The 288,358-nt window shown below is 46.7% G+C and overlaps 4 protein-coding genes across 4 annotated transcripts; 2 read left to right on the plus strand and 2 right to left on the minus strand.

Moving 5' to 3' along the window:
• Positions 1–1,185: 1,185 nt before the first annotated feature.
• LOC130877485 (ADP-ribosylation factor 2) lies at positions 1,186–18,040 on the minus strand. The gene is made up of 5 exons (XM_057774836.1): positions 17,951–18,040; positions 15,559–15,725; positions 12,453–12,563; positions 4,718–4,842; positions 1,186–2,941 (listed from the first exon to the last, which is right to left on the minus strand). The coding sequence occupies exons 2-5, from the start codon at positions 15,704–15,706 to the stop codon at positions 2,780–2,782; spliced, it is 546 nt and encodes a 181-aa protein (XP_057630819.1). The 5' UTR covers positions 15,707–15,725; positions 17,951–18,040; the 3' UTR covers positions 1,186–2,779.
• A 13,446-nt stretch (positions 18,041–31,486) lies between these two features.
• On the plus strand, positions 31,487–173,172 carry Nsf (N-ethylmaleimide sensitive factor, vesicle fusing ATPase). Its single transcript, XM_057774437.1, has 21 exons — positions 31,487–31,601; positions 54,122–54,207; positions 56,181–56,280; positions 58,853–58,892; positions 73,830–73,996; positions 77,893–78,000; positions 78,803–78,878; positions 81,410–81,565; positions 112,030–112,229; positions 119,321–119,486; positions 120,116–120,190; positions 120,573–120,760; positions 130,743–130,838; positions 132,740–132,896; positions 136,495–136,628; positions 146,708–146,774; positions 148,460–148,539; positions 166,961–167,095; positions 168,182–168,295; positions 171,170–171,225; positions 171,651–173,172. The coding sequence occupies exons 1-21, from the start codon at positions 31,590–31,592 to the stop codon at positions 171,670–171,672; spliced, it is 2,235 nt and encodes a 744-aa protein (XP_057630420.1). The 5' UTR covers positions 31,487–31,589; the 3' UTR covers positions 171,673–173,172.
• A 5,635-nt stretch (positions 173,173–178,807) lies between these two features.
• Positions 178,808–220,353, minus strand: Wnt3 (Wnt family member 3). Its single transcript, XM_057776405.1, has 5 exons — positions 220,112–220,353; positions 186,731–186,972; positions 183,609–183,874; positions 182,474–182,961; positions 178,808–179,005 (listed from the first exon to the last, which is right to left on the minus strand). The coding sequence occupies exons 1-4, from the start codon at positions 220,189–220,191 to the stop codon at positions 182,482–182,484; spliced, it is 1,068 nt and encodes a 355-aa protein (XP_057632388.1). The 5' UTR covers positions 220,192–220,353; the 3' UTR covers positions 178,808–179,005; positions 182,474–182,481.
• Positions 220,354–243,864: 23,511 nt separating this feature from the next.
• On the plus strand, positions 243,865–263,823 carry Wnt9b (Wnt family member 9B). The gene is made up of 4 exons (XM_057773988.1): positions 243,865–244,165; positions 259,878–260,177; positions 261,571–261,836; positions 262,510–263,823. Exons 1-4 carry the CDS (start codon positions 243,865–243,867, stop codon positions 262,981–262,983), a joined length of 1,341 nt encoding a protein of 446 aa, XP_057629971.1. The 3' UTR covers positions 262,984–263,823.
• Positions 263,824–288,358: the final 24,535 nt, after the last annotated feature.

Here is a 288,358-nt window from a genome sequence, read left to right on the forward strand (position 1 = left end):
CACACATGTAGTACACAGACATAACACCCAAACTCATAAAATAAAATTTAAAAAAGAAAAAGCTCTTCAAATCGCAGTATGGGTGCCACATCCATGCGTATACGGATCACCACTGAACTGGACACTTCAAAGCCTCTCCAGAGCCTGTCACCTGGGCTTCCATGCACTGCAGGACGGTGTCTACCTGATGCCCGCCAAGGATGGTACGTCACTTTGGTCACACGAGAAACCTACCTTGAAACAAACCACACACTCTTCCTGTCCTAACACTGGAAATATCCTCAAACACTGAGACATGATGTTTAACAATTAAAATTGCATGCTCTGCAATATACTGGTGCCTCAGGCCCAACCACCCATAAGGTCCCATATTCTGACACTCACAAAGACCTGTGCCCCCAGAAGCTCTAGGGCTGTTTCTAGGACAGGACCATCCTTCCTAGGGTGGTCAAGTCCATGGTCACTTGCAGCCTCAGTGCTTCTAAAACACCAGCAGCTTCCCAGACAACGTGGGAAAGAAGAGGGGACACGTGCCAAGGGACTTCTTTTGGTGCTGATGAAAATCATCTAAAATTGGCAGTGGCCTACTCTGTGAACATACTGACTCCCTGCATTGCACAATAAAAATGAAAAACTAAAGGGAGCAGATTGGGCCCCCACGGTCTGCGTTCTCTCAGCATTTGGACTGGTCTTGCCGCACTGACCATGCTTAAAAAAGACAGGGCTCTCAGTGGCGTGGAGAAAGGCACCTAAAGCAGCTCTCCCATGCTGTTAGTAATGCTGGCCAGTTGGGGGTAGTGCTGCTGTCCTTAGTTGGACACCAAGCTACCTGGGGAAGGAGCAGAGCAAGGCATTCAGAAGCATTGTATCCTTTAGTCCTCGCCCCTCTGAGCCAGAACTGGTATCCGAGTTCACAGATGGGCACCAAGGCTAACAGCGAGTGGCTGGAGAGTGAGGCAAGATGGACGCTAAAGTGGCTTTCAAAGCCCAGGCCTCTATCCAGAGCCACCAGAGTGAAGCACCCCTACTCGTGATGCCTCAGTTCCAAAGCCATGTGAGACATGATATGGCGGTACCAGAGAAGGGGTAGCCAGGGGTCAGAGAGTGGGGCCGCACCTCCTGGTGTGTCCCGTGTGTAGGAGAAAGTCAGAAATAAGAGGAGAGAGACAGGACTCAGTTCACACATCAGGAGTACATCGCCGTGTCTCCTCCTTCCCAAGTAAGTTCTTTATTGTCTAACCAATCACCACGGTTACTGTGGCCTAGCACCAGGCCAGGCACACTAAGCATAATTACAAAGGGCAAGAGACTCCCTGCCAACGGGAGACGTACAATTTCAACATTTTGCAGGAATTCCTCTGTGTCAAAAATCACATCTGGACTCAGTCGCCAGTATTGCAATGAACATTCTTTAAGAGGATTGTTAAAGAATCATCACAGCCCACATTCACAATGGCATGGAATTAATTTTTCCTAGTATAACTTTGTTACCAATGAACAGGTTTATCATGTTCCTTGAAATTAAACTTGTGTTCCCCTTCCTAAAATAGGAATCAAGATTTTTTTGAAAGGGGTTTTAAAAGGTTAAGCAGAAGGGCTTAGGTAAAATGTGGCCAAGAGTTGTATGGTCAGAGGGCTTGGAGCTGAACCCAGCCCCTCTCCGGACCTTCCTATCTATCACTATCTGCAGGACAACACAGCACGCATTCCCAAACAGCTCTTGGACCACTACTGCCATGGAGGAGGGAGTCTGTTCCACCAGAGCAATCCAGGTAAAAGATGCTTCTCAGAGCAAAGTTTAGCACCAACCCAGGGAGTACGAGGGGTCACTGGGAGCGTTATCCCCTACATTAACCTCATGACTGTCTCACAAACTCAGAACTCATAGGTGTGAGTTCACCAAACAGATACTAACCAAAAGTCTACAGCAGACAACTGGACACAGGGACGACTCCACCCAGGAGTAACTGCTTCTTGCGAAAAACATTCAGCACAGAGCAGGAAGTGGGAGCAGCAGCCTCGAGGGCCGAGTCAGTGATGCCAGAACACAAGAGCCACCTCCCTTCACTTCCTCCAGCCAACCTGTGCTCCACTGTGGACCATGTGGCTTGGGGGAAGAGTCCTGGCCTCCTGTTGGGCCACCAGCCCACAGGGTCTCCATTTGGCAAGCAAGGGACAGGCTGGAAACTTCTCTAGTGTTACAGTCTTGATACTCTAATGAAAAAGGTCACCAATTCCTTGAACTAAAACAAGCTAACCAAGTCAGGCTGAACTAACAGAACTCGGGAAGCGGTCCCCCCTGGAGCCTCTTCACACCTGTGGTAATCACAGATTTCCTCTTGTGATCGCTTTAAAGCATATAAGTGAGCTGCTAGCTTTGGCACGATGGGGAAAAATGACAGTTCCTTCCTTTCTTTTCATAAAAGGACACTGAAATCCAACAGGATTCCGGGTGTATGGAGCCAGGATTGCAACAATGGGACCTGTCTGGCTCCAGCTCTCTTCTTTTCCAGCCTGGAGATGTTCCAGCTATCACACCCAGGGGAGGCCTCAGCAAAAATGACCATCAAAGCTAGTGAAATGGAAGGTAGCATTCAAAATGTAACACTGGTTTTCTTGAAATGGAATACTGGTTTTCCTATAGCGTGTATAAGGCACGGTGTGAGAAAGCCGCCCCCACTCCCAGCTGCACAGCCCCATGGGCTCCTCACACGCTCACATGCACACAGGAAAGGCCAGCTGGCTTTGCCACAATGCATGGGAAATGGGCTGCTTCTCATCACTTCTGGTTTTTGAGCTGGTTGGAGAGCCAGTCCAGGCCTTCGTAGAGCCCATCTCCACTGGTGGCACACGTAGCCTGAATGTACCAGTTTCTCTGGCGAAGGGAATGTAAGCCGAGCTTGTCTGTGATCTCCGCTGCATTCATGGCATTAGGAAGATCCTTAAAGAAAACAAGCAGGCAGTTTACCAACTGTTATACGACACAATAGGACTTTACTCTAAAACGTACCCCGACCCTCCATCCCTATTTCAGGCCCCAAACCTTCACTTTTTCTTTCTCAATCCACATAACAGGAAATCCAAACAATCCTACCATCAGAACTGGTTCAGAATCCGACCACCTCTCCCGGCCTTTCTGCCACCACCTTGATCTGATGCCACCATAGTTCCTCACCCAGATAATAGAAACAAGCTCTTCATGGCTCATCCTGCTTCCGTGCTTGCCCCTAATGCCTAGCCAGATCACACCCTCCTATCAAAGCCACACCAGAGTGTCCCCTCTCCCAGAGAAGAGCCAAAGCTGCCACCATGGCCTGCCAGGCTCTGGGGCCTCTAACTGGCTTACTTCATCTTTTTATCATAGCATCCCTATGCGTGACCATTTGATAAAAGTTATTTACTCAATGTATTAATTATACACCATGCTTCTTTTAACTAGAAAGTAAGGCAGAAAGCTTTCTCTTTTCTCTGACCCATAACCTGGGTTACCCACACAGTAAGCTAAAACTAGCTGGACTAGATTAGCATCAAAGGAAGATCTAGATGTGCTGATATGAAAGAATGTCAAATGTATGCTAAGCGAAAATACAGATTACAAAACAGTGATACCATAACCTCTGGTTATGGAATTTAAATAGAAATATAATCACATAATTGCTTATATAGACATAGAAAGTTTTATCTCCAGAAAGACATAAAAAAAATTGACTGTTTTATCCGACAATCAAAGTGAGAGGAATGGAAGGTAGCATCCAGAAGGTAATGCTGGCTTTCTTTTAATGGAATACTGCTTTTTTTAGGAGCTAAGTCTCAGTGTGAGAGCACTGCCCCCACTCCCAGCTATACAGTACCAGGGACTCTTCACACGTCCACATGCACACAGGGAAGGTGTTCTACTTGACATTCTAAACTGCTTTTCAAAGTTCTACCTTGGACGGGTTCAGTTTTTAATCATTAAAAACAAAGCCACTATTTTCTTGCTTAAAGCCTGCTATGTCCAGAGTGAAGCTGCCTGGCACCCTATGAGCATGACAGGGTACAGGCGAGTGAACCATGAGGCGTCCCCCGCAGGAGGTCATGTCTAGAGTGGGGTTGACAAGAGAAACTGCAGCTGGCCAGTCTCAAGTGACAGCACTGTCCTTCCAGCACGACCTCAGATGCATAGGGGAAAGCAGAGGGGATGCACACCTGGCATTGGGTTCTGCTCAAACCCAGAGGTGGAGCAGCTCTGCACCTGCCTTCTTCCCCCATTTCATGGCCTTCCCTTTCTAGATGAGCCTCTTCCTCCCCAAGCTGCCCTCGTCCCCCCCACCCCCACATTTTGCTTCTAGAACCTGTGGCTCCCTTCCGTCCTGGCTCAGATCTAAGAGTCACTCCCAGCACTTCCCACAGCCCTTCTGCACCCCCTCACAACGCTGACTTCCAGACATATTGAGTCTTTATTCACTGCCTCTCCTCCCACTACAGCGCAAACACAAATGCAGGGCCTTGTGTCGTGTTCATTACTAAGTACCTACGGCAAAGCTGGGAACTTAGCGGGTGCCCCATTAGTATTTTCAGAGTGACTATGAGACATTATAAAAAGGAGCTGGAGGAGAGGCGGTGGTTGGGACTGGTGAGGAGGAGGGAGACATCTAATTTAGATATCTATAGATTTAAACGAGCCATCTGGCAGTAAATTTCAGTCTCAGTGTTCGGAAAGCTAACAACTACATACCTGTTTGTTTACAAACACCAATAAAACTGCATCTCGGAGCTCATCTTCTGCTAACATTCTGGTTAGTTCTTCCCGGGCCTCGTTGACCCGCTCTCTGTCATTACTGTCAACCACAAAAATCAGACCTGAAAAGAAATCCCAAGCATGTTAGTAACATGAACCCGGAGAGAGCCGCTGTTCCTCTATCCACACAGCTGCTCCCTGCTCCCGGCAAGGCTCTGCTGGAGGCAGCAGCAGCAGGAGCACAGAGCAGGCCTAGGATCCCAGCACTGGGGGAGGTGCTGAGGCAGAAATATCGCACACAAGGTCAAGGTCAGGCTGAGCTGACCCTGTCTCCCCCCATTACTCCTTTTGGAAAGTCTATATAATCTCCACAGTTGGGAAGCTTCCACATTCGTCTCTCCTGTCTCGTTCAGAAGGATCCTTACCAGACTAACCAGAGGGAACAAAGAAAAGTTAGGCTTAGTTACTAGTCACCTGCTTTCCACCTCAGAGTGGAAAGGGTTTTGGAAGAGCACGGTTTATATACGAACAGCCCTAAAACAGAGCCTGAACCGAAGGCCTGGGAGCAGGTGTGCTGTCTTGGACTGGGTTCTTCAGGAAGCAGGTGTGAGGCCTTGGGGGCGCAAAGGACTAAAGGAAGGGACAGTTAGCATAAAAACAAGCAGTCAGGCTGGCAACTCCCAGGTGAACAGTGTGGATGCTGTTGGACACTCCAAGCCGTTTGAAACCTTTTGTTCCCCCATGGAAAAAGGGGGCAATTGTTTGTCCTTCTATACATACCCAAGAAGAACCTAAAAGCTGTGAAACCCTCAACATTTGTAGGTCACCTTTCTGAGAATGTCGAGATTCTTATGGACACCTACGGTAAAGCACTGGTTGCTCTTTCGTGGCCAGCACTTCCAGTGGGAGCAGAGTCCGCCTCTGCTAGTTTATGCTACTGAAACTGCCCCTGGGGAAGGGAGGGCAGCTGGGGTTTGACTCACACGGCCAAGTGATTCGCTCCATGTGCCTATAACAAAGTCCAATAAAAACAATGTGCACAAGAGCTCAGGGAACCTTCCCTGGTGGCACTGCTGCTCACCGTCTCTAGCAGAATCAGGTGCCGCTCCTGGAACTTGGGGGCAGCGGTCAACAGGAGCTGCGGCTGGCAGGCACCCTCCGGGTCTTCCCGCTGACTGTGCACTAATGTTCTTTTGCTGCACTCACACTGATTGCAAGGACACCTCTGTGCCGAGTTCTGGGATTCATCCTCACAAGCTCTCAGACCTGCCTGTGGGGTGAAAACTGCCAGACTGTAACCATCCAGCAGGAAGTCAGGGAGGCTGGGGGACCCCAATCCTACCACAGCTGATGACAGAAGTGAGGGAATCTTATACTGTGAAGTGCAGCCCAGCTCTGGGTAATGGTTGTCAGAGCCTTGACACGCCCTAGATCAGTAGAGAAGTCCCAGGAGGTGAGAAACCCAGGCAGGCTGAAGGAGGCACCAGGAGCTACCACACCTAGAGAATGGCTGACCCCTGTACAGATTTGCCACATTGCTGGAGGAAGCAGTAAGGCAGGAAGAATGTGCAGGGGTGAGCACAGACTGGGGAAGAGTCCCTGTCAGTATTCCACGGGACAACAACAGTAGCAAGTTGGCAGTTGGCTGAAAGCAAGGCCTTTGAGACAGAAATGAGAAGCAGCTGCCAAAAGAACTTGCGTGATCCTCGGTTGAACTACCAGTAGTGACAGCTACTCCATCTCTGGGGTGTGGGTGCTGACAAGCTGATTTTCTGGGCATCAATCAGATCGTCCCTGGAATATTACTCTTAAGAGTCGGATCCAAACACTCTTAAGTCACAGGCACACTGGAGGTCTCAAAGAGCTAGTGGAACAAGGTTATCAGACACTGGTCTAGTGATATAAGCAGGGAAACTCCTGGAAGAAAACACTTGGCGAGAGACTGACAGCTATCTTTGACATCAGAAGGGCCATGACATTGAGTCAGGGTGCTCTGGAGGCCTCAACGAGGAGACAGAAGACAAGCAGGAAGAAATCATGGGAAGTCCCCAGGACAGAGGCAGAGGACTGCAGAAAAAGGGAGTCTCTGAGAGAACTCTGCTAGAGGTGCCCAGCTTAAGGCCCAGCTGGTGGGGGCTCTGCAGGAGGAGACTCTGGTAGGGAAACAGAAGTAGGGTCAGATGACACTGAGGTTTCACAACAGTTCAAGGGAGAGAACCAGGCCTGGCCCTCCGCCCAGGCCTCCATGTGTCCCAGCCCTCCAGGCAGCCTACCCAGAAGACAAGCGCTCTCAGGATTTCTGACATACTTAAGAGTCTTCATGTGAGTCAAAGCTGTATCTGCTATATCACCAGATTAGAAAGGAAAACACTCAGGCCCCCACCCACATAGGTCTGGGATGCTACTCGCAGTTCTGAACTCCAATTCTAAGTACTCTAGCCGATGTAGAAATTCAAGCAGATCCTTAGCTGCCAATGCAAAACCCACAAAGCAGAAACGACTGCTAGCACTCTGCTAGTCCTAACTCAAGGATAACTTTATGTCCTTGTTGGGGAATGTTATTTTCAGGTGTGGGACTTTTGTTTTGCTGCATTTGTTTAACTCTGTGTTACTGTGCTGTCTAAAACACCCGATGGTCCTAATTAAAAGATGAACGGCCAATAGCGAGGCAGAAGCAAGGATAGGCGGGGCTGGCAGGCAGAGGATAAATAGAAGGAGAACCAAGAACAAGGAGAATACCAGGGGCCAGCCACTCAGCAAGTCAAGGAAAAAGAAGTAAAGAAAGCTATAAAGAAATAGAAAAAGAGGCAAAGGCAGTCAGGATAATTTAGGCTAGGAAAAGCTGGCTACAAAAAGCCAAGCTAAGGCCAAGCATTTATAAGTAAGAACAAACCTCCGTGTGTGTGATTTATTTGGCAGGTGGGTGGTGGGCCCCTCAAAGAGCCAAACGTCATAAAACATGTCCTTTACTAAATACTCCCAACAACATGATGTTGCCCGTGTGCATGAGACCCAAGCAGCCACAGATGGAGTCCTCTAAAATCAAGAGCCAAAATACATACTTCTTCCCTTAAAAATAAAGTAGAATTACATCAGACTGTATAGTATGTCCTACTCTGTCCTGTTTTGATCTAGGTCCTGATCTAAGACGCTACCATCAGTGTGACTACACTTACAAAGAGAAAAGGTAAGCCGATACAAGAGCTTGTTAAGGAGCCCTATGTAGCACTTGCCTGGCATATGCAAGGGTCTAGGTTTGATCTCAGCCTTGCCCCTCACCCCACTAGGAAAGGAGGAAGGTAGGGGGAATATATGTATTACATTTATTATATTATCTACACCTGTAGAAAAGGTAGGTGTAGACACAAAGAAATAAAGGTGGTTGTGTGTAGGAGGTAAACTGAGAAATGAAACTTTTTTCTTTGTATCCTTTCCTCTTTCCTCTTATTTATTTATTTATTTATTTTTGATACAGATATACTACCATTCAATAACTGATGAACCAATCTGAGTGTAGTGGCTCACAATCTTAGGCCCAGCACTTGGGAGGCAGAGGCAGAGGCAGAGGCAGGTGTATCTCTGAGCTCAAGGCCAGCCTGGTCTACAGAGTAGGCTCCAGGACAGCCAGGGCTACACAGAGAAACCTGTCTCAACTTGCCCACCTCCAGCAAAAAAAAAAAAAACAAACAAAAAAAACCCCACAAAACAAGAAGAACAATCCACATTAGAAGTAATGATCTATTTTATACACACTACAGTTATCAGGAAATCAGACAGTTTAAATTCTAGTCTATATAGGTAAACCCTCATGGGGCTGAGAAAGCGTTCTAGCCCTGAGCTTTATCCTCAGGGTTTTTATTTTGAAACATCTCACAAAACTGACAAGGCTAGTCTTGAATTTATTCTGCAGCCCAGGCAGACCCTGAATTTGTGATCCTCCCTTGACATTCTGAGTAGCTGAGATTTCAGGCTCAGTTTTTGATGTACCTCCAGGCTCAGTTTTTGATGTCTTAATAGAGAATTATAAGCATTCATTAAGGTCTGTTATGACCTTAACAGACTGATGAAGAAAAATTTTTTTTAAGATTTATTTATTATGTATACAGTCATCTGCCTGCATGTATGCCTACAGGCCTACCTTATTATAGGTGTTTGTGAGTTACCATGTGGTTGCTAGGATTGAACTCAGGACCTCTGGAAGAGCAACCAGTGCTCTTAACCTCTGAGCCATCTCTCCAGCCCTGATGAAGAAAATTTAAATTAAAAGGCAGCCTGACCTTTGGGAAGTTGGCAGACAAAATAGGGGCAGCATTCAAGACTGCTCACAGATGAGACATGGCCCAGCCAGAGACGGCAAGTCCATTCTTCACAAAGCTCCTTCTTGCTATTTCAGAAGCCCAAACTACCACCCTTCACTCCAGAACACAGCTACTTCCTCCACCAAAGCAACAGTTACTGAAATTCTATAAAATTAGGCTTGTTACAAACAGAAAACTGAAGACAAAATACACCTCAGCTTGACACTTAAATGTGAAAACTAAATAGGGAGGGAAGAAGTGTGGCCAGGGAACACTGTCATCTGCCTTCTGAGGGCTGCGGCCTCTCAGCCAGAGAACACTGTCGTCTGCCTTCTGAGGGCTGTGGACTCTCAGCCACACAACTGAGCACTTTACAAAATTATTCTCATTTTAGCCCCAGGATTTAGGCAAAAGGCATTATCCTCTTTTTAACACGAGGGAATGGAGATTGAAGAACTTACCCGACTTTCCTAAGATTTCTTAGCAGCTGTGGTTCAAATCCAGCTGGACTAGTTTATTACAGAAGAGAAGGTGCAAAGTGGTCAAGCTGCCAAGCGCCAGTCCAAGATAAATACCCACTTTAGTGAGCATCAAAACTGCATCCTATTTGCAAGGCCTAAATCATAATGTGAAAGTCTAGACTTCGCCATGGGAATGATGTGGTTTCTCTGGAAATAAAGACTCAAGCATTTTTCCTGACTTCCTTATATAGAATGTACTTCAGAAAATTCCTTATTTAAAAGGATTTCAGCAGACAAATAGAGAAGGAGTAACAAGGGGTCTGGGGGAGTGGCTTGATGTCCTTGCAAAAGGCCCTGGTCAACCCCCAACAACACAAAGACAACAATAAAGAGTTCAAGGCCAATCTGCAGTAGGCAGTAGGCAGGCCCTCTCAGAAGGAATAACACAATTTAAAGAACCCACCATTTTGCAACTCCTAACAAAACAGGGTATTCAACATCATTCAACGTACACTAGGATTATGTGGTAAAGGTTGATAGGCGTTTCATTTGGGGAAGTTAGGCTGACCTCATGTGAGCACACTTGGCATCAAAGTATGAAGCTGCAGGGGGCTCAAGGTGGGAGAGGCCAGTGTTTCATGGGTGCTGGATTTCAGTTGTACAAGATGTTTTGAAGACAGGCAACGATTATGATGGTGCAACATTATGAATTTATTTAATACCAACGACCTATAAGCTTAAAAGTAGTTTATATCCCCAAAAGAGTGTGTATGTGTGTGTGTGTGTATATAAACTTTGTATATATGTATATATACATACACACAAACAATATGACAACAATAACAATACAAGTACAAAACAAGAACAGAGAAACCTTTCACCCAATCATTCTGCTCATAGGTGAATCAAGATAATTAAAATAAGGACTCTTCTGGACCCAGTGGCGCACACCATAATTCCAACACTCAGGAGGCAGAGGCTGGAGGAACTCCAATACCGGCAGAAGAATGTTCACAGCAGCACTGTTCACGAGAGTAAAAAAGTGAAAGCAACCTAAATGTTCATTAATTAATGAACAAGCCAGGGTCGGGCAGTGGTGGCCATGCCTTTAGTCTCAACACTCAGGAAGCAGAGGCAGGTGAATCTATGAGTTCAAGGCCAGCCTGGTCTACAAAGCGAGTTTCTAGACAGCCAGGGCCACACAGAGCCTGTCTCAAAAAACCAAAACAAGGAAAAAAAAGTATATTTTGTTGTTGTTGTTGTCTGTGTGTATGTATACATGCATGCATATATATGTATGTATATATAAAGTTTATACACACACGTACTCGTGGGAGGGAGGATAAAGACACACACTTGTTGTATGTGTCCAGGCTCATTTAAAACTTGGGATCTTCCCACTGCAGCCTCCCAGCTGAATCAGCCAATTTTGTCCTATAGTGAAGGCTAATTACATTTTAACTTCAAAGCCATCCTGGGTTACATAATCTTGTCTCAAAAGAAGAACAACTTTTTTAAAACCCACCCTATTTTGAGGAAACATATTCTAAAATGGACAAGCTGGGAAAATGACTGTGAGTATGGTTAGGTGCCGAGTATGACAGCAAAAGAAGAGGCTAAGCTATAAGGACAACTAACCGGGGTGTGGCCCTAAAGGCTGCAAATGTTAAGGTCTTTACTATTAAACACATGCAACAAACTCCATCAGCTTCAGAATCTTCAAAAGCACATACATCCTAAGTAGACTCCAAAGTGATTAATGTGGAGATGGCATACGGTGACGAGCCGACATGGGAACCAGGGTGTGAAAACCATGCGAACAGTCTATTTCAACTGACAAGACCCAGGAAGGCACCATTTACTGAAAACACAGTCCTGGGGACACAACTGAATTAGAACTACTTCCCAGAGATCACCGGTAAGGGAGCAGGGTGCAGATCTGAGACAGGTGTCCATGCCTGCTCATAAACACCTGGAGCAAGGGGGCCATCAGGGAAGGACTGTGGCCACACAGATGACAGGATCCATCATGGGGCTCCAGCCATCCCTATTCATCCCTTTCCCTATGGACGTGATTTCCAGATATTCTCAGGAGATTTAAAGGAGTTGACTGAATTCAACTTCTTCAAAAACTGGCACTTGATCTAAGGACATATCCCTCAGTTAACTGAAAGATGAGACCCATTAGGCTAACCATTTTCCAACCTTTCTGCACTAAGAAGAGTTAAAACCCAGGTCCTTTTCTGGGCGATGTCTAGGAACAATGTCACAAGTCACTTCCCCAGTCAGAATGCTGGCTACCCATATAAGGCAGCGCCAGCAGGCACCAAGGGCCCCATCTTCAGCACATTCAGCAGGCATCAAGGGCTCCCATCTTCGGCACATTCAGCAGGCATCAAGGCCCATCTCCAGCACATTCAGCAGGCATCAAGGCCCCCATCTCCAGCACATTCAGTAGGCATCAAGGCCCATTTCCAGCACATTCAGCAGGCATCAAGGCCCATCTCCAGCACATTCAGTAGGCACCAAGGCCCCCATCTCCAGCACATTCAGTAGGCATCAAGGCCCATTTCCAGCACATTCAGCAGGCATCAAGGCCCATCTCCAGCACATTCAGTAGGCACCAAGGCCCCCATCTCCAGCACATTCAGCAGGCATCAAGGCTCCCATCTCCAGCACATTCAGTAGGCACCAAGGCCCCCATCTCCAGCACATTCAGTAGGCACCAAGGCCCCATCTCCAGCACATTCAGCAGGCATCAAGGCCCCCATCTCCAGCACATTCAGCAGGCACCAAGGGCCCCATCTCCAGCACATTCAGCAGGCACCAAGGTCCCGATCTTCGGCACATTCAGCAGGCACCAAGGGCCCCATCTTCAGCACATTCAGCAGGCACCAAGGCCCATCTCCAGCACATTCAGCCTCCAGCACATTCAGCCTCCAGCACATTCAGTAGGCACACTTCGAGCTTTACCTTGAGTGTTCTGGAAGTAGTGTCGCCACAAAGGTCTGATTTTGTCTTGGCCACCAACATCCCAGACTGTGAAGCTGATGTTTTTATATTCTACAGTTTCCACATTGAAACCTAAGTAGGAAAGTTAGAAAAACTTTTCATTATGATTTTCACTGGTTCAACAATTCAAGATAACTCCAATTAACACTTGGATAGCACTGCTAATTTATAAAGTAGCTTGTAAACCAAAGAGTTACAGGTCACAAGGAGAAAGTTCGCACTCTGTCGTTCATTGTGCCTGGTGTCTCAAAACCTCTCTACTCTGACCACCCACTGCCCACCACCCAGCTAATCAAAAGAAAAAGCAGAGCAAAGGAAGACATTTCGATTGATTCGCCTACAATCAAACAATCCTAGTAGCAGTCAGTGTCTTCTTCCTATCAGAGGGCAGGTTTCCACTGTCACTGCTGGGGCACAGCCTTTGGAGACGAGCCTGGGAGCCGGGGTGTGCACATTAAATATTCACCCCTCATGTGAAGCTGTCTTCCAGAGCTTACCGCAAGGAAATGAAGTACATGTTTGCAAATATGTAAGGCAGGGTCTGGAGAGATGGTTCAGTGGTTAGAGCACTGGCTGCTCTTCCAGAGGGCCTGGGTTTAATTCCCAGCACCCACATGGTGGCTCACAACTGTCTGTAACTCCAGTTCCAAGGGATTGGATGCCCTCTTCTGGCCTCTAAAAGCACCAGGTCCACAAGTAGTGTACAGATATAAACGCAGGCAAAATACCCACATATATAAAATAGAAAATAAAAATAAATATTTTTTAAAAGTGAAAGATACTCACAAAAAAACAAACAAGTGAGCCTGCCATGGCAGTACAGGCCTGAAATTTTAGCACTTGAGAGGATGAAGCAAGAAAATGGCTGCCAGTTTAAGGTCACCTACATAGCAAGACTGTGTCTTAAAAAGATTAAACAACAACAAACAAGTCCAGCACACTAAGGGCTGGGAAAATAGCTCAGGAAATAAAGTGTGAGGACCTAGATTCAATCCCCAGAAGGAGGGCGGGGATGGGGTGAGGTGGGAAGGGGGTGAGGGTAGGAGTGGGATGAGGTGAGGTGGGGGTGGGGTAAAATGGGGTAGGGATTGGATGGGGTGGGCTAGAGGATTTGTAATCCCAGAACTAGAGAGACAGAGACAGGAGGGTCCCTGGGGCTTGCTGACGAACCAGCATGGAACTCACCTGCCAGTGAGAGATTCTGTCTCAAAATTAGGAGTGAGGAGTGGAGAGGTAGGGGTAGATAAGACTGAAGAATGATACCCAAGGCTAAACCCTGGCGCGCGTGCGTGCGTGTGTGTGTGTGTGTGTGTGTGTGTGTGCGCGCGCGCGTGCAGTGTTCTCTAGGTAAAAGGGAAGGGGCAAAGAAAGAAGGAGGAGAGCATTCCAGAGGGAAATCTCAACGCTGCTGAGTGCAAACTGAGAAAGCAGCACTCATTTTACAAACATACCCATCAAAATCCTTCAACAGAATATTAAAAGACTATTCAAAACTTATATATATTTTTGCATGTAAAAATTTACAGAAGCATGTATTTTTATCTTATTTGTGTGTGTGTGTGTGTGTGTGTGTGTACGGCCATGTGGAGGTCAGAGGGCAACTTTGTGGAGTTCCAGGAATTGAACTCAGGTGCAGGAACCAAATCAGGTGGTCAGGCAGGCAGTAAGAGCCTTTGCCTGCTGAGCTACATGCCAGGCTATTTATTGTTTTTTTAACTGGGGAGAGCTGTTTTCATCTTGAACTAAAACATTTTCAAACTGCATGTGTGAACATTTCTATCAGTTTATAACATTCTTCAAATGCTTCAACCTCTGAAGCAAGCGCCTCAGGTCAAAGTTGAGCCATCTCAGCCACAGCAGAAAGACAGTGCGCAAAGGCACATGACAGCCTGGGGACCTGGTTTTGTAGGCAAGTCACAAGACGAAGATTAAGTTGTCACAACTGTTTCTGCAAATCTCCCAAAGAGTTCACAAAACACAGCACTGGTTCACAGTGAAGGCAGGCTGCTGAATCCCTTCAGCTGGATACCACCTCACGTATCTGTCTTGAGGAAGGGCAAGAGGAACACAAAGTCTACCTTTAAACACTACGAGCACACCTGGTTCAAAGAGACGCTCCCAAGGGAAGTCAGGTAGAGCAGAGGCTGAGAAAGGCAGGGCTAGTTCCCACCTGAGGCTTGACCTAGGTCCCACTCCATAGCAAGAGTAGAGAGCAGTGCTTCCTTCCTTTACCATCTCAGTGGTTACTCTCCTTTCCTCATTGCCAAGCAAACAGGGTTAAATCTGCTTAGCCTAAACTTGTTCACAACTCTCCTGTAAGCCAAGGAAGGTGCCAGGGATGCTAAGAAGCACTTAGAAATACCTATGGTGGGACACAGTGGTACAATGAGGAGGATGAATCAGAAGAAGTGTCACAAGTTCAAAGTCAGCCTGTACAGTGTAAGACCTTGTCTCAAAATACAAAATAACACAACATCATCTGGGACTTCAAATGTACATTCTTAAAGTAGTCAAAGATTTTTTAAAAAAAAATATTCAATATAAAAAGCACATCAGGGGCTGGAGTAAAATGCTTGTTGATCAAGAATAAGGACCTGAGGTTAGATCCCCAGCTCACAAGTAAAAGTTTGGTGGACAGTGGTGGGACATGTCTTTAATCCCAGCATTTGGGAGGCAGAGATAGGAAGATCTGCCTGGTCCACATAGTAAGCTCAAGGACAGTCAGAGCTACACAGAGAAACCCTGTCTCAAAAAACAACAACAAAAAAGAGATAGGCCTGATGGCATGTCTATAACCATGTTGTTGGAGGGTGGGGGAGGTGTAGGTCATACAGGAAGATCCTCAAGCTTAATAGCCAGTCAGCCTTGTCAAAATGGCAAGCTCTGGCTTCAGTGAAGAGGCTCTGTCTCAAAAAAATAAGGTGGAAAGTGATAGAGAAGACACCTGATGTGAACATGCATACACACACATGACACATACATATGCAAATGAAACTTTTGAAAAAACAACACATCAAAGTACAACATGCTAAACTATGAACTGGAAAGGCCACAGGCATGGACGTACCTATGGTAGGGATGGTTGTCACAATCTCTCCCAGCTTCAACTTGTACAAAATGGTGGTTTTGCCAGCTGCATCCAAGCCCACCATAAGAATCCGCATTTCCTTCTTTCCAAATAGGCTTTTAAACAGTTTTTCAAAAACATTCCCCATTGTAGATGAATTCTGTAACCTGAATGAAAAGCAAGTTGAACAATTATTTTCTGAGATATATATATCTCATATATATATACACATATTCATTGATAAGTGTATAAAAGCAGCATACATAAAATACACGGCACAATTAGTAGTGGTTCTTAGTAAAAGTTAAGTACAGCTTGGCCAATAAGGAAAAGTGTGTCTTGTTTTCAAAAGGAGACAACACTAAGCCCTCCTCTGATGCTTTGCCAGAAAACTGTATTTTCCACTGCAGCATCCAAGTGGGAAGTGAGATGCACAGTCAATGTCATGCTATGTGCAGCTTTCAGTCATCTTAAGCATGGAAGAAATGTTACAACATATAACTATACTTTCTTCTAAGCCCACCTGAAATGAAAATTTAGGGAGCAGACACCCCGTTCTCCACAATATAAAGCAAAGCTCTTAAGGCGGGTAAAACAGCGATATCTCTAGAAAACTATAACTGCCCTTGGCTGGCAGACCAGACCAATACTGAGAGAAGAATTAGGAAGTTTCAGAGTTGAAGATACCAATATTGGGGACACACATCAAGTAGATAGATAGGTTGAGGGCATACTTTAGCATCCAGCATTCAATAGTGCTGACCATCTGGTTTTGTTTTTTGTTTGGTTTGGTTTTTTGAGACAGGGTCTCTCTGTAGCTTTGGAGTCTGTCCTGGAACTTGCTATGTAGACTAGGCTGACCTCAAACTCACAGAGATCCTCCTGCCTCTGCCTCCCGAACGCTGGGATTAAAGTCACGGGCCATCACCACCTGGCAGAGTTGACCATCTTAGAATTTATGAACAGATACAAATATGAATGACCGACTCTAAAGGTCCATGAATGTTCATGAACCAAAGACAGCTACTGTAACCATGTCAAGGAAAAGGCAATTAATTAGCAGACCATCTCCTCCCTGTGCCCCCTCCAATCATTCCTCCCTAGAAGGTAATTATTCTATTGACTGGAACAGCTTAAACATCAGCAGTTAGTAGACTACCCGGCAGGTCATCTGACAAAGCAATGCCGTCAGATGTGTTTTTGCAGAATGTTCGTCTTCCTCTTAACGGATCTGCCTATTTGAACGGTGTGATATTTCAGACTGAAAAGCAGAACTACTTGTACACCCAGTATACTCTATTCAACAATGACTGTTCAAAAACACGTTCTTGAGTCCCAAAGCCCAAACAAAACAAATCCCCATAATCTCCTTTGTTCCACAAACCATGGTTTGCCTTTACAAATTGTTCACCAAGGAAAGCTTTACTGGGGTCTCTCTCTCTCTCTCTCTCTCTCTCTCTCTGTGTGTGTGTGTGTGTGTGTGTGTGTTCATCCAGATTCTAGTGACTCAGAGGGGAGAATGACCAATTCCAGAAGTCCCGCTTTTGAAAGTCAACAGTTCCGACAACAGCTTAATGCTGTGGACTATGGCCAAGTACACATCACTCCATTCTACCACGAGAGAGGGTGAGCACTCTTCTGTACACATATGAGAGCCAAATGATCAAAGAAAGAATGACTACTTTCCTCATTCACGGGTCTGTCATGCTCTAAAAACCGTCCAGTACCTTGACGCATTCAAAATTCCTAGATTCCTTTCATGTTTCCGGGGGGTGTGGGGGGTGAGAAGTGTCATAGACCAGGAAACTCAAAGGATCATTCATTCGGAGGAAAGGGAGGAACCTCCTGTTTCCAGGCCCCTGGAGGCCCAGTGCCAGATTCTCCTTGCCACCACACAGCGTATTCATGGTTGTCCCGCTCGTTTCCCTTGGTTCATCACCCCGCTCCGGTGCCCGAGGTCCTAGGACGCACGGTGGGCGGGGGGGGGGGGGGTGGAATAAGATCCATCAACTCTAGAGCCCTTTTCCAAACGTCCGCAGAGAAAGATCACAAGTGACAATGATAGTGAGACCTCAAGGGCACGAGCTACAGCAGTAGCCAAGGTGAGCGTGCGCACGGACGGGCACGCGCACCGTGAATCTGGGGCCGGTGAGGGTTCTGTCTGCCCGGGCAACCAGGCTGGCTCCCTCGGGAGAGCGAACCGCTACGCCGCAGAGCCCGCCTGGCGTCAATCCGCTCCGCGCCGTCCGGCCCGACGGAGGCGGGGAACCCAGTGGACCCAGCCCCTTTCCGAAGGCCGCCGCTGCCGCTCTCCGGTGTCCTGCCCGCTGACACTCAGGACACCAGCCGGGCCTCGAGCCCCGCCGTACCTCCCCTGCAGCCCGCCACTCACCTATCTCTGCTGTGAGCACCTCCACAAAGCCAGTTCCGAAGCCGCTACTCCGCCGCGGTCGCCGGGAAGAAGTCGGCGCTCAATAAAATGGCGACTGGCTGGGGGCGGGAACAGCAACCAACCAATCATCCGTCGCCTTCTGGAAACCCTTGAACCAATGACCTCGAAGTTACTTGAGTGACAAGAAATATAACCAATGGAAAGGATAATAAAGGGTGGGCGCGAGGAGGCCCGACCCCCGCGACCTAGGCGACGGCACCAAGCTCTAGAAATGCCGGCTTCATCTTCCAATGGGAGCTCACTGCCACCCGGGCGAGCCGCGCCCACGTGCCCCACCCCAAAGCTACAGGCAACCAATCAGAAAAGCAGAGAGAGTACCGATTTGCCCCGCCAATCAACTCCGGGAATTCTCAGGGCTCGAACTAAACCCCCGGGAGCATTCTGACCAACCCAGTACCGCCTATGTAGGCGGGGCAAGGTTGACAGATATTTAAGGAAATTTGCTGCTGTTGAGCTAAAAGTAGAAACTAGTTTGGAGCCCAGTTCCTGGTCGGAAATACCCAGATATCAACATCGAAAGTAGGCATAATGAAGATTTCGTATTTAGTATGAAGTTTGAGTGCCGCCGTTCTTGTATACAGACTTTCAACAGTAGGGAGGAAAAGAGTCACCGGTACCTTTTCGGTGTCCCAGAGTTGCTGCGTGCATTCCTTGAGAAATGCTTTAAATTACTCACTCCTCCAAATAATACCAACCTATTTAGTAAAGATGCTTACGAAGGCCTGTTGATGCTGCGTAACTGACGTAATCAAGGATTAAAGGTGTATAGCTCAGTGGTTGAGCACAACTGAACAATCACATGTGATGACGGGTTCAGTCCCCTAGCGCAGCATATAGAACCTAGTACATCAGTTACCAGCTTTATTCAATGCTAAAACAAACAAACTATCGAAAGCTTGAAGAGACCTGAATTGTACATTACTAAGTGAAAGAAGCCAGTCAGAAAAGACTTGATATACGGTCGGCAGTAAAATCATTAAGGATCTCAAGAATTTAGTAGGGAAGGAAAGATGGATAGGTGGAGTACAGGGCACTTTAGAAAAGCAAATGTGTTCTGTAAGGTAATCATGATAGGCGGTGCCAGTATACAAGCGTCCGAGCCCAGGAGTGCGCTTCCCATCGTTTGGTTACGCTGTACCTCTAATGGGGAATATCGGTCTCTGGAGAGGATGTCAGAAGGGGAGCAGAACATGGGAGGTCATTACACCTCCCTCTCAGTTTTACAGTGAATCTATAACACTCTAAAAATGACCCTTAAAAATGGGGGGGGGGGGAGCTGGAGAGATAGCTCTAAAGTTTAGAGCACTTCCTACTCTCGCAGAGGACTCGGGTTTGTTCCTAGAACCTATGTCAGGTGGCTCACAACCTCCTGTAACTCCAGCTCCAGGTGAGCTGATGCCTTTCTCTCGATTCCTCAGGCACCCACACATATGTGGCGCACACACACACACAAATAAAAATAAGTATTTTTTTAAACTGTCCCTGTTCACTTGAAAGTTCACTTGAAAGCTAAACCACTGGAATCGTGAAAGCATGTCCCAGTAAGCATGGACTTGTTCCCACATTGGGTACCAGATGAAGGGGAGCACATCAGATGGGGGGGAGGCAAATAAAGAAATCCCACACTGGCTCCAAATAGGGTATAATAAGGGGTCATTTATTAAAGGAACTCACAGATCACACGGGAAACAGAAACAAAATCCAACATCTAGGTGTGGCAAGTGGAGATGGGCCTGCACCTTTTTGGTACCCAAGGCCACGCCCAACCTGGTCCAGCCCCTCAAAGGCCATTAGCTGGAGGAGGTTCCCATCAGTTTTGTATATATTATATATGCTTTCTCTCTTGCTTGCCTTTTTATGACGGTGGAGATCAAGCCCAGAGCCTTGCTCAGGCCGGGCAAGTGCTCTACCACCAGCTATGTCTCTACACATATATGCAATATATATATATATATATATTAGTCTGCTTTCCATTGCTGTAACAGAGTATCTGAGATAACTGACTTAAAAAGAGAGAAGGCTTATTTTGGCCCACAGTTTTGGTTCTGTCCATGGTTGACTAACCGCATTGTTTTGGACTGTGATGGCATCATGGAGGGATGACATGGTGGAAAAAGCCTGTTTATCATGAGTGGAAGACCTTTCTCTCTCTCTCTCTCTCTCTCTCTCTCTCTCTCTCTCTCTCTCTCTCTCTCACACACACACACACACACACCACACACAAACACACATACACACACACACACACACACACACGGTTAATTTGACACAGCCTAAATTCACCTGTGATAGGGTCTCAATGGCAGGATTCTCCCAGATCAGATTACCATGTGGGTGTGTCTGTGTCTGTGGGATTTTGTTTTGATTGTTAATTGATGTGGGAGGATCCAAGACACTGTGCTTGAGCTTGCAAGCAAGGCACAGTGCTCCTCCATCATCTCTGCTCTGCTTCCACAGCTGTGAGCAAGTTCCCTGGTTAGAGAGGATGCTGTGTGGCATAGCACACAGGCCCGTTTGAGGTTCTAGCCTTGACATTGCTCCATGATAACTGTGACCTGGAGGTGTAAACTAGATAAATCTTTTCCTTCCCTAAGTTGCTTTGGTCAGAGTGTTTCAATCACAGTTAGAGAGAGGAAACTAGAACACCGAGTTCTCATAATCTCCACCTAGAGCACCCCTTAAGACTTCCCCTTTGGTCCCAAAGCTCAAAGGTTCTGCCCAACAGCACCACAGGTCAGGGATAAAGTCTTTAACATCTGGGCCTTGGGGGGAACATTCTAGATCTGAATTGAAGCAACACTATAGTTATTTAATGATAGTCTTGGCAGATGTGGAGTGGGGAAGTCTAGAAGAAAATAGTCCTAGGGGCTGGAGAGATGACTCAGTGGTTAAGAGCACTGGTTGTTCTTCCACAGGTCCTGAGTTCAATTCCCAGCACCCACAAGGCAGCTCACAACTGCCTATAACTCCAGTTCCAGGGGACCTAACTCCCTCATACAAACACATATGCAAGCAAAACACTAATGCACATAAAATAAAAATAAATAAATTTAAAAAAGAATAAAATAGGCCTAATTTAGCAGTGATGGGATTGAAGAGGCAGGGTTATGATTTTTTAAAAGTAGTTGAGAGAAAATTGTTTATTGGTTTTATAATAGGAAACTCAGCTTTTTTTTCTTTAAGTGAAGAGAAGTAAGCATATAGCTCAGGGGTAGAGTGTTTTTCTGTTATGCGCAAAGTCTGGATTCCATACGTAGTACAGAAAGAAAAGGAAGAAAGGTAGAAAAAAGGTAGGTCACAATAAGCATGGATTGTTTGTGGTGACATTGATGTGGTGGCAGTAGCATTTCTCCTAATAAAATATTTCCTGTCAATCAGCTGCTTACAAAGCAAGGAAAACACAATGTGCTCTTGGGAAAAGAGGAAGAAGGTTTCACACTTAGTCTCATTGGGGGAGGCCCTCCATTCCGGATCAGACTTTAAACTCTGTAATTGGGCTGAGGGTGCATACAGCTCAGAGGTGGAGCCCCTGCCAAGTAAGTGTAAGGCTCTGGGTTTCATCTTCAATACCAAAAAAGAAAAAGAAAAAAAAAAAAAAAAAAAAAAAGAAAAAAAAAAAAAAAAAAAAAAAAAACTTCATTGTCAATGTGACTTTGTCTGGCATCACCTAGGAAACACATCTCTGGGCTTTATCTATGAGGATGTTCCCACCGAGGACTGACTGAGAAGGGAAGGCACACCCTGAATGTGAGTGGCACCATCCTCTGAGCTGGGATCCTGGAATGGTACACATGCTGGCTAGTTTTATGTCAACTTGACACGGCTAGAGTCATCACAGAGGAGGGAGCCATGACTGAGAAAATGTCTCCTGAAGACTGGGCTCTAAGCAAGCCTGTAGGGCATGTTCTTAATTAGTAATTGATGGGGGAAGGGCTCAGCCCATTGTGGGTGGGGTTACCCCTGGGCCTGTGGTCCTGGGGTCTCTAAGGAAGCAGGTTGTGAAGCTGTGGGGAACAAACTAAGCAGCACCCTTCCATGGCCTCTGCAGCAGCTCCTACCTCCAGGTTCCTGCCCCACTTGAGTTCCTGCCCTCACTGCTTTTGATGAACTGTTAGATGAACTGTGAGTGAAATAAACCCTTTTCTCCCCAAGTTGCTTCTGGTCACAGTGTCTCATCACAGCAATCGTAACCCTAGCTAAGACAGAGACTGGAAAGGAAGGAAGGAGGCAAGCATCTAAACACCAGCATTTATCTCTCTGCTTCCTGACTGCAACTCCCAAGTGGGCAGTAAGCAGCCTGACACTCCGGCTGCCTTGCTGTCCCCACCATGGCGGACTGTCTCCCTCAAACTGTGAGCCAGGCCCTTTCTTTTCACACTTCCTTTCTTAGCTTGCTTTCATCCGGGGGTTTGTCACTGCAATGAGAAGAAAGAATGAATACAGTGTATTAGTTGAGGTAACTCAGGAAGGGTATAGACGCTAGCTCAACTGTGTGTCTGCTGTATCAGCTACTGAGTGAAAGGCTCTCTGGGTAATTCTCTACTACTTTTTTAAAGGCTTCTTCCTTCCTTTCTTTCTTCCTTTCTTTCTTTCTTCCTTCCTTCCTTCCTTCCTTCCTTCCTTCCTTCCTTCCTTCCTTTCTTTCTTTCTTTCTTTCTTTCTTTCTTTCTTTCTTTCTTTCTTTCTTTCTTTTGTATAGTGTTCTTTCTGCATATATGCCAGCACACCAGAAGAGGGCACCAGATCTCATTTCATTATAGATGGTTGTGAGCCACCATGTGGTTGCTGGGAATTGAACTCAGGATCTCTGGAGGAGCAGCCTTTAGTTTGAAGTTTTATTCTTTTGGCTTTGGGGGGACCCACCACCCTGTTCCCAAGTAAATCACACACAGAGGTTATTCTTTTTTTTTTTAAATATTTATTTATTTATTATGTATACAATATTCTGTCTGTGTGTATGTATGCAGGCCAGAAGAGGGCACCAGACCTCATTATAGATGGTTGTGAGCCACCATGTGGTTGCTGGGAATTGAACTCAGGACCTTTGGAAGAGCGGGCAATGCTCTTAACCACTGAGCCATCTCTCCAGCCCCCACAGAGATTATTCTTAGTTATAAATGCCAGCCTTAGCTTGGCTTGTTTTCTGCCAGCTTTTCTAAACTTAAATTATCCTGACTACCTTTTACCTCTGGACTTTTATCTTTCTCTAATTTTGTATAGCTTTCTTTACTTCTTTCTCCATGGTTTGCTGTGTAGCTGGGTAGTTGAGCCCTGATGTCTTTCTCTCCTTGTTCTCTTGCTCCTTCTTCCTCCTCTTTCTCACTCTATTTACATACACTTTCTGTCTGCCAGCCCTGCCTATCCTTGCTCCTGCCTCACTATTGGCCGCTTAGCTCTTTATTAGACCATCAGGTGTTTTAGACAGGCAAAGAGTCACAACTTCACAGGATTAAACAAATGCAGCATAAACAAAAGCAACACACCTTAAAATACTATTTCCTAACAGCAGCCAGTGCTCTTAACCTCTGAGCTATCTCTCCAGCCCCAATTCTCAACTTCTTACATACAGCATTAGAGCTTAGAGGGTTTGATATCCAAGTAGATGTAAGTCAGAGTGCTTACCTAGCATGTTTGAAGTCCTGGGTTTACTCTTCCACACCAAAAATAAAACCATAGCCAAGCAGGTAGTATACCCAAACTACCTTCCCTAAGCACTATTCTCCCTTCTGCCTCTGGAGAAGCTCCCTCTGTACACTGTACACTGTACACTGCCTTTGTTCTAGAAACAGCTTTCCAGGACATGCATCCTTTAGGTACAACCTTAAGACACACATCCACTTGCCCCTCGGAGGCTTACTGAGAACCATTACAGTCAGTGATGCTACCCAAGTTCACTGCAGGAGGTGAGCTCCTAGGGTTCTAAGTGACTCAGCCCCTCCCCAGAGACTCTGACCCAAAGCCCAGGGGACCAATATCTGAACACTCCCTTGAAAGAAATGCAGGCAGTTTTCCGGCCCCACAGTGTGGATGTCCAGAGTAGGCAGGCTGACAAGTGTACCGGGGCTCGGATCACAGAAAAGGATCATCTGGTTTCCATAGCAACAGTCCTTCCCTTCTGCAGGGAATCCTATCATGCACCCTGCCTACTCAGACTTTCCAGAATGAATTGATTTTTGTTGATTCCAGGTGTTTGCATCTGTCAAAGAGCAAATGGCCATTCCTTTGAAAGCTGCTCTCCCTGTCCCCAGCCCACCCCTGCACAGCTGGAATGTTGCCTCGCATCAACCGTTCTTCTTTTTCTTTACAAAGTCGACAGCCTTTCTCCATTTCGTTCCCTTTGCTAGCCCTGTGCCTCGCTTCAGGAAGTAGGTTTCACTGACAGAAAACAGACGGATGGCAACTGCATCATCCCAAGACTGGCTGTGTTGGAGCTGTGAAGCTGTTCCCGGGGTGGGCTGACCCGCGGGTTAGGATTAGAATGGCAAGCATAAGGCTGTCTGCCTACGCGGTGTCAGTCTCTGCCATTTTGCTATTACAGCTTTGTTTCTTCCACAAAGCCACTGCTTTCTTGGCAGCATTCTCTTACATGGCACCTACGAGTACATTAGGTTACCAGTGTGGAATAATCTGGGGAAAGATGGGAGGCACAGAGGCAAGCGTGTAAAAGGAACGCTGCAGATTGCCTTCGTTGCACAATGACAGCGCCAAGACATTTTCTGATCCTGGGCTCTCACATTCCCTGCAGATGCCTCTGAAAATTAAAACACAGTGGAGAACTTGCCAAACAGAATGGTTCCTGAACCATCTGCATCCAAGCCAACTGGAAGACCTTTGAAACTCACATCCTCCTAGGACCTTAAATTCTGTCCCCAAAACCATTTCTCTAACCCTACAGTTTCCACAAAGCAAAGGTACCTCCCCCTCCGTTAGGGTAGAAAGTATCAAACTGTAGCATAGCAAAACAAAATCAAAAACAAACAAACAAAACCCAAAATGAACCATGATAAGTCAAGTGTATCACAATGAATCAGTTCAGGCCCTGTTGCTGCTATTACCCCACCTCAGGACACAGGACAAAGTTCTTTCCCCACTGTGAAATGAAGCCACCACTATGACCATCAAAACGTCTATGTCACCAAAACCTTACTCAACCTTAACTGAACTGCTTACTAGGCAATATGTGGAGTCGTAATAAGTGTTTATCCATGAGCTGTGGTTGGCATTAGATTGGTGACCTCTCAAGAAGCAAGAGGAAATACGCAGTGTCCTGGGTAATTGCTGGTATTACTTCCATCCATCATTCACTGACAAGAGACTGGCTGTCCTCTGGAGAGTTCTTCAGAGAACCGGGCCTGAAAGGATGTATGTACAGCTAGGAAGGGGCTATGGTTGACTTGTGTAGTTATGGAGGCTTGGCAAGTCCAAAGTCAAGTTTGACAGGACAGGCTGGAGTTGTCTTGGGGTATCTAGTCAAGCAGCATCTGAATTATCTCTTGGTCTAAAGAGATGGGATTGTTTGTTTTGTTGTTTGTTTATTTTTATTTTTGAGATGGTGTCTCACTGCAGAGCCCTGCTTTGCTTAGAACTCTGTTATGTAGACCAGGCTGACCTCAAACTCAGAGATCTGGCTGCCTCTGCTTGCTTACTAGGTGCTAGATTAAAGGTGTCGACTGCCACACCTAACAAACCTAACAATTAAGGTCTTCCCCCCACCCCCACCCCGAGACAGGATTTCTCTGTGTAACAGCCCTGGCTGTCCTGGAACTTGCTTTGTAGACCAGGTTGACCTTGAACTCACAAGGATCTGCCTGCCTCTGTCTCCCAAATGCTGGAATTAAAAGCATGTGCCACCATGCCCAGCTGAACAAAGTAGTAAATAAAGTCATGGCATCGTTAAATTAAGGTAGGCACTCAGGTAGACACTTTAGGGTTGACCTTTTATTCTGTCCAGACCCATCCACTGATTGGACGAGGCTCACCAACACTGTGGAGGGCAATCTTTTTATTCAAACTCCACAGATGTAACTCTCATCCCAAAAGTACTCTTCATAGAAAGCCTAGAGTAGTGTTTGAGCAAGTATTTGGGTACCATGGCCTAAACATATAAAACAAACCCTCACACTGGTCACAAATAGTTAAGATCGCAAGAGCTGACTCTGGTCAAACCCTGTCCCTACATCGTGTGCCTCACTCTCCTTTAGCCTGGATTTGTCTACTTGTCTTTTCTTTCCTTTCTTTCTTCCCTTCCTTCCTTCCTTTCTTTTTTTTTGGGGGGGGGTTGTTGTTGTTGCTGTTTTGAGACGAGGTCTCACTATGTACTCTGGCTGTCCTGGAACTCTCTCTGTAGACCAGTATGGCTTTGAGCTCACAGAGATCCACCTGCCTCTGCCTCCTGAGTGCTGGGATTAAAGGCATGCATCACTATGCCCAACTGTTTTTATATCTTTTGTTAACATTTTCTTTACTGTGCCCACTAGTTTTTATGAACTTGACATAAACTAGAGTCACTTGGGAAGAGAGAACTCAACTGAGAGGCTGACTATGAGATTAGCCTTGTAAGCATGTCTGTGGGGGATTTTCTTGATCACTGATTGATGAGAGAAGGTCCAGCCCACTCTGGGCAAAGGTGGCCATGGAGAACAAGCCTGTAATCAGCCCTCCATCGAGATTTCTGTTTCAGCGCCTGCCTTGAGTTCCTACCTTGACATCCTGGGATGACAGGAATAAACCCTTTCCTTCCCAAATTGCTTCTGGGTAAGTGTTTTATCACAGTGATAGAAAAGCAAACTAGGACATTCCCCACTTTTCAGGTAACTTTTGTCTCTGATCCTATCCTTAACCCTCTCTCCTGGCTCCCTAGAAAGACCTCCAGCCTTGTAGAAAGTGAGGTTAGTCATTTCCATTGTAGTGTACATTTAAAGCAGTTGGATACTTTTCTTACCTGTCTTTACACTGCAAAAGGAAAACATATTGGGCTGAAGAGATGGCTCAGAGGTTAAAGCACTGGCTGCTCTTCCAGAGGTTCTGAGTTCAATTCCCAGCAACCACATGGTGGCTCACAGCCATCTATAATGAGATCTGGTGGTGTGCAGGCATACATGGAGGCAGAATGTTGTATACGTAATAAATAAATCATTAAAAAATAATTGACAAAACACATATAAAAAGGAAAACATATTAAGAGAATTTCAGAGGTCAATGGAGAGCTGAGGGAAGTAGGGTTTTAATTTTGTGAGTGAATGAGTGAGTTTGTGTGTGTGTGTGTGTGTGTGTGTGTGAGAGACTTATATAAATTAAGGCAAAGGGGACAATCACATTTCAGAAGACAGAACAGAAGCAACCTCCAGGGAGCAGGAGAACTAGAAGATGGCCTTGCCAGAGTGTCATCCCAATAGTAAGAAGCCCTGACTCTTTTCTCCTAAGGACAGTCACTACAGTTGTTTTGGAGAGCATCTAATTGAAAGTAGGTTCTTTGCTCACACCAGGGACAACTTGGATCTGATCATCCTTCCAAGGCCACATGAAGTGAGCAAGCTGCTACAAGACAGAGTGAACCAGAGGTGGCAAAGGTATTTGTTACCACCATAAGGTGATGCAACATTAGCTCTTCTCTCTTTCTAGAATGACCTTGAGCACAAGCCAGAACAAGGCACAGATGGGCTACAGAGACGTGGGGACAAACTGGAGCAAGGTCTCTGAGTCCTTCCCTCCTGGTTTAAAGAACAAGCTGTGTCTGCCTGGCGGATCCTGCAGGGCTCGGTACAGGATCTGTTTTTAGTTTTTAACCACTTGCAGGCAGGCTGGGCCTTCCAAGATGATAAGCATTTGTCCTTGTTGGAGACCTGGAAGAAATTTCTTCTTGCAATTCTTTTACTGAGCAAAGCAAGACAAACAGGCCATATTAGAGATAGGAACACCAGCCTGGAAAGTGATGCTAGATCTTTGGGCTGAGAACCAGTGTCATCTGGATCTGGTAATTGGGCAGAATCGTTGTGATTTATAGGTTTAAGTTCGAAGTAACAGCAATAAAAAGAAAAGGAAGGACACAGCAAATGAGTGACAGAGAAGGGCAAGAAAACCTTCTGGTTCTTCGTTTCTTCTTGGATAGTGTTCTTTTCTCTTTTGTTTCTAAACAGTCTTTTGCCAAGGTAACATCAGAGTTCAACTGTTTTTCTCCCCTTCCTCCTAATCCCTGAGGTCACTAGTGACTTAGCTATCACATCTGAGTGGTCCAGCACAGCGCCAGGGGGTCAGATTCAGTGAGGATTCATGAAATCCACATAAATTCTTTCTTTTTTTATATATGTTATTTATTTATTTATTTATTTATTTATTTATTTATTATGTCTATAATATTCTGTCTGTGTTTATGTCTGCAGGCCAGAAGAGGGCACCAGACCTCATTACAGATGGTTGTGAGCCACCATGTGGTTGCTGGGAATTGAACTCAGGACCTTTGGAAAAGCAGGCAATGCTCTTAACCACTGAGCCATCTCTTCAGCCCCCCACATAAATTCTTTCTTCTGTTCTTGGTCAGTTTTTTTTTTTTTTTTTCCTTTCTGAGACAGGGTCTCGCTAAGTAGCTCTGGCTGTCCTGGAACTCACTATTCTGTAGATCAGATTGGCCTCAAACTCACAGAGATCCACCTGCCTCTGCCTCCCAGGGCTGGGATTAAAGGTGGTCACCACTACAACTGGCTTGATTTTATCAGTTCTTAATTTTATATTGCTAAACATGCTTCATCAGTTGGAACCTCCAGCTCATTCCTACACAGTCTGGGAAACCCTATTCCTGTCTCTCTAAGCCCTGTTTACTCAGAGAATCTCCAAATAAAGGGAAGGCATCAAAAAGCCCAGTTCTGAATTTTTGTCTGCTACAGCAGCTTCCTCCCCAAAGTTGCCAGCCACCCAAGTCCCTACCTGAAGTGCTCAGCTTTTGACCATACTTGGGCACAAATCCAGCTTGGGGTGAACAGGTCATCATGCCTTGCCTACATCCTATAACGTCTCCCTGCTTTTGTTTGTGGGCGAGGCTGCTCCAACCTCCATCTCTGGGACTGGAGAATCTGTCCAAGAGTTGCTCTGTGCCAATAAACCTGTTCTTGTATTTTTCAGTTCAACTTGACCTGACTTACTGTGTCAGTGGAGAAACCTGTTTTGGGTCGGGGAGGGCAGAAAACCTATTAATGCTGAGCTTTAATTCCTTTTTGTTTTCTTTCATATTGGTTAAAAATCCCCCCCCCAATTAATTACATGTCAGGTCACAAAGAAACCCTCACTACCTGGGTGTTTCATGGAGGGTTGCTTGTTCTTCCGGACTGCCCAGCCACAAAATAACCACTCAGAAAACCATATTATTTGCAATACTATTTGGCCAATAGCTTAAGCGTATTTCTGGCTAAACTCATATCTTAAACTAACCCATCTCTATTAATCAGTGTATCGCCACGTGGCAGTGGCTTACCAGCAAAGTTTCGGCATATCTGACTCTGGCGGCTCCATGAGTCTCCCTGACTCTGCTTTCTTCCTCCCAGAATTCCATTTAGTTCCCCCCCACACCCGCCTAGCTCTGTTCCCCTATATCTCTATAGGCAGTCCCTTTATTCATTAACCAATAAAAGCAGCATATAGACAGAAGGACCTCCCACACCACCTGGGCCTCCTCCCTGCATATCTAACTCCACTCCCTGCCTTAACCCTCTCCAGCCAAGGGGCTGAGGTTTGCTTCCCTTCCCCAGCTTCATATTCAAATTCCCATATAACTCAGCCATTTTGGTTACACTCTCTCTGTTGGTTCTCTCTTCTGGTCTGCTCTCCTCTTTCTTCCCTTCCTTTTTTGCTCTCCTCTCATAACCCACCCTATTTTGTTGGCCTGTTCACTCTGGACTCTTCCAGATGCCTTTGGCTGTGTTCTCCCTCATATCTACAATAAAACCCTCCTCAAAGATACATACATTGAAGCAGTCATATCTTCATACATTGAAGCAGTCATTTTCTCCTTCTCTTCAATGAAGAATTAAAGCCAAGCCCTAATATTCCTTATCATCTCAGGCAAATGTGAAAGGAAACATTAACAGGGGGACTTACTGTAGAACTTTAAGACAATTCTGAAGCCACTTCTGACAACTCTCAGTCTCAGCAGTAATGTTTCCCACTTCCTCCCTGGGAACCAAGGACCTAACAATTGCCCACACACGTACAGAAATGTTGGGAACTTTCCATCATCTCCCTGAGTCCTTGTGAATGTTCTCCAAATAGAACTCAGTTATTGAATAGGGGCAAGATAACCCTTAGGTATTGACTCAGTGACTGATGTTTTAACTTAGGCCCTGGGAAAGGGGCAAAGTGACCCTCAGATGTTTTCCCTTACCTCATCTGATCTGGCAACCACTCTCCAGCCAATTATTGGTAATAGCCCTTTTGAATAAGCCAATCATAATAGTTAAAGAAAACCCCCCAGACACCCTTTCCTTCTGTGGTTTTTCCCTTTAAAAATAGCCTGTACCAGACATTCAAGGTCTTCTAGCCTCCCGACTGCTGGAAGACCCTGTCATGACAGAATTAATAAAATCCTCATGCTTTTACATCAGCTGTGATGTAAGAGATGGTGTCTTGGGGCAACTCCTCCTCCTCGGTCATTGGACACTAGGGTCCAACATTACAAGCATCTGCTGTAGAATTTTTCTTCCTGCAGCCTGAAGTTAGAGCTTCAAAGATTCCAGTGAAGAAATGGCGTGAATGAAGGCAACATGGAGGTTAAAGACTGAACTCGGGTTTGGGGAGAAGGTGGAGTGCTAAGATCTCTCTTAGCAGGTGAGGAGCTCAGTTAGGACGCCTGACATCCACCAGCCTGGCAGTGCAGACAAGGTGAAGGCAGGAGGATTCACTGGGTCACCCAAGCCTACCCAAGCCTACGTGCTGGGAGAGGGGTCTTTTCTTGAGAAATAAGGTGAACAAGTGATTGAAGAAGACATCTTGGAATCTTCTGGCCTAAACATATACATACATGCATACACAAACCTCCTCATACACAGATGGGACCTATGGCGTTTATTTGCAGAGTACTCTAAAATGAAACAGTCCTGGGAAAAAGATCACTAAGGGTATAAATTGTGCTTATAATTGAAATTACCGAACCATAAAGCAACAAATATATATGATTCACTTTCAAAACAAGTGCTCCTGCAAAAGAAAAGCCTGGGTTCGAACAGAATCCGAATTCAGAACCAGCTTCTGGCTGTTGCCCTTCCTTGGGGGGAGGGCAGTAACCACGCGGGGTTTTCTCAGCGCAGAAAGCTAAAAGGCCATTAAAGGCCACGTGGCCAACTGTCATGGCTTCTGTGGAATCAGGGAACAGTGAGGACGGAAGCCAGTTTGTCTTCAGCCAAAATGGCGCTGCTCGACCTGCGCGCGCGCGCACGGACTGGGGAAGGGCTCTGGGGACGCGGCCGGGCGCGGGCACGGTTTCCCCCGGCGCCTGCGCGCCTGCGCGAGGGCGGGCTGCAGGCGGGCACGCGCGGCGGGGGCGGGCTCAGCCGAGTGCGGAGCTGCAGCCTCGGAACCGGACGTGTCCGCGAAGATGGCGGGCCGGGTGAGTGGCGGCCGGGCAACCCCAGCTCGCAGTGGGATCGCGGGGTTCGCGACGGCTGCGAGGTCCACGCGGGCGCCGGGGAGGGGACGCGAGGCTGAGCACCGGGGAGCACTAAAAGAAGGGAGGTCAGAGCAGGGCTGGAGGCGAGATAGGGCAGCTGCGGCAGGGGATTAGCTCTGCTCGGAAACTCGGTCCTCCCCGAGGGTTGTCTCCTCGTCCCCCTCGGGTCTCCCGCGCCTCCCTTGCTATCTCCTGGGACTCGTTTCCCTCATCCTCCGGACACCCTGAGGGTGGTGGCCACTCGAGCCCCCTCTGACGAGCGCTGAGTGTCCTCCGCGTTCCTCCGAGGTTTCTGAGGTGGCACTGCCGGGTAACCGTGGGGGTGTAGTCTGCTGCAGTCGGGGCAAGGGTGTAGGGACCCATTTCTCGTTCTTCCTAAATGAATGAGGGCCCAAATGAATGATGCTATGAGAAGAGGAGGGGGGCTGCAAATGACTTTTAGGGCTAACCTGAGACCATCCCCTGGGGAGAAACCTGTCAACTGTCGAGTGAAGCTGCAATGTCTTCAGCCCGGAGTGCAGATGGATTTGGGGTGTCACGTTCTGTTTTGCTAAATGACAGTCGCTTCGAATGCGGCAGGCAGTGCTGTAGTTTCAGGGATTTACATTTTACTTCTTCCTTAAGCTGGTAGGATGGCGGGGTAGGATGGGGTTGGCGAGGAGAAATGGGGCCAGGTCACTGCTGTTATTGCAGTATGCATCAGAGCTAAAAGCTCTGATGGATGGAGCCGGCCCAGAGATTACACTGGTGGAAAACCTGGGGATATTAACTGCGTCATTACAGACTAATGATGTGCTTGGCCCATTCACTTACACCTGAATATTTGAATGAGTTTGCATACATGCATGCACGTATGCAAATGTCCTGTCTATAGGGAGTTGTAGGTCATGAGATTCTAGAGTCCCAAAGAGACCTTAGAGGTCATCAGACTAGTTCCATCTCTTTCTATTCCTTTTCTCATAACCCCCCTTTTATCTTGGGCTGGCCCTTCTGGGTCTGTTTCTGCCTCCCTCAGGAGCCCCTCTCCTGAATCAGAACATACCGGAGCTTCTCTTATCTTAAACCCTCCCTCTGCCCCCCCCCCATGTCACCTTTACTCTTCTTATTTTACAGCAGTAAACTCTGATTATTTTCTGTGTTTATTGAAACATTTACCACCTGCACCCACAGTCTGACTGAAACCTGTCCCTATAATACACATTTTTCAATCCTTGTCATACTTGATGCCTCAGCAGCATCTGACATTGTTGATCATAGCCTTTTTTTTTTTTTTTTGTCCTAAGACAGGGTTTCTCTGTGTAACAGCCCTGGCTGTCCTGGAATTTGCTTTGTAGACCAGGCTGGCCTTGAACTCACAGAGATCCACCTGCCTCTGCTTCCCTAGTGCTGGGAATAAAGGCAAGTGCTACCACCGCCTGGCCTGACCTTTGTCTCCTTAATGGGAGATACTCTTCCGTGGTTTCTGTGATGTCTTGCTACTCTCCTGACTCATCTCACTGCAGACTTGCCTTTCTCCACCCTGTCATTCAATTCCCATACTCTTCTATCTCCTCCAGTAATCCCTTCTGAGCCAAAGCTACAACTACTGTGTATATGCCTGAGGTTCTCAGGATTTCACCCATCCCCCACAGAACTGCCCTCTAAATTCTAAATTGATCGTGAAACTGCCTACTTAAATTCAAGAGCAAGGCTGGGCGCCTACCTTTGATCCCCACAGAGACAGAGACAGGTGGATCTCTGACAGTTTGAGGTCAGCCTGGTCCACATAGTGAGTTCCAGGACAGTCAGGGCTACACAGACACCGTCTCAAAATACCAAGATAGATAGATAGATGGATGGATGGATAGATAGATAGATAGATAGATAGATAGATAGATAGATAGATAGATAGATAAAATCGAGACCACTTTAATTCTTCTTCAAATCTAAAGCTAGGATCCACCTACCTGGTACTTTTCTGTTTTTCTTTCATTGAATGACACCATCACACATCCAGTGGAAACCTGGTGGGTATGGTGCCTGTGTGTGTGTGTGTGAGAGAGAGAGAGAGACAGAGAGAGACAGAGACAGAGAAAGAGAGACAGAGAGGGCACAGGCATGGTCATATGTGGCCATCAAAGGACAACATCATCCCTCCACCCTGTTTGAGACAGGGTTTCTTTAGTTCACCTCTGCTTATGCCCGGCTAGCTGGCTTTCCAGCTCCTGGAGGAACTTTTTATTCAAGATTGTAGACTTGAGCCATCTTATCTGGCTTTACAGTGGTTCAGGGGATTTGAACTCAGGTCTTCACACTTGCAGGGCAAGTGCCTTATCCAGCCAACTGTCTCCCTGTCCCTGCTCTCTATATTTCTTGGCACATCCCCTGCTCTACCCTGTGTACAATTTTTCACTGCCTTCCTACCCACACACTAAGGATAATAATAATTTTTAAGGGTCTTTAATTAGGGCCCCAAAAAGGTAGATTTGGGAGTATTGTTGCTTTAAGCTATCCTCAATACTAAAATCATCACTGCTGTCGTTGCTCTAAGCCATCCTCTATACTAAAATCATCACTGCTGTAGTGGCATCTTTTTCCCTGATCAGTTCACCATTCTGCACCTTCATTTCCACCCTCTTTTCTCTCTCTGGTCTGGATAACTGCAGGAAGTTTCTAAGTAGTCTCCTTTTGGCATTCTACCCCACTTCCATTCCCCACAGTGGTTGTTCTTCCAGTGCCCCTCGCTGTTTAAACCGCTCCTCAGCAACTTCCCATTAGTTTTGGGGAGAAGATCAAATGCTTAACCTTGAGGCTCTTTGCAGTTTTGCTCCTGTTTCCCTCCCCTCCCTTTTACTGTCTGTGCTCAGGTTATATAAGCCTTTCAATTCCTTGATCTGCCCCCAACCATTTACCTCCTACTCAGAGTACACTTAGGAAGCCTGTTCTGATCTCTCCCTTTAAATCAGGATACTTTGTTACACACTCTTGAAAACCTGTGTTCCTATTTTAGAGATTTATCTGTTCTCATTGTAACTGTGCTAGAGTGCTGTACCCGGTGTGTTGGCGCAAGTATGTAATCCCAGGATTTAGGAGACAGAGGCAGGAGGATAATTGTATGTATGAGGCCTGGTGTACGTACAGAGTTCTAGGCCAGCCTGAGCTACAGAATGTTGTGGAATATTACTTTTAACTATGTAAAGATGTGTTATATCTATTTATGTTGCATTTGTTTGATGATGTAAGGATGTGTTGCTCTGCCAGCGTAAGGCACCTGATTGGGCTAATAAAAAGCTCAGTGACCAATAACTTGGCAGTAGAGGGATAGGCAGGGCTGGAGGACAGAGAGACTAAGTAGGAGGAGGAATCTAGGCTTGAGAAGTGGAGAGAACTGGGAGAAAGAAAGGGAGATGTCCTGGGCTAGGCAGCTGCCAGCCAGTCAGACTCTGAGTAGGACACACAAAATGAAAGAAAGGTAAAAAGCCCTGAGGCAAAATGTAGATGAAGAGAAACAGGTTAGATTAAATTATAAGAGCTAGCAAGAAACAAGCCTAAATTAAGGCCAAGCATTGATGATAATAAGTTTCCATGTCATGATTTTAGGGCTGGTAGTCCAAGAAAGTCCGCTACACTGGAATAAGACCCTGACCCAAAAATGAAGTATTCGTATTATTATTATTTGCCTCCACTTCAAGAGAGCAGAGGCCATATTAGAATTTTACCCATCATTATCTCTGGTTATATCCTTGCTTTTATGCATCAGTTTAGTAGAGATTTAAAAAGAATCATCAAGTGCAATAAATTTTAGAAAATAAAGTTTAATTCCTTAAAGCACTATTTGATATATGGATTCATTCTTTTTTCAAATATCTAAGGTGTAAAGTATATTATTGTTTTTACATCTGTCTGTGTATGAGTGTGCGCATTTGTGCTATGGCCCATGCTTAGAGCTCAGAGGACAACTTGTGGGAGTCAGTTCTCCTTCTACCATGTGGTCCCAGACTTGAATTCAGGTAGCAAATGCTGGACCATCTCACCTCTCTAAAGGTGTGTTATTTTACTATGCAAAAATCTTCGACAGAGGAGTAACCCCTTGGAAATGCCTGCATTTGGAGTACACCAAACTCTTGCTGTAATGCTGGCTGTTTTTTTTTTTTTTCTTTCTTTCTTTCTCTCTCTCTCTCTCTCTCTCTCTCTCTCTCTCTCTCTCTCTCTCTCTCTCTCTTTCTTTCTTTCTTATTTATTTATTATGTATACAACATTCCTTCCATGTATGCTTGCATGCCAGAAGAGGGCACCAGATCTCATTATAGATGGCTCTGAGCCACCATGTGGTTGCTGGGAATTGAACTCAGGACCTCTGGAAGAGTAGTCAGTGCTCTTAACCTCTGAGCCATCTCTCCAGCTCCCTTTTTTTTTTTTTTTTTTTTTTTGAGATAGGGTCTCCCTGTATAGCCCAGGCTGGCCTGGAATTCGCTTTGTAGAATGGTCTAAGCTACTCACAGAGATTTGCCTGCCTCTGCCTCTGAATGTTAGGACTAAAAGTTTGTACCACAACGCCCAGCCCTATAATTCAGTCTTTAAACACCCACACTCTAGGTTGCTGACATTAAACTCAATCTAAGAAATACAACACGATCTCATCATTGTAGTTTCCGTTTTATGCTAACCACCAGTGAGGTTAAGCAGTTTTCCTTTTGGTCTCTGAAGAGTTCCTCCATGCATTATCATTGTACAGCTTTTGTCCAGTTTTTAGTTGGGATATACGTATTGTCTTATTTATATAGATTTCCCTTTAGAGGAGGGCAAGATTTGCTTTATATTTGAGTTGTTAGTTGCAGATAGCTTTTAGATGCAAACAGCTTCTAGATGATCATTTTTTCGTGTTTACAAAGTCTTAGATTTAAGTATTATTGTCATATTTGCCATTTTTTGGCCTATATGGTTTGTACTTTTGTGTGATCTTCAAGAAAGCTTAACCTACTTTGAAGTCATAAAGATCTTATTTTAAAGCTTTATTTGCCTTGCCTATTTTGGTGATTGATTCATCTGGAACTTATTTTTGTGTTTGGTGTGAATTAGGAAGTTAATTTTAGCCTTCCATAGGCGGGAGCAGTTGTCCCGATGTTTATTGAGTCCATCCTTTATCCCCACTGATTTGTGATACTCTCTCTGTGTCACAAACCCATCATCTTTGTGGGGGGAGGTCAGAGTCGGCCCTCCTCCTTGCTGTCTCATGGAGTGCACCTCTTCCTCATTCTAAAAAATTTAAAACCCCAATGATTTACTTTTTATTTTTGTGTATATGAGTCACATGTATTGGATATGTTGTTTTCTTTCACAGTGTGGATCTTGGGGATCGAGCTCTGCCTTTTCCCCATGGAGCTATCTTTCCTGGCCAGCCCACCCTTGTTTTTCTATGTAGCACGAATAATAAAAACCCAGAGACAGATATTGGGGTTCAACCTGAAGGTCAGAAAAGTAAAGCAGCTAAGCCACTAAAGAGCTCTTATCTCAGTGAAATCTTCAGACTGAAAGACAGAGATCCTGTCTCCACAAATCCTCCACACCACACTCCTGTGTTCCCATCTCTTCCCCGTTATATTCCTCTCTCCACCCAGCCACATCGCTCCTGTCTCCACTTCCCTGGTGCTGGGATTAAAAGCACTTGGAATCACCTTTGTGTGAGCTCCATTTATTTTTTTAGACAGATTCAATCGTGTTTCACAGGGTGGCCTTGAACTCACAGAGATCCATCTGCCTCTGTCTTCTCTGTCTCCCAAATCCCAGGATTAAAGGTGTATGCCACCGCTCGCTGGCCTACATGGCTGACTGGCATGGCTACTTTGCCCTCTGATCTTCATTTATTTATTAAAGCACAAATAATATACCACTATATTTGCACATTTTAGATTTCAGCCCTTTCCGTGTGAATTTTAGGAGTAATTCATCCCCCTGCTTCTTCAGAAGAAAGTGTACACTCTGTATTGGTTTAGACCTGTATTTTTCTCCTGTGTTTTACAAAGATAGATACAAAGACTTTAATAAAATTCAGCTAAATAACTTTTTTTTTTTTTTTTTTTTTTGGATTTTTGAGACAGGGTTTCTCCGTAGCTTTTTGGTTCCTGTCCTGGAACTAGCTCTCCTAGACCAGGCTGGCCTCGAACTCTCACAGAGATCCACCTGCCTCTGCCTCCCGAGTGCTGGGATTAAAGGCGTGCGCCACCACCACCCGGCAATAACTTTTAATACTGATTTTCCCTTCCTCTTTTTGCTTGTTTGGTTTTTGGTTTTAAGGCAAAAGGTGTAATAGTTTATCACAGCTTGAAGCTGTCCATTTGAACCACATGAATCATGCAAGGTATTTCGGTCTTCTTCTGTGTTCAGAATGAGGTGCTAAGGGTCAGTGGATTGCACTAGTGAAGTAGAGGAGGAAGTAGGGAAATCATTCAGGTGAGAAGTAATAATGAGTTTCGAAATCACTAGAGCAATAGGATGTTTTACAGATTCAGTGGTGGGATTAGTATTAGGAGCTCATGACCACATAAGTTCTTATGTGACTGACAAGCTAGGACAATATTAGCAGCAAGTTTTGGGTCTTCTAAAGAACCCTTTCTTGGGGATTTCTTTTTCTTTTCTTTTTTTTTAATTAGTCTCAGTTACTAGGACATATTCTCCTAAGGAATGATACTGATAACATTTGTGAGATAGGACAGATTTAATTACCCTTGTTGAGAATGAGCCTGGAATGGATGTATAACACTCAGTCACAGTGACTGCTGAGCAAAGCAGCACCGTTAAAGTATAGTTCAGTCTTGCCGGGCGGTGGTGGCGCACGCCTTTAATCCCAGCACTCGGGAGGCAGAGGCAGGCGGATCTCTGTGAATTCGAGAGCAGCCTGGTCTACAAGAGCTAGTTCCAGGAAGGACAGACTCTAAAACCACAGAGAAACGCTGTCTCGAAAAAAAAAAAAAAAAAAAAAAAGAAGAAGTATAGTTCAGTCTTGATGCTATCTTCTCTCCTGAGCTGTTGGAGAATCCTAGGTAATGCTGTTGTTTCTTGAGTTATCCAAACCATTAATAACACAGAACTAAATGTAAACAATTGCTCGACTCTAATATAGTTCTTTTTTTCTCTACCTGTAGATAAATCGAGTCGCTTTTATATTTAGCCTTTTAATCAATTTACAGTGTATCAATGACAGTATAAGCTTAATTTGTATTTGCTAAATTAAATGATGTATACTGAGTATTAATGAGGTCTCTGTTATACACACTGAAGCCTCTGTATTGCTTGTGTTCTTCTGTAGAAAGAATAAAAGGAACTGGTCTATGTTACAGATATATACACATATATTTGAGTACATATTCAGATGTATATTTGATTAAAATATATATTTGAATATGTATTTGATAATGTTTTTCCATTCAATATATTCCAATCATGGTTTCCTCTCCTTCAACTCCTCTCAGATCCTCCCCACCTACCCAACTCCATACCCTTTTTTTCTCTTTCTTTAGAAAACAAACAGGCAAACACAAGATATAATCCAGAACTTTTTTAAGGAAGAAAAAGAACAGTAAAGTAAACATGTACACGCACACACAGAACCACTCAAAACTCATAAAAACACAAAATCAGAAACCATAATATAGAAGCTTTTAGGCCAATAAGACAAAGGATGCCCAAAGTCATTTGAGTCAAAAAGTCTACAAAAATATCATTGAGTTCATTTTGTGTTGGCTATCTACTGTGGCGTAGGTCTAGCCATAAGTATGGTTAATATACCCCTTGAGGTGCCATTGAAAAAACTAATTTTTCCTTTGCACGTGGATGTCAATTGGAGATAGTGTTTTGGTTTGGGATGGGAGCCCTCTCTCAGTGCTGGGGACCCTGTCTGGCTTGAACCTGTGCAGGCCCTTTGCAGGCTGCCATAGTCCCGTTAGTTTGTATGTGTGTCAGTCTTTTTTAAAATTCATACATTATTTTATGGTATATATGTTTTGTCTGCATGTTTTTCTGCACTATATGTTGGCTTGAGGCCAGAAGAGGGGATCAGATCCCCTGGAGCTGGAGTTATAGACAGTTGTTTACTGCCAGATTTACTAGGAGTTGAGCTCAGGTCCTCTGGAAGAGAGGTCAGTGCTCTTAACCACTGAGCCATCTCTCTAGCCCCTTAGCATTGCTTTTATAACATTTACATATCCCTGGTACAAGGATTGTCACAGTGTTTCTGCAAACCAGCTTCACCTGACAACTTGTCATGAAAGAACTTCTGAGGCTTGCCCCAGGCTGATAATTAAAGTGCTGAGTCTGGAACTCTGCAGCCTCCTTCAGCAGACCTTCCAGTTGGTTGTGCTGCATGGTGGGCTTGGGAACTGGTGACTTTGTATCCTGCTTCTCCAGTGTGGCTTGTTGAAGGGTTTTTTTTTCTTTTCTTTTTTTCTTTTTTGGTTTTTTTGAGACAGGGTTTCTCTGTAGCTTTGGAGCCTTCCTGGAACTTGCTCTATAGACCAGACTAGCCTCGAACTCATGGAGATTCGCCTGTCTCTGCCGCTCAAGTGCTGGAATTAAAGGCATGTGCCAGACATATTTTTTTTTGATGTATATGTAACTTTGATGTTTATATTGGGAGGCCCGCTTGTTTGTTTCCTGGATGCTCAGTCTCCCGAAATAATCACACAGAAACTATTTTTTTTCTCTTTTTTTTTTATTGAAAGAAACTATTTTTTTAAATCACTATATATATATATATATATATTTAAATCACTACTTGCCCATTAGCTCTAGCTTTTTTTTTTGTTGTTGTTTGTTTTGTTTTGTTTTTCGAGACAGGGTTTCTCTGTGGTTTTGGAGCCTGTCCTGGAACTAGCTCTTGTAGACCAGGCTGGTCTCGAACTCACAGAGATCCGCCTGCCTCTGCCTCCCGAGCGCTGGGATTAAAGGCGTGCGCCACCACCGCCCGGCTAGCTCTAGCTTCTTATTGGCTAACTTTTACATCTTAATTTAACCCATTTCTATTAATCTGTATATTGCCATGTGGCTGTGGCTTACCTGCAGGGTTCTGTCCGGTGTGTGTCTCTGGTGGGGCTACATGGCTTCTCCTCTCTCCATCTTCTTTCTCCCAGCATTCAGTTTAGTTTTCTCTGCCTACTCTATTCTGCCCTGCACAGGCCTAAGACAATTTCTTTATTAACCAATGGTATTCACAACATATAGAGGGGAATCCCACATCACCTCCCCTTTTCTGTTTAAATAAAAAAGAAGGTTTTAACATTAACACAGTAAAATTACATATAGCAAAACAGCTATCAGGTAAGAATTTAGTTACAATATTTATATCTACTTTATCTTTTATCATAGCTAAGGATAACTATAACTACATATTCCTCAACTCCATCAAAGACTCCAGAAGGATATAATATTACCTAAATAAACAGGAAGTGCATTATAAGCAACTTCCAAAACTCTAGAATTGACAGAGACATCTCACTGCCTGGACAGTCACCCAAAGTTCTTCTGTACCATTGGGGCATCCATATCCAGCCTACAGGCCCATAGTATCCAGCAGACTTTTCCATGAAGCAGGAAATTTCAAAGACAGTTCCGCCTATATGACAGTTTGTCAGTCACATTTTTCTGTGTCCTGCAGAATGTCTGGCAGTCTCTTTGATGAAGCAGGAACCCTGAAAGATCATCTCACCTTTAGGCAAGTTCAGCAGTCATTTCTCTGTGGGTCCTGTATGTCCAGTTCACATAGCATACCATCAAGCAGTCCAGGCAAGAGCAGTTTCTTGCCCAAATGGTTAGCAAACTCCATAAGGAGCCTCTTCAATGCCCATCTTCCTCTTGAATTAATTGGTGCTGCCAGGAGCAGATGTGTCTGTCATGAAAAGTCCTTTTTTGAAACTGTGGGGTTTTTTTTTTCTGCTACCACTGAGTCAGGAAAACCTCTCTTAAAGAAGCTGTGGTATGCCACCAACAAATAGCAAGAAGCTGTGTTAAGCTCTTTTTTTTTTTTTTTTTTTTTGTGGGTGTGTGTGTCTAGAATTCCTTTTCAAGCTCTCTCAGGTTTTATGTGGGTTTAGCGAGCACAAGTTAGAGTGCCAGTTTGTAGTAGGAGGCCCACTTGTTTGTTTCCTGGCCGTCCAGACTCCCAAAATAATCACACAGAAACTATATTATTTAAATCACTACTTGGCCCATTAGCTCTAGCTTCTTATTGGCTAATTTTTATATTTTAATTTAACCCATTTCTCTCAGTCTATATATCGCCACATGGCTGTGGCTTACCAGCAAGGTTCTGTCCAGTGTCTGTCTCTGGTGGGGCTATATGGCTTCTCTTCTCTCTGCCTTCTTTATTCCAGCAGTTAGTTTAGTTTTCTCTGCCTACCCTATTCTGCCCTGTGCGGGCCTAAGACAGTTTGTTTATTAACCAATGGTATTCATAGCATACAGAGGGGACTTCCACATCAGATGTTCATAAGCTTCAGGTTGTCTTTTCTCCTTTTTAAGACCCTGCCTGCACCCAATTTTTCAAATATCTGAGAAGTTGTAGTTATTTCTTACAGTTGATGAATTAGATCCTCTCATCAATCTTCCCACATAAAAATTTTAAAATGCTAGATAAAATATGTTTAAAAAACTAACAAAATTGAGTTCAAACCAGGTAGTGGTGGCACACACCTTTAATCCCAGCATTCAGGAGGCAGAGGCAGCCGAATCTCTGTGAGTTCGAGGCCAGCCTGGTCTACAGTGCTAGCTCCAGGACAGCTAGGGCTGCTACACAGAGAAGCCCTGTCTTGAAAAACCTAAACAAACAAACAAACAACAACAACCTGAGTTCAGAGCTGAAGAAATGTCTTAGAGGTTAAGAGCACTTTTGCTGCTCTTTCTGAGGGCCCGAGTTCGGCTGCCAAACAGCCATATTGGGTGTCTCACAAGCACCCGTTTCTCATTTTCAGGGACTCTGGTGTCCTCTTCTGGCCTCTGCAGGCTCCTGTACATATATGACGCACACATATACATAAATAACAATAAAAATAGAAATAAATCTTAAAAATAATTGAATTTAGGGTGGTAACCAGCCAGAGTTTAAAGAATAATCAGGCCAAAACCTGTGTGCAAGTGGGAAATATCAGCCAATGCTTTTGCCTTGAGGGGATCATTCTCACCTTTGCCTCAGAGAACAGGCCATAAGCACTGGCAGTTTTGTCTCTCCAGGGGATACACCTCATAATAAATGTCAGCTAATAGTAAACTTCTTTCACCCAGAGATCTGAAAGGAAAATTTTCTGTTTCACTTTGCTGGGTAGGGTCACAAAAACAGCAAAAATAAAAACCAAACTCCTCTTTAATATGTTTATCCACTGAGTCACCTTGAAGTCTGGAATTCTAATTTCACACTCCCTGGTTGGTATGAAACTTTAAGCCAATAATTAGGTGTAAAGTAGTACAATAGTGGCAGTGCCCCCCACATACCTGCACACACTCCCACATGCCTCCACATGTCCCCACATGCCTTGGATTCCCCAGTAGCATCGAGCATAAAGCTTCTTGGAAGAAGTCATCTTCTGAGAACCCCAGGAGTCAGAAAAGTCCTAAAAATGAAAAAATATTTTTTGAAAAATCTATTTTGTAAGCATAATAAGCACAGAGTCACAAATGGCACAAACAAGCGTCAGCAAATGCAAGTCAGGTCAGCAGAAACAGAAAGAATAGGCTAGAGAGCTGGTTAGATGGCTCGGTAGGTTAAGGTGATGGCCGCCAAGTCCGATGACCTGAGTTCAGTCGCTGGGACCCACATGGTGCAAGAAGAGAACCGAACCAAGTAAGTTCCAAACCAGCCATGGTTCCACAGTGAGAGCCTGTTTCAAAATAACAAAAACAAAACCCAAAACAAACCAAAAAGGAGCTGGACTTTCCAAAGGCTTCAGGTACCGAAATTAGCAGACACAGTAAGTATATGTATTTAAAATGCTTCTAGAAACAGGAGTTTAAGAGCGAAGAGCGAGAGTGTGAAATGATAGCTTTGAAGAGATTTAGGAAAATAAATTTGGTTTTTGGTTTTTAGAGACAGGGTTTCTCTGTGTAGCCCTGGCTGCCCTGGAACTCCCTCTGTAGACCAGGCTGGCCCTGAACACAGAGATTCACCTGCCTCTGCCTCCCAAGAGCTGGGACTAAAGGTCCCCCAGCTTGAAAAAAAAATTCTTTATATAATATATTTTGATTATATTTTCTCCCTCAAATTCCTCCCAGATCCTCTCCACCTCCCTGCCCACCCAACTCCACACTCTCTAAAACACACAAGTCCAAGAAACATACCAAACCAAACCAAACCAAACCCAACAGAAACCAAGATATACAAGCAAAAGACCAATAGGAAAAAAAAAAAGCCCAAACAAAGCAAAATTAGACAAAAAGTCTTTGAGTTTATTTTGTATTAGCTAACTACTTCTGGTCAGAAAATAAAAATTTGAAAAAAAATTATTTGGAATTCAAAGAAAGTAGAAAGCAACGAAAAGGGTTTAGGAGAACACAAAAGGCAGGAAAGGAGGTCTCATGTAGTCAGACTGCCGCTGGAGGAGTGAAGCCAAGGCTGTATCTGGAGAGAGAATGCAGGAGATGAAGTAGCCAGGCATGGGGGCTCTTTCCCTCCATGCAGGGCAGAAGGGCTCCCGGGAGGTGAGGCCAGGCTGGGCTACATAGCAAGACCCGGTTTCAAAACAAGAACAAGGGCAATGACAGGAGTCAAAATAAATCAGTGATGTCTTGCGGGAATTTTAACCACTAGAACTAAAGAGATAATGGCAGTTGTACCTAAATGGGGTAGGTTTATGATTTTTGCTCTATTCAGTACGGAGTTAGAGCTACTTGGATGGCTTTAGGCTTGATATGTATATTTCCAAGGTAACTACTGAAATAATAAAAATATGAATAACAATGGGAAAATGAATTATAAAAATTTAAGAAAGTAAAAAAATAAAAAAGAAAATTGCAGTTAAGAGGAATCAAAATGATAGAAATAAAATAAACAAGCAGTGACAGGTGTGGTGGTTCAGTCCTGTAATCCCAGCTGTTGGTGGCTAAGGCAGGAGGATTGAGAGTTTGAGATGAGAAGGCTCCTTTCATGTCCGGTTCCTAAGTGCCTCTACCACTCTCACCCATGCTGAAGTGAGTGCTAATACCTTTTCTGTAAACTCCTGCCCCGCTCCATACTGTCTTCTCTTGAAGTGGTTTTCTACTGCAAAGGAAGATTCCCACCTTCATCTGAATAGCAGTCTGTCAGGAACTCCAGCCTAGCTGCTCTGGGTGGCAGGGTGAGCTGCTAACTACAGAAATGGTGACAGTGGGGGGGTTTTAGGCCACCCTTAGAAAGTGATGAAGAGGGGCTGAAGAGATGGCTCAGTGGTTAAGAGCATTGCCTGCTCTTCCAAAGGTCCTGAGTTCAATTCCCAGCAACCATATGGTGGCTCACAACCATCTGTAATGATGTCTGGCGCCCTCTTCTGGCCTGCAGACATACACACAGACAGAATAATGTATACATAATAAATAAATAAATAAATTAAAAAAAAGTGATGAAGAAACAAAACAGTCATAGATGTAAACTGATAAAAGCAAATTAAAAATCCAGTGTCTCTCCAGGCCCGATGGTGTAGGCCTATAATCCTAGCTACGGTGTCTCTCCAGGCCTGATGGTGTAGGCCTGTAATCCTAGCTACCTGGAAGACTGAGGCAGGGAGGTTGCAATTGTACCTCTAGCCCACCTAGACTACAGAGTGAGTTAAGACTATCTGAACATTTAAAACAAGACCAGGTACTGTTGCTCAGTGGTGGAGTGTTTGCCTTCCATGAATTAGGTCATGGGTTTTCAGCCCCATTATGGGGGAGAGAGGAGATTTATTAAAAATATCCAGATTCTCAGTTGAATTGGCCACATTTCAAGCTCTGTGCATGACTAATGGCTGCTAGATGTGACAGCACAGGAAGTCCTTGTGCGTGGCTGTTTGGAAGCTCAAATCAACAGTCTTCTGAGGGGGAGGTACTGTACACTCAAGGTACAGAGCTCTGTATTGAACTAGAAGTGAGACCCAAAAATGACTGAAAAGCTAGGGACCAGCAGATCCTTTTTCTTCTTCTTCTCTCTCTCTCTTTCTGTATAGTCCTGACTGTCCTGGAACCCACTCTGTAGACCAGGCTGGCCTCGAACTCACAGAGATCCGCCTGTCTCTCTCTGCCTCCTGAGTGCTAGGATTAAAGGTGTGCACCATCACTGCCTGGGATTGGTTCCACTTTTCGAAAATGAACACACCCAAGGTAATCAATGCCCAGCTTAAGAATACCAGCATTCCACAGGGCCCCTGTCTTCCAACCCTATCCTCCCGGCAAAACAGCTGCCCGTTCATCACATCTGCCAGGCTGCCTGCTCCTCACTGTGTGCCAGCCCCTCTTCCTGGCATTTTGAATGCAGTTCTGCCCTAAGTGAATATGGCCTAAGAATCCAGAGAAGGTGCTAGAGTGGAGAGACAGAAGACTAGAGAAAAGGGGGCTTTTCTATGTGGATGCTGGGTGCAGAACTCTTCCCCTTGCCTTCTTTTTTGGTATGCTAGGTAAGCACTCTAGCACTGAACTGTGTTTCCAGCTTGCCTAAAAGATCCTTTCTAAGGATGAGAAGGAGGTGCATAACCCCTGTTTACAGACCAAAATCAGAAAACCTGATGAAAATCAGCCATTGGACATAAGTATTTTAAAGTAATTTCTAAATTATAGAATATGTAAACAGTACCATTGTGTTATGCTTATGAAGCTGTGTTAAGTGAGAAACCTCTCAGTCTTACAAACATATTGTGAGTGTGTGTGTGTGTGTGTGTAATTACAGGGCTTCAGATTAACACAGCAATTAAGGTAACTGTCATGAGACCTGTCAGTATATTTTGCTGCTTTGAAGACATGGTATTCATTAGACCTCAGATTTTGTGATGTCTTTAGATGCATTGCTGTATTTTCATTTATTTTTGAAGAATTGGGGTCAATTTGTTTTGATTTCTTTAGCAACTTTGGGAGTAAACTCTTTACAGAATAAGAACGCTGTGTTGTGGACTACAATCTGAAAGTAAACCAGCATTTTGCAGTTTTGAAAACACCTTCACAGATCTTTTTTTGTTAGATTCTCAGAGCAACCTTATGGGTTGACACTGTCAAAATTTGGTTCACAAAACAAAACTGAACCAACTGGAAACCCCACAGCCATCATGGCGTTTCATGGCGAAGGTTAAAAGCCCTAGAGATCAGGACTGAGAGTAGGATGTCCCCTTTGGCCGCTTCTGATCAACGACGTCGCGAGTTTTAGGTAGGGCCAGTCAATGTGCAAGGAAACGAAGGAAAGGAAAGGAATGAATGGCACTTGCAACCACCACAATGCCGATGGTGCGGTGTTGTGGTTTTCCTTTGTTGGTGTTTTGGGTTGTGCTGGGGATTGAACCTAGAGACTCAGTGCATGCTGGGTAAGTGCTCTACCATTGGGCTCCATCTCCAGCCCCAGATGGCACTCCTAAAGAATCTATCTATCTGAAAAAAAAAAAAAAATGACTTAGAGCTAGTAACTAGGTTCAGCAAAGCTGTACCATAGATGAGCAATATCCAGAAAGCAGCCACGTTTCTATACGATGGCAATGGATAATCTAACAATGGAAATAAGGAAATGGTTCCTGAACTAGCATCAGAAAGAGCAATTCTTCCAAGGAAGGGTAGATTTTTTAAAATGCATGCTTTTGGATTAAGCAATGGATTTTTTAAAAGATGTAATACAAAAGCATAAGCAATCAGGAAAAATAGAATTTTATCAAAATTTTCATGTGTCTAAGGAGATGACTAAGAAAGTGAAGACAACCTCCAGAATCGGAGAAGGCATTTTTAAATGAGATATCAGATGAGGATGTATCAGAGCATTGAAGACATATGTTCATATGTATACTTGGATGTAGAGCAAGGCATGGAGGTACACACTGTAATCTTGCCACTCTGAAATCGAAGCAGGAGAATCACAAGTTAGAGACCACAGTTGGCTGTGTAGCGAGGCCCCATCTCAACAAACAAACAAACAAAACCCCCAAATTCCACATAACTCCTCTGCCTGAATGGTCATAGCAGTTTTATTCTTAAAGCCCCTAGATGGAAGCAATCTGAATGCTCATGGAAGATGCAACAATGAACAAAATGAGGTCTGTCCATGCAAGGGGATATAGCCTGTGGCAGAATAATGAAGTATAGGTGATACGTGCTACCTGGCTGGACCTTGGAAACATACACTAAAGTTTCCTGTGGTGTTTCTCTGAGATAGTTAGTCTCGCCTTAAAATGATCTGGTCAGAAACTTGTGGTCATCTTCTTCCTGCCTCAGCTTCCCCAGTGCTTGGATTACAGATATGAGCACCACCCCCACCACCCCAGCAAACACGCATACACATAGTGAAAGTGCAATTTCAGACTGTTAGTTTTCAGAGATGATCCTCTAGGAGTGGGGCTTGTCATGTAGCCCGGCCCTGGGACAAATGCGCCTCTTTCCTGTGGAATATGCTCATCTCTGGAGAAATGTAACCAAGGCCTGAGGTGCCAGAAGAAGAGATGATGTATTTTTAAGGGTTATAATCAGGGTGGGGGACTGTTTGGTGATGAGCCCTTTCTAGTCAGCTAGTCTGCTAGCACACTCCGTTTTTCCTTTCCTTTCCTTCTTTCAGGATAGGGTCTCATTGAGCCCAGGCTGGACTCTAAGTCCCTGTGTGGCTGAGGATTATCTTAACTCCTGATCTTCCTGCCTCCACCTCTCCAGTGCTAGGATTACAGCAGTGTTACCACTCCTGCCTCACAATGAATTTTTTTTTTTGCACTGTTATTTGATTTAAAAGTTTACTTAAGTAATCCATTTTCTTCAGGAAACCTTGACACAGGAGTGTGTTATTTAGAAATCTTACTTAAGTCCTCCCCCCATACTTTTTTTTTTAAGAGAAGCAAATTGTAGTTTAAGGCTTTTGGCGTAATTACTTCCACCACAGTTCCCTTTGATTTGTTGACATTGCCACATTGGCATTCTTTCAAATAGCCAGCGGGTAACAACAGTCTGTAATGTGTAGACATTTTTATATTCTTAAACAGTCAGGGGTTCCAGTAGCCCAAACAACTCGACTTAATAAAACTGCCCACCACTGACTGTGATTTCATGTTTAAAAGGCTGTAGTGGTTGGCTTTTATTACTGTCCCTAGAGGTAAAGCCAGCGTTAGAAAAATTGTGGAATCTTCCTTTGGCATTTCTGTGATAAGTAGATAACTCCACTATTTATAGAGATTTACACTCTGTTAAAAATGAGATCCCCTGCTTGGCTTTCCATAAACACAGATGCTTCTGGGTTCTAATGGGGAGGCCTTCAGTCATAGCATCTGTTTCAGTTGGCCAGCCAGATGATCTCCACAGAAACCCACCCCCTTCTCATTAGAGGACACTGACAGTTAAACATGCTTACAAATGAAAAGGTTAGCTTAACGTTTGTAAAGTTTTTATTGTGTTGGCTTATCAGTTGTGTAATTTTTGCTGTATTTACTGTTTTCTGATTTTCCCTGTGTGTGGTATGCATTCGTGTGTGCATGCTTTTGCTCTATTTACTGTTTTCTGATTTTCCCTGTGTGTGGTGTGCATTCGTGTGTGCATGCTTTTGCATATGTGTAGGTGAACATGTGTGTGCGCGTGCACATGTTCTGTGTGTACATGGAAAGCAGACGGATTATGTCAAGAATCACCCTCAATTGCTCTTTATCCATTGAGGTAGCAGCTCTCAGCCAAACTCAGAGCGCCCAGATATGGCTAGACCCCTTAACCAGTTTTCTCCATGGAGCTCCTGTGCCCACCTTCAGAGCTGTCTTCCTAGCCCCAAGTTGTATAACTTTGAACTGTTATTTGAGTCCCATGTCATGTCCTAATGACCTTGTAGTGCTGCGCACACTTGTCCTTTGGGTGGTTTCTAATGCAGTTGAAACAGGTTTGTATTAATCTATAGTGTTTAAAAAAAGCACTCACTCTGTGCCAGGCCCAGGAAGAACAGACATAAGCAAAATTAAGTCTCTGCTCTTAAGATTTGTTCTATGTATGATTCAGGTGTGCAGGAAGACAATAAGGGTATATCCAGGACTTCCGTTTACCTTCTGTCAGTCTAGCTGGGAGGGGCAGCTGTCCAGGCTGCCTGCTAGAATAAGTGTTATCTACACTGGGAACTGTAGAGTGTGGAGGAACTGGCCACGTAAGGGATGCAAGTTTAGGGGAATGGTCATAAAAGGAAGAAATCTAAAGGGGAAGAGACTCTTGGAAGATAGAAACTTTAAGTTGCTTGATGTGTTTCTGACTGATGGCTGGTCAAGATGTAACCTTAAGCAAAGGGCTGTTTCGTTTGGAAGGTGAACTTGTGACCCTGACTCTGTTCATGTCATGGGAAATCAGTGATTTCCAAACATATGATCATGAACCCCACATGCAAAAAGTGTTTCTATAACCCCAGTATGTCCGTTTATATAATCACTGATGATGTACTAAGATTTTATACACATAGTGAAGCATACAGAAAAGAATAAGCAAGCTAATGATTAAAGGTATAATCTTATATTTTTACTTTACTAGTAATCCATAAAATAAAGTGATGAGTCATTGTTTTTTGATATCTTTGTTTGTTTGTTTGTTTTGAGGCAGAGTTTCTCAGTGTAAAAGCACTGGCTGTCCTGGAACTAGATTTGTTTTTTTTTTTTCTTTTTCGAGACAGGGTTTCTCTGTGGTTTTGGAGCCTGTCCTGGACCTAGCACTTGTAGACCAGGCTGGTCTCGAACTCACAGAGATCCGCCTGCCTCTGCCTCCCGAGTGCTGGGATTAAAGGCGTGCGCCACCACTGCCCGGCTCTGGAACTCGATTTGTAGACCAGGCTAGACTTGAACTCGGAGAGATCTGCCTGCCTCTGCCTCCCGAGTGCTGGGATTGAAGAGGTGCACCACTGTCATCTGGCTGTTCTTCAATATCTTACTTAAATGTTTTTTAAATGCATCTTTTTAGAGGCCTGTTCCTAAATTTAGCTTATTTTGACACTCCATTTTAGTGGCAATCAAAGCCTAGTTCACAGTAAGGGAATTTGGCTGCACTTTTGAAATTATGATATTTTGTTTCTTTTTTTAAAAATCGAACTAATCACCATTTATGGAAATGTTTTACTGAAATGTGGCTAGTGCATTTCCATCTGTCTACTTGTTTTTCTGCAAATTAATCAAAATGCATTACACTTTTCATAGTGCTAATAAATGTGTTCAGAAAAACTCTTGGAAGCCCTTATGTGGATGAACTGTTCTATTCTGTTCCTGGCTTTAAAACACACACACGTTTGGGGTTTGTTTTTAGGTTGAGTGTGTTCACAGGTGTGGAGGTTGGGGAATATTTCAGGAGTCAGTTCTTCATTCCCGTGTGGGTCCCAGGGATCAAACTCAGGGTGCCAGGCTTTGGCCGCCAGTGCCTTTATCTGTTGAGCTACCGGCTTCTTCAGCAGTACAGTCACTTGGCAATGGCACTGTTTGCAGATATCCATTTTTGAAATGTATTATTCATTAGAGCAATGGTTTTTTTTTTCCATTTTGAAAAGCATCTTTCTTTTATGGGGTGGTACAGGACAAGTTTTTGTTTATTTAGTATCTTTTTGGTAATATGTTACTATGCTCTCTTTAGAAACAATTAATCGGGCTGGAGAGATGGCTCAGTGGTTAAGAGCACTGACTGCTCTTCCAGAGGTCCTGAGTTCAATTCCCAGCAACCACATGGTGGCTCACAGCCATCTATAATGAGACCTGACGCCCCCTTCTGGCTTGCGGGCACACATGGAAGGAATGCTGTACACATAACAAATAAATAAATAAATAAATAAAAAAAAAAAAAAAAAAAGAAACAATTAATCATGTTTGAAACAGTCACTTTTTATAAAAGAATTTATAACTCATTCCTGTTTTCAAATCCTTTTCATTTTGTTTTGTTTTAGTGACAGGTTTCGCTGTGCTTTAGACTGCCTGGGACTCACTGTGATGTCCAGACTGCCCTGGAAGCTGTAGTCTTCCTCAGCCTTAAGCTACAGTTATAGATGTGCGCTAATGCCTCAAACTCTTTTAAGTCTCTTGTAATTCCCAGTAATCCTCTATGATCTTTAAAAAAGAAAGAAATGAGAGGCTGCAGCAATAGCCCAGTGCTTGTGAGCCCTTGCCAAACATGAGAGGGTCAGTCTGGTTCCCAGCGCCACACACAGTAGTCTGTGACTCCAGCTACAGGGCATCCAACACCCTGTTCTGGTCTCTTAGGTACCCATGACACATGGCATCAATCCCACAAACTCATACATGTACCTAAAAATAAAATATTTTTTTAAAAGAAAATATTTTGATAGCTATTTCCTATTTCTATGTGGAGTATAGGAAAGATTCAATATTGTAAAGACCTTGTTTAGATAAAATTGACCTCATTGACATCTGCACACCTCTTTGGTTCTGACCGACCCGTAGCAGTGATTTACCTGTGAATAAGGCAGTAGCTGCTGGTTTGTTTGTTCGTTTGTTTGTTCTTTGTTTTTTCCCCTTGCACTTGTACTTCAGGACCCTGTGTCTCTTCTCCTAGGAAAAGAGCTGTTTGGGCCCCTAACTGGCCTGTGTATTTCGACAGATAGAGAAGTTCATCTTGTGTTGTGAAAACTTCACAGTCCTGACACAGTTTGAGGGCTTTCTTGGTGTCGTTAGGCCTGGAAAGCTTATCTTCAATAAAAACTGTAAAATAAACACGGACGAAAGTACTGAAGTCATCTTGTGTCCCTCAGGATTGTCTTACAAACTCTGAGAACACATACCCCGCTTTAGAGACTAGCAACTGAGATAATGATACTGAAAGTGGCCCTTTAAGACTCAAGTTTGGATCCGGGTAGTGCTGGTGCACGCCTTTAATCCCAGCAGAGGCAGGCAGATCTCCAAATCTGAGGCCAGGTTGGTCTACAGAGCAAGTTCTAGGACAGCCAATGCTACACTGAGAAACCCTGTCTCTAAAAACAAACAAACAACACAACACAAAACACACACACACACACAATCCCTAAAAACCTGCTGTGGGCATTCACACTTACAATCCCAACACTCCAAGGCCAAGGGAAGGATCCATCAGTTCAAGGCCAGCTTGAGCAGCACAGTAAGACTATGTCTCAATCAAAACATGAAAATAAAATAAACGCCAAAAATTAGGTCAAAGTGTATTATATAAATTTAAGGGTTTGGCTTGAAGTTTGAAGAGTAAACAGCAGTGGCTATGGATGTTCACTAGAACATCCTAGGCAGGTCTGACAAAAGGGTTGCTAGATACAACACTCATGAGCCCAGGGATGTGGTTCAGCTGGTGGAGTGCTCTCCTAGCATACATGGAGCCCCGGGTTCAACCCCCAGCACCATATAAACCAGGTACTGGGCCACTCGCATATTGCCAGCACTTGGGAAGGGGAAGCAAGAGGATTAGAAGTTCAAGGGTCAGCCTAAGGTAGCCATTGTGTTCCAGGCTAGCCTCATCTACATAAGGCTGTGCTTCAGAAACAAACAAACAAAAATCATTATTTAGAAGAATGTTTGGCTAGTAGGTATTGCCCCAAAAGGCCGTTGGTTGCTGTTTTTCTTTTTGGATACACCTTATAATTATTTTTGTTGAGAAATGTTTGGAAGTTTTTTTTGTGTGTGGTTTTGGTTTTGTTTTGATTTCCCTTTCAAGACAGAGTCTTGCTGTGTAGTCCAGGCTAGCCTCTAACTTACAGTAATCTTCCTGCTTCAGGATGGAAGATGATTTTCTTTCATCTATAGGAAAAACAACTCATAGCCTCTTGGGATCTCTTATAAAAAGATGCTCTTTGTAACACCTTTTATCAAGTTTATTACTTGACTTTATTTCATTTTATCAGTCATGATTCTTTTCTGTGAAAGAGATAGAAAATCAATTCAAATAAACCTGAGCAAAATAAATTTATTGGCTTTAAGCAATAGTCCCGACTGGCCTCAAGGACTTACTTGGTTGTCAGGTCTGTTTCCAAGTGTGTATTTGTTGTCTGTGGGCTGTGCTTTCTCCGGGACACTGTTGTTCTCATTTAAAGTGCAAAGTCCTCATGTAGTAGTGTGCCAGGTGAGTGCTTTCTTCCAGTGCCGTGAGGAGGGTAGGAGTGTGTGGCTGCACAGGTCCTGTTTCCTGCAGTCACACAAGCCACAGGAAAGAGAGGTGGGCAGCTTCCCAAAGGAAGGGCTTGCTGCGCCCCAGGAGGAAGAAAGGCCGGAGTTAAAATGGAGGAATGCTTGCTACAGCATCTGTGGTGATTGGCAGTAAAGAGCAGGAGGCACGCCATGTTCTTTCAGGTTAGAAAGCATGGTTTAATCTTGTGTTTCCAACCATTATTCTTACAGAGTATGCAAGCTGCGAGATGCCCTACTGATGAACTGTCTTTAAGCAACTGTGCAGTTGTGAACGAGAAGGATTACCAGTCTGGCCAGTGAGTAGCTCTCTGACTTGGTGCTTTGAACTTGCTAAGATTTATTTTAGAGACTTCCAAAGAATCACTGTAGGGAAAACGCCTTTCGTATTACCCTTGCCGAGTTAGAAAATGGAGATGAGAGTTATATATTGTAGTCATGACTACGTCAAACCTTGCTACAGTACACGTACTACATGGAGCCCTTTCAGAAGCTGATTTTCCTAGCGTAGGCATGGTTGGTAGTCATCTTGTTCTGGAGTCACCTTGGCCAAGTTTGGATTCCAGCTCTGACAGTCACAAACTGATGACCACGGATAAGGCCTTGGCCATCTTTGTGTTCCTGCGTCCTGGTCTGTAAAATGGGGTGTGGTGAGGAATAGCTCACTCCACTGAAACATATTTTCATCAGTGCCCAGCATGTTAGCAAGCCCGCCATAATTTTCACTGGTGTGAACTTTGTTACTATGATAATGTAAGAGGTGCCGAAAGTTGAAGATTTACAAAACCCCCAAATTGTTAAAGCAGTTTTCATTATAATTTATCCTAACTGATTCACATCCCCTCCTGACCTTCTGAAGACTGTTGGCAAGCTCAGTGCCATCTACATCAAAAGGCTGCCTGGGCTCTTAAGGAATTAACCTCAGCATGAGCTGGAGACAGTATCGAGTATTCTCTGATGCTAAATTGAAGATAAGATTTTCTTTCTTTCTTCCTTTTTTTTTTTTTTTTTTTTGATTTTCGAGACAGGGTTTCTCTGTAGCTTTTTGGTTCCTGGTTCCTGTCCTGGAACTAGCTCTTCTAGACCAGGCTGACCTCGAACTCACAGAAATCCGCCTGCCTCTGCCTCCCCCGAGTGTGAAGATAAGATTTTCAACAAATAGACCGAGTGTCAGTGATCAATGGAAGAGTTTTATGGAATTCTTTCACATGATGTAGAAGATATAAGGGGCTTGTGTCTTAGCAGCAAAGTAGTATACACACACACACATACACACACATATAAATTAACTATAGCATTAAAAAAATACAGCATTGTAAAAACGCCATTTGTTGAAAGATAAGGTGGGTCAGGAGGTGACACAATGACAGAGTGTGTGCCTGGTGTGTGTAGGCTCGACAGGTTTGTTCTGCAGCTATCCCCCATCCCCACTGTCATTTATATACAAAAGGTAGTGCTGGCCCATATCAAGATCTGAAGAGTCTATCTCAAAGGACTCATTAATTTCCTGGGGTAGAAGATTATCATGAGATGCTTTATATAATATATATGTCATTGATAAATTATGAATTGTCCAGAGGTAGAAGATTATCATGAGATGGCTTTATATAAAATATATGTTGTGGATAGCATCTGATAATTTATGAGTTGTCCAGAGGTAGAAGATTATCATGAAAAAAAATTATCATGAGATAGATGGCTTTGTATAATATTTATGTTGTGGATAATGTCTGATAACTTATGAATTGGTTCAGAGTTCTTTGAAATTTGACATCTGTATGAAAGTTGATGTATTTGGGGAACGTTTTCATTTTAATAGCTATTTTATACATTGCTATCATAAATGTTCAAGCTTTGAGAGAGTCTGATGAAAGACTTAATAGATCTTAGAAACTAACCACTGTCTCATGGCCTAGCTCTTCTGCCTTTGGTTCCCTTCTGTTTGTTTTATTGGGATGTGGGAAATCACCCTCAGAAACAGAATTCATCTTTCTTTTACTTAATAGCAGGGACTCTGAATCGCTAATTCAGTCCCTGTAACCTGGAAACGTCACCAAGTCAGCATTTGAAATGGATGTGCTTGGCTGGATTTTGTCCGGGCCAAGGAGTCTTTATGTCGAGAAGATATGTTGAGTTACAGTTCTTGGGAACTAAGTTGTGGTTTCCCGTCAGGATTCTCATGTGATACCATGTTTCTGTCTGTGTGTGGGAAGAACACATGAGAAGACATGTTCTTGTGGAGTTGGAGTCCTGACTGTGCTCTGTGTTCCAGGCATGTGATCGTGAGGACGTCCCCCAATCACAAATACATATTTACGCTGCGGACCCACCCATCCGTGGTTCCAGGGAGCATTGCATTCAGCTTACCCCAGGTAACAATCGACAGCGTGTTTCCTTGCAGCCTAGATGATTCAGCAGAGTCGATTCTTGTCGAGCAAGCATTGACCTAGAACTGCGCTGACTCATTGGAGACAAGTTATGTAAAGAAATTAAAGATACATTCTCTTTTGAAAAAATGTTTAATTTTATTTATTTTGTTTTGGGGGAGGCACACAAGCCTTAGTGGACATCAGAGAGCAACTGGCAGGAGCCACTCTCTCATGTGGGTCTTGGGTCTCAAGTTCGTGCCATTAGGTTGACGGCAGACACTAGACCCTTCTGAATCATCCCACTGGCCTTGAAGATACAGTCTTAATTGTCAATTATTTTCAACAGTACCTTTGTATTGTATTAATTTTTTTCTAATTAAAAAATGTCTGAGCTAATCAGTTAGCTCTTGGAAAAGAGCTAAATCCCAGGGTAACAGTAAATTTATGAAACAACACCTCGTTTATCTTATTTATAAATTGACATCTAATAATAGAGGTTTTTTTTAATAACTTGCTTAACTTTATTTTATATGCATTGGTATGAAGGTGTCAGATCCCCTGGAACTGGGGTTACAGACAGTTGTGAGCTGCCATAGGGATGCTGGGATTTGAATCTGGGTCCTTTGGAAGAGCAGTCAGTGCTCTTAACTGCTGAGCTGTCTCTCCAGACCCCAACAGAGGTTTTATAATGCTGTAGTGTCAGACCTAACCTGCAAAGAGTAGTTGCTTAGATTACTGTCTGGCTTCCTGGGCTTCTCTAGGGCTAGGAAGGTGGGGCATGTAGTAGGTGGCTTGTGCAGAATCCCCAGTGGCATTGCCCACTGCTCACTCAGTACCACAAGTGCCGCCTGACACTGGTGAGCCCATCGCCTAGCAATGTCGGTCTACATTTGTCTCTACAGATTGAAAGTTTGAACTATATGAGACTCTAGCTAGCTCTGTCTGAAAAAATAAATGAACTGATAAATTAATTTAGTTTAATAAAAGTTTGGACTGTCACTGGACTTGCCAGCTTTGAACAGAGTTCCAGGCTAGCCAGGGCTACATATTGAGATCCTGTCTCAAAAAACAAAACAAATTCCTCCCAAGATACACTCCAAAGTCAGGCATTGTTTTAATACGCTCAAATGTGGTAAGTGATTCAGTTCTCAGGACAAACGCTGGATACTGTCACTGTCGTCCAAAGACAGTCTTTGCAGGAGAATCTCAGAACCTCAGTGTAGCCACACTGTATCCCAAAGTCGAGGTTTAATTAGCATCATGAAATGTCATGTTGGCCAGATAGAAGATGGGATTTTATGGAGGATCTTTTGGGAGATGTGGGGCGGAGGAAGGAGTGTGACCCAGGGACGGAAGTTGAAAGGGAAACACTCATGGTGCATGTTCGTGGTGTAGCAACCCCCCCCCCCCCGAACCCCAGAAGCCACTCTGGTCACACAAGTAGGCAAACCATGGGTTTTCAGCCAGAAGTTGTTTTTCTCAGCATTCTCTGGGGCGTTATCAGTATTAACTGACTTTCAATCTGTGTCATGGTGGCCCTTGAATTCTTTCCTAGATGCAGTGTGTCCCGCCTCCTGCCAGTGTGCTCAGGACTAGGGACTGGCTTTACGTGCTACAGAGGGTAGTCCTGACCAGTTTCTGTTTTGGGTCCCAGCTTAAGTTTCAGTGTGGACAATCTGACTAGTTTTAGTTTAATTTCATGAATTGAATTTGTATTTGATGTATTCTAACAAGTCATACAAAACTAACAGCAGCCATACACTTGAAACAGAAGCAGCTGCTGGCGTGAGGACGGTGAGGTGTCTTACCTTGTCCAGAGCTTTTCATGCCGTGGCCAGCTTTGTTCCAGAGGGACACTCCAGGCACAGTGGTGCACGGTGGTGCACAGTGGCACGCGGTGGCATGCACTAAGAAAGATCTCAAGTTCCAGGTCAGCCTGGACTATGTAATGGAATCCTGTCTCAAACAACAGCAACAACAATAAAAATCAAATCCCCAAAATTAAAAAAAAAAGCTTTGTACATTTTCTGTAAGGTCTAATATACATTCATTTCTGGATTATCTATAAAAAAGGGAACCACGATTTGGTTAGCTTAAAATAATAGAAAATTTAAATGATATAAAAAATAATAAAAAGAAAACAAAAATGGATAGAAATGAAAAACTATTATTCTCTAACAGTCCTAGAAGGTAGGAGCTTGAAAAGGTACCCTGGAAGCAAGCTGCCTCTGTGGGCTCTAGGAAGGCTGGCTGTGCCCAGCTGGTGGTAGTGTTGGCAGTCCTTGGCTGGCATCTCTTCAGTTTCCACCTCTGGTATTACATGGCATGCTCCGTGCCTAGGGTTTATCCCAATGCAGTCTGCAAAGGCCCTAATTCTAAATACAGTTAGATCCACAGGTCCTGGGGGCTAAAGACTGGCATCTGGGGTGTGGGGTCACAGTTCAGCATATAACAGCACTCTGACTCTGGGCTTTATAGTGTCTGTCTGAAATTCACAAATCTTCATCTTTTTTTTAATGTCTCTAATTTTGATTGTCTTGATTTTAACCATTTTTTTCTCTCACTTATTTTTTAGCGAAAATGGGCTGGACTTTCTATTGGGCAGGAAATAGACGGTAGGTATTTTTTTTTTTTTTTTTAGCTACCTAAAGCTGATTGTGTTTTTTCATTCATTAATCTTTATATAATTACTGATTATTAGGCTTTAACCCTTCATTCCCTCAGAGTACCAGTGACAGCTATGTAAATAGCAAAGGTGTGCTGCCCGTAGCCCTTCCTCCTCTCTCAGTAAAGTGTGTCCTAGAGTGTTACAGTTCATCAGCTTTCTACCTGGTGGCTGGAACTGGTCCTCACGCTTAAGGGGCAAGCCTTTCGCTAGCTGAGCGAAATTTTTGTCTTTTAAAAAATCTTTTCCTTTCTTCATTCACAGAATCTTAATAAATTCATTTTAACATATTTTCTCTTCAGTAGTTTGCTAAGTTCATTGCCTTTTTCATATTTATTTCTGTCCTCAGGGTTAGTCCTCTGACTTAGTTTTGAGGAGGCTGGAGTGGCTCAGAGAGTGCTTGCCTCCTGTGTTGATCTGACCTCTGTTGCTGTGATAAAGATCATGACCGAAAGCAACTTGGTGAGGAAAGGATTTATTTGGCTCACAATGTTGCTATCACAGCCCAGCGCTGATGGGAGCCAAGGCAGAAAGTCAAGCAGGGCAGGACCCTGGAGGCAGGAACCAGAGCAGAGGTCTGAGGAATACTGCTTATGGGCTTGTTCTCCTTGGCTCTCTAAGCTTGGTTTCTTATCCGATCACCTGCCTGGGGGTGACACTGTCCAGAGTGGGCTGGGCCCTCCAACATCAATCATTAGTCAAGAAAATGCCCTACAGATTTGCCTACAGGCCAGTCTAATGGAGGCACTTCCTCATTGAGGTTCCCTCCTCCCAGATCACTGTAGCTTATGGTGACAAACGAACCGGCACACCTAGCATATATGTGCAGATGACTCCCATATTGGATCCCCAGATCATAAAAAACAAATAAGAAAAAACAAAATCACAGGTTGGAAAGATGGGTTCGTGCTCATGAACACAGGAGGACCAGTTCAGATCCCCAGCACCCACACCAATGCTGGGTGGGTGTGATAGCCTCCTTATGATACTAGCATTTGGGAGGGAGAGACAGTAGAGCAAACAGATAGACCAGCAGAATCAGTAAGCTCCAGGTATTACAAGACTGCCTCAATTATATAAGGTGGAAATCAGTGAAGGAAGATCTTCACATGTATGTGCATGTACATGTCCCCCCCCACACACACGGTGCCCTGACATGTATATACACACCACACATAATACACATGCAAAAACAAATAACAATGAAAAGCCCAAGATTTGTCTAAGCATAGGTAGTTTAAATTGTGATGTGTTTTTGTGTGTATGTGTATGGTGTTTTTGTTTCATTTTGTTTTCTATTTCATGGATGTTTGGGGGAAGACATCACAATTGAAATGGTGTGATATTTTGTTATATGTTGCTTTCTTTTTATAGTGACCTTGCAAGCAAGTATCATTCCCATGGTCTCTGAGTAATATTATTGGCCTAGGAACATTCCTTTCTGTTATTATAGAGAAGTACAATCCCTTTGTGGAACATTTTTGAGGTGGAAGGGAAAGGTTGGTTGACATGGCCTGCTTCTCTTCCAAGGACCCAGGCTTAATTCATAGTACGTAAATAGAGGCTTACAGCCCTTTGTCATCACAGTCCCAGGGTATCTGATGCCCTCTTCTGGCCCCCAAGGGCTCTGTATACATTGATGCATGGGCATACATAAAGCCCAAATACCTATGTGCACATTAAAATAAAAAGGAAACAATTGGACTGGAATAACGGTTCAGCTGGGCTCACAACCAGTGTTTTTTAAAAGAGGAAAATGATTGATGTGGCTATCTCAAGTCTTATTTATTTTCAGATAGTATCTCTGTATCTGGATCTGTAGACTGCCACTTTGTCTGTCTGTCTGTCTGTCTTGAGACAGTCTCTCTTTGCAGCCCTAGCTGGCTGGAATTCACTATGTAGACCAAGCTGGCCTCAAACGAAGAGATGCTCCTGTTTTTGCCTTCTGAATGCTGTGATTAAAGTCATGTACCACCATACCTGGCTGAATTCTAGATCTTCGCTTTCCTGTCACTTGATGCTGTATTTATCTTGTGGGGGGATGATTTTGCCTGGGCTTTGTCTGCGGTCATCCCTCCCACCCTCCTTTTCTGCTCCCCACTTCCCACAGTGGGAGCACGATGTGTTCATATCTCTTTTCAAATAATTCAGTTTTCCTGGTGCCCTATGACTGTGGACTGTGTGTGCTATTATTGTCCTCCTTGTTGCCATGATAGGACCACTGTTATCTCTCAGCCCAGAGCTTCTGAAGATATTCTCAGATATAGTAGCTTTAACCTGGATCAAAGGAGATAGTATCTGGGCCAGGTGGTGGTGGTGCACACCTTTAATCCCAGCACTTGGGAGGCAGAGGTAGGCAGATCTGTGAGTTCAAGGCCAGCCTGGCTTACAAGAGCTAGTTCCAGGACAGGTTCCAAAGCTACAGAGAAATGTTGAAGATAATATCTGAGAGAAGCTGGTAAAGTGGTAGCCCATTGCTCATCTCTCTCAGAAAAGTGACGGGAGAATACCAATGGGAGCATTTGCCTAGAACATGAAAGCTGACTTTTTTTTTTTTCTGAGTTGGAGGAAAGGGAAGCCTTGAGGTTACCTTTGGTTGGCTCTTCATTTATTGTGGAATCAATAAGAGGGATGAAAAAAATTGGATAAAAATGAAGGGCTTCAGTCTAGGTAGGGGCATTGGATGGCAGGGAGTGCATAGTCAGTGCTTCCCAGACTAGCCTGACAGGATTGCATGGAAGGTTGATTTTTAAAAACAGTTTCACAGGCTCTTGGGGGAATCTGATTCATGTGTCCGTGTTTTTAACAGTCACCTCTAAGTGGTTCTTCTCAGCCACATTTTGGGAAACACTGACATAAGTGATTCCCTTAGCTATCACCTCTTCACCTGAGACATTGTGCGAAGCTGGGACAGCAGAGGAGTTGGCACCCGAGCAAAGTAGGCCAGTGCGTGAAGCCAGGGTTCCCTGTTCATCGGAGATGAAACCAAAGCTTGGTGAAATACTTAATGAGGTCTGAATGTGGGAATGGTTTCTAGTTTCCTTAAATTTATTTGTTTAAATGGAAGGGCAAGAATGTTATAAACTTAACTTCAAAAAGGTTTATTTTTTGTGTATGTTTGTGTGCCTACATGACTTTATGAATGTATGTTCACCTACATGCACACTGGGACCTTCAGAGACCAAGGGCATTGATGCCCCTGGGACTGGAGTTCTGAGCAATTGTGAGCTGCCCAGTGTGGATACTAGGAACTAAACCCAGGTATTTGTCTTAACCTCTGAGGTATCTCTCCAGCCCTTAAAGTTAACTTTCAGTACAATTGTTTTCTATTTGAAAAAGTATATGTAGTGATTTGGATGTCAGTGACCCCCACAGGCTCAAATATTTTAATGCTTGGTCCTCGGTTGGTGGAACTGTTTGGGAAGGATTAAGAGGTGTGGCCTTGTTGGGGAAGATGTGTCACAGGGGGCTAGCTTTGAGGTTTGAAAAGCCCATGCCCTTCCCAGTTACTTTCTCCCTAGCTTATGTTTGTGGAATAGAATGTAAGTACTGTTACTTACTGCCATGCTCCCTGCCATGATGGCCATGGACTCCAACCCTTTGGAATGGCGAACCCCCAAATAAAATGCTTTCTTACATAAGTTGTCTTGGCCATGGTGCCTTATCAAGCAATAAGACAGTAACTAAAGACATTATGTTGTAAAGTTTGTTGGGTTAAAATACAGATTTTATGGCTGACAGTATGTTACAAAAACAGTTTTCTTCTACCAGAAATGGATTATTGTCTAGAATCAGATTTTTTTTTTCTTTTCTGAGAAAGGGTTTCTCTGTGTAGCATTTGCTATCTGGAACTCACTGTGTAGACCAGGCTGGTCTTGAACTCACAGAGATCTGCCTGCCTCTGCCTCAAGTGCTGCCATTAAAGGCATGCACTACCACCACCCACCTGAGTGTCAGATCTTTAGAGAGGTGAATCAAGGAGACTTCATGGGTCAAACTATAGTCAAGTGATTGATCCACACTGAAGCAGGTGGGGAAGATGCATGAAGCGCGAATTGGGGCCTGGCTGATGTGGATGGTGTGGTCTTAAGGGAGGAACTGCCCATCAGTGCCAGTGGTGATGTACATGTGCTTTGGAGAAAGGCGATTCAGGGATGCTGGCATGGGAGCCCTTACCGTGAGGCTCTGGAGATACATCAGTTGTTTTAGTGTAAGAGTGTTTTCTGGAAGGGTCACCTCATGTGCCATCTTTCTGTCTGACAGTGTCATATTGTATCAGACTTAATTCAACTTCCCTGAACCAGGGTTAAGAACAGCTTTTAGATGACTATGCAGGTCCTCCGTAAGATCAGCCAGTGCCCTTCACTGCCGAATCGTCTCTCAAGCAGTTGGAAGAATTACTTTAATTAGTACTATATTTTTAAAATGTTCATGCTTTGTTCCTGTGTGGAACTTTCAGACTGCTAACTCTTTGGGACTGGCCATGGTGCTGACCTCCTGGGCACTGTCCATGGTGCTGACCAAGCCTTGGATCATGCAGCAGCTTGGTCTTCGCTATTTAGGAACATGACTTTAAATTAAAATGAGCTTAATATATACAGTTTATTGATGATATTTTAATATACACATTAATATTTCTCAAGTTGAAGATACTACACATGCATGTGAATTATATTATACTGCTTTGGAGTCTTTAATGCCCAGCATGGTATCACAGTATACAAATCCTTATGCAATATATTTTTCATTCAGTATTTTAGAGGCTATATATCTTTATTAAAATATATCAAGTTTTTATTCTAATAAGATTGCTATATAGTGTTCCACTTAGGAGTTTACTGCATTTTGTTCCTTGTTCTCTTACTGATCAGTGTTTCTCAGTGTTTGGCCATTTGCAGATGATCTGTAGTGAGTCTCCCTGTAGATCTCACTTTAGACAGACGTTCAAGGTGTCTGGATAGAAACCTGTGATGGAATTACTGACTCCTTTGTTTTCATAATCTTTCTAATTATAAGTATTTTACTACATGGAAAGAAACGAATCTCTCTTTCTTATAAAAGTTTTTCAACATATAACTATAACCTATAATTGCTACAAAACTTGACAAGGGACCAAAAAATCAGAATTGGAAGCAGGAGAGTATTCTAAAACTTTTGGCCAAAACTTGAATTTATTCTTAATCTTTAAGTTCATTTTCCAGCCCTTACTTGGGCTCTGTTAGTTTGTTTATGAAACATTTAAAACATATCTTTCCTCATTTAAAATGCCAAGTCAAAGAATAAAAAACGTGATTACACAAGAGATTTCATTAAAAGAATTACAGGAAATCTTTGTGCATAACTTGAGTGGCTGTTAATACGTAAAGTAAGTTTAGAATAGAATTTGAAGGACTTACCTAATCCAATCTTTTTGGTGACACTTGTGGCAGTTGAAGGCTCAGAGAGATTAAATGATTTATTTAGATTCCAGCAGGATCTGTTGATATGCAGACTCAAAATTTCTTTGGAGAGAACATCTTCGTGAACCACTGAAATCTTGTGTCAGATATTTTATTTGAAAACCATCCAGTGGCTCTTTCATTTCACGTCTTACTGTTTGACCAGTGTAACTCATAAATAAACCATACTCCGTCTAAAATGAATGTTAAAAATCTATTTTTATATGTTTTAAAGACTTATTTTTTGAGGCAGGAGAGATGGCTCAGCAGTTAAGAGAATTTGTTGCTCTTGCAGAGGACCTGAGTTTGGTTTTCAGGACCCACTTTAGCCTGTAACTCCAGCTCCAGGACCTGACACCTCTGGCCTCTGAGGGCACTGGCATGCACATGCACGTACACATGCACAGACACACTATACATGCCCAGACACACATGCCCAGACACACTATACATGCCCAGACACACATGCCCAGACACACTATACATGCCCAAACACACATGCCCAGACACACTATACATGCACAGACACATTGTACATGTACAGACACATTATACATGCACAGACACAATATACACATAATACAATAAATCTTAGAGTTAATTTTTCTTTTTTGACAGTTTCATAGATACATAATAAATTTTAGTCATTCTTGCCCTCTTATCTCCCTTCCCTTTCTTCTCTGAAATAGTTCTCCCCAGCAGCTCTTAAGATACACATAATAGAATTTTTTTTTTTTCGAGACAGGGTTTCTCCGTAGCTTTTTTGATTCCTGTCCTGGAACTAGCTCTTGTAGACCAGGCTGGCCTCGAACTCACAGAGATCCGCCTGCCTCTGCCTCCCCCGAGTGCTGGGATTAAAGGTGTGTGCCACCACCACCTGGCAATAGAATATTTTTTAAAGATATATTTATTTATTTTGAATAGTGTTCTGTGTGAATGCCAGAAGAGGACACCTGATATCATTATAAATGATTGTGAGCCACCACATGGCTCCTGGGAATTGAACTCAGGACCTTTCGAAGAGCAGCCGGTGCTCTTAACCTCTGAGCCACGTCTTCAGCTCCATAATAAAATCTTAAAGAGTTTATTTTTCTTCTTTGGCTATTTTCGAAGGTATATGATGAAGTTTAGCCATTCTTGCCCCCCTGTTATTCTCTCATTTCTTCTTCCCTCTCTTCACAGAAGCCATTCTCCCCAGCAGCTGTTTTACTTTCGTTCTGGTGTGTGTGTGTGTGTGTGTGTGAGAGAGAGAGAGAGAGAGAGAGAGAGAGAGAGAGAGAGAGAGAGAGAGAGAGAGACCACCTAAGTTTGTTTAGGGGTGTTTGCATTAGCATGGGTGGGGGTTAGTTACTGGAGCAGGGACAACTTATCCATGACATCAGCTGATGAAAATGACACCCTTCCCCCAGCTCTCATCAGCTGTCTGCAGTCCCTCCAGGACTACAGGTTGGGACCCTGTGAACCCTTCCCTCTTCCATGATGAAAGGTTCAAGGGCCTTTAATAAACAAACATTTATTTATTTAATATTTGTGTAGGTGTGTGTCATGGTGTGCATCTGGAAATCAGAGGAGAACCAGTGAGATTCAGTTTTTTTCTCCCACCATGTGGGTTTGAGGGATTGAACTCAAGTTGCCAGGCCTATAAGTGGGTACTTTTGCCCCTGGACGAGGGCCCAGATGTTCCTTTGCAGTGTACCTCCATATCCTCTGGCCCTTTCATTCTTTCTACCCTGTATTCTTGGAAAAAGATCCAAAAAAATTACTTAAAGATTTTTTTTTATGTTTAATTATCTGTATGTGTGTCTGTCAGTGTGTGGTATGTACATGTATGAGAAGGTGCCAGTGGCCAGATCATTGGATCCGCTAGAGCTAGAGTTAAGAGTATGGGTCACCTGATATGGCTGTTGGGAATTGAATTCAAAGCTGATTGCTTAGCCACCTAGCCCCCACTGCAGCCCCTTCATCACCTATCTTATGAGTACTGTAGAGACAAGTATTTGGTGTGATTGGGACTGGAAGCTAGTCAATTGGAAGGCTGGTTAAAGGCCTTTTCTTGAAGCTTTGGTCTGTGGACTAGAGTACTGTATGTCTTTTGTGTGTAAATGTCAGTCATTATTTCTATATGGGTTTCTTTGAAATGGAAAGAGAACTTGGAACTTTTGAAACATGTGGGAGAACACATTTAAATACTTTTAGATTTTAAAATGTTATTATTATTATTTGTTTATTTTATGTATATGGATGTTTTATTTGCATGCATGTTTGTATGCCATGTGTGGGACTGGTACTTGTAAAGGCCAGAAGAGGGCACAGACCCCTGGAAATTGGAGTTACAGATGGTTGTGAGCCGCCGCATGGATGCTAGGAACTGAACCTGGGTCCTCTGGAAGATCAATAAGTGCTCTTAGCTTCTGAGCTATTACTCCAGTTCCTCTGTTGGATTTTGTATGGATTTCATCCATAATCTTTTCTAATTTTCTTGTTCTTGCCTAGGTGATATTTTTCTTTGTAAAGAGCAAACTAAAAGTGTTTCCCACTATTTTATAACTTCAATTATAGTGTTAATTCCATCAATCAAGAATAAGACCACTACCACAGTTTAAAGCTAAATTTCAAGCAAACTTAATTGAATACTGGCCAGGTAGATGAATTCTGGCCATGTTTATACCCAGGTTTCTAGGAAATGGCCCAGAATCAAGTATGGCAGGGGCTTCAGAAGGAAAACCCATAATTTATTGCATTTTCCATCAGGCCCAATCATGGACAAACATATATCCTGACATTATATCCTGCCTATGTACCTCCCGCAAACATGGGCTCAAGCATATCCTGTGTAGATGGACTAAGCAAACTTGTTTGGGGGTGTATGTGAAAACATGGCTTGTTATCGCCCATAAACAATAACCTCTAGCATTTCAGGAACTATCTGTCCTTGGGCAAAGGACTTTCAGATCAGAGGCATTTTTGTCTCATAGATCTCTATGGCATAGTAATTAAAACTTAAACTCTAACTTTGGCTCCAACATTCTTCCCTTGAGTTGTATCCTGAGACAAGTCCTTGACTCTGTGATGAGTACCTGTTTACATTGGGATCTAATAAACATCATCTTAATGGTACCCAGACAGGAATTATCATTTAGTTAAGGCATCAGTGATGCAAGAGCCAATGCAATTGGCAGAAGGAAAAGAGCCAAGGGTTCTGTGATGGCTGTCATCAGAGTTACTTCTATCTAGAAGGAACCTGAATTGAGAATGGGGCGTTATTTACTTCATCTCAGGTCCCCCCCCCCTTTTTTTTTTTGGTTTTGGTTTTTTGAGACAGGGTTTCTCTGTGGCTTTGGAGCCGTCCTGGAACTACTCTGTAGACCAGGCTGGTCTCGAACTCACAGAGATCTTCCTACCTCTGCCTCCCCAGTGCTGGGATTAAAGGCATGCACCACCACCGCCCTGCCCGGCCAACAATTTTATCTTATAGCTATATAATAACCTCTCTGTTTTACATAGATCAGGTTGAGTGCCCTATCGTACTGTGGGACTATTTCAGCTAATGAATCTACCTGTTGATAGATCTGGATCTATTTGGTTTTAACAGGTACCTTTCTTGGTATGCCAGTAGCACTATATGTAGCTATTTTGTCCCGTATGCCAGGGAGTTTCCTTTTGATCTAACATTCCAGCCTGCTGGGGATAAGGGTGATGTTCTCTCTGCTGGAGCTAGGATGTTGTTGTCAGGGTCCAGGAAGGCTAGAATGCCAGTCAAAAGCAAAGAGGGAGTTCAGGCATAAGCATCTGACTCGCTGGCCCAGCTGAAAAGACAGGGAGCATTCACATTGGCTGAATTGGTCCACATCAGCTTTCAGCAAGTCCAGGGCTTGCAGTCGTTTGGGGCATGTTGTAGTCAGAAGCTGATGCTTGGATATGTCTGTCAGTCAAGTGTAAATCTGCTGAAACAGATATAGACTAGGGACAAAAGTTAAAATTTAGGAACTTAAAGGAAAATCTTACATTTGGAACTTTCAGGCCCATGGTCCTAGTAATTGGGGAATAGGAGAAGTTCTAGGATCAGGAGAGAAAATAGACAGGTGGGAAAAATTAGGCTATACTAATCTGGAGTCCTATTTATTATTTGACCTGGGAGAAGTAGATCCAAGTCTTATGACTCCCTCGATTCTCTGGAGCTTACATGAATACTTTTAGTTTACAAAAAGACACGAAAGTTTTAGATATATTAGCATTACAATCTGTACTGACATGCATATTGTAGGAAAAGCAGGTAATAGGTATCTGTAAAACAGCTGGAGTAAACTCATAACTTTGAGTCCTAGTTATAATAGCTGTAGATTTAGGCTAAAAAGCATGAACATTTTCCCCTTTGTCCAGAGAGCTGTATATAGATTAGACAGAGATATCTTTGGTTGGATGAGAAGCACCTCTAAGTCTATACTTAGAAGACAACCAAAGGAAATTTTAAATCTTGAGCTTGTGACCGAACAGTGCTCTACCAGCTTATCAGAACTCCATTGATCAATGGTAAAACTCTGGACTTTTGAAATCTTAGTGTAAACACAGCATAGAAGTGGAAAGAAATATGAAATATTTCCCATTTTCACATACCTTAAATCATTTACTTTTACCTGTACAACTTGCCCTTCTACACTTTAAATCACTTTCTGAGACCCTCAAAACTTATTTAAGCTTATACATTCTCAGACCTTCGTATACCTTGGACCTCAATACTTTCATGGGCTTTAGCATTTTCTCTTTCCATTAATCATCTACCAGAGACATAAGCAGTTATTACTGAGAACAGTCATTGTAAATCATGTTCCTTTGGTGGAAAGTTACATCAGAAACTTGTATATCTTTTAATATGAAGTCTGTTGGCAAGGCAAACCTGTCTACCTTTTCTCTACAAGACTTTTTAGATTTTCTAGTATTTCTAGAAAAAGCAAGGCTTTATTTTTATATATGATATAAGCTAACAAGGTGGCTGTAGCCTTGGGGAAGAACCTGGTTGCCTGCTGCTGCTGAGCTGACAAAGCTATAGTTAGCCTTGCCATCAATGCAATCAGAGACATGAGAAGGATAAATTATAGCATTAAGTATAATCCAAATGTTCTATGTATCATTAAAATGAGAGAGACTAGTTCTTTACAGAGACAGCCATCCCAGGCTCCTGTGGTCTCCATGGCACTGGGAGCAGAGGCACCAAGACAGCATCAGTCTTGAGTTGCCAGGCCCAGAAAGTGAGAGACTTTCCTGGGGAACTGACCTTACTTTGTGTAGGCAAAGTGGGGCAGTCGGCTCTTCAGTGTTCTGCTTGTCCACAGTTTGGGCCAGGTCCTGGTGGCAGGGACTGCACTGGGGAAGTCTTTCCCATGTTTAGTGTTACCACAATCCCGGTGGAGACATCGTGACAGCCCTACCCCTTCATCTTCTCTGGAGACTTCAAGGTCACTCCTAGGATCTGGGAGTCTCTGTCATAGTAACCTTTTTCTATTTTAAATGCATGTTCATCAGATCTCGGACAAGTTTGAGTACCATTGTCTATTAAGTATATCTGAGCTAAACAAACCTAGGTGTGAAAACATATCTAACATGGCTACAAGTTCTGTTATTATAGATGACTAACTTCTCACCTGTATTTCTTAATTATACCTTACATTTCTAAATGAGCTGCATAGATACAATATCTTAAACAAGAGTAGAAACATATGCAGCATAAGAAAAATAATTATAAATTTGTATCAGTTTACAAAAGTCTATACCAATGTGAAATATTTGAGACTAGTAGTGTTTTTTTAGTTTAAAAGTAAATTCAGTAAGCCGGGCAGTGGTGGCGCACGCCTTTAATCCCAGCACTCGGGAGGCAGAGGCAGGCGGATCTCTGGGAGTTCGAGGCCAGCCTGGTCTACAAGAGCTAGTTCCGGGACGGGCACCAAAGCTACAGAGAAACCCTGTCTTGAAAAACCAAAAAAAAAAAAAAAAAAAAAGTAAATTCAGTAATCTACCCTTTTATTCCATCATTTTTATTTTTAAAGTAGATTCAATAATTTACCCCTTCCTAATATCTTCCCCCTTTTGGAAAAAGATCCCTGAATCTAACCTCCTTTGCTTAGTTACTCCCTGACCATGACCAATAATAACTTGCAACCAGTCTCCCTAAACAATGTCAAACATCCACCGAATGACCAGAAACCATCTATTCCACCTCTTGGGAGTGTGGGCATTCTGTTCTCTAGACTGCTTCCTATTGTCTGAGGGTCATGACATCCCTAGGGTGCCCTTAGAAAATTGGGGTAATGGTCAAGTCCTAGGAGAGCTAGCTATATTTTTTTCTTGTTGTTTTGTCTCTGTGTGGTGGGAAAGTAGTGCCTATCTGAAGTGCTGGCTAGAATAGTCTGTGAGGCTGGACCATCTCAGCTAGCAGCTTTGAAGTTGTTCTGGATATAGGTTTTTAAGGAAACTGTAACTGAGGCATTCTGAGGCTGAATTACCTGGGCTACTTTCCTTATCTTTATTCCTGTCCAGTCCTTTTGTTCTGAAAACACACAAACTTTTAAAGGTAACATACATATTTGTATTAACAGAAGTATGGAGTGTATGGTGTGCACAAGTCAACTAAAGATGATTTGTTTTATGTTTGAGCAAGTAAAATACATTTGTCAACTTTGTAAGTCTGTTTGGACTGCATAACCAAACTGTTAGGAGGACTCTTGAGACCATGAAAATTTATCATGTCTCATCTAGTCTCAGAGCTGTTACCATGCAGATCAGCATACATGTCACCTGTCTTGTAGTCTGCTTGCAACAGAAAACCTACGGACACACCAGAAAACACAGACAAAACTTTTTAACAAAACAGGGAGACAGCTCTCATGAAAAACAGACAGAACTTTCCAACAGGACAACCAATGCAATGAAACTTACGGATACATCAGAAAACGCAGAGACAAAACTTTACAACTGCCGGGCGGTGGTGGCACACGCCTTTAATCCCAGCACTCGGGAGGCAGAGACAGGTGGATCTCTGTGAGTTCGAGGCCAGCCTGGTCTACAAGAGCTAGTTTCAGGGCTGGAGAGATGGCTCAGAGGCTAAGAGCACTGACTGTTCTTCCAGAGGTCCTGAGTTCAATTCCCAGCAACCACATGGTGGCTCACAACCATCTGTAATGAGATCTGGTGCCCTCTTCTGGCCTACAGGCGTACATGCAGACAGAACACTGTATACATAATAAATAAATCTTAAAAAAAAAAACAAAAAAGCTTTCCAACCAAACAAGCATATACAACTTTCTTGAGAAATAGACAGACAATGCTTTTCAACAAGACAAACGAAACTTTCGTTGGGAAACAAAACTTTCCAGCCGTAACTCATCATATGACTCACCAGGAGGCTTCTATCGATGCTTGCTTTGCTTCTCAGCATGGAAGTGGACTCCAATAGTCCACTAATTGAAGGCAACCTTGGAGCATTGGACTTTCCCTCCTGAAGCAGCCTCTCAACCCTGGAGTATAGAGTGAAGATCCAGCTTTAGAATTTGAGTGGATGATCAGAATCTCACTGGGGCCTCCAGAAAATGTTAATCCCACCAGTCAAGAATAAGACACAGTTTATAGCCTAATTTGAAGCAATCTTTAACTAAATATTGTCCAGGTAGATGGGCTTTGACTAGGTCCATACCGAAGTTCCTGGGAAATGGCCCAGAACCAAGTATGGCAGGGACTTTGGAAGGAAAACATACAATTCATTGCACTTCCCATCAGGTCTAATCATGGACAAGCAAATACCCTGACATTATACCTGCTTACGTAACTCCTGTCCACATGTGACCAAGCACATCCTGTGCAGATGGGTCAAACAAACTTGTTTAGGGGAGTGAAAACATGTGGCTTGTTGTTTCCCATAAAAAATAGCCTATAGCATTTCAGGAACTCTCTCTTCTTGAGCAAGGGGCTTGCAGAGCAGAGGCATTTTTGTTTCAGGGATCTCTATGACATGGTCATTAAAACTTAAAATGTAACTTTGGCTCTCACAGTAGAATGTCAAAATTTTATATTCTGTTTAATTATATTGTGTAGTTATTCTATCAAGCATAACTCCCACAAACAGATTAAAGAGTGAGCATGGCTAACCCATGCTACACATGTACACAGCTCCAGGGCCTAGAGACCTGCAGACTCAGGGCATTAGGCAAGGCATGGGCAGGTATATTGTAGAGGGGTGGAGCCAAGTCAACTCAGAGGCAACTGATTGAATGCAATTCCTATGTGTTCTTGGGGACTTTCAGGGAACACGAGAAAGAAGTACACATGCCTTAGCCTCACTGAAGAGCAGGGCTGGGCTCTTACTGGGCATGAACAAGTTGACCTGTTGGGGAAAGTTAAATGCAAAAGTTTCTCTGGTCTTTCCTGGGTAGCAACCAATATCAGATGCTATAGTGTAAGAACTTTTGCTTTAAAAGTTTGCTTAGAAACTGGCACATATAGATATGCACAAGCTGATTTAAAAATCAGCCTTTTTTTTTTTCTCTGAAAATGCTTCTTTACAATTATGTATCATTGAGATACATAATTTTAAGTCCCGGTTCTACTTACATGTACAATATGATATATAAATTTTGTGTTCTACAGCTAAGCATTTGGGGCTGAATAGTTACTATATAATATAAAATTATATGTAGTGCTTTAATATTTAAGTTCATGACATTATAGCCTAAAAGCCATCTTAAAACTCCCGAGGCATAAGCAGGACTTTTCTTACTCAGAGTTTTCTGTGTGCTTGTCTTGTGGATTGTAGGCATATGGCTACAGCTCCTGGAGCTTTCTCTGTGCTTGTCTTGTGGATTGTAGGCGTATGGCTACAGCTCCTGGATCCGGTGGGTGTTCCGTAAACACACTTGCAGTGTTACAAAGGAGTGTAACTTACCCCTTACCTCACAGGAAATAACCCCTGGGAAGCATCGTTTCTTAACTCCCACCCCCATTTTTTTCTCCTGCTGCCTCTTACTTTCTTAGGGCAAGGAATCTTCCCACCTCTCTCATGGTAGCATGTTCTTAGATCAAACAAAAATCATCTTTGGTAACCACATGCTGCGCCAACTCCACGGGGGCCACCCATCTTGTCTCTTTGTCCTCTGTTAAATGAGGAGGAGGGGGGTGCAGGAACTGTGAAGAGAGATGTGATTTTTTTTTCTTTGTCATGGAGGGATGAGGGGTCAAAGGTGAGGGAGAGTATCGTTTAATATTTTCTTCTTAGCTCAGGTGAGTAAGGCAATCTCTGACTATTGATTTTTAGGTCTGTGCAAGCGTGTTCCTCCAGTGAAGCCGACGTAAAGCTCCCTTTTGGTCAAGTACCTCTCTATTCCCTCATGCTGAACTCTTTGTAACTAGAAACCCAAGTTTCTGGTGTTCCCGTGGTTCTTAAAGAATGCTCCTTTTTCCCCTAGTCGCCTTGTACTCATTTGACAAAGCCAAGCAGTGCATTGGCACGATGACCATCGAGATTGACTTTCTGCAGAAGAAGAACATCGACTCCAACCCCTATGACACTGACAAGATGGCCGCAGAATTCATCCAGCAGTTCAACAACCAGGCTTTCTCAGTGGGACAGCAGGTAGACACTTTACAGGCATCTGAACGCTCGCCGATGGCCAGAATTGTGCTTTGGAAGAACTAAGAGGAGCTTAGTTTTCATAGGAAAAGTCCCATGCAAATTGAGGAGTGAGTTTACTGAACCAATAGGAGTCTGTTTATAGGAAAGACTTCATGCCAGGTGGTGGTGGCACACGCTTTCAACCCCAGCACTTGGGAGGCAGAAGCAGGTGGATCTCAGTAGGTTCTAGGCCAGCCTGGTCTACAGAGTGAGTTCTAGGACAGCTAGGACTGTTACATAAGAAACCCTGTCTTGAAAAACCAAAACAAAAACAGAAAGAGAGAGAAACCTTCACTCAGCTTTAGGGAGCCAGAGAAATGGCCCAGCAGTTCAGAGCACTGGCTGCTCTTCTACAGGAATCCAAGTTTAGTTCCCAGCACCCATTTCAGACAATCCAGATCCCCTGCTGTCTTCTGGTGTCCAAGGGTACCTGTGTATGGCACACATGCATATACACGTAAATTGAAAAAACTTCAAGATTTTAGATTGTGTTAAGATGTCATATATAGGCACAATAGTTTTTCTTCCTGAAAATTTGGGAACACAGTAGAGACATTTTTCTCTTCTTGCTGTGGAACCTGAGATTTGTTTCTGGGTATCTTCCTGTGTCACCAGCATGTTTCTGTAGAAGAGCAGGGGCTGGGGAGATCGCTCAGTCAGTACAGGGCCTGCTAAGCAAGGCTGAAGGCCTGAGTTTGACCCTTAGCATCCAGGCAAGAAGTTGGGAGTGGTGGGATGACCATACTTGTTCCTAACCCCACCCCCAGAGAGGCAGAGACAGAGCATCCCTGGAGGCCCCCGCCAGCTGCCTAGTCAGATCAGTGAGCTCCAGGTTCAGTGAGAGACCCCAGCTCGAAAATAAGGTGGAAAAAGCAAGATGGAGAGCCATGCTTGGAGTTGATCTCTGGCCTCCACACATACGTGCATGCACGCCTGCACACACATGGACCTGCACACACATAGTAGATCAGAACTTCTGGTGGAGGCTGGACTCCCCAAGATTTTTAAGAAAGCTTTGTACGTATATTAACAAATTCATCATAGAGACCGCGCAGCTTAGTCCCTCATTGAGAACACCAGTGTTGCTTTTTTATGCTTCAGTTAACAGCAGATGATTAATCTAGAAAAATATTCCATTAAGCATAAGTGTGCTCGGTTGGAGAATGCTTCCCGTGCATGAAGCCCTGGGTTCTATCACTAGCCCTAGCACTACCGAAAGCCAGGCATGATGGGTTAGGTCTGTAATCCCAGCACTTGGACAGTAGAGGCAGGAGGATCAGGAGATCAAGGTCATTGTCAGTTACGTAGCAAATTTGAGACCAGCCAGGGTTCCACAAGACCCTGTCTCAAAAAAATAAAAAGAACATGAATTCATACATTGTTTATGCAGGTAAATAATTGTAGCCCTTTTGCCCTTACTCTTAGTCTTATTTGTGATTTTGTGTTTTGAAAACAGGTTTCTTCCTATGTAGCCCAAGCTGACCCTAAACCCAACCCAACAGCTTCACCCACACAGATGCTGAGCTAACAGGCATGAAGCACCACTCCTGCCTTCGTGTTTGTCTCAGTTATTCTGCAGCTCTTTCTCACACCGCAGCTTCGCAGCAACGGTCCTCACATGTTGCTGGGAGACCCGTGCAGATGAGTCCTTTTCAGAGGACCTACAAAGTCGAAATGACTTCTGTAACACACTGTGGTTGTTTGCCATCTTTCTGTTCCTCTGCTGCATGGGTTTGGTGCAGTTCTGCAGCCATCAGTGTGTGTTAGGACAGTGTCCTGACTGCCGGAGCAGACGGAAGCATCCGGCTGTCTCCAGTAAGCCAGACAGGAAAGGGATTTGCAAAAGTGGGACAGCACCACTTTTTGCCCTTGCAGTTTTTTGTTTTAGAAAGTGATTTTATTTTAAATGGATACATTAGTTTTTTTCTTCTAATCTCTAGTATGGTAAATCTTGGCAGACACATTCCATATAAACATAAGTCCTCAAAAGTAAATAGCGGGATCCTGGGAGCAAAACGCCTGGGATTGCTGCTTGTCAGTACCGCCATGGCTACTGATGTACCTAGACTGCCTTGAGGTCTCTGTCTCAGGAGACAGCTGGGGGGGTGGGGGGGCAAAAGGCAAGAGCTAGTGGGGTGAATGCAGTGTTACTTTTATTTCATTTTTTTCCCTGATAAATATGGCTAGATAACAGTTTAAAATATTCATATATTATGGTATCAAACTGATGTACAGGAATAATACAATGTATTTTTAATGAAAACATTATAATTAACTGGGCATAGTGTTACACACAGGAACAAAATACAATGTATTTTTAATGAAAACATTATAATTACTGGGCATAGTGTCACACACCTTTAATTCCAGCACTCAGGAGACAGAAGCAAGAGGAGCTCTGAGTTCGAAACCAGCCTGGTCTACAGAGAGTTACAAAACAGCCAGAGCTACATAGTGAGACCCTGTCTCAAAAAAGAAAAAAGGGAAGAAAAGAAAAGAAAAGGAAAGAAAGAAAGAAAGAAAGAAAGAAAGAAAATGCAAATAAACAAACCAAAAACCCCCAAAGAAGAAAACATTAGAATTAGAATGAACCGTAGATTTTCTTGTCTGACTTCCTCCCAAAGGAGAAATTTTAGGTTCAGAGAAGATGAATTCTGTGCCCATAGATACACAGCCAGGGACATAGGAAAGGTGAAATAAATAATTAATAGCACACAGTATGTCCCAGTCACTATTTTTGGCATGGCAGATCAGCAGGGAATGGAGTAGACATAGCTCCTGCTGCTGTAGAACTTTCTAGTTGAAACAGGCGAAAACAATGCCCACAAACGGAAGAAACCCGCTGCCGCGCTCAAGCTGCTGCAGTTGTAGGTAGTCTAGAAGGCCCCTGGATGCTACCTAGCTGTCTGGTTGTTGACTACTGCCCATTGCTGTGGGCTTTTTGTTTGTTTTGTTTTGTTTTTGGATGTGCTGTGTTTCTTCTGGATTCCTAGATATTTTGGGTATAATTGTATTCTGATTGTGAGTTTTAGTCTTTGATTTTAGCTTTCTTATCTTAAGATACCATCCTAAGAAATTATATGATGTTTATAATAATTTAAAACCCAAACACATGTAGACGTCAATACACCATGAAAGAAAATACTTGGGAAAGCAGAGAAAAAAACCTGATCTGATCCCCCCCTCAAGTCACTGTTCTTGCAGTAGTTGTGATGGCAGAGTCACCTCAGCATGCAGGAGAGGCCTGTCCTCTAGCAGGTACCTACAGGTACTTGGTAAATGAGTGAGTGAGCTTTCAAAGCTGTCCACACTTGTGTGGCAAGCGTTTTGTATTAGTTATAGGAAAGGCTAATTTTAGAATTATAGATCCACACTTGATTTGGCACAATCATTTCCTGGGCCTCAGCCCTGGTGCTTAACCTGTTTCTAGATCGATGCTGGCTTGGTCGTTGTTGTTATTGTTGTGTTGTTTTGAGAAAGTGTTTCTCTGTGTAGCCCTGGCTGTCCTGGACCTCATCTGCAGACCAGGCTGACCTCGAACTCACAGAGATCCACCTGCCTCTCCCTTCCACGTGCTGGGATTTGAGGTGTGTGCCTCCGTTGCCTGGCTGGATCTCAGCTTTCTTACTGGTAGTTTCTCGAGTGTTTGAGTGCTGACTGTGTCACCTCCTATCAAACTAACGCATGTGAGTTTTCTTTTCCTGTCACTTGGGTCGTGAGTGCTGTGACTGAGCAGCAGAAACTGAGGGGGATTCAAAAGAAAACTGTTTTTTTGTCCTTGGAAAACCTTGGTGTTGTGGCAAGAAGCCCATCTTGGCATGAGATAATTTTCCTCCCATTACTTTTTCTCTTCACAGCTTGTCTTTAGCTTCAATGATAAGCTTTTTGGGTTACTAGTGAAGGACATTGAAGCCATGGACCCTAGCATCCTGAAGGGAGAGCCTGCGTCAGGCAAAAGGCAGAAGGTAAGCTTTATTCCTAGTCTTTTCTAGGCACTCTTTCTGATGGGACTTGAGCAGCCTGGTGGGATCCGGGCATTCTCCTGTGCACAAGCTTGTCATAGTGTGCGTTCTTCCCTCCAAGCTACTGGCCCAGTGGCTCTCAACCTTCCTAGTGCTGCCCCTTGAATACAGTTCCTTATGTTGCGGTAACCCCAACTATAGCATTATTTTGTTACTACTTCATAACTGTCATTTTGCTGCTGTTATGAATCATAATATAAATATCTGGTGTGCGACCCCCAGATTGAGAACCACTGTGCTAAGGCCTCACTGTTGAGTATAGCTATCATTGCTACTGAAATAGAAAGTAAAGCATACGTAACTGCAGATCCACTTGTAATTTGCACTTTTTAAAAAATATTTATTTATTTATATGAATGCTCTGTCTGTATGTACACCTGAATGCCTGTAGAGGCATCAGATCCCATTATAGATGGTTGTGAACCATCGTGTGGGTGCTGGGAACTGGACTTGGACCTCTGGAAGATCAGCCAGTGTTCTTAACCACTGAGCCATCTCTCTAGCTCCCATCATTTGTACTTCTAATCTTAGTTGAATGCAGATATTTATTATAATCAAGGAGAACATAACTGTAAGGGTGCAGACATTGCCATGTAGGAGTTGTGGAAAGTAGCCTTGAGAAAGCAAATGTAACTCAGATGACTGGCTGAACGATTTGCTTTGCACGGAAAGACGTCCTTTCCCCCGTGTGTCTAACTTTGCTTTGAGATGTCTATAGCCCACTAATTATCATCTTTCTGTGCAGATTGAAGTAGGGCTGGTTGTTGGAAACAGTCAAGTTGCATTTGAAAAAGCAGAAAATTCATCGCTCAATCTTATTGGTAAGTCACAGTTTTAGGGAACTGCAAATGAAACCGAGATGTCTCTGCTATTGCATGTGACTCATGGGAAAGAGGAGGGACTCCTCCCTGAAGGCTTATCCCAGAGTCGGGGCATCTGCTGTTAGATATGCTGATGCAAGGTCCAAAGCCTTCGCCTGGAGCGCTCGGGCCACCAAATAGAATGTGAAACACACAGGCATATTTAATTTCCTTTTCTCATAGCCATATCAAAAGTGATTTTAAAAAATGAAACCTTTTAGTTTTGAAATTCTGAGATAATTTTAGGCTCACAAAGATTTGTAAAAGTAGCTCAGAGAATCTCTGTAGTCTTTCCCCGGTTTCTCCTGGTATCAGCATCTTAGAATACAGTTACCAAAGCTGACAAGTTCACATGGATTCGTTGCTGACCCCCCAGCCCCCCCCACCCCCCCCCAGCGCTGTCTTTCTGGGATTTCACCAGGTTTTCCCTTTTGGGGCCTCTCTCTGTTACAGGGTCTCATTTGGGGTCTTCCCGCACTCCATAGAGTTGTTCTGTGAGAGTCTTCCCACTGCTGACACCTTCTCAGAGTTAGCTTTTGTGACCTTCAGCACTGCCAGCCCCTCGGCTAATTGCTGTGTTCCATGAAAGACCATCCCTGTTCTGAGTGACTGAGATGAGTGTGTGCTTAAACTCCTCCCAGTGGATTCGGCTCTTGTTTACTGGCCTTACTTTGATATGCTAAAATGATGCAGTTTAATCTCCGAGAATAGCAACTCATTTAAATAATGATGTGCTAACTCGAATTTATGGTTGACATAATTATGTTTGTGTCTGTCCCAGGAGAACAGTGAAGTTTCTCATTGGCTGCACAGTTGTGTCCAAAGTTACTTCGTTTAAATGTGGGTTGTTGTTGCTGGTTTTTTTTCAATCAGTAATTTACAGTCTCTATTGCTGTGTGTGTGTGTGTGTGTGTGTGTGTGTGTGTGATCTATAGGGGCCAGAGGATGGCATCAGATTCCCTGGAACTGGAGTCGCAGGTGGTTATGAGCTGTTCAGCATGAGTGCTGGGAACCGAGCTCAGGTCCCTGCTAGAGCAGTGTATGATCTTAACTGCTGAGCCATCACGCCGGCCGAGACATGCACTGGACTTGTAAACCTCCTGTTCTGAGTGCTCGGCATGCCAGGACTGAAGGCATATGCCACCATGCCTCTATGGGTAAACACTCACTGAAATGCAACTCGCATTCTAAATTTGACTTTATTCTTATATTATTTTATAATTTACCTTATGTGGTTATGTGTGGGTATATGTGTTTGAGCACATGTGTTATGGTACATGTATTTAGGCCAGAGGATGCTTTCAAGAACTAGTTCTTTCCTTCCACCGTGTGAGTCGTGGGGCTCAAGCACAGGTTGTCCGGCCACAAGATCCTTAATTCCCCAAGCCGCATCAGTAACCCTTAATTTGATTTTTTCACTTACCGTGTTTCAAGGCTCTCAAATATAAATGATCTTAATACCCACATATATACCATTTTTATGAAGGCGTTACTGTAATTTCCGATTACTGGATATTTATGATGTGATTTACTTGTATTTTCTGTTTGTATGATTTTTGTTAAAATGTCTTATCTCAAGGCAATTCTGTAACTTTTGGACTGTGTAGGTGTTTTCAAGTAACTTATGAAATGTGATTTTTGTTGGAAAATGAAATTGCAGTAATTTGGCATGCAGTAGGTTTGACCACAAGAGGGCAGTAGAGTATAAGTAAAATATCTTTGATCCCCTTCTAAAGGCTAAAGGAAATCTTAAATCTGCAAAACTCAAACCAGAAAATCATTATCTACAGATTTTTTTAGTGTGATATTTTCTCCCTCAACTTTATAAAATCTACACTACCCCCTTTGTTTGCAGTGTGCTAGGGTACCTTGTTCTTTATGTCTGGAATAGGTGTGGTTCTCTTGAGCTACTTTAGGTGGCGCTCTCACATTTAAATGAAACAATTTTTATCTTTATGAGAGAATTTGTAAGTGTAGCTTTCGCAGTCATTAAAGCCTTCAAAATGTTTTTAGATTTTTGTGTTACATGTGACAAGACGTCAAGCTCGTTCCACACTTGTTAGGCTGTTTGACTGTTCTAGGTAAATACATTCGTCTTCTGTACACTTAGCAGCAACTGTGAGGAGCGCTCGCCCTCAGCGGCTTTCCTGGAGCTAGTGGAATTTACATCAGATGTGTGTGCCGTTCCCTTTCATCAGCTAAATTCATTTGGTTGGATTAAAGGTTACTGAGATGGAATTCCGTGACTGGTTCACAGACAGACCAGACTAGCGTGAGTTTAGTTGGTTTTGCAGGTTTGTTACTGACCGTGACTGGAGGGCAGACAAAATAGGTAAGTCAGCCTTACCCTTCTCTCTAGAGAGATCGCCATGCGTGGGCCGTCCACTTTATGTAAGAGCCGTGTGTCAGTTCACTGAGGAGGTCCGGGGGGGCATCTACCCTTTTTATACTGAACCCTGTGTGTTTCACAAATCTGTGTTTGTTTGACACAGGCAAAGCTAAAACCAAGGAAAATCGCCAGTCGATCATCAATCCTGACTGGAACTTTGAGAAAATGGGGATCGGCGGTCTGGATAAGGAGTTTTCTGATATTTTCCGGCGAGCATTTGCTTCTCGGGTATTCCCTCCAGAGATCGTGGAGCAAATGGGTGAGTTTCTGACCCAAGGCTGGTGTTACTCAGGAAGCACACAGGTAACAAGGCGTGCTTCTCAGTAGTTCTGAGCTGAGTTCTCAAACCCACACAAGTGTTTCTAATTTTAACTTCTTAAAAAAAAAACCAAAAAAAACCTTAAGTTTCATGAAAAACTCTCAAAAATATTTACTCTCCTGGGGGAAATAATAGAAATAATGCTTACAGTTTCTCCATTTTACTTGGTTAGCTTACAATGTTTTATGTGGGTAGTTTTAGAAATGGTGCCTCATTCTGAAGCCTCACTGTGGGTCAAGCTTACCCGTCAAACTGTCACTATCCATCCTTGTGGACCTGGGTGGATGCTGGCTGCTACTTCGTGCTGCAGTGCCTTACGGGCCCCATCAGCACTTCCTCGCGTCTAGTAAATGGATACTTGGCAAGGTTTTTAATTAGATAAGTCTGCTCCCCAGAGACAAATGCAGGAGACACATGGGAGTTTCTGTGCCGCATGTGAAGAAATCCGCACTGTCCTCATTTGTCACTTTTCTCCTGAAGGTTTATTTAATTTATCTGTGTGAAGTGATTCGCATTGCCTAGTGGAAATACTGTCAGGACTGTTTTCATATCTGTATCATTGGCTGGATTGGAATGCGAGCAGCAGAGTATCTGAGAAAGGAATTCATAATAGCTTCTTGCAGAGCGAGTGTGAAAACAGAATCCAAAGAGCTGGAGGAATCCAAGCGCCCTGCCCCTCTCCCCCACTCTTTCTCTGTAAATTGCTACCGGGAGATAATAGTATATTCATCACGGTGGACGAGAGCTGCTCCCAGGCCCTGAGCTCTGGGCTGTGCTAGCTGGCCCAGCCGGCCGGCCGGCCGCGTTTCTGCCTGGTTGCTTACTCTGGTAAATTACAGGCATAGCACACACCTGTTCGCCGGGTAAAGGTCGAGTTTAAAGTTGGATTAAGTCAAAATGACAGAGACCCTCATCACCTGAGTTTTATACATCTTGAAACGACTGTGACATACTTCTTATCTGGAAAATACAAAGGCCAAACCCATTTAAAAAAAAAAAGAAACGCAATAATTCGGAAAGTTAGAAGAAATGTGGCCATTCACTGTCCCTTAAAGTATATTTTGAGGACTAATAAATCCTTAAAGTGTTTTGATCAAGACATAGAAATTTATTTAAATATATTTTAGGTAAAAACGGAGTTCATGGGATGGCTCTAAATGATGCATGTTGTTCTTGTGGACTATTTTTACTGGTTTTGTGTCTGAGGGCTGGGAGAGGGTAAGGATTCCCTGTCTTTGCTGTTTGTGAGGTCCAGCCAACAAGTCGGGAAACAGCTCCTCATGGAGGGAGCTGTACCCTGCGTGTGTTAGTGTAAATGGCTCCCCAGTACTGAGGAGCCAGTTCAGGCGCTGGCGTCCTGTGTGTACCCTGCTCACAGGTGGGCGCTGCAGCTGAGCTGCAGTTAGTGCATCGAGGAACAAACCTGGCAGCTGGTTTGTGATTCTGCCACCTCTCAGTTGAAGTTCAATCGAGCAGGTTGTTACCCTTGAATCAGATCTGTGTCTGATGTGTTTCAGATGATGTTTGTGAGCACTTGTGCTTACTGACCGAGGACCGCTGATTTGAATCTTAGTGCTACTCTCCAGAGCCTTGTTTATGGCTTTGTTTTTCCACTAAAACCATTTTAAGACATAACAATAATAATAAGTTTTATCATTTTGAAAGCACCCCACCATGACTTTCTTTTATCAAGAAGCACATATTACCAGTTTAGTTTAAATAGCAGCCTACTGTAAAGCAGCCTTGGCTTTGAACTGATTTAAAAACAAAACAACAAACAAATGAAAAAAAAGCAAAAAAAATTTCTGTTTTCTTTATTTTAAAGGAAAAGCCTGTGCATCTGTTTTAAGAAGGAAGTTCTACTGTTCAGGGTTGATGTCAGAGAAACAGTTATCTTCTAGGCAGACACGGTTCATTGAGGGTTTCTTTTCCTTTAAATGTTAGGGGAATTTAATAAAGAATTTCATTGCCCTCCAAGAAGAATTTGGTGACACAGCTACCACTTGGCTTGGTAAAAAGTGAAAATTGCTACATAGGAATCATATATGCCCTTGATCTTTCACAAAAGGCTGAAACAATCAAACCAAATATAAATAAAATTGCACGTGTTCCTTATGGATATTCTGTTTCCCTCACTCTCCTAGGTAGAAATAAAATGGGTTGATTTTTTTTCACACTCTAGTTCACTAAATGGATTCAATATTTCATGGTTTTAATAGGCAGTATATGATCAGTTAAATAATTAAAATGAGAAAAATATTTAGGAAATAATAATTTATGTAGATTATTAGGTGTTTGTAAGCAGAAAACTTTATTTTGGACTTAGCAAATTGTCTTTTCCTGTAAAGTCTGGAGTTACACTTACTTTGAAATATGAATGTCAATTGAATTTTTTGCATATGTGCATATATATGTATTAAGATTTCTAATTTAAAAATTGAGATGTCAGTAGTTTTCTTTTCTTTGGCCATTGTGTTTATGAGACTGATGGTCATGTCTTTAGGTTGTTTATGTCTTTCATGTGGTTGTAAAATCTCATGTTTCCTTTTAAAAACTGAAAATGGGAATTAGAAATATACAGAAAATTGTGAAGGGATCTGAGATGATGAAGGCTTTCACCAGAGACACAGGTGAGGTAAAGCCAGAGAGCGAGTGAGCAGCGCACATGAGAACAGCCCAGCGTCCTTGACTCCAGCCTAATGTCTCTGTCTTCAGGGACCTCCAAATACTGGGCATCTGCCTTCCTGCTTTTTAAAATGTTTGTTATAGAATTAAAACTAAGGAAATCCTTAAAGAGAAAACAAGCCACATAAAGCTCTAGAGACTGAGGGATGGGGGTTGTGTGGGAATAGAAAGGAACTCTCTTATGGCCAGCGTCAGCTGAGACTCTGTTATTGTGTCTAATCAGTCTACTTATTCCTTTTCCTTTTTTTGTTCCTTTTTTGTCTTGTCTGTGACAATTAGGCTAACTCAAACCCAAGCGGCGTAAGTCATTCTTAGAAATGATGAAAACTAGCCTGTATTTGACACCCTTTGAACATCAGAAAGTTAGCTTGTCTCCCAGCCCCATGATGACAGATGCTTAGTCAGCAGCTCCCTTCAGTCCAGGCTCCACAGGGCAGCAGGGCCACCATCAGTGTGCACTGCAGTGCGAGCAGCAGAAGCTAGCCTTGGAAGGTAAGGTGCGTGAGCTCAGTGGTTAATGGCTGCCCTTGAGCGTTCGCGGGTGTCCTGTTCAGACACTTACCGCACTTGCTCCTTGCGTGCAGTTTTGTGGAGAACACTCAGGATAACAGGGTGACAAGTCACCTCACTTCTTCTTGTTGCACAGGGAGTTTCTACAAAGAAACTTCATTTTTCAGCGTCCCTGGCAATAGCCTCGAAGCTGTAAATGTTAGTGCCAAAGAACAAATCCTTTTTAAGAGCACGGGAATGACAGCTGCCAGGCGGCTCAGTGGCTCACAGCATCTTGGGAGAAGGTTCTCATCTTCCGTGGGCAGGTGCTGTGTCTGGAGAGCTGGGGGAGGCTGTAGCGACCCAGAGTCGCAGATTGACTGCCTTTCAGGTACAGGTAGCGCTGGGCGTCCAGGCCACCACGCCGGGGTGAAAACCCCTTCCTAAGGACTTCTCACCCACTCTTTGAAACTGACAAGGGGGTTCTTTCTGTCTCCCTTTCCCTGACCCTTCCTGGCTAAGCCTGTTTCCAACCTCCATGTTTAAGATTTCTTTTAAAATTAAAGAGGAAAGCAACTCTTCCCTGGTCTAAGCGAGCAGTTCCTCCCAATGAGAGAGAGAAGATAAGAGCCTTTCGATCACACCCGGACATCGTGCACATGCTAAGAACAGCGCAAATGTAACGGGAGAGAGGGCAAGGGGCTCTGTGCATGCCGTATTTGGGAGAAAGGGAGTTCTTGCTAAGATTAACATAAACACTGACACTCTGAAAATGCATTTTCACACCCTACTCATGAGGAGAGATCGCAATTTAAATGGGGGTTAAGACATCTCTGCGAACTCAGGGCTCTGTAAAGAGAGTCCTGAGGCTAAAGAGCTTATCTGAAATCTGAAGGGGGGGGGGGGAGAAGGTTTCTGACATTCGTCTTTTTTCCTTGTATTAGTCATAACTTGCTTTTCAGCTATATTTTAGGTTTCGAATGCCAGCCTGACATCTGTTCAAGTCTGCCTGTAATTTATTAGCAGAATGAAAGCAAGCAGTTGCTCGCCATTGGGAGATGCAAGCTTCTCTTCCTGCCTTCGCGCCTGGTCTGAGGAATGCCATGATTTACTAATTCTCACTTCAGCTCAGAGGCCTTAGAAAAGTTTATTTTGTTTTGCTTTTTTCTTTCTAATGAAAAAAATAGTTATGGTCATGTAACTCTCAGAGTCTCTAAAGGGGATTTAAGAGGCAGAGGGTATGCGCTTGAAAAAAACAAAATAAAACCCCTAGGGTAAGGTAGCCTTTTGCACATAGAAATCCTTTCTACTTTGGGTTGATTTTCCCATGCTTGCTTCCTCTACCCCCTCCTTCCCACTTTTCCTTCTTCCTTCCCTTTCTTTTACAGCCCAGGCTTTCCTGGAAATTACTATGTAGCCCTGGCTGGCCTCACACTTTTGACCCGCCTGCCTCAGCCCCTGAGTGCTGGAATGAGAGACCACAACACCTAAGGCCCCCCAATTTTTGACTTTTAAGTTACATTTATATTTGAATAGGAATAATGTAGTTGCATCTGTATCTCAAAGTCAGACTATACTTAGATTCACCTGGCATTTTAAAGTCTATAAACAGGCTTTTGAAAATGAAGCTTTCACAAAGCAGTGCAGTTGACGGAGTACACAGTAGGTCAGAATTCCTGTTACGGCCGGGTGATGTAGAGGCCGATAACTGGATTATTACAGAGTTGGACTCTGATCTCTGGGGATGTAGCTCAGTGGTAGGAGGCCGGCATGTATCAGGTCCTACGTTCAATCCCCAATAGCAGCAAACAGCCAAACAAATCAGCAACCAAACAACAACAACAAAACCCAAAAAACAAAAAACGGAAGTTAAAGTCTAAAATGTTAACGTGAGTGTTCACCAGTAAGGAAAATACCACATGAGCTGTGGTGCACAGCACTGTAAACTGCAAGTGAACCCACGTGAACCAGTTTGCTCCAGATGACAGACATGCTTGTGTTAATAAAAATATGTAAACCAAACAAATGTAGTACGAAGATCTCAAAGGACACACTGAATAGAAAGAAAATGTTCACCTCTAAGAGAAGAGGGAGAGGACCAAACGGAGACCATGTTTTTTTCCCCTATTTCCCTTGTGTATTTTATTGGGAGTTTGTATATCTAATGTACAGTTTGAAAAATAAGCAAACAGCCGGGCGATGGTGGCGCACACCTTTAATCCCAGCACTCGGGAGGCAGAGGCAGGCGGATCTCTGGGAGTTCGAGGCCAGCCTGGTCTACAGAGCTAGTTCCAGGACAGGCTCCAAAGCCACAGAGAAACCCTGTCTCGAAAAACCAAAAAAAAAAAAAGAAAAAAAAAGAAAAAAAAAGAAAAATAAGCAAACAAATACAGCTAGCACAGGCTATCTCGGCATAGCCCTCAATGCAGAGCTTTGGTCAGTCCTCACCTTTCACAAAGCACCATAGGGTTCCGGTCTGGATTCCCAGTTCCTGGTGGCAGCATGACAGAGGGCAGACAGAAGCACCTGTCCTGCTCTACTGAAGGAGACAGGGTTTCTTGCTGGGTATTAACTTCCTGCCAACTTCTCCTCCCAGTAATTCCCTCCTAATGATGAATGTGAAGTCCTTTGTCCTCCCTCTAAACGGGTGAGCATTCGTGTCAAGGCCTTTCGGTGGGCAGCTGAAGGAGCGTGAGGAAAGAGTGGGAGAAGGGCGGCCTGGGAGAACAGAATTTCTCAAGAGCTGTGCCCCAATTTTCCTCAGTGTTCAAAGTCTCTGAATATTGAAGCGACTCCCAGTTCAACGCCTCTTCTGTCTTATGCACGTCTGGATTGTTGATGACAGCTAGTGCTTGTGACGTGGGACACACCGTTCTAAATACTTTGCTTGTATTTTTTATATTAACTTATTTAATTCTCACAACAACCTTACGGGGCATGTACTGCATTGTTCCCATTTTATGGAGAGAGAAATTGAGGCTCAGAGAAGTAAAGTTGTTCATCCAAGACCCACAGTAAACGGTAAGGGCAGATTTGAACCCAGCATGGCCTCAGCGTTCATGCCGTTGACCCCATGTTCCTCTTCTTTCATGAAAACCCTCCACGTGAGATCATATTGTGGGCTTCTTGAGCCCAGTTTGGAGGAACCTTGGCCCCATCTATTTCGGCAGTGGCATCATTAATCTGTTGGCCCAGACAGTCATGTAGTACAGAAGCTAGCTGCCCTGTGCACTGTACGCTGCTCTTTCTAGTAATCTGATATGTTCAGATTGTCATGAACTGGACATACAAAGAGCCAGCAGGAGCACTGCAATGCTTAATTTAAAATGTGTGTTTAGCACTAGGTGTAGCATAATGCAGGGAGTGATTACTATGCTGTGAGGAGACATCTTAAGTAAGCTGTCAACCTAGACACAAAACATAATCAATGTCAAATGACCACTTAAAGTTAAGCAGCAGAACCTAATAGATGGTGTCAAAGCCACCATGTGATACCAACTAAATAGTGGAGACAGTGGGTTGTCCAGGAACTAAGGAAATTCACTAAAGGCTTCACAGAGGAGCAAGAAGTCGAGTGAGGAGCCAGGTGGTGGTGGCACATGCCTTTAATCCCAGCACTCGGGAGGCAGATCTCTGTGAGTTCGAGGCTATCCTGGTCACGTCATTCTTACTGTCCTGTAATTGTTTGCATTATATTCCTAAGACAAGGTTTCCTGACCTTTGCCCTGTGTGTACTTCTTGCTGGGTAACTCTCTGCTGTGAGGAGCCTGCCCTGTATATCACACATCATAGGATGTTTAGCAGCTTCTGTCCTCGCTGGGAGTCTTTCCTGCTGTCCACCTGCGTCAGTTAAATGATGCCTCACCCGGCTCGCAAAATCCTGTACATGCCGAAAGGCTTAGAAGGAAATAGCCACCCTGTCATCTGCCCTTGCACTGGTGGTGCAGCCCAGCAGCCATTGTTTGACCAGGAACCACTGTTGCCAGTCTGCGATAAGATGATATTGAGAGGCTGCGAGTAAGCAGTTAGAAATGCTTATGGCGATTTGGCATTACCTGGGTGTCTTAAATTGTATTTCATAAAAATACTATAATAGATTGAAAGTTTAAAGAGAAACAAACAAGTAGACCAAAGGTGTTTAGATAGTTTGAAAAACATGGACATAGATACGTAAGCAGCTATTAGATAGCTGAGATAATTGACAAATGATTGTAATGAGGATCATCAGAGACTTCAGCAGTGGAGCAGTGCTAGGAAAGTTAGAACCCTAGGGCGACCGTTGTGGTTGTCTGTGTGAGGGACTGCTGGGAGGAGGCGGAGGACGGGAGGGCCCGGAGACAGCGGGTGCTGGTTGTCTAGTTGTGCTAACCAAACCTTGGCTAGCACGGCACTAAGGGATGAGAACGATGGTGAAAGTCAGGCTGACAGAACTTGGTGATTAGGCATTACGGACGACAGGCTTGGAAATGACAGTTGGGCCGGGTGAGAAGATATGGGAAATAAGGAAATCCCAAAGTTTTGCTTGTCAGGCAGTGGGAAGATGCTACGGCACATCTTCTCAACACTGAAAGGAGCAGGAAGCAGAACTGGAGAAAGGCAGAATTCTGACAGTTAAATCTGGCGAGCATCTGCCAGTCAGTCTGCATGTACTTAGGAAACACCCACTGGCACTGTGTGTTTACTTGGCCTTTACTTGGCTTCCTTCCAAGGTTTTCTTATCTTTCTGCCTTCCCTTTCCCATCCCTTTTGTGTCCCTTAAGATGTGTATGTATTGGGGTGTCCTCAGGAGTCTGCCTTAGATCTCTTTGCTTTATTTGTATTTTTCCTCAGATGGCTCGTGTCCACTTCCATAGTGTTAACCAATACCTTCGTGCTATAACTCCTAAGCATGTGGTTTTTCTCTGTCTCAGTCTAGAGCTCAGGGTTTTCACAGACATAACCCACTGCTTGTTTCCCCATCGTGCAGTCAGTTCTAAATTAAACCCATCCGCCTGCAGCCTTCCTCCCCAGGCGTACCTCCACTTTTCAGTTGTCTGTTCCCAGAGGTGTGATAGCCCAAAGCTGGGACCTACTCTTTACCCTGCTTCTCTGCCCGGAAATGGGGTGCCACTTCCTGCCAGTCACAGACAGACCATCAGTGCTGCAGTCTCCCGCTGTCGCAGGTCGCCCACTTCTCTCCGTCCTCAGGACACCATTATCCCCTGCCTGAACTGCTCCTTGAGCACCAGCCTTGCCCTTCTCTACTTCTGTAATCCATTCTCCACACGTAACTGGAGCGATTTTTTTTTTTTTTTTTTTATAAAAAGGCAAGTCTGATCCTGTCATCCCACTGCTTCAAACTCCTTAGCAGCTCCCGTAACTCCTCTCACAGTTTACAAGCCCTGAGTGTTCTGGCAGCTGCCAAACTTTCCTGCCTCATCTGGGCCTGCGCCCTCCCCCCATGCACTGGGCTCCAGCCAGTGTGCTATTTTCAGTGCCTCTAATTTGCTGTGCCTACTGTCTCTTCCCTTTGTATCTTGGGGCATGTTTTGACCATCATTTTGCTCAGTTCTGTTCATCCTTCAGACCTCAGCTTTGATCTGACTTTTTCCAGAATGCTCTGGCTTTAGTGTGCTTCCTGTGTATCCCATATGCTCCTTTATGTATTGCTGCATTGTGGTATGGTTGCTTATTACGTAGCCATGCATTTTCCAGAAGTGAATAAATGCCAGTAGCTTGATTAATCGGGTCTAAGTGGAACGCTTACACTCCTGCTCTGCCCTCAAGATGCTTACAGTCTCTCAGGGAACAACACTGCAGTTGTGTATCCCAGAGCAGTACATAATACACAGGGCACCCGTGAGCCAGGATGATGAAGGGGTAAAGCACACATCCATAGGAAGAGCTAAACCCCGTCTTTCACAAGTCAGAGCAGGGAGAGCAGTTCTGGGTCTTTACTAAGTCTGAGTAGATACTCTTCAATTCGTTTGTGCTCTAGGAAAGACTTCTTGGAATGGTTCCAGATGAATCTAAATTCCAGAAATAGGAAGGGGGCAAGTCTTCTTAGGCATTGCCCAGCTGCTATTGGTTTCTTTGACAATAGCTGTTTGTATCTTTGGGTGTTAGAACAACAGAGTTCAAGGGTCAAAGCATCAGCTCAGGGGTGGGGAAGGGCACAGCACTCGTTGCTGTATGTTGTACACATTTGCATTTTCTGCTTTACAGGTTATAAAAGTAACATATCCTCATAAAGCCATGCTGATATGCAGAGTAAAATATAAAGTCTCCAGTGTCCTCGCCCCAGTTTCTGTCGGAAGTAGTCACTGTACTATCAGCGCATGTTTTTAGACCCTTGCATGAATGTTTACACACATGCGCATTTGGTTCTAGCTACTCATGTATAGGGTTTCCTTTCCCCTAAAATAAGATCACAGCAGATACTATTCTGTGACTTCTACTAGTGTGTCTTGGTCTTTCTTCCCATGATAAAACATGGATAGCATTTTATTTTCTTAGATAAGCAGCGCTAAAAAGATTATCTGTCTGCATGCCCTTTAGCGATAAGTTGGCCCATGATTCTCCACAGTCAGAGGGTCCTTGTACAGCAGAAGGTTGGCTAGAGTCTTTCTTTACTGCTTATCACTGTGGGACCCTGGACCTGGCAGTGCTTCAGGACTCCAGCCCCTAGATGCTCTGCGCCTTGCATCCTAACCCACAGGAGCGTTTCTTGGCAGACTCATTGTCAGGGTAGCATTAGCGTGAGCATTTTCTGGTGCCTTACTTATACTCCATAGGCAGCACTTGGTATAGCAACGTTGCCAAACGTAGCTCTACAGAGGGCAAAAATGTATAGCCCAATCCCTTTAATCAGGTGTTGAGATGTTTCCTTTTCATCTTAACCTTTCCTTGCTGTTGAGAAAAGCTAACACCTGGGATTATCTTCTTAGGCTGTTTTGTAATTACCCATTCTGAATAGTGTTTGTTGATAGGTAGTCAAGGGGACACTTGGCGATCCTCTTCTGTTTGTGAACTCAAACCTGAGCTGATGTGCATTCTCTGTCACACGCCATCAGAGAGGACTGATAAGTGCTCCGCCATAAATCTTGTGAATTCCTTATATGTGAAATACTGACTCGGTAGACACAGAAGAGAGTACGGTGCTAGAGAGAGAAGTAGAAGAAAGAGTTAGCCGTGTTAGCAGTGTTGCCTGGGAGTTAGCTGCTCATTCGAAGAGTACTGCCTCGATTCGATAAGACTCTCCCAGAGTTGCAAACAGTTTATTATTAGAGCAGTCTACCTTTGATATGCTTAGTGTGCTCATACTTTAAAAATGCCTACAGGGAACTTGGTTTCCTTTGTTTTCTAAAGAACTAACATGGCCCTGTGAGATGCATAAAGGGCTTGTCACCAGCCCGGTAACCTGAGTTGGATCCATGCAACCCAGCTAGTGGAAGGAGAGAACCAACTCCTGCAAGTTTTTTTCTGACCACCACGTGTGCACAGACACACAGACACACACACACTAAATAAGTGTTAAGAACCAGCATGGGCTGAATGTGATGCTAAGGGGTGTGGGGAAGAGGATTTAGAGACATCAGACAGGGGTAAATCCCTTCTACTTATCATTTTACAAATATTGTGTAATTTTACTTTGAAAGAAATGATTAAGTAATGTATCAAACACTCAGATTTACTTGTGACCTTGAGTGCTGCACCAGCATCTTTGCTTTATAAGAAAGTCAGTTTGAGTTCTGCTTCTACTTCAATGGCTAAATAGAGGCCTGTGCATCTATGCCTTAAACTTCTGTGCTGTTTACATGTCTGTCTATTCTAATTTCCCATAATTTGTTTGACTTTTTTAAAGTGCTTTGTTTTAAAAACCTGTCTAGAACTCTGCCATGAGAGAAATCTTAGACGTAAGAGCTATTGCCTGTCTGTGCGTGGCCGTGGCAGGACAGGCCCGCCATTGGTATGTTGCCGCCCCACATGATGTGTGACTTCTTCTCTTTCTGCTACCACATTTCATCACTTCCTGTGTGGTTCTTACTTAGGGACCAGTTTTGACTGTGACGAGCTCAGAGAAAGAAATAGTCAGGACTGCCTGCGTTCATCGCATGTTCTCTGTAGCTACTCATCTTTGTCTGGCTGTAGCAGGCTGACCATGCGTGATAGAAGGTGGCTGTGGACCTCAGTTGTTGAAGATTTGTGTGCGTCATAATTGGGAAAAGCTTTAGAGGGATACTGTCCATCTTTGGGGGAAAGACTGTAGTTTATAGTTGCAGTTCAAAGACTAGCCTCTTCTCTATATTTTCTAAAAGGAAAATCATTGTTTAAAAAATGTTTTTAACAGAGAAAAAAAATGTTTTTAAAAATTGAAATGGTTTGAATTGGTATTGGAATAATTCTGTTTCTAGAAAAGTTATGAAAGAATTTGAAGAAAAGTCTGATTTGGAAGAACAGATAGAAATTTAGTGAAAGACGCCGTTTAGATTCAGTGTTTCTATTGTCTTGACTAATGGTTTTAGCCTCTTGCTGGTAAACCCCTGCTTTCTGTTTTCCATTGCTGCTGGCACACTGTGGGTGTTTTCCCCCCTCAGGTAGGTTGTCACCCCTCCTGCATTATTTAATACTCCTCTCCCTTTCCATGAAGAAACCAAAAGTGGATGTGTATCTGTACATACAGGTTTCAGTGCATCGGGGAGCTGTATCGTTGACTCAGATCTAGACTGTGTTGGAATGGGGACCTCAGAGATCTCTAGTCTGGCATTTCCTTAATTGGCAAATGTATTGGCATAGAGATGATACCCCTTTGTGTTCCACGGAAGTCCAGGCTGAGAAGTGCTTCTTTTCACTTTAATTTCACACCGGAGAGCACCAGGCTCCCAGGAGACCCAATACCTTATTTAGGCTAAAGTCACAGATAGAGCCTAGGCTACCTGGCCCCCAGTCTGCTGCCCTGTGGGCTTCGTGACTCAGGCACATAAATGATGTAAATGATCTGATTTATTGTTGGCTCTTCTTTAAATTTCAGATTTCACAACTTGATTGAGAAATTCTTGAGAGCGAGCTTCAGTCTCCCGGAGTCTAGGCTGATTCATAGAACCCATTCTTGCCTCTGTCAGTCACTGCAGGTTCCCTGTTGGGCACAGAAGGTTTGGGGGAGAAATTTTTTTAACCTAGTCATTTTTAACCTAGTCATAAAAAGTCCCTTGATTTTGCATAGATCACTTAGATCTCTGTTTCTGAAAACATTTGTAGTGTGTTCGTTATAGGTTTCAAAAGCACAGGTGACCAGAAAGAAAGAGACTATTTTTAAAAAGTGAAAACAGTTAGTATTCTTCAATGTGTCATTCGTTAGTTTTGTTACACTTCTACATATGTTTATATGCACACGGTATTTTTCATTTTGTAACTGATTTTTCTCCTTGTATACCAAGCTAACTGTTTTTTTTAAATAGGTAACATCCTTTATTATAAAATCTAATGCCATCATTTATTTAACCATTCCCCTCTAATTTTTTGAGTTTTTCACTATTATATACCATTTATAACAAGAATCATCATGTGGGTGTGCTCTCAAGTAGAGAGAGTCTTTGGCTTTGGCTTTTCGCAGCATTTTAAAAGCTTGTTTCCTATCATTGTAGCTTTGGTTTTTACTACAGAGCAGCTTCTAACAAAGGCCATCTTGTGTTCTGAAGGAACTAGGCTTAGCACAGTTCTTGATTATGTGCTAGAGCAGTGGTTCCCAACTTCCTAATGCTGCAGCCTTTAATACCGTTCCTCAGTTGTGCTGACCTCCAGCCAGAAAATGATTTCATTGCTACTTCACAGCTGTAATTTCATTGCTGCTGTGAATCCGAATGTCTCTGACATGCAGGATTTCAGATATGTGACCCGCAAAGGGATCATGACCCACAAGTTGAAAACCACTGTACTAGAGACAGCAAATATCTGTGCAAGTTGAATGTGACCCCACTTCTCGGCATGTGAAAGCAGATGCCCTACCTATTTTTCTCTTCTGAAGACCCCACTTTTTACTCCATTTCCTTTTGTTATAATGGGATACCTGAGACTGGTCCACCTACAAAGGAAAAGGTATAAGAACTGAAAGTCCAAGATCAGACAGTTGCAACTGGCCAGGGCTTCGTGCTGTGTCCTAACACAGGGAAAAGCAGAGGGACTAGCAGACACATGCAGGAGGGGGCACATACAATGCCGGCTCCTGAAGCAGCTCTTAGAGTAACAAATCAGTCCTACAAAAGCGACCTCGCTCACTGCGGCTAGTTATTAGCCTACTTCCTTGAGGGAGGCATAGCGTCTTCTTAACTATTTAGTGGCTTCTTTAAATAATTTTTAAAAAATTAGTTTTATTTTACATGTTTGGGTGTTCTGCCTACATGTATGTTTGTATACCACACGCATGCCTGGTGTCTACATTGGATTCCTTAGAACTGAAGTCACAGATGGTTGTGACCCACCATGTGGGTGCTAGGATTCAAACTGGAATCTTCTAGAAGAGCCATATCTCCATCCCCAGAATGTGTATTTGGTAACACTAGTTTATTTTTTTATTGTTTGTTTTTTGAGACAGGGTCTCTCTACATAGCCCTAGCTGTCCTGGAACTCCCTATGTAGACCGGCTATTCTTGAACTCACAGAGATCAGCCTGTCTACCCAGTGCTGGGATTGATATGTGTGCCACCATACCTGGCAGCTCAGTGACCTTAAACATCCCTTCACCTCTCAACATTTTTATTTGGGGAGCTACACTTCAACATGATTTTAGAGGGCACATGCCATCTTCAAAGCTCGGCACCCACCATATTTCCTCATTTTGAGAAGTTAGCCAAGTGTCTCCCTTCTCTTCTGGTGCTTCGCCTATTCAGTAACACGGTATCCCTTTCTCTGGTGCACATAAGAATTTCTGAGGCTTTAAAAGGATACATGTTGTAGAAGGAGTGGTGGGCTATGTCCCACTGCCCCGCTAGCTTAACCCCTGAAATAACCACACAGAAAATATATTAAATTACTGCCTGGCCCATTAGCTCTAGCCTCTTATTGGCTAACTCTCACATCTTGATTAACCCATTTCTTTTAAATCTGTGTATTACCACGTGACTGACTTACCAGCAAGATTCTAACCTACGTCCGTCTCAGGCTGGAGATTCATGGCGTCTGCCTGACTCTGCTCTTCTTCCCAGCATTCTGTAATGAAAGCAACACACAAACAGAAGAACCTCCTACACCAGGTACAGATCTTCAGGCTGTGCCTCAAGCACACTGAGTCTGAGGCCCAGCTCCAGTAGTAGCAGAGCCTCCCTGGGGGTTCAGCTCCGACAGACAGGTAGATTGGTGTCCAAGCTCCAAATCTGCCTCTTTCTAGATGTCTCCATGAGGAAATCATTTAGGCTCCATGCGTTTTCCTACAGAGAGGAGGAGCAGGGCTCTGTCCTGGAACTCTGTGACTGCATGAGAACATACACTGGTAGTTCAGCCTGATTCAAACACTACACAACTGATACACACTCCAAACACTGCACAGAATCCCTTAATAGGTACAACTTTGATGTGTCTGCATATCACTTATCTTTTTAAGTAAAATAAAGTAAAGGAAGACTATATTAAAACATTTCACATAGTCCTTCCTGTTTTGTAGTAACTTTAATCTCTAGCTTCTTGGATCCTATATGCATTTACTATTTATTTACTTATTTAAAAATAATGTTTGTATTTTTCAACTTTGAGGGTCAGTATGTTCATAGAATACTGAAAAATCATAAGAAGCAAAGCACTAGAAAACTGCATAACTACTAGCAACTTTGATATTCCTTTTATTTATATATATGTATATATATATATATCACAATATACTACATTTTTACATGACTGAGCTCATGTAATATGTATCTCATTTTCCATTTATCATGAATATTTACCAATATACAAGTCCTAAAGCCTTGAGCATTTTATAACCAAGCATATAATACCAATGAAATTGAAGGTATATTTTATTACCTTTCATGAAAACAAAACAAAACAAAATCTTAAAATCAAAATACCATTAGGCCTCTGGAGATACACACTGGCAGATCAAGAGCTACATACCCTGTTTATGTAATGCCTAACTTAAAACAAGGAGCAGGGCATTGGAGTGGAAATTTTTTAGACGCTTAGGTATCAGATTTGCATAATATTTTATGTCATAATATTTTCATAAGCAGTGTTTTCATTTAGTTGTTTAATATTGTATTCTTATTCTAAGCCAACAGAAGGGCACCATGTGTCAGTGGTTCTAATCACAGTGTAGCTATGAACGCATCTCTACTTTCTAACGTCCTAGTGGGCATTGATAACACTGCTCAGAGGTGGTTTTGCAGGTGCCACATCCCGGATGTTTCTTTTCTCTTAATTTTCACAAAAAGATTTGCTAATTGTTTAATTCACTAGTTCCACTTTTATCACACATTGTTATCTGTAAACACCTTAAAGCTTGGGGTTGTGAAATAAAGACTGATAAACACAGGCACGTTACCAAAACAAATTATGTCTATAGAAGTAGGTTATTACTTGAAAGTGTCCGTAGGTGTGAAGACACTAGCAAAGAGTTTCCCTGCCTTCCCTCTCCCTTCTCCCTCTACTCAGGGAGAACTGGGATAGCTTAGTAATGGTCACTATCAGAAGATAAGCCTTCTTGACTTAACAAAAGGACAGCCGTGAGCCAATCATGCAACTACCATGTCTCAGCGTTGAGGACCTGTTTGTGCTTTACCAAGACACCACCACTTAGTGCCCTCACTGATGGTCTGAATTTATCTAATGAAAAACACATGGAACCTTTCCTTTTCCATTCTCTCCACCTCCTGTACCACCCAGTGACCAAACAGTATGCAAAGAGGTAAAACCCAACAGTTCTATTTGAACTGACTTAGAAAATGCTTAAAGTGGGGGCCAGGGAGATGGTTTAGTTGGGCAAGTGTCGGCCATACAAGCATGAGAACTTCTGTTCAGATCCCCAGCACTTGTGCAAAAGCTAGTTTGGCCTCTGTAACTCCATGCTGGGTTAGGGGGCAGAGGCAAGCAGATCCCTAGGGCATACCATCCAGTCAGTATAACCATGGAATCAGTGAGTTCCAGGTTCATCAAGAGACCGTGTCTCAAAAATAAGGTAGTGAGCTAGAGGGGTGATGGCCCAGCTTACTGGTCTTGCAGAATACCTAGCTTCAGTTCCTAGCACCAATATGGTAGTTTATAGCCATCTGTAGCTCCAGCTCCAGGGGAGTCTGACACCCTCTTCTGGCCTCTTCAGGCACCAGGCACACAAGTGGTGCACATACACACATGTAGACAACACTCATAAAATAAATAAATCTTAAAAAAAAAAAAGTTAAATGGTCAGGCAGTGGTGGTACACGCCTTTAATCCCATCACTCAGGAGGCAGAAGCATGTGGGTCTCTGTGAGTTCGAGGCCAGCCTGGTCTACAGAGCTAGTTCTAGGACAGCTAGGGCTGTTACACAGATAAATCTTGTCTTCAAAAACCAAAAAGCAAAGCAAAACAAACAAACAAAAAACAAGGCAGAGAGTAGCTGATCCAGATACCCACTGTGAGCCCAGAAAGCTCTTCCTCCATTGGTTGCTTGTGTCAGGTGTTTGGTCCTAAGGAACTGAGACACTGTCCTGGAGTACTTTCTTCAGATCCCTGCGGGACCAGCCGGCCCCACTAGAAATCATGGGCTCTGTGTGCTCGCCACATTGTACCAGTTAAGTAAGGTGTCTCTGTGACCAGCACACAGAAGGAGAACAAGCCTACTTCTTCCTCATGAAAGTTCTTCAAGTCAGTAAAGAAAGCAATTGTGCCAACCTCAGCTCTCCTCAGACCCGTAGCTTCTCCAAGGCGCCTTTTCCAGTCAGGTTGGTTCCTACAATCTTCTGTTGGAGGCCCTCTACCATCCTATCCCCTCCTCTGAACTTCAATGTCTGTTTATAGTTACAGTGAAGTACTGTGAGTGTGGATCTCTTAGACCAGACCCTGCCCTCTGGTAGAGACATCAGTCCTTCAGTGCAGACTGTGAGTGTGGATCTCTTAGACCAGACCCTGCCCTCTGGTAGAGACATCAGTCCTTCAGTGCAGACTGTGAGTGTGGATCCCTTAGACCAGACCCTGCCCTCTGGTAGAGGCATCAGTCCTTCAGTGCAGGCTGGAACTGCATTCGCATTTCAGACATCCTCATCTTGTCTTCGCTCCCATTGAATTTACCAGTGAGTTAAACCACGAGTCATCTCTCACAAATCCTTATCGCTCCCGCAGCAGCACAGTGCAGAGGAGACTTCTGTCTGCTCCTGACGATTTCACCTCTCTCGACTTGCTGTCTTCTGCAGCTGCAGTTGTCAAAGGATAAGAAATGTATTCTTATCAGATTGTGATTCAATGGAGCCAAGAACATACACACAGAATGAAGTAAAAGCTCCAGGATGCTCAGGTAGCTGAGTACATTATCAGTTGTAATGACATTTGGCATGTCCTTGGCTTGCTTTTAGAGACGTGTAGGGGCACATGTTGCATGTTCACCTACCTCAGGTTCCCTTCAGACTTCATGAATTTCCATTTCTTAGAGCGATGCCTAGAAATATGCATTTAAATAAACACTGCAGGACCGTGGTACACATTAAGTTTTGACAATTGCTATAGTAAGTATTGAAGAACGGAGTCCAAAGATGTGACCAAAGTCACATAGTGTGAATTAAGAAGTGATTTCTTTGGTAGCCCAGGCTGGCCTTAAACTTACTTGTTTAGCCCAGGTTAGCCTTAAAAATCACAACAATCTTTAGTCTCCCGAGTGCTGGGGTTACAGACATGTAACACATGTCTGGCTTAAGGCTGTGATTTCTGATTTCTGAGAGTGAGTTAGAGGTTCCAGGGGAAGGAAAAGAAGCCGTGAGTTGTCTGCTCGAGCAGACGGTGTGTTTTGGCTGGAGCGGATGTCCTGCAGAGCAGCAAGAATGCGAAGGCCGAGGAACAGAGGAAAGAGAAGGGCCAACTACAGACTGCTGAAACCCGAAAGCATACAGTGCCAGATGGCAGCAAGGCAGGACCTGCTGCAAAAGAGCATGATCTTTGTCATCAAGAATTCGTGAAATACCAGGCAACACCCTAGGAGGGAGTGTAGAGGGTGGGGGTGTCAGCAAAGATTAGTTGGGAAGGGTTGCTCCACACATCCCATCTCTCATTCTAGGCTATCTGATGAGAAGATCTATACTGAATTTCAGTTGACTAATTTGGATATAGACCAGTCAGATGGTAGACAGCTAGCACAGCTGCTTGGTGCCCAGGGCATGCATGGGTCTTTCTCATCTGCTCATAGGAGCTCAGTGCACGCTTGCAGCAGCACACCCTCCTAGACAACTGCTGTGGAGAGAACGGGGTCGGTGCTTGAGTGGTCTTTGTCTTAAATGTCTCCTGAAGGATTTGGAGAGTCCACAGATGAAGGGGTGCAGAGGGTGGCCTACTTTCTGTGCTGATCAGCACTCTTAGAAACAGAAGTTGACGAAAGTCGTGCTCCAAGTCCTTCCTGCGCGGCTAGAAAAACAAAAGCTGGCACCGGAGAGATGGTCAGTGCTTACAGCATGTACCCAAGTGTGGTTTCTAGCACTTGTTCTGTAGCGCACAGTGGCCTGTAACTCCAGCTTCCAGGAGCTAATGCCCCCTTCTCGCTCCCCAGTCCTGCACTCATGTGTGCATAACAACACACACAAAAGTCAGTCTTGCTGGGCAGTGGTGACACATGCCTTTACTCCCAGCACTTGGGACACAGAGACAGGTGGATCTCTGAGTTCCAGGCCAGCATAGTCTACATAATGATTTCCAGGTCTACATAGATAGATCCTGTATCAAAATAAATAAATAATATAAATAATAAACCTTCTATTAACATAATCACCCTGTACTCTGGAAAGAGGAAGTCAAACAGAACTATATTTGTTAGTTCCAATTCATACTTTTTAAAGACACAGAAGCTGAAATTATAAAAACATAGATCAAATATTAATAATAGCTGGCACTGTACTTTGTACAAGTCCATGCACTTTTTAGTGTTAAACATTCAGACCTGGTTTGCACACCTGCTTAGAGAAGCTTGCAAGACTTGTGACGATGCCCTGACTTGCACCAGTCTCGACAGACTCCTTGGCAAGCACCGTTGTCTGTGTTTGAGCTGGAAGCCACTTGGGATTCCCCTTTAAATATCACTAATCATTCATATCCTGCCCCCACCCCTGAAATGAATTAGACACTCCTATCCCAATGCTAATTTGATAGAGATCATTTCTAATTTATTGACATCCTGACAGTGAGTTTCCCCCTTTAAATACCTGTGATTTTTCTGACAGTTTTTCCTTGATGCAGTTGGCCTCTGGTGACATCTAGGAAAAAAAATGGTTATTTAACTCACATTGACAGGTCTCATTTTGGACGTATTTTTGAAGATTATAAACAGCAAACCCTACTGGTTTTTCCTTGAGTTACAGAACTAAGGCTATGTCATTTTTATTACGCTATTTTAGGAAATGATAATGAACTTATTAGGTGTCCTATATATTTTGGGGCATTATCTTCATCAGTGGGACTAGAAATGCCTGTCATTGTGGTGAAGCCCTGTTCTGTGTAGACTTTTGGGCCAGAAATCCTTTCATGCTGTCTGTAATGTACACCTTAGCATCTCTTGAAGTTTGCTCCATCAGAATTTTTACAGGCATGCTAACATCTGGGTCTAAGTGTGCACCCTGATTTTGTCTGTTGTTGAAGGATTGTTGACTTAGCTAAGAGACTAGTATTTAGAAGGGGAAAACAATGTGTTACTGGTTTCCCTCACACTAATGGGAAAGATGCACTGTGCTAGTCTAGACTGCAGTGATACACTTTTGGGCAAACACTGAGAAATGGTTCACGTCGTTCCCGGTAGAATCAGGTCCTGTCAGGTGAGCTCAGGCAGAGCAAAGAATATGTCCCTTAATGAGGAGCAGAAGGAGGGAGAACATGAGCAAGGAAATCAGGACCACGAGGGATGCACCCGCCCACTGTGACAGTGGAACTGATTTATTGTGAGCCCACCAAGGCCAGCTGGTCTGGGACTGAATAAGCATGGGTTGAAACTGGACTCTCTGAGCATGGCGGACAATGAAGGCTGATGAGAAGCCAAGGACAATGGCATTAGGTTTCGATCCTAATACATGAACTGGCTTTGTGGGTGCTTAGCCTGTTTAGACGCTCACCTTTCTGGACATAGATAGAAGACCTTCGTCTTCCCGCAGGGCAGAGAATTTGGACTGCTCTCCAGTATCGAGAGGGAGGGGGAATGGTGTGGGGGAAGGAGAAGAGGAGTGGGGATAGGGGGAGGGGACTGGGGGGAGGGGGCAATATTTGGGAGGAGGGGAGGGAAATGGGAAACGGGGAACAGGTGGAAATTTTAATTAAAAAAGAATAAAAAAAATGGAAAAAAAAAAAAAAAGAATATGTCCCTTAAAAGCCAACATTACCTTTCTAATACTGGTAAAGACTTTAAGAGGGGTTGCAGTTGGGGAGATGAAGAGAACTTTGGGAAAAAAGCCTATCGAAGATACTGGGAGAAAAGACAGAGGGATATACACCAGTGGAACTGATCATCGCAGTGGTGTGGCCTTTATGGAGGGGCTATATGCTGATGCTATGTGAGCTTAGGAATTTGAGAAATTGGTGGGCTGGGCCTGCTTGAGGTCTAGAGAAGCAGGGGAATTGATTCCGATAGTCCAGCTAGAAGAACAACTAACACTGTGGGAAATCCTGATTCACTGAACTGCTAGGACCATCTTTGTAGAAATGTTACGGTGTAGTGTATGTCTGCTGTGTTCATTTGGAGCTTGAGTTTCATCAATGCAACAAACACTATAACTCTCAGCACTCCATGACAGTAGTTGTGCTAGGGAAAGTTTTTTTTTTTTTTTAATTTTGGTTTTTCGAGACAGGGTTTCACTGTGTAACAGCCCTAACTATCCTGGCACTAGCTCTTGTAGATCAGGCTGGCTTCGAACTCACAGAGATCCGCCTGCCTCTGCTTCCCGAGTGCTGGGATTAAAGGTACGTGCCACCACCGCCCGGCTGAAAGTTTTAAGGTGCAAGATGGCCACCTTGTCATGCTCAGAAGTCATGAGCCGTAAGCAAAACAGTCAATTATTTTAAGCTTTATGGTTGCATCTAATGTGATCTGATTCTTTTTTAATTTATTTGTTATGGATTCAGTGTTCTGTCTGCATGTTTTTTTAAAAAAAAATTGTTGATTTTATTGAGCTATGCATTTTTCTCTGCTCCTGTCAGCACACTAGAGGAGGCCACCAGATCTCATTACAGATGGTTGTGAGTCACCATGTGGTTGCTGGGAATTGAACTCAGGACCTCTGGAAGAACAGCTGATACTCATAACCTCTGAGCCATCTTTCCAGCCTGTGATCTAATTCTGAAGTAGCAGTTGAAGGTCTGGTTCTATTTCATTTTTCATCCATAGCCAGATGATTAAAAATGAGCTAATATTATTTAGCAGCAAATATCTAGACATGTCACTATGTATCAGCAGTTGCTTTCCATGTGGTAGGCTTGATTATCACAGTGACTTTCAGGTACTTATTTAATCTAGACAGCAGATTCCAGCGTATTTTCTGTATGTGTGTGCATTTGTGTGTGTGTCTGTTTACGTGGTGCACATGTCCAAGTGTGTGTGGAGGCCAGAGGTTAGCATTAGGTGTCTTTCTCGGCTACAGAACCTCTTTTTTCCACCTAGTTTTTCTTTTACTTTTGAAATTATAATTACATAATTTCTCCCTTTTCTAGAACTGAGTCTAACACAGAAGACTGCCTTTGTTCTGAGATTACATCTGTCATTCCTTTTGATACTAAATATGTTTTCTTATATGAAACAATGGTCATATCTCTTATTTGTTTGTTTGCTTGTTTTTAAGGCCGTGTCCCACTGTGTCATCTCAGCTGTCCTGGAACTCATGTTATAGATCAAGCTAGTCTTGAAACCGTAAAGATCCACCTCCTCTGCTTCCTGAGTCCTGGGATTAAAGGCGTACATTTTTTTTTTAAGAAAAAAAAGATCTTCACCTAACAAAATGAAAAACAAACAAACAAAAAACCCTAACTAACACAATTACAACATTTCTCCCCAGTTTGGAAGGGGTTGCTTTTCTTGTTTATGGGAAGTCGTTTTGTGGGTATGTTTTTAAAATTGTTTTTACATTTATTTATTGTGTGTGTTTATGTGTGCACACATGTGCACATACCATAGTTCATATATGTAGGTCAGAGAACAACTTTCAAAGGAGTTGGTTCTCTCCCTCTACCATTTGGGCTCCAGGGGTCTAACCCAAGTCGTCAGCTTGCTGACGAGCATCTTCACTCCCTGAGCCATCTCAGCAACCTGTTCCGGAACTCTCCATCCTTCTGCCTCCACCTTCTGAGCACTGAGATGACAAGTATGCACCACCACAACTGGTCCTTACCTGTTTTAAAGCATATTTGGCTTCGTTTTCTAGTCTGGGAAGTTCAAACTAGAACTGGTTAGAAAACTCAGTGCATAGTAATTTTTAATGTTCATCTCCACTTGATATGGTTCTTATTTAGTCCAGACAACCTTCAACCTTTCTTGCACCTTAACACAATTCATACCCTCAGTCTTCTTGACAGATATCTACTGAGACGCATACTTAAGATGTAGCTTTGTGCTTCAGATTGTAGGAAATGTCTGGAAATGCTTTATTTTAAAGGATCTCCACTGAGATGCCAGTCAGTTTCCAACCATCTTCCTCCTAGACAATCTCCCAGTGTCTCATCACCTAAACCATTATTAATGCAACCTATGATCATTTGCTGTGTGGTGTTTGAATGAAAATGGCCCCAAAGACTCACAAGGAGTAGCGTATTGGGAGGTGTGGCCTTGTTGAAGGAAGTATGTCACTGGGTGTGGGCTTTGAAGTTTCAAATGCTCAAGGTAGGCCTGGTATCTCTTCCTGCTGCCTATGGATCCAGATGTAGAACTCTAGGCTCCTCCAGCACCATGTCTGTCTGCATGCTTCCCACCATGATGATAATGTACTAAACCTCTGAACTGTAAGCCAGTTCCAATGAAACATTTTCCTTTGTAAGAGTTACCATGAAAAAACAAAAAAGGGAAACAGCCAGGCAGTGGTGGCACATGCCTTTAATCCTAGCACTAGGGAGGCAGAGGCAGGCGGATCTCTGTGAGTTTGAGGCCAGCCTGGTCTACAGAGCGAGTTCCAGGACAGCTAGTGCTACACAAGAGAAACCCTGTCTTGACAAAACAAGTAAACAAAACAACAACAAAAATGAGTTGCTATGGTCACGGTGTCTTTTCAGCAATAGAAACCTAAGACACTCCGTTTGCTTGGTATCTTGTGTTATTTGTATCTTTGTAATTGCTAGCGCATGTTGAATCAGTTAGAGTCAGGACGGTTGTCACTAGTGTTCAAATAACAAAGTGAGCATGAAGGTAGCCACCCTAGAGCTGAGCAAGCAGGGGAGCCCGGCAAAGCTGTCTGTATCACTCGTTCCTAAGTGTAGTCTCACTGTGTGTTTGAGTTATCTGTATTGTTGACAACTTTACCATCCTTGTTATTGTTTTGTCCATTAACCTTTGCTCTTGCTCCGTCTCACTCACTTTGATTATACCAAAGACTGCATCACCAGTAACGACTTCAGATTTGAACCTCCTGCCATCTTCCTTTTTAATTTTGTTTTCTCCCCCTTACTTCTAGTATACACTCATGCATGCACACACGCATGCATGCATGCACACACCAGCCCAACACCGGTAAATTAGATTCCACTGGAGCCTCAGTTATTGTCCAGTCTTAAAGATCCACATCTCAAGTGGTCCCTGAGTGTTTCTTTCCTGTGTCTCACCCAGACAACTTACTGTCCTGTTCGCTGAGATGACTGGGTCTTTTCTACCTTCCTCCCACCTTCTATCTTCATGGGTAACCTAGAATCTTTAGAATTTTTATTTCGTGGAAAACACAGAAGCTCCCAGGAGAGAATTTCCTCGTCTGCTGTGGTATGTGTCATCTGCTAAGTGACAGAACTGACATCCATGCTTTATTTACTCCTGTAGTCAGCTAGAATCTGAGCCTAGAGTGGTAGCTGAGCGGTAGAGTGCAGGCCCTGGATTGCTCTTCACCACGGAAATTAGACACATGTAAGATAAATGTAAATAATGTTATAAACATAAGCTCTTCTATCAGAGAATAAGAGAAACGATGGAAATGACTTGGAGACAAAGGCTAAAACCTCAAACTTGATGGAGATTAAAAAAAATGTTGAAACTAAGCACAAGAGTTTTATCTTAAAATTTTTTTTCCTGTTCTTTTGAGACAGGGCCTCTCCATATAGCCCTAGCTGTCCTGGAACACACTATGTAGACCAGAATGGCCTCGAACTCATAGAGATCCTCCATTTGCCCCTGCTTCTAGAAAAGATAGCCCCATGTTGCCAATCTGTGAGACTTGGATCGTGTCAGGAAGGAAAGGAGGGGTGGCTAGAACAAGAAGCCTGAGATTCTTATGTCAGCTTAGGTGAAGTTCGTAGTATGGAACCAAGAATCGACAGCTTGTCTGACACTCTTTTTAAGTTGCCTGTGCAGTTATGTACGGCATAGAGGCTAGTCCTCCGTGACCCGGATCTCATGCTGGGCCCGCCTCTGTAAGGCTACCCATCTGCTTGGGCTCCTTTCATCCCCACTTCTTCCAGTTTCCTTTGTTTTGCTTTTCACCAAAACCTTTCTATGTTGCCCAGAACCCTTAGCTCTGATGACTTGGCACACTCCGGATTCCTGCAGTTAGCAGACTCCATGAGGCATGGCCTCGGCTTCCTTCCTCTTTCCAATTCCTTGTTGTCTCCCTCAATCCTATCTCTGTGTTGACAGAGTTCTTGAAAGTGAACTTGGTGCCTGCCTAAACTGCTTAGAAAAGGAAGGTGCTTTGACCCCAAGTGTTCTGACCCTGATAGAGGACTGTGGCCCAGGTCAGCATGAGCTTCCTGAGTGTGTGTGTGTGTGTGTTGTGTGTACTTGTGTCACAGCTCTCAAGTCAGAGGACAACTTGTGGAATATAGTTCTTTTCTTCCACCATGTGGGTCCTAGAAATTGAACTCAGAAATCATGCCTCGAGGCTTGGTTGCAGGTGCCTTTACCCATGGAACCATCTCACCAGCCCCTATCATTCCTTTCCACTCCTTATCCAGATTGTTCAGTGGCATGTTCAGAGGGTTTTCTTTACTTTACTTTCCCCTCCCTCCCTCCCTCCCTCCCTCCCTCCCTCCTTCCCACCCTCCCTTCTTCCTTCCTCATCTGTTATGTGGCATGGATGTGGGGTATGCATGTGTCATGGCAAAGCACACATGTTGGAAATCTGAGGACAACTTTCTGGAGTTGGTTCTCTCCTTCCATTGTGTGGATTCTGGGGCTTGAATTTATGTCATCAGGCTTGGCAGCAAGTGCTTTTACCCTCTGAGCCACCTTGTTGACTCCTCTATATTATTTGTCCTTCCTTCCTTCCTTCCTTCCTTCCTTCCTTCCTTCCTTCCTTCCTTCCTTCCTTCCTTCCTTCCTGTCTTTTTTTACTTTTTCTTTTTTGTTTTTGTTTGTTTTTCAAGACAGACCTCTGTATTGACCAGGCTGGCCTGGAACTCACAGAGCTCCATCTGCCTCTGCCTCTCAAGTGCTGAGATGAAAGGCGTGCACCACTGCCACCTTGCTTTTGTTTGTGTTTCTAATGCCACGGGTCAAATTCAGATTCTGGCACATGCTAGGCAAATGCTCTGCGTTCCTCAGAGCCTTTCGTTTAGTCTCCATGGCTGACATTGGAGAGTTCAGGAATCGCCTCAGTTGTGTGGAGATGCATGCAAGCATTTTCCTAGGGGGTCCATTAGACTGTTCATGGGAAAGAAAAGAGGAATAGGCTGACATGAAGTTGTATGCCTATAATTCTCCAACATGGGAGATCTGGGCAAGAGGATTGGGAGTTCAAGCCCCCCTTTGAGCTGTATGAGAACCTGTCCCAAAGAAAGAAACAAGAGCAACACACACACACACACACACACACACACACACACACACAGTGGATGGGAGAGGAATGGAATGAGAACGAATGAGAGAATATTTCATTTCCACCATTTTTTTTCCTTTCTTTCTTACCTTTTATATTTAATTTACTGGTCCAGGGTACTGTTCATGAGGGACCTATACAACACAGATGGTTCTACAGCCTGGGATCCGAGGGCCTCCAAAATTAGAACCAGAAAAAGCTCAGGAGAAAGCTGGGCATCAGCAGTGGAGTGGGCTTCCTCCTGAGGCCTTTGGGTCCCCAGTCCCAGAGACCTTGGAGTGATATGACAGTTCAGCTAGCAAAAATCCAGCCAATTAGTGACTCGGTCTCTGCAGAGAAAGGCTGGGTTAGCCTTCAGCAACCTTTCCATCCTCTGCGAGTTCAAAACTCGACTCAGTCTCTGCAGAAAAAGGCTGAGTTACCCTTCAGCAACCCTTCCATTCTCTGCAAATTCAAAACTCATGCATTGAGTTGGCGAGAAGGCTCAGTGGCTAAGGGTGATTGCTGTCAAGCACAGTAACTTGAGTTCAATCTCCAGATCCACACGATAAGAGGAAAGAATCAACTCCCTCTAGTTGTCCTCTGGTCTCCATATTCCAACCATGGCATGCTTGTACCCTTCCCAAACAAATAAATACATAAAATTTAACTCTTTGGCATGGTGTGGAGGTCGGCCTCAGAGCCTGCCAGTCTCCAGGCACTTCCAAGGCTCTGACCATAGCAGATCACTGCTGGCATCTGTATCCACACCTCTGTGCCTGTGGCTCCCTTTAGTTTCTATCATTTCCACACCCAAACATGACCCCTGCTCATCCTTCCAGGCCAGGTTCAGTATTCCTTTGTCCCTGTGTCCAGTCCTAATTTTCTCCTATCACCTGGGTGGAATCAGTCTTTCTTGGGTAGATGCCAAACATATTTAGTTCATACATTTCACTGATACATTATGGTTTATTGGCTGTGGGCTTTCCTATTAAGCCAGGAATTCCATGCAGGTAGGGACTGCTTTTTGCATGTCTCTATCCCTCACACTTCCCTCCGTGCCTCTCACCAGGAGCTTAATAGACTTTTGTTGTATGGAATCAGTTTGTATGACTCACTGGGAATTAGAGACCAGTGCTTGTTTAATAAGTCAGGACAGACTTTAATAATAGTAATAACAAGGCCTCATTTCCACTGCTTATTCAAATAACCGATTCCTTTGTGGAGCTGGATTTTGAAAATCTTCTTGTCAGTGTGTATTTCTTTGATATGCTAGAAAGGGTCCCAGGACCGGCACTGCCTGAAGCCGCTAAGATGTACTGTTGACGTCGCGCTGACTGTGTTGTCAAAGATAGCATAGAATGCGCCTCATAGGCATGCATTTCAGCCTCTCCTCTTGGCTTTCATGGCAGTATTTTGTGAACTATTTATAAGATCCAACTTAGTTTAGTTCAAACCACACTAAACTAAGCATTTTCCAAATACAAAACGGAATTGCAAAGTTTCAATTCTAGTATTTATGTACAGGATGTTTTGCCAATCTGCAAAGGCTTGGTCACCTCAAATGGTTTCATTTATTTATTTGTTTATTCATTCATTCATTCATTTTACTTTTACAGATTTAAATTAGTTCAATAGTGAGATCCATAAGTTAAGGGCTTCAAATAATTTTGAAAAATGGTACTTTTCTCCCTCAGACTCTAAAAAAAGGAATCAAGAATTTACTCTTTTGGCCCTTTTTTGAGTGTGTGCTACAGGCGATGCATTTTGCTGGGTCAGTTGTGATTCAAGATCAATATAACAGTGTTTTCCCTTAGACAGCGCACCATCCCAGAGAGAAGGTATGTAAATAAATGACTATAATTTGACCTCAGAGAAGAGAAAGGAAGACTCCTTTGAGAGCCACAGTTGAGGTTAAGAATGGCCGTGTCTGCTGGCCCGGGTCTGCAGGCGAAGCAGAGAGCTGAAGGGGGGTCGCGATTGATAATCTCTTTTTTTAAATAAGCAAAGTGGGAATCTAGGTCATCTCTGAGAATTAGTGGCGTGGGGTAGCTCTCGAGAAGAACTGAATATTTCAATAATTCATAAGGAGAATTAGGAGAGAGATAAGAGACAAGTAAAGGATGGTGAGTGGTGCGCGGAAGCCGCGCTGAAATCCGATAGTGTGGGGGAGGGGCTGCATCAGTCAGCATGGTGCTCTAATTTGCTCTCGCTGTGCTCTGTGGCCATATTGTACTCAGGGCTCACAGGTTGGGGACAGCATAAGAAGCCACGGAGAGCATTTCCCAGGAAGCGTGGCCTGTTCTAGAAGGGGTCTCCTCAAGAGGAGGTTGACCAACTTGGAGGAAGTCAAGACGAGATGAGAATAGGCCTGCACTCTGCAGGTCTCTGTAGGCCCTCAGCAAACTTTGGTCTTCCTCCTCTTCATGTTTGTCTATTTTTATGTGTATGTGTGTGAGGGTTTTGCCTGCATGTATATAGGAGCACCATGTGCATGCCTGAAGATGGCATACTCCCCTGGAACTGGAGTTACAGACGGTTGTGAGCTACTCTGAGGGCACAGGGAACTGAACCCAGATCCTCTGGAGGAGCAGCCAGTGCTCTTAACCACTGAGCCCTCGCTGGGCTTCTTTCACTTCTGCCACCTGCCTATGGCCTGTGCACATGACAGTCAGATGTTCAGTTGGCTTAACAGGACGATCAGGAGTCACTTTCCAAAGCCTAGTTGTCCTTGAGGCTTGAATGTGGGCTGTAATTGGTGGCGCCAGCTTCTAGGAGAAGAGCCAGGTTTACCCCGTAATGCAGTATGAACCTCTTGCTTGAGGGCTGGGCCAGAGGACAAAGACATTTTGCTTGCCGTGGTTCTTGGGGTGGAGCTTTACTCTGATGAGAAAGGTTGTGGCACTAAGCCTTCATGAATCTCTGGTAAGTTCCCTTGCTGCCTGCGAGCTTAACCATGAGTAACAATTTCATGGTTTTCAAGAATCTTTAATGGTGTCTTTTCTTGACATGAAGATGTTACATATGGATGTCACTGTCAACCCCAAGGCTCTCCCTCCTCAGAGCCTAAAACTTCTAGTGGTTAGTTGTATCATGCGATTTATTTTACTTCCTGTCAATGGTAGGTACCATTGTACGTTTCCCCTGAAGGATAGAATTTTTAAGGCTCTCGTTTCAGAAAAGGATAAGCCATTTTCACAGGAACACACCTGTGTTTTCACCTGTAGTTATGAGAACAGCACTGAAGTCCAATCATGAATTACCTCCCTGAGTGTATTTCAGTGTAGCAGAAAGAAAAACTGTTCATCAGAAACCATGGACCAGAACAGTGAAACGGTGAAGGTTAGTGTTCCCAGGAGAGTAAAGAGAATCGCAGGTCATCTTCACCTTAACAAACTGAGCAGACAGCCCTGAGAGTCGGCCGGAGAGACTTAGGAGTCTAGATCATCAGTCTTGTGAGTTTGGCTTATTAGTGACAAGTACTTGAATACTGTTTGTGAAGCTTCATTTTTATCTGGGTGTCCCTAAAAAGTCATCTACGTTTGTTCAATGAAGCCGTCTAGCCTTAGTCACAAATGGTGCCATCCATCTAGACCTCAGGACTCTGCCCATCCGACCCACCCAACACTCTTGCTTCTCCAAGTTTGTTCTGGCTGGTTGACCCATTATCTTGTGATGAGGACGTAGTTCCCATAGCCCACTGTTTTGTGATAGATAAATTTTCCATTAGAATTTCTGCAAGGCAGACTTGCCTCCGGCTCACAAAGGATAATGGAAAAGCAATAATTCCTAGTTAGATAGTAAGTCAAAGAGACAGTTCCAGAGTAAAAGTGTTCATTCTAAGTGAAGTTAAAGAGTTTTCCAAAAATCAGTAACTGGCAGCTTCACTTCATCCTTCAAATCTTGCAGTGGTTAGGGCTGCTTTTTGGATTTTCTGTTCAAAGAAAATATAAGAGGCTTGACCAATTACTCATGTCTGTCCTCAGCATGCGGCTATTAATGTATGGAAGTGACATGGGCGTCTCATCCTGAGGTGCAGGTGCCTGTGCGTGAAGAAGGCAGACCCTCCGTTAGACATCCTTGATTTCAACGACATGGCTAAGTCTGTCTCTTTTTCCTGTCTAGGTTGTAAACACGTTAAAGGCATCCTGTTGTACGGACCCCCTGGTTGCGGTAAGACTCTCTTGGCTCGACAGATTGGCAAGATGCTGAATGCAAGAGAACCCAAGGTGGTCAATGGGCCAGAAATCCTTAACAAATATGTGGGAGAATCGGAGGCCAATATTCGTAAACTTTTTGCTGACGCTGAAGAGGAGCAAAGGAGGGTATGTGAGCATAAGACTAACATACTAGACACTTAGTATGGCTTACGTGATGAGTGACACCCAGAGACACGGAGATGGCCTGCCATCTGTATTTTGAAACAACTTGCAGGAAAATTTTAGTTGGTACCAATAGTTCCATACAGCATTGCCCTAGAGCAGTGGTTCTCAACTTGTGGGTTGCGACCCCTTTGGGGGCCAAATGACCTTTTCACAGGGGTCACATATCAGATATCCTGCATATCAGATATTTATATTACAGTTCACAGCTGTAACAAAATTACAGTTATGATGAAGCAATGAAAGTAATTTTGTGGTTGAGCACCACTAGCCTCGAGGTTATGTGGGGCTGACATGACGAGAAATGCCGTTACTCCCGTGTTCAGAAACAGATATGTTTTTAAGTGATGCTTTTGGACCACACCACTTCCAGACACTTGAGCTCCTTTGTCTTTTGGGAAAGGAGGGAAGTTAAGTCCATGAATAGACTTTAGGGTTTCTCCGTGTGTAAAGTCCCACACGAAGTAAATCCCTCCGTCACACTGGGTCAGCTCAGCTGTGGAGTAGCATCTGTCAGATTGTGGCATCACCAGCTCTTCCCACCTGTAATGAGATGGAAGCATGCGGAGGCATTCGGAGCCAAAGGGCTGCATTGAAATTGACTCAAGTTTAAAACCTCAAAAGCTGCATTTGGGCCTTAGGAAAAAAGTTATTTAAAAACCAGACCTGAGTTTCGTAACTGTGACGGTTGTTTGATATGTTGCTTTGACTGCATCACAAGTTGCCCAGAGGTTTGGTTGTACATTCTGGGTGTGTTTCTGGGTAAAAGTAACTTTGAATTGGTAGGCCAAGTAAAGCAGATTGTCCTCTCAATCTAAATAGAAACAACGGACCTAGAAGCCACTGAATGACATTTTAAGAGCCTGAGAGAAAAAATATTTTATTTTAATAGGAGTTACTGAGCTGGGGATATATTCAGTGGCAGAGCACTTGTGTAAGGCCTAGCTTCAGTTATACTGCAAAAATAAATGAACGAGTCTCTTGTTCACTTTAGCACGTGGATGATGTTGTGCTTCCTGTTTTGAGGAGGCCAGGATGTTCACTCTCTGTTGAGTTTTCTTTGCTGTGTGTGGCCAACCACGGGGTTACAATGTCAGTGGATCTCTTGCCTCGTTCGTCCACTTTAGTACCGTTAGAACCTTCGTGAACTAAGGGGGAATGATTGCTAATGCTATCTCAGCTGGTGAAGTCGACAGTGTATCTTAGAGTTAAGAAAAGGTCCAGTGGACTTTGTGGTTACTGAAAGATAAAGTGAAGTTTAATGTATTTTTAAGAATACATGTTTGTTGTTTGTTTGTTTGTTCTTTGGAAATTTAGAAAAAAGAAAAAGCCTGAGGCAGCCATCCCTATAAACAGTGTCGACTGCTAAAAAAATACCTAAAAAGGTAAAACTGAGCCAAATGGGCCCTGATAGTTATACACTAAACAGAGACGAGTTGAAATGAAGTCTAGAGGAGCAGCTCATAAAATCTCACTGGGAGTTTCCATGTAGCGACATAGATGATTTGGATACTGTTTTTAAATGCACAGCTTAAATATGGCACTGCTAACGATAAAACTGTGCTGGCCAAGAATTTCTAGGTACATACTGATCACACCCAGCCTCTTCTGGTATTCCCAGCTAATGACCCCATGGAAGGGAAATGTCTGCTGCAAACGCCTCCCTCTGTGACTCTGGACAGTCCAGGCTGACAGAGATGAGTCTCTGTCAACTCGATATAGGTCAACTCGATAAATTTAGAACAGCCACTTTAGAAGTCTGTTGCCACAGGCTCAATAGGCCCTGTTTCTATGGGAAAGACTGCAACTGGTAAAAGTAGAGTCAGAAGCCGGTAAGTTGAAGAGGGCTGCATTATGGAAAGTTCAGTCCCTTGTACACTGTTAATTGATGATTCAGCTATGTGGATCTGTGAACCTGAGTTCAACTTACTATAATAAGAGCTTGCCTTAAACTAATACTCTGTAAAACTTGATGCTATTGAACTGACTAGGTGGGGGAGGGGAACGGGTGGTAGGTCACAGGGTTAGTAAGGCACTGGAAAGGTCAGGATTGTACTGACTTATGTTTAGGACAGATCGCCCCTGTGATCGGTTTGTCAGACAGCATCTTGTAGTCTTCAGCATCCTTCTTGACTAGGCGACATCAGGGTTAGATGGTGACAGAAGTTGTGATGCCACACAGCTCAGGGCATGTAGACCGGGACCTGCAGACAGTGTAACTCCTTTCTGTTCCTTGACATTAGGCAGACAACCCTGGACATAAATATCCTTTTATATTTCAGACAGGGTCTCACTGTATAACCCTGGCTGGCCTGGAACTCACCATGTAGACCAGGCTGGCCTCAAACTTAGAGATTCACCAGCCTCTGTCTCCCATGACCATCCAGGCTATGAAGGTCTTTTAAAAATGTAAAGTCCTACAGTTTTCAGTCACAAACAACCGTGTCCTGGTTTTACACTGAGTTAATTATACTTCTGTGAAGAAGTGTGCTCTGGCAAAGCCAAGCTTGAAGATCCAGTTTTTCTGTGGGTGGAACAATGTCAAGTTTTTGGCATGTTTTTTTTTTTTTTTTAAAGAAGCAAAGTATCATTTGTCTAGACATCTATTCAATATATATCCAACTGAGAAATGAAATGTTTTAAGCTTAATTTAGTTTTAAAAATGTTTGTGGAAGGAGAATAATTTTGGTTTTAGTTTTGGCTTCTGAGACAGGGTTTCTCTGTTTAATAGCCCTAGCTGTCCTGGAACTCACTCTGTAGACCACGCTGACCTCAAACTCACAGAGATCCACCTGCCTCTGTCTCCCGAGTGCAGGGATTAAAGGCGTGCGCTACCGCTACCATACCTGGTTAATTTCTAGAACAGTTTCTTCACTGAGCCTACAGCTGCCTTTGGCTAGGCTTGCTGGCTGACAGGCCCCTAGGGTCTTCCTGTCTGCCCATCTTGTCTGGGGTTTCAGATGCACACCACTGGCCAACTTCTACACAGGGGCTGGAGTCTGAACTGAGGTCCTCGTTCTCGTGCAGTGAGCACTCTGCCCACCAAGTCATCTTCCCAGCCCCGCTCTTCATTTCAGTTCGCCTTTTGCTTTTTTGTTATAATTGCTGGAGGTTTTTCCTTCCATTGGGATGATTCTAATGTTTGTTTAGAAGTAAGCATAGTTCAAAATAGTTTTTAAAAAGATTTATTTATTTTATTTGATGTATATTTGTAAGTCTGTGCCTGTATGCGTGTGTACCATATATATGTCTGGTGCTCTCAGAACCAGAACAAGGCACTGGATCCCATAGAACTGGAGTTAACAGTTGTTTGTGAGATGCCACGTGTGTACTAAGAATCAAACCTAAGTCCTCTGCAAGAGCATACACATACGTATACACACACACGCGCACACATACACACATACCACACAGAAACCCCATTAGACAAAAATTACTATGTATTGTAAAAATTTAAAGAGAAGAAAATGTAGGTTACCATCAGTTTATGTAATGGGATGAATTTTTAAAAAGTAACAGAAAACAATAAAAATAAAAACTAATATTGACTGTTTGTGGTAGTTTGAATGTATTTGGCTCCCATAATCTCATAGTGAGTGACACTATTAGGAGGTGTGGCTTTGTTGTAGTAAGTATGGTCTTGTTGGAGGTGTGTCACTGTGGAGGTGGGCTTTGAGGTTTCCTATGCTCAGGATACTGCCCAGTGTGTCAGTCGACTTCCTGTTGCCTGCAAGATGTAGGACTCTCAGCTATTCATCTCCAGCACCACCTCTGCCTGCATGCCACCATGCTCCCTGCTATCTGATAATGGACTGAAACTCTGAAACTGTAAGCAAACCACCCAATTAAATGTTGTTGTTGTTGTTGTTTTAATAAGAATTTGCCTGTGGTCATGGTGTCTCCTTACAGCAACAAGAACCTAACTAAGACACTGTTTAGATATTAAAAATAACAAGAACATTCACCTTCTACTTAGCAAAAAGTATGCTATGAATAGCATTATGACAACAAAGGGCAAAGTGAAATAAAATATTTACAAAATATGTTAATAGACTTAATTATTTTTATAAATTAGGAATAAAAGACAAACCAAATAATAGAAAATTAGCAGTGGTAAAAATATATATAATTTTTATTTTTGGTTATGAGCCTAGCCTTTAACTGCTGAGCTATCTTTCTAGCTCAAAAATATTTTTTAAATGTGCCAGCACCTTCAGTAATTAGAAATATGTGACTTAGAAACAGAAAAGTCAGTTCCTAGTCCCATTGAAACCAATCAAACACACAGAAAAAGATGCTACTACTGATTGGTCATGTTGGTAATTAGTTTTTAATGTTTTTGGTATTTCTTACCTGTGAGAACATATCGAAATAGGCAGTCTTGCCTTGTGAAATGCTAAACTGATTTAAGGAGAAGGGGAGGAGCCTGAGGATGTAACCCTAAATTTATCCTCAGAACCACAAAACAGCAACACAAATTATTTTAGAAAAGAATTTGACACTCTATTTTAAGGTCTTTAAAAAAGTCAGTATACCTTTTAACCTAACAGTTGAATATAGGAAGTAATTATGTATTTTGTCAAGAATTTATGTATGAAAATGTTAATTGCAGCAACATATATAATTAGAAATAATTAAATATCTAACAGAAAGGAATTAATGTAGAGTGTGGAGTTGAACTACGAAAGCAGTCATGATGAAATTTTAGAGAGCTACTACTAATCACAATGTAGTTCTGGAAAAGCAAGCCAACTGAGAGGATTGCATGGTATTACATTTTGGCTAGTTGACTGTGGTGCTTATGAGCTCTTCATGTTTTCCTATCTTTTCCCCAGATTTTCTCTTATTGTGTAGTTTGCAATTAGAGAGAGTGAGAGATTTTGGCGTACTCGGCCCTAAATGGAATGTCTATCAAACCCCTCTCCTCCAGGGTCAAGGGTCTACAGGGAAGAACAGCAGAAAGATTGTAGGAGCCAGGGGTGGTGGGTGACTCCACGGGAGCCATCTTCCAGGCATACTAGGGTTGATGCACACATGACAAAGAGACCATGACCGCATGCACGGACCTGCTCAAGTTCACCGAGCTAAAAAGGTCTTCGCAGTTGGTGCCTGCTGGGAAAGAGCAAATCAGTTCTCCAACAGAACGCCACTGGGTGCATCAACACTCCAGGGCAGGCCTGCACAGGAGAATTATCAATACAAAATGGACCCCATGCTGTGTGTGTGTGTTTGTGTACTATAAACTCTATAAAAGCATTTTCTCCAGTTTCTTCCTTACGATAAAATAATATAAGAGATATGGCTGGCATTCATAAAACTGAAACCAACGTATGAAATTTCATTTTCAATTTAAAATGAGTAATTATCACAATAAATCTATGTCTGACCAGTAACAATTATGTTAATAGGTTTTTAGGCACAGGCAAGTGAATGCATACATGTTCCTATGTCTGGATGTTATTTATTTATCATGCCCTCATCGTACTCTAAGAATAAAACACTGAAACTAGGGGAGAAAAATATTTTGATCACGTTCTTTGCCCTCCCCCAACTCCACCCGGATCCTACCCACCCAACTTCAAGTTCTTTCTCTTTCTCAAAACAAAAACAATACAAAAACAAGTCAAAATAAACCAACAACAACAAAAACTAAGGCAAAAAATGTCAAGAGAAAAAGCATACACACACACACACACACACACACCCCAACCCATAAATAACTGTAAGTCTAAAAAAAAATTAGAAATCTGTTACAACATTAATAGTATTTATCTTTAGGTGATAAGAGTAGTTTTTAACTTTATTTTTAATTGTCTTACAACTTTTGCTAAGTTAACACATTTTCTAAGGTAAACATGAATCTCTTAATTTATCATGATTATTTTGTGTGTGTTTGTGTACATGTACATGAGAGGAAGGTTCTTCCATTTGGGAGCCAGCATTCCGTCATAGAGGTTTCAGGCTGTAATTGGGCCCTTGGGCTTGCGCCATCATTCACCCCTAAGCCTCTCTTTTAAAATTGTGTGTGTAGGGGTATGGGTGTGTACATGTGTGTATGTATATATGTATGTATGTTTGTGTGTATAAGTATGTATATAAATATGGATATGTATGTACCATGGCATGTGTGTGAAAATGAAAGGAAAACTCGTGGGAATCAGTTCTTAGACTGTGAGGGTCCCAGGAATTGAATTTGGGTCAGCCTTTACCTGCTGAGCCATTTCAGTGGCCCCTTAAGCCTCTTGAAAGACTGCATTTTTACAGGCTGGGTGTACAGAGGCAAAGGCAGGTGAATCAATGCTCCAGGCTAGCCAGCGTTTCATAGACCTGTCTCAAACAAAACACACATCTCATGCCCCAAAACAGGGGCTGTATTTTTTTAAATCAGAAATTAATTAATTCTAACCATATCTAATCCTTTGGTTCACCATCATGCTTATCACTTAATTTATATTATTTATATATATTTTCACATTTAGATTATGTCCATTCTCTTCTGTTTTGTTATTCTTGGTTGTTCTTTTTAGTGTTAAACATAGAAAGTAAAAGAATCATGATTGATGTCAATTAATTCTATCTTTCAAAATAGTAGAGAGGATTTTGATTGCCTCTCAAATGAAGAAGCGTTGCGTGTTTGAACTGGTGGCTATGTCAGTTATCTTGACCCAATCGTTACACATTGTATGCTACATTGAAATGTCATCACACCCCATAATAACCATGCAGTTACAATATGTCAGTTAAAGTAGCAAGATGTTTTCTAGCATGTTTTCTCTGGTCCCTCACAGGAGGCTTAATTACTAAGTATAAATTCTAGAAAGCCCATGTTAATTTAAGCTAATGAATTATTAGCTGTTTTGCAATTCCAACACCTTTGAGGGGGCAACAACCATGATTTAATTTATACTCATCTATATTTATTAGCCAAAATGCAGAAAAATCAACCTGTAGAGTGCTTTGGTTTGTGTTTCTTGATTAGTTTGTTTAATAATACATTAGATTGTGACCTTTAATATAATATCCTTCCTTCGTAGCTTGGTGCTAACAGTGGCTTGCATATCATCATCTTTGATGAAATCGATGCCATCTGCAAGCAAAGAGGGAGCATGGCTGGTAGCACAGGCGTTCATGACACTGTGGTCAACCAGCTACTGTCCAAGATTGATGGCGTTGAGCAGCTGAACAACATCCTCGTCATTGGTATGTCTGGAGTAAAGGATGATGCCTGCCCATTACCTTCTGGCTCGCCCAGCTGGACTTTGGGCCTGCACTGCTCTCCTAGAGAGCTTGAACTGTTGTTCGTTCAGAACTGCTGCTTAAGATGCTTTTTAGGAGGGAAAAACATTACTGCTTTACGGACATTGAAACCACCGCTTATTGGAGGGGAGACCTGCGAGCTGGAGAGGCCGTAACCCTCTCTCCTTTTAGCCACTTAACTTGCTCTCGCTGAATCTTATAAAAGACTTCTCTTTTTAAATGCACATTTCATTACAAAGTCTTGCAGTGTTTCCTACTAGATAAAAAAATAAATGTTTTTAGTTTAGTGTTATTTGGTTTGTGTTTGACTTTTAGAAAATGTTCTTAGGGTAGTTACTTTTCGGGGGGTGTTCGAGTTTCTCTGTGTAGCCCTGGCTTGTCCCAGAACTCACTGTAGACCAGGCTGGCCTCAAACTCATAGATCCACCTGTCTCCACCTCCTGAGTGCTGGGATTAAAGGTGTGCGCCACCACTGTCCAGCTGGGAAGTGACTATTTTTACCTATACTGAAGTACATTTTATTTTACTTTAATTATGATTAATTGCTCACTGTTCTTAATATCTGCATTCAGGAATGACCAATAGACCAGATTTGATAGATGAGGCTCTCCTTCGACCTGGAAGACTGGAAGTTAAAATGGAGATAGGTAAGTAATGTAGATCACTGGTGTGGATGCATGTGTGTGTGTGTGTGCGTGTGTGTGTGTGTACATGTATGTGTGTGTGCTTGCATGTGGTGTGTGTGCATGTGTTTTTGTGCAGTGTGTGTACATGCGTGTCTGTGTGTGTATGGTATGTGTATGGTGTGGTGTGTGAGCATGTATACATGTGTGTATGTGAGTGCATGTGTGTGTGGTGTGTGTGAGGGGGCATGTAGCATGCACCTGTGGTTTCAGAGTTCATTAATGAGAGCAACAGCATATTAAATAATGCTCACTGTAAGATTACCCGGGAGCAAAGCATTAGAATTGCAACCGTATCTTCTGATGAACCTGAAGACCAGGAAAGTGTCTGCTTTTGTTTCCTCAGGCTTGCCAGATGAGAAGGGCCGACTGCAGATCCTTCACATCCACACAGCCAGGATGAGAGGGCACCAGCTGCTGTCTGCGGACGTGGACATCAAGGAACTGGCCGTGGAGACGAAGAATTTCAGTGGTGCCGAGCTGGAAGGCCTAGTGCGAGCAGCGCAGTCCACGGCCATGAACAGACACATAAAGGTCAGGAAACTGAGTGAGCGGTGGAGCCTATGGTTTCTCTCTCTACCATACAGGCCAAGGTCAGGAAACTCAGTGAGCCGGTGGGGCCTATGGTCTGCAAGTGCCCGCCATTCTTCCTCTCTTTACCACACAGGCCAAGGAGAGTAATGCCCACTTTTGGGGTCAAGAAAGGTGGAACAAGGGTTAGTTGTCCACTGGAGGACAAATGGCAGTGCCTGCCCAGTGGTGACCACCAGTTTATTTGGTTGCTACCGAATGACAGATGGAAGATCCCGAAGGTTGTTGTTTTGAACCTTTGTCCACTCTTAAGTTATAATATGTTAAAGAATCTGAGTCTTCCGCATCCAGGAGCTGTCTCATGCAGTGAACACTGAATAATTGCTATTTTTCAAGTTTTGAGCTGGATACCCAAGATGTGAATCTTGAACTTTTCCCCCGAGGGGTTCAGAGTCAGAAAAACGGACTAGTAGAGTGTGTGAGTTCCTGATGTGTGTGTGTGTGCTGCTAAGGGTTGAACTCGGGGCCTTAATGCATGTTTTGCAAGCGCTCTACCGCTGAGCTGCAGCCCTTTTTATTATGATCTTGTTAATTTGCCCAGGCAGGCCTTGAGTTTGCTACATACCAGAGGCAAGCTTTGAGCTTGTGATGCCCCCGCTTCAGATTCCTGTGTAGCTGGGATTACAGGCAACTTCCACTATGCTTGGCGTAGTACAGGCACATCGTAGATACTGTGCTAAAAATACGTATCAGGGTTCTGTTATTTTGCTAGGTAAGTTTTGATAAGTGTGCTTGGGTCTTCCTCATGCTGCAGTTACTCCGTAGCCCCAGTCTTCTGTCTTGTCTCCCTACGGTGCCTTTCTCCTAACCTAATTCGTCTGTAGGAATACCACCTGGGTGTTTTCTCTGATCTCAGATAGAAGATTCTCGAACCACTTTCCCTTCTGCTCCTGTTTCTTTTTATCCAGCTCCCCAGGTTAAGATTGCAGAGTCACCTCTGCTGCACACCTGTGTCCTATGTCAGGTCACCTGCTCATCAAGGGGTCTGTCCAGAGCCATGTTTTTCCACTGCTGTTGCCACCACCCACTTCCTCTTCACTAACTGTACTGGTTCAGATCCTTTTACCTTCATGGCAGCCATGTCTGCAAAGCAAGGGCATAGTCCCTCACCTAGGACTAACTGGCCCCTCCAGATGTTCCCCCAGTTTATTTCTACGTATTTCAGCCGAACTGAAATACTTACTGGCTACCAAACTTTATTTTGTTTTTAGCCTTTCCGTTCTTGCTGTTTTGTTTTTGTTTAGTTATTCTTCTGTGAACCTCTACACTCTTTGTTTACCTGGTATGTGCGGTCTTTTATGTTTGTTTTTGTTTTTTTTTGAGACAGGGTTTCTCTGTGTAACATCCCTAGCTGTTCTGGAACTAGTTCTATAGACTAGGCTGGCCTTGAACTCACAGTGATCCACCTGCCTCTGCCTCCTGAGTGCTGGGATTAAAGGCATGCACTGCCACTGCCCAGCACTTAAACCTTTTCTGATTTTCCCTTTCAAGAGTGCCGTACTGTCTTCCTTCCTGAAGTAGTCACATATCATGTGTGATTCCTCCAGCTGACTTTGACTCCAGATAGTTTATCAGGCAGATGTGGGTCTCAGAGAGAAAGGCATGAAGTATGCAAGCCTTATGACCTGTATTGATCACCAGACCCATGTAAAGGCAGAGGAGAACCAAGTCTACAAAGTTCACATGGATTGTCACCCTCCACACACATACACGCTAATATTTTAAAAATGTAAATAAAACTAGGTTTATTACTTACTGTACTTGGTGGCTATGAGCTTATAGCCTAGTAGTTGGAAGCTAAAGCAAAAGATTTGCCAAGTTTAAGGCCTGCTTGAAGTACAAACCAAGTACCAAGCCAGCCAGGATTACATAGCAAGATTCTGTTTAAACCCCCCCCAAAAGAAAAAGTTTATTTAGTACCAGCTATATGCCATATGCTGTACAAGGAGTTAAAGCTATAACTGCAAAGAATTTAATTGCCTACTGTTGATCAACATACATCCATATAAAAGAATAGAAAATATGCCAGGCAATAGTGGCACACACCTTTAATCTCAGCATTTGGGAAGCAAAGGCAGGTGGATCTCCGTGAGTTCAAGGCCAGCCTGATCAACAGAGCAAGTTCCAGGACTGTAGGCAGAGATTGCTCTTTTGTTTCCCCGCCTCCCAGACCCAATATAGTCACACAGAAACTGTATTAATTAAAACACTGCTTGGTCAGTTAGCTCATGCATATTTCTAGCTAACTCTTACATCTTGAATTAACCCATTTCTATTAATCTATGTATCACCACAGGGCTTACAGTAAGGTGCATCTGTCTCCTTCGTCAGTTACATGGCGTCTTTGTGACTCTACTTTCTTTCCTCCTCTCTCTGCTTGGAATTCCCACTTTTCTCTATTCTGCCCTGCTGTAAGCCAAAGCAGCTTTATTCATTAACCAATGGTAACAGAACACATTCACAGCATATAAAGGGGAATCCCACATCACCTCTCCTTTTCTGTCTAATTAAAAAGAAAGGTTTTAACGTTAAATTAGCAAGATTACATACAACAAAACAGTTATCAAACAAGAATTATAGTTACAATATTTGGTCCATTCACATTTGGCAAATTAAGGAAAATACTCTATCATCTATTCTATCTTTGTGAGCCTAAAGTTTTATGATTATAGCTATCTTTCTTTAACTCCATTAAAGACTTCAGACAGATAAAATATTACCTAAGGAAGCAGGAAGTGCATTGTAAGTAACTTCCAAAACTCTGGAATTGATAAAGACATCTTGCTGAGTGGACAGTCACCCAAAGTTCTTCTGTAACATTGGGGCATCCATCTTTAGCCTTCAGGCCCATAGTATTCAGCAGACTTTTCCATGAAGCAGGAAATTTCAAAGACATTTTCACCTATATTGGCAGTTTGTCAGTTACTTTCTTCTGTGTCCTGCAGAATGTCTGGCAAACTCTTATGAAGCAGGAACCTTGAAGAACGGTCTCACCTTTAGGCAAGTTCAGCAGTCATTTCTCTGTGGGTCCTGCATGTCTAGTTCATACAGCGTAACTTCGAGCAGTCCAGGCAAGAGCAGTTTCTTGCCCAAATGGTTAGCAGACTCCATAAGGAATTTCCGCCTTTCTCTGTTCTACCTTGCTGTTGGCCAAAGCAGCTTTATTTATATTTTTTTGGGTTTTTTTTTTTTTTTTTTTTGGTTTTTTCAAGACAGGGTTTCTCTGTGGTTTTGGAGCCTGTCCTGGAACTAGCTCTTGTAGACCAGGCTGGTCTCGAACTCACAGAGATTCGCCTGCCTCTGCCTCCCAAGTGCTGGGATTAAAGGCATGCGCCACCACCGCCCGGCTAAAGCAACTTTATTTATTAACCAATGGTAAAAAAACAAATTCATAGCATACAGAGGGAAATTCTACATCACAGGACAGCCAGGGCTATACAGAGAAAGCCTGTCTCAAAAACAAACAAACAAACAAAAGAAAATGCAAGAATAATGCATGGTAAAGGAAATGATGAGGCTTCTGATGTGATCAACTCACGGGATGAGAGAAGCCTTCCCGGAGGAATTTTCCAGAAGGATGTGTGTAAAGGGGACGTTTCCTGAGGCACAGGGACACAAATAGCAGAATAGGTTAGAGTGACTTCATATCACTTGGCCATGGAAGTTAGTGGAGAGGAGCTAGAAGGCAGCACTGGGAAAGTCAGGAGACGAGAAAGGAGGATGCGCACAGAGAGCCTTCCATTCTCTCAGAGAAGTGCAGACTCTGCTGTGAGCAGTGTGAGTTCTAAGAATAGTAGTGACATAGTATTAAAACACAAGATATCTCTGGCAGCCTTGTCAAGGGGAAGTGAAGTTGGTGACATAGGACGAGACGTGGGGACTTTGATCAGGCAGGAAGTAACAGACCGAAGAGTGAGGTTGAGGATGCTGTCACTATTTAGGGGCATCCTGTCATTGGTGCTAGACCACACTTGACCAGGCCCAGCCAACCACTAGTTCTTCTGAATAAAACTTCAAAAATACAGTTATGTCCATTAACTGTGTTTATTTGTGGCTGTATCTATGCTATCATGGCAGAACTTATTTTGTAGTCAAATTCTATGTGAACTGGGATTTTACAGAAAAAGGCTCCTCGTCAGTATTCTAACCTTTAGGTCTACATCTTGTTCATCTTGGAAATCCCACAGTTCCTTTAAACACTGAACACATAGTACATGTAGTTTTTAAATTTTATCAAATGTATCTGTTTATTTGTGTGTGTGGTAGGAGGTTGGACAGGAAATACCTTTTACTTGCTGAGTCTTCTCACCACCCATGTATGTTTTGTAAGGAAGTAAACCTACGTATATATCCTTTTTAAAAGTGTCATTTATTATTTGTGTTTATGAGAAAGAAAAAAAAAGAGGAGGAGAGGTGTGGGATACCCACATGCCGGGGCACTTGTGTGGAGGTCATGGACAGCCTTGCAGAAATTGTTTCTCTCTTGCAGCTTTGTGTGTGGTGTGGGTCCAGAAAGTGTTAAGGTCCTCAGGCCTGCACATCAGGCACCTTCACTGGCTGGGTTGTCATGCCAGCCCAATATATGTATTCTTAACCAAACTCTGTCCATATTCATAATTTCCCTACCAGCAGCAGGAACTCTTTAGCCCGTTTTCCCAACGGTTTAGACAGTATGAGGATATAGTATTGGGCCTGGATAATATAGATCCATCCAGCTATGGCGATCCTGTTTTGTTTTCATTCTTCCTCCTTGATATAAACAGTGTAAATTAAGGGGCCAGTGAGGTGACTGAGTTGGTGAAGGTGCTTGCTGCCAAGCCTGACAGTGTGAGTTCTAGCCCCAGAATCTACCTGGTAGAAGGAGAGAAGTAATTCCTGTAAGTTGTCCTCTGACCTCCACAAGCACATAGTGTCATGCGCGCCCCACCCACACATACACACCATACACACACACACACACACTAATTGTGTGTGTGTGTGTGTGTACACTTTTTTCTCATTAAAGACAGGGCTTCTCTGTATAGCCCTGGATGTTCTAGAACTCACTCTGTAGACCATGCTGGCTTCAAACCCAGAGATCCACCAGCTTCTGCCTTTGAAGTGCTGGGATTAAAAGTGCAAGCCACCACACCACTGGCTCACTAATAATAAATTTAAGAAATGAAATTTAAAAGTTGGTTAGAATTTTAAAACACCTATAGCATTCAGTAGTTTATTATGATATTCAAGTCTTCAGGGCACAAAAATCAAATTTTATTTCTACGTCGTTTTCAAAACATTTGGGCCAAAGCAAAGATTGAGCGTGGCCGACAAGACAAACCTTCCAGGTGGGCAGTAGTTTTAGGTTCCCTGAAACAAGCAGGACGTCCATGAACTGCCTGTGTTTGTGTCATTGTACTTGAACGCATGTTCTTGCTCAACTCACCCTCACAAGAGTCTGGCTGTTGAGAGGGATTTCTGCTTCAGCTGGAGAAGACCCTAACCCGGATTTCTTGTCTGATCTGCTGAAAGGACTGACAGGCGAGGTCCAGCTGGAGCAACTCCCCGGGCTGCGCTTGTGCGCTTTGGTGTTCTCCTTTCCATAGACCTTTTGGCTGACTAAAGCCATTCTTCCCTTAATTTCGGAGGAACGATAAGAGCCTGGAAAGGTCAGGTTTAGAAGGTTACGAAGCGTAAGGGTGACCACTTGATATTTGCTGGTGTTGAAATACGAGCTTATGAGTTTGTGTCTAAGCTGGAAGGTGTTGCTACTTCTGTATTGATTAGCCGACATGAATAAAATGCAGAAAATAGCTTATTATTGCAACCAAAAGGGGAAAAAAGGTTTTTTGAATGAATTAGAAGTTCAGAATTGTAGAGTTTTAAGAATAAAATTGTGTTGATATTGATAAAATAGTAGGCATTAGCTAGGAAACACTGCATTTATTTTAATGAACAAGCAGAAATAATTTGGCACTAGAATATTATTTACAGTTAAATAACTTTAAAAATTCCTGCAGTGCCTAAAGACAATTTTATTTCCTCCCCTTACTCCTTGCCATTTTAATTCTATTTTATCTTCTGTTGTCATTGACAGTGTCCCATCCTGTCTGTCTTCACTGTGTAGTCCAGGCCGACCCAACCTAGAGCTCTCTCCTCCTGCCTCAGCCTCCCAAGTGCTGGCACTGCACATATAAGCTACAATGTCTGACTTAAATTATATATGTGACATATGACAAAATCATGTTTATAGGCTGATTTTGGTACATGTATGCAGTGTACAATGAGAGGATTGGGGTCGCTGGCGTTCTCATGCACTTCTTGGTTTGGGGAACATTCAGAATCTCTGTACCAGCAGTTTTGAAGTAAGCACTAGTATGCCATCTCTGAGAACCACCCTCTCCAGCCCCTCACACCCAAGCCCTCTGGGAACCATTTGTGTTTGTATTTTTAGGCAATGTCTCAGTAGATCAGGCTGGCCTCAAACTCTAGTAGAGCCTCCTGCCTCGGTCTCTTTAGTTGCTAGGTCCCTGTGGGTACTGCCTTTAGGGAAAGTTGAGCTATCACCCCAGGGGCCTGTTAGAAAAGCAAGCCCTCCAGCTTCTTGCTTGGAGATGGGAATTCTTTCTCCTACACATGCCCTTCCTCCAGGGCCCTTGTCATGTTGCTTAGGATTTCAGCATCCCAAACTGAAAGCTCCAACCCCCGCCCCCCCGCCGTTCTCTTCTGCTGTCTGGAGTTAGCCAGCATTCGGAATCCACCTTTGCTGCACACTGTCTCCACATTCGCATTCATAGACACACTTACTATATAGAAGGGCATATGTATAATTGTACTGAGAGTGTTATTTTTCATTTTCCAGTGTTTGGAAAACAGTGCATGTCAGTACTTCTGATGTCCCTACATTATTTTGGACTGATGGATAGTAGTCTAGAACACTACCACATAAAAGATGGCTAGACTGGGCATGGTAGTGAACTCCTGTGAAAAATGGTAATAGGAAGTCCATTCAGGTCCAGGAGTTTGAGGCTAGCCTGCACAAACCGCAGGGCCAGAGCACGTGCACATTTGATTTCATGCTTTAGTTTTAGTTTATTGGACACTTGATAAATATAATGAGTGAATGAGCTCATTATATTTAACATTAAATTCTTTCTGGCTGTGACTGTTTCAGAATGCTGTCAGAACAGTGCCGGTCTGTCTCCTTATCCAGTAAGAGATCCGTTTTCTAGAAGGTCCATCTGGTTGTGTTTGTGGATACTGGTTTTATTGTCTCCTGCTATTGCCGGCTTGTTTTTGTTTCTCAGAAAGGCTCTGGAACTTGGTCTTCTTTGATGTTCAGTGGGTTTGCCCAGTGTGTCTAGACAGGCTGCATCTCTTTCTATTGATCCCGATCAGCACTCATTGAACTGCAAAGACACACCTTTCTCCAGCTGTGGGAAATTTCCCCTCCCCTTCTAGTCTGTTCGTCCTCTGCTTCTGAGACTGTTTAGGGGGTGGCAGATTTTCCTTGCGTTTTCATCTTTCTTGCGACTGTCACTTGTTGGGATTTGGAGCAGAAAAGGAAATAAATACATGTGTTCCGTTTGCCTTCTTGATCCAGTTTCCTAACATAATTCTTTTTATCCCTCAAGGCTGAGTTTTTCTTTTTAAATGTCTATTTTGTGTGTGTGTGAGAGAGAGAGAGAGAGAGAGCGAGAGAGCGAGAGAGAGCAGTCTGTTCCTAAAGGAACATGACTCATATTTTATAATATCGATGGGAGGCTGATATGTGCCTAACATAGTTTTCTTTTATAGTCACTGTTTTATTAAGATGCCATTTAAAAAAAGCCATGATATTGATTTAAAAATGAAATTCTCTTGCTTTGTGCTATTGGGAGTGCGCCCAGTCACAGTAGAAAAATGTGCTGCTGTCTTAATCACTCATCAGGTCCAGGCAGCTCCAAGTGCTGAGAGAGGCCTTGATGCATCTCCAGATGTGCAAGTGTCAGCTCCAGGTGCAGGGAACAGAGTACTTGGGGTTGGCACGTAGGTTCTTCAGTACAAATCAGTCTCCTGGTAACTCATGGTTCTTAAAGTCAGCTCAGACCAGAGTTATCTGTGGCACCTTCTGAAGCACGATTAATAAAAATTAAGAGATAGAAGTTGGGGTTCAATCTGAAGATCTGAAAAGCAAAACAGCCAGCCACTGGCTCTTACTTTGACCTCAGTCTGAAATGGTGATCCTGCCTCCTAGAATCGCAGAATGAGACTGTGTCTGAGAGCTGTCTCCCCTGTCTTATATTTCTCTCTAGGACTGGGATTAAAGACATGCACCACCTGATTTCTATGGCAACTAGTGTGGCTACCGGGATTAAAAGTGTGTGTCATTGTGGTTACTGGGATTAAAGGTGTGTGTCATTGTGGCTACTGGGATTAAAGGTGTGTGTCACCATAACCTGGTCTGTAAGACTGACCACTGGGACTGTTTTACTCTCAGATCTTCAGGCAGGCTTTATTAAAATACAATTGAAATGCCACTAAAACCTTCTAAAACTAGAGACGCCTGGGCCCTCCACTGACCTGTTCAGTGTCCTGCAGGGTGGGGCTGCTGGTATCTGCATGTCTGCAAAGACTCTCAGGAGCATCCTGATGTGCAGCCAAGGCTGGGCATCATTGTCCCTCAGTATTTCCTTGTTGTGTTAAAATAGATGTGACCTTAGCTGTTTAATCGCACATTTTAGTGATATTAAATACATTCTTAATGTACAGCCATCACTATCACCTATATTCACAACTCTTTTCATCTTGTAAGTCTGAAGCTTTGTATCTATTTTTTTTTTTTAAAGTAACTCTCTATTCTCATCTCCCAGCACAGGGTAACCACGGTTCCACTTTCAGTAGGACCTTGGGTACTCTAACTATGTAATTCAAGTGGAATGACACAGTGTTTGTCTGTTTGTGACTGGGTTGTCTCCATCAACACAGTGTCTTCAAGGTCATTTGAGTTGTATGGTGCTCATTTCCTTCTTTCTAAGGCTGAATCGTACTCCACTGGGTGTCCTTACCATGTCTGCTTATCTGTACATGTTTTGGTGAACATCTGGGCTGTTTCCTCATCTCCACTGCCCTGCTCCATACTCTTGTGAACATGGCTGTAAAATGCCAAATACTCAGTTTCTGCTCTCCGGGTATACATCAAAGGAGACATGTTTGGATCATGAGGCAGTCTCAGTTTTCTTTCTTTTTTTCACCTGAGACAGTGTTTCTCTGTGTAGCCCTGGCTGTGCTGGAACTGGCTCTGTAGAACAGACTGGCCTTGAACTCACAGAGATCCACCTGCCTCTGCCTCAGTCCTGGTTTTATTTGTGTGAGGAGCTTTTGTGTTTTACATTCCTATCAACAGCCCAAGGGCTCTAGTTTCTCCAAACCTTTGCCATCACTTATTTTCTGACTTGTTTTGTTTGGTTGGGGCTTTTGTAGTCATAGCTGCCCTATGCCATAAGGTGAAATTTAATTGTGTTTTTGTTATGTGGGGGTTTGAAAACAGGGTATTAGTATATATCCCATACCAGCTTTGAACTTGCCACTGTCTTGCCTTAGCCTCCTGACTGCTGGCATGCACCACACTTCACCTTGTGTAGTTCTCTAAGAATGAGCGGTGCCAACCATCTTTTTGTGTGCTCCTCCTGGGCATTCACAACATCTAGGAAGGCTCTAGAGGACAGGCCGATGTTTGTCCATGCTCAGATGCCTTGTCGCCTTCCTTAGAGGAAATGTCTGTTCAGGTACCTAGTTTTTGTTACCGGGTTTTAGGAGCTGTATTTATTCTAGCTCTCCACCCCTTTAACATACATGATTTGCAGATATTTGAGAATTTAATATTTGACATATTCTTTAACTCTTCTGTTCTTAGGCTGGGGATACTGCTAAGTTTTCTAAATTCTTTTGTTTTATTTCTTCTCAGGCCAGTACGAAAGTGGAAGTAGACATGGAGAAAGCAGAGAGTCTGCAGGTGACAAGAGGAGACTTCCTGGCTTCTTTGGAGAATGACATCAAACCGGTGAGTGTGCATGAGTGTGCATGTAAAGTGAAGACTGCTACTATGGAAGAGGGAACGTGCCCTTCTGCCTTGTGCTTCAGGACCCCTTGGTCCCCATGGCTTTCTTTACCCTGAGAGATCTTACCGTAGTCCCCAGTGGAACACTGATGGCTTGGCCTTCGACCAGTCCTTCCTGTAAGAGATCCTACTGTCTTACAAGGCCGCCCATTCAGCTTTGAGATTTTCTATTTCTTGATTCTTCATAGAACTTAGTAGTCTTTCAGGTTTTTACATAACCTCAGCTACAGCAACTTAATTTCAGTCCTTCCTTTCCATGTCAGCTACCATGACATTGAGAACAAACCCTCGGGAATCGAGACTATGGCTTGACAGTGAAGTGTGCGCTGCTCTTACAGAGAACCCAAGTCAGTTCCCAGCGCCTGTCAGGCAGCTCACAACTGTAATCCAGGGCCAGGGGATCCGATGCCCTCTCTGGCTCCAGGGGCACTGCATACACATGGCATTCGCACACACTCTCACACATGTGTACACACAGACACATGCACACTTACACATGAGTAAATAATAAAATGAAATTTGACAAAGAAAAGAAGAGAAAATACACACTCATATCTTGCCCTTTCTCACTCCCTGCCTCCCCACGTCTCCAGAAAATCCCAATTTGTGCTCAACACCCCCTCTGATTGCTGTAGTTTCTAAGATTTTTAACCATCTTAAATACCTTTGGGAACAAATGCTAGATTGTTTTAAAATGCACTAAAATCAGTCATGATTAGAACTGGAAAATGTATTGTTACATTTAACTCATTATTCTAGAAAATAATCAGCCACTAACATTTGAGTCACCATTATTTGGAACCCAATAAAAACTGCTGAAAAGCCTAGAGCATTTTGTGTGTGTGTGTGTGTATACACAAGTATTGTGTAGCTAGATTTTTTGCCCCATTGAAATTTTTGTTTTTTCAAAATAGAGTTTTACTGTATAGCCTTGGCTGTCCTGGAACTCACTCTGTAGACTAGACTGGCCTCGAACTCAGAGATCCGCCTGCCTCTGCCTCCTGGGTGCTGGGATTAAAAGTGTGCCCCACCACAACCTGGCAAGTTTTTTTTTTCTTTATCATAGAAAATAATGGGTTGGGCTGGAGAGATGGCTCAGGGGAGATCTCTGCCTGCTTTCCCAGAGATCCTAAGTTTGATTCCCAGCAACTACATGGTGGCTCACAACCATCTATAATGAGATCTGATGCCCTCTTCTGACCTGCAGGCATACACCCAGGCAGAACACTGTATACATAATAAATAAATGAATAAATAAATAAATAAATAAATTGTTTAAAAAAAAGAAAAGAACATGATGGGTTACATTGTGATCTCTTCATACATGTATATTATTTGGAGCTTTTTATCGTCATTCTTAAATGAATCTCAGGTACACAGAACTGTACTAATCTTTCTGATTTTTTATTTTATTTTATTCTTGGCCTTTCAAGACAGAGTTTCTCTTTGTAGTCCTGGCTTTCTTGGAACTCACTCTTGTAGACCAGACTGGCCTCGAACTCAGAGATCCTCCTGCCTCTGCCTCCACAGTGCAGAGGGATTTTCATGGGCTACCTGAACTCCTGCCATTGTGCTCAATCTCAGCCCTCAGCTTGGTTCTTCTCCAAAGTCTCCGTGGGGTTAGACCTGATTTTATTACCAGTTTTTATCCAGTGCCTTGGGGGATGAGATAGCTTTTTGTTTCTTCGTCAGAAATCATTTAATCACCAAAATGTCTTTCAAGAGGATATGGCAAGGAATGGGTTGTGTGACCCAAACAACACAGTGACAGAGACAAAAAGATCAGATAGTTTGGTTTCAATACCAGTGACTAAAATGCTTTAAACTGTCCTTTATCTCAATAGGCATTTGGCACAAACCAAGAGGATTATGCAAGTTACATTATGAATGGAATCATCAAGTGGGGTGACCCCGTGACCCGTGTCCTGGATGATGGAGAGCTGCTGGTCCAGCAAACTAAAAACAGTGACCGTACACCACTGGTCAGCGTCCTTCTGGAAGGTAAGAGGAATGACTTGACAGTCTTAAAGTTTAAAAAATACAAAAAAGGCAGCATTTATTTTCAAAAGCTATTTGGTACTTTTCGGAAAGGTAAGTAGATTTTAGTTCTAAACTTTGTTCATGATCAGCAAATTCTATCCCAGCCTGTGTGCCAATATTGGGACAGGTTGAAATAGGAGAGAATAATTTCACTGACAAATGACAGCAACTAGTTTTCTTACAGGGATGTATTTCTGTAGTACTTAATAGATTGATACTGTGTAGCTCAGTGGAGGAACTTGTGATGTGGATACAAATACATTCAAGCACCAGTCTTGTCATAGGAAAGACTTATAAAGGAATCCTGCAGGGCAGTGGTGGCTCACACCTTTAATCCCAACACTCGTGAGGCAGAGGCAGGCGGATCTCTGTGAGTTTGAGGCCAGACTAGTTACAGAGTGAGTTTCAAGACAGCCAGGGCTTCATAGGTCTTGAACCATCCCCCAAAAGAAAGAGAGATAGAAAGAGAAAGAGAGGGAAGAGGGAGGGAGGGAGGGAGGGAGGGAGGGAGGGAGGGAGGGAGGGAGGGAGGGAGGGAGGGAAGGAGGGAGAAAAATCCCTAGTTTTGGCACACACATGTAAAGGTGTGTGTGGTGCAAGCTGCTTTGCCCAGGAGTGGTCAGAGAACTAGAGGTGATGCTTAATTTAGGCCTTGAGAGGTCAGTTCGTATTTTATCAAGTAGACAAAGGGAAGGACATTCCACTCACAACCACTTAGCTTAGTATTAGTATGACAGCAGAAAATTCTAGGGAGACCAGATGACAGGGGAACCTAGCTCCCTCTGAGGCCTAGAGGTGAAGGCTCCTGAGAGAAGCATGTTAAGCCAGGAGCTGTGTGTAGAAGCTGGTCAGGCAAAAGAATTGAAAAGATAGTCTACAAAAAGAGACTTGCATGTGGACAGTCCCTTGGCAGGAAAGGTTGAGGAGGAGAAAGATTAACTAAACTAGAGTTGAAGATATGGATGGGAGAGGCCGGTGAGATGGCTTGGAGGGTAAAGGTATTGCTGTCATCAGAACCCACAATAAGAAGATAACTGCTCACAGTTGTCCTCTGGCCTCCACAGGCTTGCCATGGCATGACAATACACACGTTCTGATAATGATGATGATAATAATAATGATAACAACAACAACAAAATTGAACTGGATAGCTTACCAGGGCTAGGTTGTAGCTCAGTGAGTGTGTGCTTGCTTGGCAAGTGTGAAACCTTGAGTCTGATCTCCATCAGCACGGGCGGGGGGGGGGTGGGGGGAGAAGAGATTAGATTATGCTTTAGGGGCATTGAGCAGCCACTTGGAAACTTTTTAGCAGTGAAGTCACATAAGCAGGTTTGTATTTTGAAAATGTAACTATGACTGCTTAAGATGGAAAATGGAGAAAAAGGTGCAGAAAGCTACTGACTGGGTAGAAGCAGGTAAATTGGCCTAACACTGGTGGCACAGGGAACTGTGTTTATTGAGAAATATGAAGGAGGTAGGATAAGAGCTTGATGAAAATTATTATTGCTATTACATTTTTTTTTTTAGTCCTTTGTAATCGCCAGTTGCTCTGTTAGCACCTCTCCTGCACTGTCTCCCTAGCCCTCACCTCAGGCTGAGAGTGCAGGTGCTGTTTATTTTGTTACTATTATTATTAGTTTTCCAAGACAGGGTTTCTCTGTGTAGCCCTGGCTCTCCAGAACTCTATCTGTAGACTAGGCTGGCCTCAATCTGCCTGCCTCTGCCTCTTGAGTGCTGGATTAAAGTTGTGCTCCACCCACCCAGCTATAGATACTGGATTTTTTCCCTGTATCATCCACAGGCAAACAGAAGCTTAGAAATCCTCCTTAGATTAAGTATCAGCAGGGTGCTGGAGAGGTGACTTGGTAGTTACGGATACTTTCTCGTTTTGCACACAAGCTGAGTTCAGTACCCGACACAGGCAGCTCATAACAGTCTGTAACTCTAGCTCCAGGGGATCTGACACCCTCTTCTGGCCTCTTCAGACACACTGCACATGTATACACACACACACACACACATACACACACAAAGATACGTGTAACACACACATAACTTTCTAAAAGAAAGTAAGTCTTTTAAAAATAAAAAGGTTGCCGGGCTGTAGTGGTGCACTCCTTTAATCCCAGCAATCAGGAGGCAGAGGCAAGTGGATCTCTGTGAGTTCAAGACCAGTCTGGTCTACAGAGTGAGTTCCAGGACAGCCAGCACTACACAGAGAAACCCTGTCTTGAAAAAACAAAAAATAAAATAACATAAAAATAAAAAGATAAATAAGTATGGGCAAAGTGTCAAACATACCCCCCCAGCCTGCCGAGCAGGGCTGTTCATCGGAGACACTGGCAGAGAGACAGGTTTTAGGAAGAAAGATTGCTAACTCACTTTTGAGCCGCTAGAGTGCATGTTCCTGTAGGGTGATGTGATTGGCAATGTTGACTAGCTCATTTGACATGCAGGTCTGAGCTCACGGGTTCAGTGTAGCCGTCCTAGCTCGGGATCTGCTCCTGTAGTCACAGGAGTGGAGACAGTCCTTTAAAGAAAGGGTGTGGATGAGATGCAGACAGGGCCGGGAACTTTTATCTGAGACTTGTTAACTGTTCAGGACTAAATAGAGCAGAAAAAAATGACAAGGGAGGCTAGGCAAGAATAATGGAGAGGAGGGGGAAGGGAGAGGGCGTGCTGTCAGGAAGCCAAAAAAGACATTTCAGGACAGATGCTCCTAACAGGCCAGAAACATACCTGCGTGGAGTTCAGCGACTCTGAGCAGTGTGGGTGGAGGCCTTACAGCTGGGGGAGGGTGGGAGCGAGACAAAAGGTCAAGCAGGTGGGGAGATTGTAGGGAAGTTCCCCTTTAAAGATGAATGAAGGGGTAATGTTGAGTATGAAGTCCGGAAAGAGGGTTTGGGTTTATTTATTGCGCTTTCAGATCTGCAAAAACATATTTAAATGCCATTGGAAATGTGGCAGGGGAAAGAGGGGCTGTCACTAATGTCCCATTCCAGAGAGGATGGCAAGGAAGGATTGATTGACTATGACAGGAAAGAGGGACATGTCTTCCGGTGCCTGGGCAGGCGGTCTAAGTGCAGGTGATGTTGTGGATTTGGTTGCCTCTGTGAGCACGAATGAGTTCAGCCTTCTAGCCATCTAATAAAACAGCGTTCCCCTGCTCCCATGTCACCTCCCAAGAAAACTGCATTTTTGTTTCCAAGAGAAAAAAAGATTTGATACAACTAATAAGTCACGTCCTGATATGCATCTGGATACATTTTCTTCTTTTCAGAAGCAAAATCCTTGTGTTCTTGCTTAGTCAGAAGGTTGGAAGATTAAGGGACTGTGAGGAAGCAGGAAGGCATGCATTTCACCATACTTTGGAGAAATGCTAATCAGTTCATTAAGTGTAGTTGCTAATAAATAAAAGGAAACATGTCTGCTGTGAAACTGTCAGGAAATGTTAATGAGCAACTAGTTGAGACCTCAGAGCCTTGTGGATAAAAGTTTCAACTTGTTTGATGCCCTGTGCTTAGGTTGGCTTTTTTCCCCCACCTGTCTCTTTATGCAGGCCCTCCTCACAGCGGGAAGACTGCCCTCGCTGCAAAGATCGCAGAGGAATCCAACTTCCCCTTCATCAAGATCTGCTCCCCGGATAAGATGATCGGCTTCTCTGAGACTGCCAAGTGTCAGGCCATGAAGAAGGTATCAAGATTTCGATTTTCATTTTAATTTCTAGTCTCAGGTGAGTGTGTGCGTATGTGCACACACACATACATGTACTTATACACACATGGGTACAAAGCTGGAGCAGCTCTGATCTCAAACAGGCCTGTCAGCAGAATTTGAGAATGGACGGTGACCGCTTCAGATCCTAAAACTTTATTGTGCCTTTTAGCCTTCCAGATTTTACTGTCTTAGTACATATCAACATTAATTTTCACCCCTTGTCTATCTAAATTCGATAAAGAAAAATCACTTCAGATGGTCGGGCAGAGAGGAACAAATTCTTTTATGTTTTGTTGTTTTAGTTCTTTATCAGCATACAAAGCCAAACTGTTGATAGCTGACTGTAGTTTTGAAAAGAACAGAGATTAAAATGTCTGTCGAAGTTTTTCCCAAGAAGCCCTGCATAGGACAGTTGTGTATGACATGGGAAAGAAGACCACGCTTCTCAGCAGAATCCCCTCCTCACCCTCCTCACCCTCCTCACCCTCCTCACCCTTCTCACCCTTCTCACCCTTCTCCAAGCCACTTTCTGAATCTGCACTCTGAGCCGTTAGTGGACTTAGAGAGACACGGTAGAATTAGGATCATCTGGTCTAGCTCACCTGCATCCAGGCAAGAACCGTGTAGACCTCTGGAATGGCAGCTGCGGTGGTGGTACACACCTTTAATCCCAGCACTTGGAGGCAGAGGCAGGTGGATCACTGTGAGTTCGAGGCCAGCATAGTCTGCAGAGTGAGTTCCAGGACAGCCAGGGCTATACAGAAAAATCTTGTCTCTTTTCACTTGGTAGCCTGTGTTGATGCTGGTACTCTAAAAATTTTGCATACTTTTGGTTGTTGTTCTGTTTTGTTTGGATGAGCACATGACGGCCAAGTGCTTACACTTGAACTCTTTCTCCAGACTGCCCCCCAAGCTAGTGTTTTCCCTCTAAAGGTGACCCTTAAGCTACTTGTGTTGAGACTTGAAGTGACCCTTGGAATGTGTAGTCATTGAACTTGGCGCCCAGGGTAAAACTGGTTGTATCTGCATTGCCTTAAACCACTTCTGTGCTTGTTCAAAGTCAGTAGCCTGTGCAGATGGCAGCTGACTCCATTGCTTTCCAGATGCTGCCCAAGATGTGGGTGGATGGCCCTTGTTGTTCTATAAAGTTTAAAAGTACTTCAGGCTTCTGCAGATCAAAGCTGCCTTGTGAGTGTGAGATAGTATCATTTTTATTATTTTAATCTCTTGCAAATTGACTTGAGGGGGGAAGGTACTATGTGCTGATTTTAGAGGCTTAAATGGTTAAATTAATGACTTAATAACTTATGATTTAATCTTTAAATTGCTGAAGCCTTTCAAGGTAGAGTTTTAGATGAGCAGAAAGCTAAGGAATATAAAGCTAAGAGCCTGTATGAGCTTCTTCAAGATTGTTCTGATTCATGATTCCGTGTCTGGATCATCTGCGTGCTCTTCAAATTACAAAAAAGCAAAACAAAACAAAACCCAAAAAACTGCATCTACAGAATAATAAATAAATCTACATTAGACTTTTTGTTTTCCTTGGAGGAGGGAAATATTATTTCCTGTAACAAAACTTCAGAACAGGGAAAACAAAGGAGCATAGGTGTCCTAGAAACATGTCAGGAATATTGTGAGACTTTGCCAGCACTTTCCTTCTTGTTACCTAATGGCTGCCTGACTAATGCCTAAGGCCTCAAACCGGTTTTAGTACTCCAGGTCTCCCAGGTTGATTCTGAAGATGACGTGTAAACACGCCATTCTTCAGTCCTTCTAGCTGCCCCCCCATTCCTGTCCCCACAATTTCAGTGTGAGGATAGGAAAGGGATCTTTTAGCATTCTTTTCAGACCACAGATAATTTGTATTGTTTTATTCTGAAAAAAAGTATTTATTTCCTTTTAAGTATCCTCTCTCCATATAGCTTTTCTTAGTAACAAAAATAATGGGGAAGGAGTGGGAGGAGGGAAGGGAATGGGAACTGGGATTGATGTGTAAAATGAGAAAAAATAGTTTCTTAAAAATAAGTAAATAGAAAATACAAAAATAACAGATTAAAAAAGTAAAATATACCTTTAATCCCAATACTTGGGAGGCAAAAGCAGGCAAATCTCTGTGAGTTTGAGGCCAGCCTGGTCTACAAAGCAAGTTCCGGGACAGCCAGATCTGTTACACAGAGAAATCCTGTCTCGAAAAACCATTAAAAAAAAAAAAAGTAAAATAATCTGTATTTGAACTTATCCTTTAGTTTTCTGTTAAGAATGCAGTGCACATACATACACATGTTTGTGTGTGTGCACCTGTGTGTACGGTTAAAATGTACTGAAGAGCACATTGGGCATACCACTTCAAACTCAAGATATTGTTGTGGCGCACACCTTTAATCCCAACACTTAGGAGGCAGAGGCAAGTGAATCTCTGAAATGGGGGCCAGCCTGGTCTACATGGTGAGACCTTGTCTCAAAAAAAAAAGGAAACCATAAATAAATGAAGCATAACTGCAGCTAATCTGAGTGTTATTAACTAATTAATACCCATTTACACAGTTCCCTCTGGGAGGTGAAGACAGCATACTGCACAGGACCTGAGTTCAGTTCCCAGCACCCACATCAGGCAGCTCACAACCACTGTAACCCTGGCCTTAGTTTTAAGGGGACTGGATACTTCTGGACACTACAAGCACCTGCACTCACGTACCCAGGCACATACACAGAATTTAAAAGGAATGAAAATATTTTTTAAAATAATTTTTGTTTAGGTTGTTTCCAAGTTTTTTTTTCACGGTAAGAAATAATATTCTAGCTGGGTGGTGGTAGCCCATGCCTTTAATCTCAGCACTCTGGAGGCAGAGGTTGATGGATCTCTGTGACTTCTAGGCCAGTCTTGTCTATAGAGCAAGTTCCAGGACTGCTAGGACATAGAGAAACCTTGTCTTGAAAAACAAAACAAAACTCTGTGTGTGTGTGTGTGTGTGTGTGTGTGTGTACATACATACATACATATATACGTATATATATTATTCTATAGAATTATCAAACTTGGGTTTTGATTCAAATAGACCCGAATTTGAATCCTATCTCTGCCACACTTACTAAGGTCTTTGTCACCTTTAGTGTATTATTTTCTCTAAAAGCCTTTCAGCCTTTGTCTTTTCATGTATGAAGGTGATGATTTTTTTTTTTTTTTTTTTTGGTTTTTCGAGACAGGGTTTCTCTGTGGTTTTGGAGCCTGTCCTGGAACTCGTTCTGTAGACCAGGCTGGCCTCGAACTCACAGAGATCCGCCTGCCTCTGCCTCCCGAGTGCTGGGATTAAAGGCGTGTGCCAAGGTGATGATTCTTTAGAGCATGCTAGTACATACCTCAGTCCCAGCACTCAGTAGGCTGAGGCAGTAGGATTGCCACCTACAGGCAGCGTGAGAATTAAATGAGATAGTAAATCACGTAAAGTAACATGGTATTCTTCGCACAGAATATGTACCTAGTAAGTATGGTGGTAAATTTTACTTGTTATTGTACAGGTTTCTGCTTATTACTTTAGGATGAATCTTCAGGATTTGGATTGCTAATATTCATTGATATTTTTAATATAAACTTTTAGTTTTTCAGATTATAATAAAATCACACAATTTCCTCCTTCTCTTTCTTCCCTCCAACTTCTCCCAGGCACCCTTTGCTCATTCTCAAATTCATGGCTTCTTTTTATGTAATTGTTATTACACATGTGTGTATACATACATGTCCCTAAATATATAAGTACAACTTGCTCGTTCATATAATATCACTTGTCTGTATGTGTTCAGGGCTGACCATTTGTTATCGGGTAACCAGTTGGTGTGCTTTCCAGGGAAGACTATTAATAATCTCAGCACACCTTAGTGCCTGGAGTCCCTGTGAGCTTTTCTCCTTCCATGTTGTTAGCTATATATCTGTTAGTGTCCCCCTTGGTCAGGTCATGTTTAGGCAGCCATGTTGGTGAGACTTGATGGGTTTGGTTTCTTGCATTTCTAGGAGACATATTGTCATAGCAAAAGAAAAAAAATCTTATTATTTGTGAAGATTTTTACATGTATTGCTATCAAACCTTTTATATAAAGATAATACTGATTTTATGTGGCCCATTCCTCCAGAAAGTTGTGCTAATTTATACATGAATAAAATATGAAAAGAATAAGGTTTTTTGGATTTTTGCCCTAATTTAATGTTATTAAATTTTTCTTTTCCAGTTAGTTAGGTTTTTAATTTAAGTGAAATGATAGGTGTCTAGTTCTTTCTTTAGCTACATTTGGATGGTTCTGGTAGAGTACCTGTTTAGCATATATGCAAGGCCTGGCGCTCCCTCTCTGTGTGCATGTGCGTGTGTGTGCATGTGCGTGTGTGTGTTTTCAAATGTTCTGTAATTATAATAGTGTATAAGGGCAGAGATAACACAGTGTGTTAATTTTGTTAAGCAGGAATGATCTAAATTAGTTCTTTCAACATTTTTGTTATCATTTTATTTCTTAGACCAGTGGCAGGTAGTTTATATAAAGACGGCCATAATTAATTATTGTTTTTCCCCAAAAATAATGGTGCAAGAATACATGAACATAGTTTATTCTCAATTCATTTAAATTTTATCTTTTACTTCTGTTTCTTTCTTCACTAAATCCTTTCTGCGTGGTTAAACCCAACACTGTCAAGGTCTTTCTGAAGCATTGTCCTCTCCTTCTGGGTAGGGAGGGGGTGCAGTATGCTCATTCAGATATTTGAAATATTTGCAGATATTTCTCCTTTCCCCTATTTTATGTTTGCTTCCAAAACTTTATTTTGTTCTAAAATTTTAATTCTTTTACCCATTTTTGTATCTATACTGTAAAAATTTATTTTGCTGGCTGTTAATGGCATTAAATGACGGGGACAGAGCAATAGAATTTGATTTCAATTAATTACCTAATCATGGTGCTTCTGAGTACAAAATAGACAAAATAGACAAGCCGGATATTACTAAAATTGTTAAACAAAATTCAATAAAAAACATTGGCAATTTATAGAACTTCTATTAATAGCATGATTATTCTTATTTTCAAAGGTTTGGAAATTAGTGGAAGAAATCTTCCTTCCCACTAGCTTTTCGAAATAATCTTCTGTGAATATCCTACTGTGAGCCCTCTGCAAACTGCAGTCTGCATAGACAGTCATGGTGCCTAATCCTCCTCTTTTCAGGCTTTAGTCCGTACAAAGCAAAGCTGGAAACTGGATCTTCTGACAGCAGTTACTAAGCAACAGAATTTGGATGTTTTGGGTTGACATCCTAATATATCATGGAGCCGATTCAGTGAAGTTTGAGCGTGCAGGAGTTGAGTGGTGTGGGTGCTCCAGCCCTGGTGGACATCCCTTGGCTTTTGGGTGAACACACCGTCTTTTGCCGCGCCTGTAAAGGAGGAGCAGAGCTCTGAGACCACGTGGCTTTTAGACGGTGAAGCACACCCTCTCTGTGGATCATGATAGTAAAAATGTAAGACTTTTTCTTGAAAAGCAGGGAAAACAAATAAGGGATTTTAAGGTCAATCCAAGAAGCTTTAGTGCTTTGCCAGAACTTGAGGTCCACTTCCTGCACAGCCTATTTGTTTGCTTGGTCTGCTCCCAAATTATTTTTAGAGACCAGAGATTATTACTGATAGTGGCAGTTTAAATTTGCTCATTTACGTTTTTATATGCTACCAACTATGATTAGCATATGTTTTCCACTAATTGCTGACAGATTTACTGCATTAGGGATTTTCAAGCCACGGGATTCCTCCTGTCACTGGATTTGTGCTAACTAGGCTCAGCTACTTCACGCCAGCTTCTCCAGAATTGGAGTGAACCCTCCCAGGCTCCAAAAGAGAGAGCTTAGCCTCACTTCCTTAAGAGCACTAAAGAGGTTAGAGAAAGTGAAGGCTAGAGCTCCTTAGAGCACTCTTTGCTGTGGCTTGTGACTCTGAAAGGCCGGGATTAACATGGAGCTAATAATGCTGGCATCCTCCCTGGAGCGTTCATGTCAGACCAGAGAAGCAGCTGCTGCCCCGCCCCTCCTCACAGGTGGCTCTAGCTGGTCTTCAAGACTTGCCGTGCCCTGCCCCCTCCCCAGCCTGCCCCGGTCCCTGCTCCTCAGTGCTTACACAGTGTGCTGAGAGGAGCCCCGGTTGTCTCTTCTGACCCTTAGGTCTGTGGACTCTCCGCCTTTACAAGGAAGGGAGGTGGTTCAGCGTGTTTAACAGTGCCGGGCTCCTTGGTGTCCACAGCTGGGAGCAGATTCTGGGAATCTGTTTCCTAGAGATTATCTTCATCCTTCAGGGCAGATCTCACCATTTCCACACAAACCCAGAGTGTTCTTCCTTCCACTCCTTCTTCAGTCCTTCCTTTTCCCTCCCTCCAGGCCTTCTTCAGGCTTCCTGCCTGATTCACTTGGACCCCATCTGTCTGCCTGCCTGCCTGCCTGTCTGTCTGTCTGTCTATCTAATTATCTTTCTACATAGTTGCTGACAGTTCTCCTGCGCTACGGGACACTCCTCGATGACTCGAGAATGATCGCACATCCCTTAGATTAATCTTTTTGGAGTCTGTGAGGTGCGACTCCCCACTGTAGCTTCAGCCCACCTGGCTGCTGCAGGGTTGTGACATATTTGATCTAGAGCAGGCACCATGCACCTGCTGTGTGCTGCTACTGATGGCATGCTGTGACGGCATTCTAACTGGGGCAGTTTGCATGATCTTGTTGTTTTTTTTTTTTCCTGTATCTTTTCTTCCAATATCTCACCTCCTTATGAATTGATTTACATAAAATTATGGTAGAACTTTCCAGCTCAGTATGTAAATATCTCATTAGATTTAGGCTGGCAGCTAATCTCCTGTGTTTGCCCGTCAAGGTTGAGTCTTGTCTTAGTGAGCACTGTGCTGGGGCCCAGGCCAGGAAGCAGTTTCTGAGAAGACTACACATAAGTCAGGGATTCAGGGGAAGAGGGAAGACCTCATGTTAGACAGGTGACCAGATAAAGAGAGGCCTGTGTGTGTAGGGAGTGAAAGGGGTGTGTGTGCACATTGAAATCAGAGCAGAGGAGTCTGGGTTGGCTAGTCAAGTCAACCGGTCTTGGCGTGGCCTTGTCATGGTGAGAACATTGTGTGCAGGGCTGACTGTGAGCACTCCTCTCTCTGTAGCATTGACCACACTGAGAGCTGTTTGTCTTTTAAAATAAAAGTACAAAACACTTTATATTCAATGAATACCATTGGTCTTTTTCTTCTAAAATTCCAGGTAGCCTGTGTAATGAACTATGAAGTTCCTTAGTTGTTTCCACTACATGACACAAAACAATCTGTTTACATACATACATGCATGCACGCATACATACATACATACATACATACATACATACATACATACATACATTTCTTTCTCTTCTTTTAGAGGGCCCCGTGTAACCACAGCTAGCCTCAGACTTTCTTCTGCAGCTGAGACTGGCCCAGATCTGAGCTTGCTGCCTCCACCTCCCAGGTGCTAGAATTGCAAGCGGGCACCATCACACATCCAAATATGTCCCACGTTTGCGATTAAAAGTTTGAGATGTAAATTACACATTGCACTGAAAAAGGAGAAAACCCGATTCAGGGGGCGTGTAGTCTTAAAACAGCCGGCCAGGCCCGGATGTCCCAGGCTTCCATCACTCTAACCTATGACTTCCTAGCTTGAGAGCCAGATGATATGCCTGCCCCGAAACCTTTAGTGGAGCTCTGAAAAGCATTTCACAAAGCATTATTTTTACTGATTCCCTGCTTTTACACAGTATGACAGTGGTTTTAATGCCAGTTTAATGCAAACTTCAGAAATAGGAAAGAACCACTGCTCTAGGCTTTCCCATGGTCTTGAACTCTCTAACTAAAAGCAGAAAGTAGCCAGCAGGAAACTGAACAGCTCTTTGTCCCATCTCCTGTCCCTCTTTTTGAGCTAGGGTGGGGCGGACCTGCTGAGTAGTCCTCTCCTTCCTGTTCAGATGTATTCAACATCCATTCCCAAACTGATGCTTTGCCTCCTGCTCCTCCTTCATCGCCACCCTCACTCTTCCCTAGGTTGTCCTCTCCGCCCCCGACAGCTGCAGAATCTACTCACTTCATGCATCGACTTCCAGCCATCACTTCTCTCGTGACACTCCACCGTCTCAGACTCTAACTCTCTTCTTGCTTTTCTGTACAGCAGCCTGGAAAACGGTTCTAAAATGTAGAACGGACATCTCAGTTTATCGTTTAAGTCTAGAGTGGCTTTTTAAAGACATGCCTTTGCAATAAATTTTTAGTTTACTGAATATTTTGGGATCTTCTCGGTCAGGCTGGGTGATGGCAGCACATGTCTATAATCCCAGCACTTGGGAGGCAGATGCAGGTGGATCTCCTGAGTTCAAATCCAGCCTGGTCTACAGAGTGAGTTCCAGGACAGCCAGGCTACATAGTGAGACCCTGGATTTTTTATTTTGTTTGGTTTTGTTATGGGTGCTGTGTGTCCAGTTTTCTTGTCAGCTCCTCTTCTGCTTTCCCCCTCCCCCACCTCTCTGACCACATTGATGTCCTCACATCTTCCTCTTATTAGCTAGACTCCAGTTGATTGCACAGCCTTCCCGAATGTCTTCTCTCTGGACCCTGACATGCAGTGTACTCATGTGCGCTCCTCGTTATTTAGATTTTGGCTTCAATGTCTTTTTTTTTTTTTATTTGGGAAAACACCCTTGATCCTTGTCCCCTACATTCCTATGTGGCTTGGGATACCTTCAGTTCTGCAACAGCCAGGAGCACCCCCAACTCTACAGGTTGGAGAGTACCCCTTCCAGGCAGTCCAGTTAGACTGGACCTCTTCCGGGCGGATGGGCTGGTCTTTGTTTCCTGGAGGCTCAGCTTTTCTGAGAGCCCTCATTGCAGCTTGGCTTGCCTGAGAGCGACCCACAGCCCACTTTCTGTTTGTACAGTTTTGGGGAAGGAGGGTCCTAGCAAATCTGGCCAGCTTCAGGGACTTTCTGAGGCGGATTGAGTTGTCACTTCCTTTCTTAAGAGCCTTCCCTACAGAATTGTTTCCTTCTGGAAGAAAACTGCGACACAAGAGTTACAGAGGGTAAAGGGCGTGGACCAAAAGAACGAATCTCTACTAGAGGGGCTGATCTGACTGAATATATGGAGATGGAAACTGTGTTTGTGTTTATACCACAGAAGAGGTCACAAGGAACTGAGTTAAGATGGTAACTGTGGAAAACTCCATTGTAGCCTTTCTTAACTATTAAGGACCATCTATGTGTAGGTTATTTTAGTATGAAAACATATTAGTATTATTAGTTTGATTACTTTATTTCTATACTTAATTCCAAAACTTTTATGGCTTAAGGACACCAACCAGGTAATATTGTTCCAGTTAAAGCTTTATGTGATGGGGCTGAGCAGTTTTTGCCACTGTGGTTCACCAAGGTTGTGCATCAACCAGAGAGATTAGGCTGGACGCAGAGATTACTTTTGTATTTGTGACACTGCTGGGTGGCACTGAGCACCATTTACAGTGTCTAGAAGAGACCTGTCATCATTCACAAGAGGCCATGGGCACTGACCTTCAGCTTATACATCAACAGATTCTTCTGTCTGCTTAGAAACTGCTACTCCATGTTTGCCAGGACATGCCGGCTCACTTTAATTTACTGACTGTGTTTGACCGCCATCTGACTGTGTTGTCCTGATCCAGTTGTTTAACTGCTTTCCGTTTCCCCACAAGTACTCTTTACGTTCTGAGGTCATGTACTCTATCAGTGCATTGTAGTATGGGCAATTAGTGTTACACTGCTTTGTTGAGGTGTTGTTCAAGAATCAATCAAGTTTACCTGGGCATCGTCATTGTGCACATTTTTAATCCCAGCATTCAAGAGGCAGAGGCAGGTGAATCTCTGAGTTCAAGGTCAGCCTCATGCAGATAGTAAGACCCTGTGTCAAAAAAATGAAAAAAAAAATGAATCAAGTCTAATCTCCTTATTGTGGAGGACAATGATGTCATAGATGGTTTTCTTTCTTCCAGATCTTTGATGACGCATACAAATCTCAGCTCAGTTGTGTGGTCGTGGATGACATTGAAAGACTGCTTGGTGAGTTGTAACTTTGGCTGAATGCTCTGACACATGACAACTGAAATCTTGAAATTACAGGAGAAAAGTATTTGCGTGGGAACTTGTATACGATGAGACAATAGAAATACCTTGTTCTCCAGGGGCTATCGTAGCATCTCTTATGATGAGAGACCTCATTTTCTACAGTAAATGAGCAATGTAGGGCAGTAAATGTGGGGATTCTGGGGGGCTGGAGAGATGGCTCAGTGGTTAAGAGCACTGACTGCTCTTCCAGAGGACCCGGGTTCCACTCCTAGCACCCAGGTGGCAGCTCACAACTGTCTCTAACTCCAGTTCAAGGGGTTCCCTCACACAGACATGCAGGCAAAACACCAGTGCACATAAAATAATAAAAATAAAGTTTAAAATGTTGCAATTCTGAAAATTAAAGGTGCTCTACAGTAATTTTTCAAAGGACTAAGCACCTCTTAGGTTGAAGTGCGATGGATACAATGATCCTTGCATTCAACTCAGAAGTCACCTGGTATATGTCAGCCAAGTTTTGTCAGTTTTACATTTCGTTCATTGGAAATTAAGTCAGTCTGGTGTGTGTCATTACAACAGTAGATCAGAACAGGACAAACATCTGGTGACCTAATGAACCCTGGGGAGAGCCCCCAGCCCTGACTGCTAGTAATGATGTCAAGTTAACTGCTCTTCCCGTCCCTGTGGTGTTCAGCCTTATGCCGTGTCCTCTGCTGTTTGTCTTTTACGTTTTGGTAGTATTTATTGTAAAAACAAAGCAGGTATATCTGAGACCCCCTTAAGTATTTACCTAGTGGCCAGGATTTGGGGTGTGCCATGTTTGGGACATCTTAGTTAAGGACTTTCAGCCATGTTCACAGCTCTGTGCAAACCCCTTTATCTGAACACACTTAAGGCGTGTGGTATAAATAGTTACTTTTGTTCAAGTACTACTGCTGTACTAGAATTGCCACTGCTCTAGAGGGATCTCAGAGGAAAACAATACTACCTAACCTGTATGATAAAAAGTATTGTAAACTAGGGGATGCCTATATCCTGGGTGTTCAGAGAACACTGGGTTGCACAGGACGAAGCCTCCAGGGCTTCAAGCACAGGACTAGAGTCGCATGCAGAGGAAGCTGGGGACGTGACATTGGTGCTGAAGTTCCCCAGATAGAAAGTTCCCTAATCACCTGCTCTGCGTTTTCTGAAGGCCAGTCTGGATGTCTCTGCATGCCTGCAGTCATGCTGCCATTTCTTTCTGTGTTGTTTTCAGTTTCACCCTTTTCTGCTCCTGGGCTCTGTACCGCTGAGCTGCGTCCCAGCCTGTTTATGCCTATTGTTTCTGTCAGACTTTGTCGTCAGTGTGATACGTGTAAGCTACTGTGATGGTTTCCAGTCGTTTCTTAGAAGTGTTGGTAAATACACCTGGATACTCTCTCCTTTGGGAAAAAAATAGTCCCTGAAGACCAGGAAATATGTTTATGTGAATCAAAGGATATTTAGAAGCTTTTTTAAAATGTGCAGATAAGTTCTTATGTGCTGTTTGAAGAATGTTGATTATTAAGGGTGTCTTTTTCACGGCATAGCTGCCTGCCTCTTACCACAGCTGATGTTTGGTCTTGATGCAGACAGATCTGCGTGTTTGGACATGTGCCCCAAGATCTCAATCCTGAGCCACAGCCGTGTTTCTCTTTCAGATTACGTCCCCATTGGCCCCCGGTTCTCCAACCTGGTGCTGCAGGCTCTTCTTGTGTTACTGAAGAAAGCGCCTCCTCAGGTAAATCAGTAATAATAAGGAACATTCTTACAGACTCTCCCGTGAAGTTTATACAGTGGTCCACTCGAATATGTAGGTTATCACATACATAAAATTCTGTTGTTGAAGGGTTCCAGAAGGGTCATCTGATCTAGCCTTCTGTCTAAAGGTAAATTGTTTTCCTAACAGATTTTTTTCCTTTTCTGCAAACACCAAGATCTGCAGTTACAGTTAGTATTAGATCTTGTTTTTTGAATTCCCCAGCATATTCCACATCCTTAACCCCGTCACCATCAGAGGGAGATTATGATACAAATATAGAAGGAATTAAATATGTGTTCCCATCTGTTTCATTTAGCATTTCACGGTTTTCCTGAGGATTTGTATTTGAGAGTTACACACGAGTTCACTAAGCCGGCAGGTTTGCTATTGAGGTTTCTGCTGGTGAGATGACGTGAAGAGGTTTCTCATGTACCCCTCGCTGCTCTTAAGGAGCAGAGCTGGGATCACCATTTGTTTGGTCACATCTTCACGGATATTGCTGCTGGAGTCATTGACTTTGAACCCTTGTTAAGGCAGAAGCATCCTGTGAGCATTGGTTAAATGTGTTCCTTATGTCAAGGGTCCCAGGGTAAGCTTGCCTGTGTCACAAGACATTCTTAGGTTGAGTCTTTGTGGTAGATCATTGAAGAAATCCCAATCAAAGGGAGACACAAGAGGGTCAGCAACTATTTGAAAACAACTTAATGTTTTCATGTATGAGAGTCTCATGAGCTATGAGGAGAAAGAGACGATAAGCTCAGTTTGCCACTCTAATATGTAACCTAAGAGTGAAACTGTACCTACATATTTCACACGCACAGGCTGATCTTGATTTTCTCGGTTTTTAGTGTTTCCTAAACATTTTATGAAATCATGAACGATGCATAACGTCCTTGAAATTTTGCAATAGATGCAACATGCAAGGATTTTCTTTTTCCTGTGCTAGGTCAAACCCAGGGCTTCATGTATGTTAGGCAGGTTCCCTACCACTATCAATAGTTTTTGCTTTGATTTTGAAATGGGGTTCTCACTGTGCTGCCTAGACTCCTCAAATTCCTGGATTTGAGTCAGTCTCCTGCCACATCCTATGAAGTCTTTCCTATGTTAAGGCTGATATTAAGAGAAGTGAGTATATTTTTGGCTTCTCATGATCCCTTCTGTTTTTAAATTAAGTAAATAAATGTGTCTAAAACAAAATAAACAATTTCTACATACTCATACACAATTTATTTTTATGAAGCTAGCATATTTAAAATTTTTAGAATGGGAGATATTTTTCAGGCATTTAAATATATTATAATATTCAGCTTTTTGTTTGAAAAGAATTTATGCAAAAGTTCACTTAGGAGAAGAATGAATAGCTTTCCAATGTTATTTTCAAATTTCCCCTTTACCTGGTCATGTGCTCTTCACATGAGTCTAAATAAAGGTGCATTTCCCCCCTGAAAGCTCTTTATATCCAAAATAGATATACATAGAAAATACTAACAAATGACATGTTTTAAAGTGTCTTTTCATTGTATTTATAATTGGGGTTCCATGCCATAGGCCCTGTGCAGGTCAAAGGACAGCCTTGAGGGGCCGGGTCTCTCCATTCACCTTTATGTGGGTTCCAAGGATTGAACCTGGGTTTTTAGGTTTCCTCGAAAGCACCCCCAAGACATTGTGCTGCATTTTGATTAGAGACTAAATAATAACTGGTTCTATTTCTTAAAATATTTTTTTTTAAAAAAAGATTTATTATGTTTACAGTGTTCTGTCTGCAGGCCAGAAGAGGGCACCAGATCTCGTTACAGATGGTTGTGAGCCACCATGTGGCTGCTGGGAATTGAACTCAGGACCTCTGGAAGAGCAGCTAGTGCTCTTAACCTCTGAGCCATCTCTCCAGCTCCTCTTAAAATAATTTTAAGAGCCGGGCGGTGGTGGCGCACGCCTTTAATCCCAGCACTCGGGAGGCAGAGGCAGGTGGATCTCTGTGAGTTCGAGACCAGCCTGGTCTACAGAGCTAGTTCCAGGACAGGCTCCAAAGCCACAGAGAAACCCTGTCTCGAAAAACCAAAAAAAAAAAATAATAATAATTTTAAGACTCTTAAGGGAAGGAAAAGTTTCTTATGCTTCTAAGCCCACACACATCCCTCATAGTTTATCCTGCAAACACATTGAATACATATTTATCACTCTGTGTGCATCGTCTCATGCTGATGGTCTTAGGTAAAAACAAGATATGTGTAGTGTAAAAACATTTTAAAGGTTCAGGGGCCAGCAAAAGGGCTCAGCAGATAGAGGCGCTTGCCATGCAAGCCTGAAGAACCTGAGTTCAATTCCCCAAACCCACGAAAAAGTAAAAGGAGAAAACTGACTCAACAGAGGTGTCCTCTGACCTCCCATCTGTACCATGGCACATGCTCTCCCCATCATTCACACACACTAATTGTTTTTAAGTTTTTTATATGAAGTTCAAATGACCAGTTAATACTGAGTAGAGTGTTCATTTTCTTGTTCATCAGGGACTGTAAATCAAGACCAACATAGTGAAGTACTTTATATTTTGAATTATAGGTGTCTATGATCCAAAAGTTGGATAGAAATAAGTGTTGGTGAAGAGTTAGAAAAATTAGAAGCCATATAAACTGTTAATAAAAATGTTAAAATCGTGTTGCCTTTGGGAAAGTTTAGCAGTGCCTCTAAAAGCTCAGCTGAGGGCAGGAGGTGCCTGGCCTTCTAGACTCCACCCACAGCAAGGGAAACGCATGCTTGCGCCAAAGCTTGTTCACCAACGTTCATAACAGGGTTATTTATAGAAACCAAAGGGAAAACAATGTGAATCTATGTGGAATAAAATATAGTATAGCCATGAAGTGGAATCTTATTCAGCAATGAAAATGCACTCAGAACATGCTTCGACATAAACGGACCTTGAAAATGTGCCAAGTGGGAAAAGACAATCACAAAAGACCACATACTATGATTCCATCTGTTTTTAATCTTTAGATCTATCCATTTTATTTTATATGGTATGAGTGTTTTGGCTACATGTATATCTGTGCACTCTATATGTGACTAGTGCCCTCAGAGAACAGAAGAGGGCATCAGATATCCTGGAACTGGAGTTACAGATGGTTGTGAGCCATCATGTGGGTGCTGAGACTCAAACCCAGGTCCTCAGCAAGGATAGCAGTGCTCTAAACTGAGCCACCTCTCCAGCCCCACTAGGATTCCATTTCTCTGAAGTGTCTACAATTGGCAGTTCTGTAGAGACAGAGGTCCATTTTCAGCGGTTGCCAGGTCAGGGAGGGCTGGCTTGTGAGAATAAGAGGCAGACAGCTGCTAATGAGTATGGGATTTCTTTTTGGAAAGATGAAAATATTCTGAGATGAAGCGTGGTGAGAGCTGCCCGTATCTGTGAACACACTGAAAACTGTTGAGCTACACACTTTAAGCTAATGGACTGTGTGCTTTGCAAATTATATCTCAATAAAAGTGTCACATTTTTTAAAATGCAGTTTCTCAAGCCATGTAAATGATGAAAGAAGAATTATATAGAAGGTTAAAAGTAAAGGGTGAGTCACCAGGGTACGTGGAGAAATCCCAGCTTGGGAGCAGTCTTATACCCAGCAATTGGATCATTAAAAAGGGCTCTGGAATGAATTTCTCTAAGAAGTGAAGATGTATGTAAGAAGTAAGAAACCTGGTTACCTTAGTTACAGGGAATGGCAGGGATTCTCTTTTAAGGGAACACTGGCCTGTCATTAGTCAGAACTTGGTGACTCTGACCCTGCCTGCCAGGTGACCTACTGTGTAAGTGAATTTGTGGCAGAAGAAATTAGTATTGGAAATATTTCTAGTTGGCAGAAGTTAAACAGAATAAAAAATATGCCCTGGCTACACCACTTCACTTTTTAATTGTATTGTACATTGTGTCAAGAAAATGAAAATGATTAAGCTGGTCCAGCGTGGAGAATGTTGGTGACTCTATAGTGAGAACATTTGCTTGAGCAAACCATTGCTGCATGGATTTTTCTATTTAATATTAAAGCCAGAGGCACCGAGTCAGGTAGAGAGTGTGGGTCACAGAAAACTGTTCTTTCTGGCGAGAAAACAAAAGCTGTGGGCGTCTTTCTTTAGAAAGCCCTGCGCGTCCTGCAGGACAGCAGTCTCCCCAGCACAGGAGCCTTCAGTTGGCATGTGTTGTAAGGCCAGCTTTCTCTCAGAAATATTGTGTGTGCGTGTGTGCACATGCTCCAATGACAGAATCCCTCCGGGCCGGTGTTGTTGTATTTCCAGAGACTCCCTTTCCACTTCCCTTCCCCCACCCTCCCCTCTTGTAAATTGGCTTATTAAAACTGGGTCTCAAGCCCTCCTTTTTTCCTTTGTGATAGCCTTGTTCTTGGGTTTTCGGTGTAGAGCTAAAAATTCAAGGCAGATTTCAGTTACTAGGATAATTTTCTTTGAATTTTAAATTTTTCTAAGCAAATGCATAGATTTTTAATGAACCTGGTATTCAGTGGATTTGCTTTAAATTTATCTGGAGAGTTACTTTCATGATTGATTTATTAGCCCTTTGAAAGTATAAAAAGTGGTATCGGTAGCTCATGAAGACTGAGAAACATCATCACATTTTGTTTAGCATCTTTTTAAAACCAATTAAAAGCTTTTCTAAAATGGATTGAACAGGAGAAAATAAAACATGTTCCCTAGGTCTTTATTTCAATCAAGTTTCCCTGTGTTCTGCGGGAGAAGAGATCGAGGGGGGTTAGAAAGACTGAAAAGGGCTGTCCCAGCAGGGAGCCGAGCCGGAGAAAAGGCCTCTCTGAGAACTCCGCAGCCACAGCTCAGAAAGCTCCCAGCCTGCTTCATCTACATGCAGAGTCACACAAGGCATGGGGGCGCTCACCGGCACACAGGGGCTTCACATGTGCTTCCCCGCTGATTCCTGTGAAAAGCTAACAATTGGCTCGGAGGGTGAAAGACCACTGCAGTCACCCTCCCTGAGCTGGACGTACAATTTGTCCAGTGTTAGGAAATGTCCGGCTTAGCAGTGAGAGGCTTGAAGACACCCCTCCTTGCAATGAGATCCTAATGCCGGCGCTTTTACTCCATAACACTGGGACTCTTTTCAAGGCTTGCAGATTTATGGAAGTTGTGGCAGGGGGCAGGGGTGCTTTTCCAAATCTGGAGGATGAAAGCCGAGGTCTCCATGTCATGGAAGAGCCCCAATAAGGCGGGAAGGACAGGTGAACCGCTTGTACCAGCGACACCAGTGGCTTTAATGTTTCCTCTGGGGTCTCTAATGTCATGCTTAAAACAATGGCTTTATCATTTGGAAGACAAGTGCCTAAAAAGAGGCTCTTCAGGCCGTAAAACAGCACAATTTCCCCGTTTCCTCAACAAGTCTAGGGGTGTTCAAGCCATTAACTGGCTTCTTAATTCTGGGTGTTCCTAACATTGTTTGGGATCACACTGGAAGCCCCACTAGAATGGAATAGAATGGAATGGGATGGGATGGGATGGGATGGGATGGGATGGGATGGGATGGGATGGGATGGGATGGGATGGGATGGGATGGGATGGGATGGGATGGGATAGGATAGGATAGGATAGGATAGGATAGGATAGGATAGGATAGGATCGCATAGAATAGAATAGCCTTGCAGTCAGTGAAAAACCAATCCCCCTTCTCAGTGCCTCCCAACCTTTTATCATGGCATATAGAAATGGCACCTGGTCACATATGTGAGTAAGGTCAGGGACCCATGGCACAGGTACCCTTGGCCTTCTCCTCAGCTATGGGAATCAACATGTTTCTTCACGTGTAACTTGTTTGTGCCATAGCAATAGTTTGCTCTTTGGAACTATAAACTTTGAAAAGACTATCTCCAAATATTCCTAGTGATATTACTGCAGGAAAGCTCAGACCTGCTAGTTAAGAGCTTAAACTGGAGTTGACTGCAAGACTCGACTGCTCTAGTGCCTAGGAATAGGTTTTGTTCTTTAGAGGAAAGGAAACGGGATGTGCTGGGCATGCTTGTAATCCTGACTCTCTAGGGAGCAGGAGCAAGTGGACTGAGTTCAAGGCCAGCCTGGGCTACATTGTGATACCCTGTCCCAGAGAGAAAGAAAGAGAGACAGAGAGAGAGGGAGAGGGAGACAGGTGTGGTGGGGCTCACACATATAATCCTAGCCTTTAGGAGGTCGAAGCAAGAGGATCAGAAGTTCAAGGTCATCCTTAGCTAGACTGGTAAGGCCAACCTGGGCTATATGAGTTTCTGTCTCAAAAAAGATTTGTGAGGGAAGGTATTTGGGGAAAAACTATAGCTAGGCAGGCAGTAATCTAGTTACTATTCTTTGGGAGAGTATCCAATGAAATATTCTTTAAAAAAGAAAAAGAGAAACTACAGATCTCTGGACAGGTCTGTGTTTTCCATGGGTTTTGTTTTAATGGCACGTGTCTATAAACAGCACTGTTTTTATGTAATTCTTATCGGACATTTCAGCACAGTCTCAGAGTAGCTGCGTTGTTAGGAAGGTCTTGGTAATATTGGGCACCTCCTCAGGCATTGGGTGGCTTTAGTGAATAAACAGATAATGGAAGACTGCAAGCCCCACAGGCCTAAGCATGAGAATCTCTCCATCTATCTGTTTAGAATTAACTCTGGCTAATGACGGCAGCGTGACTCAGTGAGACGTGGAACCGCTTCTGCAGGGGTGCCATCATCTTGACTGCAGCGTGACTCAGTGAGACGTGGAACCGCTTCAGCAGGGCTACAGTCATTTTGCCAGATGCATTGTAACCACTTGACAGGGTGACTTCTGCAGTGGGCTTCTTTTTCTTTACCATTACTAATTTAAAAAATAATGATTGGCCTAATTTTTCCATTTAGTAAGTCAAGGATATTATATAGCTACTATGCTTCATAAGACTATTTTATATGCACTTTTCTTAGAATAGGCTTTCTTGGAAAGTTACATGTAAATTGAATAAAATATGTAAGTATAGAATAGTTTCAGATGAATCAAAAAATAGTAAAAGACATTTGATGAACCTTTTTATAAAACATTGTTACAAATATCTGAGTAAAATCAGCAGATATCTCAAAGGGTTTGAATATTTTAAACTGGTTTTGGAAGAACACATCTACAGTAGGCATTATTACCAAAATGAGTTCTGGGGTATGTGCGTGCACATGTGAGTGCGTGTTCACTTGCACATGTGTGTGGTGTATATACCATTTTCCAGTAGCACAGAATATCTAAATTTTAATCAGCAGAGACATGTTAATGAGAATTTTACCTCACAGCTAGAACTTGGCCTTGATCTCTTTCATCCTCAGTCAGTTACCCCACTATGACACCAGCTCTGGAGGTGATGGGCCATTCACCTCCTAGGGGTCCCGTCTCTGCAGAATGCACTCTTTGCTTTGGACTTAGGTCATAAATCCTAAGTTCAAGTCTTGGTTCAGATACCTTCTGGCATTATTGCCTTAGACTGGGATCTTAGTTTCTATGTGTATTTCTTTATCTATAAAAGTGAAAAAACTTCTTCTTTTCCTATCCAGTTGAAGGTCAACTAAGATATCATATAGTGAAGGTCTTTATAGATGTGTCGCACACCTTTAATCCCAGCACTCAGGAGGCAGAGGCAGGTGACTGTCCGAGTTCGAGGCCAGCCTGGTCTACAGAGCAAGTTCCAGGACATCCAGGGCTACACAGAGAAACCCTGGGCGGGGCTGTAGTATGAACTGTAACCACATAAGGTGTTAAAGCAAAGACATGCCATGAGGCATCCCTGAGACCTTTTCAGCAGTGAGATAGACAGCTGAGGAACGGACCTGCTGTGCAGAGGGATGCCCAGAGTTCCGCCCCTGACCCCTCCCGTGCAATACTTGGAAGGGAGATGGGTGTCTCACCTCTGTCCACGTTCAGTGAGATTTGCAGGTTAAGTCCTAAGACAAATGCATTTATGAGGGTATTAGAGATTATTATTCTAAAAGAATGAAATAAAGGCAAGAATTTCAGAGCTCAATAAGGCAGGGTATAGAAGTGGGAGAGGGGCTTCCAGCCACCGAGGTCCCTGAAGACCTAATGCTGGGTGCACTTGTGCCCAACCCACCCGTTGCCTTTCCCTGAAGCCCCTGGAGACTGTGGCCCGTGTTCTTCCCAGCTCCTGGTACAACTGAATGGCAGCTCATCTTCCTTCATATGCTCCTGTGCCTAAATTCAGGACACCAATCTCTGAGCATCCCTGGGACTTTATGCCATGCAGTCTGTGCTTAACAGCCTTTGGGTAAAAGCCAATCTTATGAAAGGGCTCTGACAATCAGGAGTCCTGGTGTTTACTGGAAAATAAGTAGCACTGGAACTTGATGACTTTAAGTCAGTTTGTCTGTAACCCCCACACTGTGACAGCCCTCCTGTCATGCAGAGTCCTTTGCACTGGGTGCCAAATACCTGGTGTGTACACACGCATGTACGCACGCGCGCGCACACACACACACACACTTGTGTTTGTTTTGTTCTAGATAGGAGCTCTACATAGCTTAGGCTGGCCAGGAATCTGCAGTCCTCTTGTCTCAGCCTCCCAGATGCTTGGGGCCTGTAGGTGTGTACAGCTCTCTCAGTTGTGTAGATACCGTTTTAGTGGTGGTTATTTTGCAAATCATGGTCTTAACTACACATAGAACTGTTATTAGCAATATAAATAAGAGAACGGGAAAATTCCAAAGACAAATCTGAATCCAGCCATTTAGCTTCTGAGTCTCAGTTTTTTTCATTTGTAAAATGAGAATGACCTTCAAAGGTGTCTGAGTTGTGGGAAATAAGAACCATACTTATGGTCTCTCTGTGTGCATTGTACAGATACACATGCACATATATGTGTGCACACATGTCTAAGCACACATGGAAGCCAGAAGACAACTCCAGGTTGTTTTCTCAGTTGCTGAAACAGGTTCTCTCTCTAGCCTGGAGCTGGCCAAGTAGGCCAGGCTGGCCAGCCAGTGAACTCCAAGAACCAGCCTGCGCCCTCCTTCTCAGTGTTGCAGTGGGAAAGTGGGCTGCACACACAGCTCCCCATGGCCTCTAGGGGTCAAACGCAAAACCTTGTGCTTGCATAGAAAGCACTTTTACCAACTGAGCTATTGTCGGGGTCAAGAACCAGTTCTTCATGAACTGCAAAGCACAGCTCAAGTATTGCCTTATTGTTCATTTCCAAAGAAAACAGACTCCCCAAACAAACAAATAAAGGCAACAGAGAAATTCACCCTGTCAAATCAGCGAGGCTTCAGGGTCTTTGCGTAGGAACCAACCCAGAAAGGTCACAGGAAAGAGCACAGCCATGTGCTGTAGCCCTAGTTGCCAAGTGTCCTGCCTTAGGCAGCTCAGAGCAAGGTGCAGAGGAGCCAACTCAAGAAAAAACAGTGGTATGGGAAGAGACAAGAGAGAGCCACTCATAATGACAGCAGCGAAGCAGATGACCCTCTGTACAGGGGCCCCCAAATGTGGGGACAGAGGTAGGGGTATTGACATACGTTTGAGGCTAGCCTGGGCTATATAGTGAGTTCTAATCAAGCCTGGGTTACAATGTGAGGCCCTATCTCAAAATCAACATACATACACATGCAGGAAAATGGGAGGTGAGAAAGGGGTCTTGTATGCATGTAGTACACTCTTGGGAGGTGGGAGCCGGAGTCTGCAAGTTTAAGAACAGCCTGGCCTACGAACATAGCATGACCTGTCTCAGAAAAACCGCAAGGGGTGGAGTAGATAATTCCCAAACTGTTGTAATTGCCTTTCCGTCAACAGGCCTCCAAACTTGCTATATACAGTCCAGTGCTCTTACAAACAACTAAAATTGGGCTCAGCATCCCCTAAATTCTCATACAAACATTATTCTGAAAGATGGTGTTCTCTGTAAAACACAAAAAAGCAGTGTCTCGGGGCTGGAGAGATGGCTCAGCGGTTAAGAGCATTGCCTGCTCTTCCAAAGGTCCTGAGTTCAATTCCCGGCAACCACATGGTGGCTCACAACCATCTGTAATGAGGTCTGGCCTGCAGATATACACACAGACAGAATATTGTATGCATAATAAATAAATAAAATATTTTTTTTAAAAAAAGCAGTGTTTTATGGTAACAGAAGTTCTACTGTTTCCCTCTCAAGTATGGCTGCTCTATCTAGATGGAAACATTGTAGCTGATTTTTTTTCTGCTTTGCTGTTTCTTATATTTTATAAAATGTCTGCCATAAACCTATATTACTTCAATAATAAGAAAAGAATTTTAATGTTTATATAGTTATTTTCATTTTTAGCCTAGCAACAAAATATTGTTTTATTTTGTTTGCTTTGTTGAGATAGGGTCTCATGTAGCCCACCATGGCCTCAAACAGCATCCTCATCCTCAGAGAAGGAGGCCGCTTTGTTGGAGTTTGTGCAGTGTGTGTTTCTAACCTTGCTTTTTCTTGTAAGATGAATGCTGTACTGTCTGTAAAGTACTCTATGGTAGTGAGAGGGCCCTTTGGCCCTCACAATTGTCCCTGGCTCTGCTCAGTGCTGTGCTTCCCGTCTGAATGGATAATGGTTGAAAACCCATGTAGCTAAAGGTGACCAAGATAAATGGCAGTTGTTATGGTTCAGCTGATGGAAGGGTTGTTTTTCTGATCTATAACATGGCTTTAGACATCTGAGGTTGAAAATGCTTACTGCCAGCTGGGCGGTGGTGGCACACCTTTAATATCAGCACTCAGGAGGCAGAGGCAGGCAGATAGATCTCTTTGAGGCCAACTTGGTCTACAGAGCAAGTTCCAGGACAATCAGAGCTACACAGAGAAACCCTGTCTTGAAAAAACAAAACGACAACAACAAAAAGACATCAAATGAGTTTTCAGTGTCCTTGTATCCCATGCATGGGACATGTGTTCTTATTCTAGGGTCTCTATGGCAACCCCAAGTATGAGGAAGAAGTAAAGAGGGGCTCTCTTCTTCACACAGGGTGCTAGTATGGACAGCAGTGGCAAGTGTGGCCAGGTTTGCACAGACCCCCTGGCTATTTCCAGTCCTCACTCTCAGGAGTTTGTTGCTGTTGTCCCTGTTGCCGTTTTTTTCTGGTTCATGCATAAGCTGGTGTCCCTATGATACCCACCAGTGACAAGGATATGCCTGTACCCAAATAAGCAGGGTGTAGTAGAATTTCATACAAAGGTTCTTGGAAATTTGAAGATATGTTTGGGGTAAGTAAACCATCTTAGGTTTCACTTGGGGCAAGAACAGGAATTCATAAGAAAGCAGGGGCTTCATTTTTTATTGAATCATTGAGTTTTTTGTCTTCATGTGTTTCTACATCGCATGTATGACTGGTGTCCTCAGAGTCTAGAAGAGGGCATGGGATCCCCTGGAACTGGAGTTACAGATAGCTGTGAGTGCTGATAATTGAACCTGATCGTCTATAAGACCAGCCAGTGCTTCTAACCAGTGAGCCATCATCTCTCCAGCCCCCAAAGTGTATTTTTATTTATGAAATGGTATATGTTCAGGCTTGGAAAATTTTGCCATAGATAGATAGATAGATAGATAGATAGATAGATAGATAGATAGATAGATAGATAGAGGTGGGGGGAGAGAGAATCGCAAAATATGCTAAATACTGTGCTAATGAATAAGAATGGTCACCATCCATGTGTCGGTGTGCTCAGCAAAGCATGTTGGCATATGCAGACTGTGTAGAGAAACCCACGTGCCCTTGTGTTAAAGGTTTTGTGCCCCCTAGTTCCTTGGTGACGTTGCTGACAGCTGTTACTTGCAGGACTCCAGGGAGTGAGGTCATCTGCTCCTCTCTGAAGGGCCCTCGCTAGTTTGGTGCTTCTGTCTGGAAGAATTAAGCAGAGCAGGCACCAGGGCCCAGGAGTGTCTTACAGTTAGAGTCACAGGCTGTGGTGTTAGCAGAGCAGGCACCAGGGCTCAGGAGTGGGTTACAGTTAGAATCACAGGCTGTGATGTTAGCAGAACAAGAACACAGTGACTGGGGATGGGGAAGCTTTGTCCATGGACAAATATTTAGAGTTTATTTTTTTATTATTGCTGTGTGTTACCATAATGTTAAAAAACCTCTTCAACCTGAGAGTCCCCCACTTGCTTGTAAAAGAAACTAAATTTTTCATGGGCCACTCAAAGTCTTAGGGGCTTGGGACACTGTCTTAGTGGACAGGTTGTAAGGTTGTGTTCAGTCCTAGACATTAGAGAATTTTGCTTCTTTCTTAGTTCTTATCTGTGTTCTGGGTAATTGAAATTGTTTAGCAAATTGCCTCTTCACAGGTGAGACGCTACTGGACACACTGGATCATGGTCTATGGTAAATGAGGACAGGGTGTGGGGGAAGGGAGGTTCTGAAATACAAACATGATACAGACACACATTGGTACAAAACTTCTAACAGATTGTGCAAAAAGAGAGGTTCCCTGGGGTGAAACCACAGAGGTGGAAATAAAGTTAGAACAGTGATGCCTTCAGAACAGGGGTTAATTTACAAATATCAAGCTGAAAACTGAGCTAGGTGCATCAGGGGCTGGACCAGCTAAGCAGCCTGGGGAAGAAGTCTACACAAGCCATTCCTTTGGCATTAAGAATGGTGTGGCATGGTCAGTACAACTTTATTTTCTTAAGTTATTTAACCTTTTTTTCTAAGAGTTCAGAGGTCATTTTTAGCAGATGTCTATCCCAAACTTGTAATTAGTAGGACAGCTATTGTAGACAGGGGTTTAAAATTGCACAGGGAGCCAAGTGTGGTGGTGCTCACGCTGTTAATCCCAAAGCTGGGGAGGCAGAGGCTGGAGGAGCTTGAGTTTAAGGCCAGCCTGGTCTACAAAATAAGTTCCGGAACTACACAGAGAAACCCTATCTCAAAAAACAAAACAAGACAACAGAAAACAATGAATAAATAAATAAGTAAATAAATAAATAAATAAATAGGATTTCACACTCCTGGCTGCTGTGTCTGAGGCCCCGCGTTCAATTCCCAATGTCTGAAACAAATAAGCAGCCAACGATGAGCCCCGGAAGGTTAATGGAGCCAGTGGGCACGAACTCCAGATTCAGCCCCTTTGTGGAGCTGAGTCCAGGTGTGTCACCTCCCCCCAGGTTCCTCAGCTACCCAATGAGGAAGAGAATAAGAGGACAGGGAGAAGGGAGCCTCCTTAGATGCTGCTCCAAGTGACCCTGGGTCTTTCTCATGAATTGGTTGAGATTCTTTAATATCACAAAGTTGTCTGCTTTTGCCCATTTCAAATCATCTGGAATCCAGGCTCCGGTTTCTACCCCATCAGCCGTGAGTGCCTTCCCTTGTCCTCTGCTCTGCTTACAGCACCAGGTTGGCTACAAAGGGCTAAGCAAAGAATTCGCTCCAGGGTAAAGTCTAATGGAGAATTTAAGTGTAGTTGTCTGCCTAGTTACAGCATGATTTATTTGGAACATCCTTCCTTTGGTATTCAACTTCAGCATTTAACTGAAGGAGGAAAAGTGTAAAAAGAAGGAGAGGAAGCCATTGTAGCGCCAGACATCTGAGCCATGATCCAAAATGCAGGCTAGACGTGCAAAGGCTCAAGAGGCCATCACTGCGGCTGCCCAACTCTTGTTGTATTTGTTTGTTTGTTTGTTTACAGTGCTGGGCCTTAAAGCCAGGTTTTCCACTCGTGAGCAAGCTGTGTGTCACTGTTGCTGGCTGGTTTTCACTGGGTTATGGCAAACCAAGAGTTGAAGGAGACAATAATACTCCTTATCTCACTAACTTGGATTCCTAGCCTCCCATAAATCTCATTTCCTTTGCTAGAGAAGTCGATAGTAGGCAGTCAGTAGCTAAGGGATTGGTCAGCTAAATAGAAAGTTGTGACAGCCTTGGGCAATGACTTAAATTGTAAACAAAGTCCATGCACCACCTAGGCTAGAGTATTTTCACTAAATGTGGTAGTCATAGCATTCAACACTCAGTGCTCAGGGCCGCTGACACTCTGAAATGAAGGCTTCCTGATAAACATTGGTGTAACGTACATTTTTCTAGGGGAGAAGAGAGATCTACTACCCTTGAAAGCCGAACTGGATCGTCATCCTTTCCTTCAACACGTGTTTATTAGCTGTCTGCTGCACAAGGCCCTGTGCTGTCCCTTGGTAGCCTTTCCTACAAAAGACTCTGAGATATACAAGAATAAGCAAATACAGGGCATGAGGTCAAGTGGATAGTGTATAAAAGGTGATTTGATCGTGCACCAACAGAGCAGAGCAAAGGAGAGGACGCAGGGTGGGTGGGGCTTGAGAAAGCTGTGGAAAAGCTGGCATTCGAGCGAACCCTTGGCAGAGGGAAAGCCATGCTGATGGGGAAAGGAAGTGTCTTGGGAAAGAGACTGTGGGTGCCCGTGCATATGCCAGGCAGCTGGGCCCAGTGCTTCAGAGACTGGGCAGGAGAGATGAAGTGGTCAGATGTCTAATCACTGCAATGAGGGAGCAATGAATGGGGTCAGGCACAACTGTTCTTAAGGCCTCGGTAGCAGATGACACAAGCTGTATATACCCTTCCCAGGATATGCCATCTTTGTGTGGAGGAGTCTGGTGCTGAGATAATCTACCCCACATCTGTCGCCCAACTGCAAATGATGGTGCTTGTCCCCTTTTTACTGTACAAACTGCCCAGCCTTCAGAAGAACTCCATTGCTTTCCTCCTTACCCCCAGGCTGGCATCAAAAGCACCCCAATATGTGTAGGCTATGGACTAAAGGGTGCAGTACCCTTTGGGGGAGATTTACTCAGAACTGACATGGTACCCATGTGGCTGCTTTGTCCCATGCTACGAGAGGAGAGCATCCTGCAGGCATGTGCCAGGATCCTTTCTCTCCATCGGTGCTTTCTCCTTAGGACCCTTCTTTGGTTTCTCCTGATGCTTTTTATGTTAACTCTATCTCCTTCCTTTCTTTAGCATTCCAAGTCTTCCTTTCATTGGCTGCCCACATCTCTCCAGAGAGACTTGGTGCTGTGGCTCAGGGCCTCCCAGTACCCACAGAGGGTTTAGTAGCATTTGAGATCTATCCTGCTCTCTCGGGGGCCTTGTTCGTGCCCACTCTATGCTGCCACTCCAGGTTGCCCCACTCTGAGACACTCCACGCTTCTCCAAGTCTCCACAGCCATTGCCATGTAATGTTTTCTGGTACGTGACTTGGTAGTGGCCCCTGTGTGCTGGCCACCTAAATTGCAATCGCTTTGAAGATGCAAACTAAATTTCATCATTCGCCTACCTAAAATGACGAAGTTCTTGCTAATGTTCCAATTAGTGAATGTTAATTTCATCTTTTTCTTACTGGGTTTACAAATTCCTAATGTTCTGACATTTTTTTTTCACTCTTTTCACAAAAACATCAGATTGTAATCATTAGAAAATAGAGGTTAAGGCCCATCCCACATGGCAGATCTGAACCTCGCTTTTAAAAATTCACTTCTTAATCCATCCCAGGGTTTCCGATTGTTCCGGGTTAATTCTTCTTACCGAGGGTGTTACATTTGCCGCGGTGAATGGCAAGAGCAGCCTTTCGTTCCCGCATAACTGACTTCACTTTTGTTGCTGGGTTGGAGCCAGCCCTTCCATTTCACTGCAGTTATTATATTGGTGGCATTTTTTTATTTAGGAAAAGAAAAAAAAAGCTTTATTCCACATGAACTTTTGTTACAAATCAGTTGATTGGGGCCAATCAATGGCAGACCTCTGAAAGGCTGTGGATTATCTGGTTAGCCCTTTGTGTGGCAAAAGGCTTAGATGCTGCTTGGCTCTTGGCTCATTCTTCATCCTGTAAAGAAGTGGATTTTTGAAGGATCAACACCTGACTGAGCCCTGCCTTTTTCATGGTAATGTTTTCACCTGAGTTGCTTCTTATAGTGCTAAGACTTGGTTAACTAATACTTATTTAACCTTGGAACAATGTCCATCCTAATCCGATTGGCAGATCGTCATTTTATTTGGGCCTTTTCTGTGTCGCCTCGGGGACCAGCAAATCTCAGGAGAGGATGCTGGGAGCGACTCCCTGCCCCCCAAATAGGTTACTACTGCTTTGTTTCCTCCTTCCATGGGACGTGTTTGGGCACTGTGGTCTTTCAACCCGTAACCACACATTAGCAAGATAGATTTCCTCTTTGGATCGATTCCGCCTCTTCTAAAGCCACACTCCCATGGCATGCTGCTGGCAGCTCCTGTCCTTCAAAGGAGACCCGGTGTGGTTCCTTGCATTAGTCCATCTGCAGCTGTTTCTCCATGAGAACACTTCCAGATGAACATTACCACTAATTAATACACAAAACGATCCAGCACAATTTAATTATTTGGTAATGTTTTTCAGTGTTTTCTTAAAGATGATGCTTTACATGTCAAGGCCTGAGCTTGCCTGGGTCATGACCTCTCCACGGTGTTTGCAGTCTTGTTAAACAAGAAGACAGGCAAAACATAAATTAGCGTCTCCATTATAAGTTACCCCACACTTCCCAATCTTTCAACACCGTGAAGACATCTAAGTGGCTGTAGGAAAAGTTGCTCGAGGAAGATAGTGGTGGTTGGGAAGTCCACCTTTCCATAGTGAGCCAGAAGCATCTACAGAGCCGCTCTTGAAAGAGCCCAGTGTTTCTGTCCATGAGAGGAGAGCGATGAGGGAGCCGAGCAGAGGGTGTTAGGCACCTAAGGGGCAGAAGACAGCTGACATTCCTTAGTTATGGCCAAGACAGGAGCATCACCAAGCTCAGGAGTAGAGGGCCAGCTTGGGCACATAACCAAACCCTAAAAACAGTATCCATTCTAATGAGACTGAATGAGATTGTTCCAGCTTTTGTATCTGTTAGCTTTGGGGAATGTGTTCCAAAGTTAGCATTAGAATTTATTGCTAAAAGTATTTCTTTTTTAGTATAGAAGCCTTTTTTGTTATAGTAGAAACATATAACTGTGTTCATGAGTGTGATTTACCTCAGGACCCAGCTTTTGATATGTTTTTGCTGTTGGACCTCTGCTCCCTCTGACTTCATGTCTTTCCTGCTCATCCTCTGAATCAGCTCACCCATTGCTTAAGACTTGGCCTGCAGACTCCTCCCCACAGAGAGCCCAGCCTCTTCTGCCAGGTTCCCTCTGGGTGTAGAATATGCCTCTTTTCCATTTGGCATAGTCTGTGGGCTTTCCTGTTGTTTTTATCTTTCTACCTCTCTATGCAAGGTCATTCCACAGTCATTCAGGAACTTGGCAAATGTCTGTTGATAAGCATTTGATTTTTTTTTGGTTGATATGTTTTTTTTTTCTAGTTAATTTATTGACCAGTAATAATGATTAGCCTTTAATCTGTATATATCACAAATAAATTTCTACCATGGAATCTTTGCACAGTCATATATTAAACCAAGGAACTAATTATGTCATGAGGGTTTCTTTTTTTTTTTTTTTTTTTAAATTTATTTATTTATTATGTATACAACATTCTGTCTCCACATACGCCCACAAGCCAGAGGAGGGCGCCAGATCTCATTACAGATGGTTGTGAGCCACCGTGTGGTTGCTGGGAATTGAACTCAGGACCTTTGGAAGAGCAGCCAGTGCTCTTAACCACTGAGCCATCTCTCCAGCCCTGTCATGAGGGTTTCTGAGTGCATGCATGCGTGTATGTGTGTGTGTGGTGTATTTCTGTGTGCACACATACATATTCTAGAACTTGAACATAGTCTCTGTGCATGTAGGCAAGTACTCTACCAGTGAGCCACAGCCTGCCTTCCACTTTATTTCTTATGGGACTTCGTGGTGGGGCATTGTTATTCTTGGCACAGAGTGGACAAAAGCTGTCGACAATTAGTGATATAATGTGTGCAAAGCCCACGTTGAAGGTTTTAGAGGTTTGGGGGTGCAGAGGGGATTGTTTACTTTGGAGACAAGATCTCACTATGCAGCCCTGGCTAGCCTGGGACTTACCATGTAGACCAAGCTGGCAGAGACCGGCAGATCTCTGAGTTAGGGGCCAGCTAGTCCACATATTGGGTTCCAGGCCAGCCACAGCTACATAGTGAGACCCTATATAACGCTACTTCCCATCACGCCCACACCATGCTACCTTGAGAATGAGACTGTAGCATACACTCAGTGTCTCTGGCCTTGGTTTGGTGTTCCCCGGTTTACTGGTCCCCTCTGCTGGCATCAGTGGGAAGGGCCCACTTCATTGTTGCTGCTTCTGAGTTGTGGCATCTATGCCTTGTTTCGTTTTATTCGGAAAATTCTGGGGGTTTGTGGGTTTTGCCTACTCGTTTATATGCACAAATAAGTGGATTCTGCTCATTTCATTCAAGCTTCCTCCAGTCTTCTCATTGGTCTTTTTATCTGCATAGTAACACATCTTTCTCTCGGTAACCAGGGCCGCAAACTTCTCATCATCGGGACCACCAGCCGCAAAGATGTCCTTCAGGAAATGGAGATGCTTCATGCCTTCAGCACCACCATCCACGTGCCCAACATCGCCACGGGAGAGCAGCTGCTGGAAGCTTTGGAGGTAAAGATGAGTCACTGTTAGAAACTGTCTATCAGAAAGGAGTTGAGGCCTGAGATAATGCAGAAGGGTCCTCAGTCACAGCAACCAGCATTTAGTGGAACATCAAGCTAGAGTGTGGGACTCTTCACTGCTTTTCAGAAGCTAGAAGAGGACACAAAGGAGAGTGGATAAACTTCTCATTCCTGAGTGTGGGCAGCACACAGACTGCAGGGGTCAGTCACTCTCTTCCCAGCATCGGATCCTTCTGGATCACACAACAGGGGCATGAATGGGTGTGATGTGGGGGTCATCACTGTTTCTTCACAGTGGCTGGTAGCACATTTTGTTGCATTTAATAAATCAGAACAATGATTAAAGCCTTTGAAACTACAAAAAAAAAAAAAAAAAAAAGCTACCCAAACTCCACAACTTTATAATGTGAAAATGTTTCCCTAATTGTTGAAGCGTTTAATTTAAAAACTGAATATTAGTGTACACATGACTAGATGAAATCTGTTGGAAAATATGATGTAAGTTGTTTGGTGTGGGAGAGTCAAGGAGACTTCTTAAAGGTCCCACCACTTAAGAGTGGCCGTGTGCCCCCACAGACTATTGAGAGTGGCCGTGTGCTCCCCACGGACTATTGAGAGTGGCCATGTGCTCCCACAGACCACCTAAGAGAGACCGTGTGCTCCCCACAGGCTATTGAGAGTGGCTGTGTGCTCCCACAGAGCAGAAGTCAGCAAAAGTATTTCTTGGTCACCTGTTTGAGCAGCCTTTTGTAGCTGGGATGAGTAATCATAGATTAGAGCTGTTTTCCCCCAGAAAATATGTCTCTAAGTTTACTAAAGGTCTCTAGAAAAATAGGATAAGATATGTCTCTTTCAGACAAGGTAATCTTAGCATCAGGGAGGCTAAGGCAGGAGAATTAACTGTGAGTTTGAGGAGAGTCTGGGCTACCGAATAAGACCTTGCCCTTGTGTGATCACATGTGGCTAGGAGGGTCAGTTCATCCTGGTCAGCTAGCTCCTCCCACTGTTCATGTAAGGGCGAATGTTGGGGTGTGTGCTGTAGACAGGACTTCATTATTGTTTATTGCTTTTGTAGCTTTTGGGCAACTTCAAAGATAAGGAACGCACCACGATTGCTCAGCAAGTCAAAGGGAAAAAGGTCTGGATAGGAATCAAGAAGTTACTAATGTTGATTGAGATGTCCCTGCAGGTAAGCTGATTTCTTCTCTGTGGAATCGCAGGAGTGGAGGTGGCACACCAGGAGGGGGGCCTGCGTTCCTCTCCCAAGGCTCAGGGACACTTGTGCCATCCTTAATCTTCAGAAACAGATGAGAAGAGCGTAGTGTACGCTCTTTTAATTTTAATTTTAATGTAGAGTTATTAGGCCTGACAGTCAGAAAGGACTTCAAAGAGCCATGTGCACAGGTTGTTAGCGAGTTAGTCCCGGTCACACACTCTCTACTATAGTACTCTACGCAGGGTCAGTAGTGACTGCACAGACCTAAGAGATGTGTAAGGACGACACAGGGACTTGTGCAGATTAGACATGGCCTCTGTGCATGTCCCCTGCCCTCTCCTAGAAATTTTTTTCTTTTCTTTTTGTTGGTTTTTTTGAGGCAGCCTTTCTCTGTGTAGCCCTGGGTGTCCTGGAGCTCTCTATGTAGATGTGGCTGGCCTCAAATTCAGAGATCCGCCTGCCTCTGCCTCCCTAGCGCTGGGATTAAAGGTATGCACCACCACCGCCCAGCTTCCTAGCAGTTCTGTGTAGACTGCTGGAGGTTTAAAGCATCCCGACTCCTATAGACCACACATCCTCATAGGCAGAGGAGACCACGTGGGTACTTCCTTGTATCTACTGCAGCTCCCTCCTTCTTCTGGAACTCCTTGCTTCCATGTGCTTCTACACATGCACACACATGTGCACCATACATGTGTGCAGATTAAGAAGGTCTGTGTGTTCACACACCTGGGCTGCCACCCACTGTGCACGGCCCCAAGGCCAGCTCAGGACATATCAGAGTACTCAGGAAATCTCCCTTGAACAAATGAGTGGATGAATGAATGAGTTTGGAGACTGGAGTTATTCTAAGCACGTGCGTTGCTGGGCAGCCCTGCCCTTGCCAGCGTGAGCAGTGGGATTTCTCGCTTCACGTTTATAGCTGAAGGAAGCTCTTGGACCAATAAATGTAAACTACGGAGAGAATCGTTTTCATTCTCTCTGATAAACTTAACAAAATTAAATTTTTGTGGTTTTCAGAAACCAAAAGTTTCCCCAGCTTCCAGCAACTGTTTTTAAGTCGATTTATATATTTTCCATTATGAGCAGTAGATTAGAGCTGTAGACTGAGCGCTGTGCTCAGGCTTATTCCTGGTAAAGGCATACATACAGGTGTACTGGCTCTGTCCCTGAGAAGATAAATCTGTCAGAAAGTCAGCTCTACCCTTTTTTTCTCCGTTTCAGTACAATCTTTTAAAATAATTGCATAGAAGAAACTATGTGAGTTTTTCTCCCCACCCCGCCTTCCTCCTCTTCCTTTGATGCCCGCAGCTCAGTGATCATCCTAATACCTGTTGTGTGGGGAGGGTGAAAGTGGGAGTGGGGTGTTCGGCCTAATCGCCAGCGACTGACACTTCATAGGCCTGGAGTTTGAACCCCTTCACGTCAAGTGGATTCCGTGCAGCTGAGTGACTTCTCTTTAGATCTGCCCCAGGAGCCGACCGGGGTGGAGAGACATGTAGTCGAGCAGAGCGGAAGTCGTGCTCACGCTGCTCGCCGTACCGATTTTGTTAAAACTTGCTCGGTGTTGAGGATCTGCTCTGACTGGATGTCACCTGAGGGAATAAAGTCATTTATCTAGATTACTTTTTCCTCCCTTTCTCTTGACTTTTAATTCCATAGCTACAGGCAAGTCAGTAAGTCGTTCCTCACACATATTAAATATAGTTAATGGGCGAAGACCTGCATGTACTGACTGCAGCGAGCTCCAGCCGGTTCCATTTTTTAGAAAGAACTTTGACAATTGATTCATGTGTAATTCTAGTCTCCAAGAGGAAAAATGGTTCTTTTGTTAGCTGGTCGCACTTTTTCCTAGTTCTTTGTAGCCTGACCCCTTAACTTTGATACATTTGAAACTTGTGTTCACTATTTTGCTGGAGACAGAGGAGAACCTTTTTTACAAAGTGATTGGAGGGGAATTTGATTACACAGCTGCCCGCAGCTGTGCACAGGGGAGCAGAGCGTTTGCAAGCTGCTCTCAGAGGGCGGGGAGTTTCTCTTGGGAACGGACTTCTGCGTACATGCTTTAAAGGTGAGGTGTTTCTCACACGAAAAGTTCATTCTAGGGAATTAGAGATGTTTATAATGATAGTCTTCCAGATCACCTCCGGTCTAGTCTCTGTCAGGCCAGTAAGAATACCACACACTTTGCCACAGTGGAGAAAACTGGAGACAAAATGACAGCTACGAGAGCTCCTGTCTCAGAGCCCACCATCTTGGCTTGGGTTTGTGACTCACTGGCAGCCAGAGACCAGGGGTCCCAAGAGCCCAACAGCACTTTCCGCTCCCTTAGGTGTGGCAGCATCTCCACCAATCCCAAAGGAGCATTGCTGCTGGAAAAGCCAGGTCACCAAGTATGTGGAAGTCAGAACTGTATTTTGGTCCCTCAATCAACCTCAATTAGGTTTCTTCAAGTTCTGCCTTCCTCCTTCAGTCAGATGTATGAAGTAGATGTCATTTGAACTCCTGGGAGTCAGAGCACCGGAACCCCCGAGAGCACATCGGCTGGTCTGTGGTGATGCCTTCCTGGTGTGTTTCTCCTCCTCATGCCAATATAGCCGAGGGAGCACTTGGCTGAGGTGCCCTTGAAGGACCAGTGGCTTCTCCATATTGGGAAGTCCCACTGGCTTCTAAATGACATGATTTGCTCTATTATGCTTCAGTACATTCGCCAGGAGTGCCCCTGGAAGCGTGCGGTCAAACCTGGCCCTGGTGTGAAAGAAGCGCTCTTTTTTTTTAATTTTTTTTTTTTTTATTTTGGTGAAAAGCGCCACCGACATGTCCTCTCTATTTCTTCTGATGATTTAGATGGATCCTGAGTACCGCGTGAGGAAATTCTTGGCCCTCTTGAGAGAAGAAGGCGCGTAAGTATATGCCATCCTTGGGAGCACCCACTGCAGGTCCCCAGTCTGCAAGGTCCCAGGGCTTCCCCTGAGCACCAGTGCAGCGCCATGCACAAGTCTGATGGTTTCTTTCCTACATAACCTTCTTTCCGTGTATCAGCGTCTCCCTGTATTGTAGGTCTGAAGGACCAAGCAAGGAAGTGGGCTGTTCTGTCGGTCTGCTCTCCTTGTCCTGCTTCTCAAAGCGCAGGGGAAACTTGATGGGACATATTTATTGGAACCGCATCTAAAATGCATGGAGCTGTGGCCATTGTCTTTCAGAAGTGCCCATCAAGTAGCAAATGCATGGGAAATGGAGAGAAGGCCCAGAGCTCTTAGTGATTTCTTGGTGAATGTGTTTTTGCGGAGCTCATGGTTTCGTGTCTGCTTTGGGATTTCTTTTGCAGTAGCCCCCTGGACTTTGATTGAAAACGGACTGTTTACAGCAGTGACCAAGGGAAGTGACCAAGGTGAAGATGGCCTGGGTTCGTCACTCAGCGTACTCACGACAGCGAATGGAGTGAACCGCTCGTCACCCTCAGCGCTCTTGTTCTGCATGATTAGTGCGGCCACCTCCCTCGTGCTCCTGACATCCTCGTGTTTCCTGGAAGGTGTGAACTTCTTTAGGCTACTCCGCTTGCCCTCCCATGCTAGCTAAGATGATCCCTGCCTATGTGGGAGGCATGTTGCACCTGTGCACACTGCTCCCGCCACGCCCACCCCCAGAAAATGCTCGGCCTACCAGCAGGTAGGCTTCTCCACATGACCAAGCGCAAAGGTAGACGTCCCGAGGGGCTCACTTGGTGTTCCTCCTTGCTAATGGCTGTGTGTCTGGTTAAAAGGTTCTTCCACAGAATGGTGTTATCTGTGCCTAAAGAAGCAGGCTTTGAATACCTAAGATGTTGTTCTCAATAATTTTCAGATATATTTCCAAGTCGCAATCAGGAGAGCTTCCCTAATCGGAAGTCTGATCATTCCTGCCATGGCTGTGATATGCCCTGAGTGTAATTAATTTGTTCTGTGGTAAGAGATATGCTAATCATTACCACTTGGTAGATGCTGTTAAAACCTTATGAAAGATACATATGGAAAGCTGTACATCCCTAAACAGAAAAAAATATTAAAATAATCTACAAGCCTCTCAGCTCCAATTAGTGTCCAACTCTAAGTGGGTCAGCTCCTTGGGATGATGTCAGAGGCTTATTAGGGCCATATTCTTCCTTTTCCTCAGCCGAATGGCTTACAATTTCCTCTCCCTGTATCTCAAGCGATCTGTAATGTCTAAAGCACATAACTAAGACACTATTATCCAGTGAAGCCAGCCACCTCCTCGTCCTCTCCCTCAGTCCTTGAATATCCATTCCAGTGCATTCCGTTCTTCCGAAACAGGAGGAACTCACCCAGCCCTTTGGAGGGAGATTTGTCTAATCAGTGGGTTAGAAGAAATTTAATTAGGTCGCCATTCATGGTGATGAGTCTTAGGGAGCATGCCCCTCTCCCCACTACTGCTGCTGCTTAAAACACAAAGACAGTGATCAGAAGCCAGTCAGGGGGCTTGATGCCACAGGGGCACCTGGGTGTATGTCTCTGACACTGTCTCCACGGTAGAAGGCAAATCATCTCCTAATCTTGCTATCTGTGTACTTCATTTTGGGTTTTCATCCCTGGCTTATTTTGTGGCTTTAGAAGAGTGAATTGTGAAACTGTGATGCCCGTGGCCAGTACTGTGGTCCCTGTCCATCACCATGGTCCCTGTTGTCTGTGGTCCTGACTCTCCTATCAACAAAGCCGTGTATGGATTAACTTATGTTTCTTGTTCAATGAAGTTAATGTCTTGTGTTTTTGTCCAAAATTATATTGAAAAAAGATAAATATTATATTGTGTAATGCAAATTGAAGGAATGCAATAAAGAGTAAATATACTTGAAATGTTGTGTAGACTAGTATTTTCTGCCAAGCAGCAGCAGTCACTGGCAGGACTGTGTGATGAGAAGCCCCTCCTTGTTTTGGCACAACTAGCGCAGGAGATGGATAAGTATTACAGGGGCTAGAGAGATGGCTCAGCAGTTAAGAGCACCTGGTTTGATCCCCAGAATCTACATGGCAGCTCACAACTGTCTATAACTCACATATTTGGTACACATATATATGCAAGCAAATCACATAAAATAAGTTTTAGGCCAGGCTGATGGCGCACGCCCTTAATCCCAGCAACTGGGAGGCAGAGGCAGGCGGATCTCTGTGAGTTCGAGGACAGCCTGGGATCTGTAAAGCAGTGGTTCTCAACTTGTGGGTTTTGACCTCTTTGGGGTCACACAACCTTTTCACAGGGGTCACCTAGACTTTCGGAAAACACAGAAACTTGTCATTCACAACAGTAGCAAAATTACAGTGATGGAGTAGCAACAAAAGTAATTTTACAGTTGGGGTCACCACGACATGAACTAAATTAAAGGGTCACAGCTTTAGGTAGGTTGAAAACCACTGCTATAAAGAGACTCTGTCTCAAAAAAATAGGTAAAAATAAAAAAAATTAAAAATAGAAAGAAAATATTAAAAAGAAAAAGCTCCTTAGTATATGCTAATATGCAAGAATCTTCATACTTGTGTTTGATAGTTATTTTTACCTTAAAAATCTGAGCTTCTGGGCCGGGCGGTGGTGGCTCACGCCTTTAATCCCAGCACTCGGGAGGCAGAGGCAGGCGGATCTCTGTGAGTTCGAGACCAGCCTGCTCTAAGAGCTAGATCCAGGACAGGCTCCAAAGCCACAGAGAAACCCTGTCTCGAAAAACCAAAAAAAAAAAAAAAAAAAAAAAAAAAAAATCTGAGCTAGGAACTCAGTCAGAAACTGAAGGGAAGCTGCTTCTTAGTAAAATGGCTCCTCCTCTGAAACGTGTGAACTGGAGGCTCCTGCACTCCAATGTGTGCAGTGTGAACCGGAGGCGTGTGCAGTGTGAACCAGAGGCTCCTGCACTCCAATGTGCACAGTGTGAACCGGAAACTCCTGCACTCCAATGCATGCAGTATGAACCAGAGGCTCCTGCACTCCAGTGCGCACAGTGTGAACCAGGGGCTCCTACCCTCCAATGCACACAGTGTGAACTGGGGGTCCTGCACTCCAATGTGCACAGTGTGAACCAGAGGCTCCTGCACTCCAACATGCACAGTGTGAACTGGAGGCTTCTGCACTCCAACACACAGCGCGAACTGGAGGTTTCTGCACTCCAATGTGCACAGTGTGAACTGGAGGCTTCTGCACTCCAACGCGCACAGTGCGAACTGGGGGTGCCTGCACTTCATGGCTCACTTTGGTATCCGTCATACTGTCTGCATTTCTCAGACATCAGATGCCGCAGCCCCGGACCTTTGCACAAGCAAGCCCCCAAAAGTGAAGGCTGTGCAGAGAAGAGGCTAGCTCCTCCTTACCTCCAGAGCATGGCCACTCCGATGAACCTCTCCTACGCAGTCTTTCTCTAAGTCATTCAAAGAGATTACTTACTAAATGTTTATGTCTTCGTTTAGGGTGGTAGCTTAAAGGTTACAGTGAGCAGCCTCTCAGTTTGAACAATATGTCACGGGATTATGAGAAGACTCAGGTCTGCTAATCAAACCCTCGTCAACAGACCTACAGAAGCAGAGTCAGTCATAAATGGCCACCTGACCAAACACAGGAGGCAAGGGCAGGATTTCGGTTTGCTCGTCTGGCAGCTGGGCCACCCTCTTCAAACAAGAGACTGGGCAAGGTTTGTTAAGGGTTCAAAACTGCGTGTAAATCTTTATAAGTTGTTGTAAAATGAAAGCCGCTGGCACCCGCTGAGGCTGAGTCCCGGTGACAGCCCAGGAGGGTGAGGATGGGGTTCACAAGGAGGATGAGGTGTGGTAGTGCACACCTATAATCCCAGCACTCCAGACGCAGAGGCTGGAGGATCAGCACAACTCGGAGGCCAGCCTGGTCTACCTCGTGCCAGGAGAGCTAGCACTGCAGAGTGAGACTGTCCACTCTGGGATTGCAATGGCATGTATTTGTGAGTCTCTGGCCCAGTCCCCATAATGGACAGCCACTGTTCCGGGATTAATCAGTGGTGAGGTAGCTGTTTGCCTCCCAGATTCTGTTAAGCCAGGCATAGAGGTGGAACACAGTACTTAGGCTGAGCTCACTTCCTGAGTGTAGACCATTCCTGCTCCATGCCAACATGCCCAGGAACACACGAGACAGCCAGCGGGTCCACCCAGAACAATCTCACCCCACTTGCCTTGCTTTTCCTTGCTTTTGCCTCAGCTCCTCTCCCTGTATTTCTGCCTCATTCTTGAACTCAACAGCCTGTCTTCAGAATAATGTTGCTTTGAATAAAACCTTCCCCTTCTCTCAATTTTTTCCAAAACATTGTTTAAATTTTATATCTCTATTTTTTTTAATACATGGTCTCACTGCATAGTGCTAGCTGGCCTGGAATAGAGGTCCACTCATCTCCGCCTGCCTTATACACCACCATGTGCAACATAAAGCTTCCTCTTCCCGTTGTTTCTAACTACTTTTCAAGCATAGCTTGAACACTGGGTTCTCCTTAATAGAATCCAGTGGCCATAGGATACAGATAGCCTTAGTAAGTATGAATAGAGACCATTTAAACATTTGGCAATCTTGTAAGTTTAAAAAAATTAAAAAAAAAAAACCCAGAATGCTAGGAGAGAAGACTGTTTACCTCATGGAAAAGTAAAATGAAATAAAAGAGGCCAGCCACTAAAGCCTGGAGCTCCACCTCTACTCTTGAGGGCTTTGCACAAGTGGTACAGGGGCAAAGGATGCATAACAAGGAGGAGGCTCTTGTGGTCATTTCCAGCAGAGGGGTATCAGGCAAAGGACTTTATATTGGCAACCCATCTCCACCATCAGAAGAAGATGGCGTCACTTTCTGACGATGTAACAGTTATTTCTATGAGTGGTAGAGCCGGAGAAAGAAAGAGAAAACTCTAGCCATCCTCTGAAGCATTGTGTCAGAAACACTGAAGAGGGTATTCTGTAGGTAGGTCTGAGAACTAAAGGACCATGTATCATCATTAAACCGCACGCCTTTAATCCCAGCACTCAGAAGACAGAGGCAGGCGGATCTCTGTGAGTTTGAGGCCAGCCTGGTCTACAGAGTGAGTTCTACAGCTAAGGCTACACAAAGAAACCCTGTCTTGAAAAACAAAAACAGAAGCAACAAAAAAGATAGCAGGATGAGGGCCTCAGGTGAGTCTTACTGAAACTCCAGACCAAGGAGAGAGTGCCCTTCCCAGAGTTCCCAGCAAGTCCTGTCCAAACCAACCTCCAGCTCCAATGTCAACTGGCCCAGCGCCCAGGCAGGACACACCATCTTGCAACCTACTTACCTCTTCTTCCACAGTTCAGCTGTTGTATAGAGCTGGCAGGAGAGCAGCCATTTCTGGTGCAGCTTCATTTTCAGTAGACCAACTCCTTGTCCCCAACCAACAGTGTGAGTGTGGTAAGAAAGGAGGAGGAGGAAGACAATGGCTGGCCCTATGATCCACTGACCTGGGCCAGATCGTTTAGAAATACCTAAGACATCAACATATATGTTGAAAATGTTCAAGGCTGTGAATGAATTACTGACCAGATTTGTGCTTCCCCAAACTGGAAATCCTTTGTGTTTTTGTATTATTGCTACTTAGTATCAAGTAATCTTTTAAGTCTCATGTGATGCCTGCTGTCCGTGACATCTCATCTTGTTTACAGAGGAGGAAATGACCATAATCTGGCCATTTAATTAGTAGAGGCCACCACCTTCAGATACCCTTGACCTAAGGATGAATCTGGAGACTCCACACAGCATACAATGTATCTGTTTGAAGTTTACCTTTTCTTTAATGACTTAATGGAAAAAAACTGCATGATGAAATAGATTTTCTCCAAATATATATATATTTATATAATATATAATCTTAGTTAACTCAAGGTATATACATTGTATAATAAATAATATTTATAAAAAGAGACTTTTTGAATATAAAATCAAAAAGATCAACAACTTCTACAACTTTTTTACAAAACTTTGGATACAGCAGGTTGGTAGGAAATTCCCAGTGGATGCTATTACCTGACTATGCGAGGATAATTACAATGCACTCATGTACTACTATTAATTAAATAATTACTTGTCCGCTACTTGAATACGCCCCAGAAACATGACTTTATCACTTTTAATATAGAATACATAGATATGAAAAGACTTGTAAATTTTGTATCCGGTCTGCTTTAGTGTCCTCGTATAAGCGAGCATTATCCGATTGACTTGATTTCAGACTTCTGGAAGGAGAGATGGGAGGGGCATTTGGGATGCTGGGAAGGGGTGGGAGGTGTACCTCGAGCAGTGCTCCTGGTCACAGGGCGGAGAGTATGGGCCTGCTTGGCAAGTCAACTACACAACAGGAAAGTGAGTGGCTGACCTGATGTCAGAGTTAGCAGACCCCAGGCAGAAGGGGGAAAGGACAAATCTTTGTTCCGCTGTCGCATCTCCTCTTTCTGATTCTCCTTAAGACAGAGTCGATGGAATGATCCATGCTGCCGCACCCATCTTATTAACCCCAGGCAGGACCACCAAGCATCAGAACTGAGCTGGGAGCTGCTTCATTCGCCCTGCTCACCTCTTTCGAACACCTAATCCAGATCCTTAGGAAATGAGATAGGCTATCTTACTCACAGACCGGGGAGGGCTGTGTTAAGGATCTCTAGTCTTTTGGGTTACTCAATCCAAAGGGAGGCGAGGCCTCGGGGAGACCTGCCCTCCTAACACAAGGGAAATGGGAATCTCCACCCGGCCCACCTGCCAGCTGCCAATTTCCAATTGCAAGATTGTTGCTCTCTCACTGGTGCCATTAGCCAGCTAAGGTGCCCAGCTGAGCTCTCTAGGGTCTGCCAGTGGGCATGGCTGCCAAGGGCAGAACGGCCCCCTCTTTCTGCAGGTAGTGCATGGAGCTAGCAGGAACTTGCCTCTGCGCCCAGCCTATTTACAAGATCCACCATGAAAAGCGTCTGCAGAAACGGTGGAGGCTGCAGAATGGCAGAAAAAGATGACCTGACTGTTTCTAATGCAGAGCAGGGCTAGAGACAAAAATGACCTAAGAGGAGCTCGACCATTCTTCAGATGGTTTCTCAGACCGCCCAAAATTCTGAGATCTTCAAAACTCAAGATCCTGCTCCAACAATGGCCCAGGGCCTCCCCGCCACTACACCCTGGCTATACTTATGGCTTTTCTCAGAACGGGAAAGTGTGTCCAGCTTGCATGGGAGTAGAGGGACAAAAGGGACTGCAGGGCTCTGTCCTGTTTCATCCTGGAATGTCATGAGTAGAGGCAGCTTGGAGGGCAGAACCTTGCCATGCTCTCGTCTTCCCCACCAGGCCAAGAGCTCGCATTAGCCCAGCCTGTTCTGTTGCAGTAGAATAATTTTTTTTTCATTTTTATTTTCTTTAACATGTGCAAAGGTAAGCCTCGGGTCTGTTCCCAGCAGACCCTGGAAAACCAAAAAAAAAAAAAAAAAAAAAAAAAAAGCCCCTCTGTAAAGCCACACACCATCCAGAGCAGGGTGAGAAACGTTAGATGAGAAAGGAGGGGCCTCCCGTCCGAGGCCGGCTGGGTCCAGGTCATTTATCACTGCAGCTTCTTGCCGGCCAGTGCCGAAGGCTGGCCCAGGTCTACATCCTGCTTCCCATGGGACTTCGATGAATGGATCCAGCCGCGCAATCTACCCCTTCCCAGTGCCCTTTGGGAAATAAACAGGAAGAATCAGAAACCTAATAACCGCTGTTGACATCACCCCCTGGGATGCAAAGATCACAAGCTCCTAACACTGCTCCCTCTTAACCTCCGAACCTGCTGTGGAGAGAGGACATGCCATCTAACCTTATAGCCGAGGAAGCCTGCTGTAAGTAGCTATGGCAGCACCATCCTATGTTGAGCTGGAGAAACCTGGTCGTCTACGGGACCAGTCAGTTCCCAGCAGGGCTAGCGCCACCAGACACACTCTGTGTCCCTGATCAGGCACCAGCAGCTTGCTGTGAATTGTCCAAAACAAAAAGCATCTACTTAACTAATTATGATGAATCCCTTCCCAGAATGCTCTACTGAGAATGTTTAATCCTTCACCCTGTCCCATGGGATTTGAGGTACCAAGGCATCTCCCAGGCACCCACCAGCCAACCCTCAGCTGTGGGTCTGGCAGAGATGAACCAGGCAGAGCAAGATGACCTGAATATGCCCAGGGCTCCACAAAAGACTAGTGGCAGACCCAGGACGCGGGGCCAGTTAGATGAGACTGGGCCCACAGCTCTTCCAACATCGGGATAAAAACCATAACCCCGATGTTTGCAAACCACCAGTGTTGAGTACCAGCCAGTGGCTAAGTGGAGACAGTGGACAAAGCTCAAGCAATGGAGAAAGCATCTTCCCCACTTAGGAAAGGCGGGGCTGCTGCCACTGTGCTGAGTTCTTCTCAGAGGGTATGGAGGGCATGTGACCTGCCCTGCTCTGCTCTGCGGCTTCTTCTCTGCCTGTTCTGCCAAGGAAAATGCCAGACACTCTCTCTGCCTGCTGTCTCCCTGCCCACTGGTCTCTTGGGTTCCATGAGTAGTAGCACCCACAGGGATGAGAGAGTGGGAAGGAAGATCTCAACCAGCTTTGGCAAACCAGGCTGCAAGAGCCTAGAGAAAGTTAACTCTTGATCAGCCCTGCTGGGACCTCAGGCCAGGCCCTTTAGGACTCTGTCGAGCTCCCAGCAGCCCTGTAGGACACAGATCTTATCAAGAGGAAACCAGGGCTAAGAAAGGCAAAGGATGTCACAGTGGGAGAGAGCTTGCAGCTTATCAGAAAGTGTGGGTTTGAGAGCCCCATCCTGCGACCGGCTTGAGGCTATGACCTACATGGTTATGTCCACACGATACTGGAAAAACACCAAGTGTCTGTTGTAGAAATGTGAATCAAAGGGGCTGCTGGCAAGGGCTCTGCTACCCAGCAACACCTGATTCTTCTTAGGGGGTCAATTTTTAGTACAAGGGTTGATGTGGAGTGATTTTCTGGACATCGAAGGCCAACCCACCACTTCCTTCTCTGCCTGGAGGATCTGGGCTGCCCACACAGGCAAGGACTGAGTGACAGGATCTGTATCTGGGTCCCACACTGCCCCCATGGATCCAATATGAGGCTTGGGACACCGATAATGTGGCCTTAGCAAGCTGACGTGGGGAAGGGTTTCTGGGGGACAAACACGAGGGTCTGTCTAGGCCACTGATTCAGTCTGTCCTTCAGTGAAATCGGCGGCTAGACAAATGGCCCTCCCACCTGGCCAGTAGCTGACTACACTCACAGCTCCTCAAAATGGCCAGAGCCAGTGTCATCTGATGGGGTGGCAGGGCCACTACCCGTGGTTTTCTGACATTCTTTCCACTTCCGCACACCAGAACTACCATTAGCCTGTGAGTCTCTGTACTCGCTGACTTTTCTCCCAGCCTTTCAAAACACAGAAGGAATACCAAGGTGCCACTGTTCCTTTGCAGCAACCCCGTGCCAGCGCTCTGGTGGCTTCTTTGACACTTCTGACAGAGCAGCAGAGGCGCATTCGTGCCCGCTAACTTGAGCCTCATAAAAATTCAGCAAGGTCCCCATTCTGCCATCAGGGTAGATGTGAGGAAGTCAGTAAGGAGTGCAATGTTCAGCAGCAGGCTAGTGAAGTGCTGAGACTCAGCGGTGGTCCTCCCGACCCTTGCCCTCGAGACAGAAAACTCACCCCTCTTGTAGGGTTCTAGACCCTGCCAGGATGGAAAGTAAACCCCACAGGAACTTTTCAGATGGGCTGAGAAGGGTGTCACCCTTCAATCAGAGGTAGTTCTTGTGATGTTGGGTACCTCCTAGCCCTACACAGTGCAGACATGAGCCACCAGCTCCTGTGTGTCGGCGGTTCCGAGGTGCTTAGGTAGAACACACTGCCTTGGCCAGCCCTGACAGAAAGCTGTTTTGCCATCAGTCAAGCACTGGCTTCGGGTGTTCTTCCCCTCACTCCTCACAGCAGCTCAGGAACGCTAAGATGCTGAAGCCAGAGTTGTTGGTTGACAAATGGGATAAGCTCACTGACAGTCGGATCTAACTGCAAGCCTGCACCGCACAGCAGAGCCTTCTCAGGGGAGGAGAGGACCGAGGGAGGGCCGCGCTGGCCTTAGAAACCTCCCATGCTAGAGACTCTAGGATCACTCTGCTTCTAGGCTGGCCTTCCCGGGGTCCTCCCACACTGGCCAGCTCTGGGAAGCTTGGGAGCTCTGGGAAGCTTGGGAGCATAATCCACCAGCCTTTTATCCTGCGATTACTCACTATAGTCACTCTGAACTGGGATCCTTCCTCCTTCCCATCTCCCTCCATAAACTTGGTGAGAGTGCTCCCTGCCCCACCCAAGCTTCAGATCTTGCTCCCACCCTCACCCACCCCACCCCCTAGGCTCTGGAGGATTTGCCTAGGTCAAAACTTGCCCTTTTAGTCCGTGGATGATGGTGGGAAATGACTCTGCCCCGGGGTATGAGAGACTTTTCAGCCCACGGTTTCAGGCTCTCTCTCTCTCTCTCTCTCTCTCTCTCTCTCTCTCTCTCTCTCTCTCTCTCAGGACAGGGTCTCACTATGTATTCCTGGCTGTCCTGGAACTTTCTATGTATACCATATGGCTTCAAAGTCGCAGAGACCCATTTCCCTCTGCCTCCTGAGTGCTGGTATTAAAGGCCAGTACCACCATACCCAGATCCTGTTTCTGGCATTTGAACTTCTCCTCATTGGACAGTAAGGACACTGAGGCCCTAAGAAATAAAAATTAGGGGCACAGCTAGGACCAGACCTCAGCATCTCTCTTCTGACTGCACAGACACTCAATAATGACAGCCAGCGGCTACGAACAAACCCGGTCTAGCTCATCATTGCTAATTTGTGTAAGATTTTTAATCAATTGCTTGTGGCTTATGTGCACACCATCGGTTATTATCTGAGCCTGGTGTAAATCTGTTAAGTCGCTGCCTAAGACCATTCCCATGTAAGCGTGGGAAGCCCTGGATTTCTTCTTCTGCCCCGGAGCCTTGTTTGTCTTGGGAGCTTAGGAACAGAAAGGCAGTCCTGGCAGAGGAGAGGGGAGAGCAGCCCTGCGCCCTACTCGGCGGCACCCCTTCCTAGGCATAGCCCTGCGCCCAGCCCTGCACCCTACCTGGCTCCCTACTTGCAGGTGTGTACATCGTAGATGCGAACGCACTCTTGGCAGCTGACGTAGCAGCACCAGTGGAAGACGCAATGGCATTTCTCTTTCCGCTTCTCGGTCCTCGTGTTGTGGCCGCGGCCACAGCACAGCAGATCGCAGCCGTCAATGCCATGAGAGGTGACATTGCAAGTCCTGTCCCTGGTGCCGAAGGAGCCCGTCTCTGGGTTGGGTTCACAAAAGTTGGGGGAGTTCTCATAATAGACGAGGTCCCTCTCGGTGGGGGGCTTGAAGAGCGCATACTTGGCCCGCAGAGTCTCCACCCAGCCTCGGGACTCCCGGTGCTTCTCCACCACCATCTCGGAGGCGCTGTCGTACTTGTCCTTGAGGAAATCGCCAATGGCACGGAAGTCGGGCTGGGCCCACCAGCAGGTCTTTACCTCACAGCTGCCGGACAACCCATGGCATTTGCACTTCAGGTGCATGTGGTCCAGGATGGTCTGGGGAGGAGAAGAGCAGCAGCTAGCCCAGAGTGACCCACCTGGGGTACCACATCCTCATTGGAAACCAGGGTCTCTAGTCCCACCCCAAGCCCTGGCCGGCTTTCCATTCGCATGGCATCCACACTAGTGGTGCAAACTAGCGACTGTCATGCCCCTTCAGTGCCGAGGCTGGGAGCCAAGTGATTGGCTTAAGGTTCCACAAACACAGGAAGGGGTAAGACTGGACTCAAAGTCAGTTCCCACAGACAACCACATCACAGATGTTCGCAGACTAAGCCTGTCAAACATCATAGCATAGTCTTCAGGTGCGTGCTCTTATAGGGCAGCTACACTCTCTGGCAGAGTAATTTTCTCCCTGAAGAACCAGGAGCAGGGACAAGCATGATGATTTGAGTTTGATACCAGAACCTACAAGGTGGGGAGAGCTGGCTACAAGTTGCCCTCAGACTTGTATACACACAGCATGGCACGGATACACAGAGACAATGAATTAGTAAATGTACTTAAACGAAAATTAATAACCCACTCGGGAGCAGCTAGGGAGAGGAAGGAGGGAGGTCAAGAGCGTCCTATGGGGTGTGGATCGGATCCTAGAGGGTCAGGATCCCTGGTGGGGACCCCAGAGCTATGGGCAGCTGACTCACCGTGCGGCCTGCCTCGTTGTTGTGCTTGTTCATTGCCGAGCGGGCATCGGGTCTGTTTTCCCGTGCATCCGCAAACTCCCGCGACACCAGCACCCCGAAGTCGGCGTCCTCACTGCAGCCGCCCCACTTCCAGCCTTCTCCAGGTGGCCCTTTATGATGCGAGTCGCAGCCGCAGATGGTGGAGGTACCCTCGGCGCAGGAGCGCGTGACCGCGAAGGCGACACCAGCCGAGGCAATGGCATGCACAAAGGCTGATTCGCGGGTGGCTGCAGGAGAATGTCGGGAGAAGACAGTCAGGCTGGAGCCTAGGTTACAAAGTCTTGCCTCTGAGGACTGGACAACCATCGAGGGAAGAGCCAGGTGTCCTCCTGCTCCTCGTTAGCGAGTTCAGACCCTAGCTAGTCTTCTAGCTTTACGGATGGGTAAACTGAGGCCAGGACAGCAATGCTACATGAAAGGAGCGTCTGTGGTGGGACGGGAATGATCACTGAGGAGCTAAGGTGGCCCTGCCCTGCTCTCAGTCCAACCTTGACCTTAAAAAGCACTCCTTTACAAAACAGTTCTGAGCGCTGTCACCGGAGGCTGGAATCTGCAACCTAAACCTGCTAATCTACGCTCAGTCCGAATCTCCGTTCCCCGAAGGCAGATTCCTCATCTGAGCTTTACATTACATTCTGTAAAATGGGTGCAGCTTCTCCTGCCATAAAGCTGTTTATTCCCTGTTCACATCCTTCTAAGCCACAAGGGTCGAGACACAGGGCAGTTTTTCTGCCTCTGGCGCCAGAGACACGGGAAGAGGAGAATCTCATGGGGTGTCCCTAGCCTTGTTAGAGTAAGAGCCGCCCCATGAATGCTGCGTATATACAGTTCTGTCTTTCGGGGGCTTTATTCCCTAAAATGTTCTAAACTCTTATTTATAGACAGAGCACTGGGAGGCCAGAGGTTCAGCAATCTCTTCTTATAGAACCCCAAAGCAGGTCGCGCCATATTACACAGGTGGTCGGACCCAAGTCTCCTTTCCTAGGTCGTGGCCCATCCTTAATACAAAGTTCTCAAAGCCACGGCAGCCTCTGCTGGCATGACGCCCTCACATGCCACCTGCACAGCAGGGGCGCGTCCCACTTTCCCCGTAGCCTGGCGGGGATCGCCAAGCGGGAGCTGGCGCAGCCCGGGGGCTGCGCGCAGTGGTGATCCGGGCCTCCGGGCCCGCGCGCCCCAGGGGAGGGTGCCCCTGGCTTCCGGCGACCCGGCCCCGCCACGCTCGGTTCCCAGCGCCGGGGCCGCGGGGGTGGCGGGGGCGGGGCGGGGATTAGCCTGGGAGCGGCGCTGCCAGCCCCGCTGTGCCGGTCCCCGTCCGGCGGGGCCCGCTGCGCCGCTCAATCCGCCTTTGTTCGCGCGGTGTCACACCGCATTACCCGCATAATACGGCCGCCGGGCCTCGGCCGCCGGGCCGGCCGCCACCGCGTAGCAACGGGCGGCTCCCGCGGCCGGGCCGCGCCCCCAGCCCCGGCGCCGGGCAGTGCGATCCCCGGGAGGCGGCGGCCAGAGGGCGTGTGAATGGCGCAGCGACCGCAGCGGGCGCGCTGCGGGGGGCGGCGCTCGCGCCCTCGGGGAGCCGCTGGGGACCGCGGCCTCGCGCCTTCCGGGAGTTCACCCCACACCTGCTGGGACGTGAGCAAAAGTGGACAGGACCCACGGGACCCCGGGGGCGCGGGTACACTTTCCTGAAACCTCACCCCACTGCCTTCATCAAATCCCAGTGTCTCAGTCCCATATTCCGTGCACACCGGGACACAAACTGCCCTCTTGCAGTGGGACCGAGGTTTGTAGCACAACCCCTTGAGGCGAATCTAAACAACCAACAGACCTATAGCGAGCCGGTATAAAAGCTGAAAGGTCTAGGTGGCCGATGTCCTGGGCGGGACGCGTGATCAGAAGGCCAGTGTTGCTTTTGGGGTGGCGTCGGGACGCCGGGCTGTTTGATTAAGCGCTACCTGGACTGAGGTGGGGCGCCGGAAGGCGGTGAGACCAACAGGCGGGCGAGACGAGGTTTGAAAAGCCTTTCGCCGCCGCCACTTGGCCCCAATTAGAGGCCAAACCTTTTATGTAAACAAGGAATAATTAGCTTTGATAATAGAAGCGTAAACAGAATCATCATCCATTGATTTGCTAATTGCCCTCCTGTCCCATGACAATAGCCAGCTATTTTTTTTTTTTTTGACTGTAGGTTGTACTAGAAACCCAGGTGGGGGCGGGGGGGGGGGGCGGGTAGGGAACTAAATTCACTCCAGTCGGTAGGGTAGTCAGTTCCTCTGTCCTAAACTCAGCTGATCACCCCTCCTCTTCCTGGCTGTGAAGGCAGCTTTTACTAATTCCTTCGAGGAGGAGGAGTACCCACCCCCCACGGGCTGGAAAACTCCGAGGACAGCCCAGCTAGGGTCCTTAAATTGCCGGACACAAGAGTTTCTGGAGCAAAATCCCCTTCTTAGGAGTTTCCCCACTCATCCTCCCTCTCTTACACCCCATGCTCAAAGTGAAATGCAGCTACTTTCATCCACTAGGGTCACAGTTGGTAACACTGCCAGGTCTCAAGATAGCTGAGGCCACCAGTTTATGGGCATGTCTTGCTTTCAGGACATGGGAACCAACGAGAACTCTCAGTGGAGTCTTGGAGGCCACCCAGTGCTACCAACATCAGGCAGCTTCAACAGACTCTGGGGACTTTTCCATGGCAGAACACCTAGGCCTGGCACCATCCCGCTCCCACCCCAAAGCTGTATTTGCATAGCACTTAACACAGCATAAGGGAAATATCACTCATGTCCACATCAAAGCCTTGGGGCCCCTGCTGTGTCAGCCAGGAAGGAAGGCTCTGGACTCCTTGGTGCCTGTCCTCCGATCTCCAACCCTGAGGCATCTCAGGGCTGCCCAGCCCCCTGCAGCACCAGAAAAGATGTGCTGATGAGGAGACAGCCGGCTCTGTCCAGAGATGGACCCCACCCACTTTCCACCAGCTTTATGACCCCCCTAGGGAGATCTTGGTTTCAGAGTTTCCCACGGTGGGAGGAAGGGGGCAGAGTCCTGGGACCCTTCCCAACAACCCCACTCTCCCAGCCACGTACCTTTGTCCAGGACAGGCCCAAAGATGGCCAAGCTGTCATCGATGGTGGTACAGTTCCATCGGCGGCCCCGGAACTGATGCTGGCACTCCTGGATACCCAGCTTTACACCTTCTGCTACACTGGGCATGATTTCGATGTAATTGCGGCAGAAGCGCAATTGCTTGGGGACCAGGCCTGGGATGGAGCCGCAGAGCAGAGGCTGGGAGCCCAGAGATGTGTACTGCTGGCCCAGGGCCAGGGACCTGCAGACAGACAACGGGTATGGCACTGTAGACATAAAACACGTGGCCTAGTATGGATGTCATGTCTTCACAGGGGAGGGAGTGGAGTGGGGGAGGGTGGGATGATCCATGGCTCTGAGAAGCCTATATAACCTCATGTGCTGCTTTTGACTTCCTTGGGGACGTGGTGTCTGCAAAGGGCACAGCCCTGGCTTAGGCAGTGTCCCTCTGACTTGCAGGATATGTGGAACAGCGGAGCCTCTGGGGGAGGAGGGACTTTGTGGGTCTGTACTATGTCATGAAAATAACCCTGGGCTGGAAATACAGAATTGGGGCCGAGATCAAGTTCTGCCCAGTGCCCGGGGCCCAGTTGCCCTGGTGGGAATTGCAAGAGTCCCGCTGAGGAATCTCCCAGGGACTCTAAGATTCACAGGCCATGTGGAGACTAACAGCCATTCATGGGAAGGAATCCAAACATAAAGGACAAAGGAAGCAGAGGCCATTGTGACTCCAGCTTCATCTTAGAAAAAAGAACAAAAAACGGAAGCATAAGTCTCAGCAGACACGCACACATACCCCAAAGCCCCCCAGCTCTTCCCCGGGATTAGACATACTTGACCAAGTGCTCTGTCTGCAAGCGCCTCCGCCACCATCTTTATAGTTCCCTAGAAGTTTCTAGAGTGCCACCTCCCCTCTCACCAGAGACAGAGGCTCCGTTTCATGATTACTTTTAACTCAAGAGCAAAAGGAAAAATCTCAGCAGGCATTTCCCCAAACCCTGTTTCTTCAGTCCAGCCACCCTGTTCTACCCTCGGATTTTATATGTTGGGAAGTCCAACTCTAGAAAAATCAAAGTACTGCCGGTGTCTCTGCATTTTCCTCCCCGCTTCCCAAGAAAGGGGCAGCAGAAATGATGTCATGGGTCTCGGGACTTCACGGTAAATTGTGGCCAGCGCCATATAAGGACCAGTGTCCTAGAAGAAGGTAACCTAGGCACTGGCCAAGGTCAAGTCCTGGGTGCAGGAGCCTTGGGAAGAGGGCCTGGGGTAGGCCTCTGGGATGGGCTAGAAGAAAGCACACAAAAGCTACCTTGGCTAGGCACGGGTGAACCAAACACTGGCCATTTATGGATTCTGGTTGTTCAGCACCTTGCACGAAATGGGCCTGATCAGTTTTTGATCATTTCTGTCCCCTGATGAAGAATCAGGGTTTCCAGACGGCTTGCCCAGGCCGATCAGCATATGCTACTAGCTGCCTCCCCAGCACCCGTTCCCCACGTTAGATGCTCAGAGTCTTGCTCAATCCAGAGACTCCAGGGCAACGTGGCACACAGCACCGCTGCTTCAGGCCCCTCTGGCCTCAGCTACCAGGGGAGGAGGTCCAGGTTTTCCCATTTGTTCACTGGGAAGAAAGAGTGGGGAGGCAGAACTCAGGGGTTTGAATTAGTGACCTTCAGGAGCCATGTCCAGCCATGCATTTCTAGCAAGTGATCCCCCACTGAGCTCTCCCCAACCCAAGTTCTGAATCCTTTTGAAAAGGAAAATTCGGGGACATGGTGGTGCATTCCTGCAATCCTAGCACTTAGAGAAGCAAGAGGATCAGGAATTGCAAACTAACCTGGGCCACAGGACACTGTCACATTGAGACAGAACAAGAGTGAGAAAGAGTGGGGTAGCCACTGAAGCATTAATGGCACCCCATCATGGCTAACTACCAGCTCCCTTCACTCAGTGCCCTTTCCTCGAGTTGCCTGATAGCAACCCAGCACACAGTAGGGACTTTACTAGCTACACAGATCACAGCCCACACGTGGAACCACTGTTAGAAACTACACCGCCTGGCTCCAGAGCTCTGGGGCAAGTCACTTACCTCTGCCTTATAGACAATGTCTGCTTGGGTCCTTCAGGAGCCGGGGTGACTTCAGGCCTGGCCTGTCTACAGCTTAGTGGGCTCATGTCTAAGTGGGAGACAATAGTGAGCCCAGACTGATGGCACATAGCACACGAAGCCCTGGAGGGCGCTCAGCAAACCACCATCTGCTCCACCCGGTGTAAAGAAGAAAACTCTAATATGTATTATAGGTCTGACCCAGGCTGGGCACAGTTCTAAATGTTTATATCTTTATACTATTTAATCCTCATAGGTCTGTGACATAGAAACTCATCATCACTAACATCGCATATCACAGACAAGGAAACCAAGGCAAAGAAAGTAAGTAACCTGCCTGAATCTGCAGGGCTTAAAGTGCTGGAGTTGACCCTTCCTCCTGACATATGTTCTCTCTCCTCCCTCCCTCCCTCCCTCCCTCCCTCCCTCCCTCCCTCCCTCCCTCCCTCCTGCCCTTACCATACCCTTTTCTAGCACACAGCCCTAGTCTCACCTCTCAAGCACTACAGTTACTAGAAAAGAAAATCTTCCAGGGTTCAATACAGACAGCTTGTCACCCTGAGTTATGCTCCCTCCTCCTTACCCTGGACCCTTACCCTGGCTCATACCCAGCTCTGTCTTCCTCAAGCTGCCAATCCAAGCAATTTCCTTAACTTCACATCCCAGTTTCGTCGCCTGTGAGACAGACCTCACAGGAGAAAGGTGCACAGTTAAGTGCCAGGCATATCGGAATCCCCCAAGGAATGGTGGCCACCTCAGGTTCCCCGCCATCAGTCCTGTGTCCCTGCCATGTCACCAGCCTCATTTCTCTCATCCTTGTTTCCCTGACTTGGTACAATGCTCCAGAATTTCCATCATACATGAGAAGAGACGAGGCCTCAGGACAGAGCTGAGACCCTTCACCAACAGCCCTGTCAGAACCGGCAGAGCAAATCCCTCTGACTGACAGGCCAAGTTGAGCAAAGCTGTGTGTGACTTGGATGGATGTTCAAGCTAACCAGAGAGTATTTCCAGGGTGCTCTGGTCAAAGGTCTCAGTGGATCTGGACATCCTGTGATAATTAGCCAGGGCCTCTAGGGACGCGGCTCAGATCTATGGATGGCTTTGGGCTCTTCTTGAGGCTGTGGCCTTGGCATTGAATTCTGTAGGACAGCTGCCCTCCCAGACATGCCCTGCCGGTCCTGAGCTGTGCCCACGCAGCACGGCTGACATTCCATCGTGGCAGACGTATCAGCGTAACCCACTTCTTGTCCCCATTACAGAAGAGCTTTGTCCCCCTGGGAGAGTCGACAGGAGAGCCTCCTCTTCTCGCTCTCTCCCCAGTGTGAGAGGCTTTGATTAGATTTGCCTTAGGGGCAGCTGAAACGGCTTCACACCCTTCTCGCAGGCAGAGCCCTCCACCCGAGTGTCTCTCTGCAGCCCGTACCCAAGGCAAACCCATCCTGGATCACTTGTAAAGACTTTCATGAGTTCCCAAGCAGAAATAACCTCTCCCAGCCTGAGTTTTGCCTGCACCCCATTCTCCCCTCCTCACCACAGAAGGCTGGCGAATTTATTTGTAGCATGTCACAAAAGGGGTGTGTCTTCTATTGGTCCCCCCCCCCCCACATACATACACCAGCACACTTGGGATTCCAGGCAAGAAGTAGAGGATGCCCCAAAGAGCCTGCCTGCTGCCCCCACTCGGCAGGCTCCAGGCAGCCGGAGGTTGCACCCACACACAGGACAAGACTCCTCAGTTCCGCTGAGGGACTTCCTACTGTGAGGATCTGAGACGATGGCCAGGCTCCCAAAAGAGGTTGGGGCATGGCTGGTACCAGCAGCTGATGAGGGGGAGGACAGAGGGCTTGCCAGGCCTGCCCTGCTGGGTAGGGGCTATTTATACCAGCTCCTGTCCCTTTCTTGCCCTGCTCTGCCCAAGGCCCTATTGCCTTCAGCCCCAGGGACAGCTCATCCTTCATCCCAACCACCCACCATCCAGCTGGGCCCAGGCAGATCCAAGTAGCCAGGTGAATGGGCCCTAGGTGGCATCAAGCCACAGGCTAATCACAGGGACCTGGGTGCTGACCCCAAAGGGAGAAAGACCACTCTCCAATTAGGCCAGACTGAGAACATCCCTATAGCCTTGTCCGTTCTTGCCCCTGGGTTCTTTATCACCTATTGGGACACCCATGAATAGAGGCTGTGGGTGGGTGTGCATGGTGACAAGATGGGACACAAGGATTTCCTTGCTGGAGAGGGAGACGGGACCTTGCCCATGGTAGGCAAGGGCTCTACTGCTGAGTCACAGACCTAGATATTAGTGTTCTGAGACAAGACCATAGCCTGTAGCCCATTCGGGTCTTGACCTTGCAATCCTCCTGTCTCCGACACCTGAGTACTAGCATTGTAGGTTGCACCCCACATCCAGCTCAGAGCAACAATTTTAATGGGTTAATTTATATTCTTTATTTACATACATAATTAATTTGAAGGCAAATGGGGTAAAGATCAGGAGCGGTTCCCAAAGAAAGTACAAGTGGCCTGGTAATACTTTTCATAGTGAGATACAGAATTCTTTGTTTTGTTTTTGTTTTAGAGACAGGATCCCATGTATCCCAGGCTGGCCTTCAACTCCCTAGGTAGCCAAGGATGGTTTTCAATTTCTGAACCTCCTGCCTCTACCTGAGTGCAAGGATTGTGGACATGAGCCACCACACCCAGTAATACAGTGCTGGGGACCAGACTTAGGCCTTCCTGCCTGCTCTGAAGGCCAACTGAGCTACATGCCTAGCCCTAGTCAGAGAATTCAGGGCAGCCTAGCTGCTGCATTGACTTACAAAGAGAAGTGTCCCTGTGGCCTGAAATACCTGCAAACTCTGCATCTCCAGCATGACTGAGCCCCCTACTGGGGCCAGGCTGCCTCTGGTCAACACCAGGCTCATCCTACCAGGTAGCCTCCCCTGTACCTAAGCCGGCTTGTTTTGTTTGCTTTTAAGTTTAGAGCCTCCCAATACAGGATCTAAGAGCTTAGGGAGGTGTTGGGGGTCACCGGGGTTCAGGCTGTCTTAACTGCTAACTATTTTTGTTTGAAAATGGTCACAAGCACAACCTCCCTTCTCTCCCTATATTTAAAACATATTTAAAAAGAGGGATTTGTTCGTGTGTGTGTGTGTGTGTGTGTGTGTGTGTGTGTGCAGAATTTCCATAGGATCCAGCAGTCCCAGCCTAGGTTCATATTCCACAGTAATGATTGTTAAGGATGATGAGAATGTTCTAGAAATAATGGCGATAGTCACATGACTTTGGAAATGTACTTAACGTATTGATTTATACAATTAATAATCCCTAAAATGACCAGGACTGTGTCTACCTGGATTCCTCAACTTTTTAAGAAACCTTTGGAGAGCCACTGGTCTGCTCCAGTTTTATGGGGATACCAAAGCTCAGATAGGTTTTGTTGTTTATCTGGGTCACTCAGTTGACTGGAAAGATCAGGAGCTGTGGCCACAGCTCTCTATCGCCAACAGGCTCTTCTCCCTGCACCCCTGGCTCTTCCTGTGAGCCCCAGGATATGATAAAGCACATTATCAGAAGCTTCTCTAGAACTCAGAGGAGTGGACAGAATATATTTGGGCCCACAGCATAAGGACAAGGCTCTCTGGTTCCTCCATTGGTCTCGGGATGAGTTCTGAGGTCAAGCCACCCCCATCTCGCTCTTCTTGGGATCATGGGAGTCCTTGCCCTTCCCTTCTCATGGAGATCAGTATCCATCCTTCCAGCCTCGAAGAGGGGTCACCATGAGATTCTGATTCACAAGCCTAGGACCTCATGAAATAAACATCCAGGGATTGGGAGGGAGAGGAGGGCCCCTCTCCCCCAAGGTCTTTCTCCTGCACAGACCGTGGGGTTTCCAAAAGTCCCATAAAGGCGCAGAGCCAGGTGCACCATCTGCTGGCTTCTAGACAATACTCAACAGGGACCCAACCTGCTTCTGGTCCAGCAGAACTCTACCTTGTCTGGGTAATATGGAAACTTTCAGAAACCCAAAGAAAATTTTGAGAAATGAGCAGAAAGAGCCAAGGTATGGCCTTTCCACTTAGACAAAGTAGAGCTGGTGGGAATTACAAAGGAGGGGACAAAGTTCCCTCTTGTGCCTGAGGGCTGGGAAGGAGCTGAGCCCAGTGGGCCAGGGTTCTCTCAGCTCTTAGATCCCCTGACGGCTCTGGAAGGGCACATTTGTCCTGGCGCCTCGGCAAGAAAGGTTGACAAAATGAGAGAAAGGACAAAATTCAAGATGGATCTGCTCCCGTAGAATCCTTCCTAGAATCCGTGCTGATCTCAGACACACACGGGCCCTGTGCAAGCTGAGCATGCAACTCCACCCTTCCCGGCAGCACAGTGCATGGCCAAGGAGGGACTGTCTGAGTGATGCCATGCCTGGAGCTCACCCAGGAAACCTAGATGCTGCCCTTCACAGAAGTGAGGGGCCCCTGGACCTCTCTCCATCCCTTGCTGCTTGGTTCACCTCACAGATCCAGAAGAGCATCTGCCTTTCCGGATCCAGCAGGAACAGAGACAACTCAGTTCACACAGGGGGGCTGAGAGGAAAAGGGAGGAGCCCAGCCTATGGCTGGGTTTCCAGTTTGCCTGAGTCTGGGTCGTCAGACTGGGCCCAGGGAGGAGAAGCAAATGGAGGGCCTGCTTCCAGCAGCTGGGCTCAAGTCCTTCCCCGGTAAACACATTCACTCAGCACCTCTTACTGAATGATGACTGTGAACCTGGCGGAGCTCCAGGTGCGAGGAACACAGATGAATGAAGCCCCGCGGAGGAGCACCCAGGCCAGGAGGCATCTATCAACAGACCAACAAGCCCTCTTCAAGCTCCTACCAGCTCAGGGCACTATGAATGCCACACATGGGCAGGAGGTGGTCTTTGGACCCTTGTCATTTACAAACCCCCGTCATCTTTGCCCTAGAACAGGGTGAGATGGCTGAGTCTTCCAGAGTGGGACCAGGAGGCCCCCGTGCTGTGATCAGGAACAGCTATGCACCTGGTAACTAGATCCGGGTTCTCTTAAGCACCTGGAGCAGAGAGTGGCCTCCGAACAGCTGGCATACCCGAGTGACCATTTTATCTTTCACTTGAAGTCTTGGGCTTTTTCAGAGGAACAGATGAGGGGAGAGAGGCTGGCAAGGGGCCCCACCTGCCAAGTTTTATGCCACCCTAGGTAGGCTGGCAGAGCTTGAAGCATCATAAGCTGGACTTTGGTCTGTTGACCTATCTGTCACATGTGCAGTGGGACAAGGGCAGCACTCGAGATCAAAAGCTGGCGGAGCAGCTGGGAGGCTGGTGTGACAGTTGGCACACATTGCCATCACCAGAGGCCTCAATGCCACTGGGCTCAGGTGCGCCCGAGAGGTTAGCCGGGGCTGTGGCAGTGGATGGACTTGCTGGCTGTCTCAAGACAAGGGCTTCAGGGACAGGGAGAAGGTTATGAATGAGGACAAAAAAAAGTACCTGGGGGAGTTGGGCCAGCTGGAAGCCTCATGTTGGAGCTGCTGATACCATATGGTAACCCAGGCAAGGAGGTGCAACACTGGCCAGGCCAAATCTCACACGGATAGGCCCAAAACCTGTGGGACCATCGGTTATGTCCTTGGCTTCCGGCTCATGGTCCTTAGAGAGGCACATAGCCTGCATGCGTGGGCAGCCATCACATGGCTCTTTCCTCTACTGTCCCTTTTCTAGATGACAGCTCTGCTTTCTCTAAGCCTTTACCTCAGCCAGGTGGAGCCATCACCCAACCTCCTCCTGTGGAGACTCCCTTCTGGATTTACACTCAGCCTGATCTTCTCCACCCAGTGAGAGCTGCCTGGGGACCAGCATCTCTGTCTGTTTCTCAGGCTGGCTCAGCCGAACTCTGGGTCTTTGGGCTTTGCTAGTCTTTCCCATGTCACCAAGACCACCATGAGCATGGCAGGAGACAAAAGGCAGAGAGAGCCTCTTGGAGAATGTGAAGGAAGGGGGATTCCAGGCTGGCAGCCCACATCAGGAGGTGAAACCCACAGGCATGAAGAAAGAAAACTAACGTCAAAGTCATTCCTTTTGGAAGGAAGTAGCTGAGAAGAGTGGGGTGGCCTTCATCGTCTTCCCCTCTCCTTGAGGTTCCCATGGAGCTCAGCAACAAAACTTACTGGCTCTGCTGGCGAAGCAACTGCCTACATTCTGGGACTAACTCCAACTCATCTTCTCTCCCTACTTCTAGAAGCTCCTTTTGGGGCCAAGCGGAGCCCTTCAAGGAAGCAGTGCACTTGCCGGGGACCCCAAAGAATCTTGATGCTGGGCAGCCATGGAAGGAAGAAAACAATGTGGGAAGAAGCATGCAGCCAAGGGCTCACTCTTGAACCCCTATCGGAGGGAAGGGGTAGCAATTCTTCCTCCATCCAAGGACCCTTTCGCCCAAGACAGCCCAGCCTGAATGGAATGTAGCAAAGTCTCCTCTGCCACAGCGGGCCTGGCCTGCAGGCCCTGATCTGATAAGGTGTGACAAGGCCGCCTGAAAAATGTTGAAACCTGTGAAATGTTGAAACCTGTTTTTTGAGGTGTTGTGAGCCAGCCCCCCTTCCCCCATTTCATAGGTAGGTGGAGTAGATCACAGCGGAGAAGGGGGAGGGCACAGAAGGACTGTCCCTCCTGGCTAAATTGGGGGGTTGGAGGAGTACAGAGCAGGCTGGTGGGCCCTGAAGAGGAGGGAAGAGGGTTGGTAGGTGAGTGAAGAGAAGGAGGGATCTAGAGAACTGGAGCGGAAAAGGTGGAAGACGAGAAAGAAAGGGAGTCAAGGGTTCTGGCAGCCAGCGCTTGCTCTGCAGCCTGGCCTGGCTCACCTTCTCTAGACTTACCAGGGGAAAGACTCAACCCAGCACATCCAAGGATGGAAGGGCCAGGCCCCCAAGAAGGTCTCTCTGAGAAGTGCCAGCTGTCTCAGGGACATGACTTCCAGAAGCTTAGGTCAAGAACGAGTCATTTCCTACCAGGCAGTTCCCAAGTGAATCCTACAAGCTTCCTTTTCCCACCCGCACTGAGCAGGTCAAGTCCTTGCCTTTGGAAACCATGGTCTGGCCTCTAGCCTCAGACACCACAGTTAGGCCCTGTTTCACAGACAAGACAACCATGGATCAAAGGCTTGCTTGGGTCACATCATCCCTGCCTGGCAGTTGTAACGACTCTCCGAGTTCCCTCCAGATGCATTTAGTCTTTCTAGGGGGGAGATGTTGAGCATCCTTGAAACCCTGGCAAGAGCAGAGGTCTCTGGGTACAAGGCTGATAGACAATAAAGGCTTTGTAGGGTAAAAGTTTCTGCCTGCAAAGTGTCCCTTGATGGCCTCTGGCTGGTTGGAGGAGAGTATATGGACATAAGAGACTCTAGACGTCTATTGGAAGCCTTCTGTAAATGGTCAATCACATAGCCAGCTAGTACATTAAAGTATCAAGTCATGAAATGTCAAAGCTCGGTGGGACTGTTAACTTCGTTTTCCTGGGGGAAACTGAGGTCCCCCCAAAGTGATGTGACTCATCCAATGTTCTTCGCTGGTTCAAAGTGGTGAGAGGGGACGGTCTAGGCCTTCCGACCTCCAGTCTGATAGAGCTCCATTGCCCTGATACCACACAGAACCTCTCACAAGCCTCACGGAGCAGCAGTGGGGACTCTGTGTGTCACTAGCTTATTTCCTGCCTTGTCTGTATAAAATGGGGTCTCTACTCTATGCAGAAGAGGTATCCTGGTATCCTGCAGCTGACCAAGTGTGAAGAGTTCCTGGGTAGAAATTCTAAAAAAAAAACCAGGAGTATCTCGTGGAGAGAGGCTGGGAGCAGTGCCAAAGAGACAGCCTGTATGCTAAGCCTGAGAGCCCAGCTTGATTGCTGCCCCTTTCCCTCTGGGCTCTGCTGTTTCTCTACCCATCGACCTGCCAACCAGAACTATGAACATTCTCTAAGCCCGGTTTGCTTCATTGGCATCTTGGGCCCTTTTACCACTTCCTCCTTGCTGACCCTCCAAGTGAGAGTTACAGATGGCAGGGACAGTCTCCCACTAGCAGATGGGTGCCTGACAGGGTCTGGTTAATTGTTCTAAGAAACGAAGATGGCCAGTTGGGTCTAAACTGTTCTGGGTTCTCATGTAGCTTTCCCTTCAAGTCAAGTTTTGGTAAAAGAGAAAACGGCCTGCCTAGTCATTCATTTCCCTTTGAGCTCCTATTCACTTCTCAAGATCTGAGATTAAAATCCCTCTTGCTGTCTCCAGTTTAGATCGTTCCTTCTGGTCATCTCGTCAGCTCCTCAGGAAAGACATGGCCTTGAACAACCTCCACTGAGCTGTCTACCGAGTCTGTTTTCCACTAAACAGTGGCACTCTTCAGAGGACAAATTGTCTCAGTCTCTGGAAACTACAGAGTGGAGAGTTTGACTTTGCAGCGGGCACAGGAGCCCTGGAAGGGCCTCCTTGGACTAGACCCAGTGGCTCCCACTGACTTCCCCAGTCACCCCACCCCCCCACCCCGAGATCACTCAGGTTACCACCATGGTAAGCTGAGGGCAGAAGCCGTCCTGCTGGTTCTCTGGCCTCTTTCCATAGCTGCTGCACAGCCTGGGAAATCCTTATCTGAGTCTTCGAACACAGAAAGCTGAGCCCACTCAAGATCATCTCTCTGGGGGCTCCACAAGGGCCACAAGCCTACTGTATATCTCTATTTCAGAGGCAGTTACCCTGGGTCAGACCTGTGCTAGACACTGAGAGCATATGGATGTCCGTGAGCATAGTGGAGCATAGTGACAATCTTAGAGGAACTAGTCACTCCCAGAGCAACCTAGAGCTGCTGACTGGGACCTAGGTTCCTCCCTGCCCATTTCAAATGCAGACACCAGCTACTGCTGGAACCGAGCCTTAAGAGCTCACCTTTCTCCACACCTCCATACCATGCCCTTTGGAGGATCAAGGATGATCACTGCCCAGGGTCAGGAAGGCAAGTGAGATACTGAAGTAGCCGGCTTACCAGGGGCAGATCTGCAAACCCCAGACACATGGACTCCAGCACTAACCCGCTGGACCAGCCCATTTAGGAAGGAGACTAGGAAAGCCCATTAAACACCTCCAGAGAAGCCGGACAGCAGGATGGCCAGAGATGGTGCAATGCCGGGTACACACCGCCTCTATAAAATTCACTAGAAAAGGCATTTGACCTAAGAGGTAACCTTCAGTTGTCAGGGAAATGAGAGCCAGGAACAAGCTATATATGGCGCTGCAGAGGCAAGCAGACTGAGAATAGGTCACGTGATGAGGGACTACAGGCCACGCCTCTCTGAAGAGCCAGTGCCATTTTGAAAAGTGTGTTGGGCACAAGAAGAAATACTTTTAGGTTGAAACGAAGGCAAGAGACAACAAATGACTTGAGTCTGGGTTGAAAACCCTCAGGGTAAAGGCAGCAGGGGACACATCACCGGGAATCCTTAGCTTTGTTAAGCAGCGTGAAATCTTGAGGTCGGGGGCCAACCTCACATATCCGAATGTCAGAGTTGGTGAGAGATTGTTTTTTGCAATTGTTCAGCAAAAACAATCATGCATGTGTGAAACATTAAAAATGGCTGCTCCAGGAAGCATGTAGATGCTTGCTCCTTGTATTACTTTTCATTATGTAGCCCTGGCTGGCCTGGGGACTCGCTATGACCCTCCTGGCTCGCAAACCCGAATTGAGCTCCATCATCTGCCCCCTTCCAACTTTTCTGGTTCGCTTTCCCCCATGCACTGTGGTGTTGAGCGCCAGGCCCTTGTAGCATGCTCTGCCAGCCCTAAACCTCTAAGCAAGCTCCACAGGCCTCACTAACAATCTCCATAATAAAACTTTGAAGAACAATAGAAACTCCCAACTCTTTTGTGGGGACTTCTAGATGGAATCTGCGCAGGGCTGGAACCACGATGGCCCAGTTGTTGGGGGCACCACCAAGTCGGGGTCCTGAAATCGACACTGACACTGGCACTGGCGGCACCGGCACCGGCGCGGGCAGCAGCGGGCAGCGGCAGCAGGTGCGCAGGCTGCAGCCAGGGGCGGGTGGGGATGGGGGCGGGAGCCTCGCCACACCCGGCGCTCAGGGCTACGTTCCCGCTCCGTGCCTTTCAAGGTGGGTATTTCCACCGCATTCCCAGGAGGTCTTCCTTGCGCCTCGTCCCCCACAGCGCCAAGGATCCGCAGGTGAAGGCAGCCTGGTCGGCACCTGGACTTTCCCCGCCCTGCTTCTGGAGGCTGCGCGCAAGTTCAAAGCGTTGCCTGCTCCTCCCTCCCGGACCCATTCCCGGGAGCGAGCCTCAACACCTTCCTTTGCACCCCCTGTCCCACACCCACACCATCACATTTACCAATCTGGGCTCCTGCCTCCAATTGCTCCACGGAACCAGGCCTTTCCTCTCTGGGTTTGCGAGTCCCCTCTCACGCTCCAAACTGCTGGCCGACCCAAGCAGGATCCCATTAGGTATTCCAGCACTCAGAGGAGGACCACTGGGTCTCAATGATGGCTACACGCGAAATTCACAGTAATGATGTCTGCTAAACCTCATATCCATAGTATGCGAGGGGTCTGGGTGCCCAGGGGGTCCTCCCTGCATTTCAAGGAGACTGGGGTTTCTCACGAGGCTCCACTGCTGGGCCCTATTTGCCCTGCCCCGCCCCATGCCACACATCCTTTCCTGGTACCCAGAGTGGGCCTGCCTTTCTTTGCCAAGCCCTGGTGTTGTCCTCATCCTAGCGCTCCAGGTTTCTTAAGCCTCCATCTTGACAGCCGCAGCAGCCAAACTGTTTTTTTGATCAGCAGCGCCGAGTGAAAAGTGTTTGGACATGTCCCTCATCTACATAGACCAGGTATAAATCACAGACGCCTCTGAGCTTGAAGTTTAAGAGCCTTGTTCCTAACCCCGTGCTAGTTAACATCTATTGGAAAGGGAAGGTCCCAATGAAAAATACTTTGAAAAGGAACCTTGTCTCGGGCACTGTTAGGGACCCAACCCCTGCCCATACCACATTCCTCCTTGTATCTGTCTGTCTTCCTGCTATTTTCCCTGATTTCTCCACCCAGATTTCTGAGCCTTGCACTGGGGGTTTACATGCCAATGAATGCAGAAACTCAGACGTGCTGGGGTCCACAGTCTTGGGGATTAGGTCTCAAGACTTGCCTCCTCCAGGGATCCGCATGTCTGAATTCTTTCACACAGCCCAGGAGGGAAAGGATACCTCTGCAGCCTGAGTCCACCCGGGTCACCCATTTCCTCTCAGTGTGGCCAGCCTTGTCATTCCAAAAGGCCGCAGCCATTTCTGCCTCCACAGTCTCGTGTTTTATTGTATTTCTTCTGGAGGAGAACAGGCTTTGTGCACAAAAGACTCTGTTCTCTCTCTCTCTCTCTCTCTCTCTCTCTCTCTCTCTCTCTCTCTCTCTTCTCTCTCTCTCTCTCTCTCTCTCTCTCTCTCATACACACATACATATTTAAATCAAGAAACTCTAATTACACATTTCTTTTTAGTACTAGGGATTAAACCCAAGGCTTCACACTGCTAGGCAAGTCCTCAAATGCTGAGCTATGCATATTATATTATAATATATAACATATATGCATAAAATATATTATAACCTTTTATAATATAGATACAAACATATAGATAGAGATAGTCTTGCTAAGTTCTAGAGGCTGCCTTGAGCCCCCTTTTTTTAACCACCTTTGGTGAGACAGGGTGTCACTATACAGTCTTAACTGATCTAAAACTCACAATGTAGACCAGGCTGGCCTGGAACTCACAGAGAATCACCTGCCTCTGCCTCTTCAGTGATGGTATTAAAGGCATATGTTCACCTTGAACTTCATCCTCCTGCCTCAGCCTCTTGAACAGGTGGGTTTATAGGCCTACACCATTAAACTTGGACAAATTATAGATTTTTCTACAAAGGAGTTGTTTGTTCAGCTTGAGGGCAGACAGATAGCAACAAAGACCAATGGCTAAAGATCCCTTAGGAGTCACTCTGGCCCTGAGTGGCCACAGACAGGAGGAGCCCACAAACCAGGGGGAGATGAGGTAATGAGGGCCTCTTTGTGGAAACAACTATAAATGAAATCAAGGGGAGTGCTTTTACAGGAACATACTCAGTGGTGAATAAGATAATACGGGGTGCACTTATCTGGGGAGACAGTAGTTAATAAGACCATGAAGAAATCATTTCCTGAGCTCTGGTGGAAGGGAGTGAGGGAACCTACTTCCAGGACACTCAAAATGGTTATTATTATTCGTAAAGGACAGCATTTATTGAGCCCTGACTCTGTGCCAGGTACCACGTAAGGCACTTGACATGAAATACATCCTTTAATTTGCCAAAGAACCCAATGACGTTATTATCTCCATTTGACAGGTGATGACACGGGTACAGAGGCGAGGAGACATGTCTGGGGCCATGCAGCTGGTGATAGTGGTACTGGGGTTGCTAAGAAAGCAAGAAGAGACATTTATTGGGACAAGGTCTCTACAGTGTGTCAAAGGAGAACTGAGGCACGCAAGGCCTCAGGGTGAGCACTGGACCCACTCCAGGGCCTCTGCCTACTGATATTTCTTCTCTTGACTTATACCTTTAACATTTATGTTATTTGTATCAAAGTAGGGCCATGTCCCAGGCATCCTCAGGAGACAAGAGACTCCCCCTACCCCATCCCAGAATCAGAGGGGTAAAACACATGGGTTCAAGTAACCACAGAAAATTCCAGGTTAGCAGGCCTCTTCCAAGATACCAAACCTAGAAGACACGGGTTCTCAGATGCGCTGGGCACCTTTGAGACTGCAAAGCTCTTTCCCAGAACCCCCTAATTCGGATGTGTTCTTTCCAAAGCCCCAAGGGGTTCAGGCTGCTGTCACTGCTCCAGTGAGAAAGCAGAGGCTCAGAAGGAAGCACAGGGCCTGAAATGGTTGGATCTCTCCTCCCAGACTGATGCCAGTCTAGGTCCATCCTCTGGTAATAATTCATTCTGCACCTGGTGTGGCCCACAGTAACCCAATGCTGTCATGACCCCTCACCTGGAAGACTGTGTTCACACAGGGGCTAGAGGACAGTAGCAAGGACACAGCCAGCTTCCAGGCAGAACTGAGGAGACCCAGAGAAGGGAGTCACAGAGCAGGATGGGACAGATAACCCAAAGGGGGTTGGCATATTGTATTATACTACCTTGAGATAGGGTCTCACTGGGCAGACCCGGAACTCACTACGCCGACCATGCTGCCCTCTGATATATGGAAATGACTCTGCACTAGTCCCGCGGAGCTGGGATTATAGGTATGTGCCCCCACACCTGGCGCTGTTGTTGCTTTAAAAAAAATTTTTATTCTTTCCAACCACGTGCATCCCTTGATGTGCAGTACATACAGTGGGTGCAGAATAAATGCGTATAGTCAGAATGTGGTATCACCAGCGAGTGGGACCCGGACCAGGAGGTAAGAGGGAGAACGGGGTGCACTATGCAGATTTTTCTGCTCTCAGAAGAAAGGAACCTCAGACACAGATGCAAGCAGGACACCAACTCACAGGGTCAAGGGCAAACGGAGGTAGGGGCTGATGGCCAGCTGCTGAGTTCACATCCCCACAGGCATTCGTGGCCACCTGTGAGTCTGAAAGGAGGAGACTGACAGGAACCTGGACACTCTTGGGTCTAGCCTGATAAAGTATCTCTTGAGGCTGAGGAGTCAGTACTGAGCAGGGCCCTTCCGTATCTCTGGGAAATTCAGACTGCCCTTTGTTACCACAGTTACCACATACCACTGAAGAGAGGATGAAAACCCACAACTTTCACCCACTCCCCACTCCTCACGCCAGTCAAGCTGTCAGCAGACCAGAAAGAGGTCTAGGAATTGTTTTGAATGCCTTCCTTAGCAGGCCACAAAGATCTCAGTTTCTCTGCCAGATACTCTGGCTCTGTCAGCTCAAGGGCATCTTTGGACCACCTGCTAGGCACTCTCATCTTCCTGCCCCCACCCTCCAGACCACTTTGTGTTCTGCCCTGCCTTGCTGAGGGGACTATCGCTTGTCACTGAAGCCCCTGGCCTTCACTGCTCCTCAGTGAGCAGCCCTGGAGTCCACATGTCACCTCAGTCTGCCTGCAAGGCCCCCATGCCACTCTGTTGGGTGGCCAGGACATGTGGGATCCCCATTCTAAGTGGGGAATGATGAAGTCTGACAAATTTCCCTGAGCTCGAGCCCAAGTCAGGGATCCTGTGGTGTGTCCCTCAGAGGTGAGAAGTAGGCCCCTAACATCCTCAGGCAGGCCTTGCTGCCTGAATCTTCTAACCCTGGTGGAAAGTGGTCCTGGCGTTCTGTGTGCAAACATCTCCCAGCACACATAGCCGGAGGTTGAGGATGATGGCAGTAAGCCATGCTCTAGAGCCCTCTATTCTAGGACACAGCTACAGCACAGGGCGCTCCATTCACACCATTTCAAAGAGATCTCTGTCTCAATGTACTTAGCTTCCCCAGTCTGCTGTGAAGGCACTAGCCAGCCTCTGGCCTCCCAACTTCCTGCTTGCTTGCCTATGTGTTCTCTCCTTCCAACATCCCCCCCCCCACACACACACACACTTCACCATGAAAACCCAACCAGGTGCTGTTATGGGATCCAGTTTGTTGGAATGAATAAAGGATCAAAGCAACAAAAACCCCAGCAGTGTCATGCATGGTGGCCCACAGTTTATAATCCCCGCATCTGGGAGGCTGGAGCAGGAGAGTCATTATAAATGCAAGGACAGTCTCACCTCCATAGTGAGTTCCAGGCCAGCCAGAGATACATAATGATACCCTGTCTCAAAGCAAACAGACAGATGGTCTGGGATTGTAGCTCGTTTGGCAGAACTCTTGTCTCATACACACAAAGCCCGAGTTCCATCTCTGTCATCACATACACTGAGTGTGGTCCTGTAATCTCAGAACCTGGAGATAGAGGCAGGAAGGTTAGAAGTTTATCCTCCACCCAACAGTGAGTCCCAGGCCATGTGAGAGCCTGTCTCAATGTAAACAAACCAACAACTAGAACTCCCAAGCAAACAAAAAAGTCAGGGTGGTAACGCATGACTGTAATTCCAGTACTTGGGAGGCAGAGTCAGAGAGTTGTCCTAGTTTTGAAGCTAGCCTGGTCTACCTATTGAGTTTCAGGCCAGTCAGAGCTACAAAGTAAGACTCATCTCACTGATATAAAACAAAACCCTGTTCGCTTGTGTAGTCAGTGGAGTAATTGTCGGTGGGAGGAAGAGGAGGAGCTGTCCAGTCTCCAAGCTGAGGCAGAGACTGGCAGCTAAAAGACACCTCTGGTCTGGCTCCAGAGCCTGCAGACTTCATCACAGTGCCCTCCAGTCCCTGGGAAGGATAAACAGGAGCCCTCCCCTGCCCGCATTTACCCAGCAGCCAGGGAGTAAGCAGCCGCTCTTGAGAAGCAGAGGGGCATATGGAATGAAGCCTCTGCCCTGCAAGGGCTCCAGGCCTCCCTGTGAAACAGATGCCTCAGAACCAGTGACAGGAGGCCTAATTTGAGTGATTCATTCCACGTGGGTGTTGGAGGAAGGCTTTGCAGAACTACTGTAGGCAGGGTTGGGCCCTGGCCAAACAGCCTCAAGTGTCCCTAGCTTCTGACTCCTCCCAGGACTAGAGACGCAGCTGGACCACAGAGCAGTGAGCCGATTGATTGCTGCTGCTTCATTCACTGCTCACGCTCGTGGCCATTCAGTCATTCAGTCATCTCAAGCCCCTCTGGGATAGAGACACTGAACCAAATTCACTCACTTCATGCAGGATGGTCAAAAAAAAGCTGAAAATGAATTCACAGCCTCCCGGTTGGGAGAATAAGAACACGAAAACAAGCCGACCGTTGAAAGGGGCAGGAGGATTTTTCTAGGATTGAAATTTCCAAAACAAGTAACACTTGATACCTAAGGGAGAAAAGACTCTGGGGCTAACCACTCTGGGGAAAGGACCAGACAAATGAGAACAAGGGTCACCTCTGCAGGTTGCCTGGTGCCACTGGGCTTCCAACAGACAAGGGTAACGTCTAAATTTATTTGACCCGAGAAGCCTTTCCCAGCAGGACCGTGTAGGACTGGTGTGACGAGACGCACTTTGAGACATAGTGCTGCGACCCAAATATTGCTCAGAAGACTTGAGGGTGCGGGGGTGGGGCAAAGAAGCCAAGCTGGGAAGAGACCTGGGATAAGGGAGACTCTGAGGCTGGAACTTGAAAAAGTGTTGGAAGGTCCCAGGCAAAAAGAGGAAGGATGAGAAAAAGATGGAATCGTTGTTTAGGAAACAGCTGAACGGCAGGAAGATTTGCTAGCCACACCTCCCACAGCCTACAGCGCTGCTTCTAGGGTCTTCAGAGAGCTCTCCTCCGAGCACACAGAAAGATATGTGTCCGTGGGAGAAAGTGAGCAGACATAGTGTCTCTTCTACAGCTGTGAACATGAAGGAAATACAGAAAGACTCAGCAGCAGTGCGGAACTTAGAAACAAATTGCAGAAAGAACAAAGAGAGAAGGCTGGTTCACACCTTTAATCTTAGCTCCTGGGAGGTAGAGCCAGGTAGAGCTCTGTGAGTTCAGGGCTAGCCTGGCCTACTTAGTAAATTCCAGGCCAGCCAAGGCTATACCATAAGACTCTGTCTCAAAAAAGAAGATAAAATCACAGAAGATCACACCCGAACTCCATTCTTGCCTGGAGACACCTTTAAGCTGCTGCTACTGCTGTCTGAGACAGGGTTTCTCTGTGTAGCCCTGGCTGTCCTGGAACTTGAACTCAGAGATCCACCTTCCTCTGCCTCCCCAGTGCTGGGATTAAAGGTGTGCACCACTGCACTCAGCTGGCTTTTTAACCTTAGTCATGGAATCAATGTATAGGGGCTGGGACGACAGTTCCCTCAGGAAGTTTTGCAAGCTTGAAGATCTGAGTTCAGTCCCCAGCAGCCATATCGGCAGCCAAGTGTGGCGGTAACCCCAGCAAGGGGATGAATCGACAGGACTTCTTGGACTGTTCAGCCGAATTAGTAACAGACACCCACCCTCCCCTCTCTCAAGAAGGGCAAAATTCAGGATGTGGTCACATCTGGAGGGAGAGGGTGATGGGGTGGGGAGGGAGAAGTCTGTGGGACAGATGAAGAAGTTCTGGTTCTTCAGGGTGTGGGGAAGTTCAGGTTTTCGTCTTGTTATGACATCCCATATATGATGTGTTTGCTGTGTGTGTGTGTGTGTGTGAGAGAGAGAGAGAGAGAGAGAGAGAGAGAGAGAGAGAGAGGTGCTATATAATAAAAAGAATATTGGTTCACCAGTTCTCAGCAGAGCAGCTGGTGTCTGAGTAGGACACATATCAGGTAGTCGGCCACACTAGCAGCACATCACCTCTTCTTGCCCGTGGGCCTCCAAGCAGCTCAGCAAGGCCCTCATCCCTAAAGGACGGATGTGCACAGCCACCCAGACTCCCAGGAGTCGCAGCCAGGCTTATTCAGCACACTTAGCAGGACTGAAATGACCGGTGCCTCAGCCGTATTAAACCTGCACAGACCAGCCCAGCAGCCCCTGTAAAACTCCCCGAAGCCACATCTGACTTGCCCACCCCTTCCCAGGAGCCAGGGGCTGAGCAGGCCACCAGGACACAGGGTCAGGCCAGTGTCCTCACTGAATCACTAGCATCCTGCTCTGAACCACTCCCACTCTGGCTTTCAAATAAGGTGATAATTGGGACACACCATCACAGGGCATGGCTTTCCCCAGCGTGGCCCTTTCTCCAGAGCAGGATGACCCGCATTCTTTCCTGGCTCTGAGCACTTGGACAGCCCTTGCTGTACTGGAATGACCTGCACACCAGCCATGATCAGTCACTGTCAGCTCAGCCCCTGTATAGCGGGGAATTCACAACTTCCCTGACATCACACTGCCCCCACCCCGTTTTACATAGAAGAAATGGAGACTCGGACATTTTCAAGTAACTCTTCCCCCCTCCACACACACAGAAGCCTGGGAGCCGCCAAGTGACAGGTCTGAGACATGCCATTTTCCCTGACAGCTCTTCTTCATAGGCAGCAAGGGGTGTGTGTCTATGGAAGGCGCAGGCTGGAAGCTCAAAACTGGGCCCTGCTGAGATCATGGGGGACAGAGATGCTGCCCAGTGTGTGGGAAGCAGCTAAGCCCCACCAGAGCTTCTGTGGAGAATGACTGTGCTCCCCAGCTGTGCTCCACACGCCTCAGGTTGTGATATGAGGCTCACTTGCGTGACAAAGACACAGAGCAGAACCTATGTCCTCAAGAGGTGAGCCCTTCTTTGAGAGAATATGGATGCCCACAAGACATGACTTAGAAGCCAAGAAACAGACGACAAGCGTCAGTGGATCTTCCTGAGGACGAGGACATCCCGGGGAGGAGGAAACACACCTAGAGGAGAAAGGCTGAGCCTCTGTCCAGCAGGGCACCCTCAGCACACTGTCCCTTCAACCTAGGACCTGTCCTCAAGATGCCTCGTGTTCTCTGCTGTCTGGCGGGGGTGGGGAGGGATGATGAAGACCCGGTCCTACTGAGACTGCAGGAGGGAGGGGCAGGTGCTGGTGGAGAGCTTCGGTGAGGACTGGTACCAGCCTCACTTTGCAGGGTGGACAGGAGTCCTCCCAGCCTCCCCAGGAGAAGGTAGGGGATGCACAGAGGCACAGCAAGGTGACGCATCGCAAGAACAACAAAACGTATGGCGAGATTAATGATGGCAAATGGGAGGATTACTCATTGTGTAGACGCCAGACCCTGTCTGTCTCATATGTTACAGCCCTTTAATCCTCACGATCCCCTTTCACAGAGGGAAAAGTTGAGGCTCAGAGAAAATAAGGTCAATGAGCTACCTAGACAGAAGCCCAGGACTGTCCCCAGGAGCCTACTCTAATCGTCACAAGTGAAAGGAGGCTGGAAGGGAAGCAGGCGGTCAGGAGAGCCAGGCAGGGTTTGGAGAGCCAGCCAGGGTCAGTGTCAGCAGTCAGCTGTGTTACCTGGTGATGTCACCGTCCTTCTGATCACACCATCGGAAACCACAAAGCTGGCTAAGCACCAGGGAAGGTCATTTGAGACTGAGAGAGCAAGATTAGCAAAGAGGGGCCTGAAGGGGAGAGGGAACACAGCTGGGACAGTCCCCAGGACTGCTACTGAACAAGAGACTCACATGCTAAGGTGAGCCCCTGCTGTAGCGCCGGAGAGAGGGCCAAGCCCTCTCCCAGCTCCTGTGCTGGCAGAACCTAGATAGACCGACTTTCCCATCCAGCTTCCTCAGCCTCGCCACAGTGTGTGGGGTGGGACTAATGAATGGAGGCTCATTCATTAAGTACCACAGACTGAAAACCTTCACCTCGGGTTAACAAATGTTCGCACTTTACTGAGCCCACTGACCTGAACTCACAGGAGCCGTGTGTGTGTGTGTGTGTGTGTGTGTGTGTGATATACCAATGCAAAATTTTTTTTAAACGATACTAGCCTGCTACTTGGGAAAATACCAGAAAGGTTTATTTCTCCAAGGAGTTCATTCTAGAAAATGGTGGCATGGACAGAAAGAGGCCCTGACCTCTGCTGGGCTCATCCTTCTATCATCCCATGCTGGACACCTGGCCAAACCTCCAGGTAGCCGCAGTCCCTGCAGAGCCTGTCTGACCTCTTTTTGGGCCATCAGCAGTGTGGCTCACCCCTGCAGGAAAAACTTCCAGAGCTCAGAAGGAGGATCAGGGTCATCTAGGAAAGGGTCCCCAGACTCTGGGGTACCTGGAGTGTGACTAGGGTGGATGTGGACCCTGGGCTGGGAGCACTGGGACTCCAGTCTCCTGGCCCAATAGAGAGGAGCATAATTGTCAGACGTTAGAGCAGACCCCTCTGCCTCAAGGACCAGGGCAGCACCGCTCCTCACTTGGGCTGAAGGTGGTTCTATGAATCACAGGACTAGTGAGGAATCTGGGAAAGTCCCGAAGGACAAGTGGTTCAAGGCAGGCAACCTAAGGGACTGTTCTGGAGAAAGGAGACTCCGGGGACCAGTACATCCAGGCCTCAAATGCAAACTGAGGACTTTCAGTGATGCTCATGCGTCTGGGCTTAGATTAAGCCTGCAGATAGACCTCTAGGGGAGCTTCTTGGCCATTTGGGTGTAGGGTCAGTATCACTGAGGGGCTAGGAACCCTGGAGGGCCTGACTTCCAGCAGTCAGCACCGTAAAGAGAGCTGGGGTCTACTGGCTGAGCAGCCTTGGGCGCTGAAGTATGGTTCTCTCGGGGCCTCAGTTTGTCACCTGTAGAATGGGACACAGAGAGAGTACATGCATCTAAGACTGACCTGCGCATGGGGCTGAGGGTGGGACACCCAGAAGGATGGGTTGACTACTTGCTGGTTCTTAAATCCTGTTCCCCAGCTGCTCACTTTCTGGAGACAAGGGCACTATTTTAGCTTCAAGGGCATGCCAGAGTCATGGCTATCCTTGGAAGGACCCAGAATCTCTCACTGAGGTGGAGGGCCATCCAGGGTGGATTTGGACGTTCTCTTTGCCGAAGACAAGGGGCTGAGTGGGGTGGTCTCTAAGGCGCCAACCAAGGGTAGGAGCTGAGAGGTAAGCTGAAGCCTTGTCGGGTGGCGGGCAGGTCACCCTCCCCTCCTCCACCCCAACATTCTCTTCCACTTCTGTTTTCAATTGTTAGGTTTTTATTTTTGTTTATTTGGTTTTTTGAGAGATGGCCTCTCTTGTCCCTGCACATCCTGAAACTTGCCATGTAGACCAAGCTGGTCTTGAATTTATAGAAATCTGCCTCTTTTGGCCTCCTGAGTGTCGGGGTCAGAGGTATCACAGTGCCCGGCTCTCCTCTCCTTCTGGATGAGGTTCCCATCACAGAACAGCAATGATGTGGGCCAGCCAAGGCCTAGCCAGGCTGTCCACCCAGGGCTTGGCTAACAGGGAAGCCTGGGCTGAGGGGAGGCCACCCTGTGCGATCCTAAGACCATCTCTGCTAGCTCCCATTCTCCTGCCGGCCTAAACCTCTTACAGTGACTTCTGGAATAACAGCAACTGGTCTGGGGCAAGGGGAAGGGCTACTTGGTACTTGTGTGTACCACCTGGTATCAAGAGCACCAGTTAGCTTCCAAGGTGAGGGAGGTGGGACAAAACAGCTGTGTTGGGGACCAAGCAAAGGGAAGGCACAGCCACTGAAGAGTTCCCAACTCGGGTCATAGTTAAATTGGTAGAGCGCTTGCCTAGCACACATGATCAACACCAAATAAAACCAGGCATGTTTTATTTGAAGAAAAAGAAACAGAATCCCAGGTAGTAGGGTGTGACATTCAAGTTTAGACTAAAGCGTATCATGATGGCATCCCTGCAAGCAGCATCCCTGAAGACATGGTCTCTGCAGACTGGGAGAAGCAGACTATAGACACCGAGTACGCTCTCTCCAACCCCAAAGTGTTTGCTCAGAGCTGTTTCTCTGACACAGCGACTTTTCTTCCCACCCACCATTTCCTCCGTTCTTTCTTTTATAGAGACAGGATCTCACTGTATAGCCCAAGCTGGTCTCAAATTTGTAATCCTCCTGTCTCAGCCTCTGGAGTGCAAAAAGTGTATTTTGCTGCCTGGCCGTAGTGTGTGCCTTTCATCCCAGCATTTGGGAGACAGAAGCAGGTGGATCTCTTAAGTTCAAGGCCAGCCTGGTTGACAGAGCGAGTTTTAGAACAGACAGGGCCAACACACAGAGAAACCCTGTCTCAAAAAACCAAAAAATATATATATATATATATATATATTGCTTTTTCATTTTTGTGTGCCTTGTCTCTTTTCAGAAAGAATTCAGCACAGCTGGCAGCCAGCATCCCATCTGAAGAAAAAAATATGTATGGAGCATCAGTAACCACTACACAGAGAGCAACCATGGAGAATTCTAGATGCACTAGGCATGGGGTCTGCCTGCGAGGTGTCTAGAATACAAAATGTTTCTGTATAAATAACAAAATGCAGCCTGAAGAGCTGGACCTGGCAAAGAAGGGGGCAAACATGCCCCTCAAGGTCAGCACAGGTGTGAGCATCCGACATCAAGTGTGACTCTGGCTTCCTAATGGCCGGGACATAAAGGAAACATGCTTTGGAAGAAAGGGGAAAGCATTCTAGTTTCTCAGCAGCAAAGAATGTCGGAGGTTTAGCTGCGAAAGTCAAGTGAAAAACCCACAGTTCTGAGGCACCCACTCAGGGCGAGGACGTGGGCTTAGATTCTGAGGCTGGGAAGGTAAGATGGCTTATTCAAGACCCGAGTTCAGTCTTCAAAACCCATGAAAACAAGTTGGGTGTGGTGGTGTGCCTGTAATCCCACTGGGGAGGCAGAAGGAGAAAGATCCCTGGGCTCACTAGTCAGCCCACCTAGCCTAATGTCCCAGTGAAAGACTGTTTCAAACCCCAGAGTGCCTGAGGAGCCACACAAGGTTGTACCCTGGCCTCACACTCCAATGCACACGTGAACATACCCCCCCATCTTCATACATAGCTTCTCCCCGCCCACCCATAAAGACACAATTCCTTCTGGCCCCTGCAGGGTGAAAATTAGATGCCAAGGAAGGGGAGCCAGGAGGGTGGTCGCACAGGCAGTATGCAGGAACTGTGGTGGTCATTGCCTATCTTGCAGTTAAAAAAACAGATGACCAATGATTGACCAAGATTAGCCCTTCTGGGTCCAAGGGCAACAAAACGCTCACATGCTACACTGTATGGTGCCAGCTTGGGTACAGTCTGACCACCTCCAGGGGCAGGCGCCTGTTCCCAGTAAGAGTTCCTTGGGTTCTCAGAGTGGGATGCACACGCACTAAGTCACGGCTCGCAAGTTGAAAGTCGAGGGAGATCTGGCCTCAGAATGGTCTTTTGGAGAGCAAAGCATTACGTGAATAAACAGTTTCTCATCCGAACTAGGGAGTCCTCTTGCAAACCTAAGTGAGGCAGGAGAAAGGGCATGTGCTCCAACCCTCCTCCTGCCATGCGTGGCCTATGGGACGCTCCTGCCCATCTTTAAGCTCAGGAGAATATCTTTTAGATCCCGTAGGTCTGTGTAGACCACCACACAGCATGCAGTACCCAAGGACACCTGCCCCCTAGGCCCTACCAAGTTCAGATGCCCAGCAAGAGCTGGGTGAACCTGGAGGAAGAACACATAAATAGAAAAACTCTGCAATCCGGGCTGAGAAAGAACAACACAGCCCAAGAGTATGGACATGGTGGAGACACCCCAACATCTAGAATAGTGGCAACAGCTCAGGAAAAGGTCCCGTTGCTTTAGGAGACACTGACAGCCCTCAGGCCCTCTACAGTTCAGGGCTGCCAGCTGTGTGACCTGAGCCAGGTAGGACCTGTGATGAGCAGAGCAGAAATAAGCCCTGGCCAACCTGGAGACAAAGTCGTCCTGCCTTCCCCAGCTCAGAGGAAGAGGAAGAAGCCAGTGAATAAGCAAAGGGGCTCGTGTTTTTACTTGATGTTGGGTTTGAGGAGGGAGTTTGAGAAGGGTTCCGAAAGGCTTGTCGTATAGGTATAGGCCAAAACAAACAAAGTGGCCCTAGACCAGAAGTGGGGCGCCATGGGAGGCTTTAGAGGAGCAGAGTGACACCCTCAGAAAGCCACATTATAAAGTGTGGAGAGGCTGGAGGGAGGCGGCATGCTGGTTCACATGGTCACAAGAAGCTGGAGGGAGGCAGCATGCTGGTTCACATGGTCACAAGCCCCCATTTGCATTCATAGCAGGCACTGGAAGATTGGTTTTCTTTGCCGATCCAGCTGGCTCCGACAGATAAGTGGGACTCTGCGCCCAGGGGCAGGTTTGGCAGAAAGGCCCTCCCAGCAGACCTGGGCATGGGGTCCTGTTGCTCCCATCCCCCTTGCCAGCTCAGGGACACGCATTCTCCTCCAGCCTCTCTAGCAGCTTGTGGAACGAAGACGGGCTACTGTGGGTTTTCTTGGCATTCCTTGGGGGTGTTTGGATTTCCTGATGCCCTCAGGCTTCAGAAGAGCCCTTCTAGGTGCCCACCTTACCCTCATATCCCTCTCCTCCACCTAGGCCTTCTACCCCAGTTCTCAGTGGGGATTAGGTCTGTGGGCTCTGAGTGAGCCTCCAGAGGTGAAACTGGGGCGTGTCTGCTGTCACTCAGTCTTAAACCCAAGCAAGGGTTCTGCTCCCACAGATTCTACTCAGAGATTGGGGGTCCACTGTAGCTACTCTTGCATCTCCCCTGGGTAGGGGGTGGAGCCCCTGGTCATCTTTCTAGCAATGGTAGCTGCTGACTCTGGCAAGACTGGTAATTCTGAGCTCTTAGCAGCTCCACAGGCCGGGAAGTTGTGTTAATGCCCATTTGGCAGATGAGAAAACTGAGGTCTGGGAAGGTTGGCAACTCAGCCAGCACCTCGTGGCTGCTCGAGTGTAAAGTTTATAGTCTGTACCTTGCCCTGGAATCTGTTCCCAGTCTCCCACCAGACACAGAGGATTCAAATATCCACTGACCCCGTGCACAGCGCATCACTCTGGAAGAGTCCCCGACCCCCTACCTGGACACCGTCTCAGTCTGACTCCTCTTGTCCCCAAGCACAGCACACTTCTGGGACCCCATCATTCCTTTAGAGGTGTGAGTGTGCCTGACATTGCTGGAATTCACTCCACATACATTAATGAGGCCATTTTGAGAAGGCTTGCCTCAGGGGAAAGCAGAGAGCTGTCTGCTGTCCCCATCCTGACCCCTGCCAACTCTTGCCAGCTGTACTAACCAAGCTCAAATAGGCAGACCGGTGCTGCAGGCCTTAGCACCCCTACCCCTGCCTACCCCACACCTTCCTTGGCCCCTGGACCAGAAACAAAGTACCTGGGACTGAAGTAGAGACTGTTAGAGTCACCACACTGGTCAACACGGGCAGACAGACGCTTGTCGCCAGGAAGCCAGGTGAGCTCCGGAGTTCCCAGAAAAGTTAGTTTAAGGGAGGGCTAGTGGGGTTCCTCTCTTCTAGTACAAGGCTGATGCTACCAGGAAAACCTCTGGGCTCCTAAGGCAGTAATCACACTTCCAAGCAACACATTGTCTACCACAAAGACTTAGGCGTCAGCCTCTGAACACCAGGCCTGGCCCCAGGACAACTTGAAGGTCTTCACAGGCAACCATAGGACTGGACACTAAGGGGAAGTGGAGAGCTGCTACATGGAGAAGATTCTAGAAGTCTTCAGCCCAGGTGGCTTAGCTATTCTCCCACAGAAGCAGGGTGGGGACCCAGGGATCCTTCCCAGCATCCCACTCTTCTAATCAGTCTGTCCTGGGGAGTCTCCATGGGGCTCTGTCCTTCTTTCCCACATTCCCCTCCTCTTAGTGGCCTAGCATTCAGGACAGTGGAGTCACTCTAAGGAGAACCCTGTTTGGAGCTAGGACATCACGGGTACCAGGCCCGGAGGGGATGAGGTGGAAGTCTCTGCCCTACTGTCCCCCACATACCTCCAATGTAATTAGGTAGCAAGCTTCTGCCAGGAGCCAAGCTTTCTGCCTTCTGTCTATAAACCACCCTCTGAGTCATCCCCCAACTCCAGAAGCAACTTCATCTTGTGGGGTGCTCCAACAGCCAGTGCCCCGAGCCTACCCCTCCCTACCAGGCCATGTGCTCTATATCTTAGCTGGAAATGACAGTGGCTTCAAAGCTTGGGAGACTGTGGGGTGTCAGGAAGATTAGAGGAGACCCCAGCACCTCTGTCTACCTTATTCTTCCTTTCCTGGGAGCAAAAGGCTAAACTTCCTCTACTTTTGATGAAAGTTACAAGTCTGTGAGCTCTAATGCCAAGCATTATAGGACAAGGAGAAATAAGGGCCATAAGGACCAACCTGGGAAGGTTTCTTGGAAGAGTCAAGTCTGGACTCAGGACCAGAGAGAGGATCAAACATCCAACTGTACTTCCTGTCTATGGGCAGCATTCTAGGAGCTTGCATTCGCTCCCCAATGTGCACAAGGTAGAGGCTATAACTCTGTTTTTCATATGGGGAAACCGAGTCTGGGAGAGGTCGTTGTGCCTTGGCTACTCAGATAACATGAAAAAATACAGGTATGTGAGCCAGCAGCCTGCAGATGGGAAGGAAGTGCTGAGGGGAGGTTTGGAAGGGCATCAAGAAGGCTTGGCAGTAGTGGGGCAGGGGCTTGGGGCTTAGGGCAGGTATACCAAGCTAAGGCGATAAAGGGGTGCACTAGGTCCCAAGTGTCTGCTGTGGGGTCCCCATTATATGCCTGGGACACTGAGAAGTTGAATGAACAGCTCTCAGCATAGTCAAGGGCATGAAGCCCAGAAGAGGCAGGGACAGAAGGAACCGAGAAGGACAGAGCTTCATTCCAGGTCACACAGCCTTGTGGTAAACTTAGAACTTGGACATGAGTCTCTCTACTCCCAGCCTGAACAATTTCCTACACCCAGTGTGAATATATGTAAACAGAATAGATAGCCAGACAGTGGCAGTGGTGGCACAGGTCTTTAATCCCAGCACTCAGGAGGCAAGCAGATCTCTGAGTTCAAGGCCAGCCTGGTCTACAGATCGAGTTCCAGGACAGCCAGGGCTACACAGAGAAACTCTGTTTTGATCTCATTCTCCACAAAAGGAAAAAAAAAATATGTAGGGGCCTAGCCTTCTAGGTAGGTAGAGGTAGGGAAGGCCCTTCTCTTCGGCAGCTTTGGTCGGAGGCTGCTGGATTTAGCTCTGATTCCCCAGTTGGCGGCATCCTCCAGCAGACTGAGTTCTGTAGTGACAGAATAGGAGAAGTTGGCTTGGACCAGTCTGTTCCTTGGGGATTGTTACCTGGGACACCATCTGCCCTGCTGTCTGCCTCATGCCTCTTTAATCAGATGGAGCAGGAGCCCAGATGTGAGAGAATGCGGGCCCTGGAGAGCTCTAGTTGAGTTCAGAACCTGGCAACCGCTCAACAGGTACCAGCTTTATGATGGTCTAGACTCCCTGTCACCTCTTCTGCCTTCAGGATTCATTACAGGACAGACAGACAGACAGGATCCCCAGACCTCAGAATCTCCTGGATGGAGAAGCAGGTCACACCAAAAGCTGTCCATTAGACACTTGGAAATTTGGGGGGACTTTCCCCTGACAGCTGCGTCTCCCCCCCCACACACACACAACTTGCCTTCATTCCTATATATTCCAGTAGGTTATTCCCAAGGACACAGCTCCTGGTAATAGAACATCTTTGGACCTATTTTCTTTTTTGTTTGTTTACTTAACAAACAATATCTGATGCTGTCAGAAGGACACAAACGGATCTACCACCAACTGAGCTCCCTTTGGAGCTGGAGGTCCCAGCCACAATAGGGGTGGGCTGGGCAGGAGGATAGTGAACTCATTTCCAGGGGGCCCTGCATTCATTTTCCCCAGACGAATCCCCCAAGGCAAGATCTTTGGAAGGGCGACCACCCTGCTGAAGCTTGGCCATCTGAGCTGGTATCTCCCATCTGTCTGTCTGTCTGTCTGTCTGTCTGTGGGATCAACAGCCTCCAGCCAGCTCAGCTCCTCACCAGCCCTAGCCCCAGCCAGCTGTAATACCTGCCTGTTACAAGTGTTAACACCTGGCCTGGGGCCTTCCTCCCCCGCAGTCTCCAGGTGCCTCCCTGGGCCCAGCCTACTGACCCCCACCGGGGTTTGACTGAACACGTTCCCAAGCCTCTGAACGCCCGGCTGTTGGGTGGGTGTTGAGCAGGGGAGAGGCAGCAGGATGTGACACATGGAGAAACTGAGGCAGGTCTTACAATAGGTGCTTGGGCGGGGGATGGGCCCCGGAGTGGTAGAATAAGAGCCCAGATAGCCTGACAGGCTTGGAGGCCTCAGCAAAACATCTTCCCTTAAACTGCAAGTTTGGGTGGGCAGGTGACCCTGGGTAAAATGTGAGAAAAGTGGCCTAGAATTGGGGAGGGGGGTCAATGGTCCTTAGTCACACAGTGAGATGAGCCACCCAGCCAACCAAGCCCCTTTTATCAGGCATTTCCTGTGGAGCACACATGACACAGGCAAGGCCCTCGGAAGATCGGTTTTTCCCGAGAAAGAGGATAGATTTCTCTACCAGCAGCTAACTAGTACTGACAGGGAGAGTTCAAATCAGGCTTGCTGCCACTTCTCCTGGCCCAGGGCAGCCACTGCCTAGCTCAGAGAGTCTGGAGCACAGGGCTTCCTTCTAGAGTGAGAGGCCTCTCAGGGCCCCTTCCTCATCTGCATTTTGTCGGTCTTAGGGCATAAGCAAGGAAGAACAGAGATAGGTTACTGGGGATTTGGGAGGGGGGGTCTTCCTTGAGGTGATGTGGACCGAAATCCCAGCTAAGCAATTTCTCCTGTAAACCCCTCCTGGGGAACGTGTGCGCTGGGTGGGCTAAGGAGGGCAGACAGTGATGGACTCACACGCTAAAAGGACTGGAATCTGCCTGCCTGGGGGCAGAGGGGGAATCAAGAATTCAAGGCCTACCATTCTCCAATTCCAGCCCTAAGAAGGTGATTCATGCCCCACCCCAGCTCTAAGACCAAAAGGAAACTGCAAAAGAAGGAGGGTCAGTGTCCGTAGTCTTCAAGGGGACGGGGCATGCTAGTGCCAAGGAAGGCCCTGCCCCCACTCCAGCTGGGAGCCCAGGTCAATTGTGTCTGTAACTACCTTCTAAGACATCCACTTCCTGCCAGTCCTTCCCCTCAGGGCCATGGATGTCCAAGCACCCTATCTCAGGTGTCCCTCACGCCCACAAGTCAGGTGTCAGCAAACACGACCACAGACACATAGCCACTGGCACAAAACTATGCTACTGGCAGTAGGGGACGAGATCAGAAGCAGGCCTAGACACAGCCCTCCTCCAGGTATTGGTACAAGGCTCGCTCTCATACTTCCAACCACAAGCAGATCATGCCCCAAACACCGATAGCATGCACAAAGACATTTGTGGAACCTCCCCCCTTAGACCATCAAGAAGGCATGCTCAAGTGTGCAGGGTCTTACACAGATACATGCACAAACAACTCACAGATTCAAACACACATATTGTCACGTCCAGTATCACAAGCAGAAGCCAGGCAGTCCCCTTTACACAAGCAAAGATACTTGCAGACTCCTGTCTCACATCACAGAACCAACCACTTGCTGATACCTGTATGCAGTGGGCCACGGATCTCCTAGACACAGGCCACAAGATTTCACATGCACAGTTGCCTGGGTCTCAGGCATTACCAGCTCTCACCCAGAGAGACACACTGGTGCACAGACATACTTCTCAGGGTCATAGACCCAGAACACCACACCATATACACAGAACCAACCACAGGCACCGACAAACCACCGGTCTCTAAAATCTCCTCTCTCTCTCTTCTCTCTCTCTCTCTGGCTCAGACAAAGCAGCCACCTGATCCCCCCTCGACCCCCAAACAGGCCATTTGTGTAGCATTATGTTAGGGCCTGTCTCAGCCTTCTAGGTTTTCCTGGTATCGCTTCTTGTTGGTTGGGAACCTTATCTAGACATTTCTGGACACCATCACACACAAACCCTACTGCTACCACCATCTACCCCCTGGTACTGCCCCAGGAAGTGCTCTCTTCCAGTTCACAGGACTAGGAAGCCCACTCTCCTCATCCACGTCATGTCGAGTGCTCCAAGCATCTCTTCCTCTGCTCCCAGAGAAGGTAGAGCATTGCCTCAGCTGAGGGATAGGAAAAGAGTCAGGAGGCACCTGGCAGAACCCCACCCTGGAATCCCTGGCTGCCCTCAACTTGCACAGGCTCTGTATACACCACACGGAAGGCCTCAGACCAGCCCAAGTCCACTGGGAGAAAAGCCTGTCTATCCTTGGGGTATCTGCCTCAGGGGCAACTCTTGGTCCCTCTAAATAGACCCTTGGCCAGGCCACGGCTTAGCCCCCAGATATCCCTAAAGCAGCTGGAAGATTTGGGGTGTGGCCCAGCATCTGGTAGACTCTGAGCCTAATGTTGTAGGCTTGTAGGTAGCAGGAAGGAGGGGGCATTCAGGTAGCACTTCACCTCCTCTCTAACTTGCACCCCAGGGGCCAGTCTCCATCTTACTCACAGGTCCCAAATTCCTCCTCCTCACCTCCCACCCCCAGGCCGCCTGCCGCTGTCCAGGAGGGGAGGTTTCTTTTATTAAAGTTTTCCGGAATGCAGGGGGCTGGAGACTGGGAGACCTGGGGTATAATTTAGAAAACTGGTTTTAGAGCCCTCCCCTATAGGACCTGCAGAGGGGGGAGCAGCACTGGAGCGTCCTGGGAGCCGGGGGCTCCCAAAAGGCTGTTTATCTTCCAGTCAGTCCCCTCACACACCCGGTGAGCCCCGAAGTATGCCGCCTGCTTTCCCAGCCTTATTTACTATAAAATGCCTTTTGTATCCGTATTTCTCAGGGACAGAATTCCCCTTTCCCTCTTCCTTTCTCCTCCCTTCTCCGTCTCCCAAATACAACGAATTTGACATGGAGAACAGGGTTTTCGCTCAAAGAACAACACAAACCTCTCCCTCCAAAACAAGTACATTTTCAGAGAGCCCCCAACCCTCTTTTCTCCGGGCTGGACAAGCAAAGAACGAATCCACCGGATCAGCAATGGCATCTAGGACCAGCAAATTTTACATTCACTTCGGAGGCTCAAAATTAATCTAGAGCACAGTGGGGAAAATCCTGTGAAATGCCCCCCAAGTCCCCTTTTAGGATCCCCAAAGCCCTTAGGGTCTGAAATATGAAGGCAAACGCGAGTATTGTGGAAGCAATCTTTTGACCGAGACACGGAAGAGGTAGGGTGGCGAAGAAGGACAGGATAATTTTGCCCATGTATAGACCCTAAAATGGAGAAGAGGAGTGGCCGGGCCCCAGGGACAGCACAGAAATCCAAATGTAAGCGAACGAAGGGTCTCCGTGCCCCCCCTCCCCAAATTAGAGTAGGAGAGGGTGAAGACTGAGAATGAGAGACCTTCAGGGGTAGGGAGAGCCCTCCCGCCTCTGCGGCGGGTAGCAGGGAAAATGGTGATTATCGGAGAAGCCAGGAGTTGGCTTCGGTAGGCAACACCAGCAGAAAATCCAGGAGGGGTGGACGGCTGGGGGGCTGGAGGGAAGCAAGGAGAAAGGAGCCCTAGGCCTGCCGCTGCCCAGACCCGGCCAGCGCCCCCCACCGTTCCCGGGCGCGGCCGAGAGATCGGGGCCGCAAGCAGACAGGAGGCAAGTCTTACCACCAAATTGGGTAGCCGGCGAGGACCCTGGTGCCACTGAGCAGGAGGCCGAGTAGCAGTCCGAGCAGGTGGGGCTCCATTAGAAGCAGCGCCGAGGAGGAAGTTTGCCGGCGATCATGAAGAGGGGGAGCGACGCCCCCAATAGTTGGAACAAAGTCCACTTGAGGTTGGAAATGACTTTCGGGCTTGTCAGAAGCGCACCTCCACCCGCAGCCGCCCCCCTCCGGAGCCCAGCGCGGAGCAGCCGGGTTTGAGGATGTCAGCGAGCAGCCAATCAGCGCCCGCGGCCTAAGGTAAGAGATGAGTCTGTAGTTCAGCCTGTCAATCACGCGCCCCTCCCTCCCGGCCCACAACTCCGGCTCTGGGAAGGGCATCTCCCTGCAAACTTGGGCAAAGCCTGCGCCCCGGGCGCACGGAGGCCTCGGGAGGACCCGGCACGATGGATTCTCTGCCGGCCCGAGACGCTCCCTCCCCAGACCACGCGAGTCAGGTTTAGGGAGCTGGGGCTTTGACCCGGCGTTCACGTGGTGAAGGGGTCGGTTTGGGCATTGATGGGTGGCTCGCTTTTCTGTCGGTGGAACTGTGATCCCTTGGGACTGGGCCCGTAAGGAATCAAGAATAGAAAGCAAGGGGTTGTTTGCAGATCGCGCGACTGGGATCAGGGGCTCGGGAAATACAACCCCTCCCAGCCTCCCGCCTTCCCGAGCCGGCGAGCTGGCGACCCCGCCAGCCGGTCGCAGGTCTCTTCCAGGGTGTCCAAGGGGCGCACAGGAGAGTCCGCGGAGGCTCGAAGGTCTGCCAGCCGGCGGCGCCGGGGGACAGAGCTAGTGTCATTTGAGTCTTTTGTCAAGAGTCAGATTGGTATCGCGACCTCCTGCAGCCTTTGCATTTCCTGCAGCTGACACCAGCCGCCGTTAGCATTTCCTGCGGGAGGACTCGGTCACTTTCTCCTGCGGGCTTGCAGGCTGGACCTCAGCAGCACCTGCAGTTTCCTTTGGATCTTGGGGTGGAACCATTTGGGACCAATGAAAGATGGCAGCCCTGGCCGGTAGTGGCTGGGGGCCTCCAGCAGCACCCTCCCTCTCCTATGCCCAAGGCTTTTGACCTGCATTTCTGGCCCTTCTGCGGATGAGAAACTAGAACCTGGTGTTCGGTGTTCAAGCGTTGTCCCGTGCAGACACCAGATTCATCCCATGACCTACTGTAGTTCATACGCAGGGGGAAGCGACCAGGCCTCGAAGGGGCCTTCTTTCCTATTTTCCAGAGTCTGGGAGCTAGGTTTAAGTCACTAGTGATGCCGAGACTATGCCTAGGTTATTAGGACTCCCCTAGATAGTATCTGCCCTCAGCCTCTCTCCCGGGGTACAGGAGACACTTGGCCCTTGAAATGCTCCTGACTCGAGGTCAAGAAAGCAAGCCCTAGGAGCCTTAGTGGGACCGACTCTCCGAACTCTGTAGAGGGCGAGAAAAGAAGCCCACCCAAACGTGCCTGGCCAGGAACGGCGGGCTTTCCGCTGATAGGGGTGGACAGGGTTGGGGGAAGTCCCACAGGGAAGCAGACATTCCTAGCCTTTGATCCGGGCGGCTGGTGCCCACAGCTCGGATCCACTGCCCCTGCTGGTCGGCTCTCGGCACACTGCTGCTTCTGGTGTTGGGAGAGTGAAGAACTGGCCCCTGGGGGCACCAAGGGTCGGGAGAGCCGCCTGGGCTTGTCACTGCTTCTGCGCGTTCCTAGCCCGAACCACGGCTGGAGGGGGTAGAGGGAGAGATGAAAGAGGGGAGGAAGGGGAGATAGAGAGAGAGAAAAGTGGATAGAGACACTGAGACAGAAAACAGGGGCGGGGATGGGGTGGGACAAGCTTGAGCTCCCAGAGGAAGAAGGGGGAGAAAGGGGAAGACAAGAAATGAAGAGGGTTAAGGAGCCTCATGGTAACCCCCCCCACACACACACACACCTGCTGAACACTCATGGGGCTGGAAGATGGTACTGTGATAAGCACCCCCAGAAATGCCCCCAGGGGCTGGGCATTCCCAAAAGATGCCCCCTAGGTTCTGAAGTCCCGTTTCTGGTTCACCTGGGAGGGCAGTAGGAGGGGGGTGGCCACTACCCGGGAATGTAGAGCCCCAGGGCTGAAGTTTTAGTCAAGAGAGAGCTTCCACGGGCACTTGGCTGTTAGGTACTGGCTGCTGGTGCAGTACTTTAGCTGAGTACTGGATTGCAGCTCTTCTCATGGGAGGAGATTCCCAGAGTTTGCTGAACATCGATGCAGGTTAGATCTCAAATTCTGCACCACAGCTTGGGGTTCGGCAGCCCAACACTAGTGTTTCTGAGGGCTGGGATGTTGCCTTCCCTTGCCTCCAACAGGCCACTGTGGTGTGGAGGCAGGAGCTAATCTAAACGACTTCTTTGGGTCATTTAGAACCTGAAGATTCCACAGGTGCCAGCCCTAGACGGTGGTGGCAAAGATCCTTGAAAGTTTTTGGTGAGATGCTGATTGTCTGAGAGAAGCGTGGGAAGCTGTCCTGGTGTGGCTAAAACTGGTCGTTCGGGCTGTGTGTATGCAGGTGCCTCTTACGTGCATCCTAGAGCCCGAGGCAGCCCCAGGTGCTGTTCAGCGGGTAGGAAACAAACACAGGGAAAAGTGCAAGTAAAGGAGGAGGGGACCAGCAGCGGGGAGTGGCCGCGCGCTTGTTGCCGCGGCAGAGAGCAGAGGCCTGCGTGGGGATTTCCCCCCACTTGAAAGTTTCCCAGAGGAGGGGATTCCGGAGTCCTTTCGTCTCTCTTGCCAGGTGTCCTTCCTTCAACACAAGCTTAATTTTCTTCCTCCTGCCTGCGGGTGGCAACGCAGGAATGGACCCTGCCCAGGCAGTGAGGGAGCCCCCTTGCCACGAGTATCTCACAAGAGCCTCTTCTCTCTGAAAGGCACCACAACCTCAGCGTCGGTTGCCCATGGCGGTAAAAGGTTACTCTTACTCCAAAACCAGCTAGTGAGAATGGATACGAGGCTCGGTCCTGGATAGGAAGGGTGGTCTCCTGGCTGAGGGGTGGGCGGGGAAGGGAACCAACCTGCACGTGGGAAGCCTGCGTGCTGTGTGTGACTGACAGGGACTTCAGACCTGCGATGGGGACCCCCACCCCCACCTCTGTAGCTGCCCGGAGGTTCCTTTTGAAGTGCTCTCCCTCCAGGAGCCCTCGGTCAGCCGCTGTGTATTCTGCGCGGCTCCACCGGACCCCTGCCGAGGCACCTCGAAGACAAAGAATTCGGCAGCCAGGCAGGCCCCCGCCCGCCCTCACGAGGCTGCCAGTCTGTCGCGAGGAGGGAGGAGGAAATCTCCTACCCAGGCACTGACTACCATTCGTTTTTTGCTGAAACTGTTTTCCGGGGCTCTGCGGGGATGGGGGTGGGTCCTCAAAACCAGCCCAGCCCAATGTGGGGGATGGAGGAGAGGGAAAACCACGGCGGGCAAGCGGGGAGGCATCAAGTGCGAAGGTCAGTGGACCTGAAGTAGAGAGTCAATACCAAAGGGAACAGGAGACTCCAAGACCTGGAGAAAGGGGTCTCCTAATAGCACTAGGAGCCTCCCGCACGATTTCAGGCGAGTTTCCCGGAGGCCGCTGGGATATTGGACAGCAGAGAGTGGCCTAGGAAGTAGGAGGTCCATGGCGTGGTTGGTAGATGCGGAAATTAATTGGGCACGATTCCATTCCTGCAGGTCCCGTTGAGACAAAAGTCTTCGTGTGCAGGAAGCCTGTGACCTGCAGAGTAGCAGAGTAGGGTACCTGAACACCCCACCCCCCACCCGGGTCTCTGTCCCAGAGCTCAGAGCCTCCTCTGTGTTGCCTCGCGTCCCCCCCACCCCCCACCCGGAGTGGGTGCTGATAGGAAGGCGAAAAATCAGGCCGCCTTCCGTCCTAAGCAGCCTGGATATTTGGGAAGCCTGGCTAATGAGGCATCCTCGTGAGAGAATTCCCTTAATCTACTATATGCAATCCTCGTTCTTACCTGGGGATCAAGTGCGCCTGGTTCCCGTCTCCTTCTCACTGTGAGTCACCTGGGAGGACTTGCGGGTCCTAGAGACAGTTGGCAGACTGGCTATTGTGGCGCAGGATGGCATCTCTGGGAATGGACCCCATGATGCCTCCGTGCCTTCCACCCAGACCTCAAGATGCCAGGGGTCCCCTTATCCCAGGGACCATCCAACAGCAGCCCCAGGGCCCTGGGGCAATTTGGAAGGCGATGCTGAGCCTGAGTCTTTCGCAGGCACTGTGAAATGAAGGGCGGCCTCACTAGTGGAAGCAGCTGCTCCAGGAAGCTTCCCTCAGTCAGGATGTGGGGATGGAACTTTAATGTCTCCCAGGGGGCTGATAAGATTAAATGTTAATGCAACAGGCCACCTGACCTAGATGGTAAAGAAACCTTGGCTTTCTTTATCTCTGTGACAAGGAAAGTTCCTCTCCCTCTATCCTGACCTAGTATCTGTGAGGAGCCCAGAGTCCTCTCTTGTAGGACTTATTCAACACCCCCCCACACACACACACCTCAGCATCTCTTTGGAGTCTCCTCACCCCTGTTAGTGGCCAACCCCTACCCAATGGCTCTGATCCTCTGAGCCAGTATTGTGGTTTGAAAGAAAATGGCCCTCAAAAGGAATACCAAAATTAGGAGGTGTGGCCTTGTTGGAGTGGGTGTGGTCTTATTGGAGAAAGTCAGTCACTGTGGAGGTGGGTTTGAGGTCTCATATATGCTCAAGATACCACCCAGTGTCTCAGTTCACTTCCGGTCACCTGAAAGATGTAGGATACTCAGCTTCTTTTCCAGCACCACATCTGCCTGCACGCCACCATGTCGCACCATGATAGCGGAATAAACCTCTGAAAATGTAAGCCACCCTAATTAAATTTTTTTCTTTCCTAAGAGTTGTAATGGTCGTGGTGTCTCTTCACAGCAATAGAAACCTCAGATAAGACAGCTAGCAACTTTCTTTTTCCATGAAGCGCCTGACACCGACGTGAAGTTAAATATGGCACATACCAAGCCTGTCTGCTCTGTGTTGACCTTTACTGCTCTGAGAGCAGGGAACCTCAGACACCAAGAAGAGGATGGGCTCGGGGTGGCCCTGTAAAAACATTGGTGACAGGCCTAGAGAGGGCACTGAGGTCGTAGATGGGAGAGCTGGGTTCCTTGTGGTCTTTTTAGGCACTTAATGCTCCCCAGAGATCTGTCCACGCCAGCTACTATGCTGGGCTTGTGGCCCTGTTTTTCTCAAAGGAAACACCCGCCTTGCCTGATGGTTTGAGACGAGGGCTTGTCAACCTGGCTGGAAATCACTGCCACCTGGAGGCCTCTGAGGCTTGGAGGACCGTGCAGACACATTGTAGCATCTCTCTCCCCTCTCTTTCCTTCTCTTTCCTTCCTTCTATGTTTCCTGTCTTTCACCCAGAACCCTGAACCTCAGGTCTGCAGGCCTCTGTGGGCCAAGGCTCCAGGCACGAGCCAAGGTCCATTCCTGGCTTCATCGTGAACTTGTCGTGTGTGTGTGTGTGTGTGTGTGTGTGTGTGTGCATGTGCACAGTCACAGTCGCTCCTCTGTGACTGACAGTGTAAGTCTGCTGTCTGGGACATAATAGCCCTTTTCTCCTGGCTCACTTGTTTTGCAGGCAATTGCAGTCCAAGGTGTCTGGGAGCCGTCTTTGGTATCTGCAGTCTCAAGCCTCCCTAAGCATTGCTTCTCTACCTGGGCTCTGGGCAGAGGAATGCAATCAGCAAACTGCTGTGTGCTGCTACAGAGTTCCCTGTTGTGCTGTGTACAGGTGTTTTGGGTAGGGTTTTTTTGTGTGGCTCATTCATGACGTCACTGTATGTGACCAGCCCCCAGGAGCGGTCTTGAGTCCCAACAAGGTTTTGAGTATATGCTGGTGGGAGTCATGCCCCAGAGGATCAATTAAGTGTTTCTAAACAGCAAAATTAAGAGCTGTAAAGATTCTTGAAAGATTTTGGTCGGGGCACTATAGGAAAACGGGATAGAATAAACCTGCTATTTATTATTCCAGGAGACAGCACAGACCATTTCCCAGCATGCCCTGGTTTGCACCCTCCAGAGCTCTGTCCACCAATTCTCCCTCCATAGATCAGTATGCCCAGCAGCCAGTGCTGGAACCTGAGTCTGGCCCAGAATTGAGCTCTGGTTCAGTGGGCCCTGGTGGCCTCACCAGCAGCGACCGGGGAGCAGATGTTTGTGTGGGTCCTTGGTTTGCCACTGCTCACATCCCAGCAGACTCTGCCCAGGTGGGATTTCTCTTGTCTGCCGAGGATGACCCTACCTGAGTGGTTGCCTTAGGGGCCAACGGTGCCTCCTTGCTGCGTCACCCTGGGCTGTCTCCTGTGTTCTCTAAACCCAGTTCCTCACTTGCAATGGTGACGCCCGCTGTGTATGAAATGGTACCTGGCTGGAGCTGAGTGATGAAGACGCATCCTTTGCCCTCTTTTTTTTTAATTACAATTTTTAAATTTTATTTTTATGTGTGTGAGTGCTTATGCCTGCTACATACAAGCAGGATGCCTCTAGAGGTCAGGATCCCTGGAACTGGAATTCCTGATGGCTATAGGCCATCGGTAGGTAATACGTAAATCAGTATATACAAACACAAATGCACATATTTAAAGGATTTATTTAGGCTGCCTAACTCAGAGATAAACCTTGACTAGTCAGAGCCAATTTGCAAGGGTTTGGGTTACATTGACTCAAAGAAAACACGATGGGAAGCCAGCTGGAGGATTCAAGGTTTCTAGAAAGCATTTTGGGGGGCTTTTAAAAAGAGACAGAGTGGGAGGTTCCCGGCTTTGGGGCACTGTTATCCAGTTCTCTTGCTTTGGGACATTGTTGTATCTTGGCGGAATGCTATCAGAACAACCAACCGGCTGAGAGTGAAGTAGAGAGACTATAGAACAAGGAGGAAGGAAAAGAATGAGCCTCTCAAGCCATTGCTGAGAAAATAACTACGTGCAGAATCCTGCCTTGAATTTTTGTGATACAGAATGATGGATTTTCCTAGTCCCGTCTGAGGCTGTCCTTTGCAGCTAAGGGTAGCGCTGAGTCCCTCTATAGTGGTATCTAGAATAACCACGGTCATGAGCATCATCCCTTCCTCAAAGTATCAGATATATTTGGGGGCAACAATCCAGCCTTACGAGTGAGTTGGGTGACAGCATGGGTCAGTACCGAGGCCTCTGTGACCCAAATATTTCTAGTTGGGCAAGAAGCTTGACTGCCTCTCACCTGCCCAGAAAGCCAGCCAAGGTTCTGGATCGCCCCTTTGGTCTATGAGAGGCTTTCTTCAGGAGAGGGATGAGGAAGGAGAAGAGGAGGATGGGTCAGGTTCAGATACCTACCTCAGACACCGTTCTAGAAGTAGACAAGAGCTGGGAGGATAGGGTGGGAAGTCAAGGGATCTAACCCAGTTTTCTGCTGATGGGCTGTGTGATCTCAGGCTCTAGATTGAAATGGCCCAATGAAGTCATGATACCAGGTGACTGGATGTTTTACTTCTCTATTGTTACTAATGGCCACCATCCTTGATGCCCTAGCCTCTCAGGGCAGACCCGGACACAAGATAGAAGCTAGTTGTGGGTCCCTGGTAGTGGCTGCCTCAGCCTTTCATGGACACTTGTCCGGGGCAAGGGTTGTACTCACAGGGCAGTGCCCATTGGCCCTCTTGGCAGACTCCAAGCACTCACGGGAGACACTGGAGTCCTGGAAGAGAGGGGAGGAGAGAAAGCCGAGGTGCAGTGCACACGCGTGCTTGCGTGCACACAGTAGTGGCTTCCCCCTCTGAGTGTGCTGAAGGTTGCCAACTGGAGTTTAAACCTCATTCCATCACACAAAGCCGCCACTCTGGGGGCTTGACCCTTAGGATCCTCCCCTGGGGCTAGCTGATCTACCCTGAGGGAACTGGCCCCAGAAGGGCCTGGTTACTGGCTGCCAAGTGGCTGGTAGGGAAGTTTTAATGATAAACAACACAAGACACAGGGGGGGAAAGGAAAAGGGAGGGTGGTGGAGAAGGGAGGTGGGGGGGGGGGAGAAAGAAAGACCTCCTGCCAGGCCTGTTGCCAGGAGACGGCCAGGCAGCCAGAATCAGCGCTGCTCTTTTCACTGTGGCCTTTAAGCACCGAGAGAAAGCCCGGGCCATAAAGGAGGACATGTGTTGCTGGGTGTGTAAAGCTAGCCTCTGCAGTTAGGGGAACCCCGGCCCCCCCACCTGCTGCCCCAAGAGTCTCTTGTGCCCCCAGCCCTCCCCCCTCCTGGAGGTTACAGATGAACGGGACTGGCCTGCAGAGGAACTGAAAAAGGCTCAGAAAGCGGTGGTCCGGGCTACTTGCAAGGTCTCTGCCACTTCTGAGGTGACAGCACACTAGCCAGGGCCCAGGAAAGCCAGCAGTGTAGACGCACTGAGACCAGAAGCTCGTGATATGGTTTCTCCATGGACATGTATTTCTGTCGGTTCTGGCTGAAACACTGGGGTTTGGGAGTGTTTGAACTTCAGGAAGCCTTAACAGAGCACTCAGAAGGGGGTGACTCTTGAACTGACATGCTGAGCCCACGGAGAAAAGAAGTCAGTGGGACTGTGTCTTAGTACTTAAAGACTGTACCTGCAGCTACCAGTGGTCAGGTCTGTGGCCAGATGGGGTCCGCCCCACAGCCAGGAGGGTTGACAGTTGACAAAATTAGTTCTCAAGTACCCCAGACCCTTGTCTGTCCATGGGGAGACACACAAGCTGGGACAGATGCCATGGCTCAGAGGCCTCAGGGGGCCATCAGCAAGCCTGAAGCTGCACGTGGAAGTTGGGCTGAAGCCCTTCCAGGTTCCTTTGACGGGGAGTACAAGTCCCCAGGCCAAGGCCACTGAGCCCAGTTCTAGTTCTGGGCACAACATCAATGCCCTGAGATTCAGTGCTGGTGTTGGGAAGCAACGAACAACCTTCCATTCAGTTCCCCAGCTGCACCACTGGGGGCACTGCTGGAGGCTGCATGAGATGACACCCCTGCACACACCACCCGCCTCCCCGCAGCCCTGCTTCTCTAGTTGTTCATCGGCATTGCTCCACGGAGAAAGCAAGAGCCAGGAATAGTGCGTTTGGGTGAAGAGCTGAACAAAATCAGACATCGCGCTCTCAGGCAAAGGCTGTAGCAAAGAGCCACACACCTAGCCCCGCTTCTGGGTCTTAAGTGGGGCCAGGGCCAGGGCTTCATTTCTTGAGATATAAGTCTTTTCCTCTAGGGACCTCCCTGACTTCAGCAGCTTTCAAATCTTCAGCAATTCGGTGATTAACGAACACAGAGTGGCCCTGACCAGTCACCAAGGTTTGTGCTCCGAAGTTCAGGGCTGGGAATCAGGTGATGGGGCAGTGGTGACATCCTCGAGGGTCTCTCTTAATTCAGGGTGGAGAGATCCAGTTGGGCTGGCAGGAAGGGAGGATGGTCCAGGCTGCCAATTTCCTTCTCCACTCTGCCCAGCGCTGAAACTGGGACCTTGAACCATTTCTTCTGATCTATAGCCCTTCCCTGAAGTGATGCTGTAAGACGGTGAAGTGACAACATGGTCCCATCTCTAAGGCCACCATATCCCTGCTGAGAACAGAACAGACCAAGGACTGGGGTCTCGGTGGATGGTAAGGATGAGAGTGACACCTGGTGGAGATTCTAGGAATAGCATTAAGAGAGAAGTTTGGCAGCTGTTGGCAATTAATAATAGCACCTCCCTCGGGATCCTAAGACTAACCTAGATCTTGAGCCCCTCTTAAAGGCTCAGGTGGGTGCATAAAGGAAAACACTGGAGCTCCATCGTTCTATCTGGGAGTCCAGGAAAGGCAGTGGCTTTATTGTATCCTAGGCAATGGTACTAGGTTTTTTTTTTTTTAACATTTCATTCATGAACTAGGAGTTTCAGGACCCACTTTGCTTTTCATGTCTCCAGAAGCAGGACTATTTTGTGTGTGTGTGTGTGTGTGTGTGTGTGATAGGTTTTGGGGGCAAAGAACAAACACACATCTGGTACATACTTTATATACCTTGGTGTTTTATTGCCCTGATAAGAGGGGGCAAAGTTCAATACTGTCAACACCCAGACATCAATGGCTAAAAATGTCAGCTTCTAAGGAACCGGAAGGAATAAATAGGGTAATGAGATGAATAGCAGCGTGCTTGACACCTGACATGTTCAAAGAGCTGGTGCAATTCATACACAAGACTTTGAGGAGAGTGGCTGGCCTCCCTGGTGAGCCGGGTTGGGAGTAAGCTTGTCTAGACTACAGGGTGCTATCCTGATGACTTCTGCACCGACACCCAAGTGTGCTGCTCATTGTCTCCTGGAATGACTTAAAAGCGGGATGTGTGGATGGAGAAACCAACACACGAGGATTTGAGTTTGTGAAAGAGCGGTCTCCCCCGTCTACACACATGTTTCTGCCGAAGTAAATGAAAGAACCCGTCTGCTTTCAGAAGGTCTTCGCAGAAGGGTCTCTTGCCGGTGTGTGAGATCCCTTCTGCTTCCCACATTCTCCCTTCTGACATAGAATCAACCCTGCTATGATGCCTGAGTGCCAGACGCACGCTGTCCTGGAGCCCAAGTCTGACATCCCTCCCATGGGGCTTTGAGCTATCATGGGAGAAGCATCTTGGAGGGATGAGACCCATGCAAGGGGCTCCGTGGGTACCAGGCCTGATGTCACTGTACTCTTTTTGTTTTTGTTTCCTCACAGTCCACAACTGAGCCCCAAGTAAGAGCTGGTTGGTGCCATCCGTGTTTCACAAACAAGGGACATACGGCCCAGGAAGGCAGGAGGGCTGGTGGAAGTCATTGTCCTAGCAAGTTCAGGGACTGAGATGTGAATCCAGATCCCTTTTATGTCAAAGTTGGGCATCTGGGGTCCTTCCAAAGGGCCGAAGCTGGCTTCCCGGGAAGGTGTTGACATCCTCTTCAGGGCATGTGCATGGGGACAGGTAATGATCCCAAAGGCTTGCTTTTCTATCCCCTTTGCAGAGGACAAAGCTGGTGTGTGCCTTAGGGTGGACAAGCTCAGCTCTGCATGCCGAGCTCCACGGAAGGGTGCTCTACAGAAGAGAAGCCAAGGACACGATGGGCATTTTTGCAGTGACTGTCATCTGCCATGGAATTGGCATGCCTAGAGGGGAAACCCTCTGAGTCACTCTGACGGGCTCTATGAGGGCAGTATCCTGCCAGCCTTGTCCATGTGTATAGCAATTTACCTTCACCCAAGAGCATAGTTATGTATTCACAGCCCAAGCCACAGCTCTGACTCCCTGTACTGGGGTGAAGATAGAGGAAATGTTCTCGCCTTCTGAGCCCTCCCTACTGTTTCAGAAATGCTCAGAGGAGGCTGAGGGTGTAGCTCATTTGGTAGAGTTCTTGCTTAGCACACATGAAGCCTCGAGTTCGGGTCCCGGCCCTGCACAGCCCAGACGCAGGGCATATGACTGTAATGAAACCCTCTGGGTGTGGAGGCAGGAGGAGCAGAAGCTCTAGGCTGCCTTTGGTTGCACTATGGAGCCAGACTCTGTCTCAAGAAGAGAGACAGGGCTAGAGAGATGGCTCAGTGCTTAAGAGCACTTGTTGCTCTTGTAGAGGACCCAGGTTTAGTTCCCAGCACCCACAGGGTGATTCACAACCATCTGTAACTACAGTTCCAAAGGATTTGAACCTTCTGGCCTCCACACGCACCAGACACATAGGTGGTAAACCTACATAAATGCAGGCAAAATACTCATACACATAAGATAAAATTTAAAAACTCTAAAAAATAACTTAAAAATAAACAAACAAAACAACAAAAAAGGGAGTGGTCAGAGAGATAGCTCAGCAATGAAGAGCGCTTGCTGCTCTTGCAGAGAATCCAGCAGCCTCATGGCAGCTCACAACTCTTTGTAACTCCAGTTCAATTGATCTGATGGCCTCTTCTGGCTTCCATGGGCACCAGGCATGCACATGGCACACACACACGCTTGCAGGTAAGCACTCATATACACAAAATAAAAATAAATCTTTAAAGATGAAACACACCAACCAAACAAAAACCCACCAAACGCATTACAGAAACAATGGGGACACAGTTGCCACATTCCCTTCCCTTCCCTGTTCTCTCAGAGGTGACCTGGTAACGATTCAGGCTAGCCAGGGAGTGGAGAGACCACAAGGAACTATGTTAAAAACAAAACAAACAAACAAAAAACGGAAGTAGGGCTGGGCTAGAGAGATGTCTCAGTGATTAAGAGCATATACTATTCTAGAGAGTTCATTCAACTCCTAGTTCCTACAGCCAAGGGCACACAACTGCAGGTCCAGGAGATCTGACGCCCTCTACAGGCCTCCATGGGCACATGCACTCACATGCACACATCACATACACTTACACGCATAACTGAAAAGAAATCTTTCTAAAAACAAGGTAACAAAAACAAGAAGTGGTGCATAGGCATACACGTAATCCTACACCCAGGAGACTGAGGCAGGAGAATTGCTATAAGCTCAAGGTCACATTATGAGATACTATTTCAAACAAACAAACCCCAGAAAAGTCACCCTGTTTCAGAGATCATTGTGGGGAAGGAAACAACCCCTCTTCCAACCCATCAGTCATGTTTGTAGTGGGAGATTGTTCCCTGGGGCCATATTGGCTGCAGCTCTTAAGCAGAGTCCATACGTATTTGGATTTCTTTCTCTCTCTCTGTGGTGTGTGTGTGTGTGTGTGTGGATGTGCAAATGTGTGTAAAGGCTAGAGGCTAACATTGAGTTTCTTCCTTGACTGTTTCCCACCTTATTACTGAGACAACCTCTCTCAGAACTTGACACTCGGGCTGGAGAGGTGTCTCAGCGGTTAAGAGCATTGCCTGTTCTTCCAAAGGTCCTGAGTTCAATTCTCAGCAACCACATGGTAGCTCACAACCATCTGGAATGAGGTCTGGTGCCCTCTTCTGGCCTGCAGGCATACACGCAGAAAGAATATTGTATACATAACCAATCAATCAATCAATAAATAAATAAAAGAACTTGACACTCACCAATCCATAGCCAGAAAAACCCAGGGATCCTCTTGTCTGCACACTCCCAGCAGATCTGGGATTGTATGGGCTTGCTGCTACACCCGACTTTTCAGTGGGTGCTGGGATCCAGTGCAGATCTTCATGCTCATATAGCAAGTCCTTTACTGATTGAACTCTGTATCTATCTATCTATCTATCTATCTATCTATCTATCTATCTATCTATCTATCTATCTATCTATCCATCCACAGGTTCTCTGATCCAGGCCTTAGACTTACTGTATATCTTGAATTTAGGATCCTTCTGTTTGTAGCTCCACAATACTGGGATTACAGGCATTTGCCAACATACCTGGTTTATGAAGTGCAAGGGATTGAACTCACGGCTTTGTGTGTGCTAGGCAAGCCCTCTATCAACCCAGCTACATCCTCAGCCCCGAGTCTGGCACAGTTTTATGGGGTCAGAGCTGGGGAAGGGAATGATTCACCATACATAACAGCTTGCAAAAGGTGATTTCCTTCCCTAAAGAATTTCAAATAGATTTCCATGGATTCCAAATATTACTCATAACAATGTGTATCAGTTGCTTATTTTGTTGGATAAATCTGTTTGTGGCCATGCTTCATAGCACTGAATCTGTCCCCATGGCCACTGTCTCCGGGGAGCATGTGCGAACATAGGACCCTTACAAAGCCAGTTTTCAACTGCCCAAAGCATTTGACAGGCCCAGACAGCATGCACGTGAGATCCCCTCTTCATAGCCGTATGTGTTGGGATGCACTGAGCCCCAGCACTGAATGGCTGCAGCATAGAGAGGATTTTGTGGCTGCGACGAGCCGTGAACAGGCTGCAAGAGGCAGGGAGCAGACACAAATGACAACAGAGGCAGGGAAGTTGTTTAGAAAGACGACAGGGTGAGGAAGCCAGCTCATGTGGAGAGCCAGACTCTGAAACCCGGAAGTCATGTCACTCATAGGAACACCCCTGGTAGTACTTCCTGCTAAGGGCACCTCCTTTTCTTGCGGTCCTGCTGTGACACCAAGACCTGGGGGGGGGGGTGTTAGTAAGATCAGATCCTCTCTTGGCTGAGCACCTACTATGTGCCAGGCACACCGCCCTCCTGCACCCCTCACAGCCGGAACGAGCAGCAGTCATTTTAAAGTCGGGAAACCAGACACACTGAGAGATTTCAATTGCCCGAGGTCACCCGACCAGGAAGGAAGCTAAGCTAGTACTGACCAGTGCCAGAAAGGTCCTTGATCAATATTTATCTCCCCCCAAGTAAAGACACTTCTGAGTGGGGAAGAGTCTGAGTAGGTGGGAGGATAATTCACAATAAAGAGGCCCCTCCCTAGTTCCCCAGATCTCTGAGTTCGAGGCCAGCCAGGTCTATAGAATGAGTTCCAGGACAGACAAGACGGCACAGAGAAAGCCTGTCTGGAAAAACTAAGACAAAAGTATCAAAAACAAAAGCCTTGAGAGCCCGTTCAGCTGGGGAACTGAAGAGAGCAGAACTTCAGGAAGAAGAGTTCGGGAGCTGCAGGAGGAAGGCAGTGGGACTGGGGGGGTCCGACCCTGGGCCTGGCAGGGTTCTCCAGGGGCCTCGGTGACTCTGGCCTGGTCCCTTTCCTAAATGGCATCTTCTTCGTTAGGTCAGCCTCCCTGCCTTTCCCTTTCACCCCGTGGTGAAAGACAGCATTCCAATGGGGTTCTTCGTGAAGCTAAACGGACTACAGGAAAGGAGTGTTAGCAGAAAGGACTAAGGGGGCTCTGGGATGGGGGAGTGTGAGAAAGGAGGGCTTTAGAGTGTGAGGCAGGCATTCTTCAAAAATCCCAAATGTCCCGACTTTCCCTTAAATGGGTCACTTCCCCTAAAGCTTTGTGTTTGTCCTGTGCAAAATGAAGGCATTAAAGCCACACTCCTCCAGCGCCTGTGCTCCTTAAGGTGTTTCTTTAATCTCCAACCCATCGCCGCGGGCCCCGTTAACCAGCAGGGGGCGCTCCTGCAGAAGGCTGATCACCCTAGGCAGCTGTCGGTCTCGATATTCTTGCAGGATTGTTAGAACAGACAGGTATTTCCACCCACTCCGTCCCTCCCTGGCCACTCCACACACCTTTCTTCTCATGCTGTCCCTTTCTATTTCTTGTTCTGGAATTAGCTTGCTGGGAAATTACTGAATCTAGATCCTTGCTTCTCTGTGCCTCTGTTTCTCCACGTACCAATTAGGTATGAGTGACTTCCAGTCACAGAGGAGATAGCTGTGTTGCGGCTTCATAGTCATTTTCTTTGGCAGGACAAGAGTGGCTGCTTCTACCTCCCTCAAAGAGCCGGAACCTGCAGGCATGGTCAGAGTACTGTCTGGTTTATATGGTTATTCGAAGTCCTTTTATGCAAAGGTAGAAATGACTTCTGGGTCGTGCATGACATCCAGTACAGTGAGTGATATTCCAAACAATGTGAAGGGAATAGAGTTTTGAACACACGTGGGTAGGAGCTGGAAGAACGTTTTCAGTCACACTAGAAATTGGTGGCATTGGCCCTCACATTTTCCACCCCGGTTCTAAGAGAGCTGCAGACTGAGAATGTTAAGCTATTTAATGAGTGAGGAAACTGAGATCCCAGAATGACCCGTGGATGGAGTTGCTATGGTTCAGGTTTCTCTGGATGTAATGCCAGGCTCCGTCCTGTTGGAGTTAGAGACCCCTATTGGAAGCACGTGCAATTACAATTACATTAGAGTAGACGCAGGTAAGTCCACCTCCTAGAAGTTTCAAGACTTCTGTGGCAACGTAGGATGTGCTGTCCCAGTGGGTAAAGCCAGGAAAGAAGGACCATAAAAGTCACCCACAAGATCCAGGTCAAAACACAACAGCATCTCAGTGTTGCCTTGCATAGCCTTCCTAAGACAGTGAGTCAAGGGTCCTTGTACTTGGTTCCGCATCTTGTTTAGTACTTCCTTCTCTTTCCTGTGGTCTCTGACACCAGCTCCATGGCTTCTAGGCCAGCCCTGTGTCTCAGTTTCTTGTGTGTAAAGTATGAGGATTAACTGAGTTAATACTGGACAGGCGGTGACCCACACATCTTTACTCCCAGCACTCGGGAGGCATAAGCAGGTGCACGTGCAAGTTTGAGGCCAGCCTGGCCTACAGAGTGAGTTCCAGAACAGCTAGGGCCACATGGAGAAACCCTGCTCAAAAACTCAAATAGGAAAATAAATGAGTTAATACTATATCTAGCATATAGTAGGTGCTCAATAATTACCAGCTAGTTATAATAATTAATAACCCTATCTAGAAACGTCAGATGCTGTTAAGTGTTACACAGCTTCCCAATGGACTATATTCCTTCAAGGACAATCACGGCTTTAGCCGGTCTCAGTGGGAGTTGCTGACTAAGAAGATATTTTTAGAAGCTATCTAAGAAGATAAGGTCTGTGCGGAGTGTGTGAATTTAGCTTTTTTTCTTCCATTTTTTTTTTTTAAAAAGACAAAGTCTCACTATGTCACCCTGGCTGACCTGGAATTCACTACATAGATCAGGTTGTCCTTGAACTCAAAGAGATCCACCTGCCTCCATCTCCCTAGTGCTAGGATAAAAGACATGGGTCACCATACCCAGCTTGCCAATATTTCTTCTTCTTTTTTTTTTTTTTAAAGATTTGTTTATTTATTATGTATACAACATTCCTTCCATGGATGCTTGCACGCCAGAAGAGGGCACCACATCTCATTATAGATGGCTGTGAGCCACCATGTGGTTGCTGGGATATGAACTCAGGACCTCTGGAAGAGCAGCCAGTGCTCTTAACCTCTGAGCCATCTCTCCAGCCCTGTCATTATTTCTTAAACAATACAGTATAACAATACAGTGTGGCTATTTACTAGTGGTCTTACTATACTAAATGTTACAAATTATACACAATCACATAAAATTACAAATTATGGAATCACAAAAATATAATTTCTTCATACAGGTTCTCTCTATGTAGCCTTGGCTAGCCTGTAATTTACTATGTACCCAGGCTGGCCTCAAACTCACAGAGATCGCCTGTCTCTGCCTCCCAAGTGCTGGGATTGCAGGTGTGCATAGGCCCACCTGATCTGTGTGTGTATGTGAGTGCGTGTGTGCCAGGTTCAGTGTTTCCTAGTTTTAGTTTCCCCGCAGTAGAAAGAAGGAAGTCTAACTACACCCTGCACCCTTGATGCCATGACTCTGAGTGTAGGAATCTGTCCTGAACCACCTACCAAACAGAATTGTTTGACATGGCTTCTTGCAAATGTTCGTGTACATTTATAATGTATAAAGTTCCTGCAGTTATAATGATGCGACAGTATGACCTAGAGGAAATGGCCTTGGTGGCAAGTGGGAAGAACATGCATTGCTTCAGGGACTTTCTGACCATCCAGATGGGACCCCTTTCTTTCGCTGTCCTTTGCAGAGAGGATGATAGCCAAACAGTGCTGAGGACGCCTGTGTGCGAAGTTGCATATTTCGGGTGTCATTTACGGTCCATTCTGGTCTCATTCTTCACTTCTGTCTCCCGAGGTGGCTCGTGCCCTCGCCTCTCTCATCTTCTTTCCTTCTTGTGGGCAGAGCCAGCGATGGTACCCTGCAACTCTGCTGGAGTTCACGGTGGTGAAGCTCCATGCTGCCTACCCAGGCATTCTGACACTTCTGGAAGTGGCTGCCAGGGGTGGGGTGGGGCATTCACACGCCAGTGAGCCCAGTGGCCAGGCAGAGGGCAGACATATGTGTCACCTGCCATTCATGAGTTCCACTGGCAACCATGGAGCAAATTCTTTGACATTGAGATATTTCCCTCTGTGTCACTTCTTACCTTCATGTGTGTCTGTGATTACAGAACTGGCCTGCTGAGAACATTGTCTGCTCTCACCTATGTCAGAAGAGAGAACTCTCCCTCTGCCTCAGGTCATGAAGGTCATGGCAGGACTTCTGTCTCTCCCTCCCTCCTTCCTTCCTTCCCTCCCTCCCTCTTTTCTTCTCTCTCTCTCTCTCTCTCTCTCTCTCTCTCTCTCTCTCTCTCTCTTTCTTTCTTTTTTTTATTTTTTTTGAGACAGGGTCTCACTATATAGCCCTGGCTGGCCTGGAACTCCCTATGCAAGCCAGGCTGGCCTCAAACTCACCAAGATTTGCCTGCCTCTGCCTCCAGAGCTCGGGATTAAAGGTAAGCAACATTAGCCAGGGCAGGATTTCCAGTCATCATAAGTCAAGTAAGTGACTGCTCAGGGTCATTCATTCTTTAGTTCATTCTAATCCAGTGGTTCTCAACCTTTCTAACGCTGCGACCCTTTAATACAGCTCCTTATGTTGCGGTGACCTCCCAACCATAAAATTATTTCATTGCTACTTCATTACTAATTTTGCTACTGTTATGCATTGTAATGTAAATGTCTGATATGCAGGATATCTGATATGTGACCGCCAAAGGGGTCACCACCCACAGGGTGAGAGACGATGTTCTAATACTTAAGATCTTTTAATTTGGAGCCAAAGTTCAAGTCCTCCTCTATAGGAGCTGAGGGTATGAAAGAAATAGGAGGAGCCTGAGGGTGCAGGATGCTTGTCTAGTATGTGAGGCCCTGGGTTTGCTCCCTGTCATTACAAAAGGAAGCAGGAGGGGGATGGAGAGAAGGAAGGAGGAAGGAAAAAGCCTCAGGGCACAGGCTCTTAGTTCAGGAAGGATCCCAGACATCCCCTAAACTCAAGGGCACCATGGACGAGTGGTCACTGGTATAATGTGCCAGTAAGGTTTCTCAAGTCAGTGATGAATGAGCCAAGGCTAGAGTTGGTCAAGGCTTCCAGGAGGAAACCTGTTGCCTTGGTGAGGGAAGCAACCAGTGTCAGGGTTGTTAAAGGGCATCCCCCTCTGCATCCAGCCTTTCCTGGTGAGATACAGCCATGTTCAAGGGCTGGAGAAGGGCCCCAGGTAGGCAAGAGAGGGCGCGTCATGTCGCTCTCCTCACACACACCAGCATGACGAGGGAGAGGGAACAAGTCAGTAGAGGAGGAAGAAGGTAAGGCTAGGGGCAGGATTCTGGACTGGGCACCTCAGGGAAGGACCAGGCTCTCCGAAGTGCTGACTAATGGATCCCACAGCACAGCCCTGCCCCTTCCCAAACAGTTTCTCACCAGTGCTTAAAATTCTACTGTCAAGGGCTGGAGAGATGGCTCAGTGGTTAAGAGCATTGGCCGTTCTTCCAGAGGAACTGAGTTCAATTCCCAGCAACCACATGGTGGCTCACAACCATTTGTAATGAGCTCTGGTGCCCTTTTCTGGCCTGCAGGCATACATGGAGGCAGAATGTTGTGTACATAATAAATAAATTAAAAATCTTAAAAAATTCTACTATCAAGATTCATTTTGATCCTCTCCCCCCTCTCCTTCTTCCTCCCTCCTTCCTTCCATCTTGGTCTCATGTAGCCAGACTGGATTTGAACTTCTGTGTAACTGAAGATGACCTCGAACTTCTGATTCTCTTGCCTCCATCTCCTAAATGCTGGGATCCCAGGGGTGTGCCACCATCACGCCTGGTTTACACAGTACTGGGGATCAAACCCAGGGCTTCATGCGTGCTAGGCAAAGCCTCTACCATAGCCATAGCCCCAACCCACCTGCTTTTTAAATGACTTTGGTTTTAATGCAAATGCCAGTCATACTTGCGCTAAATACTTGCAGAACACAAAGAAAATCAAACTGTCTTACCTCCAACACACCCATTATTAACATTTTGGTCTCTTTCTTTTTCCTTTCTCTTTTGGGGGAGCATCATTTTTCAGGCTCAAGGGTAGGTGTCTTATGTGGGGATCCTGATACCTTTGTTCCCACTTAGCTTTAGTCCTATTTCAGGCAGATGTTCTGGAAACATCAGTGAGTTCTGTGACCTTCAGGAAGTTACCTCTCTGGACTTCAGTGTTTTCATCCATAGAATGGTGACAGTGAGGACAGGTGAGTCACCTCAGGGTGCTCCAGAGTCACACTCAAGCGAGGTGTCACAAGGATGTTGCCAATGAGGTTCAAATTCGTGGGGTCAGGACTGGTGTGAGAGGCTAGAACAAGCGGGTCACAGCGAGGCCTTAGCAGTGTAACCAGAGAGGGTAGGAGAGACAGAGAGAGACAGGTACACAGACTGCACTGGGCCTCTCTGGACTTCCAGTGACCAACCTCTTAGCAGCTGAGTGGGGCCCTGACACGTTCCCCTAGGCTTCTGGGCACGACTGCCCACTTCTTATTGGTCCAGAGTCCATCAACTGGGAGGGAAGCTGCAGGGAGCAGGCTGCCTGGGATGTCAAATCTCTGCTTGCTTAGGACCTAGTGGGGGCTCAGAGGGTCCCCTGGGCGAGCTCCTGCTTCGGAGTTGGAGGTGTGAAGAACTGGAGCCAGGCAAGGGTGCTTCCCAAAGCTTGATATCAGGCAGATGGTCTGCTTGGGAAGGGGTGGGACGAAGAGGAAGACAAACTAGAGAGCCCCTCCCCCTCTAGCAGAATTTGATGCAGAGCAGTAAAGCTTTTGCTGTCTGCTCATCACCTCCAGGGTGTGTGTGTGTGTGTGTGTTCAGTGGGAGGAGAATGCTCCATCCTTAAGCAGTGTCTGCCTTGGGCTGGTTCATGGAGACAGGTAGCTGCTTGTGGATGGCTAAGAATGCCTCTCTTGCATACCTGTGTGAACGTGTGGATCCCAGAGCAGCAGCTGTACGTCTGCTTAGGAATTTAGACATTCACTGGGGTGAACGTAAGAGAAGGGGGTCTGTATCACTGATTGCCTGGACTTGTGTGCTCTCTCTCTCTCTCTCTCTCTTTCTCTCTGTGTGTGTGTGTGTATGTACACGAGCCTATTGCATGCTCATTGGAACATGTGTCAGCATAGGAAAGAGTGCATCTGTGAGCATGTATCATGACAATACATGTCTGTAGCTTCCTAAAAAGGCAGCAGAGCAAGGGACCAAGGTTCTGAGCTGGCGACAACATCCTAAGCACCTACACTGTGCTAGATCCTGTGCCCAGTTCTTAAGACACCAGAGAGAGGAAGAAAAAAGCTCAGCCTTGCCCTTGAGCTTACAAGGCAGGGCAGCCCAGTGGGAGCAGAGCAATCAGCCACTCGCAGCACAATGCTGTGCTCTCCAATGCCACCCCTCAGATCCTTTCTCAATACTACACTTATAAGGCTATCGGCTTCATCACCCATCTCTGCCTCTAGACCATATGCGCTTCCCTTGAGGGTGAGCTCCTAGAAACTGCACCATACTCAGAAAGCGTGGATCATGTAAAGGCTGCCAAGCATCAGACCATATCTGTATCCTTAAGTCATCCACAGCCATCCTGACCCACAGCAAGTGTTCACACTAACCACACAGCTGGACTCCACTCCTGCCTCTGTTCCTGTAGCTGAGTCCCCTAGCTTTGCTGACTTGATCTGTAACATTGGGACAGTGACTGCCCCAGTTTACCAAGGGACTTGAGACTTCAGTGAGACCATGGGCAGGGACTGGGGGCCAAACACCCATGGAGTCCCAAGTACACACAGGGAGGGAAACTGCTGTGGGATTTCTACCGCCAGTGAGGAGAAGCTGTCCCTGGGTGCTGTGTAGAGCTATGCAGTCCCAAAGCAGAAGCAGCTCTGAAAGGCCTTTGAGCTGCTGGAAACACCCAGGAGGCAAAGCCCTGACATGATTCTAACTTCAGAAGAAGGGAACTTAGGGTGAGGACTACTGTCTTGGCTGTCAAGAGCTCAAGAGCATGGTATGAACACGTTCTGTGTCTTACTGTCTAACCGCCAAGGTCTGCACGGACTCCTTAGGCTTCCTCCAGCCTCCTCCTAGTGTAACACGGACTCCTTAGGCTTCCTCCAGCCTCCTCCTAGTGTAACCTCCCATGAGACAGCAACAGGTCCCCACATCAGTGGGGAGGAACTGTTCCCTCTCCCTCCCACCCTGCCTTTTCTGTGCATAAGCGTACTCGTGGGCAGGAGGGGCGGTCGGAGCAGCCCAAGCTGAACACTCTCCCTCATCCTCTACCCACACGAGGGTGTCGGTGGGTGTGGCCGAGACTCGCTGGTATCTTTCTGTTACTCCAGTCCACAGCACTCACACAGATTCTGCTGAGATCCTTTTTCCTCTGAGCCTCCTGTATGCGAGTTTACAGTTTGTTTGTTTTGTTGTTGCTCGGTTTTTGTTGTTTTTTGGGTTTGTTTTGCTTTGCTTTTCAAGACAACCTTTGGCAGTCCTGGAACTCGCTCTGTAGACCAGGCTTTCCTCAAATTCAGAGATCCGCCTGCCTTTGACTCCAGAGAGCTAGGACAGTTTTACAAGGGATGAACCGGAGCTAGGTCCAGCCAGCTTGCCCAGCTGGCCATGCACATGCCTCCACCATGCTGTCATGACTAGTGAGCATAGTAATGGTATACAATCAGCCTCGGAGGGGACATTTACATCTACAGCCCGGAAATCAACAAGTCACAGAAACCACACACCCATTCCTCATGCCCCGCCAGGGCTAACACCAACACCAGGCGGGCTCCTGCCTGCAGGTGCAGCAAGCCTAGCATCCTCTCTAGTTGACATCTCATGTGCACAGACATCTTGCCAGTTATTTATCATCCTTCCCATTTCACATCTGGAATTTGATGTTCACATGATTGAATTCCAGGTCTCGGAAGCCCACCCTGGGCCTTGCAGCCTCAACACATAGGACCACCAGGTGTGATAGGACCACGGAGCTGTTAGAGCAAAAGGTCATGTGACTGCTGGGCTGTCCACAGTGAACTGGCTCTGCACAGTGAAGCAGCCCCATAGGCTCACGGCAGCTGAGTTTCCTCTGTTGCCACTACTTGGTGTCAGAACTGACATAAATCTTCCTAATTCCAGCCCCCATCATGCTGATATCCACCCAAAAGCCAAGGTCACTGTCACCCAATGTTCTAACTTGATGTCTGATTTCTTTTCCTTCCTTCCTTTGAAAATTGACACGATTTTTTTTTTTTTTTTGCTTGATTGGGCCCGATGTTCAAGACTCCCAAAGACGTTTGAAAGCTCATTTGGTTATATGTCTCCTTCCAAGACTGATGTCACCCCCTGCTTCGTTACAAGAATTGCAGTCAAACTTTTAAAAAGCAGCAGGGAGCGTTGGGGAGACTCGCGTGTTATCTGATGAAAATCTGGCATCTACATGGCTAAGGAAGCCAGTCCCTCCTTCCTCTGTGACTCTACCTCGTTCTCCAGACAGTCTGAATTTCTGGCCAGCATTGTCAATACCGCTGTTGGCACCTCACTCATGACCACCAGCCTTGTGTTTAAGGTCAGGTGCCCTCTATGTTGCCTTCTGACAAGAGTTCTCCTAGCCATCGGATGTGAATTTCTCTTATTGTTAGAGAAGGACTCACAGCCTTCTAAATCCCTGTGCAGAGAAAGCTGAACCCGCCCAGCAGGGCAACCACGACCACGAGGTTTTGCGGTAGAGCCCAGGCGAGTCGCCCTTTTTTCACTATTCAGCTCCGAACAGAGCTCACGTGCCCCTGCATCCCCCTCAAGAGAGGCAACATCTCCTTGACCCCAAACCCTCTATTTCTGCTTTTCCGGGGCCCTGGGTCCTGCACCATCCTGCCCTCTGTCCTAGATTGGGCGCGACTCCAGGTGAGAGCTCACCTGGGGCGGGGCGGGGCCTGGCACTGGCCCCTCCCACAATGAGGCGGGCCGAGCGCGGCGGGGCCAATGGGGCAGGGAGGGGGCTCGCCGGCCACGCCGCTCACTCTCCGGGAGGCTTGCGCTCCGCCCCACCCGGGTTTAAAGCCCCACGGGCGGCTGGTGGCGGCGCCGCGAGCGCCCAGTGGCGCGAGGAGATGCAAGAGTGCGCCCGCAATCGGCAACATGCGCCCCGCGCCCGCGCTGGTCCTGGCCGCTCTCTGCCTGCTGGCGCTGCCCGCCGCCACCGCCGCCGCCTACTTCGGGTCAGTGCCCGTCGCATCCCCGCTCTCCGCGTGCCTGGTCCGGGCTCCAATCCCTGCGAGGCCCCAACTCAGCCCTTTGCCCAGACAGGACCCCGATCGTCTTGCGGGCGCACTTTGCGCCCCGATCTCTATCCCTGGCTCTCTGAGCTTAGACTTCACCTCCCTTTCCCGAATTCAAGTCTGGGTCCCCTGCCCCACCCGGTTTCTCAGCCTGGCGGTTGTCAGACTCCAGCCTAAGCCTGCTCGCGCCTGGAATCCTGGCCTGATACCCCCAGCACGCCCTGTCCCTGCCGGTCCAAGTGTGGGCTCGGGCTCCCGTGTCCTCTTCGGATACTTTCTCTGTGCCCCGTCTGTCCCCATCCTGGGCTCGGTCCAGCCACACTCCTAGCCTGAGATTTCTGTATCCTTCACTTTCTCCCCGCAGATCTGGGACCTGAACACCTGGCTGGGTGGAGGGATTGGTGGGTAGGGGCGGGGGGGGGAGGAGTGGGCGCTGAGAGTTTTGCTGATCCAAGGAAGTGGGAGATCCCGGGACTGCAGGACAGTTCTCTAAGAAAATGCGATCAAATTAAACCCCAAGCAGGAGTGGGGACGTGAATTCGAGGGTTCATTGCAAAGAGAGGGAAAGAGGCTCATTTAGGGGTGTACATGGCTAAGAAAATGATTACAGTTTGTGGTAACAACTGGGAAGTGGGGCGGGAACCTGAGGGAGATGGTCGGAAGGAAGAAGTAAAATGGCATTTGTCTGCAAATGTCTTCCCTGAAGCTGAATTGTAGATACTTGGTGAGGGCTGAGCTGGTGGTGATGGCAGGGATCATGGATTTTAAAATTACCTTCCTGACCTCCACCTAAAGCAGGTTCCAAATACTTAATTTTAAACTTGGCTTTTTTTTTTTTTTTTTCTGACTGCTTCACCCCTTGTCAGACAAGGCTCGTAGTCTGAGCACAGCAAGCAACAGGCCCGAGGCTGCTCTCAGGAAGCCACCACAGAGGGCATGTGAGGGTCTAGGGGCAACCTCACAGACTGGAATAGGGACCGCAGGTTAATTTCCAGGTCACGACCCTTGGCTAAAATGTGCCTGGGCTATAAGCGACAACCTCCCCTGAAATACATGGGGAGGGATTTTCCATCCCAACCCTAGTGCAGAACCTAGTTAATGATGACCAGAGAAGACTGCCCAGTTGCTGGGGACTCAGTATCTCCTTTTGACCCACCCCCAGAGCAGCAGGTGTCGGTTGAGCCGGAAAGAACATCCCTCAGTGGGCATGACGGAAGGGAGAGGACTCAAGCTCTGAGTTCGATCCTGCCACTTTCAGGGTTCTGTGCCACTGACTGCCTCGCTTAACGACTCTGCTCCTTAGTACCTGGTCTGTAGAATGTGGATAACAGTGCCTGGTTTAGCGCTTATGCAGTTCATAGGATAGTGGCTAGCATGCAATAAACATCCAACTAATGCTATTGAGGATGCTGGTATAGGAAACCAAGAGGGTTCCAGGTATCCGAGACCTGGCAGTCTCTGAGGGATAGAGGAGGAAGTGACAGCAACCATTTCCATGACCCTTTTGTTTCCTTGGGTTTTTGGTTGGAGGCAGGAGTGAAGGTCAGAGAAGGTAGGAGGAGAGGGGGTCCCAAGAGGCCTGGGCCACCGTAGCTGGTGTTTTGAAAGGGAACAAATTTGGGGGCAGCCTTGAAAATAAGAGGAGAGATGGTTAGTTATGTCTAGAGCCAGACTGAGGGGGTGAGTATTCGAACCCCTCCTTGGGAGAACTGAAAAGGCACACGCAAGCCTCATGCTGTCAAATGTTTGGGCCTGGGGAATGGGTAGGCCCCATTTGGTTGGGGGGGGGGGGGCAGACTCTCTTGTGACTTAGTCGGACCGGGTTTCCTAGCTTCCCGTCAGCGTTTGCTCCTTTGGTGTCTGTCATCCACACTCTAGGGAGACCGTGGAGCAATGAGCCTATCTGTCCTTAGGTCAGTCGTCTTTGAAGCCTCATTTCTAAGTATAACATGAAATACCGTCTTTTATTTCCCGATGAAAGGAGGCTCAGCGATGAGGAGAGCAGGTGACAGCAATTTTGGTCCCAGTCGTTTAGGGGTCTTCGCAGCCAAAGACTTCAGAGTGAGGAGTGACCAACCCCCTGCTTCAAAAATGTCACCTGTTATCCCCATTTTTCAGATCAGGTGTCCCCCTCCCAAGCCACAGGGAGCAAGCAGTGGCGTTTTTGCTGCCTGTAGCCCGCTTCAGTGGTGGCAATAGTGACGTAACAAAGCCAAGGAGAAGTCTATAAATTATTTTTGCACCAAGCCCCTACTCTCATAGGACCCTCAAAGCAATTTCTGGACAGGTAGAAAACGGAAAGTCCAGAGAAGTCGCCTGGTGTCACACAGCCAATTAGGGACAGGATAGAAACCAGGCCCTGCCTCACGTTGGTTCTTTGTCTTGTATAGGGAACAGTCTCATAAGCTGTCATCGTTGTGTGATGTTCCAAGTGCACAGCATCTGCAGAGGTTGGGCGTTGGAAAGTGGCCTCCCTCTCCTGCATGATGAATTTTCTCAGACCCTCTCGGCCATAGTGGGAGAGGCCACACATTCCTCAAAGTGGTACAAACAGGGTTCCATGGCCTTCTAACCCGTCAGGTGGACTCTCAAAACAGAGCAGTAGGACAGGAGGTGGCTGGAATGCCAAGGACAAGCCTGCACTGAGTACTCAGTGCCTAGAAGGGGCCCTGTTGGACCTTCATCGCCCAAGCTGGACACCTGCCTTGAAGATGGGCGTTAGTATCAGTGATAGCCCAGAAAGTTAAAACATTTGCCTAGAGTCACAGTCAGTAGCAGGCAAGGCTGGGATTCAGACTGGGACTCGAAGGCTTGTGCTTTCGCAGCCTCTTCTGTCTGTCCCTAGAGAAGAAAGGAACTCCACCAGTACAGAGGCCACACACTTGCAAAGGACTGCTGAAGTCAACTGTGTTTTAGAAAGCTGCATCTACAGGGCCGGGAGATGGCTCATCTGTAAAGCGCTTGCCTCACAAGCATGAAAGCCTGAGTTCAGATCCCCAGCATGCATGTAAAAAAGTTACATGTGGTGGCATGTCTCAGCGCTGGGGCGGCTGAGACAGGAGGATCCCTGGGACATACTGAGTAGTTAATCTAGCCAAATTGATGAGCTCCAGCCCAGTGGAAGATCTTATCTCAAAGAGAGACAGCATCATCAGGTTGATACCCATGGTGGTCCATCCCTCTGGCCCTCTGTAGATGTATACACACTGGAGCAATGTCTATGATAAAGCTCCTGGGGGGATTTCAGGACTGAATTGGGTGATAGGATGTAGCGTGTGCAGAGACCATCACATAAACTGTGCCTGTCTGTCCATCCAGGCTAAGTCACAACACCATTAGGAATCCCTGAACTTCCAGGGTGAGGAGACGTGGGAGCTCCAGGTGTTAAGGACTCTGTAGACAAGAGACTTGATCAAATGACACATCACAGATATCTCAGAGTCAGGACAGACTTGGCCTCTGAGCTCTGGCCTACTCTCTGTGGTCACAGCACCCTGGGAGAGCCCAGATGACTGGCCAGCAGTGGGCCAGCTCACCAGGCTTTTTCTCTGTATGACTGTTCAGGTGCTGTCCTTGTGAGTTCATGGAAGAAACAAAACATCACCTGTATTTTCCCCAAGTTCTTGTTACATGTAATATACCACATTCATTTTAAGAACACTATCTAGGTCTTTCAAACGGATACACCTTTATAATTTCTTTGAGTTGACCATGATTATTATACATTTGTAGATACTGTTTATTGAGATTTATCTTTGTTGCTACATATTTCAGTAGCTCTTTCCTCTTTATTCCCGAGTAGCATTCTTTTTGTTTTGTTTTCTTTTTCAAGACATGGTTTCTCTGTGTAGCCCTGGCTGTCCCAGAACTCACTTCTGTAAACCAGGCTGGCCTTGAACTCGCAAAGATCTGCCTGCCTCTGCCTCCTGAATGCTGGGATTAAAGGCGTGCGCCACCACCACCTGGCTCTTGAGTAGTATTCTATTATTTGGATATACCACAGTTTTTTGATTCCATAATTAATGAACATCTGAGTTAGTTCTAGTTTTCAACTGTTCCCAAAAAAGCTGGTGTGAGCACCCATGAACACCTCTTTTGTGGACATATATTTCCATGTCTCTTCGGTAACTGTCTGGGGGACTGAATTGTTGGGTCACCCTCTGGGTGTCGGTTTAATTTATAGGGAATGGCCAAACGGTTTCCAACGTGGCTATGCCATTTACACAGGAATGTCTGAGCATTCCAGTTGCTGCATGCGGCTAGCCTTCTTCTACCTTAATTGTTGCTGTTTTATTAGGTGTGTAGTGGTATCTCATTGTGGCTCTAATTTGTATTGTCCCATTGGTGAATGATGTGTTGCACATTTTTTTCATATGGTTATTAGAATATCTTCTCTGGGGGAGGTTGTCTTTCTATTAATCAACTCTAGGCTTTCTTTACTTATTTGGACACAAGTCCTTTGTCAAAAAGTATGGCAATATTTTACCTGATTTTGGTTCGATACTTCTAAAGAGCAGACGTTTGAGGTAGGGTTAGGGGGATAGGCTTGTGATTCCTGCTGCTCAGGCTAATGCAGCAGACACACAATTTCAAGGCCTGACGGAACAACTTAGTGAGACCCTGTCTCAAAAAGAGAACTGGGATCTAGCTTAGTGTTAGAGCACTTGCCTAGGATATGAGAATCCCTATGTTCGATCCCCAGAAAAAGAAAGGGGGGGGGGGGGTCAGGACATACATAGATTTTGAATTTTGATGACATTCCACGCACTATCCACTTTTTCTTGTATGTCTTTCCCCCCCATGTCTTCTTCTGGATGCTCAGCAGATTCCACATTCACACGTAAGTCTGTGAATTTGGATGCATGATGGGAAGTAGAGACCCAGGTACACTGCTTCCCGCACAGAGCCTTAGAGTAAGTCAGAGACAAAACACCACAAATGCCTTCGGTTGCTCTGGCTGCCCAGGACCTTTGTGTTTCCACGTAGACTTTAGCATCAGCTTGTCAGCTTCCGCACAAAAGCCTGCTGGGAGTCTGACTGTGACTGGACTGAATCTAGAAACCAAGTCACAGAAGATGGAGTAGGCTGCTTCCTCGACAACCCATGTCTGTCTACGTGGGGCTTTGTAAATTGCCCTCAGAGCTATTTTGTAGTTCCCACTGTATAGCTCTCTTGCAACATTCTTTGTGTGGGGTACAGGGACATGGAGTTAAGGTGGGGGGTGTCAGGAGCCTAGACTGGCTCCAAAATCATGATATTCCTAAACTTGGTGTTAAAATCCTGTTCCTTTACTCCTTATCCCCCTATTCCCGAATGCTGGCACTGTAGGCCTGCACCACCACACCTGGCTTAGGTCTCACAGATAATGTCAAAGTTTCTTCCATAATTAGATAGCATCAGTTTTCATTTGATTCCCCTCCCATACTTTTAGAAATGGGAACCGAGTCCTGAGTATGACAGGGCAAGAGGGGAAAAGTAAAGGAAACCCTGCAGCTGTGGAGTGATGGACTAGAGGCAGGCTCCCTGATAGCAATCATTGTGTGATCGCCGAAGGCAAGTGCTTTAGCCTCGAGCTCTGGGTCAAACCAGTCACCTCAGCGAATGGTGGTAGCTTTCCTGAGAGAAGTGGACTGGGGGAAGGGAGGCTGAGCATGCATCCTCTCCTGCTGGAATCATCTAAGCATGAGATATTAGTGCCTTTGGGAGTTGGCTGGTCTCAGGAAATGTGCCAAATCATCAACTAAGGGCTCCTCCTATGCTGGTAGCAACCGAGCAGGATGAGAATAACCAAAGCCAGGCTCCAGTACAGTGTCTCTCAGCCTGTGGAGCACAGCCCCTTTGTGGATGAACTCTTCAAAGGGTCACTAAGACCATCAGAAAAACAGACATTTACATTACAGTTCATAACAGTAACAAAATTAGAGTTATGAAGTAGCAATGAAGATAATTTTATGGTTGGGGGTCACCACAGTATGAGGAACAAGGGTCACAGCATGAGGAAGGCTGAGGACCGCCACTCTAATGTAAGAGGCACTGGGCTATCTGGATGTGGTGGTACACACCTTTGCTCTCAGTATTTGGGAGGCAGAAACAGACAGATCTCTGTGAGTTCAAGGCCAGTTTGGTATGCATAGTTAGTTCTAGGCCAGCCAGGGTGACTGGACTCTGAGCCACACAGATCAGAGTTCAAATCCTCCACTGAGACTTACTAAATGACACAGGACAAGTCAGCCATTTTGACATCAGGACAGAAAATAGGCTAATCTTTCTCTCTCAGGGTTGTTGTGAGGGATAATGGTGTGGCTCAGTGGTAGAGCATTTGTCAAGAGCATAGGCAAGACCCCGGGTTCCATTCCCCTGCGATGCCTACCTTCAGACATGCACATAAAGTATTGAAATGTCACCTCCACCCCATACCTTACAGAAAGCATACGACAAGGCTATGGACTGCCTCACATCCTGCTAAGGAATGTTTCTGGGCACATCTGTTCCTTCCTGTTTGCATCTTTCTCCCAACTGTCCTATAACTGGGAGCAAAGCGAATTTTCCCAAGCTCGCCACTTTCTGTGCAAGATGTCACTTAGTCATTGTGATACCCCAGGAGGCTGGTGCTGACACGTTGTTGTCTTATACCGCCAACTGGAGAAAGCGTACACAGACCAAGGACTCGCCCAGAGTCGCACAGCGAGTCGCTAGCTTGCCAAGATTGAACTCTACCTGGTTTGTGAGAATTCTGAGTGACCTCTTTGCTCCTGCCTTGTTCTACCCGCTCCACCGGGTCTGTCTGTACCCGGCAGCTGGGGCCCACTGCTGCTGAGTCTTTTATTTTCATATATGCAGTGTGTCCTGCATGGCGTGTCCTCAACTCTTATTATCCAAGTTTTCCTGTGCTCACTTCTCTAGTTTTCTCAAGCTCCCTGTGCCCAGAGCTGTCTTAGGGTCCTGTTGTTAGCTGGGTCCTGTCCTTATAGCCTTTGATGTCACCCCTGTCCTGTGGTGAATGTCTAGGTGGACAATATTCATTTTCTCTTGCTGGTCCTCCCCTTTCCTTGTGCCCCTTCTATGCCCACTGCAAGTTCTCTTTTGCAGATCCTTGGCTCCTTGCACTTCACACACGCCTGTGCCATTCCCTGACCTCCCTCTGTCAGCACGGGATGTGAATAAGGGGAGAGGGGATGCCACTCAAGCTCCTGGAGTCGGCCACTCTGGGCATTTCATGAGTAGCAGGGATGGACTGGAGAAGGGTGAGCTCTTAGGTCAGGTGATTGCCTCTCTCTGGGACCCTTCATTAGAGAGATGAAGACTGAAGGAGCCAGGATAGACTTAGTAGGGCAAGAAGAGAGGGTCTGTTTTGACATCACAATAGCTCCCAGGACAGGTATGGTTTGCAATCCAAACTGCCTCTGGGCTTAGAGAGGTCATATGGTGTATTTGCTGTCACAGAACACAGCACCTAGAGACAGACGCTTGGTTAATTTTCATGGAGAACATTAATAGGTTGGGATAAACAAAGACCATAACACTTTTTGGTTTGAACTCTGAGTGGGCAAGTTCGTCCCGATTGTGCCAAAGCCTGGGGTTCACTGAGCCTTCCGGAGTTTGGATTACTGATAAAGTCACCATAAGAGGTTGTGCAAGCTGCATTTAAAGAGACATGGGTCATTTTCACGGCTGGTCCTTGGCAGGTTTAGGAGGGAGCTCAAGCATATCCCAACCCCAGGATCTGAAGTTCAGAGGGACCTGGCCTAGCTCTCTGAGATGTTACAGGGTCTGAGTGGCTAGAACCAGATGATCCTGAAGTCTGATTGGGAAGAGGGTACAGAAATAATCATGGTGAGCATGGGGGAGGGTATGGCGACAGACAGGCTCTTGCAGAGCCCTGCCCCTTCCTAATATCTTCCCTAGAGATTTGCATTTGTTTGGAGAGGGTGGCCCTGCAGCCTGTGAGCAATACTATGGGGGAAGTCATCAGAGTGAGTCCTAGGGAAACTGAGGAGGAGAAGGAACTACACTGAACAGCAGGGGCTGATATAGCCAGCAGGCATCTGAGGAGCATCTCTCCGGGGGGGGGGTGAGCTAGGGGTACCCACTAAGGTTCCAAGAAATCATGCCAGCCTCCACCAAAGAGTTCACCTACGACTTGGAGAAATGACGCAGCCAACCATGTAGAACAGAAGGCATCAGATGTGTGAAGGTGGCAAAAGACAAAGATGGGGAGAAGGGACTGTCAGACAAGGACTTCCTGGAGAAGGCCTGGGTGCCACCCAGTGCCCCAGAGTCACCTCTCTCACTTCCTGCATTATTGACTTAAGTGTTTTCAAAAGCAGTGGCTAGAAATGTTTCTAGGGGACACGAAGGCTTTGAACCCAGGAAAAGACCTTGCTGGCAGGAGTGGCAGCATGGAAAGGGGTGTATGGGCTGGACCGAGATAGACTTGGTAGGAGGATGGCAAGAGGCTATCCCAGCCTGGCCTGAGGGGAGCAGCCCTCTGCTTCAGCCCTGCTGGGGTCAGCACGAGCCAAGGTGGGAAGCTCTTGGGGTCCTGCTCTACTCCCAAGAGAGCATCTTGAACTCCCCCAACTCTCCAGGCTGCCCTGGGCTACTCTTGCTCTGCTTGAGTATTTAGAGGTGGCTATCTGGCCAGGCGTGGGGTGCCCTCTCCTTGGAGAAGAGGGAAGAGGGTAGTATCTGTAGCCATCCCTGTACCCACAGGAGGAAAGTGACAGCTCTACCTGAGCCCTTGCCAACAGACCACGGACTATTGTTGACCCAGAGTGAGCATGCGCGGGCATGGATCTCTACCTGTGGGGAGAGGGTGCCTTTCAGAATCAGGGAACACTCTGGGACTTGCCAGGCTAGTGAGCTGGTCAACATCCCCTAGCTGAGTCCCTCAGCCTAGGAGACAGGATCCCACAGTTAGAGTGGAGCTGGGGGAAGAGGATGTACTCCTTGTCCCCACCCCTGCACAGCACCCACCCTTTGTATCGCTGATGCTGCTCTTCCCAGAGTTACTTGGGGCCTGTGTACCCAAGAAACTGGGGGGGGGGGGGCTTGTCTTCAGAGCTAAGCTAAAGACTGAATTTATTCTCTCTCTCTTTCTCTCTCCCTACAAAGCTTAGTCCTGAAGCTCTGGTGCTGTGCTCTCCTACTTTAATCTGAAGAGACAGGCCCCTTCTACTGAAGCCTTATTCTGACTTGCAGCTGAGGAGACTGAATTGAGACTGAATTTCAGACCAGGAAAATGCCTTTTAAAGGGACAGTCTTCCTCTCCCTAATCAAGGTCCCATTTCCCAGTCTTCCCAGCTATCCAGAAGGCTTGGGGAAAGTACTGAGAGGCCCCTTTCCAAACATCCAGCACCTCAGGAACTGGCCGGCTGGTTTTGCTTCCTAGAAACCTTCTTATGACTAGGCAAAAACTTCCAGGACATGTGGCCCACAGCCCACCCCTGCCATGGTTACCCTGGATGATAAATCTTATGTGAATTTCACGGGCATCAGACTTTCCTTTTCCATCAGCTTCTGTAAAATTCCCAGGAGTCACCTGGGCAAAACCTTTGGTCCAGATGTCGTTGTGTCCAGCCCCTGGTAGATTCTTGTAATTCCAGATGTTCAGAGGTCAAGACTCCCTCTGCACAGGACTGGCTTTGGGGACCCTCTATGGCCACTTTGCCACCTGAATGATGCCCACCAGGAACAAAGACGTCCCATCCCAGCTTCAGCCTGTGCAGAGGGAGGGACAGGGTGTGGGAGTGTTTCCTCTGCAGATGTTGAACCCGCGGCTCTAAATCAGGAGACTGTAGGGATGTAAAATGCTATCTGTATGGCTGGCTGCCACTGCCCACTCAGCTCCTCCAGCAGCTCCCTAATGCCGTACTCAGCTCACAGCCTGGGAGACAGGAAATGTGGAGACAAAGCCCACAGCTGGGCCAGGCTCCTTTCTCTCTGAGGAGGGACCAGGTAGGAGGCTGTGGCCTGCTCCATCCCCTAGGGCTATGCTTCTGATCTGTGAGGTTAAAGTTCTGGAGGGAGCAGGGCGTGGAGCCAGGGAGAGATGTAGCAAGTGGTCCTGTGCCTGTGGGTGGGCCCTCCACGAAGGATGCTTGGTGAGTGAAGGAATGAGATGTCACGGCAGGAAAGACCAGAAAGCTGTAGCCTAGGAAGAGTAGCCACCGATCAAATCAAGCTTTGAAGTACAGATGTCTTCATGAGGGTATTTGCAAGCTGCCCCAGGAGCCTCAGAGAAAAGGATCCAAAGATGAAGATGCCCAGGAGAGCGTGGCAAAGTTGGGGTGAGAAGCCCGAGGTGGCTGTTGAACACACTCTTTTAAGAAGGACTGGCCAGTGTCCAGGCAGGTACTTCCCCCATGGAGCTGCCCCCTGCTGGGGAGAGGAGAGAGAAGGAGGCATAGTGTGTGCACAGGTGTGGGACTGTACACATGGGTGTGGGAGTGTGCGGAGGCTCAGACAGAGCCAGGATGGGGCCCCAAGATGCTCAAGATGAAAGCACAAAGGGAGCACTGACCATGCAAACGGCCCTGCAGCGGAAGCCGTTATCAGGAGCATCTCACGGGGCTCTGCAGGGCTGTGGCCAAGGCCCCAGGCAGTTCAGGCTCTCCTGCTTCTTAGCAGCAGCCTGCACTTGGCACAGGCCCTGGTACCAGGTTCAGCCCCTTGTCCCTCCAGCCAGGAGTCCAGATACCCCAGCATTAATCTAATCCCATGGATATCACCTGCCTCTCCCCCTCCCACCTAGCCACCCACGTGCTGGGACAGCCTCTACTGGAACCTACAGATCATCTGGAGAAGAAACAGCTGGAAGAACAGCTGTCTTCCCTAGCCTGGAATGTTTCTGCCTCCCACTGCAGCTGGCAAGATGAACCGGAACAAGGTCGGGCTGTCACCTAGACAGAGTGCTGCTCGGCTACCTTTTCTTCCTCAGGCAGCCAGGCTGATTCAAAGCTTTCTTCTTTATCTGGGTCCTTGGACTGTTGGAAGTCTAGATGACTCTTTAGTCCAACCAAATTCCCTCTAGGTTGTGGGCCTCTGGAAGGCAGGACCGTGTCCTTATATTTAGCACCATGTACGCAGTTGGTGTTTAATAACGGAATACTTACCTGGAGCTGACTGTGTGCCGGGGACCGTTCTAGGAACTCCCCAGACACTAGCTAGCATGATCTCATCAGCAATCCTGAGAAGCAGAGACTGCAGTTGTCTTCATCTCATAGACCAGGTACCCAGAGGCACAGGGCCTTGCCAGTGTGTATACTTGCTTATGAAATGGAATAAGCCCAAGGATGACATCCCTGAGGTCACCTTCGAATGAGAGGAAAGTCTGGGACCAGACTACTCAGGGCAGAATGGTTTGGGGGACACGAGATCCTAGGGTTCTCCACATTGGAGTATTGGTTAGTATTCTGCTTCTTTTGGGTGGTGTTGAATGGCCCCTGGGGTTCATGAGTAGCTTTCCGTTGCTTCCTGAGGGGACATCATGACAAGGCAGCTTTAACCAGACCTGTGGTTGGGAAAGGAAAGGCCAGCAGTGGACAGAGATTTGGGGATAGAAACAGTTGGGTCTCACCTAAGAGTCAAAGCCAGAGGCTGTCTCATCCTCTAGGCTTCTTATCTATCGCCAGCATGAGTACTGGGGACCATGGACCCAGGCTGGGACCCAAGGGACATAGCACACTGGCAATGAAGAGAAGAAGGCTGATCACATAGGCTGTTGTTTTGTAAGGAAAAAGAGAGGTCAGGAGTCGAGGTGGCGTTAGGAGACAGGAGTGGGAGCCTCGTTGGGCCAGAGCACAGGCTGTGGTCCCAGAGGCCCAAGGACATGGAGTCAGGCAGAAGTCCTAAGGAACTGCTGTCCCCACTGTACTAAAGGCTACTTAGCAAGCCCATAAGCTCCGCCTCCTCTGTCATCTTGATCCTGGTCACAGGTGACATGGTGACCTGTGTGTGAGTTTCTGATTGGCACAGAGCAGACCCCTTTAGTCTTCCTTTCTTTGGTTGTCCGTTTCTCTCCCGAGTGTCTCAACTAACATGTGGCTGATTGGAAGGTGGGGTCCTTGAACTTGAGGTGCCAGATATCATACCAGCTGGCCCTAAAAAGGCTATCATCTGGAGTGTTCAGAATTCTTGTGGGTTGGATGAACCTTCCATGTCTGGTGTGTTTATCTAATTATTCTTTATCAATAAAAATCTGAAAGTCAGATATCAGGGTAAGAACCTGAATGATTAGAGAAGCAGCGAAGAAGATATCAGTGACCTCCTATCTCTTCCGTTCCTCCATCCAAAAGGCTGAGATTCTGTCTCCTATCTGTCCTCAGTCCTCCAAAACCTCTATGGTTAATTTTGGTCAGCTAGTTACTAGCTCTGCCCTCTGACTCAAAGCAAATTTTATTGTCATAATTCAATCAAAATATCACACAACACACATCAGGTGCCATGGGACAGTTGAGCAGAGGGGACCTTACTAGGCCTGGTAAGGAAATAGCCAAATTCTCCACTTGCTGTGGTAGTGCTGTTTCTTCAAAGGGACTGTTTTCCAAACTGTAACAAAGAAAGCATATAAAGATGACACCAAGTCCTAGGAACCCTCCTAGGCCCCATGGGAACCCCATGAAAATTCTGGGGAACCCTTTCTGAGAACAGCTCTGGTTAGACTGGGGCCCGAGGCCTCTGTGTGCTTGGCTGCCTTTCCTGACCATTAATCGCTACTAAGTGTCATTACTGCTAATAAAGTTAACGGACTTTATACTGGGCTTCTGGAGCCATCAATCTTGGGGCCTATTGCATGAAATTAAAAGAGCAGGAGCCTGTTGCTGAGTAGGAGAGTGTTTTCAGGGCCACAAACGCAGCTGGAGAATTCTGATTCTACAGCCAGGCACAATATGTGATAACAAAGGACAATGCCCTTAGGAGAACAAGCAACTCCCAGCCGTGACTCTCCAATGTAAGCGTGTCAGGCAAGAGCAGGCGATCCTCGGGAAGACTCTGGGGCCCAAGCCAGAGGTATTTCCTGCACCCTCCCTTGTACTCTCTCCTCTGCCACACTCAGAGCACTTGGTTTCTTCATTCTCCTCGGCTCAGCTTCCTCTGCTTCTTTTCTGGGTCTCAGGCCCAGCAATGCAAGGGGAAAGGAAGAGAAAGCAAGAGTGTGCTCTCATTATCCAAATTCTAAATGCCCAGGGAAAAGGCTGATTGGTTCATCCAGGGTCATCAGTTCATCACTGATCCAACCAGTAGACTAGAGCAACTGAGTTTAAGGCCAGCCTGGTCATGTGAAACACAGTTATGGACAGGGACCATATGGCAACCATGATAGACAGAAGGAATGAGTGGCAGAAAACCCAATCATGTGTCCATAATATTTTGAAGTCCTCAGTACTAGGTACTCAGAAAGTGGCATGTATATGTATAAATACCACAACAATATAATGAATGCAATATTTTAATGTATTATATACTATAGAATATAATAGTATCAAAATGGTAAAATAATATCTATTCTTTTAATTAATTTTTCAAATATTGATAATCAAACATAGCTCATGCTAGGTAAGCACTTTACCATAGAGCTGAGCTATATGCCGGTCTTACAACTTGTTCTGTGGTTTAGGATGACTATGGAACATGACCAGATTAAAAATGTTTTTGCTCAGGGCGGTGGTGGTGCACACCTTTGATCCCAGCAATCGGGAGGCAGAGGCAGGCGGATCTCTGAGTTCAAGGCCAGCCTGGTTTTCCGAGTGAGACTGAGTTCTAGGACAACCAGAACTAACTCTGTGGTGTGTGTAGGGGAGGGGAGCAAATGTGTACTGCATCATGGAGGTGGTTTGGGCCGTGGTTTGCCTTCCACCGTGTTTGAGACGGGGTCTCTTTGTTATTTGCTGCTGTGTGTGCCGTGCTAACTGGCTATACTATTCTGCCTTCACTTCCCATTTCACTGTAAGGAACACTGGGATTACAGATGCTTGCTACTGTGTCTGGCTTTACATGGGTTCCAGGAGATTTGAACTCAGGCCCTCATGCTTCCAAGGCAAACAGTGTTACTCACTAAGTCACTTCCCAGCCTCTATTATTATTATTTTGTTTAATGAATACGAAACAGGCTTTAAAGGATGTGTAGCCCCATTGGCCAAAATGCCCATCATTACCATTTTCTTCTTTGGTATGTCAATCTGCTTCTTCAAGTGAAGTCCCAATTTCTGAAACACAAATTGTGTGAGCCAGCTATCCCTCACCCAGCCCCTGGTGTGGAGAAGAGAAGCTTTTGAAGGCTACATGACCTGTGTTCCCTGTAGCCCTGGAGCTTCCCTCCACACTGGAAATCAATCTAGGTGGGGCCTCGCCAGCAGGACCTGACCTCAGGCTCTGCTTCTTGCCTGCCCAGGGTCAAGCTCCGAGGGTTTCCTGCCAGGCTGCAGGGAGGGGTCTGGGTATAGGCCTGGTGGACTGGAAACTTACCCATTTGCCCCCTGCCTGATTAATGTTTAACGGGCCCCTGCCCTCACCGCGTCTGGGAGGGGAGCCGGGTACAGGCTGGGCTTGGGGGAGCCGATAGCATCTGTCTGTGCTCAGTGTTTCGGAGATATGCTCCACACCGGGTTGGGCACACCTGATAGACTTGGAATCTACAGGGGCACCTGGGACCTCGCCAGGACCCCCACCTTCCAGCGAGGCTCCCTATTTCTCGAGCAGACAGAGAGGCTGTGGCATCTGGCCAAATGGCCTGGCTGAGGCAGGCGACTCCAGCAGTAGAGGCAATGCCCTGGACTCTGTGGGATAAGGGCCTCTCTGACTCCTCAGGGCTTGGCCACAGGACTTAACCTTGGTTAGTGGCACACGAACAAAGGTGACAAGTGCCACATCCAGTGGAAAAGTTGATAGCCCCCATCTGGTCCCACCTTTGCTCTCTTACCCTGGCTGAGAGGCTACCGTTTGAAGAAGGGAGCTGTTCTCTCTAGCTTAGGGCTGAAAATGATGTGTGTTCCACCCACATGGTATGCACCAGGGTGAGGACAATGAACATCTATCCTTGTCATAGGGAGAGAGGTTCAGGGGGATGGAAAGGTCCTAATTCTGGATCATGGCTTGCCACCAACTGGTCATGCCTACCATCTAAGCTATATGTCACCTTCACATCAGGGCAAAGGGAGACACCCTGTACTTAACCCTGGTAACAAGGTGGCATTCCCCTCCAGGAAGTGAGTAATGCCACACATCATATCTCCCATACTTGCCTGAGCACAGCAGCCACCCAGGGGATGTGGCAAAAGTACAGCTTTCCAGGCCCCGCTCCCAAGCTGTAGAAACAGAACACTCAAGTGCAGGACTTGGAAATCTGATCTTGCTGTGTAGTCCAGGCTGGCCCTGCACACATAGCATCCTCCTGTCTTAGATCCCCAAGTGCAGGGATTGCAGGCATGCAGCACCACACTCAGCCTGGCTCTGTGTGTCCAGGAACTCGGGGTACCTTTCCCAATCGGGCAAGTTGAACGAGGAGAGACAAGAACAGACTAGAATCCAGAGAACTTGGGTTTGTGGTTCTACACCAATCCTTGCTACCTTGGTCTTCTACTCTATAAGATGGGGGCATCACCCCTATGGGACCGGCATGCCATCCCAGGGGGTAACAAATGAAGACAGCCTCTTTCCATCCCTGTGGGGTGAACTTTTGCCCTCCACAGGCAGGAACCCCAAGCTTACCATCTCCCTTTTCACCCTCTCCAGTCTGACAGGACGTGATGTCCTGACACCCTTCCCAGGCCTGGGCACAGCAGCAGCCCCGGCACAGGCTGGTGCCCACCTGAAGCAGTGTGACCTGCTGAAGCTGTCCCGGCGGCAGAAGCAGCTCTGCAGGAGGGAGCCTGGCCTGGCTGAGACCCTGAGGGATGCGGCACATCTGGGGCTGCTGGAATGTCAGTTCCAGTTCAGGCAGGAGCGTTGGAACTGCAGCCTGGAGGGGAGGACTGGCCTGCTCCAGAGAGGTGGGGAGGACGGCAGGGAGAACTTGGAGGGAGGAGGAGGACAGGGAAAGCCAGCATGAATGGAGGGAGAAAGAGGTCTGGCAGGAGGTTATGGGCGGTGAGCCGGTTAGGCCCAGGCCTTATTGTGCTGACTACCTGGGCACAGTCCCAAGTGAGAAGAGACCTGAGGGAGTTAGTAAGGTCTGCTGAAGGTCAGTGGTTTGGGGGACAGAGGAACAAAGATAACACAAGAGAGGAAGGGACACAGCATTCCTGGAAGAGGCGACAGAGGAGGTGGGTGGTCCCAACCACCTACTAAGTGATCCAAATGTGCAAGTCGGGCGGATTCCTTTGTCCACACTCTCATCTGTCGCCCTTCATCACAGCTGTCGATGTGTCATTCCCCCCTCCCCTTCCCACCTGATTCCCCCTTCCTCCTCATCCTCCTCCCGCCCCATCATCCATCTGCTGAGCATCCGCAGAAGCGCGTAGTGAGCCAGGTACTATGCAAGGGGCCAGAGGCACAGGCTGAATGTGATCCAGTTAACCTTGGAAAATGCACCTTCTAGAAAGAGAAAATGGGTCACAGTATGACTCCATGGCCATGTGGAAGAAACACAGATGCTTTTTGTTGTTATTCATTTTGGGAGACTAGGGCTCTGTAGCCCAGGCTGGCCTGGAACTCACTATGTGACTTGTTCCAAACGCTCAGCAATCATCCTGTCTCAATCTCCCTAGTGCTGGACCTGTAGGTGTGAGCCACTCACCTCGCTTGGATCCACAGCGGGGGAGTTCTAGAAAAATGCAGTGATGTTCATGCATGAGGACAGCCCTGCCCCCTGCCCCAGGCCAGCGGCTCTCATGGCAGGGAGGTCTGGGATGCAGCTAGCAGCCTACTTCCCTTTCTTTTCAAGTCTTACCAGTGTCCCAGATACCCTGAGAGCAGAGGACTGGGGGAGGCATGTTTGGGGCCCCTCCAAATGTGTGAGCACAATTGTTCCAGTACTGGGTGGATGTCAGACAGGACCCCCATTCTGTCCTTGAGAGACATTAGACAGCTCAGAAACCCATTGAAACAGGCTGTCCAGCTTGCCACATAAGCACTTGACGTCAGGATGACTGTTTAGCTTTAGCTTGGTCCTGCCCAGGTGCCCACATCACTTTTTGCATAAGTTACTGAGATTAGCAGCCCGGCTCTGCTGCCCTCTGAGAGCCTGGCACACGCTCCAGAGTAAGTCTGGAGGCCGTTTAAGGGGCAGCTTTCGACCTGAGTCTAAAAGGCAGGTAACAGAAAGACCTCACACCGCTGTGTCCTTAGGTTCCCACTCCCTCACCCTACCCACCATCCACCCCACCCCACTCCTACCTTCAAAGAGCTGCAGACGGCTTCTGAGCTTCCTCTCCTCCTGCACAGGCTTCAAGGAAACAGCCTTCCTGTATGCAATGTCTGCAGCTGCCCTCACGCATGCGCTGGCCCGGGCCTGTAGTGCTGGGCGCATGGAGCGTTGCACCTGCGATGACTCCCCAGGCCTGGAAAGCAGGCAGGCCTGGCAGTGGGGCGTGTGTGGTGACAACCTGAAGTACAGCACCAAGTTCCTAAGCAACTTCCTGGGCCCTAAGAGAGGAAGCAAGGACCTCCGGGCCCGAGCCGATGCCCACAACACCCATGTGGGCATCAAGGTGAGTGCCATGCCAGGCAGGGTGCAGAGGCAGGTGCAAGATCCATGGGAGGCCAGCAGCCTACCCTCAGCATACATATGTCCCAGGATGAACTTCAGCCCCCTGTCAGTGAACCTCCTCTGAACATTGCTGGGCACCAAGGGCATAAACCCCTAGACAGCATCATAGTGGACCCAGGCTTCGTGGCATCACACCTCGATAAAACAGGAAAGGAATCCCCAGTGCAACAACAAACAACCACCAGGCCTCCTCCATTTTGTAAGTAGAGGAGAGAGGAGGCCCAGAGAGGGGAAGGACTTAACTGAGGTCACACAGGCACGAGAGAACTGAGAGCCAGGATTCTCTAGGTCTACGGGAGTGAGAAGGCAGGAAGGGACCAGAGTTTCAGTTCTATTAGAACACTGGCCTGGCGCTTTCAGTTGTGCTGGCTGTACACCGCACAAGAACTCTGGGCCAGTGGAGACGCTGTTGGCCGAGATCTGGCCTGTACTGCCTTTGCCCAGGAGTGCACTGCCTAGGGGAAGGGTCTCAGGTCGCCCCCGTGACTAGTCCCATTTGTGGCCTTCACGTGAACCTTCCTGCCTCTTTCATTCCGCCGTCACTCCTTGTCAGCACAGGCATGGCTGGACGGGCTGAGGGCACTGACAGGCCTCCATTCTGCCTTTCTCTGCAGGCTGTGAAGAGTGGCCTGAGAACAACCTGTAAGTGCCACGGCGTGTCGGGCTCCTGTGCCGTGCGCACCTGCTGGAAGCAGCTTTCCCCGTTTCGTGAGACTGGCGAGGTGCTGAAGCTACGCTATGACACGGCTGTCAAAGTATCCAGTGCCACCAACGAGGCTTTGGGCCGTCTGGAGCTATGGGCACCCGCTAAGCCAGGAGGGCCTGCCAAGGGCCTGGCGCCTCGCCCCGGGGACCTGGTCTACATGGAAGACTCTCCCAGTTTCTGCCGGCCTAGCAAGTACTCTCCGGGCACTGCAGGCAGGGTGTGTTCTCGGGACACGAGCTGCAGCAGCCTGTGCTGTGGGCGAGGCTACGACACCCAGAGCCGCATGGTGGCTTTCTCTTGCCACTGCCAGGTGCAGTGGTGCTGTCATGTGGAGTGCCAGCAGTGTGCACAGCAGGAGCTGGTGTATACCTGCAAGCGCTAGGCCTCCACCAGGTGAGACTGTGGTACTGCCAGGACTCCCGCCACACAGGACACCGGCAAGCACCTACCTGCCCACGCACAGGCTGTGTACAAGAGTGTGCCCCTCATCTCCCCCAACAGATCGTTGGCCTGCCTTCTGCCTTCCTCACTATTCAGAGAGAGAAACAAAGCCCTACCTCTGAGTCCCAGGATCGCCCACCTGGCTGAGGACTTGGGACAGAACAGACTGAGAAGAGAGGGGAATCTATGAGGACCAGGGTAAGGCATGAGCGATGCTATGCCGGAAGAGAAACAGCTTCCTGTCTCAAGGCCAATAAAAGCTGGGAGGATATGGGAGAGGAAGGCAGAGCCAGCTGGAGCGGGAAGCATTCAGCTGAGCGTGGTCAATCTGTTGTGACCCCACTCTGATGGCAGAGAGCTCTGGGTGTCACATGCCTGCTTTGGTGGGGAGGTGGGGGAACACTTTGCGCACTGAAGACTGTTCAGGATGTTTATTGGGAGCAAGGAAAGCTTTTTAGGCTTGGGTGGCTCAGGTCACAGAGCCCGTGTACCCTGAAGTCTTATGTCCTGGCCCTCAGGGCTGCCTCCTTGTGTTCTTATCTTGAAAGCCGAGTCCCCCACAGCCATTCAGCTCTGCTCAATGAGACCCCTAAAGATCATAAGAAGGGCATTGCCGGAGCCAGTCTCCACAGTGGGACTCAGATAATGCAACCAGGGTTGAGTTCAGGAGACAGTGACCCTTTCTCTTTTCCTTGGTGGCCAAAGGAACCTTTAATCACAGCCCAGAGGAGGAGAGCTGTGTCCTGATGCCTGGATGAGATATGGCAGGCTCTGTATTGAAACACCACCCTGGAGAGTGTTCTACCAATTCCCTGTGACCGGGGTCTCCCTGAGCTGTGAGGCCCCCATACTAGTAACAGAAGAATGATTGGCCCCTAAGCCACATGTCTGCTTACTTCCCTGCTCTCACGCTGCTTGTTCAGGCTTTAGCCCTGGCTAAGTCTTTGCTAAACCTCCTCTTCAGTGGTTCCATTCCTTTACTAATGGTTCCCTCACTTGGGCTCCTACCAGAGGAGTTAACGACTGCTGATGGATCAAGTAGGCATTTTTAATGTCCCCTACCAAAGCAGTGCCCAGGTACAGGCCCACACAGACACCCACATATAGCCTGGCCTGGGTAAGGTTTCTCATGGAGCATTGCGTATCTCTCCAGCCCAGGACAAGGGCCTCCCTGGGGTCACTGCTGGAGGCTGTATGCTTCCCCAGAGCGGGGCCCGAGGCCAACCAGGAGGAAGTGACCTCCTTTGGAAAGCCTTTGACCACTTGGCCTGCTGCGCTGCACCCTCCTGTGAGTTTCCTTCCGCCCTGAACCCTGTCGGGGTTACTACCCCTCTACAGGAACAGGAAGCTTCAGAATCAGTGGGTGCTCTGCGAACATCACCCACGCCAGCTCCAGGAAGGAGGCACTAGGGGGTCAGAAGGGGCCACCCTATCTTCAGTGGCCCAGGGCAGCACAAGAAGGCTGGAAAGATCTCTGATGGCAGAAGATCCAGAGATGAGCCACCATGACCTGAGACCCGTCCCTGGAACAACTTTGCTGACTGAAGAAGCCCATCGACAGCCTACAGGGGAAAAGGAGACTGAGGGCTGGTTTTCTATCTTTCTGCTGAAGATTGAATTGTTCCTTGGTAATCTGAGGCATCCTTCTCCTCTGTGACCCCAACTCCTGCTCTGCCTGGAGGCTACACAGGCAGGAAGGGAGCCTGAAACAACTTGGGGACCAGAGCACTCTGATCTACAACCATACCATGGTCAGGGGGTCTGGGGGTGCAGAAGCGTCAAAGTTGGACTTGAACTAGGCTGTGGTTGGTCATTAACACTGATGCCCTAGGGCACCCTCAATCTGGCCCTCTCCCCCATTTTCCTTTCTTTCTCCATGGCCCCTTTCTTCTTCTTCCCCCCTAAAATCCTACCATCGTCATGGTGGGGCCCCTCAGACTGGAACTTTAAGGGAGACATTCACAGGGTATTTCTGCCTACCTCATAATATAGTTTTTAGAAAATAATTTATATAGCTAAGATATATGGGAAAGTATTTATGTTATTTATATAGCTTCTCTATTTCTTGGTCACCATATGTGGGGTTCACGTGTTTACCCAGAGGCCTCTAGGGCGATACAACTGCATCTGCCAGGGGTGCTCATGGAACTAGATGCCAGGTAGCTGAGGGAGGTCACGTTGCTGTGTCACATGGAAGGAAGTCTGTCTTGGAGCCTGGGAGCACACGTCCCTCCTGAGACTGAGCAGAAGCTCTCTTGTAAAGTCTGCAGATTCTCCGCCTCTGGGCCGCAGGGGCCTTTCTGCTCTGTCCAAAGGGTGTTGCTCAGAAAGGACAAAAAGGATGGGCACTTTCCATTTTTAGAAACGCTTCTATCTTTACTCTCCCTTGATTTCCCTGTTTTCCCTATGAGGGGATGTGAGATGAGGCCAAACCACTGTACCCATTTTCCAGATTTGACCCAGAGGTGGAGGTCTGTGCTTAAAGTCACACGAAAGAGAACAGTGGGTAAATATTGACTTGAACACACCCCAGGAATGGGGGGAGTGGACCTACTCTGAGAGCCAAAGCCATCAGTCTCAATCTGAGCCTAGGAACTAAGAGAGGTCCTTGCTGCGTGTGACCCTGGCCTTTCCCCCTGGACGGCCAGCAAGCTGAATCTCATGTCTCAGGACTGGGACTTCCCGAGACGCCTGGAGAGACAAAGACCCCATGGAGGTCATTCTTGGGGGGTCCTGCAGCCCACATTACCCAAGATGACCAGGCTATAGCATCCAGCCCCTCCCAGCCCATGGATGAGTTTTGTTTTCTCTTTGAGGTTTTCCCATTACAAATGAGCTGTTTCCCGCTGGATTTCTGATTTTTTTTTTCTTTGAGAATCAGTGACATTGGCAAATGGGACTGGCATCCTGACTGGCTTCCAACAGAATGCATGGGGATCCCCAGCTGGCCCAGTGTCCCCAGCCCTTCCTCAAGCCATTAATGCTTTCATCTGGCTTTCATGGGCACACAGAACCTGTCCCCTGGTCTAGGTAAAGCCAGCTGTTCCAGTACCCTCTGCCGTCTGGCAGACGGAGGACGGCATAGATTGTGCCAGCCCTAAAGATCAGGTCTTCCTCCCCATTGTCTTCTCTCAACAGTCGTGAACTTCCGGGGCTTCCCATCTGAGCACACATGAGAACCACGGTGGAAGTCCTTGGTTAAGAGCTGTCAACATCCATCCCGCCTCCTGGTGATTATCTGGGGAGCTCCTAATGGATGCCAGGGAGACACTCCGGGTGGTAGGGTGCCACAGTGCCCAAGAGCCAGTCCCGGTCTCATGGGGCTGACATGCTGGAGAGAAGAAAGCTAACAAACCAATAAACTTTGCACTGGTTATTTGTGCTTCCTTTTTCATTGTTGTGTGTGTGTTCGTGAGTGTGCATGTGGGTGTGTGTGGGTGTGCATGTAGAAGATGTCTTCTTCTTTTTTTTTGAGATAGATTCTTTCACTGGCCTGAGGTTCGCCAAGTAGTCCAGGCTTGCTGGCTTCCCCAATGCTCAAATTACTAGTGTGCACCACCTACAAGCCCAACTTTTTTTATGTGGGTTCTGGGAATTGAACTCAGGTCCTGGATTTGCATGATAAACACTCTACTGACTGAGCCATCTCCCCAGTCCTATTGTACTTTTTTTTGGTCTTGGTTCGTTGCAATATCACAGTTTGTTGCAATTGCCCAGTAAACGCTGTCACCTGCCCTGGCTAAAGAGTAAAGATTGAGAGATAGGAACATTCCTTATGGCCACCAGCAGGCAGTAGTGCCAGGCTGAACGCAGATCTGTCGGCATCCAAAAGAGAGGTCCCTTCCTACAAATGTTCCCTTGTCTTCTCTTGGGCAGGTAGGGCAAGAACACACCCCTTGTTATAAGTTCTGGGTAAATGGAGGCCTCAAATAAGGTCATCATCCAACCCAGGTTGCCCATCAAATCAGAGCAGGCTGAACATATTTGCAGGGGCCCCACTGTGTGGCCTGCAACACGGGGAGGATGGGGATCACGTAGAGCAAAGAGGGAGCCTTCAGGAGCTTGTGGCCTGAGAGGACAAACAGGGAGCACAGCTGTACAATGGATTCTGCATGAACTCCAGACTCTCAGCTTTAGTGTTCTGCTTCCCCTGCACACGCTGGAAAGCCGTCCCTTCCTGGGGCTCCGGTGCAAGGGAGGTGGAAGCAGCGAGTCGGGGCACGGGGAGCAAACAGTCCTTTCCTCCTGGCTCAGACCTGCCCTGCCCCAGCTCTTCAGCCCTGCTGAAGGCTACATTGTCTCACCTGGGGTCCTCAGGGAGGGAGACAGCCCCAAGGGTACAGTGTTTCCCCTGTATCCCGTTCTAACATGTTTGAGGCCCTGTGCTCTTGGGCATGGATTCCAGCTGGTTCTGGACAAATGACAGAAGGTTCCGCACACAGCAGCAGGCTTCAGTTTGTGCAGGGCTTTATCGTCTTTCTCACTTGAGCCCCACCTGACACACGGCCTCTTCTCTGTCACAGCCAAGGGAAGTGAGGCTGGAATGGTTACCTGGTACACAGAGGTTTGTCCCTTCTGCCAACAGGCAGACTCAAGGTGTTCTTTCCACTGCATGTTGTGGAACTGGGGGTGCATGACATGAAATTCCTAAAGATTCAGTAAAGAAATTAAGTTAAATATACAACAAAACAAAACACTTAGTCTTGGCTGGGGAGATGGCTCAGTGAGTAAGAACATTTGCTGTGCAAGCATGAGGACCTGAGTTCTAATCCCCAGTACCCACTTAAAAGCTAGACATGGCGACATGTGCCTGAAATTCCAGTATTGGGGAATGGGGGTAGGAGATAGGCAGATCCTGGGGTTTGCAGCCCAACTAGCCTAGCTGAATGGTGATTCTGGTTCAGCGAGAGACCCTATCTCAAAACAAACAGAAGAGAGTGACAGAAGAAGCTAGCCAACATCCTCCTCTGGTCTCCACACTCACGTGTGCCCTACACCCCACACACAGATACACACCAAAATAAATAAATATACAGATGTACACACACACGTGTGTGTATACATGTATTTGCATATTCATTTTGTCAACTCATTTGTGAATTCACAGTTGTTAAGATACTCCAATACCTCCAATACTTCAGCTCCCCAAGCCATCATCACCTTTGAGAGCTGTGACACCATCTAGAATACCATCTACACTCACACTCCTTCCGCTGGGCCTCAAATGTCCTTCATAACACTGTTTTCCTGCTCCTGGTTGTATTCATGACTTAGGCATTGCACTCAGTGTGGTATTTCTGCAGCCCTGTACTCTAGAATGCTCTGCCCGCGTGCTTGTTCCAGGCGATGCTGATAATTCTTCTTCCATGTGTCAGCGTGTGTCTCTGTCTCGCAGCTGAGGTTAGCGATTGTCTCCTAAACCTGATTCAGGGTAACTTTTTCCACGAAGCTGTGGCGGTGTGGTGTGTGCACTTCCCTGTCCCATGCTGGCAGTGGCTACAAGCGGATGCGCCATTCCATGGCTGGCAATGCTCACTCTCATTGCTTGACCATGTGGCTTCTGCCAGAGCTCCCCAGGGAGAAACCACTATTTTCCCTTGGAAACTCACAACTCCTTTTTGGAGCGCCAGTTCAAGACTGTGGGACTCTTTGTCCGGTAACATTTTTTCAAAAATTAGCTTATTGTGGATGGAAAGATAGCTCAGTGGTTCAGGGCACTTGCTTTTACAGAAGACCTGGGTTTGGTTCCCAGCACCCACGTAGGGCAGCTCACAACAGCCTATGACTCCAACTCCAGGGGATTCAACACTTCTCTGGCCTCTGAGGGCACGTGCATTATAGAAACAAGCAAACACATATTCATACACATAAATAAAAATAAGTTATTAAGACTACACTTATTTGTGTGTAGCATGGTGGATATATGTATAGGCCAGAGGACCACTTGCAGGAGTTGGTCCTCTCCTTCCGCCATGTGGATCTCAGGAATCCCACTCCACTCATCAGGTTTGACAGCAAGCGCCTTTACCCGCTGAGCCATCTCACAGGCCCCCAATAACATTTTTTATACAATGTGCACAGGTGTGCACACGCATATGCATTTGGAGGCCAAAGGACAGTCTCAAATGTCATTCTTCAGGCATTGGTTTTTAAGACTGGGTCTCGCCAAGTAAGCCAGGCTGGCTAGTCACCAAGTCACCACAGATTGTCCAGTGCTGGGGTGGCAGCCACATACCACTGTCCCTGGCATTTTAAATGTGGGTTTTTGTGTATTGAACTCAGGCCTTCAGGCTTGCATGGCCGCCTCCCCAGCCCTTAGTTGACATTTTACATAGAAGAGCTTTTCATTCCCTCCTTCTCACGTGACAGTCTTCTTCATCTTTACAGTCACCCCCTGGGGTGACAACAATCACTCTTACTTTAAGGATTTAAAAAACTGAGATTCAGGGAGTATTTATTGACTGAGTTGTCGGGGCCAAGATTCACGACTTTCTCATGCCTGAAGTTGGGCCCTTTCCCTCTGGAATCTTCTCAGATTCTCAGATGACTGGACAGGACAAGGAGAATTCCCGGTGGGATTCCAATAGCAGGTGCAGAAAACGGGAAACAGCGGGGATGCTGTAGCAAGGACACAGTTCCTTGAAGCTATGAGCCAGGCTTGCTCTCGATCAGCCCATCCCCTATGTTGGTACCCATCCTCACTGTCCCCAGACACCCCGCCCTTATCAGCTCTTGCTATGGTTTATGATTTGTGGAGCATCACCATTAAATCCTAGAGCTGCTGAGATGTCCCAAGGTCAACTTTTCTACTTCCCAGAGTCCTGGAGGTACAGAGAACAATCTCCCCATATGTTCCAAATCTAGCCGGGGGAAAGACTGACAGTGATTCTGGGGTGTATGCAGGCAACAGACAGGAAGTGTTAGAGACTGAATTTAGAAAGGTTTCATGCCTTTGCAAGGTCCCACAGTAAAGAACAGAGACTTATCATCTCTGCCCTAGACAGGCAGAGACGGCTGAGCCAAGGCCTGGAACGCCAAAGAGGGCCCTGGGGAGCTGTAAGCACTCAGCATGGTTGATAGCCCCTTCCTCCACCCTTGCAGGGCACTCCTCTCTCCTCTGCATACCGGCAGAGCCCAGGCTGGCTGCCTTTCACGTGCCTTATTCCCCCCACCCCCATTCTTCCTAAGTGCCCAGGGGCTATGGGGCCCATGTTCCTCCCCGGCTTTCTCAGGCCCATTAGTGTGTTTATGCTAGAGTTGGCACAAGGGAGCCAAGCCAGACCCCCATACACACACTAGCCTTCACCCCCAAAGAGTGGCTAGTTGAGTGTGATAAGGGTTAGTCAGACGCGTGGCAGACCTGGCCCAGTGTCCGGATTCCTGCTACGCTGTCTGAACAAGTCCAGGACAGCCAAGGCCCTGGAGAATAGCGGTAGCCCCGGGTCTCACCACCCTTCTTCAGCAGCCCCTCCCATGCCTGACAGCCTCTAATCTCAGCTGTCTTCATGCAGCCATGCAGCCAGCCTGCTGAGCCTGAGGTCACCTGACGCCGACACATTTTAATTCACAAACTGATTTCTGCTTGTTGGCAACATGTCATTTCTGAAATTGCCTTCTCTGCCCAGAGGCGGGACGGTCAGAGTGGGGCAGGTGTGGCAGTGGTGCCGCCCCACCCCACCCCCACTCCAAGGATTAAGTGGGGGGCATACATAAGATCCTCAAGCCCAGCTTCTCATGTTTCTCCAAGGGCCAGGGGGGCCTGGGATGGGGGATGTTGGGGGACGGCCTTGGCTCTTCTCTCCAGCTGGAAGACAAGAGGCCTGTAGTTCTGCAGGTGAAGCTGTTGCTGTGGCTACTGCTGCTGATGGTAACAACGGGAAGTGAGTTTGCACATGCTCTGCACAGATACCACACATCTTGCAAGGTGTATGTATCGCTGGTGCACCATCGCGTTTGCATGGTGTAGTGACCTTCCCTGGTTGATTCCATTCCTCTCTGGAGGCTGGGAACTGGGCTCCCATCATTCACACAGCAAGAGTGACAAGGCAGCCAGCTGCACAGTGGTGTCACATGCCTTTAATACCAGCATTCAGGAGGGTGAAGCAGGTGGATCTCTGTGAGTTCGAGGCCAGCCTGGTCTACAGAGTGAGGACAGCTAGGTCTACACAGAGAAACCCTATCTCAAAAAATCAAAAGAGGGACTGAAGCGATGGCTTAGTGGCTGAGAGCACTGGCCGCCCTTCCAAAGGTCCTGAGTTCAATTCCCAGCAACTTCATGGTGGCTCACAACCATCTGTGGTGAGATCTGGAGCTCTCTTCTGGTCTGCAGGCAAACATGCAGGCAGAGCACTGTATACACAATAAATGAATAAATACATAATACATGAATAAAAAAGGAAACTAGAGGAACACTAGGCTACCTGCTTCTGTAATTGATTCATGCCTTGGCTTAGGCATCTTCAGTGAAATCTGCCAGCTTCCATGACAGTCTCCATCTCTGCAGCCTATCTTTTAAAACATTGTTATCATTTATTTATGTGTGTGTATGTTTTATATGTGTGCATGTGTGTGCCTATGCATGCAAAGGCCAGAGATCAACATTGTATGTCTTTCTCAGTTGTCTTTCATTTTATTTTCTCATTTTCACATGAGTATGAGGGGCTTGTGTGTGGATGAACATGCACACGTGTGTGGATGAGCATGCACATGTATGTGGATGAGTGCACACACATGTATGGATGAACACACACGTGTGTGGATGAGTATACACATGTGTATGGATGAGCATGTGCATGTGTGTGGATGAGCACGCACACATGTGTATGGATGAGCATACACATGTGTGGATGAGCGTGCACATGTGTGTGGATGAGTGCGCACATGTGTTTGGATGAGCACATGCGTGTGTGGATGAACACATGCGTGTGTGGATGAGCACATGTGTGTGGATGAGCATGCACATGTATCTCCCTGCATGTGGAGGCCTAAACCTCCTTTCTTGAGGCAGGGTCTTTTACCAGACCTGAGTCTTGCTGATTCTGCTGGACTGCCTGGCCAATGAGCTCCAGGAATTCTGTCTCTGTCTGCCCAGAGCTGAAGCCTATCTTTTATCTTATATTCTTAAAATTTGTCTATTTATTTATTTTTGGTTTTTGAGACAGGGTTTCTCTATGTAACAGCTCTGGCTGTCCTTGAACTCACTCTGTAGACCAGGCTGGCCTCGAACTCACAGAGATCCGCCTGCCTCTGCCTTCTGAGTGCTGGGATTAAAGGTGTGTGCCACCACCGCCCAGCTGCAGCTTACCTTTTATATCTGCTCTCTCTTTTTATATTCCTTAGCACTTTGCATGTGTCTCAATTAGCACATGTCTCTCGATATTGGCACTCTTCTGCTGTTGTGGATGAATGACCGGAAAGGCATACATACAGATGAATGTGTATGAATCTCCTCCATACTGCCCTCCCTCCCACCCGCATTTCTCCCTTAGCAGCATCCAGGCCAAGCTGATTTCCTGTTGTAGCTGACACCCTGTCCCGGCCTGACATGCTGGCTCCTCACTGCCCATGTTCCCTGCCCTTTTTTCTCCTCCCTTTCCTTCCCTTTTCTCCCTCTTGCCTCCCTTTTCAGCATCAGGAGCAAGGCCAGGCCAAAGCTTGAGCCTGGAGTTCCCACACTGGGGTGGGGGTGGCACTATGGAAAATAGCTGGGCCCCTGGCAGGGATGGCACGCAGGCCGAGGCGCTCTACCCAGGATGTCTCTGCTTCTCAGCATTTCTGGTCTCCCTAGGGCTATTGGCTCCTTGCTGACCTTCTTCTGGTCCTTCAGAGGACCCACAGAAAGGTATACTTAGTACCTGGCCAGGGACAGGGCTAATCTGGAGGCTGAACAAAGAGGTTGCCTTTGTTCCTGGGCTCACCCACTGTATCCAGCCTTAGTGTTAACCTGGAACCTTGGCGGTTGTGTCACCATGCACACAGACCTGGCCAGGAAGGGGTTAAGCTAGAGATGACATCACAGATCCGTAGATCACCAGATAACAGGAAAAGGAGGCCCTGAGGGTACTTGGCTACAGCAATGGCATCTTTAGTGCCACTGAGGTGCTGCTGGAATAGGATGTGGACTGGAGGCCCCAAGGCCTTTGGTGACATGATTTCCTATCCATTGACATGACCCTCAGCATTATAGTAACTAGTGAAGGGTTCTGTGGATGTTCCCAATTTAAAGGCCACACTTGATAAACGAAATCAGAGTCCAGTTCACAGAAGATGATCAAATGACCCCGAGGAAGGGACAGGGTTTTTTTTCTTTTTGGTTGTTGTTTGGTTTTTATGAGACATGGTTTTTCTGTGCTGTCCTAGCTGTCCTGGAACTCACTCTGTAGACCAGGCTGGCCTTGAACTCAGGGATCTGCCTGTCTCTGCCTCCTGCGTGCGGGGATTAAAGGTGTGAGCCACCACATCCAACTTGGATAGGTTTAATAGATAATCAGTCCTCAGTGAGCATAGTCTTGGAAGTTAGGCAGAGTGAAGCAGATAAGTTACTTTCTCAGAGTCTCATACATAAAAAAAAAAAAAAAAAAAAAAAAAAATCCCTCTCTACATCTCATGTAGCCCAGGTCCTTGAATCCACTTTATAGCTGAGGCTAGATGTACAGGGATGCCCTATAATCAATACCTCTCTATGTGGGTCTCTCAGATGGGTGGATAAATAAACGGGTGGACAATGGGCACACATGGTGTGTCTGTTATGTGCTGGGAATGAGGGATGAAGCAGTTAATGGGACAAGCACAGTTCCTTCTCTTGAAGGACAGAGGCAGATAAACAAGTCATGGCCATCCAGCGTAATCAACCTGGCAGCTGCCACCTGGGGCAACAGAACTCTGGCTGGGGAAGCGGCTGGCAGATCATCAGCTTTTACTGCGTTCCTTGTCACTGAGTTTGAAACACCAACTCTGTGATTATATTTCATTCCATAAAACAAATAAAAAGGACGTGTGATGAGTTGTTTTATTTCATTCTCTCCTTGAATTCATGATCTTTCTGCCTCAGCCTCCTGAGTTCTGGGCTTACCAACATATATGATGAATTATAACAAAGGGAGAAAAGAGGGGGCTACAGTAACACTGGTGGGGAATTGGGGTGCAGACTTGGCCTAGGGATGTCAGAATAGGTTCCCAGGGGTTCAAGGGTCCAGTCACTGCCGGAAGTTGTAGGAGCTACAGGCTTGGTAGGGAGCTGTGTAGAGGGAGGGAGAAGCAGGAGACTGTGGAAGATCACGGCATGAGGTGATAAAACCAACCTTGCAGGGCCACTAGGGAATTAGAGAGTTCCTAGAAAGTGTTGGGCACAGAGGATGTACCTCACATTTGGTGGCCAGGGCTGTCATTATTCCCCAGTTACAGCTTCTGTCATTGGCAGTGGCTTGGGGGGAGCTGAAGGGGGCCCAGATGCTTTGTGGTCAATTCTACGAAGACATTTCTGGTGCCAGGAATTCCCATCACAGTGTAGCACGGACAGTTTCCACCGATGTATTCCCTGGTGCATGGAGGCTGAGAGGAAGGCAGGGCGTCCTTGTCAGGGGAGTTCCTGGTCTACCTTAAAGCAGTGCTCCAGTAAACTCGGTACCAAAACCTCAGGCATTGATTGCTCATCTCGTGTCATGGACCAAGACGCTCCCCCCTCCTCATGCCAGGGCAGGGCAGAACCATACTGCTGCAGGCCTGACATGTGGCCACGAAAATCAGTTTCTAAATCCCAGAAAGGCCTCTGGTCCTGTGCAAAACTGCTTTCCATGAACTAGCTCTGCCAGCCTCCTACCAGGAGCACTACACTGCAATCGTTCCCTCCATTTTACAGATAAGGACACGGTGGCACTTAAAGTCAAGGGAGCATCACGGGGCCACACTCCCAAGCCTTGGTTTTCCCAGCTTCTAAACAGATTATTTGTGGCATGTTCCCCACAGCAGGAAGAGAAGCACTCCTTAGCCCGGCAGAGAGCTAAGCCCCACAAGAGCTAACAGGGTCCTGGGCTTGGGGCCCCTCAGCTTTGAGAGGTCACTTAGAAGCCAGCCCGATGGTCAGGAGGTGTTGGTGTTGACACCCAGTAGTGTGATGGGTGGGAGGATGCCACTCCTTACCGCGTAGGGTCTTTTTCCATCTTGGGTCACAACTTCTAGGCTGTGACCACCTTTGTGCAGTAGAAAGGGCTGATAAACATGCACACTCTCTCCTTGGAATCAAGTGAATGTTGCGTCTTAACCTACAATTTCATCCTAGCCTTTAGGGGCTAGCCAACTATCGGTGACCATGGCCTTTAGATCCTGGTGGTTAAATGGAATTCCGATCCTTAAAAGACTAAATGAGACCTCTGACCTCTGGCTTCCAAAAGGTTAATTGAGACCTCTGACCCCTATGTTCCTGACCCCAGGAGCCATACTTAGCTATGGCTAGGGCTAGGAAAGGCATCTTTTCTTTCCGTCTAGAACCTCAGGCAAGGGCTCCATCTAGCCCTTCCTTCAGCCCATCTTGGTTCTGAATGAGTGCATTGCTTAGGGCTGAGGAGATGGCTCAGCCGGCAAAATGCCTGCTGTGTAAGCAGGAAGATCGGAGTTCAGCTCTGTAGCACCCATATGAGCTCTGGGCAGAGTGCACATCTGTAACTCCAGTGCTAGGCACAGGAGAGAGGTGGACCCTGGAGGTGACCATCCAGCCACTGCCAGCTGAATGGATGAACTCCAACTTCGGTGAGAGACTCATAAGGTGGAGAGAGATTGAAGAGAAAGACATCGGCACTGACTTCTGGTCTCTATATGCATGCATATGTGTGTGTACCCACACAATGTGCATACACCTCATATGTGTGCGCATGCATGTGCGCGCGCGCACACACACACACACACACACACACACACACACACACTGTGCATTCCCTTGAGTCCTGAGAGGGACCTTTGTTTTTGACTGTGTGCGAGCAGCCAATCCACAGCCTTGACACCCGCGACATCATTCTTTATTGTTGGGTCCCTCTGTCTTGATTTCTCTGCCATTTATAAAACACGGAAGTGAATACTAACACCAAATCACACAAATTGCATCTGCTAGTGCAATGGCTTCAGAGCCAGGCATGTGTCCTCTCTAGCCAAGCATCTAAGCTGATATTCTCTGCACCATCGCTGCGATCGCCAAATGTAGTCGCCACAACCCTGCCTGCGTTTCCACGCCCCAAGCCCTTGCCTCATCCTCAGGTCTGTTGTGTGTCTTTGTCCCCTGTCCCTCCTCCATCTCTCTCCCCCTCCCTCCCTGCCTATCCCTGCTGCTCCTGCGGCCCTTTGCTAGGTAATAATGCCGCTGTCAGTTCAGATTAGAGCCCATTACGTTCCTTCATCTCAGCTTAACATTTTTGTGGTTTCCTACCTTTGCTAAAAGAGCTCTGTGAGGAGCAAGGCTGCCCAGCTGGAAGGCTGTCCGAGAGGAAGAATGCAGATCTGTGAGTTCTCCTCCTGCCGTGGCTCCCAGCCTTCCTAGAGCTGCGACCCTTTAACACAGTTCCTCATGTGGTGGTGACCCCAGCCATCAAATTATTTTTATTACCACTTCATCACTGTAGTTTTGCTACTGTTACGAATGGTAATGCAAATGCTTTTGGAGACAGAGGGTTGTAAAAGGGGTCGTGACCCACAGGTCGAGAACCCCTGCAATGGTGGGATTCCCAGTGAAAGCAGGGGCTGGCCTGGGGGTGAAGGGGAGCAGACTTTCCACAGAAGACCAACAACCGAGGCTGACAACAGGGAGGGGGAGCCCCTGGGACCACAGCAACATTGCCAAGATTAGCCCAGAGTTCCCAGACGGTACCCCACTGGGGACTATGTTTGGGACATTCATCTGAAAGGGGTCCCAGGTTGTGGAATTCTGCCTTAGAGACACTCTCGGCAAAACCAGTCCCTGAACTGAAGTTGTTTCTTGAAGACCCAGATGTGACATTTCTTTTACACAATGTTGCCCATAGTGAGTCCTTACAGACTGCCCCAAGCCTGCCATCCTCAGGACCAAGCTTCAAGAATCTTACCATGAGATCTGGGGAAGGTAGACCAGCTGGCAGAGTGCCTGTAGTGTGATTATCTAAGACTGATTCTTAGAAGCCCTACATGAGAAGCCGGGCACAAGCCTGGAATCCCAGTGTTGGGGAGGTAGACACAGGAGGGTCTCAGGACTCATTAGTTACCTGTCTAGATGAATTAGTAAGACTCTTTCTCAGAAACAGATAAAAAGAGACATGAAGGGCCAGGCGGTGGTGGCGCTCGCCTTTAATCCCAGCACTTGGGAGGCAGCAGCGGATCTCTGTGAGTTCGAGGCCAGCCTGGTCTACAAGAGCTAGTTCCAGGACAGGAACCAAAAACTATGGAGAAACCCTGTCTTGAAAAATCCAAAAAAAAAAAAAAAAAAAAAAAAAAAAAAAAGAGAGAGAGAGAGAGAGACATGGATTCTGAGGAATGGAAGAGATTGCACTCTGGCCTCCATGTGGATATACACATATGCACATATACACATTTACGTGAACATGGATAGAAACACAGTTGAAAGAAGAAGGAGGAGGAGGAGGAAGAGGAGGAGGAGGGTAGGCAAGCCATCAATGCAGCAAACATTCCAGCGGGCCACCATCCTGTGAGCCTACCACTGTGTTGAAGACTTCATGGGCCTCCTCTTCTTTTTGCTTTTATTTTGAGGTGAGTTTCTCTGTGTATAGTCCAGTCTGGCCTTGAACTCATAGACATTTCCTCCTGCCTCTGTCTCCTCAGTGCTGGGATTAAAGGTATAGGCCATCACTGCCTGGCTTAAAAAATATGTTTTTAAAATTTATGTATTTGAGTGCTTTCTCTATGTATGTCTACAAACCTCCTCTTGTTGAATTTCTGTAGCTCTCAGAGATGGATCTGCCTACCACCTTATAGGTGAGGAAATGTAACACAGAAAAATGCAACGCCCTGTTCAAAGTCACAAGCGAGAAAGTAGGAAGTGGGGACATCATCTCGGCTTCTCAAATCTCTCTCAACTCAAGTTGTCCATTCAGTTGAGGGACTGAGAGTTTCCATGTACAGAGACCCCAGAAAATGCCTGCCTTGAGATGTGTCCCCTGCCACCCACCCTGATGGCCAGGCATCCAGAAACGTCTTCCGCAAGTCAGAGTTTAACCTGACCACTGTGGTAGTCTTTCTCTGTGCCCTGGGCATGTCTGCTGGAGGCCTACTCTCTGCAAGGACTTTAGAGAACCCAGGGTTTGACTGCAAAGCAAATAACACCTGTTTCTACTGAAGTTCAGGCCTCAGAGTTTCAGTCTCCCTCTATTCTTGGTAGCTGGACATGTCACACTCGTGATTAAAATACAAAGCATGGGTAATCATTTGTCCCCTGTTCCTCAGCTCTTCCTGACCATCCCAACCAGTATCCCAAGCCTGCCTCTCCAACACTTCTCAAGACAGCTACACCCTAGCCACCTGATCCGCTTTATCTGCCCTGATGCTGGCTACACGTGTACCTCTGTGCCTTCAATGGGTCAGTCTGCTGGAAATGTATTTCCCCCTTTCCCATCTGATTCTTCTTGAGAAACCTTTTGGAATCAGCCATAGGAGATGTCCCAACTCTTCCACTTTTTCTACCATCAGATCCGTTTCCTTTTGTACCCATTTTCCAAGTAGGCGCCTGTTGATTGTCCAGTCCTCTCTCCCACCGGACAACCTCTCATCAACCTCAGTTCCTCAAAAGGTGCTTGTTCCTTTCCTCTCTCCTTTTCTTTCTTTCTTTCTTTCTTTCTTTCTTTCTTTCTTTCTTTCTTTCTTTCTTTCTTTCCTTCTTCCTTTCTTCCTTCCTTATTTTCTTCTCTCTTCTCTTCTTCCCCCCTCCATTTTTAACCTTCAATCAACATTTATTCTGTCCCTCAATATGGCAGGACAGATGCTGGGGGCTTGCAATATCATAGGGGAATGCATGTAATCAAGTCCTCCTATGAGCAATTATAAGGCTAATTACCTGTGTAGTGAGGGTTATGTGGGGACCACACGGGCTGTTTGCAGCCCAGGATGCTGGCAGTTGCTCATGAGAAAGCAAAGCTTTCCTAGACATCTGCATCAAGCTGGCTGACTTCCCTGACCATCTATGTGGCTAGTACCCCTGCTTCTTTTTTTTCTCTCTCTCTTTACTCAGACATTCAGTACGGTTTGGCAGGTATGTCTTGGGATAACTCAGATCAGATGGACTGTGGGTATTTGCCTATGGGACAGTATATGTGAGGAGTGGGGAAGGCCAGGATCCTCTTGTCCTTGGTAGGTATTTATCTACAAGTCAACCGTGAGATCTCACCATAGGGAGAGGTGACCATCCATCAAGTTCTGACTTGTGCACATTACCAAACTTCCTTCTAAATATTTATGTTTATGCCCATAGAGTTGGGTCAACTCAAACTGGGATGGAGAAGCTTTTTTTTGCAATGTGCAACAGTCAGCACAGAAACACATAACTGGTCAAAGAATAGTAAGTGACTGAGTGGCCTGGACTTCATTGTCATCCCACCCCCTCGGGGAACAGTGTGAGAGAGGAGGTGGGAAGAACAGAAGAGCCAGAAGACGGGAGAACTGCTGTGAAATGCTCTCTCAACTCTGCTTACACTCATGGGCTCGCAGTGGCCATGGCTACCTGCACAAGGTCTAGGGAGTCAAAATTCCAGCAGAGATGGGGGGAGGAGCTCTCAAAGCTCCACCCCTCTCCTCTCCGAGGAGCTCTTGGAAATCAATTGCTGGGGAAGGGAGAGTTCTTATTTGAGGGTGTGGCCACTCATGCTCCCGTGGATAGTTCTACACCCGTGCACATATGGGTAATACTAATTAGTAGTGGGGTTTTTGTTTTTTGTTTATTTGTTTTGTTTTGTAAAGAAGAGAGCATGAAGTTAGGAGAGAAATGGGTGGAGAAAAACTCCTAGCGCAGCTAGAGGAAGATGACAGGGGTGGGAGGTGGCAGGTAGATGTATGTATGAAATTCTCAAAGAATGAATTCATTTTTTTCTGTTTAAGTTCTGGTCTGTGGTTAGAATCCCCAAATAATCAACTGGTAAAAGACAGGGCTTCTACCAGAGCCTTCTAGAGAGTTTGACTTGATGGTCAGCAAGACAAGAAGAGGAGCCTGGTCCGTCCTCCTGGGCTACAGCAGATCCTTCAAAAGATCTGGGTTGGCCAGGCTGGCCTTGGGTTGATGGTGGGCCTGCGTTAAGTGCCTCGGTAGATGTAGAAATCTCTCCCTCTCTCCCTCTCTCCCTCACTCCCTCTCTCTCCCTCATATCTTAGATTGGCTTTGAACTCTCTACTTAGCACAGGTGACCTTGAATTTCTTAGTCTCTGGCTTCCACCTCCCAAATGCTGGGATTACAGGCAAACACCACTACTTCTGGTTTCTTTGTGAATCCGAGCAAACCCCAAGCTTTGTTATTCTAGGTGAGCCCTCTACCATCTGAACTACACCCCTAGTCCTTGGTTGACACCTTCACTGAGTACACAATGAAGACTAACTCAGCTGGATTACCACAGCCATCAGCCCAACGCCACCCTTCTGTGGTCAGCTCAGTGTCCACCTCCACACTGATGGTTTAAAATGATGATACCCAACTTCATCATTCTTTGTTGTTTTGGTTTGTTTTCATTTTTTAAAAATGAAGCAGGTTCTCACGGTGTAGCTTTGGCTAGCCTGGACCTCACTGTACAGACAAGGCTAGCCTCAAACTCACAGAGATTCTCCTGTCCCTGCCTCCTGGGTGCTGGGACTCAAGGAGAGCACCACATGCCTGACTATCATTCGTCTTGGCCAGTGACTAAGTTCTTATAGGTGGAGAATGCTCACCCTGCACTCTTAACTGTCAAGATCATCCACACAGCCAACACTCACTTCCTGAAAGCCCAGTGTCCTAAACAATGCTGGTGTAAAGACATCCCCTGGCCTTGACCACTCTATTTCCATCACTTAGGTCACTGAAGTGCTGGACGAAGATGCAGTCCCTTCCTGAAGTGACTCAGAGCCTCACAGGACTAAGTCCTTACGTTTGGTTGACCCAGGACCCTTCTTTCTCTGGACCACAGTCCTCCGTAATAACAAGGAAGGTCAGACCACCTGTTCTCGGGTCTTTTTCAGGCCCCATACAATTCTGATGTAGGTTTGACACACGAGGTCACTAGATGACGTGCAGGAGTCATTAAGTCCCCCAAGACAAGTGCCAGGAAACCTACCAATTGGGTAATTAGGCTTGCCCCGACCCTGCATCCCTTGAGGGAGCAGACATGGACTTCAGCTGCCCTTCTCACAGTGGCGGAAGCACTGAGCACCGTGGGGGTCCTCTGATGGAATGTGGAGGTGGTGGGCTCCGGGACAGAGGGCTCGGCTGACAGATCTAAGGCTGCCGAAAGCCACCACGAGGTCTCCGTGGGGCAGCCTGCTGGCCTCCCTCCTGTGGAATGACAGCCCTGCTTCCCCCCTCACCTGGCGTTTAATCTTTAATGCAGCTCCAGCTGCCCTCGGGCAGGACCCATCAACCCACCGCTCTGATAAAAGCGATAATTAGCTCTTTTTCAACTTTTCCCTTTCCCCCCTCCACTCAGATGTGTGAGCATTGGGAGGATTCCAGCTAATGGTTCTGCCCTCAGTCAATTCCCGGGCCATGCTGGCCGGAATGCACGGGGTCATTAGTGGGGCCTCCCGGGCAGGGGCCTGGGCTCAGGACGTGCTTGCCTGACTTCTCTGGGACGTCCCAGCTAGGAGCACAGGGCCTCAGCACAGTAGACCTGCCTGGACCTGCTGGATCCCACCTCCATTGTAGCAACCCCTGCTTGCACCATAGTCCTGTACCACTGAAAAGTGGCCTTAGGCTTCCGCAGGACCAGGCCGAGAGGACATGGGGCCATCCATCTCCAGGCACCGCCCTGCTCCCAGGGCAGGGCGCCCAGACTGGGTTCAGCCATCGGTCAATTCAGAGGCTGCTAACCGGGATACCCTGCTCCCCAGCCCATCAACGACTTATAATAACTAACTTCTACACACAGTCTATGCCTTCCAAAGTGTTTCCAAAGAATTCAGCCAGGCACTAGGCACACACTAGGGATCCGCCAGTGCAGGCTGGCAAGATGCACTGACTCCAAGCAAATAGGGTGTTACAAGAAGTGGAACCTCTCGTAGTATGGCTTCTTCAGCCATGAGGTGGGGATGGTCACGACTGTGCCCACCTTGCTGGTTGGAGCAAGCACCTGGCCTGGTTATACTCTTGGTTCCTGTCTTGGAGGGTGCGCTTGAGTCTCTTACTAGGCATCTTACTTGTTTTGCAGTAGTTCAGAAAGGGCTGTGACTTCCCTAAGTCACCATCTCCTTCTTCATCTTATTCTCCTTCTTCTCCTCCTCCTCCTCCTCCTTCTTTTTCTTCTGGACAGGGCCTCACTATGTAACCCTGGCTAGTTTAGAACTTGGTATGTAGACCAGACTGGCTTGAACCCAAAACTCTGCCTGGTTCTGCCTCCCAAGTGATGAGATTGAAGACGTGTGCTGTTATGCCTAATCCTTATTATCATTTAAATTTCTCTTCTATTTCTCCCTCCTCTCTCTTTTCCCCTCCCTCTGTCCCTCCCTCCCTCTCCCCACCTCTGTGTATGTAGTGTGTAAGTGTATGATGCATGCATGCCACCGCACATGTGTGGAGATCAGAGGGCAGCTTCATGGAATTGGTTCTCTCTACCTTTAAGTGAGTTCTGGGTATTGAATTCAGGTCAGGTCACCATGCTTACAAAGCAAGTGCCTTTACCCAATAAACTATCTCGCTGGCTGCAGACCTTATTTTCTTTATAGGAAATTGACATATGAAGCAGGTCTCATTGTTCCACTTTGGCACAGGACCCTCTAATACACGACACATGATATTTAGTGTTCCTCCCTGACACTTGCCTTTTTAGAAGCCACAGGTGCCTGAGGAGGAGAAAGAGGAAAGGGGCAGAGGTGCGGGCACCCAAAAATCTGGTCTCCACTATGCCTTAGTAATTGTGCAAATATAGGAAACCCAGATTGCTGTCAAAGTTCTAAGTTCCTGTTCTGTCTTGCTACTCCCCCCTCAGACCTGGTGATGCCTCCTGACATCCTCCCAGCTGAAAAGACAGCCCCAGCCACACGCTCTTCTTTTTCTATCTAGATTTCAGGGCCCATTTGGGAGTATGTGGAGAGAGACGCACAACATGGCCTGACCACCCCGGTCAGATCATACACGGTTCAGGGATTGGCTGAGGGCAGGGCCCTTGCCTAGGGATGCCCTGGACCCACACTCTTGGCCTCACTTGTCTTCGTAACTTCAAGCAAAATGCTCCAGGCTGATTCCCAAAGAAGTTCTTGAGGAGACTACAGAGTGCCCACAGCAGCTTGGTGCAGAAGGGAGGAGGACCACAAAGAACTTCAAAGAAGCATGAGTCGAGCTGAGCCGGCTGCAGGTCCAGGAAAATTCAGGTCAGCTGGGAGCCCAGAGACTACTCTGCCTTGTCCTTCCTCTCATGTTCAGCTCCAGTGTCTGCCTGTGTCGGGCAACTGACATCATAGAGCCAATCCTTAATGCTACCAACTCACCAGCATCCACATTGCCCATAGAGACAGAAACTAGAGATGTGGCTCCCCAGGACTTGCGGAGGAAGGAATGCAGGGTTTTGAAGAGGTGGTGTGGATAGTGGTGGTGGTTGTAGAGCTCTCTGAAGATAATGAAAATGACTGAATTGTGTACCTCAAGAGTGACCTTGTGTGTGTGTTTGTATGCGTGTGTGCGCGCATACACACACATGAGTGCATGCGTGTACCTGTGTTATCTCAATAGAGTGGTATTTAGTGAATTCTAGGAAATTGTTAAGTGGGTAGATTCTTAGTGGGTTTAATTCTTGTAGTCACCCTACCCTGGGGTAAGGAGTGGTCTAAAGAGACGGTAAAGACATTGGCTTTCCTGTGAGAGTATGAAAATACAGTCTTGGCTACATCCTGCTAAGTCATGGACTGTTCATAAGTTACTTGACCTCCAGGAGACTCCACATCCTCATCTGTGAAGTGGGCCCAGTGACCTGCGTGTCCCCCACAGGACAGTATTGGTCCACAACAGTGTTGAAGTAGTTGATCGTAGTCTGATAGGGCTATGATTTCACAGCCTCTTCCCATCCTCTTTGGCTTCCCAAGCGCCTGGAAGCACTGCCCCCTTAGAGAACAGGATGGAGAAGAGGAAGAGGTATTTACAAGATGATCAGCTTCTGCACCCCTCCCCCGCATCCCTCTGCTGTGTTTGGCTTCTCAGGGTGCGAAGATGACCTTGCAGTTAATCTCCAGTAGGTTTTCTACAACCCTCCTTCCCAATTCACCCTAGAAAAGTGGCCTGGACTAGAAATTCACTAACTTATGTATAACTGAACACCATCTGCAAGCTAAACTCTGTCCTCTTGGCCCCGAGACCCACGGTGGATGGTAACTGTCTAGAGTCTTAATGGGCTTGCATGCTTGGGGATGGAGCTTGTAACAATGTATTTTCTGATCAGGTTTGATACAGTGAAAAGACAACAAATCAAGAGCTAAGGATGTCTCCAGGCCTCAGAAGGGTTTACAAAACAAACTGACTTCGGAGATAAGACAAGAGGAAGGGGTGAAGTCGAAGGGTCTGGAGAAGGCCAGCCCACTTAAACCACAGCAGGCAGGCAGTGGGGCTGGGGCTGGGGCAGCCTGGGAAGTGAACAGGGTGCGATCAGGCCTGTTACACAGAGGCAGCAGCTCTGCACCAAGGACTTAATTCTGGCCCTGTGCAGCATGGGGCATTCCTAGATGTCTTGCAAGAGAGATGCTGCTCCCAAAATCTCAAGGGGTGTGACCAATAGCGGTGGTTCTGCATGCAGAAGCATTTGAGTGAGCCGAGTCATTTCCCACAGGTCCTTGTGTTCCATAGAAGGAACAACTGTAAATCTCTGGACTTGGAGAGGCAAGGACAGGAGGATGGGAGCTTGGGTGCTATTTGCCCATGCTGAGGTCTAACCTGATCTCTCTGTTGTAATGTAGAAAGATTCTTGGACTCCTGCTGTGGGGGGTGGACCTGGAGCTCTGTGGTGGGAGGGGCCAATGCAACAGAAATTATTTTCCCTAGAATACATAGAGTGCATAGTAATGCTATAGAAATCTAAGGGGAAAAAGTGTATGGTGTGTGTGTGTGTGTGTGTGTGTGTGTGTGTGTGTGTGTGAGCAAATGTCAAAATGTGATAGCAGGAAGTTTTCACTTGGCCAAGTTTTAACAACAAACACTTAGCAGTTTGTGGCCAAGCAGACCTTCCAGGACAAAAAAACAAACGGGAAGAGTAGGGGGCCCAGAAAGTGAGGGATATATTAGCCATGCTGCTTCTGGGGAAGGGAAGAAACACAAAACACATCAATCTTGTGTCTGGATGCCAATGGACACCGTGAGTCGCCAACCCAATAGTTAACCCCTGCTTTTGATGAAAAGAATCCTGGCTTTGACCTTATACCCACTACTCATTCAAGTCAGGTGTGGCCATCCCTCTTTCTTTCAAAGAAATGAATTTAAGCACGGGAAGATGAAATGGAGCATGCTAGCCCAAGGGAGATAGTGGAGGATCTGGAGGGGACTGTGAGAAAGCCTCTTCTCCCAAGGGGGTCACAAGAAGAAACTACTGGTGATTTTCAGCACTGGCATACAGTCTCCAAATGTGTGGCAACCGTCTCAGCACCATTACCTAACATTGTGAGTAGGAGGCAAGTAAGGCAAAAAGATAGAAAGATGTTTTTCTTATTTTTAAGCCATCTCAGGCATTGCATTCTAAGCAATACTGTCAATCTCTGGGAAACCATTGGATAGTAAGGACTATAGGGCTATTCTCTCTGGATCTCCAGCACTCAGCAACAAACCAGGTTGTTTGTGGCTACTTGATGGATTGAAGAATGGAGGATGGGTGGGGGGGATAGATGGATGGGGTGGGTGGATAGATAGATGGATGGATGGATGGGATGATTGGATGGATGGATGGATGGATGGATGGATGGATGGATGGATGGGTGGATGGGTGGGTGGATGGATGGGTGGATGGGGTGAGTGATGAATTGGATGGATGGAGGTGGGTGGACAGACAGACAGATGGATGGATGAATAAATGGATGAATGGGTGGGTGAATGGATGGACAGATGGGCAGATGGGGTGAGTGATGGATTGATGGATAAATGGGGTGGGTGGGTGGATGGTTGAGTGCATAGATGGATGGGTATGTGGGTGTATGTGTTGGTGGATGGATGTGTATATGTATGTATGGATGAACGGGGTGTGTGTGGATGGATAGATGGGTGTGTGTGTTGGTGTATGTGTATATATATAGATGGGTGAGTGGACAGAACTCACCAGCTCCCTCAGCAACTTAGTCCTATCATCTGCTCTTCAGGTTCTCACCATATCCCTGAACAGAGCCAGAGAGGACTGGAGGGTTTTAGTTCCAGACTCAATACCTGAAGCTTTCACGTGAACACAGGGCTGCTCCGCCTTGGATCTGAATCTCAGCAAAGAGCTCCTAGAGGATATCCTTGCCTGGGGTCTCCTGCAGAATTCTGCCCCTCCCTCGGTGATGAGATTGCCTGTCGCCTTGGAGACCCTCTCCATGAACCTCCCCTTCCTGACACAAGGCAGATATTGTCCAATACCACCACAAAAGATCCAGCTCTGGATTCCTGGAACAGTTCTACGCTGTGCCAAAGCCTGCTTCTATGTGGGGTAAAGAGGGATACTTCACTGGCCTTAGGGGAATGCTCTTGACTTGTTAGCCAGCCTGTCTTACAGAATCCAGAGGTCCCCTGTGAAGACAGAGCTTGGGAGAGCTGATTCCAGTAAGGGTGGACAGCACCTAGAAGCCACAGTGTTGTCCTGAAGGGTGATTTTATACACAGAGAGTGAGCCTGGACCTCAGTTCCCAGGCAGTGAAATCTGGCAGCTCAGCATCTTTCCAGCAGCCCCCTGTGCCTCCAGATGGTGAAGCCGTGCAGCCTAGATCAGCCAAGTCATTAATCAACTGCTTCATCCTGCAGCCCCTGGGCTGTGCTCATGTGCATATGTGTGCGTGCTAGCAAGAGGGAGGACAGGATCTGAGCCCGTGAGTGTACACCTCAGCCTGTCCACAAGGGTCTTCCAAGGGACCTGCCCCAGTGTGAAGGAAAGCCCTGCCCAGCAGTGACTGGAGCAACCAGGCCATCTTTCCACAGATTCAGGGAGGAACAGGCAGGGCCGGATGTGGGTCCCGACCTTCTCCCTTCCTCCTGCAGAGGAAGCTCCTCCTGCGCCACCTTTGTGCTGCCACTGGGCGTTAAAAATCCTTCCCAGCCTGTCGTCCCCTTCCTGAGCAGTGCCACTCACCCAGCCCAGCCCCCACTCCTGAGAGGGCCAGTCCAGGCCTGGCGTGGGACCAGGGCAAAATGGGTGGGGTAGGAGACCAGGCCCAGAGGCTGGGCAGGAGACCTTCTTCATGCTGGCCCCTTCTGGGGTGTAACTCCTTTGCCTCTCCCATAAGAACACAGGCACAGGCTCAGTAAGGACTTTGTTGCCCTAACAGGACAGGGTAGGCAAAAGGCCTCTGGTGTCCTTCATTATCATGTATAAATGACTATAAAGTTTCTGACAGCCCTGTCAGGAAGGTACAATCATTGAGTCCAGGGTACAGATGAGGAAGTTGAGGCACACACACAGAGGTCGAGCAGCTTGTCTGAGGCCATCTCTCCAGGAAGTGCAAAGGTCCAGGTTTGTGCATACAGAAGCCAACAAGCATGCTCTAGGTGACTATGCAGCCTCACTTCCAAAAGTATGCTTGGGTGTCGCGGGTGTGCCAAGCCATCACAGGGTCCTCTCCGGAGCCCATTTTTTGGGGGAGATCAGTCTGTAACTATGCCCAGCTGCACTGCACTGAGAACCATGGGGGCTCTTACTGTGAAACTTCCAAGAGAAATGAAAGGGATGGAGGAGGGGAGGAGGGAGTCAGGAGATAGAGTAAGGAGTTCCAGCTCACAGTCTAATCAACCTCGTATTAAGATGAGTACTGTCAAATACTTGTTTTCATTCAGTCACACACACACAAAGAAAGAAAGAGAAGGAAGGAAGGCAAAAGATAGAAATTCCTTGAGAGTAGTCATTCAGGGACTGAAGAAATGGCTTAGTGGTTAAGAACAATTGCTGCTCTTCCAGAGGACCCACCTCAGTTCTCAGCACCCACGTGGGATGGCTTATAAATCCCTATAACTCCAGCT

Source organism: Chionomys nivalis, chromosome 7 (assembly GCF_950005125.1).
Source record: "Chionomys nivalis chromosome 7, mChiNiv1.1, whole genome shotgun sequence".
Classification (NCBI taxonomy): domain Eukaryota; kingdom Metazoa; phylum Chordata; class Mammalia; order Rodentia; family Cricetidae; genus Chionomys; species Chionomys nivalis.

Coding starts and splice junctions, on each gene's coding strand:
- LOC130877485 (XM_057774836.1), bottom strand. CDS start 15,706: ATGGGGAATGTTTTTGAAAAACTGTTTAAAAGCCTATTTGGAAAGAAG. Junction 12,564..15,558: donor GACAACCATCCCTACCATAG/GTACGTCCATGC, acceptor TTTCCTACTTAG/GTTTCAATGTGGAAACTGTA. Junction 4,843..12,452: donor CTACTTCCAGAACACTCAAG/GTAAAGCTCGAA, acceptor ATTTCTTTTCAG/GTCTGATTTTTGTGGTTGAC.
- Nsf (XM_057774437.1), top strand. Junction 120,191..120,572: donor GGAAGTTAAAATGGAGATAG/GTAAGTAATGTA, acceptor TTGTTTCCTCAG/GCTTGCCAGATGAGAAGGGC. Junction 171,226..171,650: donor CTCTTGAGAGAAGAAGGCGC/GTAAGTATATGC, acceptor TTTCTTTTGCAG/TAGCCCCCTGGACTTTGATT.
- Wnt3 (XM_057776405.1), bottom strand. CDS start 220,191: ATGGAGCCCCACCTGCTCGGACTGCTACTCGGCCTCCTGCTCAGTGGC. Junction 186,973..220,111: donor GCCGGCTACCCAATTTGGTG/GTAAGACTTGCC, acceptor GTCTGTCTGCAG/GTCCCTGGCCCTGGGCCAGC. Junction 182,962..183,608: donor ACAACGAGGCAGGCCGCACG/GTGAGTCAGCTG, acceptor TCTCCTCCCCAG/ACCATCCTGGACCACATGCA.
- Wnt9b (XM_057773988.1), top strand. CDS start 243,865: ATGAGGCGGGCCGAGCGCGGCGGGGCCAATGGGGCAGGGAGGGGGCTC. Junction 260,178..261,570: donor GACTGGCCTGCTCCAGAGAG/GTGGGGAGGACG, acceptor CCTCCTGCACAG/GCTTCAAGGAAACAGCCTTC. Junction 261,837..262,509: donor ACACCCATGTGGGCATCAAG/GTGAGTGCCATG, acceptor CTTTCTCTGCAG/GCTGTGAAGAGTGGCCTGAG.